The following is a 227,318-nucleotide window of genomic DNA, read 5'->3' as shown; positions in this document are numbered from 1 at the left end:
TCAGCCCGCATGCAGCACGCTGTAGGGAAGTAATTAGTTGCGACATATATTGCTCTTTAATGGCATTTACTCCATACACTGTTTTTTTCATGCAACTTTTATTTGGCTGCCAGAAAGAAGATGAAGATTTGGTCTTTCTCATCAGACTGTCACCCACTGTGAGGCATTGAGTTGCAGTGCTGTTATTCCAGTGATTAATTTTATGCCTTTACACGGTTCACTTAGGAAATTCCAGTAACTTGCTCTTTATAGCCATGACTCTCAGCTGCAGGTAGGGAGTTATATCAGGGGAGAGTATAAAGGGAGTGAGGGGGGTGAGGTATCCCAAAGATGTTCTGGTATGTTGAATTGGGTGAGAATTATTGGATTGGTTCTCAGATCTGCTACTTCCTACCTAAGTAACTCTGGGCAAGCTACTTAAATAATACACATCTCTGCTTATAAAATTGGGGATAATAACTATATGCAGAATTAGAAATGAAAAAGAAGCACCCAGTAGAAGGCCTAGTACAAGCAGGCATCCAATAATTGGTATAATTATGTCTAGGCAAATTAAAAACTGAGTTATGCCATCTATCCTATCTCTTTGTATAAGTTACTCTCTGAGTCTCAATTTAACATGAAGGTGAGAACAATGGAATGATACTATTATGGGTTAATTGTAACCCCCCAAAAAGAAATGTTGAAGTTATAACTTCAGGTACCTTAAGTGTGATCTTATTTGGAAATCAAGTGTTTAAAGATGAATTAAGTTAAGATGAGGTAATACTGGATTAGGGTGGACCCTTATCCAATAACTGGTGTTCTCATAACAAGAGGGAAATTTGGATAGAGATATAGTCAGAAATCACAGGGAGAATACCATGTGAAGGTGACAGAGATTGGGGTGATATGTCTATAAACCAAGGAATATCAAGGATTGCTGGCAACCAGCAGAAGCGAGGAGAGAGGCATAGAGCAGATTCTCCCTCAGAGCCTCCAGAAGGAACCAATTCTGCTGACACCTTGATTTTGGACTTCTAGCATCCACAACTGTGAGAGAATACATTCCTGTTGTTTTAAACCACTCAGTTTATGGTAGTTTGTTATGGAATCCCTAAGAAACGAATACACCTACCATTTGGGGTTATTAGGTTAAATGATGATTAAGTAGCCTGTGTAAAAGAACTGGTGTGCCATAAGAGGCATTATCAAGTATTAGACCTCATACCTTCAGGCATCAAGACACAGAAAATGAACTTTAAAAGATAACATAAAAGACTATACTATCGCCAAAACCGGTTTGGCTCAGTGGATAGAACGTCGGCCTGCGGACTGAAGGGTCCCAGGTTCGATTCCGGTCAAGAGCATGTACCTAGGTTGCGGGCACATCCCCAGTGGGAGATGTGCAGGAGGCAGCTGATTGATGTTTCTCTCTCGTCGATGTTTCTAGCTCTCTGTCTCTCTCCCTTCCTCTCTGTAAAAAATCAATAAAGATATTTTTAAAAAAAGACTATACTATCTTTATAGGGTGAGGCAAAAATAGGTTTACAGTTTTTTGGATAGAAAATAATACAATAATTAATAAATAATAACAAAGAATAACTTTCACATACTCACAATTATAAACCTACTTTTGCCCCATCCTATAGATTTGTGGGTGTCTACATAGACAGAGATCCCCCAAACAGCGTATTAGCAACTGAATACTACTGCCTCGTTTACCTCAGCTCCTCAGTGTTGGAGAGAGGTGCTTACCCTCAGGTTTTAGGAGACAGCCATGAACTTGGAAGGTACTGGTTTGAATCATGGTGGAGGAGGTGGAGGATGCTTGCTGTTATCGCACATTGAAAGGCAGATGAACCCACCTTGAGAGTCAGATGTAATAGAAACTGAGATATATCTTAAAATAAATCTTAAGACCCTGCTTGTGAGCGTTAAGAACACCCTCCTCTTCCCTTGTCTGCACAGGGTTGGAGTGGGATTGGTGCTGAGAAGTGAGGGCACCTGTACCTGCCCCCACACTGTCCTCACTGCTGAACCCACTCATGGGCATCTGCATACAACAGAGGACAGGTTCTTATGGCCCCTCCCCACCCCAGCTTCATGTGGAGGACCTCAGAGGGTGAGAGAGGGTGTTAAATAGATGCTGTCATGATATCCCGGAATAACTGCCTGTGAACAACTGTGGGCAGGTCACTTTTGCAGCCCTTAGTTGTAGGTGTCTGTAGTATACAACCCTAGGGGATAGGGAGCCAGTGGAAAACAAGACTCCATTTTCAAACCAAGTCTGAGGTATCACTGGGATATCCATCAGGTAGAGGGAAGATCTGTGGAGAAAGATCCATACAGAAGCCATGAAGGAGGTGACTAAGATATCTGTCAAAGTATAGGCTCCAGCTGGAGGTTGAAGAGGCGCCAAATAGTAAGCCTGCAGTGCTGTCATCTAGCCCTGGGCATGGGGAACAAGGCATGGACTCTGCAATCAAGGTGCTCACAGCCACCTCCAGGGAGGCTGGCAGCGGCAGGATGACAGGTAAAGTAAATAGAAGTCAGAGTGTATATTTTCTGAGGAAAGGGGAGGAGAGAGAGGGGAGGGGAGGAGAGGGGAGGGGAGAGGTAGAGGGTATGGAAAGGACTCCGGGAAGAGCAGCACAGAGGCAGTGTGGTGGGGAACAGGCTTCTCTGGAGAAGGCTGAGTAAACCAGCATAGAACTGAGGGGTTTGGCTGGGAATGAAGCTGGAAAGGTTAGCAGAGCCTCTGACACGGAGCCCAGTGATCTGGGGATGGGGAGGCGGTGGTTGGACTCTATAGGAGGCAGGGAGGCTTTGAAGACATTTGAAGGAGAGATGGGCACAACTCAACTCCCACTCAAAGAAGAAAATACTGGGTGCAGCTGTAGGATGGATCAGAGCAGAGAATGGAGGCTGGTGATTGAGGGCTGCCACAGAGGAAACAGAAAGGGAGGGATGTTTGAAAAAGCAGGGGGGAAGGGGAGAGGACTAGGGCGAAATGATCAAGGCATTAATCTCAGGTGTAAAATTCAAGGGGACCCCAAAACTCCATATTAAATAAAAGCTATATTTTCATACAATTTTAAAAATTAATGTAAAAAAAAATCCTCCTATGTAATAAAAGCCTAATATGCAAATTGTCCCCTCAACCAGGAGGTCGACCGGGCTGGGGGGGTGAGGAGGGGAGGGAGTGTGGGGCCAGCTGGCCAACTTTCCATGGCCCTTCCCCTCCCCCCCGCCCCAATTGGCCTTGATTGGGGTGGGCCAGCTGGACCCCACCTATACATATATTTGTGCACCGGTCTTCTAGTCAATGATAAAATCTCAAAATTTCAAATAAAGACAGGATTCTACTGTCCACTGTCCCAACTCGGCCTTATTCACCTCACCCAAACCCCAGCCTGTACGAAAGACACTGAGGAGACACAGTACCTAGAAGTTGAGCCTGGAGGGGTGGGTAGGCTTGCAGGTGAAAGTCCTAGAGCAGTGGTTCTCAACCTTGGCTGCACATTAGAATCACCTGGGAATCTTTTTAAAATTCTGATTTCTGGGCCTCATCCTCCGGAAATTCTGTTTCTTTGTTATGGGGTGGGGCCTCATTAGGAACAAAGAAACAGAATTTCCGGAGGATAAGGCCCAGAAATCAGGACTTTAAAAAGATTCCCAGGTGATTCTAATGTGCAGCCAAGGTTGAGAACCACTGTTCTAGAAGATAAGAGAGGCTGTGAAGCCATCTTGGAAGAAGGTCGCATTGTTAACTAAGAAGGGGACACACCTGAGAAAGGTTAGAGCTGACAGTGAGCCCTCTGTGAGAAAGCTTGGCAATTAACTAAGAATGAGAGTTTGGGATAAAAACAGGTGCCAGAGCTCCTGAGTTGGAATAGGGAGGGGGGTCAGCGGGAAGAGAAGAAAGCCTTGGTTCACCTTCAGGGGCTGGATAATCCAGTGGAGGAGAAAGGGAGGTGCCTGTGTCAGGGGCTCAGAGAGAAAGAGAAGAGACCCACCACTAACATTTGCAGAGGCTGTACAGGAAAACAAATGCAGCTCACATACAATATAGCTCAGTGTTTAAAAATTAAGGTATGATTTATCCTCTTACCATGATGAATATATTCTCATCAGGACCCAGGAGGGCAGGTTTGAACTTTAAATTCTCAGAGCCCTGGTGCTCTGCTCTGGCATGATGGTTCAGGGATAGCTGGTGATAGGCTGAGCCTGCCCCTTTTCTCTTGCCACCTCTGGCTCCATCCCACAAGCAGCTGCCCTTGGCTGCCTTTTGATCTCAGTGGGGCAGTAAAGTTCACCTTTAGGAGATTGTGTTATTTGAAAGATTGTGAATGGTCTTTCTCTGTTGCTAATGGGATTGGGGTTCTTATGATATCTTGAGAAAAAGAATTTTCTCAGACGTGTACATGAGAGTGAGTGATTTTTATTTGTGTGGAATTATATCTCTGGTTTTCCAAAGTCCTGATTAAGAGAAATAATTGAGTCCTGGAAGATGTGCAGCTGGAGATTCAGTAGATCTAGAAGCAAAACCAGTGTCCAAAGTTTCTGTTCCATGGTGGTGCTGGGTTCTGTACAGCATCAGGTTAGTTATAGTCCGTTAGTCCAGTGTTTGGGGTCCACATGGCCATGAGCCATGCCAGCAAATGCAGGGGTGTGAGAGCCCTGTAAGTCAGGAGTGCAAGAGAGCAAGAGTGTGAACTCCTTTGTGTAGGAGTTTAAATATCAAATTTACCCATGCTTGCAGTGGCCACACCTACTCTGGCCAATGACCTGTTCCCAGGTATGACTCGAAGGTAAGCACCTTCCCTGTTTCACCCAGACTCTACTGGGCATGCTTCTATTCTTCCCCTGTCTAGTCCCTTCCCCCTGGGATCTGTGAAGAACAGACTGACCTGAGGAGTGTTAAACTGCAGCTTCCTGACAAAGCTGCACAAATGGCATGCCTATACTATTTGGCCTTTTCTTTGTTCCTTTCTAATTATTCATAACTGAGTTGTTACAGCAGATTCAACTGGACCAAGGGAAAGGTCCTGAGCAGCTCCTGTAAGTGGTCTGGGGCCATTGGGTAGGGCATTCTGGAATACTCAGAGCACTGTCTAAAAAGAAGGGTGTGGATTTGGGTTGGGGGTGTCCCCTTGGCTTTTGTCCCATCACCTGTGGGGGGTGGGGGGGACATAACCAGAGGAAGGCCGCAACAGGGCCTGAGTTCTAGGATTTAAGGCCACACTGATCCCAGGCAGGGGCTAGGGAAAGAGCAGGAGCTAAAGGCAGGAACACAATGAGATGAGATGAGGGAGAAGAGATACTTGGAGGCATAGGCAGAAGCCCAAAAATGTACAGAGAAAAGTATGGAATCTGCCTTAACTCTATGTTCAGTCTCTTAGAATCTCAGTCCCCCTCAGATAGGAGAGCTTCCCCTAAATGTGTGAGGAAGTGGTGGACTTGTTTTCTGTTTGACGCTGAAGTTTTTCCATATGTGTTTGCTGTCTGCCTACTATGACATCACTCGTAGGAGCATTATTTTGATACAAAATTTTTGGACTGGAACCCAGATTCTTTGTCCATCAGGAAGCAGAACCTCAACAAATTGAGATAATGCTCTGGAGAATGGCGGGTTACATTTGTTTTTACACATTGCAACCAAAGGAAAGGGACATAGGTGGATTACATGAATTCATTGGTGATAGATTAAGGAGGTGGGATAAAGCAAAGTGGGGAAACCTCTGGGATAGGGTAAAAAGTGAAATGATGGACATATGCTTCTTTTACACAGATGGATACAGGATAGTTTAACATAATTAACAGTTGATAACAGTAACAATGAGGGAATGTCCTGGTGCCATTTGTTGTGCCCTGAGGGATCCGGAAAAAAGGGAATTACAAGTTACCCAGTCATTTCACCAATATGTTATCTTAGAGACAAAAAGACAAATGGGTTCAGTAGAGATCTAAGTTGATCTTTGTCTGTGCCTAGGACATGACTACCCACTATAACCTGTTTGTAGTTAAATATTTAATTTTCAGACCATCTTTTGTGCTTATTTTAGGTCTCTGAGTGCAAGACTGCCATGCAGGCCTCCCCTGAGCTTGTCAGGTTAGCATGTTGCCCCTTTTGACCACACTAATACACATGTATCAGAATTTCCCTAGGGCATATACCTAGGTGTTGAATTCTAGACTGTATGTCAAAATTTTTAGGTAACATGAAATGATTTTCAAAATGGTTGTACCAATTTGTACTTTCATCAACAATGAATGGGAGTCTAATGAACAAAATAAACTGATGAATAAAATAGAATCAGAAGCATGGAAACATGGAATAGACTGATGACAAATCTCAGAGGGAATGGGGGAAGGGTGGCAGGAAAGATTAACCAAAGATCTTATATGCATATATGCATTACCTGTGGACACAGAGAGTAGGGTGGTGAAGGCCTGGGGTGTGGGAACTGGGTGGAGGGAGCAATGTGGGGGAATAAGGAGGGTGTCTGTAATACTCTCAACAATAAAGATTTTTTTTTAAATGAGTAAAAATGAAAATCACTTAAAATAAAACTGAAATTTAAACCACTCAAAATTAATTTTCACAGGAACTTCAATAAGTGTTCTATTTATATGTGTATCTACACTAATAAAAGACAAAGATGTTAATTGACTGTACCTTTGCTATGCCCCAAGCCATGCCCAACCAAGATGACGGCCGGCAGCCACAGAGCTGGAGCAAGCAGGAGGCTTGGTTGCCTGGGTGATGGAGGAAGCCAAGCTTTCCGCCTGTCCTGAGCCAGCTGTGGCCTCTGCTCATGGCAACAAAGTTTCAATTATAGAAGACAAATAAATCCCAGACACCTGCTTCCAGCCGGCCTCCACTGGGAGCTTGGGTGGTTGGGGGCCGTGGCCAGCCTGCAAACAGCCATCAGCCCCTCACCCAGGATGGCCAGGCACTCCTATATAATAAAAGGGTAATATGCAAATTGACCCTAACAGCAGAACAACTGGGAATGACTGGTCACTATGACACACACTGACCACCAGGGGGCAGATGCTCAATGCAGGAGCTGCCCCCTGGTGGTCAGTGCGCTCCCACAGGGGGAGCTCTGCTCAGCCACAAGCCAGGCTGATGGCTGCCAGTACAGTGGTGGTGGTGGGAGCCTCTCTCGCCTCCTCAGCAGCACTAAGGATGTCTGACTGCAGCTTAGCCCTGCTCCCCGCTGGCAAGTGGACATCCCCCAAGGGCTCCCAGGCTGCCAGAGGGATGTCTGACTGCCAGCTTAAGCCCAATCCCCCAGGGAGCAGACCTAAGCCAGGAGGTGGTCATCCCCCGAGGGGTCCCAGACTGCGAGAGGGCACAGGCCGGGCTGAGGGACTCCCCTGAGTGCACAAATTTTTGTGCACTGGGCCTCTAGTGTGTAATATAAAAGAATTATACAAATCAAGTCTGAATAAACTAATTCAACAAATTATATTTTTAAATCACAAGTTCCTGAAGAATCTTGTGGGAAATATATTGTCAGTCTTGATTCCCCTGTCTTATTCATCTCTATTATATTGATCTATTTAGATTTACAGTAAGGTCATCTTTAACATTTCAGCCATCAAAAAATCCACAGACAAATCAATTCTGCTTAATCTATTTACTTAAGAGAACAGATTAGCACATTTATTAGTTTTTAAATGTCAATAGTTGATATATCAAAGGGCAGGGGTCATATCTATCTTATTGCTTCTATAATCTCAGATCTAGAACCATGGCTAGTGCATAGTAAGTGCTCAATAAATTCTCATTTATTGAATGATTATTATTAACTGAGAAAGATCCTACCCTCCTCGAATTCTGACTCATCTGACTTTTACAAATGCACCAAAGTAACATTTCACATTTCTTATTTTAATACAGGTTTAGTTTCTGCCAATTAAACAAATAATTAGCCCTAGCTGGTTTGGCTAAGTGGATAGAACATTGGCCTGTGGACTGAAGGGTCCCAGGTTTGATTCTGGTCAAGGGCATATGCCCAGGTTGTGGGCTTGATCCCCAGTAGGGGGTGTGCAGGAGGCAGCCAATCAATAAGTCTCTCTCATCATTGATGTTTCTATCTCTCTCTCCCTTTCCCTTCCTCTCTGAAATCAATAAAAGTATATTTTTAAAAAACAATTTAAAAATTTAAGATTACAATAAATAAATCGCTAACCTATCAATCTTCAGTCTGTCTGAAGACAAGGCTGGTTTCTCTTGACATCTGGATTGCCCAAGTTTCCTGCTATAGAAAACTGCTCCTCCACAACCTTTCACAAATGTCATTCCCTGCCCAGTCAGTGATGCACTAGCCATAGCTTGTGGCATGCCATGCTTGTTTCCTGTCCTCTGCTGATTTGATCAAGAATGAGCACCTGACCAGAGGGAAAGCCATCCATTGGCTAGCCAGCAGCCACTGGTACATTAAAATAAACTGGGCTAATCAAATGCTCTGTTTTGGAAATTTGAACTTAGAGAATGGAGAGATGGAGTCAGTTGGGAAGGTGGGAGAGGCGAGAGGGCAATGGGGGAAAAAGAGGACATATGTAATGTGCCGCACCAGCATGGCCAACAGTGAACCTGAGGAGGGATGGTGAAGGATTGAAGAAAAGACAGACAAGAGAATACAGCTGGGGCTCAGTGGATCTCCTGTGCCAGGATGAGGACACAAAAGACCCAGCCTGCAAGCCAATGCTTTATTTTATAGTCTGATTAAAACAAGGGTAGATTAACATGTATACAAATGTTCTTGTTTTGACAACACTAGCTGCACCTCCCACAGCCCATTAACTACTTAGGAAGGAATTAGGGAGTCCTACAAGGTCAGGCTTAATTATGCTAGGAGAGCCCTCCAGGCCGGGACTTGTTTGTGGCCCTGCCACAGGTCAGTCCAAGGCTTGACCCTAGAGCCACTCCCTACAATGTAATACTTTCAACAATAAAGTGTATGTTTTTTTTTTTTAAAGGTGACACAGAGAAAGCAGGGGCCATAAAAAGCCATAGCCATATTCTAGCCAAAGTTATAAAGAATTAAAAACTGAATAGGTAGAGAAAGCTTGTTAGTAGTAGCACAAGAATAAAGAGATCCTCAGGGTGTAAATAATTTATATTAAAATAAAAGCCATTAAGTGTGGGAATGCCAAGAGTGAAGGATGCCTATCTAGTCTGCTGCTCAGGCCCTCTCTTGTGGTAGGCAGAAGAATGAACCCATAAAGATGTTTCTGTCCTAATCCCTGGAACCTGTGAGTGACTATGTTACATGGTGTTATAGAATAGTAAGAAGCTAGGAAAATTCTAGGACAAGTGGAATAGGGAAACCTATTGAGACAGTTAAACAGCAGTTTGCAGCCACCTAGTGAATCCTATCTTCCCTAAACCAAGGACACTTAAGAATAAATGGTTTGCACTTTTCCTCCCCAAACAGAGGGTAAATAGCTTAAGTCACCCTATTCAGGGAGACAGATAACAGAAATCCAATTAAGTGCCATTTGTCAACCACACCCAAGGACAGACAAATTAAGAACATACATCTCATTTTGGTACACCAGCATAAAGCTGATGAATATTCTATTGATCCATCCCTAAGACTTCTCCTAAACACCCAGCCTTTAAAACCCCTGAAAATGAAGGTCCGAGCACACTCTCCCTCTAGGGAGCATGCCCTTGCCATTCCCATTCCCCCTCACCCCCCAACCCCTCAGCACCTATCCCCTAACGTCTAAAGGACCCCATGAGGCTTGCAACCAGGGAGCAATGGGCAGTAGCAGCTCATCCCAGGCTAACCCTCTGAACCTGTCTTCTACTCTCTGAATTTTCAATAAGCCAAGGCAGCCCAACCTCGGTTCTCCTGTTGCTTCTTCTATGCCCGTCCTTGTTTCACAGCCTTAAGTATATTTTTGCTGTGGTCAATAAATTCTTACTTTTCTAGACTTTGTCTCTTGATTAAAATCTTTCCCTCAAGAAAACAAGAACTGAGATCTGGTCATCTCCCTGGGAACAATGGTAATGGGAGAATTAAGGTTTCAGATGGAATTAAGGCTGCCAATCAGCTGAACTTAGGGAAATTGTCCTGAATCATCCATTGTGATTACATTGGGTGGGCCCAGTGTAATCACAAGGTTCCTTATATAAGAGGGAGATAGAAGAGGAAGAATCAAAGATGGCAGTGTGAGGAAGACTGACATTGCTGGCTCTGAGGATGGAGGAATGACACCGTGAGCCAAGGAAAGTAGGTGGCCTCTAGAGGTTGGAAAAGACAAGAAAATGTACTCTCCCCTTGGAATCTCCAGAAGGAACACAGCCTTCCTAACACCTTGACGTTAACCCATTTCAGACTTCAAACCTCCAGAACTGTAAGATAATGTTTGTGTTACTTTAAGCCACTGCTTTGTGTAATTTGTTACAGAAACTATAAGAAATAACTACACCTTTCGTCTGAACATTGTTCCTGCTGCCCTTGAGCAATCTTTACATCACCTGTAGGGAGTTACAGCTTTTTGAAGGACACACCTCTGCTCTAATACAAATCTGCTAAAGCAGGAAGGCTGTTTCTTTTGAGACAGTAGCCTCTCTCCCCCGATTTCTCAATTTCCTTAGGTATGTTGGTTAGTGCTGAATAAAAATCAATGGTTTGCATTTGGGTGCAATCACGCTTGGAAATTTAATTTTATTCTTCAATAGCTGGTAATCTGATTTTTCTTTGTCTCTTGCCTGATCATAGACTATTTAAAGCTGCAGTCTTTCCAGAAAGCACTGCCCTCTGGCAATGTGTCAGATGCGATTTGCCAGGAAAGGGTTGAGAGAGAGGCAACAATGAGATGTTTTGGTGCCTGGAAGTGGTGACAGACGGTTGGTTTGTGGTCTCTGCCCCTTGCAACACCCACCATCCTGTCTGATGCAACCCCTCTGATGCAGTGTGAAAGGCATTGTAGCAGGAGCAAGCTCCGGTTTGACCTACTTCCTCATGCTTGAGCACAGGCATTTGATAGCTACATATTCATTAAGTAGCATAAAATTCTCAGCATGTGAAGACACCAAAACATGACCATTCCAGTGATGAATTTATGCAAGAGAAGGAGAAAAAGCTGTGAGGCACAAATTAGATTTGACACAGGTATGCCCACATGCTTCCAATCACTTGGGGCTGCAGCTCTCAGCTTCTCTGGTGATGCTGATGGTGGTGCTGACACACTGGCTGTAGAGAAGAAGAACAGAGCAAACTTCTTTCTGGATTCTGAGTAAAGAAGCTGGTCCTATTTCTGGAACAAGCTGTAGAAGTGTGGGATCCTTTCAGTAGCAACCTTGTCTAATTTTTTCTGTACTTTAAAAAAAATATCTAAAGCTGGCTCCAGGTAAAGTAGTGAAGCATTTAACCCATTTTAGTGGGATTTATACCATATTTACTCTCCACAAAATTCAGAAGTATTACATAACTAAACCATTAGAAAACAGGGAATTTTAAATAAAGGCAATTCAAATAACTACAATACGGCACCATTTTCTTCTGAAACGTGGGGTTCAGAGAGCGGATCTCCCCTTTGCGGGTTTTTGTCTCACAAAGTTTGAAGAATAAAATTCGCAGACTAAAAGGACTTGTTAGTAAAAGGGTGGAAATTTATTGGATGCAAATAGACTCCGATGCAGGGAGGGATTCCCAAGGGGGTAACCAACTAAGCCCCTTTTTCTAAGGCTTCTAAATGCTGTAGTTCTTTGTCTCTTCATGCTTTCTTCTAATTGGACCCCTTCCCCATTTTATGGCCCTGTGCTTTCCTAATTGGTCACTCCTGCAGAATATCAGCTTCAAAGTCCAAAACTCATCCTAACCTCTTCCTCTCCCTCTTATCTTGCAACGTTCCTCTATCTCCTGTGAACATGTGTTTCCCTCTTCCCAGCATCTGTCGACATTTCTTTATCCTCCGTGAAGATGTTTCCTTTTTCCCCCATACTCTGTGACTTTTCTTTATCCTCTGTGAATGTATTTCTTTTTATTTTTTTATTTTTTCTTTTTCTTTTTTTATCTTTAAATTCTTTATTAGTTAAGGAATTACAAATGTGTCCTCATCCCCTCCCCATTAACCCCCATCCCCCCCACTCATGCTCTCATCCCCCTGTTGTCCATGTCCATTGGTTTGGCTTATATGCATGCATAGAAGTCCTGTGAATGTATTTCTTCCTCTCCCCTTATCCTGTGGCACTTTTCTATTCTCTGTGAATGTATGCCTTCTGGTGGCTCCAAGCCCTCACCTATGCATTCCTCCCCCCTGGGCCCTCCTTATTCCTAAGACTCCCTAAACCTGCCTATTTTTTCCCTAGAATTCCTTTCACCTCTACCAAATGATTAAATATTTTAAAAGGTAATCCTCAGTATTTGGGTGAATGTGTTTTGGAAAGTTTCATGTAGCTTTTGCTAGGTTGTGTCCATGAGTCGGGCGAGGCACACATTTTCCAGAAAGCAAATTGACTTTTTAAAAAAAAAAATCTTTAAATTCTTTATTAGTTAAGGAATTACAAATGTGTCCTCATTCCCCCGCATTAACCCTCATCCTCCCCCCTTCATGCTCTCATCCCCCTGTTGTATCAAGAGCCTTAAACATATCTATATTTATAACCTAAAATTATGCTGTTTAGAATCTACCCATTTTTAAAATCATTTTTTCAGTTTCCTCACCTGAAACTAGAAACTATTTCATAGAGTGGTGTGAGAAATAATGGATAACTGGCATATAATGTGTGCTTGATAATTCTTAGGCATAGTTATTAATGAAAAGATAAAAGTAACCTTTTCAGGTAAAAATTATTACCATATTGTGGCATAGAAATTTGGAGCATTGATAACTCCATGTGCTTGAGCAAACCTAAAAACCATTTTAGGAAGAGAGCTTTGGCCCACTTACTTCCCATTCAGTTCTTTTTTTTTTTTTTTTAATTGTTTTATTGCTTAAAGTATTACAAAGAATATTATATACTAGAGGCCAGTTGCACGAAGATTTGTGCAATAGGCCTTCTTTCCCCTGGCTGCCAGCACCAGTTTTCCTCTGGCACCTGGGACCCAGACCTTCACTCTGGCCATCGCCTTCCATCTTCGCTCTGGACACAGTCTTCGCTGTGGCTGGAGCCTTCAGTCTTTGCTCCTCGCTCTGGCAGGAGTCTTCAGTCTCTGTCCAGAGCTGCTCCTGTAGCTCCTTCCGCCCCCCATCCTCCCCCTCATAGCTTGATCACTGCTTCTCCTGCAGACCTTGCCGACAGGCTCCTGGGCTCCAGGGGGCCGCCTTGCCTGCGGCCTGGCTTTCCAATCACAATCACGATCACAGGCTGCAGGCAAGGCGGCTCCTGGGTCCCGGGGGTTGCCTTGCCTGTGGCTTGGCTTTCCGGTGGCTCATGGGGTCGCACACGGGGGCCTGGATGGTGGCTCCTGGTGTCCCACCCTGCCTGCAGTATGCAAATTAGCCACCATCTTTGTTGGCAGTTAGTTTGCATATCGTGTTGATTAACCAATGGGAGGTGTAGCGAAGGTATGCTCAATTACCATGTTTGTCTACTATTAGATAGGATGTCTCCTTTTTTTTTCTCCCCTTGACTTTCCCCGAGCCTCCCATACCCCCCAGTGTCTTGTGTCCATTGGTTATGCTTATATGCATGCATACAAGTCCTTGGGTTGATCTCTTACCCACCCACCCCCAACCCTCCCCAGCCTTCCCACTGTAGTTTGACAGTCAGTTCCATGTTGCTCTGCCTCATTATCTATTTTTGTTCATCAGTTTATAATGGTCTTAATTATCCATAAATGACTGAGACCACGTGGTATTTTTCTTTCATTGACTGGCTTATTTCACTTAGCATAATGCTCTCCAGTTCCATCCATGCTGTTGCAAATGGTAAGAATTCCTTCTTTTTTATAGCAGCATAGTATTCCATCGGGTTGATGTACCACAGTTTTCTAATCCATTCATCTGCTGATGGGCACTTAGGCTGTTTCCAGATCTTAGCTATGGTAAATTGTGCTGCTATGAACACAGGGGTGCATATATCCTTTCTGATTGGAGTTTCTGTTTTCTTGGGATATATTCCTAGAAGTGGGATCACTGGGTCAAATGGGAGTTCCATTTTTAATTTTTTGAGGAAACTCCATACTGTCTTCCAGAGTGGCTGCACCAGTCTGCATTCCCACCAGCAGTGCACGAGTGTTCCTTTTTCTCCACATCCTCTCCAGCACTTGTTGTTTGTTGATTTGTTGATGATAGCCATTCTGACAGGTGTGAGATGGTACCTCATTGTTGTTTTGATTTGCATTTCTTGGGTGATTAGTGACTTTGAGCATGTCTCTTGGCTTTCTGAATGTCCTCTTTTGAAAAGTGTCTATTTAGGTCCTTTGCCCATGTTTTTATTGGATTGTTTATCTTCCTTTTGTTAAGTTGTATGAGTTCCCTAAAGATGTTGGAGATTAAACCCTTATCGGTGATAACATTGGCAAATATGTTCTCCCATGCAGTGGGCTTTCTTGTTGTTTTGTTGATGGTTTCTTTTGCTGTGCAGAAGCTTTTTATTTTGATGTAGTCCCATTTGTTTATTTTCTCTTTAGTTTCCAATGCCCTAGGAGCTGTATCGGTGAAGAAATTGCTTCGGCATATGTCTGAGATTTTGTTGCCTTTGGATTCCTCTAATATTTTTATGGTTTCCCATCTTACGTTTAAGTCCTTTTCCATTTTGAGTTTATTTTTGTGTATGGTGTAAGTTGGTGGTCTCGTTTCATTTTTTTGCATGTGTCTGACCAAATTTCCCAGCACCATTTATTGAAGAGACTGTCTTGACTACATTGTATGTTCTTGCCTCCTTTGTCAAATATTAATTGAGCATAGTGGTTTGGGTTGATTTTGGGTTCTCTATTCTATTCCATTGATCTATATGTCTGTTCTTGTGCCAGTAAGAGGCAGTTTTGAGAACAGTGGCTTTGTAATACAGCTTGATATCTGGTATTGAGATCCCACCTATTTCTTCTTCTTTCTCAGGATCACTGCAGCTATTCAGGGTTTTTTTGTTTTGTTTTTTTTTCTCCAGATGAATATTTGGAGAGTTCTTTCTAGATCTGTGAAATATGCTGTTGGTATTTTAATGGGGAGTGCATTGAATCTATAGATTGCTTTGGGTAGGATGGACATTTTAATGATGTTGATTCTACCAATCCATGAACATGGTATGTTCTTCCATCTCGTTATGTCTTCCTCTATCTCTTTTTTCAATGTCCTGTAGTTTTCTGGGTAGAGGTCTTTTACCTCCTTAGTTAAGTTTATTCCTAGGTATCTTAATTTTTTTGGTGCAATGGTAAATGGGATTGTTTTTTAAATTTCTCTTTCTGTAAGTTCACTATTGGCGTATAAAAATGCCATAGATTTCCTGGCTTTAATTTTGTATCCTGGTACATTGCCAAATTCATTTATTAGGTCTAATAATTTTTTGATGGAATCTTTAGGGTTTTCTAAGTACAGTATCATGTCATCTGCCAATAATGACAATTTTACTTATTCTTTTCCAATTTGGATGCCTTTTATTTCTTCTTCTTGTCTGATCGCTTTGGCTAGCACTTCCAGTACTATGTCGAACAGGCGTGGTGAAAGTGGGCATCCCTGTCTTGTTCCTGTTCTTAAGGGAAATGGTTTTAGTTTGTGCCCATTAAGTATGATGTTGGCTGTAGGTTTGTCATATAAGGCTTTTATTATGTTGAGGTATGATCCCTCTATTTCCACTTTGCTGAGAGTTTTATGAATAAAGGGTTTTGGACTTTGTCAAATGCCTTTTCTGCATCAATCAATATGATTATGTGATTTTTGTCTCTCAACTTGTTTATGTGATGTATCACGTTTATTGATTTGTGGATATTGTACCAGCCTTGCATTCCTGGAATAAATCCCACTTGGTCATGGTGTATGATCTTTCTAATGTAATGCTGGATCTGGTTTGCTAAAATTTTGTTGAGGATTTTAGCATCTATGTTCATCAGGGATATTGGCCTGTAATTCTCTTTCTTTGTGGTGTCTTTATCTGGTTTGGATTAGGGTAATGCTGGCTTTATAGAAAGAGCTTGGAAGTGTGCCTTCCTCTTGAATTTTTTGGAATAGTCTGAGAAGGATTGGCTTTAGTTCTTATTTGAATGTTCAGTAAAACTCCCATGTGAAGCCATCTGGTCCAGGGTTTTTTTTTGCTGGAAGCTTTTTTGATTACTGTTTCAATTTCATCAGTAGTTATTGGCCTATTCAGGTTTTTTGATTATTCCTGATTGAGTTTTGGAAGCTTGTATTTTTCTAGGAATGTGTCCATTTCATCGAGGTTGTCCAGTTTGTTGGAGTAGAGTTGTTCGTAGTATTTTTTGACAATCCTTTGTATATAAGTAGGGTCTGTTGTTACTTCACCTCTTTCATTTCTGATTTTGTTTATTTGGGTCCTTTCTCTTTGTTTCTTGGTGAGCCTGGTGAGACTTTCATCAATCTTGTTAATCCTTTCAAAAAACCAGCTATTGGTTTCATTGATCTTTTGTATTTTTTTTGTCTCTATGTCGTTTATTTCTGCTCTGATCTTTATTATTTCCTTCCTTCTGGATACTGTGGGCTTTTCTTGTTGCTCTCTTTCTAACTCTTTGAGTTCTAGAGTTAGATCATTTATTACCAGTTTTTCTTGTTTTTTGAGGTAGGCCTGTAGAGCTATGAACTTCCCTCTCAGGACTGCTTTCATTGTGTCCCATAGACATTGGATTGTTGTGTTTTCATTGTCATTTGTTTCCAGGATACTTTTTATTTCCTCTTTTATCTGTCTGGTAACCCAGTCATTGTTTTATAGCATGCTATTTAGCCTCCAAGTGTTTGATTTTTTTCAATGTTTTTATTGTTGTTGATTTCTAGTTTTATGCCATTGTGATCTGAGAAGATGCTTGTTATGATTTCTATTCTCTCGAATTTGAAGAGACTTTGCCTGTGTTCTAATATATGTTCTATCTTTGAAAATGTCCCATGAGCACTGGAGAAGAATGTATATTCTATAGCTTTGGAGTGAAATATTCTGAAGATGTCAATTAAGTCCATCTGATCTAGTGAGTCATTTAGGATTGCTGTTTCTTTGCTGATTTTTTGTTTAGAGGATTTATCCAGTGGTGTCAGTGGGGTATTAAAGTCCCCTACTATGACTGTATTGCTATCGATCTCTCCCTTGATATCTTCCAGAAATTTTTTTATGTATTTGGGTACTCCTGTATTGGGTGCATATATGTTTACCAGAGTTATATCTTCTTGTTGAATTGCTCCCTTTAGTATTATGTAGTGGCCTTTCTTATCTCTTGCTATGACCTTTACTTTGAGGTCTATTTTGTCAGATATAAGTATTGCAACCCCAGCTTTTTTCTCATTTCCATTTGCCTGAAAAGTTTTTTTTCCATCCCTTCACTCTCAGTCTGTGTGAATACTTTGTTCTGAGGTGGGTCTCTTGCAGACAGCAAATATATGGGTCATGTTTTCTTATCCATTCAGCTACCCTGTGTCTTTTGATTGGAGCATTTAATCCCTTTACATTTAATGTTATTATTGAAAAGTACTTGTTCATGGTCATTTTTATTCTTTTTTTAAAAAAATATATTTTATTGATTTTTTTTCAGAGAGGAAGGGAGAGGTATAGAGAGTTAGAAACATCGATGAGAGAGAAACATTCATCAGCTGCCTCCTGCACACCCCCCACTGGGGACGTTCCCACAACCAAGGTACATTCCCTTGACCGGAATCGAACCTGGGACCCTTGAGTCTGCAGGTTGATGATCTATCCACTGAGCCAAACTGGTTAGGGCCATTTTTATTCTTAATGTTTGTGTTTCTTCTTGTCTTTTTGTTTCTTCTTTTTACAGCAGTTTCTTTAGCATTTCTTGCATTGCTGGCTTGGTGGTAATAAACTCTCTTAGCCCTTTTTTTCTGTGAAGCTCCTGATTCCACCTTCAATTTTGAATGATAGCCTTGCTGGGTATAGTAGTCTTGGATTCATTTCCTTGCTTTGCATCACTTTGTATATTTCATTCCATTCCCTTCTTGCCTGGTGTGTTTCTGTTGAAAAGTCAGCTGATATTCTAATAGGAGATCCTTTGTAGGTAACTTTCTGTCTCTCTGGCAGCCTTTAGTATTCTTACTTTGTCATTGGTATTTGCCAATTTAATTATGATGTGCCTTGGTGTTTGTCTTTTGGGGTTCATCTTGTTTGGCACTCTATGTCTTTTTGGACTTGTGTAGTTTTTTTCTTGCCAGTATCAGGGACGTTTTCTATCATTATTTCTACAAACAGGTTTTCTATTCCTTGCTTCTCCTCCTCTCCTTCTGGTACCCCTATTAAGCGAATGTTGTTTTGTTTTGCATTGTCCCAAAGCTCCCTTAGGCTCTCCTCTTGCTTTTTAAGTTTTTTTTTTTCAGTTGCTCCTGTGTTTGTGTGTTTTTTCCTACCTTGTCTTCTAATTTGCTGATCTGGTCCTCAACCTCTTCTAGTCTGCTGTTTAAGCCTTCCATTGTGTTCTTTATTGCAGTTATGTCATTCTTCATTTCCTCTGGGTTCCTTTTCATGTTGGTGACATTCTCATTCAGCTCCTTATAATTCTCATTGAGTTGTGTGTATTTGTCATCCAGCCCTTTGAGCATCCTTATAACCATTACTCTGAATTCTTTCTCTGATAAGTTAGTAGCCTCACGTTCATTTAACTCCCTTTCTGGTGATTCCTATTTTTCTTTCCTTTGTGGATTGCTTTTTTGTCTTCCCATGTTTTGCTGTAATGTTTTATTTGTAGCTCTGATTGCTTTGCTACCCAGTTTCTTTTGGGTATGGTGCTATTGGTGTGACCTCTCAGGTCTCCTGGGCTTGGTGGGCTAGTATAGCTCCCTACTTGAGCTATTTGTGTTCTCTTGATGTAGGCCTTTGAGCTGGAAAGGCACAACTGATGTGTCTAGAAGTCAGCAGCCATGGAGGGGGTGTTCCAATTTTTGCTGTCTTGTGCCCTTGGTTGAAATCACTCGTGCCCAGCGGGGACTCACAGTGGCACCCAGGAACATCTGTTGGGGTGGTGGGGCTCAGGAGGCCTGCATTCTGGAAAGGCGTGACTGTGGTGTCCAGAGTTATATAATTGTGGGGTGGGCAGACTCAGCTTTTGCTGCTGCCTCCATGGTTGGACACACACGATCCCAGCGGCAGTTCAGAAGGGCACCTGTGGTGTATTTGCCAGCAGGGTGTACTGACACACTCTGAAGGGCCCTGGCACTGAAGCCACTGGATTGCACTGTCTATGGGCAGGTATCCCAGAAGAGGGAATTCAGCATTTCTACAGCCCAGCATTGCACCCCTGTTTGTTTAAGTGCGTGTCCAACTGGGCTCACAGTGGGGCCCCAGGGCTGACTGTGGAGCGGTGGTCTTGGGAGACCTGCACGCTGGAAAAGCTTGCAACTGTAGTGTCCAGAGTGTTCTGCAGCTGTGGGGTGGGGAAACTTAGTTTTTGCTGATGCATCTGTGGTGGATAGGCGTGCGTTTCCAGTGGTGGCACACAGGAGCACCCGCAGTGAGTTTGCTACTGCAGGTGCACTGAAGCACTCTGAAGGGCCCTGGCACGCTTAATTGAGGTATCTTTGGGCAGGTATCCAGGATGGGTGAATTCAGAATTTCTACTGCCCAGGGGAGTGCGGCCCTATTTGTCCAAGATCGGACCCAGCGGAGGCTCACTGCGGCTTTCCAAAGTGCCCTGTGGATAGATGGGCTTAGGGGGAATGAGCGACTGTGGCAATGCAGTTCGCTGGCACTGAGCTCTGATGCACTCTGAGGGGCCCTGGCGCTGAAGTTACGTAGCTGAATGTGTGTGGGCAGTTATTCAGGCAGAGGGAATTCAGAATTTCTACTGGGGGGCAGTGCGTCTGTGTCTGTACAAAATCACACCCAGCTGGGGCTCAGAGTGACTCCTAAGAGAAGTCTATGGAGTGGTGTGCCTCGGAGACCTGTGTGCTGGAGACACGGGAATGCAATGTGGGAGGACTGCCGCTGGGGAAGGGGAGGCTGCACTTACTGCTGTGGGCGCAGTGCTCCTTTGGAGGTGGAGATCCCAGGGTCTGTGAGTCTGCGGGTGTGGCTGCAGGATTTTGGCTGGAGTGGCTGCTGGGTTGCAGGCAGTGCCAAGGGCTGTCTGGGTGGTGGTGCTGCTGAGTTCCTAGAAGAGGCTGCTCTCCCCTTCAAGTTGGTGTGGGCTCTGTGCCCGAGTCCCGCAGTCTGGGGAGTGCCTGCAGTGGTGGTAGTCTCTCCCTGTCCCAGAGAGCCTGGTCTGCCAGCCTCTGCTCCTCCTGCCGGATTTAACTGTCCCTCACTCACTCACATACACACCACACACATCCACACACTCTCTTTTCATCCACTCACCCACTCACTTCCTATTCCTCACCTCCATCCTGCCAGCCGCCATCTTTTCAGCCCTTTCATAAAAGTTTTAAAAATTGTGGTAAGTAGCTTGGCTGAGTTGCTGAGGAAAATTCTAATGGACCCCATAAAGTTTCAACTTCAGGAAATCTAATCATAATAGTATTCTGGAGATTCTGGCTTCTGGAATTTTTTTTTAAATATATTTTTTATTGATTTCAGAGAGGAAGGAAGAGGGAGAGATAGAAACATCAATGATGAGAGAGAACCATTGATTGGCTGCCTCTTGCATGCCCCCACTGGGGATCAAGTCCACAATCTGGGCATGTACCCTGATGAGGAATTGAACCATGACCTCCTGATTCATAAGCCCACGATCAACCACTGGGCCACGCCGGGCTGCAATATTTTTTATCATCAGCTTTCTGTATTTGAAATATAGTGAAAAGTTAACTGGTTTAGATTTTACCAGTGATCCAACAAATTCAGCAAGTTGCTGAGGAAATGTCATTAATGAGGTCAGATAATATTTCAAGTTTGATGTGACACTTTGAGGAGACTGACCCTTATTTATCTCATGTTCCAGGGGTCAGGAAACATCCTTTCCAATTTTTAAGAGCAGCCAGGTGGAAATTTTCTCAAAGGGGAGAGGTGGTTCCAGTGCCCTGGACTTCAGCATTATCTGTGGACATGAGGGGCCTGAATGTAATGGCTGCTTTTTTGAGCAAGTGATATCTAATGAAGGGTGGAAGCAATGGGGTCAGCATAGAATAACTTGACTCCTTCTCTCCACAGCCCTTTATAACCTCTTCTAAGGACTGGTTATTTCCCAGCCTCTGCATGATATCTCTGGAAGGTCCAGAAGTCTTTTCAGCCCTTTTGAGTCATAAGAGCATCAACAAAACATCCAGTCAAGTGTAATCATCACACTCCAAGCTAAACAAGTGAGAACAGTATTGTCAGGCCTCACACTCACAGTGGAGTAAGAGCCACAATCAGCTGCATCTGTCCCCCCTTCCCAGCCCTTTTCTCCCATTGCTTAGCTGCAGTTTCTGATCCTTTCAGATTAGTATCCCAGGGGGCAGGGCATCAGGAGAAAAGGACACAGCCCCTGGCACTGTCATGATTTGAAATTATGCCACCTGGGCTTGCTGGGTGCTCAAAGCTGACTTTCTCTGGGCAATTGTGTGGGTTTCTTGGGGGTCCTTCACTTACTAGGTATTTCCCACTGCAGCTCCCATCACAAAACTAGTTTTGTCCACTTCTTTCCAAGTTCTGTATAACACTTGGATTTGGAATGTTCTGTATAATACCTTGGTTTGGAACTTTATCATTTTATTTTAAGCATCTGGGCCCAAGCTAAAATAGAAACAGCAAGAGTCCCATTTTAGCATCCTGTTATAGTTGCTAACCAGCAGCAAACAATAGCTTAGCAACCTAAAAGGTGATATCAAATGCATTTATAAAGTGCTAACATGTACTATAAACAAGGAGAAGCTTAGTCTGGTGAGTTATATTGACAAGGATCCAGAGGCAGGTCAGTGCCTAGAAGGCAAAAGTATTTGGATTGATTAGTAGTGTCTGCATTGAGCTGGGGGCTATGATGATGCAGGGCTTGGAATTTGCTGTTCCAGTAAATGGTGGGGTATTCAATAACGAAACAGGTTGTTCCCAGGCTTTCTTGGTTTGCTGATTTAGAACACTTTAAAAATCCTTTTAAGAGGTATATAGAGGTACACAAAGAAAAATAATTTGACCAGTAGTGGTTGGTTTCATCCTTTCCCGTAGGTCATATAGACCAGTGTCTGATGAGGTGAGAGAATACAGGCTCCCTGCTCTACCCCATGGATGGGATCACAGGCAAATCAGTTTACTTAAACTTGTTCCCAGCCTAACATATAAACCTAAGTGCAATCAGGTTTAAAAGGCAGTTAAGAACCGTTTGAAGGGGAAAAGAAATGAGTTAAAACTAGATTACTCTAGTAGATGAACCCAATAAATAAAAGACTTATATGAAAGTCATGAAATCATAAGAATCCTAGAAGAAACCATAGGCAGCAAAATTTTAGACATCTCTTATAGCAATATATTTACAGATACATCTCAAAGGAAACTGGGGAAAAAAATAAATGGGACTACATAAAAATAAAAAGCTTCTGCACAACAAAAGAAACCATCAACAAAATGAAAAAGGAGCCAACTGTATGGGAGATAATAAAGCATTAGAATCCAAAATATATAAAGAATCCATACAATTTAACAAGAGGGGGGCAAACGATGTAATAAGAAAATAGACAAAGGGCCTAAATAGACACTTCTCCAAAGTGGACATATAGAAGTTCAAGAGGCATAGGAAGAAATGCTCAAAGTCACTAATCATCTGAGAGGTGTAAATTAAAACTACAATGAGGTAGGTTGATGGCTACCATCAACAAATGACAAGTGCTGAGGAGGATGTGGAGAAAAGGGAACCCTAGTACATTGCTGGTGGGAATGCAGACTGGTGCAGCCATTATGGAAAACAGTATGGAGTTTTCTCAAAAAATTAAATATGGAACTGCCATTTGATCCAGTGATCCCACTTTTGGGAATATATCCTATGAAACCCAAAACACCAAACAGAAGGACTGTATGCACCTCTATGTTCATAACAGCACAATTTACAATAGCTATGATCTGGAAACAGCCCAAATATTCATCAGTATATTAGTGGATAAAAAAGCTGTGGTACATTGATACCATGGAATACTATGCAGCAGTAAAAAAAAGGGGAGATCCCTTACCCTTTGAGACAGCATGAGTGATCTGGAGAGTATAATGCTTAGTGAAATAATCCAGTCAGAGAAAAACAAGTATCACATGATTTCACTCATATGTAGAATCAAATTAACAAAATAACCTGATGACCAAAATAGACGCAGAGACATAGACGCATAGAGCAGACTGTGGTATCTCAGATGGAATACAGGGAAGGGTGGGTGAGAAATTATCAACCAAAGAAGTTTTATGCATGTATGCATAACCTAGGCACACAGATAATAAGGTGGTGAAGGTATGGGGCAGGAGGCAGGAGCAGGTTAGGAGGGGTCATTGGGGAAAAAAGGGGCATATATAATACTGTCAACAGTAAAGGCCTAATTAAAAAATTAATTATCTCTGATCAGTGAGTGATGTTTCCATTTCTCTCTCCCTCTCCCTTTCTCTCTGAGATAAATAAAAATATATTTAAAAAAAGAAACACTCAGAAACTTTCAAACACATGGAGGTTAAATATTATGTTTGTAAACAATGAATGGATTACCCATGAGATCTAGGAAGAAATAAAAATCTTGGAAACAAATGAAAATGGACAGATAGCAACCCCAATTCTATGGTCAACAGCAAAAGCAGTCCTGAGAGGAAAAGTGACAACATTATAGGCTGACCTCAGGAAACAAAAAAATGTACAAAAACAATCTAACACTGCAAAGATTTGAAAGAGACCAACAAGAAAATCCCAGAGTAGGTAGAAGGAAGGAAAAAATAAAGATCAAAGTCAAAATTAAATGACATAGAGACTAAAAAAATACAAAAGATACATGAAACCAGTTCTTTGAAAAACATAAACAAAATTGATGAACCATTAACCAGACTCATCATGAAACAAAGAGAGGATCCAAATAAATAAAATCTTTACTAATAAAAGCCTAGGTGGTCCTCACTCCCTCGCGTGTGACGTCATCACAAGATGGCCACAACAAAGATGGCTGCCACAAGATGGCCACACACACAGCGGAGGTGAGGCCTGGGGATCCCACAGCTCTGCGCAGTGCAGAGGAGGCTGGTCCTGGCATCTCTGCTGCCTCACGCAGAGGAGGCAGGTCCTGGCAGAGGAGGCGGATCACGGCAGGGGAGGGCAGTTATGGGCAATCAGGCTAGCAGGGGAGGGCAGTTGGGGGTGATCGGGCCAGCAGGGAAAGGCAGTTGTGGGCTATCGGGCCTGCAGGGGAAGGAGATGGGGGCGATCAGGCTGGCAGGGGAGCAGTTAGGAGCCAGCGGTCCTGGATTGTGAGAGGGATGTCCAACTGCAGTCGGACATCACCCGAGGGGTGACAGATTGGAGAGGGTGCAGGCCGGGCTAAGGGACACCCCACTGGTCTTCTAGTAAGAAAAAGAGGCAAAGTAACAACTGACATTACAGAAATACAAAAGATTGTAAGAAAATACTATGAACAACTATATGCCAACAAATTGAACTATATGGGAGAAATGGAGAGATTCCTAGAAACATTCAATCTCCCAAAACTGAATCAGGAAGATTCAGAAAGCCTGAATAGACTGATAACAACTAATAAAATTGAAGCAGTAATCAAAGAACTCCCAGCAAATAAAACTCCTGGACTGGATGGCTTCACAGGGCAGTTTTACCAAACATTCAAAGAACAAAGTCCTGTTTTTTTCAAACTATTCCAAAAATTTCAATAGAAGAGAACACTCCCCAAGCTCTTTTATATAAGGCCATAATTATCCTAATTCCAAAACCAGGTAAAGACACTACAAAGAAAGAAAATTATAATCCAATATCCCTGATGAACATAGATACTAAAATCCTCAAGAAAATATCAGCAAAACAGATACAGCAGTACATTAAAAAGAGCATACAACACGACTAAGTGGGATTTATTTCAGGGATGCAAGGTTGGTACAATATTCACAAATTAATAAATGTGATGCATCACATAAACAAAATGAAAGATAAAAATCACATCCTCATATCAATAGATAGAGAAAAAGTATTCAATATAATCCAGCATCCATTTATTTTAAAAACTCTCAGCAAAGTGGAAATAGTGGGATTAAAGCTTAACATAATAAAGGTCATATATGAAAAACCTACATCCCACATTATACTCAATGGGCAAAAACTAAAAGCATATACCTTAAGATCAGAAACAAGACAGAGATGTCACTTTCACCACTCTTATTCAACATAGTATTGGAAGTCCTAGCTACAGCAATCAGACAAGAAGAAAAAAAAGGCACCCAAATTAAAAAGGAGGAGGTACAACTGTCATTATATATAGATTACATGATATCGTACATAGAAAACCCTAAATACTGCACCAAAACCTACTAGGTCTAATAAATAAATTTGACAAAGTAACTGGATATAAAATTAATATCCAGAAAATGGTGGCATTTTTATACACCAATAATCAACTTTCAGAAAGAAAAACTAAGAAAACAATGCCATTTACTATTGCAACAAAAATAAGGTACCTAAGAATAAATTTAACCAAAGAGGTAAATGACCTGTACTTGGAAACTATAGGACATTGAAGAAAGAAATAGAGGAAGATACAAACAAGTGGAAACATATTATGTTCATAGATTTGGAGAATTAACATTATTATAATTTCCATACAAACAAAGAAATCTATAGATTCAGTGCTATTTTATTAAAATACCAATGGCATATTTCACAGATCTGGAACAAATATTCCAAAAATTTATATGGAACCAAAAATGACCCAAATGGTTTCAGCAACCCTGAGAAAGGAACAAAGTTGGAGGTATTACATTATCCAATATCAAACTATATTATAAGGTCACTAGAGGCCTGGTGCATGAAATTTGTGCACTGAAGGGGAGTCCCTCAGCCCAGCCTGCCCCCTCTCAAAGTCCGGGAGCCCTCAGGGGATGTCCTACTGACAGCTTAGACCACAGTCTGGGCTCCCTAAACCACAGTCTGGCCTCCCTCTGTGGGAGGCAACTGGCTGATCAGGGGAAGGCGCCACCCCCATCACCCCGCTGCTGCTGCAACTATCGGCCACCACAGCCACCAAGGTGTTTTCATCAACACAGACTTCAGTCCCTTCACCATGAAAAAATGACAACTTTCTTTAGGCATTTTCAAGATGTCTCTTTCATAGGATATGACATTTCTTTCTTCTTTTTTTTTTACCTTCACCTGAGGATATTTTTCCATTGATTGTTAAAGAGTGTGGAAGAGAGAGGGAAAAACAGAGAGAAACATCAATGTGAGAGGGACACTTTGATTGGTTGCCTCCTGCATGAGCCCTGACCTGGGCCCCAGCCAGGAAGGAGCCTGCAACCTAGGTACATGGCCTTGATCAGAATCGAACCCAGACCCTGCAGTCTGCAGGCCGAAGCTCTATCCACTAAGCTCTAGGGCAGGATATGACATTTCTTAGCTCCTCCAGCAGCGGACCTTTGTTTTTTCCTCCAGGAGTGAGGTGGAAAAACCCTAGATCACCTTCTTGGATTCTTATTACCCAAGTTGCCAAGAACATTGCAAGTAGCATAGAAGAAGCTTAGCCAATGAGCGGTAAGAAAAAGTGTTTCCTCTGCAGCTCATGAGCAGAGGTGGGACTGCTGGCATGCTGGCTCCCAGCAGGGGCGGGCCCCCCTGTGTGTGGTGTCTCCACTTCAGGCCTGCCCCCAGCCCCAGCAGCTGCTGCGCTGTGGCCGCTGGGGCTGGGGGCAGTACTCAGTCCCCTCCCGTCCATCTGCACATGCAGCCTCCTCCTGAGCCGGTCGTGACTGTTATGGCATCCTGGCTAATTTGTGTATTACCTCTTTATATATATATATAGATATATATACCTCTCTCTCTCTCTCTCTCTCTCTCTATATATATATATATATATATATATATAGATTATAATGACAAACAGCCTGCTCCTGGCATAACAACAGGCTTATAGATCAATAGAACAGAACATAGAGCCCAGAAATTGACCCATGCCTTTATGGTCAGTTAATATTTGACAAGGAGGCAAAAACATACAATGAGCTAATGGGCTAAAGATAGTCTATACTATAAATGGTGCTGGAAAATTGGATTGATACATGCAAAAAAAAACAAAAGAAAAGAAACTAGATCACCTACTTAAACCATACACATGAATAAACTGCATTAAATACTTAAATGTTAGACTTAGAATCATAAAAATCCTAGAAGAAATCATAGGCAGTAAAATTGTAGACATACTTGGAGCAATATTTTTGCCTATGTATCTCCTACAACAAGGGAAACAAAAGAAAAAATAAACCAATTATACTACATAAATATAAAAAGCAAAAGACATCATCAACAAAATGCAAAGGAAACCTACTGCATAGGAGAACATATTTGCCAGTGATACATCCAATAAGGGTTTAACTTCCAAAATAAATAAAGAACATATGCAACTCAACACCAGGAAGACAAACAATCTAATTTAAAAATGAGCAAAGGGCCTGAATAAACACTTCTTCAGAAAAGACATACAAATGGCCAATAGACATATGAAAAAAAAGCTCAATGTCATTAATCACCAGAGTGATATAAATTAAAACTACAATGAGATATCAACTCATACCTGCTAGAATGGCCACCATCAATAAATCAACAAACAAATGCTGGCAAAGATGGGGATAAAAGGGAACCATAGAGCACTGTTGGTGGAATACAGATTGGTGCAGCTAATGTGAAAAACAGTATGGAATTTCCCCCCAAAATTAAAAATGGAACTGCTGTTTGTCCTAACAATCCTGTTTCTGGGGCTATATCGTAAGAATCCTGGAACACCAACCAAAAATAATATAGACACCCCTATTGTAGCATTATTTACAATAACCAAGATCTGGAAACAGCCCAAATGCCCATCAGTGGATGAGTGGATGATAAAGCTGCGGTAGTTTTACACAATGGAATACTATACAGCTCTAAAAAAGAAGGGTCTCTACTCTTTATGACAGCCTGGATGGACCTGGAGATTATTATGCTGAGTGAACTAAACCAGTCATAGCAAGACAAATACTTTATTTCACTTATATGTGGTATCTAAAGAAAAAAATAAAATAAGTTGATAAACAAAATAGAACCAGAAGCATGAATATATGGAACAGACTGACAAATAACAGAGGGGAGAGGTTTGTGGGAGCTCTTGATAAAATAAGGTGAAGATATTAGCCAAAAAATATATATGCCCATGGACACAGACAATGTTAAAGGCCAAGGGACAGGAGGATCAGGGGCTGGGTTGAGGTGGCCCTGGGGTAGGGGAGGATATGGGGAACATCTATAATTACTACCCCAGCTTTTTTTGTTTCCATTTGTATGGAAATTTTTTTCCCATCCCTTCACTCTCATCCTGTGTGAGTCTTGTTCTGAGGAAGTTCTCATATAGAAAGCATAAAAGTGGGTCATGTTTTTGTATCCATCGCATGTCTTTTGATTGAACATTTAATACATTTACATTAACCTTACATTTAAGGTTATTATTGATAGGTACTTATTTATTGCCATTTTAATTCTGTATGCCTAGGTTCTCCCTCTATTTCTTCTTCTCATTTCAGCAGTCCCCTTAGCTTTTCTTGCAATGCTAGCTTGGTGGTGATAAACTCCTTTAGCCTTTTTTGTCTGTGAAGCTCTTTATTTCACCATCTATTTTTGAATGATAGCCTTGCTGTATATAGTAATCTTGGTTTCAGATCCTTGCTATTCATTACCTTGAGTACTTCTAGCTTATAGAGTTTCTGATGAGAAATCGGTTGATAGCCTTATGGGAGCTCCTTTGTAGATAACAAATTCCTTTGCTCTTATTGCCTTATTCTTTCATTTGGGGGTTGTTTTTCTCCCCATTTTGGCTGCCTGTTTGGGTTTGTGACTATGTATGAGGTATATCTGCTATGCCTCCCAATCTCTAGTGCAGGACAGTGTTAAATGCTGTTTCTGACTAATTAGATCAGGCAAAAACTCAAAGCCTCCAGAGTCCCACCTCTGCCTGCAGACTGATTGTATTCAGTCTTGAGTAGCCTCAGGCAATTGTCCACAGATGTGGCAAGAGGTTTTCCACAGGGTAGGGTAATTGCTTCTGCCTGAAGGCTAATTGTTATTCTCAGGCCCTTAATGAGCCTCAGAAATTCCACAGGGTATAACAAAGGGTTTTCTGATAGGGTGGGTCAACTGTATTTCCCCCAGGCAAAAAACTGCCTGGATAGCAAAGGTTTGCCTGAGAAAGATGACTTCTGTGGCATGAGGGAATGCCTCAGTACAGGAAACTGGGGTTTCTGCCTTCCAAGCTCTTACCCATAGCCACCCACCCTGGCTTCTGCACACACACAACTCCATTCCACTCTGCCCTTCCTCTGCTGGAGTCCAAGGTGAGTGGCTATGCTCTAAATTTTGTCTGTTGGCCCTTTAAGAGGGTGCCTGCATTTCCAGCTTTCTCTCCCTGACAGGCAGCAACCCTGTTGCTTTTCATAGCCAGATGTTATGTAGGCATCTTTCTGAGTTCTGGTGCTCTCTGCTAGAGGTGAGGGGCAGCTTGGGGATTAGATCCCAGAGTTCTCAGTGGCAACCCCCAACAGCTGAGATATCTCTTTAGAACTTTAGTTGCTGTCTGTGGGAGCCTGGTCAGCCCTTTTGTGGCTCCACCCTTCCTACCAGTCTCTATGCAGTCTCCACTTTACCACTTTGGTTATCAGGGTTCTCTCCAGCTAGTCTTCAGTTTATAATTCAGGGTGGGTTTTTGTATTTTAGTTTTAATTCCCGTTTAGTCCTGGGAGCATGTCTGTGTGGAATTAATTTTTTGTTATTGTTAATCCTCACTCAAAGATATTTTTCCAATTATTTTTAGAGAGAATGGAAGGGAGGGAGGGAGGGAGGGAGGGGAAGAGAGGAAAAAAAATCATTGATGTGAGAGAGACAAGTCAATTGGTTGCCTCCTGCATGTGCCCTGGATGGAATCTGCAACCCAGGTATGTGCTCTTGACAGGGAATTGAACCTGTGACCCTTTAGTGTGAGAGCCAACATTCTAACCACTGAGCTACACCAGCCAGGGTTGGAAGTAAATTTTTATTCCCAGAAGAAATCCACAATTCAGATGATTGGCACTGGATAAATTTCCATAGAAATGCACAAATGTTGAAAGCTTGGATACATCACGTTGAAGCTATATGAGGTAAAACCCCACTGATGAGTTTGAAATGTTATCAGAATGGATGCGTGAAAGGCCATTTTTAAGATAAATCCTTTTTGCAGAGGAATATAACACTTTTCTTTTTATAGTAAAAATTGTCTGAAATAAATTTTATAGATCTTCATTGAAATTCAAAAACCTTCATTAATCCTTCTTAACTAATTATTCTGCAAGAACTCCCTAACAATCACAAACTTTCATAAGGAGGTAGAATTACGAAGAAAATTCATATGAGTGTGAGAAGATGCTAATGTCTTCCATACAGAATCTGTACTCTCAATGAAATGAATTGGTATTTACATAAACTTTAATGGCTTTTAAAGTGGGATTCAAAAATCATTGTATGATCATCAACTCAGAATTTGGAGTTACTCTTTCACCAGGAATACTATCTTAAAAAAAACTGTTTTCAAGTACTTCTCTGTAGCAGGAAGAAGAACAGACATGAAACATAACAGGAAGGTGTGTTGCTCCAAAAACATTGCAGGATTGGATAACACGATAACCTTCATCAAACTTGGGACCATCACACCATTCACATCTGGATGTGCTGCAATTAAATAAGTATTAAATCAATATTTAGTAAATTTCTACTAAAGAAAGGACATTTTGTTGATGCTATGTCTCAATGTAATAGAAAATATGATTTTATCATCATTGATCTTATATAATTGAGGAGCTAAGACAGATGCAAGTGAACAATTAAAAGTTAGTAGATATGTGTGTATAAAACAAACTGTTTTTTTAAATAAAAAAGTATAGATTCATAGTAAGAAAACACTCTAAAGATAGATCCCAAATGAAAAACAGTAATTATCTTTGGACAGTGTAATCACAGGTAATTCTAAATTTCTTTATAAATTTTTTCTGTATTTTCAAAATTTTCTATAATAAATGTGTTATTTTTATAATTCGAAAATGTTATTTTAAAAATAGAGGAATTAACATAAACTAGTGTAGAACTAGTGTCCATATATATAATTTTAAATGTTCAAAAGTCAGTTTTTTAAAAGGACATTAACCCATTAGCACATTAACATTGGCACATGAACAGACTATTCACAGAAGAAGAAACCTGAATATCCAGAGAACATGAGAAGCTTCTCAATCTCATTAGTGATCAGAGAATAAAAACAAACTAGCACAGAAATATCATTTCACAATAATCACATGGGCAAAATACAAAAGTCAGAGAGTGCAAAATTTGATCAGGATGAGACCATCAGGGACTCTAACAATTTCTTGGTAGCATATAAATTGGTATGATCATGTTGGAGCGCAATTTGGCGATTTCTATGTAAGTGAAGATACACATACTCTATAACCTTGAGACACTTGCAAATTTACATAAGGAGCTATGTTTTAAAATCATTATTGTTGACTTCTTAGCAATAGTAAAATTGGAACCAATTCAAGTGTTCACCAGCAGGAGAAAGAATGAATAGCTTAGAAATATTCAATCTGAGGAAAACTATACAAGAGTTAATGAACTAAATTTATATAAAATCAATATGGACAAATCTTAAAAATGTTGAGAATAAAAAACAAGTTGAAGAATGACATATTTTTTGATATTTGCATGACATTTAAAGCATGAAGACTACATATTTGTTAGAGGTTTCTTCTGACATCAAACAATGTTTAATTTATTGCAGACGTCAACTGGGTGTCCTAAAAGTCAATTCAATTAAATTTTGACACTAATTACTGGGAGTAAGTGCCAGACTCCACAGGCTTAAGGGCTCAGTCCTACAGTATTGCCCTCACTTAATATACAGTGACCAGTATGGGTCCCCCAGGTTACACACATTTTTCTCCACTTGGCTACAAATTAGGGGCTCCAGTGATGCCCCTTTACCAGGTTTGATAATTTGTTATAACAACTCAAGATTCTGGAAAATGCTGTACTTACTATTACAGTTTAATATAAAGGATACCAATGAATAGCTAAATGAAGTGAGGTCTGCAAGAGTCTAGAGGGCAGGAGTCTCTGTACCAATGGAGTTGGAGTGTGCCACTCTCCAGGCACCAGATATGTTTGCCAGATTGTAAGCTCTCTGAACCCTGTTGCTTAGGGGATTTTATGGAAGTTTCATTAAGTAGGCATGCTGATTAAATAATTGGACATTGATGATTGAACTCAATCTCCAGCATCTCTCACCTCCCTTTCCTGAGGTGGAGGGGGGTGAAGCTAAATGTTCCAACCTTCTAATCAAAGCTTGATCTTCTGGCAACCATTCCCTACCCTGAAGCTACCTAGAGGCCCCTAAGAGCCATCTTACTTGCATAAACACAGGTAGTATTGAAAGGAGCTCATTATCTATCTATATAAATGGCTAATATGCTAAGTGTTCTTCCCACCTTCTGACCAGTCACTATGATGTGCACTGACCACCAGGGGGCAGATGCTCAATGCAGGAGCTGCCATGACAAGCATAAAGAAACAGTACCATAGACCTGGTGCCCAGAAAGCAACACTAGGTTTCCCCCGAGAGGGATACAGGCCCCACCACCACCCTGAGATGCCAGCCCACCAACTTGCAGCCAACACTGCTGAGACCCCATGACACAAAATGCAGCCCATAGTCCAGCCCTGCTCTGAAATGGTTGCTGTGGGTGCTGGGTAATGATGGCACATAGCAATGCCCGGCTTCCTCTCCCTAGCGACTAGGCTCCTTGGAGTTCCAGGAACACAGGTGGAAACATTTTACACTTTAACTAAATGTCTGTGAAGCATTTTCCCATGCTTCATCTCATTTGATCCTCACAGAAGTCCTGGAGATAGGAGACTTAGTAGAATCCTATTTTCTTTTCATTAGTTGGAAAACGGAGATTTAGAAAGCTTAAAAACTTGACCTGACTGAAAAGAAGAAATGGTGGACCTTAAAAATGATTTCAGGTTTTCTCACCACACAGAATAAAGTCAAACACTGCTGCAGTTAAATATTTTTACCCTTTGTTCTCCCTGCATTATCTATAATAATAATGTGCTTCATGTTGATATTTACTGCTGTGTTGCTGACAATTACCTGAAAGAGAAGTTGGGGTGCTTCATTGGGCTGGAAAAAGTTTAGCTAAATCAGAAAGCAGGTCTAATTAAGCAGTTTATTCTATACATATAAAAGGCTAAGTTGACTCATGCATGCATGATACATATAAAGCTCTTGGTGGCACCAATTCCGCATGTGTGTTTTGATCTGTCATTGTTGAACATGAATTTGGTTGACACTTCTACTATAGAGAAAGGGCGAATAGCAATATTAAAATATTTCTTCAATTAATTTCCTTTCAATGTGCACGAATTTGTGCACCGGCCCACTAGTTGGTGTATAAAAAAGCCATAAATTTCTGTGTGTTAATTTTGTATCCTGCTACATTGCCAAAATTATTTATTAAGTCAAGTAGTTTCTTGATGGAGTCTTTAGGGTTTTCTATGTACAATATCATGTCATCTGGGAATAATGACAGTTTTACTTTTTCTTTTCCAATTTGGATGCCTTTTATTTCTTCTTCTTGTCTGATCACTATGGCTAGCACTATGTTGAACAGGAGTGGTGAAAGTGGGCATCCCTTTCTTGTTCCTTTTTTTAGGGAAAATGGTTTTAGTTTTTGCCCATTGAGTATGACATTGGCTATAGGTTTGTCATATAAGGCTTTTATTATGTTGAGGTATGATCCCTCTATTCCTACTTTGCTGAGAGTTTTTATTAAGAAAGGGTATTGGATTTTGTCAAATGCGTTTTCTGCATCAATTGATATGATTATGTGATTTTTGTCTCTCAATTTGTTTATGTGATGTATCACGTTTATTGATTTGCAGATATTATACCAGCTTTGCATCCCTGGAATAAATCCCACTTGGTCATGGTGTATGATCTTTCTAATGTAATGCTGGATCTGGTTTGCTAGAACTTTGTTGAGGATTTTGGCATCTATGTTCATGAGGGATATTGGCCTGTAATTCTCTTTCTTTTTAGTGTTTTTATCTGGTTTGGGAATTAGGGTAATGCTGCTTTCATAGAAAGAACTTGGAATTTTGACTTCCTCTTGAATTTTTTGGAATAGTCTAATAGGTTTTAATTCTTTGAATGTTTGGTAAAACTACCTTGTGAAGCCATCTGGCCTGGGGCTTTTGTTTGCTGGAAGTTTTTTGATTACTGCTTCAATTTCCTCCATAGTTACCAGGCTATTCAGATTTTTTTTTTTTTAATTCTTCCTGGTTGAGTTTTGGAAGGCTGTATTTTTCTAGGAATATGTCCATTTCCTCTAAGTTGACCAGTTTGTTGGAATAGAGTTGTTCATAGTATTTTTTTTTTTTTTACAAAAAAAATTTCTGTGGGGTCTGTTGTTATTTCGCCTCTTTCATTTCTGATTTTGTTTATTTGGGTCCTCTTTGCTTCTTGGTGAGCCTGGCTAGAGGTTCACCAATCTTGTTTATTCTTTCAAAGAACCAGCTCTTGGTTTTATTGGCTTCTTTCTTTCTTTCTTTCTTTCTTTCTTTCTTTCTTTCTTTCTACCTTTCTACCTTTCTTTCTTTCATTCTTTCTTTTTTGTCTCTATGTCATTTATTTCCACTCCAATCTTTATTATTTTCTTCCTTCTGCTCACTCTGGGCTTTTCGTGTTGCTCTCTTTTTAATTTTTTAAGTTGTAGAGTTAGATAATTTATTATCAGTTTTTCTTATTCTTTGAGGTAGGCTTGCAATGCTGTGAACTTCCCTCTCAGAACATAGATTTTGGATTGTCATGTTTTCATTGTGATTTGTTTCCAGAATGTTTTTTATTTCTTCTTCAATCTCTTTGGTAACCCAATCATTACTTAATAACATGCTATTTAGCCTCAGAGTGTTTGAATTTTTTATTGTTTTTATCGTAGTTGATTTCTAATATTATGCCATTGTGATCTGAAAAGATGCTTGATATGATTTCAATCCTCTTGACTTTGAAGAGACTTTGCCTGTGACCCAATATGTGGTCTATTTTTGAAAATGTCCCATGTGCACTTGAGGAGAATGTCTATTCTGTAGCTTTTGGGTGAAATGTTCTGAAGATGTAGATTAAGTCCCATCTGATCTAGTGAGTCATTTAGAATTGCTGTTTCTTTGCTGATTTTTTGTCTAGAGGATTTATCCAGTGATGTCAATGGGGTACTAAGATCTTCTACTATGATTGTATTGCTGTCGTTCTCTCCCTTGTTATCTTCCCAAAGTTTTTTTTATGTATTTGGGTACTCCGCATTGGATGCATATATATTTACCAGAGTTAAATCCTCTTGTTGTATTGATCCCTTTAGTATTATGAAGTGGCCTTCCTTATCTCTTGTTATGGCCTTCACTTTGAGGTCTATTTTGTCAGATATAAATATTGCTACCCCAGCTTTTTTTTCATTTTTATTTGCCTGGAAAATATTTTTCCATCCCTCCATTTTCAGTCTGTGTGAATCCCTTGTTCTGAGGTGGGTATCTTGTAGACAGCAGATATATGGTTCATGTTTTCTTATCCATTCAGCTACTCTATGTCTTTTGATTGGAGCATTTAGTCCATTCACATTTTATGATATTATTGATAGGTACTTATTTGTAGCCATTTTTATTCTTTATGCCTGTGTTCTTTCTTCCCTTTCTATTTCTTCTTTTCTGTCAGTGCACTTACAGCACGGTCCTGTGGCCCCTGACTGGGCACACTGACTTGCTCTATATCACCCTGGCAGTGCTCTCCTGTGGCCTCAGTGAGACGACGTGTGCGGTTTGCTCCGGATAGCCCCTGCAGGACTGTCTCAGGGGCTAGGGAGAAGTGGTTGTGGGTTTTTCTGGGTTGCACAGTCAGAGCTCCCTATGGCCTGAGTGGGGCTCGTGCTGGGTTACTCCAGGTTGCCCCAGCAGCAAGACTCTGGGCTCAGGGTGAATTGGGTGTGGGTTGCTCTAGGTTTCACAGTCCTCACTTTCTTGTAGCCTGGAGTGAGAGGAGCACTGGTTGCTTCAACTCACCTCTACTCAGTGTGGAGCTGGGGCGGGTTGCCCTAGGTTGCTCAGTCTGTGCTCTCCTGTTGCCCTGAGTGAGGTGCACATTGGGTTGTTCCAGATGGCCCTGGCAAGACTGTCCTGGGGGCCGGTGTGGAGCGGGCAGGTTGCTCTGGGTTGCCCCTCCCAGACCAGGGTAAAAGTGGGTGTGAGTAGCTGTGGGTCACCCCAGCAGGGCTGTCCAGGGGGCTGGGGTAGAGTGGGTACCAGTTGCTCTGGGTTGTATAGATTGCTCTGGGTTGCACAGTGCCCATTCTCCTGTGACCCAGAGTGGGGTGTGCTCTGGGTTGCCACAGCAGCAGGTCCCAGGGATGAGACAGGAGAGGGCACCAGGTGGCTCCAGGTCAGGCTAGCAGCACAGTTCTGGGGTCTGCGGTGGGGGTGGGGCACAGGAATCCCCCTGGCTTGCGCTCACTGCAGAGTCTTAGAGCCAGATCCTAGGACACTGGGTCTCAGCGGGCTGGTGAGGAGCCGTGGTGTGGGAGCTCACTCTGGTGGTGAGTGCTCCCTGCAGATGTCTGGGAGCCTGCTAGGAGGTAATGGGCCACTCACTGCTGGGGAACAGTGGTGGTTTCACACGGGTATGGCTGGGAAATGGCGTTCTCCTCTGCCCTTCTTTTTTTTTTTTTTTATTGCTTAAAGCATTACAAAGGGTATTACATATGTGTCCTTTTTTCCCCCCCCCCCGCCTTTGACAATACCCCGGCTTCCCCTACCCCCCAGTGTCTTATGTCCATTGGTTATGCTCATATGCATGCATACAAGCCCTTCAGTTGATCTCTTAACCCCCTCCCTCCTGCCCCCCAACCCTCCCCGGCCTTCTCGCTGCAGTTTGACAATCTGTGTGAGGCAGCTCTGCCTCTGTATCTATTATTGTTCAAAAGTTTATAATGGTCTCTGTTATCCATGGATGAGTGAGATCATGTGGTATTTTTCCTTCATTGACTGGCTTATTTCACTTAGCATAATGCTCTCCAGCTCCATCCATGCCGTTGCAAATGGTAAGAGTATCTTCTTTCTTACAGCAGCATAGTATTCCATTGTGTAGATGTACCACAGTTTTCTAATCCATTCATCTACTGATGGGCATTTAGGCTGTTTCCAGATCTTAGCTATGGTGAATTGTGCTGCTATGAACATAGGGGTGCATATATCCTTTCTGATTGGTGTTTCTGGTTTCTTGGGATAAATTCCTAGAAGTGGGATCACAGGGTCAAATGGGAGTTCCATTTCCAGTTTTTTGAGGAAACTCCATGCTGTCTTCCATAGTGGCTGCACCAGCCTACATTCCCACCAGCAGTGCACAAGTGTTCCTTTTACTCCACATCCTCTCCAGCACTTGTCGTTTGTTGATTTGTTGATGATAGCCAGTTTGACAGGTGTGAGATGGTACCTCATTGTTGTTTTGATTTGCATCTCTCGGATGATTAGTGACTTTGAGCATGTTTTCATATGTCTCTTGGCTTTCTGAATGTCCTCTTTTGAAAGGTGTCTATTTAGATCCTTTGCCCATTTTTTGATTGGATTGTTTATCTTCTTTTTCTTAAGTTGTAAGAGTTCCCTATAAATTTTGGAGATTAGGCCCTTATCAGATATGACGTTGGCAAATATGTTTTCCCACGCAGTGGGTTTTCTTGTTGTTTTGTTGATGGTTTCTTTTGTTGTGCAGAAGCTTTTTATTTTGATGTAGTCCCATTTGTTCATTTTCTCTTTAGTTTCAACTGCTCTAGGAGCTGTATCAGTGAAGAAATTGCTTCGGCATATGTCTGAGATTTTGTTGCCCTTGGATTCTTCTAGAATTTTTATGGTTTCCTGCCGTACATTTAAGTCCTTTATCCATTTTGAGTTTATTTTTGTGTATGGTGTAAGTTGGTGGTCTAGTTTCATTTTCTTGCATATATCTGTCCAATTTTCCCAACACCATTTATTGAAGAGACTATCTTGGCTCCATTGTATGTTCTTGCCTCCTTTGTCAAATATTAATTGAGCATATTGGTTCGGGCCAATTTCTGGACTCTCTATTCTATTCCATTGATCTATATGTCTGTTCTTGTGCCAGTACCAGGCAGTTTTGAGAACAGTGGCTTTGTAATACAGCTTGATATCTGGTATTGAGATCCCACCTACTTTGTTCTTTCTCAGGATTGCTGCAGCTATTCGGGGTCTTTTTTTATTCCAGATGAATTTCTGGAGAGTTCGTTCTAGATATGTGAAGTATGCCGTTGGTATTTTAATGGGAAGTGTGTTGAATTTATAGATTGCTTTGGGTAGTATGGATATTTTAATGATGTTGATTCTACCAATCCATGAACACGGTATGTTCTTCCATCTGTTTATGTCTTCCTCTATCACTTTTTTCAATGTCCTGTAGTTTTCTGAGTAGAGGTCTTTAACTTCTTTAGTTAAGTTTATTCCTAGGTAGCTTAATTTTTTTGGTGCGATGGTAAATGGAATTGTTTTTCTAATCTCTCTTTCTGCAAGTTCACTATTGGTGTATAGAAATGCCTCAGATTTCTTGGCATTAATTTTGTATCCTGCTACTTTGCCAAATTCATGTATTAAGTCTAGTAGTTTTTTGACGGAGTCTCTAGGGTTTTGTATGTATAATATCATGTCGTCTGCAAATAAGGACAGTTTTACTTCCTCTTTTCCAATTTGGATGCCTTTTATTTCTTCTTCTTGCCTAATTGCAATGGCTAATACTTCCAGGACTATGTTGAACAGGAGTGGTGAGAGTGGGCATCCTTGTCTTGTTCCTGTTCTTAGGGGAAATGGTGTTAGTTTTTGTCCATTGAGTATGATGTTGGCTGTGGGCCTGTCATATATGGCTTTTATTATGTTGAGGTATGATCCTTCTACTCCCACCATGCTGAGAGTTTTTATCAAAAATGGGTGTTGGATTTTGTCGAATGCTTTTTCTGCATCTATTGATATGACCATGTGGTTTTTTTCTTTCAATTTGTTTATGTGATGTATCACGTTTATTGTTTTGCGTATATTGTACCATCCTTGCATCCCTGGGATAAATCCTACTTGGTCATGGTGTATGATCTTTCTGATGTACTGCTGGATACGATTTGCTAAGATTTTGTTGAGGATTTTGGCATCTATGTTCATGAGGGATATTGGCCTGTAATTCTCTTTCATTGTGTTGTCTTAACCTGGTTTTGGTATTAGGGTGATGCTGGCTTCATAGAATGAGCTTGGAAGTGTTCCTTCCTCTTGAATTTTTTGTAGTAGTCTGAGGAGGGTAGGTTTTAGTTCTTCCTTGAATGTTTGGTAAAACTCCCCTGTGAAGCCGTCTGGCCCTGGGCTATTGTTTGCTGGAAGCTTTCTGATGACTGCTTCAATTTCTTCCATAGTTATTGGCCTATTGAGATTTTTAGATTCTTCCTGATTGAGTTTTGGAATGTTGTATTTTTCTAGGAATTTGTCCATTTCCTCCAGGTTGTCTAGTTTGTTGGAGTAGAGCTGTCCATAGTATTTTTTAACAATCATTTGTATTTCTGTGGGGTCTGTTGTTATTTCGCCTCTATCATTTCTGATTTTGTTTATTTGGGTCCTCTCTCTTTGCTTCTTGGTGAGCCTGGCTAGAGGTTTGTCAATCTTGTTTATCCTTTCAAAGAACTAGCTCTTAGTTTCATTGATTTTCTGTATTATCTTTTTGGTCTCTATGTCATTTATTTCTGCTCTAATCTTTATTATCTCCTTCCTTCTGCTCACTCTGGGGTTTTCTTGTTGCTCTCTTTCTAATACTTTGAGTTGTAGAGTTAGATGATTTACTACCATTTTTTCTTGCTTTTTGAGATAGGCCTGTAGAGCTATAAACTTCCCTCTCAGGACTGCTTTCATTGCGTCCCATAGGTTTTGGATTGTTGTGTTTTCATTGTCATTAGTTTCCAGGATGCTTTTAATTTCTTCTTTGATCTCATTGGTAACCCCATCAATATTTAATAACATGCTATTCAGCTTCCAAGTGTTTGAGTATTTTGGGTTGTTTTTTCTGTAGTTCATTTCTAATATTATGCCATCGTGATCTGAGAAGATGCTTGGTATGATTTCAATCTTCTTGAATTTGGGGAGACTTTGTCTGTGACCCAATATGTGGTCTATTTTTGAATGTGTCTTATGAGCCCTTGAGTAGAATGTATATTCCGTGGCTTTGGGGTGAAGTGTTCTGAAGATGTCAATTAAGTCCATCTGATCAAGTGAGTCATTTAGGGTTGCTGTTTCTTTGCTGATTGTTTGTCTAGAGGATTTATCCAGTGATGTCAGTGGTGTATTAAAGTCCCCTACTATGATTGTATTGTTGTCGATCTCTCCTTTGATATCTTCCAGGAGTTTTTTTATGTATTTGGATGCTCCTGCATTGGGTGCATAAATGTTTACCAGGGTTATATCTTCTTGTTGTATTGATCCCTTTAGTATTATGAAGTGGCCTTCCTTATCTCTGGTTATGGCCTTCACTTTGAGGTCTATTTTGTCCGATATAAGTATTGCTACCCCAGCTTTCTTTTCCTTTCCATTTGCCTGGAAGATATTTTTCCATCCCTTCACTTTCAGTCTGTGTGAGTCCCTTTTAATGAGGTGGGTCTCTTGTAGACAGCAAATGTATGGGTCATGATTTTTTATCCATTCAGTCACTCGATGTCTTTTGGTTGGAGCATTTAGTCCGTTTACGTTCAAAGTTATTATTGAAAGGTACTTGTTTGTAGCCATTTCTTTTTGTGTGTGTGGCTGTTTAGTTTCTGGGCTTTTTATTTCTTCTTTTTACACCAGTCCCTTTAGCATTTCTTGCATTGCTGGTTTGGTGGTGCTAAACTCCCTTAGACTTTTTTTGTCTGTGAAGCTTCTTATTTCCCCTTCAAATTTGAATGATAGCCTTGCTGGATAGAGTATTCTTGGATTCAGTCCTTTGCTTTGCATCACTTTGTAGATTTCCGTCCATTCTTTTCTGGCCTGATGTGTTTCTGTTGAGAAATCATTTGATAGTCTAATGGGAGATCCCTTGTATGTAACTTTCCGTCTCTCTCTTGCAGCCTTTAAGATTCTCTCTTTGTCCTGAACACTTGCCATGGTAATTATGATGTGTCTTGGTGTGGGTCTTTTCGGGTTCACCTTGTTTGGGACTCTCTGTGCTTGTGTGACTTTTTTCTTCCCCACTTCAGGGAAGTTTTCTGATATTATTTCTTCGAATAGGTTTTCTAATCCTTGTTCCTCTTTCTGTTGTTCTGGCACCCCTATTATTCGTATGTTGTTTCACTTCATGTTGTCCCAAAGCTCCCTTAGGCTCTCCTCCTGTCTTTTAATTTTTTTCTCCAATTGCAGTACAGTTTGGGAGTGTTTTGCTTCCTTGTCTTCTAATTCACTAATTCGGTCCTCCGCTTCTCCTAGTCTACTGTTGATGCTTTCAATGGTGTTTTTTATTGCAGCTATATCACTCTTCATTTCTTGTTGGGTCTTGCATAAGTTATTGATTTTTTCATCTGTTTCTTCTTGCTTCTTGCATAAGTAGTTGATTTTTTCCTCCATCCGGTTTATGCATGCTAGGACCCTTATTCTGAATTCTATTTCTGTCATGTTGCATGCCTCTGTCTCACTTAGCTGCTTTTCTGGGGAGCCCTCCTTTTCTTTCCTTTTGGGGTTTCTTTGCCTACCCATGTTTGATCTCGCTGACATATGTAGATGTTGGGATGTTCAGTGGCTGCTCCCTGGGTGGCAGGGGCTCCTTGGGTTGTGGTTGCTGCTCAGACGGTTGCGGTAGCAGCTGCTTTCCAGTTGGCAGCAGCTCCTCTGGCGGGTGTTGTTCACAGCTGTGTTGGCTCTTCTGGCTGGTGGGGGTAGGCTTCACGTACAGCTGCTGTTCCACAGACAGAGGTTGTGGTGATCAGGAGGCTGTGGTGATCAGGAGACTGCGGTGATCAGGGAGCTGCTGTTGCTTGGATCTGCTGCGTTGATTTAAAGGCACAAAATACAACAGAGCAAGGCACAATGTACCAGGCACTGAACACAGGTATATTCACAATATTAATAACCCCAAATAAAGGTGACCACCCGAATTAAGAGAATTAGGGGATAAGGGAGAAAGAAGAGAAGAAGATAAAAGAGAGAGCAGAAAAGAAAAATAAGAAAAAAACAAACAAAAAAGGAGTGCAAATATAGAATTGGGAAAAAAGAGGGGGGAAAAAAGAGAGTGAAAAAAGAGAATGAAGTAGAAGCGGGGAAGAGACTATTGGTATGAGGAGCAAACTCCAATAGAACTGCCACTAATCTCAACAAATTCCAGCAACAGATCCCTGGAGATGAATGCAAACTACAAACCACCAATAATATCAAGAGGGGTAAGGGAAAACAGAAGCACAAAAATAACCGGAGTGGGGTGGGGGAGGGAAGGGAAAGACCAGCAGAAAAAAAAAAAGAAAAAGAAAAAGAAAAAGAACCTCACAACCAGTCCTAAAAAAGAAGAAGAAAAAACACAAAACAAAACAAACAAACAAATAAAAAAAAAAAAACAAAGCCCAATATATTCAACAATCGAGAAAACAATAGAAAGATAAGAGAAAAAAAAATGTTTGGAAAGTGAAGAAGGATAAAGAATAGGTGTATAAGGATTTAGAGTTTATGTTTCTCACCAATACATCAAGTTAATATCAACTATTATACTTTTTAGTTTCCAGAATTTTATTTCATTTAAAATTTCTTTTTCATATTTGTCTTGTCATATTTAATGGTCTTTTATTCCTTAAGCATTTTTGAAATTATGTTTTTTTTAAACACTTAAATAGCTATTTCATATCCTGTAAACAATTCTAATATGTTACATCTTAAGTGATTTACAGTATATCTGTTGAATGTTTTTGCTGACTTTTACTCTTGGTGGCTTATTTTCTCATATATTTGGAAATTTCTTTAAATTGTAAAATAATACTCATTTAAGCTTAATTTTTTGAATATTCAAAGTCTAAATTGAGGACATTTTCTCACAAAAATCTGTGGTGAATTCAAATCTCTTGGTCTCATATCTATTTACCATTCACTAGATAGGTTTTATTTATTTATTTATTTTGACCTTGGAGATTTTTCTTACTTTCTTAGGTGCATTCAAATCTCATAAGAACTGACATCTCAATGCATAACACTAGAAACTTTGGCTCCAGCTGGCTGGGTGGCTCAGTTGGTTGGAGCATCATCCCATACACAAAAAACGGTTGCAGGTTCAATTCCTATTGGGAGCACATACCTAGGTTGCGAGTTTAATCCTGTTTGGGGCACATATGGGAGGCAACCAATTGATGTTTCTCTCTCTCTCTCTCTCTCTCTCTCATCTCTCTCTCTCTCCTAACTCAATAAATATATCCTTGGGTGAAGATTAAAAAATAAAATAAAATTGAACACTTTGGGGTCTTGTTAGTTTTTACTGGTACATTTTTAATCACCTTTTTAAACGTATTCAGCAGTTACTAATCTGTTCAGGTTTTCTGCTTTTTATTGAGTCAATATTGCTAATTTATATACTCCTAAGAAACCATTTCCCTTAGGCATACAACAAATATTTGTTAAATCAATAATATAAGCACTGATGATCAATACTGTGATAAAAATAGTTTTAAACCACCTGAAGGAAATAAGAGATAAGCCTGAGTAGACTGAAAGTGTGTGGTTTAGTCCTGAGATTAGACAATGATTCTCACACTGGCCATTGATCTTGGAGTAAAAGAAGTTGCTCTATATATGTCTGCTCTATTCTTGGTCTCTAAGAAGTTAGAATAGAGTAAAGCATTTCCCTGCATAGTGTACATGGGACTAAAGAGTCTCCTTTTTTTTTTTTTGAAGAATGCATATTATGTCCTTAGTGATTCATAGAAAAGAGTTATACTACAATTGTATAGATGTTGCCAGCTATACCTTAGCAATCTGTATCTCACATTAGATTTAAGTAATAACTTTACTGATAGAAGATGGGCTGAATTCAGACTACATTATTATGCCTGAAGAGCCAGAAGGAGCAATTTAAAGAATTGTGCATATATTTTCATGTGTGGTGTGTGATGTGAGGTGTGTGTGTGTGTGTGTGTGTGTGTGTTCATAGGAAACCTATTATGTGAGCCTGTAATAAAGAAAATTTTAAATGCTTAAAAGTGCATTTTGGTTAAAAGGGTTTTAGAATTTGCTTACCAGTTTAGTAACATTTGAATTTCATCTGGGATCTCATCATAATATTTATGTAGATTATTTTTTAAAAAGAACAAAGCAGTAAGCTGAGTAAGACGCTGTGGACTATTCAAAGAATTTTCTTTCCAAAGACTAGGAATAGTGAAGGTATTTTCAAAACGGATTTTTTCCAGATGAAGCCTCAGAATTCCAGATGGAAAAGATGTCAGTTCATTCCCATCAACAACCAATTTTTTAAGTGACCTGCAAATAAAGAAAGCCATACATTAAAAGGAATTTATGAGACAACCAAAATGGCAGTATAGGTAAATGCCGCACTCACTGCCTTCTACAACCACATCAAAATTACAACTAAAATACAGAACAACCATCATTTAACACTACCTGAAATCTGGCTGAATGGAAGTCCTACAATTAGAGAAGTAAAGAAGAAAGCACATTGAGACTGGTATGAGGGTTGGAAGGTGGAATGGGATGGCCCAACACCAATGTGTGGCATTTTTTTTTTTTAATCAGGAGGGATGTCATGGCTGTGGAGGCCTGCTGTGAGGAGCAAGAGATCCTAGCCCACACCAGACCCTTATCCCAGGGTTCCAGAGCTGGGAAGAGAAGTCCCCATAACTTCAGGCTTGTAAAATCCAGTGCAGTTGTGGATGAGTGGCACAGAGGTTGCTAGAGTCTCAGGTATTCCTCTTAAAGGGCCGGTACACAGACTTACTTGGACTCCATACACTGGAGTGGTGGCTTAAAAGGAACCTGGGACATTCTGGGAGGAATTGGATTGCCTGGCATCAGCGTAAGAACTCAGGGGCTGCTTTCTCCCAGAAGAGGTTGCTCACAGGAGTCATTGTCCCTGAGCTGGGACCTCCCCTGTTACAGAGCTGACTGGCAGCTATATATGAGTTTCTATCAGCATGGCCCACACTGTTTGCTCCACCCTGGTGATTTCCTGAGACTTTTCCCCATCCAATTTGCAGCCCCACCCAAGCTGTTTGTGGCAGCTTTTCCATATGAATGGCCTGTCCTGGCTCAGGCTTCAGACTTTGCTAAAATTTCTCAAACAAGCAGCAGCTGGTGTCAAACTTATCAATAATATGCCCAAGACCTGATACTAGCACCAGCCTGCCTTGCTTCACAGCTGGGCCTTGCCTGGGCACATCTAAACCCAATATAAATATCAGCCATCTGAAGATCCCCCTGTAGCTACTGACAGGTGGACATAGGCAGTGGCTGACTTTGCACCTCCCAGGAGGCCACGGAGCCAGTGCACTCAGTGGACAGCTTCAGACCATATCAGGAAACAACTCTATATACCCACAAATGATACACTCAAGAGGCAGACTCAGTAAGCACCAAAGCCCTACTGAAGCAAGTCCTGCTCCATAGGGTAGCTCCTAGAGGTTAATTCCTCCCAGTGATGCTAATAGCAATCAAAGCTCAACTATGACAAGAACTATGCACCTAGAGTGCCTAGCTCAGGTGATTGGGGAGGCTAAGCTACTGGGCCCTATAGGACACCTACTACACAAGGCCACTCTACCAACTCCAGGAGACATAGCAGTTCTACATAATACATAGAAACAAACACAGGGAAGCACCCAAAAAGCAGAGACAAAGAAAAATGTCAAAATGAAAGAACAGAAGAAGTCTTCAGAAAAAGATCTAAATGAAATAAATGCAATTAAGCTACTAGATACAAAGTTCAAAACAATGGTTATAAGGTTGCTCAAGGATCTTAATGAGAGCTTCAAGGGACTTGGTGAGACTTCCAAGGATCTTAGTGAGAATGTCAAAGACATGAAAAAGGACCAGTTGGAAATTAAGCGTACACTAACTGAAATAAAGAATCATTTACAGGGAATAAGCAGTAGAGTAGATGATCCCAAGAATAAAATAAACAATTTGGAATATGAGGAAGCAAAAAACACCCAATCAGAAGAGCAAGAAGAAAAATGATTCCAAAAATATAAAGATAGTGGAAGGAGCCTGTGGGACAACTTAAAGCATTATGGGGGTACCAGAAGGAGGAGAGAGAGAGAAAGGAATTGAAATCTATTTGAAGAAATAATACAGAAGCTTCCCTTATCTCAGTGATGGCGAACCTTTTGAGCTCGTTATGCCAGCATTTTGAAAAACCCTAACTTAATTCTGGTGCTGTGTCACATATAGAAATTTTTTGATATTCGCAACCATAGTAAAACAAAGACTTATATTTTTGATATTTATTTTATATATTTAAATGCCATTTAACAAAGAAAAATCAACCAAAAAAATGAGTGCACGTGTCACCTCTGAGACACGTGTCATAGGTTCGCCATCACTGCCCTATCCGGTGAAAGAAATAGACTTACAAGTTCAGGAAATGCAGAGAATCCCAAACAAGGGGAATCCAAAGAGGCCCACACCAAGACACATCATAATTAAAATGCTAAGAGTTAAAAACAAAGAGAGAATCTTAAAAGGACAGAAGAAAAGCAATTAGTTTCCTCTAAGGGAATGTCCATACGACTACCAGCTGATTTCTCAATAGAAACTTTGCAGGCCAGAAGGGAGTGGTAAGAAATATTCAAAGTGATGAATAGCAAGGATCCACAATCAAAGCTGTCATTTAGAATTGAAGGTCAGATAAAGAACTTCATAGACAAGGGAAAGCTAAAGGAGTTCATCACCACCCAACCAGTATCACATGAAATGTTGAAAGGTGTTCTTTAATAGGAGGAAGAAGAACAAAAAGAAGAAGAACAAGTACAATAAATATATGAACAATAAAATGGCAATAAATACATATCAATAATTAAATCTAAAAATAAAAATAAATGAACAAAATAAACTGATGAATAAAATAGAACCAGAGGCATGGAAACATGGAACAGAAGAGATTAACCAAAGATCTTATATGCATACTAGAGGCCCGGTGCATGAAAATTCTTGCACTCGGGGGGGAGGGGGGGTCCCTCAGCCCAGCCTGCACCCTCTCACTGTCCAGGAGGAGCCCTCAGGAGATGTTCAACTGGGGAGTGGGCCTAAGCCATAGTCTGGCCTTCCTCTGTGTGAGGTGATCGGTAGGCTGATCAGGGGGCGGCGAGGGAGGCGACCAGCCTGCCCTGCCCCCCCATTGTTCCACCACTGCTGGTGGCCTCCCTCTGTGGGAGGCGACCCCAGCGGGCTGATCTGAAGACAGCTGGCCCCGCCCCAAATTGCCCCGCTGCTGTTGCAGGTGGCCTCACTCTGTGGATAGCGACTGACCAGGCGGGCGAGCAGGGGATGGCGCTGGCCCCCACCTCCCCGCTGCTGGTTGCCACTGCATCCCCCCACCCCATTGCTGCCCCTTCCCTCTGCCTACTGGCACATGCCTTGGCTGGCCTGGTGCCACCTGCTCGCCAACCCCGCCTCCGCCCACCCCCTCTGCTGACCCATCATTCTGCCATTTGGTCGATTTGCATATTATGCTTTTATTATATTATATAGGATATGCATTACTATGGACACAGACAATAGGGTGGTGAAGGCCTGGGACAGGGGGGGAACTGGGTGGAGGAGCGTAATGGGGAGAAAAAAGGAGAATATCTGTAATAATCTCAACAGTAAAGATTTTACTAAGGTATTTATGCAATTTATAATACTGAAGCAAAATTCTGCCCCAATGTTCCTGCAAATTAGTATAAAACTTAGCAATGATAAACTACAAGTGTTTAAGTATTTCCTTGGAATCAAGAAAACTAACTTAAACATACAATGGAATCAAGACAGTCTCTTCAATAAATGGTGTTGGGAAAATTGGACAGATACATGCAAAACAATGAAACTAGACCACCAACTTACACCATACACAAAAATAAGCTCAAAATGGATAAAGGACATAAACTAAGATGGGAAACCATAATACTACAGGAATCCACAGGCAGCAAAATCCCAAACATATGCCGAAGCAATTTCTACACCAATACAGCTCCTAGGTCAATGGAAACTAAAGAGAAAATAAACAAATGAGACTACATCAAAATAAAAAGCTTCTGCACAGCAAAAGAAACCATCAACAAATCAACAAGAGAGCCCACTGCATGGGAGAACATATTTGCCAATGTTATCACCAAGAAGGATTTAAACTCCAACATTTACAGGGAACTCATACAATTTAACAAAAGGAAGATAAACAACCCAATCAAAAAATTTTGCTTCCTTTTTAACAAAAGGAAGATAAACAACCCAATCAAAAAATGGGTAACATACCTAAATAGGTACTTTTCAAAAGAAGATAAGGAAGGCCAAGAGACATATGAAAACATGCTCAAAGTCACTAATCACCCAAGAGATGCAAATCAAAACAACAATGAGATATCATCTCACACCTGTCAGAATGGCTATCATCAACAAATCAACAAATGTCAAGTGCTGGCAAGGATGTGGAGAAAAAGGAACCCTAATGCACTGTTGGTGGGAATGCAGACTGGTGCAGTCACTGTGGAGAACAGCATGAGTTTCCTCAAAAAACTAAAAATGGAGTTCCCATTTGACCCAGAGATCCCACTGCTAGGAATATATCCCAAGAAACTGGAAACACCAATCAGAAAGAATATATGCACCCTTATGTTCATAGCAGCACAACTTACCATAGATAATATTTGGAAACAGCCTAAGTGCCCATCAGTAGATGAGTGGATTAAAAAACTGTGTTACATATATACAATGGAATACTATGCTGTGCTAAAAAAGAAGGAATTCTTACCATTTGCAACAGCATGGATGGAATGGAGAGCATTATGCTAAGAGAAATAAGCCAGTCATAGAAAGGTAAATATCACATGATCTCATTCATTTATGGAATATAATGAACAACATAAACTGATGAACAAAAACAGATCCAGATCCAAAGACAGAGAAGCATCGATCAGACCGTCAAACCTCAGAGGGATGGCAGGGGAGGGTGGGAGTAAAGGGGCGGGGAGATCAACCAAAGGACTTGTATGCATGTATATAAGCCTAACCAATGGACAGAGACACCAGGGGGTGAGGGCATGAGTGAGAAGAGTTGGGGGGGGGGGGCAATGAGGACACATATGTAATACCTTAATCAATAAATAAAAAAATTTAAAAAAATTAAATTAACTTAAAAAGCAACTGAACCAATATATTATTTTGCACAAAAGTGCATTTGTGTAAATAGTAGAATTAAGATTGTATGTTAGGTCTTTGCAACATTATTTCTTATATAAAAAATAATAATCTCAAACATAGCAAGATGAATGAATGTTATACTAGATAAAATGTAATATATAAGGTATAGGATAATGATAAAAAGAAAGAATTTATTTTCACAGAAAAATGAACACCAACACATAATTTTTTTCATTAAAACACAATCTAAACTGTGAAATTAACACTATCAAAGTGTATTATGTGCTATGTTGTATTTTGACTTTTCATTACCCCTTAATTTTTCCTGTGTCAATTGCTTCTAGTAACCTTTCTTCCTTTATTCAAAGAGAACCAACACTTCTAATTTCCTCATATTTTAAGCACTTGTGTCTTAATCATGTTTTCTACATCACTTGTCTCCTTTCTAACTAGTGCTGGGAACAGTCAGAAAAGTATCTCTTCATGAGGAATATATAAAAATCAAATCAAAAGCTGGCCCAGTAGAGAAATATGGCTACCGATGGGAAGGCAGACTGCAAGACAGTGTGAGAGTGAGAGAACAAAAGGAGAGTGTGTGGATGTACAGAGAGTGTAAATCTGTGGGAGAGCGATAGCTATCCTCCAGGGGACTGTTGGAGACTGCCAGATCAGGCTCACCTAACCAGGCAGCCTACACTGCTCCTGAAATCTCTCCTGGAGCAGCCAGTTCTGTCTCGGAGACTGCGCCATCTTGAGTGGCTTTTATTGGAAGGGTATACATCCAGAGACCCTGCAACCACGCCTCCCAGGAACCAGCTAATAACCCAGGAACACCGGATCTCAAGCAGCGTGAATACGTGGACTCAGAAGAGCCCAGCACCTCCTCACGGAAAGGTCAGATTTCACCTAGATAAAAGAGAGAGAGAACTACATAACCAGACACCCAGAGAAGAGAGATCATGGGGAGACAAAGAAACAACCAGCAAATGAAAGAAAAACAGGATCACCAGTAAGGAAGTAAATGAAATGGAGGCAAGCAACCTGCCAGAGAAATAATTTAGAGCAATGATCATAAGGTGGATGAAAAGAATGGAAGACAAATTCAACAATATGTGTAAGAACCAAGAGGAAATGAAAAATGACATCACTGCTATAAAGAACTCAATAGAAAGCATCAACAGTAGACTAGAAGAAGCAGAGGACCACATCAGTGAGCTAGAAGACAAGGTAGGAAAAAATACCCAAGCAGAGCAGCTTCTAGAAAAGAAAATTAAAAAGCAGGAGGAGAGCCTAAGAGAACTTTGGGACAACACAAAATGAAACAACATACGCATAATAGGGGTGCCAGAAGGAGAGGAAACTGAGCAAGGTATAGAAAACCTGTTTGAAGAAATAATGACTGAAAACTTCCCTGATGTAGGGAAGAAAAAATTCACATAAATCCAAGACGCTCACAGAGTCCCAAGAAAAATGAACCCCAAAAGACCGATGCCAAGGCACATTATAATTAAATTTTCAAACACCAATGACAAAGTAAGAATCTTAAAAGCGGCCAGAGAGAGACAGAAAGTTACCTACAAAGGATACCCCATCAGACTAGCAACTGATTTCTCAACAGAAACACATCAGGCAAGAAGGGAATGGAATGAAATATACAAAGTCATGCAAAGGAAAGGTCTGAATCCAAGAATACAGTACCCAGCAAGGCTATGAATCAAAATTAAGGGTGAAATCAGGAGCTTCACAGACAAAAAGGACTACGGGAGTTTATTACCACTAAACCAGCAATGCAAGAAATGCTAAAGGGTCTTATGTAAAAAGAAAAAATTGGAAACGAAGAAGGAACACAGGGGTAAAGAATAAAAATGGCGACAAACAAGTATCTATCAATAATAACTTTAAATGTAAATGGATTAAATGCCCCAATCAAAAGACATAGGGTAACTGAGTGGATAAGAAAACATGACCCATATATCTGCTGTCTGCAGGAAACCCACCTCAGAATAAAAGACACACACAGACTGCTGGTGAAGGGATGGGAAAAGGATTTTCAGGCAAATGGAAATGAAAAAAAAAAAGCTGGGGTAGCAATACTTATATCTGACAAAATAGATTTCAAAGTGAAGGACGTAAGAAGAGATAAGGAAGCCCACTTCATAATACTAAAGGGAGCAATCCAACAAGAAGAAATAACTCTGGTAAACACATATGCACGCAATATAGGAGAACCCAAATACATTAAAAAAAAAAAAAAAAAACTTCTGGAGGATATCAAGGGAGAGATTTACAGCAATATAATCATAGTAGGGAACTTTAATACCCCACTATCACCATTGGACAAATCCTCTAAAGAAAAAATCAGCAAAGAAACATCAATCCTAAATGATTCACTAGATCAGATGGAATTAATTGACATCTTCAGAACATTTCACCCCAAAGCCATAGAATATACATTCTTCTCAAATGCACATGGGTCATTTTCAAAGATAGACCATATGAGTAGATTTCTGCGTTACTCTTAGCTCAGACGCTAACTTATTGTGGGCTTTGGAAGAGGTCACCTCATTGCTTTGTTTATTCATCAGAAAAGCTGCAGATCTTTCTTCATCGTGTCTCAGCCTGCCATACCCACTTCTTCAGAGTTCCAGATTTCAGCCAAATGGGGCAATTCATCTCATCTCAGAGACACCAGCACCACCAAGCAGTGACCCCCTTCTTCTCACAGATCCAAGCAACAGCAGCCCCCTGATCACCGCAGCCTCCTGATCAACACACAGCAGCTGTCTGAGGAACAGCAGCTGTATGTGAAGCCTCCCCCCACCAGCCAGAAGAGCCACCACAGCTGTGAACAGCACCCACCAGAGGCCCTGCTATCAACGGAGGAGCCGCTGCTACCGCAACCGTCCGAGCAGCAACCACAACCCAAGGAGCCCCTGCCACCCAGGGAGCAGCCACTGAACGACTCAACATCTACAAATGTCAGCGAGATCAAAAATGGGTAGGCAAAGAAATGCCCAAAGGAAAGAAAAGGAGGACTCGTCATAAAAGCAGCTAAGTGATACAGAGGCATGCAACATGACAGAAAAAGAATTCAGAATAAGGGTCCTAGAGTGCATACAACGGATGGAGGAAAAAGTCAACAACTTATTCAAAAAGCAAGAAGAAACAGATGAAAAAATCAACAGCTTATGCAAGAAGCAAGAAGAAACAGATGAAAAAATCAACTACTTATGCAAGAAGCAAGAAGAAACAGATGAAAAAATCAATAACTTATGTAAGACCCAACAAGAAATGAAGAGCGATATAGCTGCAATAAAAAACACCATTGAAAGCATCAACAGTAGACTAGGAGAAGCGGAGGACCGAATTAGTGAATTAGAAGACAAGGAAGCAAAACACTCCCAAACTGTACTGCAATTGGAGAAAAAAATTAAAAGACAGGAGGAGAGCCTAAGGGAGCTTTGGGACAACATGAAGCGAAACAACATACGAATAATAGGGGTGCCAGAACAACAGAAAGAGGAACAAGGATTAGAAAACCTATTCGAAGAAATAATATCAGAAAACTTCCCTGAAGTGGGGAAGAAAAAAGTCACACAAGCACAGAGAGTCCGAAACAAGGTGAACCCAAAAAGACCCACACCAAGACACATCATAATTAACATGGCAAATGTTCAGGACAAAGAGAAAATCTTACAGGCTGCAAGAGAGAGACGGAAAGTTACATACAAGGGATCTCCCATTAGACTATCAAATGATTTCTCAACAGAAACACATCAGGCCAGAAAAAAATGGACAGAAATTTACAAAGTGATGCAAAGCAAAGGACTGAATTCAAGAATACTCTATCCAGCAAGGCTATCATTCAAATTTGAAGGGGAAATAAGAAGCTTCACAGACAGACAAAAAAAGTCTAAGGGAGTTTAGCACCACCAAGCCAGCAATGCAAGAAATGCTAAAGGGACTGGTGTAAAAAGAAGAAATAAAAAGCCCAGAAACTAAACAGCCACACACAAAAAAAGAAATGGCTACAAACAAGTACCTTTCAATAATAACTTTAAACGCAAACGGACTAAATGCTCCAATCAAAAGACATCGAGTGGCTGAATGGATAAAAAAACATGACCCATACATTTGCTGTCTACAAGAGACCCACCTCATTAGAAGGGACTCACACAGACTGAAAGTGAAGGGATGGAAAAATATCTTCCAGGAAAATGGAAAGGAAAAGAAGCTGGGGTAGCAATACTTATATCGGACAAAATAGACCTCAAAGTGAAGGCCATAACTAGAGATAAGGAAGGCCACTTCATAATACTAAAGGGATCAATACAACAAGAAGATATAACCCTGGTAAACATTTATGCACCCAATGCAGGAGCATCCAAATACATAAAAAAACTCCTGGAAGATATCAAAGGAGAGATCGACAACAATACAATCATAGTAGGGGACTTTAATACACCACTGACATCTCTGGATAAATCCTCTAGACAAACAATCAGCAAAGAAACAGCAACCCTAACTGACTCACTTGATCAGAAGGACTTAATTGACATCTTCAGAACACTTCACCCCAAAGCCAAGGAATACATTCTACTCAAGGGCTCATAAGACACATTCAAAAATAGACCACATATTGGGTCACAGACAAAGTCTCCCCAAATTCAAGAAGATTGAAATCATACCAAGCATCTTCTCAGATCACGATGGCATAATATTAGAAATGAACTACAAAAGAAAACAACCCAAAATACCCAAACACTTGGAAGTTGAATAGCATGTTAAGTATTGATTGGGTTACCAATGAGATCAAAGAAGAAATTAAAAACATCCTGGAAACTAATGACAATGAAAACACAACAATCCAAAACCTACGGGACGCAATGAAAGCAGTCCTGAGAGGGAAGTTTATAGCTCTACAGGCCTATCTCAAAAAGCAAGAAAAAATGGTAGTAAATCATCTAACTCTACAACTCAAAGAATTAGAAAAAGAACAACAAGAAAACACCAGAGTGAGCAGAAGGAAGGAGATAATAAAGATTAGAGCAGAAATAAATGACATAGAGACCAAAAAGATAATACAGAAAATCAATGAAACCAAGAGCTGGTTCTTTGAAAGGATAAACAAGATTGACAAACCTCTAGCCAGGCTCACCAAGAAGCAAAGAGAGAGGACTGAAATAAACAAAATCAGAAATGATAGAGGAGAAATAACAACAGACCCCAAAGAAATACAAATGATTGTTAAAAAATACTATGGACAGCTCTACTCCAACAAACTAGACAACCTGGAGGAAATGGACAAATTCCTAGAAAAATACAACATTCCAAAACTCAATCAGGAAGAATCTAAAAATCTCAATAGGCCAATAACTATGGAAGAAATTGAAGCAGTCATCAAAACGCTTCCAGCAAACAAAATCCCAGGACCAGACGGCTTCACAGGGGAGTTTTATCAAACATTCAAGGAAGAACTAAAACCTATCCTCCTCAGACTACTACAAAAAATTCAAGAGGAAGGAACACTTCCAAGCTCATTCTATGAAGCCAGCATCACCCTAATACCAAAACCAGGTAAAGACAACACAATGAAAGAGAATTACAGGCCAATATCCCTCATGAACATAGATGCCAAAATCCTCAACAAAATCTTAGCAAATCGGATCCAGCAGTACATCAGAAAGATCATACACCATGACCAAGTAGGACTTATCCCAGGGATGCAAGGATGGTACAATATCTGCAAATCAATAAACGTGATACATCCCATAAACAAATTGAAATTAAAAAACCACATGGTCATATCAATTGATGCAGAAAAAGCATTTGACAAAATCCAACACCCATTTTTGATAAAAACTCTCAGCAAGGTGGGAATAGAAGGATCATACCTCAACATAATAAAATCCATATATGACAGGCCCACAGCCAACATCATACTCAATGGACAAAAACTAACACCATTTCCCCTAAGAACAGGAACAAGACAAGGATGCCCACTCTCACCACTCCTGTTCAACATAGTCCTGGAAGTATTAGCCATTGCAATTAGGCAAGAAGAAGGAATAAAAGGCATCCAAATTGGAAAAGAGGAAGTAAAACAGTCCTTATTTGCAGACGACATGATATTATACATACAAAACCCTAGAGACTCCGTCAAAAAACTACTAGACTTAATACATGAATTTGGCAAAGTAGCAGGATACAAAATTAATGCCAAGAAATCTGAGGCATTTCTATACACCAATAGTGAACTTGCAGAAAGAGAGATTAGAAAAACAATCCCATTTACCATCGCACCAAAAAAATTAAGCTACCTAGGAATAAGCTTAACTAAACAGGTAAAAGACCTCTACTCAGAAAACTACAGACGTTGAAAAAAGAGATAGAGGAAGACATAAACAGATGGAAGAACATACCGTGTTCATGGATTGGTAGAACCAACATCATTAAAATGTCCATACTACCCTAAGCAATCTATAAATTCAACGCACTTCCCATTAAAATACCAATGGCATACTTCACAGATCTAGAACGAACTCTCCAAAAATTCATCTGGAATAAAAAAGGAGACCCCGAATAGCTGCAGCAATCCTGAGAAAGAACAAAGTAGGTAGGATCTCAATACCAGATATCAAGCTGTATTACAAAGCCACTGTTCTCAAAACTGCCTCTTACTGGCACAAGAACAGACATATAGATCAATGGAATAGAATAGAGAGTCCAGAAATTGGCCCGAACCAATATGCTCAATTAATATTTGACAAAGGAGGCAAGAACATACAATGGAGCCAAGATAGTCTCTTCAATAAATGGTGTTGGGAAAATTGGACAGATATATGCAAGAAAAGGAAACTAGACCACCAACTTACACCATACACAAAAATAAACTCAAAATGGATAAAGGACTTAAATGTACGGCAGGAAACCATAAAAATTCTAGAAGAATCCAAAGGCAACAAAATCTCAGACATATGCCGAAGCAATTTCTTCACCGATACAGCTCCTAGGGCACTTGAAACTAAAGAGAAAATGAACAAATGTGACTACATCAAAATAAAAAGCTTCTGCACAGCAAAAGAAACCATCAACAAAACAACAAGAAAACCCACTTTGTGGGAAAACATATTTGCCAATGTCATATCTGATAAGGTCCTAATCCCCATAATTTATAGGGAACTGATACAACTTAACAAAAAGAAGATAAACAATCCAATAAAAAAATGGGCAAAGGATCTAAATAGACACCTTTCAAAAGAGGACATTCAGAAAGCCAAGAGACATATGAAAACATGCTCAAAGTCACTAATCATCCAAGAGATGCAAATCAAAACAACAATGAGGTACCATCTCACACTTGTCAGACTGGCTATCATCAACAAATCAACAAACGACAAGTGCTGGAGAGGATGTGGAGAAAAAGGAACACTTGTGCACTGCTGGTGGGAATGCAGACTGGTGCAGCCACTCTGGAAGACAGTATGGAGTTTCCTCAAAAAACTGGAAATGGAACTCCCATTTGACCCTGTGATTCCACTTCTAGGAATTTATCCCAAGAAACCAGAAACACCAATCAGAAAGGATATATGCACCCCTATGTTCATAGCAGCACAATTCACCATAGCTAAGATCTGGAAACAGCCTAAGTGCCCATCAGTAGATGAATGGATTAGAAAACTGTGGTACATCTACACGATGGAATACTATGCTGCTGTAAAAAAGAAGGAACTCTTACCATTTGCAACTGCATGGATGGAGCTGGAGAGCATTATGCTAAGTGAAATAAGCCAGTCATGAAGGAAAAACACCACATGATCTCACTCATTCATGGATAATAGAGACCATTATAAACTTTTGAACAATAATAGATACAGAGGCAGAGCTGCCTCACACAGATTGTCAAACTGCAGCGGGAAGGCCGGGGAGGGTTGGGGGGCAGGAGGGAGAGGGATAAGAGATCAACCGAAGGACTTGTATGCCTGCATATGAGCATAACCAATGGACATAAGACACTGGGGTGTACGGGAAGCCTGGGTATTGTCAAGGGCGGGGAAAAAAAAGGACACATATGTAATACCCTTTGTAATGCTTTAAGCAATAAAATAAATAAAATAAATAAAAAAAGATAGATAGACCATATATTGGGTCACAGGCAAAGTCTCTTCAAATTCAAGAAGATAGAAATCATATCAAGCATCTTCTCAGATCACAATGGCATAAAACTGGAAATCAACTACAATAAAAACAAACCAAAAAAAATCAAATACATGGAGACTAAATAGCATGCTATTAAACAATGACTGGGTTACCAGAGAGATCAAAGGAGAAATAAAAAACATCATTGCAACAATCTATAATGAAAATGCAACAATCCAAAATATACAGGACACAGCGAAAGCAGTCTTGAGAGGGAAGTTCATAGCACTACAAGCCTACTGCAAAAAATAAGAAACGATGATAATAAATTACCTAACCCTACATCTCAAAGAGTTAGAAAGAGAGCAACAAGAAAAGCCCAATGTAAGCAGAAGAAGGAATTAATAAAGATCAGAGCAGAAATAAACGACATAGAGACCAAAAAAACAATACAAAAGATCAACATAGCCAAGAGCAGGTTCTTTGAAAGGATAAACAACATTGATGAACCTCTGGCCAGCTCACCAAGAAGCAAAGAGAGAGGACCCAAATAAACAAAATCAGAAATGAAAGAGGAGAAATAACAACAGACCCCACAGAAATACAAAGGATTGTTAAAAAATACTATGAACAACTCTATTCCAACAAACTGGACAACCTGGAGGAAATGGACATATTCCTAGAAAAATACAACATTCCAAAATTCAATCAGGAAGAATCTAAAAACCTCAAAAGGTCAATAACTATTGAAGAAATTGAGGAAGTCATCAAAAAACTTCCAGCAAAAAAAAAAAAAAAAAAAAAAGGCAGGGTCCAGACGGCTTCATGGGGGAGTTTTACCAAACATTCAAGGAAGAACTAAAAACTATCCTCCTCAGACTATTCCAAAAAATGCAAGAGTAGGGGACACTTCCAAGCTCATTATATTAAGCCAGCATCACCCTAATACCAAAACCAGGTAAAGACAACACAATGAAAGAGAATTACAGGCCAATATCCCTCATGAACATAGATGCCAAAATCCTCAACAAAATCCTAGCAAATCAGATCCAGTAGTACATTAGAAAGATCATACACCACGACCAAGTAGGATTTATCCCAGGGATGCAAGGATGGTACAATATTCGCAAATCAATAAACGTGATACATCACATAAACAAACTGGGAGATAAAAACCACATAGTCATATCGATTGGTGCAGAAAAAGCATTTGACAAAATCCAACACCCATTTTTGATAAAAACTCTCAGCAAGGTGGGAATAGAAGGATCATACCTCAACATAATAAAAGCCATATATGACAAACCCACAGCCAACATCATACTCAATGGACAGAAACTAAAACCATTTCCCCTACGAACAGGAACAAGACAGGGATGCCCACTCTCACCACTCCTGTTCGACATAGTCCTGGAAGTATTAGCCATTGCAATTAGACAAGAAGAAGAAATAAAAGGCATCCAAAATTGGAAAAGAAGAAGTAAAACAGTCCTTATTCGCAGATGACATGATATTGTACTTAAAAAACCCTAAAGACTCCATCAAAAAACTATTAGACTTAATAAATGAATTCGGCAATGTAGCAGGATACAAAATTAACACCAAGAAATCTATGACATTTCTATACACCAATAGTGAACTTACAGAAAGAGAGACTAAAAAAGCAATCCCATTTACCATCACACCAAAAAAATTAAGATACCTAGGAATAAACTTAACTAAAGAAGTAAAAGACCTCTACTCAGAAAACTACAGCACGATGAAAAAAGAGATAAAGACATAAACAGATGGAAGAACATACCGTGTTCATGGATTGGTAGAATCAACATCATTAAAATGTCCATACTACCCAAAGTAATCTATAAATTCAACACGCTCCTCATTAAAATACCAATGGTATATTTCACAGACCTAGAACGAACTCTCCAAAAATTCATCTGGAATAAAAAAAGACCCCTAATAGCTGCAGCGATCCTGAGAAAGAAGAACAAAGTAGGTGGGATCTCAAAACCAGATATCAAGCTGTATTACAAAGCCACTGTTCTCAATACTGCCTGGTACTGGCACAAGAACAGATATATAGACCAATGGAATAGAATAGAGAACCCAGAAATCAACCAGAACCAATATGCTCAATTAATATTTGACAAAGGAGTCAAGAGCATAAAATGGAGTCAAGACAGTCTCTTCAACAAATGGTGTTGAGAAAATTGAATAGATACATGCAAAACAATGAAACTAGACCACCAACTTATACCATACACAAAATAAACTCAAAATGGATAAAAGAGTTAAATGTAAGAGGGGAAACCATAAAAAATACTAGAGAAATCCAAAGGCAACAAAATCTCAGACATATGCCGAAGCAATTTCTTCACCGATACAGCTCCTAGGGCATTGGAAACTAAAGAGAAAAATAAACAAATGAGACTACATCAAAATAAAAAGCTTCTGCACAGCAAAAGAAACCATCAACAACACAACAAGAAAGCCCACTGTATGGGAGAACATATTTGCCAATGTTATCACCGATAAGGGTTTAATCTCCAACATTTATAGGGAACTCATACAACTTAACAAAAGGAACATAAACAACCCAATCAAAAAATGGGCAAAGGACCTAAATAGACAATTTTTAAAAGAGGACATTCAGAAAGCCAACAGACATGTCAAAACATGCTCAAAGTCACTAATCACCCGAGAAATGCAAATCAAAACAACAATGAGATACCATCTCACATCTGTCAAAATGGCTATCATCAACAAATCAACAAATGACAAGTGCTGGAGAGGATGTGGAGAAAAAGGAACACTTGTGCACTGCTGGTGGGAATGCAGACTGGTGCAGCCATTATGGAAGACAGTATGGAGTTTCCTCAAAAAGTTAAAAATGGAACTCCCATTTGAACCAGTGATTCCACTTCTAGGAATATATCCCAAGAAACTAGAAACACCAATCAGAAAGGACATCCCTATGTTCATAGCAGCACAATTTACCATAGCTAAGATCTGGAAACAGCCTAAGTGCCCATCAGTAGATGAATGGATTAGAAAGCTGTGGTACATCTACATGATGGAATACCATGCTCCTGTAAAAAGGAAGGAATTCTTACCATTTGCAACATTATGGATGGAACTGGAGAGCATTATGCTAAGTGAAATAAGCCAGTCAATGAAAGAAAAATACCACATGACCTCACTCATTTATGGATAATAAAGACCATCATAAACTGACGAACAAAAATAGACACAGAGGCAGAGCACCATCAAACAGACTGTCAAACTAGAGCAGGAAGGCCTGGGAAGGTTGGGGGGAGGGCGGTAAGAGATCAACCAAAGGATTTGTATGCATGCATTTAAGCATAAACAATGGAAACAAGACACTGGGGGGTAGTGGAGGCCGGGGGAAGGTCAAAGGGGGGAAAAAAGGAGACATATGTACTACTCTTTGTAATATTTTAAGCAATAGAACAAAATTTAAAAAAAAAAAAAAGCTGGCCCAACTTGTCAAATGTATTAGGAGGGAAGATATTGATATAACCAACTAGCTATAGATTTTAAATAAAAAGACTAGGTAATAAACAGTCTCTAAATAAAGATTAGGGGGTGGTGGTGGCTATAGATTCTCATTTGCAGTCTAGTTTCACATCTCTTACACAGACAATTTAAGTTTTTTAGTTATGATTCCTGCTGATAATGGTCAAAGAAAGTATTTAAGACAATGAGGCTAAGAAGAGGGTACCTCAGCTAGCTTCGTCCCTCCATCACAGTTGACTACTATGCTTCTCACAGTCTAGAAAGGGTGAGCCAGACCCTAGCTCTGCTTTGTTCCCCAAGGAGAGAGCTGGCATAGTCACATTTTTCTCTAAAGCAAACACAACCTAGGGGCCAGAAGCAGAGGGCCCTCTGGACAATCGGAATAAGTGTGGTGCACTCTAGGGAAATGCCACTGAGAGTCCCCAGAACCTCCATTGGTGAGGCTGCTCTGCCTGAGTTGATTTATCTTAGAGGTCCCACCAATATGGGTACACCCTTCCTCTCAAAGAGTTCTGGGGATGCTCAGTAGGCTAACTAGTTTTTAAGGCTAAATAGTATTTAAAGAGCTCCATGTTGAGATAATGTTTGCATCTGACATCCTGGGTAGCAGAGAAACCTCCTCCAGCTACACCACTAACATTCTTGATGCTCTGAATGGTACTCTGAGACTGCTATTAGACCTGAGCAGAAGATAGGGCAGCCAGAAGAGAAAAAGAAACAAAACATACAAAACGATTTTCCTAAGGCAAGCACTTCTTTACTTATTTCTCTGTGGAGACAGAAAAGAAGTTGGAGCAGGAGAAACAATAAGATTCAAATAGAGCGTGCTCGCACACACACACACACACACACACAGACATTCTTGAACCAAAATACATGATTTGTAAAACTGAAAAAATTAAGTGGATGAACTGAAGAAGAACATGGTATTGGTAGAGATCTGAGTTAGAGGTAAAGACAAAATAGAATAACTGAAATAAGTAGAAGAAATAACTGAAATAGAGCAAGAGCATTTTTAAAAATAATAATGATAAACAATGTAGGTGTCATGGAAGACACATCCAGGATACCTACCATGTAAGTAATAGTTGTTTCAGGAAGAGAAAATAAAACAGATGGAGTAGGAGAGGCAATAATGAAACATTTCTTAATTTAAAAAAAGTTTGATATATTTTTTATTGTTGATAGTATAACAGATAAATGCCTTCTTGAACTGGCTGGTTAGACGAGTTCACTGAATTCCAATAAAAATAGACGTGATATCATGATTCATAAGAAACATATATTTGGACACTTAGATGACCAAAATATATTTCTCATATATATTAGTTCAGAATCCACAGTTTCTGGCCCACAGCTCCCCAAACGCTTGGAATTTCCTGAGCAATAGGAGCAATGGGAACATCTGTGATTTTTGGTCTCCTACGTTTCTGAAATTGCTTCAGAACCATAAAAATAAAATGGGTGTCTTGCTATTCACTACAAGCCCCTTTCTACCACAGCTAGGTTTATGTTAATGAGGTGACTGCTGGAAAGCACCTGAGAATGGTGCATGATACCAGCACAACCAACCATTACTAGAGGGGTGGACCCCTCATTTCTGGAGAGCAGAGAAGGGCTGGAGGTTGAATCAATCACCAATGGTCTAATCCAGGGGTCCTCAAACTACAGCCCACGAGCCACATGCAAATACAAATATTGTATTTGTTCCCATATTGTTTTTTTACTTCAAAATAAGATATGTGCAGTGTGCATAGGAATTTGTTCATAGTTTTTTTTTAAACTATAGTCCGGCCCTCCAACGGTCTGAGGGACAGTGAACTGGCCCCCTGTTTAAAAAGTTTGAGGACCCCTGGAATCATGCCTATGTAGTGGAGCCTCCATAAAAACCCCAAAGGAGGGGATTCGGAGAGCTTCCAGGTGTGGGGACCAGAACACTTCACTGTACAACTGTACTGAGCCCCAAACTTCATGAGGACAGAAGCTATTTTGTCCAGGATCTCATCCTATGTATCTTTTCATCTGGCTGTTCATTTGTATTTTTAAATATATATCCTTTGTAATAAATTGGTAATCTAGAGGGTAAATAGGTTTCCTGAGTTCTGTGAGCTGCTCTAGCAAATTAATTACACCTGAGAAAGGCTTGTGGGAACCTCTGATTTACAACCGAGGCTTCCTAGAGGCATCTGAAGTGGGGCAGTCTTGTGGGACTGAGCCTACAACCAGTGGGATCTAATGCTGTCTCCAGGGAGAGTGTCAGAATTGAGTTGAATTGTAATACATCCAGCTAGTGTCCAAGAATTGCTTGTTGGTGTGCCCCCTACCAGAGTGAAATTGGATGCAGGAAACTTTTAAACAGATTTTAAAAAAAGACATACTGTTAAGCATAATCTGACAAAGTTTCTGAAGATCAAGGATAATGAGAAAACCAGAGTCTTTCCAGACAAAAATAATAACCACGTAAAGAGAAAAAGAAATTAAACTGGCAGCAGATACCTCATGTGCAACTCTGGAAGCTATAGGACAGTGATGGAGAACCTATGACATGCGTGTCAGAGGTGACTCGCGAACTCATTTTTTTTGGTTGATTTTTCTTTGTTAAATGGCATTTAAATATATAAAATAAATATCAAAAATATAAGTCTTTGTTTTACTATGGTTGCAAATATCAAAAAATTTCTATATGTGACACTGCACCAAAGTTAAGTTAGGGTTTTTCAAAATGCTGACACGCCGAGCTCAAAAGGTTCGCCATCACTGCTATAGGAGGACGTGAGGATGGAAACTGCTTGTGAAAGGGCTGTAATGTGAGATTGCCCACCAATGAGAGACATTGCTTTATTTCTTAAGCTTGTGAGATCTAAGTGCTAAATAAATATTCTTTGAGTAAAGAGACATAGTGAAAGGAAAAATACTAATGAGAATCTGAAATAAAAGTTCCTAAACTGTCTCAGCAAAATCTATAATTAGATAAGGGGTAAGTGCATTGAGAAGGAACTCAGGAAAGCAGGAAAATGAAAGTATTCTAAAGGTCTTAACTATTGGTGGAACACAGCAGCGAGGAGGCAGACCATGATGCTAGGGGAAGTGATTTTTAGCTTGTTTTTGTAAGATATTAAAGAAAAATGTATTTGTTTATGAGTTTTGGGAAAGAAATTATAGCTAGTAAGACACTAAAAAGTACAGTAGATTTCTGAAATTAACAAGGAAGAAAAAAGAGAACAAATAACATCCTGAAAAAAATATTAAAGAAACATATAGGAAAAGGAGAAAGTAAATAGATAGTAAATACAAAGTAAAATGGAAGGCATTTCAAATGTGAACAGCTTCAATTCCCCTAATAAAATACAAATAAATTAAATAATTGGTATGAATATTAGAAAAGTAGAGACAAATTATGCAATTTTGTTGAGGTTAAGATTATGCTTCTTGTAAACCAAAGAAAATCTAGTAAAACTCAACCAGAACTAATAAAATAATTTGGTTACATAAAATGATTTTAAATTAATGTAAAGAAGCACAAGTTTTTTTTCTCTTCTGTACTGGCAATAGTGAGCTAGAAAAAAATTAGGGAAAATACTACATACTCAGTAGCAACACAATTATAAAATACTTAGAAAGGTTAGTAAGAAAGACAAAGGACTTATGTGAAGTGAATAATAAATTCTTATGAAGAATATGAAATAAAACCTGAACAAATAAAAAATACTATGTTTTAAGACAAAATATTTATTATCATCAGAAATGAGAATTCTTCAAAATTTATATGTAAACTCAGGGGAATTCCAATTAAAATCCCAATGTTGTGTTTATGTGTTTTGGGTGAGGAGGGGCTTGGAATTATATAAAATATTTTAAAGATCATGATCTAAAGAAAATAGTTAAGAGACTATTATTGAAATCTAATCTCCCTAATAGCTATTAAAAATATCCTAAAGTCATAATCAAAATAGTATGCTACTGACCTAGAAGGATATAGATAAACTTCAGAGACTTTTAAAAGATTAATGTGAGAAAGAATTGGAGCTTAGCATTAAAATTACATTGTGTATTATTAGCATTTTGTGTATATCTATCTCCTTACAAAAATAAAATAAAATAAAGCTTTTAAGAACTACAGGAGCACACGTGAAAAAATAGACAGGAGTAGCTTGTCATTCTATTAGTGGACATCAGTACTATTCTTTAAATAATTATTGGAAACGTTATGTCCTAAAAACACAGAGTGCCAATCATTCAAATTACCTTTTGGTAAATTTCATGCTTCACATTTAAAAATATATATTTTTGTATTGCTTTCATAGAGGAAGGAGGAGAGAGAGAAAAAAAGAGAGAGAGAGGAAGAGAGAGAGAGAGAGAGAGAGAGAAGAGAGAAAGAAAGGAAGAAAGAAAGAAAGATCAATGATGAGAAAGAATCATCTATTGGCTGCCTCCTGCATGTCCACTACTGGGAATTGAGCACAAAACCTGGCATGACCCTGACTGGGAATCGAACCATGACCTCCTGGTTCATAGGTTGAGGTCCAACCACTGAGCCACACCGGCCAGGCTGCTTTACATATATTTGATGGTTATTAAATAAATGAATGAACTGAATTTTCTCCATCATCACCAAATATACCCTTCAGGAGAATATGATTTTTTGGGTACTTATTACTTCCAAAATACCTGAGTTTCTGGATTTCATTTGGAATAGAAGCAATACTATTGTAGGAAATATCAAGTTCCTCAAGGTAGGACAAATAAAATAACCTTAAATAGAAAGAGAAAATAAATTGTAAAAATGATTATCTATTTGTCATGACAAAGCATAAATAAGAATTAAATATTTGAATAAATACATAGGCAGCAGTGGTTCTCAACCTGTGGGTCGCGAACAATAAAAATACATCCTGCATATCAGATATTTACATTATGATTCATAACAGTAGCAAAATTACACTTATGAAGTAGCAATGGAAATGATTTCATGGTTGGGGGTCACCACAACATGAGGAACTGTATTAAAGGGTCACGCAGCATTAGGAAGGTTGAGAACCACTGGTAGAAGAACACTAATATTTTTCTAAGATCTTGAAATTTATATAGACTTTTTCACATTATACTAGTAGATGATTTAATTATAATAAGATTTCCTAAAACTTATTCATCTATCCATTAAGTCTGGTTTGAAATGTTTGGAATAGATAAAGTCCCATCTAGAAAAAATCACTTGAGAAATTCCTAACAACATTTAGGTGTATTTTTTTCTTGTTTGCTGTATTTATTTAGTAGAGCTGAAATAAAAAAAAATAGAAATTTATTCTCTCACAGTTCATGAGGCTAGAAGTTAGAAATCAAGTTGCTGGAAGGGCTGGTTTCTTCCGGAGGCTCTAAAGAAGTAACTGCCCCTTGCTACCAGTAGTTGTTGGTGTTCCTTGGTTTATGACAGCATAACTCCAATCTATGCCTTTGTCTGCATATTTTCTTCTTGTTATGATGCAATTTATTTTATTTTGAACTCACCCTAAATCAGTAACCTCATATTAACTTAGCTAATTACAACTGTAGATTTCTATTTCCTAAGGTCACGATGGGGTTCTGCATTAACATGAAATTTTGAGAGACACTATTCAACCCAGTGCAGTTGCATTATGATTTGCCTAGTGAAATACCTTTGGTCTTCCTTTCCATTAAGCTAAGCATTACTAAAAAGAAGAACCAAAAAAGACAAAGACTGTAACACAGAGAACCTTGTACCATAAGGTTTGTGAATGGCAGTTGGTTCTTCAAGACTGAAATTGAAGTGCTAAGTACAGCACTTATCAAAATCCCTAGTAAATATAGCTTTGTATATGCTGTTCTCAAATACCTTCCTGTTTTCCACATAAATAAAAGATGAAAAATTACTTGCGTAAACATTAATGAAAGCAATATGAGGACAATATTTCATTAACTTCCTACTATCTTAGTGTATCATATAATGGTCCACATGATCTGGCCACAGACTACTTATCCCACTCCACCACATTCACCTATGATCCAGCCTTTACCAGTATTCGCTAAAATTCCCTGAATTAGCCAATTCTTACATATTTCCAAATATGAAATGTAATTGCTCAAAATTTGAGTGTTCAATCAATGTCTTCATTTTTTAAGTCTTGGCTCAGCTATCATTTCTTCCAAGGAACTCTTCCCAAATCTTCAGACTGCATGAGCAGCCTCTTCTGTTTCTCTCTTTATCACAGTCATAGAACTTACACATGGGTAATAAATGTCTGTCTTCTAAACTAGGAGGTTCTGGAGGTCAAGAATTCAATTTTACATTTCAGTATAGCCAAAGTCTCACATAGCACCCAATACATCATAAGTGCTTAGTAAATTACAATTGAATATAAAGAATGGTGATCCTAGTTAATTTAAAATTATTTGCTCTGAGAAATTAATGAGCTTGAACAGAAAAGCAAAAGAAATGCCCTTTCAATTTAGTGGTCATCTCAGACTTCTTATTACTTCTCTAAAAATATTAATTTTACCTGTTTTATTTTTCAATTCAAAATTATGTTATTTTATTTCCTTGCCTACAGAAGTTTTTAAAACCATTTTGTCTCCCCTTATCACTTCAGAACGGGCAAACTAGTGTGGTTCCAGGCTTTCACCATTAATGATAATTCTTGCTAATTGTGATGTTTAACAGGAATTGTAGGCAGCATTGAGGAAGCTTATTAAGAAACTGCATATTCTAGTGTTGAAATTTGTGTTACACATATGATTTAGAGGGCAAATCTGTTTAGATATCCTCAGTTAGATCTGATACTCTATACCCCACCAGCACCAAATCTATGTCAATTTTTAGGATGTGTAGATTGTTTTACACTTATTTAATTGCTTTATTCATCAGCACATTATTGAGCAATGAGCTGCTTACCAGGGGTACTGGTTAATAATGCAGATTTTTTCTTGATAGATGGAGTTACACATATGTTGATATATATACACAATTTGATATGTATGCTATTTTGTTGTATTGACAGCAAGCTTCAAAACTTCATATGTCAAATTTTCTGAAGATGTTAACTTCACAGATATTTTTACGCTTAAAAATGTTGAATTTCGTGCCAAAAGAAAGAGCATTTTCGGGAAGTTTTAATTCATTACTTTATTTTGAAGAAAAAGTTATTATATACTTCGGGAAGCTTATGGTGACATGCTTCATCTCAAGATACTTGTGAACACTGGTTTAAATGCTTCAAAAGTGATGATTTTGATGTGAGAGACAAAGAATGTCCAGGTCAACCGAAAAAGTTTGAAGACCAACAATTACAAGCATTATTGGATGAAGATGCGTGTCAAACTCAAAAACAACTTGCAGAAAGATTAAACATTGCTCAGCAAACAATTTCCGATTGTTTACAAGCAATGGAAAGATTTTAAAGGAAGGAAAATCGGTGCCACATCAATTGAACGAAAGACAAATGGAAAACCGAAAAGTCATCAGTAAAATGTTGCTTCAATGGCACAAAAGATAGTCTTTTTTGCATCGAATTGTGACTGGCAATGAAAAGTGGATTTATTTTGAGAATCCCAAATGCACAAAATCATCGGGGTCAACCATCAACATTGACTGCAAGGCCAAATCATTTCAGAAAGAAGACAATGCTCTGAATTTGGTGGAATCAGGAAGGTGTGGTGTATTATGAGCTTCTAAAACCAGGTGAAACCATTAATACTGGTTGCTACTGACAACAAATAATCAATTTGAACCACACTTTCATCATAAAACAACCAGAATGGGCCAGAAGACACTGCAAAGTAATTTTGCATCATGATAACACACCATCACACACTTCAAAACCAGTTAAAGACACGTTAAAAGATCTTGCCTAGGAAGTATTAACCCACCCGCCATATTCATCAGACCTTGCTCCTTCAGATTACCACTTGTTCCGATCGATGGCACACACACTCTCTGAGCAGCACTTCAAAACATACGAACAAGTGGAAAATGGGGTCTCTGAATGGTTTGCCTCAAAACAAGAAAAGTTCTGTTGGGACAGTATCCACAAATTACCTGAAAGATGGGGGAAACATGTAGCTAGTGATGGACATTACTTTGAATAAAGCACTTTTGATGTTTCTCTTGAAATTATCATGTTTTCTTTGATTACAAAATCCACATTAGTAACTGGTACACCTGGTAAGCTAGAACCCTGCTGGTAGCTTGGAATATTAGCATTAATAATTGCATATAATAACATTAATCACTACCACAACTGTAGGTTACTTGGTTTGAAAGAAAAAGATTTTTCTTTTTAAATTGAAATTCTCCAAGTGTAAACCAGCTGTGAGAGGACGAGGATGCTGATTAGAAATTACTTTGCAAGAAAATAATAGAAAGCAGTTTTCCCTTCAAACATCTGGAGGACTGTAATTAAATGTACTAGGTTTAATATAGAAAGGTAAATAATATGAGTTTTTGCCTTCCTGAATATAGCTAGTGTAAAGTTACTGAAAGACTAATTGAAGAAATTTAATTAATGTCATTTCCAGTTTAAAATTGAATTGCCATGGCCTAGAGCAAAGAATATCCTTACGTGATATTGTTCTACAAGGTCATTAATAGTGTTTGATATTTCACAACAGCATACTGTGCATTTATCCCAAACAAACTTACAAACTAATTCTTTGAATGTTTGGCAGCAATTTAATAAGGACATCAAAGGATTTAATCCCTTCCACTGTGTGGAAGGCCCCCTGAGAAGGCACTTGAGCATTCTGTATTGACCTCTCTTGCCCTTTTTGCCAAGAGGGTCCCTCTTCTTACAATCCAATTGCCCACAGCTGTTGCCTGAGCTCTCTGTTCATGCTGAGGTTGAAGCCTCATGGTGGCTGGTATCATGGATCTGTCTCTCGCCCAATGGCATAAGCTGGGCCCTCTCTGGAGAAGAAACCTGGGTTCTCCAAGATATGTGATTAATGCCGGAGCCCCGCCAGCAGGCGAGGGGATCCCAAGGCAGTTGCTGGGCGTGGAGGCTCCAGGGGCATAGGCTACCAAGGAGACAGAACTGAACCTCACATCACCCTGCTTGGCCCCAGAGGATGGCTGGTTAGTCAAAGATGGGTAAGATTCCTCAGGGAGGAATGACCTAAGATAGGCACAGTCGCAGAGGGGCCATCAGGAGAGGACTTGGGGGTCAACAGAGGTGGGGCACAGATCCTCACCCCCCCAACTATGCAGGGGCTTGAACACTCGCCCCTTCTGAGGGAGGTCTTCTGCCCCCATGGCTGCTGCGCTTCCCATGCCCAGCTCAGATCGGGACCCAGATAACAGAAAGAGACTTGGCCCAGCTGAGATCAGTACCCAGAAAACAGAGACTTGGCTGACAATAGCTACCCTATATTTAAATCCAGCCTAACACCAGGAATGCTCAGGGCCTTCTCAAGGATGCAAAATAATCCTTTCCATTAATATTTACAGTGTAAACTAAGATCGTTGTTAGAGTATTAAATTTGACAGTAACGAGCTTAATTGAAATAAGTAGTATTAACCAAAATTTTCATTTCATGGTAAAATTGCCTAACATGCAATGAGCTTAAAGCAGTCATACTTTTGTGCAAAAAAATTAAAAATTTAAAGTTATCTAGACTGCATTATAAAAATTTTCCAAAAGTCTCCTAATAATTTAATCAAAAAAAGGGGGATAGTGGAAAAATACCATGTAAGGAAAAATATCCTGTAACTAATTTACATCTGGAAAAATTTTTTTCATTTGTAATGCTAACAGCAAGACACCCATAAAAAATTTACATGGTGTCAAAATAAGCCAAAGGAAAATCATTTGGGCAAATATAAAAAGGACCCCAAGTAAAATTCCCTTTATTAACCTTCAGTAGAGAATATGTTTGTATATTTTCAGAAAACAACTCCAAGACCATGTGGATTCCTGCAACAGAGAGGAATTATCAGGAATGCTCCAGCGATGAAGACAAGAGGAAAAACAATCCAGAGATGGAGACGCTGACGACGCTTTGCCATGCTAGCAGTCAGCAGCTGTGCGTCGCTGCAGGTTGCCCAGGATCAAACCAGAGAGGGTCGGACCTGCATTGCCACCATTTGCCCACCATCCAGAACTGAAATATCATTGCTGACATGTACACATAAGGAACTGTCGGACATTGAAACTTGGACTCAGAACTGTTGGATATTGAAATTGGGATTTAAACATTCTTTGTTCTTAAAATGTTATGTTTAATTTTTAAAATGTTTTGGATTACGGATTGGCATTGTTTTGTTATTGTTTTCATAGCCAGAGTTTTGTTCTTGATGTTTAAGTTTTATTTTCATTATAGTAGCTAATAATAATAAAAAAGGGTGAGATGTGGGAAAACGATATAGGGTTGAGCCTCGGACTGACCTGCTGGCAAAGTCACAAACAAGTCCCAGCTTAGAGGGCTCAGTCCTCTTAGCATAATTAGGCTTGACCTTATAACACTCCCCAGATCTTACCTGGGAAGCTAATGGGCTGAGGGAAGTGCAGGGAGTGTAAACATGATCAAAACAGGTGAAACTCACAAGAACTGTGTAACTCTGGTAACCACTGCCTTGTTTACCTCTGTCTATAAAAGGTCGGTGCAGCCTGAGCTAGGGGGAAGTCCTTCCTCTTGAGTTGGACTTACCCGCCTGGTCCCCCAATATTTCCAAATTATCTCTTGTCTTTTCTATTTTATTTGTGTGTGGCTCCACTTCCAGATACTAAACCCTGAACCACGCGGGACGTGGAGGGAAACATTTACGACACACAACAATCTAAATATCATTTACTGAGATCCTGCTATGTGTTCATGTAGTTTCAATTATGTTTCAGTACCACTGCAGGATTGTTATTTTTAACAGATAAAACAATAGAAGATGTAAGAGGTTAAGTCACTTACCAAGTTAGTATGAAATTAAATGTAGCTATCTTTTCATTTCAGATATATGGATATAAATTAATTTAATCCCTACTTAAGCAATAACAATATGAAAAAAATAAATGTATGCATTACCAGAATCATCTCTTACTGCAGGGTTCTCATGTGTGTTGTTAGGTTCTTTGTTCTAAATAGTTTGTCTTTACCAGAAAATAAGCTTGCTAATTAAATCAAATGGAATAAAATAAGGCAAAAAATTGATTCTGTTAGTTTAAAGTATCCATTTTCTATATCATTTTTATCCTGCTACACACTCAGAAAAAGATAAAGATACTTCTTTTTAACCTTTGTGACAGTTATGTCTATATAACCTCAGGGGGTGAGTCTAAAGCTTTGTTTTTATATAAATAGTATTTGTTAAAAAAAATATGTGCTTTTCTCTGTTCACTAAAAGGGTGATTACCAAAATGTGTATCTTACATTTCTTTTTTTTTTCTTTGTTTCCTTTTTCTTGTCTTTTCTACCCCAAAGTTTTAGGAGAAAAGAGAAGAAACCATTAGATATTTGAAATGATTTATTATGTTTATTTTATAAAATAAGTCAGAGGCAAATTAAAGAGCTTTTCATGGTTATAAAACTCCAAACATAACATGGCAGAGTTGATTCTACCGTTACATAGGTATGATAAAGGGCATAACTGTAAGGGTCCTAGCTCGGTGAGAGCCCAGTTCTTTATGCCTCTGAACTCTGGGCTTTTCTGTCTCCATGTTGCTTCATACTTTATGCCCTAAACAGCTCAAAGCAAAATATCAGGAAAAAACATTTAGGCATCAGTGAATTCTTGTTTAACCAAATAGATTTTCTCCCCTATTTACTTTTATTTGGCTTATGTTGAAACAATCAACTGTTACATAATTTAAAACATTGGGTATTTTATTTTGTTTTAGAAATTTAGATCAAGGGGAGAAATCTGTGAAAATAACTAAAAGAATTTACAAAGAAATTTACAAGATTTTAAAATTTTTATAATACCCTTGCAAACAGGTGCAATTTTTCTCTATCAGATAGAAACCAGGAGGTCATGGAAGTTAAGAGTGTGTCAGCAGTCTGCCAAAGTTTGTAGCATCGAGGATGAAGATAGTACCTAACATATTCTCTCATGTCACTTTGAGTCTCCAAAAACTAGAAAGACCTAGTTAGAAATGGAAATAGTGAAAGAACTTGCTCACATGTTAGAAAAACTTGGAGAAGCTTCCAACATGATATATCTTGAGATAAATATATATATTTTAAAAATATGAAAACCATAAGAAACATTTAGACTAAGAATGAGAAAAATAGGAAAAGACAATCTTTAAAATACTATGTTTAGCCAATATAATGAACAACCATTTTTTTCTATGTTGGATAAATCTGGAAAAAAGTATATGTCTTATTTTAAATTCTAATACTTTGATTTCAAACAAATTAGGTAACCCATTATTTTATTTAATAAAATACTGCTAATTTTTATTTGAACTGCTAAATTTATACTGCTAACCCCCTTTGTTCAAATGTCCCTTTTACAAAAGGCCCACCCTAATTACCCCTTTAAAATTTCACTCTCCTCTCCCTTTTCTCTTCTAATTTTTACTTTTGTGTATTACTTATTACATTCTAACATACTATGTAATTTATTTATTATATATTTTATTTATTGACTAGAGGCCCAGTGCATGAAATTCGTACATGGGGGTGGGGGGGCAGGCGTCCCTCAGCCCGGCCTGCACCTTCTCGCAATCTGGGACCTTTTAGGGGATGTCTGACTGCCAGTTTAGGCCCAATCCACAGTGGGATCGTGCCTAAACCAGCAGTTGGACATCCCTCTTGCAATCCAGGACCACTGGCTCCTAAATGCTCACCTGCCTGCCTGATCACCCCTAACCACTCTGCCTGCCTGTCTGATGGCCCCTAACCACTTGCCTGCCTGCCTCATCACCTCTAACCACTTGCCAGCCTGCCTCGTTGCCCTAACCACTCTGCCTGCCTGCTTGATCACCTCTAACCACTCGCCTGCCTGCCTGATCACCCTAACCATTGGCCTATTGCCTGATCACCCCTAACCACATCTGCCTGCCTGGCTGATTGCCCCTAACCGCTCCCTGGGTGGCAGGACCATCTGGAGCGAGGGGCTGTGGTAGTTCTGTCCTCTGGTCATTCTGGTCATTCCACCATTTCAGCCACTGGGCTTTTATTATATAGGACTATCTCCCCCTATAGGAATGTAATCCCCCAAACAGTAGAAATCTTTGACTGGCTTTATATTAGTTCCCTATTGCTGCCATAGCAAATTGCAACACAAACTTAGTGGTTTAAAATGACACATTTATTATCTTAAATTTCTATAAGTCAGAAGTCTGGCACAGGTCTCACCATACTAAAATTAAGGCATCAGCAGGATTGCATTCCATCTGGAGACTCTAGGATTATCTGTTTCCTTGATCACTCAGGTTGTTGGCAGAATTCAGCTCCTTCTGACTGTAGAACTGATGGCCCTTATTTCTTCTTTTTTAAAAACATTTTTTAAAGCCATTATTATTTTTTTAAATATTATTTTTATTGATTTCAGAGAGGAAAGGAGAGGTAGAGAGAAATAGAAACATCAATGATGAGAGAATCATTGATTGGTGCTTCCTGCATGCTCCCTACTGGGGACTGAATCTGCAACCTGAGCATGTGCCCTGACCGGGAATCAAACCATGACCTCCTGGTTCATAGGTAAAGGCTCAACCACTGAACCACATGGGCCAGATAGCCCTGATTTCTTGCTGGCTATAAGCTGAAGGCCATTTCTAGGTTCTATAAACTGCCACATTCCTTTACTTATAGCCACCATCCTCCATTTAAAGACCAGCAATAGCAAGTCACATCTTCATGTTGCATCTCTCTGATCTATGCTACTGATTATCTTCCATTTTTAAGGCTCAACTACAAGACTGTGCACACAGCCCACACAGGGATGCACCTAGAGTGCCTAGCTCAGGTGACTGGGGAGGCTGAGCCACTGGGCCCTATAAGACACCTACTACACAAGGCACCCTACATTGGGCCCACCCAGATAATCTAGGGAAATTCCCTAAAATCCAGTTTACTGGAAAACTTAATTTCACCTCCAACTTTAATTATTTTTACCATGTAATGTTAACATATCACATTGGACATCTCTGGGGACCATTATTCTGCCTTTCATAGTCCCCGCTCTGGTCCCTAAAAATTCACATCTCCCACATGAAAAATACACTAATCCATCCCAAGTTCCCCAAAGGTCCCATCCCATTATAGCATCAGCTCAAAGTCCAACATCTCATCTAAATCTCAAAAGTTTCTAATCTTGTCATCTAAGTCAGTATTGGTAATGCTCCAGGTATGATTCATCTATTGGTGCAGGCTTTTTTCACTTGTGTTTCTGTGAAACTAATGAAACAAGTTATCTGCTCCTAAAATATAATGATGAGGCAGGTATAGGGTAACAGTTATAGACATTTTAGTTCAAAAGGGATAAAATGAAGGTAAAAAGTAGCATTGACCGCAAATAATTTGAAATCTAGTTTTCAAGGCCTGGGAATAATCATCTGCAGTTCATAGCTCTGCTCTTTGATTTCAAGTTTCGGCTCTCCTAGCTCTTGGTTCTGAACAGAAGGCTTCATATTCATGGTTTCTGACTTCACCCTCTGAGTCATCCTCCCCTCCCTTTTTTTTCATGAAAATTAGCACATATTTGGTTAAAGTTAGCACACATTACCAGTCTGTTTCCTGCACATAGAATTTTGAGAGTCTGGCAGGTGTTTTTTTTTCACTTCCTATACTCTTTGTCCTTTTTTTTTTTTTATCAAACTGACAATGTTTCTGTTGGTATAAAAATGTCAGGAATGTAAGTCTTCCATGTATGTCCTGGAAATTTATTCAGTGAGAAATAAAGTTTGTCTCAGATAATCCCTTCTCTATTTTTGCTGAAATGGGTTAGGCCATGGAATACTAGTCATGATTAAAAAGGAATGGAGCCCTACCTATTTGGCTCAGTGGATAGTGTGTCAGCCCACAGACTGAATGGTCCTGGGTTCAGTTCCAGCCAAGGGCACATACCTCAGTTGCAGGATCTCACCCTGGTAGGGGCATGGGAGGGAGGCAATCAGTCGATGTGTCTCTCACATCAATCTTTCTCTCTCTTCGTCTGCCTCCCTCCCTTCCATTCACTCTCTAAAAATTAATGGAAAAATATCCTCAGGTGAGGATTAACAAAAAGAAGAAAAGAAAAGGAAAAGAAAAGGAAAGGAAAGAAAAGAAAAGAAAAAAAGAAAAGAAAAGAAAAGAAGAGAAAAGAAGAGAAAAAAGGAGTGAAATACTGATACATACAACAACATGGATAAATCTCAAAAATATTATTTTGAGAAAAGAGAACCAAGATGGCAGCATAGGTAAATGCGGGTACTCATGGCCTTCCATACCACATCAAAATTACAACTAAAATCTAGAACAAACATCATTTAAAACCACCTGAAATCTGGCTGAATGGAAGTCCTACAACTAGAGAAGTAAAGAAGAAAGCACATTGAGATTGGCAGGATGGAGGTAGGGAACAGGCTGGTCTAACATTCACATGTGGCAGTTTTTAAATTGGGAGGGATATTACCGCTGCAGAGACTACTGTGAGAAGCAAGTGTTCCCAGCTCTACACCAGACACCCAGCCCAGGGTTCCGGAGCTGGGAAGAGAAGCCCTCATAACTTCAGGCTGTAAAATCCAGTGGAGGATTGTGGCTGGGTGACACAGAGGCTGCTGGAGTCCCAGGTGTTCCTCTTAAAGGTTGGTGCACAAACTTATATGGTCCTGCCTCCTCTGAGTTCCACTGCCTAGCAGCAGCTTTGGAGGAATACAGGGATATACAGGGAGGAACTGAACTGTCTGGCATTAGGGCAGGAACTTGGGGTGGCTTTCTCTAAGACAGGGTACTTGCATGGGTCATTGTTCCTCTCCCATTTGCAGAGCTGACTGGCAGTCATATATGAATTTCCGTTAGGTTGGCCCACACTGTTCACTATGCCCTGGTGACTCCCTGAGACCCTGTCCATCCAATTTGCAGCCCCACCCAGCTGTTTGTGGCAGCTTTTTCATATGAATGGCCTGTCCTGGCTCAGGCTTCAGACTTTGCTAAAATTTCTCAAGCAAGCAGCAGCTGGTGTCAAACCTATCAATAAAAGGTTCTAGACCTGATACTAGCACCAGCCTTCCTTGCTTCACAGCTGGACCTTGCCTGGGCACTTCCTAGCCCAATACAAGTAGCAGCCATCTACAGATCTCCCTGTAGCTCCTGATGAGTGGCCCTAGACAATGGCTGACTTTTCACCTCCCAGGAGGCCCCAGAGCCAGTGCACTCAGTGGACAGCTTCAGACCATACCAAATAACAATTCTACACATCCACAAGTGACACACTAAAGAGGCAGATTCAGTGAGCACCAAAGACCCACTGAAGCAAGTCCTGCTCCATAAGGTCAGCTCTTGCACAGCAGCTCTTCTATTGTAGCCACAGCTGGTCCTCACAGCCAATTGGCCTGGAAGTTAATCCCTTCCAGTGACATTAACAGCAATCAAGGCTCAACTACAAGACTGTGCACACAGCCCACACAGGGATGCACTTAGAGTGCCTAGCTCAGGTGGCTGGGGAGGCTGAGCCACTGGGCCCTATAAGACACCTACTACACAAGGCACTCTACCAACTCCAGGAGACATAGCAGCTCTATGTAATACATAAAAACAAACAGAGGGAAGCAGCCAAAATGTGAAGACAAAGAAACATATCACAAGAAAGAAATAGAAGAAAGCAAACTACTGGATACAGAGTTCAAATCAATGTTTATATGGTTACTCAAGAACCTTAATGAGAGTTTAAAGGAACTTAATGAGAGCGTCAAGGGAATTAATGAGATTTTCAAAGGACTTAGAGTTTCAAGGATCTTAGTGAGAATGTCAAAGCATGTAAACAGACCAGTGGGAAATGAAGCATAAACTAACTGAAATAAAGAATAATTTACAGGGAATCAACAGTACAGTAGACAATCCCAAGAATCAAATTAACAATTTGGAATATGAGGAAGCAAAAACACCCAATCAGAAGAGCAAAAAGAAAAATGATTCAAAAAATATAAAGATAGTATAAGGAGCCTGTGGGACAACTTTAAGCATTATGGGGGTGCCAGAAGGAAAAGAGAGAGAGCAAGGAATATTTGAAGAAATAATACAGAAAATTTCTCCAACCTGGTGAAAGAAACAGACTTATAAGTTCAGGAAGTGAAGAGGAACTCAAAGAGGCCCACACCAAGACACATCATAATTAAAATGCCAATGGTTAAAGACAAAGAGAGAATCTTAAAAGCTGCAAGAGAAAAGCAATTAGTTACCTCCAAGGGAATACCCATATGACTGTCAGCTGATTTCTCAATAGAAACTTTGCAAGCCAGAAGGGAGTGACAAGAAATATTCAAAGTTATGAATAGCAAGAACTTACAATCAAGATTACTCTATGCAGCAAAACTATCACTTAGAAGTGAAGGTCATATAAAGAACTTCATAAGCAAGAAAAAGCTAAAGGAGTTCATCACTACTCAATATTACATGAAATGTTGAAGGGTTTTCTTTAAGGAAGAAAAAGAAGAAGAAGAAGAAGAAGAAGAAGAAGAAGAAGAAGAAGAAGAAGAAGAAGAAGAAGAAGAAGAAGAAGAAGAAGGAAGATTGCAATAAATGCATATCTAACAATATTGAATAGAAAAATAAAATACATGAACAAAAATTCTAATGAATAAAATAAACTGATGAATAAAATAGAATCAGAGTCATGGAAACATAAAACAGACTAATGAATCTTAGAGGAAAGTGGTGAGGGGGGTGTGGGAAGAGATTAACCAAAGATCTTATATGCATATATGCATTACCAATGGACACAGACAATAAATAGAGTGGTGAAGGCCTGGGGTGGGGTGGGATCTGTGGGGAGGGGTGCAATGGGGTGACAAAAAGGAGACATCTCTAATATTCTCAACAATAAAAATCAAAAATGTATTATGTTGAATTAAAGATTCCAGGCACACAAATAATTTGTTGTATCAATAAACTTACATGCTTTTAAAGAACAGGCAAAAAAAGTCTATGGTGTTAGAAGTCTGGAGACTGACTGGAAATGTCTATGAGGGAACTCTGGGGTAATGGAAATGCTCCATATCTTGTTTTGGATGATGATTATATGCATGTATACTGTTTATTTCACTGTTTGAATCAAATACCTAAGATTAATGCATTTTATTTTATGAAAATTTTACCTCAAAATTTTTTTAGAAAGAAGAGAAATGGGAAGGAAGAAGGGAAAATCCAGGGTTCTAGTAACTATGTTTTGAAAATTTTGATATAATATTTATAACATAAAACCTGCTATTTAAATAATTTCTAAGTACACCATTTAGTAGCATTACTTACAATAATACTAGAGGCCTGGTGCATGAAGTTCATGTGCAGGTACAGTCCCTAGGCCTGGCCTGCAATCAAGGCCATCTTCCCTGGCTGCCTGCAGCCGGCCCCACGCCCTGCCATCACCCACCCCCATCCCCTGTTTGCCACCGAGTGATCGAAGCCTGCTGGCCAGGGAAAGGGACTGAGAGGTGGTCAGTGTGCCTCATAGTGACTGGTAAAGTGGTCGTTCTGGTCATTCTGCCCTTAGGGTCAATTTGCATATTACCCTTTTATTATATAGGATTTTATGCAATCACTATCCATTTCTAGAACTTTTCTATAATTCCAGTCTATCCACATTAAAAAATAATGACCCAGTTGTCTCTCTTTCCCCTATCTCAACTTCTAGTACCTCTATTCAATTTTCTGTCTCTATGAATTTGCCTATTCTAAGTGCTTCATATGAGTGGAATTATACAATATTTGTCCTTTTGTGTCTGAATTACTCCACTTAGCAGAATGTTTTCAAAGATAATTTTTGTTATAGTATGTACCAAAATTTATTCCTTTTTATGGATGAAGAATAACGTATTGTATGTGTGTGTCACATTTTGTTTATACATTAATCTGTTAATGAATATTTGGGGTGTTATTATCTTTTGGCTATGGTGAGTAAAACAATTAGTTTTTCCATTTTTTGTTGAGGAACATTTGAATTGTTTCCTGTTTTAGGCTATCTACACTAATAAAAGAGAAACATGGTAATTAGCGTACGACCGCTACCCTTCCCATTGGCTAATCAGCATATCCTTATGCAAATGAACTGTCAGCCAATATGGCGGCCAGCAGCCATGCACTGAAGCGAACAGGGAGGCTTGCTTGCTCCAGTGATGGCGAACTCCAACGTTCCCTGCCTCACTTGCCGGCCTCTCAGCTGCAACTCTAAGCAACAAAACCCCAGAAACCGGCTTTCAGTCAGCTGGGCTTCAGCCAGCCGGACTGCAACATTGTATCAATGTTTTCAGCAGTGAGGCCTCAGAGCTAAAGCTGGCCCAGAATAGAAAAAAAGAAAATAAAAAAAGGAGCAGTTGGGAGCTTCAGTCACCCGCCAGCCTGAAAACGGCCCTCAGCCCCTCACCTAGACTGGCCAGGCACCCCAGTGGGGACCCCCACTCTGATCCAGGACACCCTTCAGGGCAAACCAGCCGGCCCCCACCTGTGCACCAGGCCTCTATTCTATATAGTAAAAGGGTAATATGCCTCCCAGCACTGGGATCAGTGTGACAGGGGGCAGCACCCAACCCCCCTGATCGCCCTGCGGCTCTGTGAGTGACAGGGGGCAGGGCCACAACCTCCCTATCCGCCCTGCTCTGTTCGTGACAGGAGAAGGCTCCCCAACCCCCTGATCAGTCCTGCTCTGTGCCTGATGGGGGGAGCTCCCCAACCCCCTGATCGCCCTGCAGCTCTGTGTTTGACAGGGTGCGGCGCCCCAACCCCCTGATCGGCCCTGCTCTGTGGGTGATAGAGGGTGGCGCCCCAACCCCCCTCCACGGGCCTTGCTTTGTGTGTGACAGGGTAGAGCCATAACCTCCCCATTGGCTCTGCCCTGAGTGTGACAGGGTGCAGCGCCCCAATCCCCTAATCCGCCCTGCTCAGTGTGTGACAGGGAGCGGTGCCCCAACTCCCCTATCGGCCCTACTCTGTGAGTGACAGGGGGCAGCATCCCAACCCCCTGATCGGCCCTGCTCTGTGCGTGACAGGGGGTGGTGCTGTAACCTCCCCATTGACCCTGCCTTGAGTGTGACAGGGGGCGGTGCCCCAACCCCCCAATCGGCCCTACCCTGAGTGTGACTGAGGGTGGCATCACAACCTCCCAATCCTCCCTGCTTTGTGCATGACAGGGCGGCGCCCCAACTCCCCAGTCTGCCCTGCTCTGAGCCTGACCAGGGGCTGCACCTAGGGATTGGGCCTGCCCTCTGCCACCCGGAAGCAGGCCTAAGCCAGCAGGTCATTATCTCCCAAGGGGTCCCAGACTGCGAGAGGGCACAGGCCGGGCTGGGGCACCCCCTTCCCCCTCCGAGTGCACAAATTTTTGTGCCCCGGGCCTCTAGTAATTACATATTGTTTTTGTGATTAATCACTATGCTTTAATTATGTTCAATTTGTAACAATGAAATTGGGGGTCACCACAACATGAGAAACTGTATTAAAGGGTCACAGACCACTGCCTATGATGGCTTTCTGTCAGCTTTTGAAGCCAGCATCCTACTTGCTTCACATAATTATTCCCACTGCATGAAATATTCTTTGTTCTTGGCCTGGACTTACAAGTTTCTGCTTAATTGACATTCCCTCAAATGAATCTTTCTTAGTGACTCAATTTATTCATTCATGTCCCCCTTGACTTTATTTATTTATTATTTATTTGTTTATTTATTTATAAATTATTTAATTTATTGGGGTAAAATCCTATATAATGAAAGCCTAATATGCTAAGTGTCCAGTCATCCATTCAACCAATCAAAGCATAAGATGCTAATGATATGCTAAGACCATTCAACCACTCGCTATGATGTGCACTGACCACCAGGGGGCAGACAGTTGACTGGTTGACCAGTCGTTATGACATGCACTGACCACCAGGGGGCAGATGCTCTGACCGGTAGGTTAGCTTGCTGCTGGAGTCAGGCCAATCAGGACTGAGGGAGATGGGCTGGACACTCCCTGGAGCCCTCCCACGGTCCCTCCCTGTCTGGCCAACTTCCTGTGTCCCTCCCCAGTCCCAATCATGCACCAGTGGGGTCTCTTGGCCTGGCCTGCACCCGCTCGCAATCTGGAACCCCTTGGGAGATGTCGGAGAGCTGGTTTCGGTCCGATCCCGCTCAAAGCAGGAGCTGCCGCTTGGTGGTCAGTGCGCTACCACAGGGGGGACACCGCTCAGCCAGAAGCTGGACTCATGGCTGGTGAGCACAGCAGTGGTGGCAGGAGCCTCTCTAGCCTCTGTAGCAGCACTAAGGATATACAACTGAGGGCCCCCAGACTGCAAGAGGGCACAGGGAACCCCCCCCCCCCAACCAAGTGCATGAATGTCATGCACTGGGCCTCTAGTTGGTTAATAAAATTATATAGGTTTCAATTGTACAATCCTGTAATAAATCATCTGTATATTGTATTGTGTGTTTACCATCCCAAGTCAAGTCTCCTTCCATCAGCCTTTACCACCCCCCCTTTACCCTCTTCTACTTCTACCCCCCCAATGACCATACTGTTGTCTGTAAATATGAGTTTTTTGTCTTCGTCCCTTCACCTTTTTCACGCAGCTGTCAGTCTGTTCTTTGTATCTATCAGTCTGTTTTCATTTTTTTTTTCTTAGTTTATTTTGTTCATTAGATTTCACATATAAGTAAAATCATTGGTATTTGTCTTTCTCTGACTGGCTTATTTCACTTAGCATAATACTCTTCAAGTATATTCATGCAGTTGCAAAGGCTAAGATTTCCTTCTTTTTTTTTCTTACAGCTGAGTAGTATTTCATTGTTTAAAATGTACCACAGCTTTTTTATCCACTCATATACTGAAGGAAACTTGGGCTACTCCCAAATCTTGGCTAGTGAAAATAATGCTGCAATGAACATATGGGTGCATATGTTCTTTCAGAACAGCGTTCAAGCTTTTTAAAAATATATTTCCAGAAGTAGAATTGTTGGGTGATAAGGATGTTCCATTTTTAATTTTTTGAGGTAACTCCATACTGCTTTCCACAGTGGCTACACCAATTTGTATTCTTCACCAACACTTGTTGTTTGCTGATTTATTGATGATAGCCATTCTGACAGGTGATATCTCATTGTGGTTTTAATTTGCATTTCTCTGATAATTACTGATGTTGGGCATCTTACCATATGTCTATTGACCATCTATATAGCCTCTTTGGAGAAGTATCTATTCTGGTCCTTTGCCCATTTTTTAATTAGATTTTTATATGTGTGATGAGTTTTATACATTCTTTATAAATTTTGTCTATTAACCCCTTATCAAATGTATCATTGGTGAATATATTCTCCAATTCAGTGGGCTGTCTTTTCATTTTAATGATGGTTTCTTTGCTGTGCAAAAATTTTTAGTTTGATGTAGTTCCATTTGTCTAATTTTTCTTTTGTTTCCTTTACCTGAAGATTTTTCTTTTGTTTCCCTTCCCTTTCTCTGAGATATATCAGAGAAATATTGCTATAAGAAATTTCCAAAATTTTTCTGCATGTGTTCTTCTAGGATTTTTGTGGTTTCAAGTCTAACATTTAAGTCTTTAATCCATTTTGATTTTGCTCTTGTGTATGTTGCAAGTAGGTGGTCTACTTTCTTTTTTTTTTTTTTTTTTGCTCATATATGTCCAATTTTTCCAACACCATTTATTGAATAGACTAAGTATTTACCCTATTGTATTTTCTTGATTCCTTTGTCAAATATTAATTGACCATAGAGCAGTGGTTCTCAACCTTCCTAATGCCGCAACCCTTTAATACAGTTTCTCATGTTGTGGTGACCCCCAATCATAAAATTATTTTTGTTGCTACTTCATAACTGTAATTTTGCTACTGTTATGAATCGTAATGTAAATATCTGATATGCAGGATGTATTTTCATTGTTACAAATGGAACATAATTAAAGCATAGTGATTAATCACAAAACAATATGTAATTATATATGTGTTTTCCGATGGTCTTAGGCGACCCCTGTGAAAGGGTCATTCGACCCCCAAAGGGGTCGCGACCCACAGGTTGAGAACCGCTGCCACAGAGGCATAGGTTTATTTTTGGGCTCTCTATTCTGTTCCATTGATCTATAGTCAGTTTTTATGCCAGTATCATGCTGTTTTGATTACTGTGGCCTTGTAGTATAGGTGGATATCAGGTAATGAAATTCCTCCCACTTTGTTCTTCTTTCTCAAGCTTGCTGTGTCTTTTCATGGTCTTTTGTGGTTTTATATACATTTTTGAAATATTTGTTCTGGTTCTGCGAAATGCACCATTGGTATTTATGTAGGAATTGAGTTGAACCTATAGATTGCTTTGGGTAGTATGGACATTTTAATGTTAATTCTTCATATCCATGAACACAGTATATGCTTCCACTTATTTGTATCTTCAGTTTCCTTCTTTGGTGGCTTGCAATTTTCTGAGTATAGGTCTTTTACATCCTTGGTTAAATTTATTCCTAAGTTTATTTTATTTATTTTTTGATGCAATTGTAAATGGGATTGTTTTCTTAGTTTTCCTTTCTGATAGTTCACTAATGGTGTATAAAAATGCAACTGATTTCTGGATATTTATTTTGTATCCTGCTACTTTACTGAATTCATTTACCAATTCCAGTAGTTTTTTGGTGGACTTTTGGGGTGTTCTATATACAGTATCATGTTATCTGCAAATAATGACAGTTTCCTTCTTCCTTTCCAATTTGGATGTCTGTTATTCCTTCTTCTTGTCTGATTTCTGTGTCTGGGACTTCCAGTACTATGTTGAATAAGAGTGGTGGAAGCACACATCCCTGTGTTGTTCCCAATTTTAAGGGAAACAATTGTAGCTTTGCCCATTGAGTATGATGTTGGCTGTGGGTTTGTCAAATATGACCTTTATTACATTGAGGTTTACTCCTTCTATTCCCAGTTTTCTGACAGTTTTTATTATAAATGGATGCTGGATCTTATCAAATGCTTTTACTGCATCTATTGATCTGATTATGTTTTTTTAATTATTCATTTCATTTATGTGGTGTATCAAGTTTATTGATTTGTGGATATTGCACCATCCTTGCATCCCTGTAATAAGTCCTACTTGATCATGGTTTATGATCTTTTTAATGTATTGCTGGATTCAGTTTGCTAATATTTTGTTGAGGATTTTAGCATCTATGTTCATCAGGGATATTGGGCTTTGCTGTGTCTTTGTCTGGTTTTGGGATTAGGATAATGCTGGCCTCATAAAATAAGACTGAGAGTCTATCTTTCTCTTCAATTTTTTGGAATAGTTTGAGAAGGATAAGTGTTAGTTCTTCTTTGAATGTTTGGTAAAATTCACCTCTAAAGGCATCCAGTCCAGTGCTTTTGATTGTTGGGAGGTGTTTTTGTTTGTTTTTTTACTGCTTCAATTTCACTAGTTGTAATCTGTGTATTCAGATTCTCTGATTCTTCCTGATTTACTTTTGGAAGATTGCATATTTCTAGGAATTTATTCATTTCATCCAGATTGTCTAATTTTTTGGTATATAGTTGTTCATAATATTTTCTTACAATTGTTTATATTTCTGTGATATCAGCTGTCACTTCTCTTCTTTTATTTCTGATTTTATTTATTTGTATAATTTCTCTTTTTTTCTTGACGAGTCTCGTTTATCTTTCAAAGAAGATCTCTTGGTTTCATTGAATTTTTGTATTGCTTTTTCCAGACTCATTTATTTCTGCTCTTATATTCATCTAGAGGCCCGGTGCACAAAAATTTGTGCACTGGGGGGCGGGGGGGGTCCCTCAGCCCAGCGTATGCCCTCTCGCAGTCTGGGACCACTCAGGGGATGACCACCTGCTGGCTTAGGCCCGCTCCCTAGGGGATTGGGCCTAAGCTGGCAGTCAGACATCCCTCTGGCAGCCTGGGAGCCCTTGGGGGATGTCCACTTGCCAACAGGGAGCAGGCCTAAGCTGCAGTTGGACATCCTTAGTGCTGCTGAGGAGGCGAGAGAGGCTCCCACCACCACCGCTGTACTGGTAGCCATCAGCCTAGCTTGTGGCTGAGCAGAGCTCCCCCTGTGGGAGTTCACTGAACACCAGGGGGCAGCTCCTGCATTGAGCGTCTGCCCCCTGGTGGTCACTGTGTGTCATAGCGACCAGTCATTCCCAGTCATTCTGCTATTAGGGTTAATTTGCATATTACCCTTTTATTATATAGGAGTACCTGGTTAGCCTGGGTGAGGGGCTGATGGCTGTTTGTAGTCTGGCCCCAGCCCCTTCAGGGTAGGGGTTCCCCCTGGGGTGCCTGGCCATCCTGGGTGAGGGGCTGATGGCTGTTTGCAGGCTGGCCACAACACCTTCAGTGTGGGGGTCCCCACTGGGGTGCCTGGCCAGCCTGGGTGAGTGGCTGAGGGCAGTTTCAGGCTGACCACACCCCCTTCAGGGTGGGGGGGGTCCTGCTGGGGTGCCTGGCCAGCCTGGGTGAGTGACTTATGGCAGTTTGCAGGCTTGCCAAGCCCCCCAGCAGGAACCCTCACCCCATGAGAGTGTGGCCAGCCTGAGTGAGTGGCTGATGGCTGTTTGCAGGCTGGCCACAGCCCCTTCAGGGTGGGGATCCCTGCTGGGGTGCCTGGCCAGCCTGGGTGAGAGACTGATGACTGTTTTCAGGCTGGCCACAGCCCCTTCAGGATGGGGGTCCCCGCTGGGGTGCCTGGCCAGCCTGGGTGAGGGGCTGATGGCTGTTTGCAGGCTGGCCACAACCCCTTCAGTGTGGGGGTACCCATTGGGGTGCCTGGCAATCCTGGGTGAGGGGCTGAGGGCCATTTGAAGGCTGGCCACAGCCTCTTCAGTGTGTGGGTCCCCACTGGGGTGCCTGGCCAGTTTGGGTGAGGGGCTGAGGGCTGTTTGCAGGCTGGCCACAGCCCCCAGCCACCCAAGCTCCCAATGGAGGCTGGCTGAAAGCAGGTATCTGGGATTTATTTATCTTTTATAATTGAAACTTTGTTGCCATGAGCGGAGGCCACAGCTGGCTCAGGGCAGATGGGAAGCTTGGCATCCTCCATCGCCTGGGCAACCAAGCCTCCTGCTTGCTCTAGCTCCGTGGCTGCCGGCCGCCATCTTGGTTGGGTTAATTTGCATATAGTTGCTCTGATTGGCTTCTGGATGTGGCTTGGGGGTGTGGTGAAGGTATCATCAATTAGCATCTTTGTCTTTTATTGGTGTAGATACTTCCATTTTTTCTACTCATTTTGGGCTGTTTGTTCTTTTTTCAAGTACCTTTAATTACAAAGTTAGATTCTTTGATATCTTTTTGTTTCTTGAGATAAGCTTGTAATATTATGAATTTCCTCCTCAGACTGTTCTTGCTGTGTCTTATAGTTTTGGGTTGTTGTTTTCTCATTTTCATTTGTTTCACAGTATCTTCTGATTTCTTTCTTGATCTCATGTTAACCCATTTACTGTTTAGTAACATGTTGTTTAACCTCCATGTCTTCATGTTTTGTTTTTTTTATTTCCAGTTTTTTTTCTTGTGATTGATTTCTAGTTTCGTACCATTATGGTCAGAGAAAATGCTTGACATAATTTCAGTCCCTTATATTTATTGAGAGTTGTTTTGTGTCCTAACACATGGTCTATTCTAGATATGCTTTTTATTGATTCCAGAGAGGAAGGGAGAGGGAGAGAGAAAAAGAGAGAGAGAAAGAGAAACATAAATTATGAGAAAGAATCATTGATTAGCTGCCCCCTGGGGATTGATACCACAACCCAGGCATGTGCCCTTGATTGGATTCAAACCCAGGACCCTTCAGTCTGTAGACCAATGCTCTATCCACTGACTCAAACCAGCTAGGGTACATGGGGTCTATTCTAGAAAACAGTTCATATACACTTGAAAATAGTGTATATTCTGCTGTTTTGGTATGAAATGTTCTGAAGATATGAATTAAATCCATCTGATCTATTTAAGGTTGCTTTTTCTTGTTGATATTCTATCTAAAACATCTATCCACTGATGTCAATAGGGTGTTAAGAGCCCTTACCATGACTGTATTACTGTTAATCTCTCTGTTGATGTCCATTTAGATTTGCTTTATATATTTAGGTGTTTTTATGTTGGGTGCATATATATTTACAAGGTTTATGTCCTCTTGTTGGATTGTTCCCTTTATCATTATGTAGTGTCCTTCTTTGTCTCTTAATATAACCTTTGTTTTAAAGCCTATTTTGTCAGATATAAGTATTCCTACCCCACCTTATTAAAAATAATTTTTTGCATGAAATATATTTTTCTATTGTTTTACTTTTAGACTGTGCATCTTTTGTTCTGAGGTGGGTCTCTTGTAGAGAGCATGTATTTGGGTCTTGTTTTTTTTATATACATTTAGCTATGCAATGTCTTTTGATTGGAGCATTTATGCCATGTACATTAAAAGTGATGCCTAGCTGGTGTGGCTCAATTGGTTGAGCATTGTCCCACACACCAAGAGATCATCAGTTCTATTCCCTGTCAGGGCACATGCCTAGTTGTGGACTCGATCCCCAGTAGGTGGAGTGTAGGAGACAGCCAATCAGTGTTTCTCTCACATCAGTGTTCCTATCTCTCTTTCCCTTTCTTTCTCTCTAACATCAATAAAAACATATTTTAAATATATATATATGTATATATATGTATATATATATGTATGTGTGTATATATATATATATATATATATATATATATATATAAGTTTAAAGAGTGATTTTTGATAGGTACTTATTTTTGCCATTTTATTCTTTCAACTATGTTCCTGTTTTCTTTTTCTTCTTCATTTCTTGTAATACCGGTTTGGTGGTAACAAATTCCTTTAACTTTTTCTTGTCCAGAAAGCTCTTTATTTTTCCCTCAATTTTAAATGATAGTCTTGCTGTGTCAAGTCATCTTGGTGGTATGTCCTTGCTTTCTTACACTTTGAATATTTTATGCCAATTCCTTCTGGCCTGAAATATTTCCATTGAGTAGTCAGCTGTCAGTCTTATGTAAGCTCCTTTGTAGGTAACTGTCTTTCTCTTGCTGCTTTTAAGATTCTCTCTTGTTTTTAACTTTTGCCATTTTAATTATGATGTGTGTTGGTGTAGACCTCATTGGATTTATCTTGTTTGATACTCTTTTCACTTTATGGATTTGTATGTCTTTTTCCTTCACTGGGTCAGGGAAGTTTTTGTTCATTATTTCTTAAAATAGGTTCTCTATCCCTTGCTCCCTGTCTTTTCCTTCTTTTACCCCTATGATGTGGATGTTGTCATGATTCATGTTGTCTCAAAGGTCCTAGAGACAATCCTCATTTTTTAAAATTCTTTTTTCTTGTTGTTGCTCTGATTGGGTGTTTTATTTTTTACAGTGTCTTTCAAATAGCTGATTTGATTTTATGTTCATTCAACCTACTGCTTATTTCTTCTAATGTATTCTTAATTTCAGATATTGTATTCTTCATTTATGACTGGTTCTTTTTTATGGTTTCTATGTCCTTTTTTATGCTGTTGTAATTCTCACTAAGTTCCTTGAGCATCCTTATAACCATTGTTTTGAACTCTATACCTGATTAATTGCTTGCCTCTATTTCATTTTGCTCTTTTTGTGAAGATTTTTCCTGTTCCTTAATACGAGGCATATTTTATTGTCTCCCATTTTTGCTGCCACTTTGTGTTTGTTTCTCTGTATTAGGTAGATCTGCTGTGATTTCCAGTCCTAGTAGAGTGGTGTTACATAGATGTCCTGTGGAACCCAGTGGCATAGTCTCCTTGATCACCTGAGCTGGGTGCTATAGGTATGTCCCTTACATAGGTTATGTGGACCCTCCTATTGTAATTGAGTCTTGATTATTATTGGCTCATTCATGTGTGGATTCAACACTCAGGCTGGCTGACTGTGAGGATCAACCTTGAGCATATTGTTTGAGCTGCTGTGCAGATATTGACCACATGTAGTGGCGTTTGCTTCAGCATGGTCTGATCCCAGCCCAGGTCTCCCTTTGTATATGGCCCTTGTGAAGCTAAATGGATCCTGCTCTGATGTTATCTGATGCTAGCCTGTGGGTGTTTTGGTTTTGGAGCATCTTGGGAGGGACTCTGGTGCACATCAATGTCAGACACTGCCTGTGACTATCCCTGGGTAACCTGTTTAAAGCTACAACGCAATTCACAATGTGGCTGTCTTTTCTGGACCTGGGTGTGCATGAAGAGAATCAAGCTGCGCATCAAGGCCAGCATTTACCAGCACTAGGCCCAGGGAAAGTTCAGAAAAAGTCTCAAGACATCCTGAGATCCACCTCCACCTGCCTTTGCCTATTGGCTGCCTGTTAGGTTTAGTCTGAAAGAACTTCTGGTAGTACTCAAGTTGCATTATGTAGGTTCTCAATGAGACAAAAAGTAGGGCAAATCATGTTCACCAGATTAATACAAGTTCAATATTGGTACCGTGCTGTGTCTGAGGCCGCTCAGCAAATGTCTCCAGGTATAACATATCTAGTTGCCATCCACTGGGTGTTCACACATTTTTTTGGTGGGGAAATGTTTCAGGGAGTTGTCAGGGCTAGGTTAGCAGAGTTTATCAGGCCCAAGATTTGGCTGTGAAGGGAGAGCTCTGCCACAGTTGGGTGTGTGAGGAAAAAGTGGTCCCTGTCCTAGAGCTACAAGACTCAGTTTGCCCTGGATTCACCCCAGAGTCCAATCTCAGCGGGGTGGGGCTTCCAAGAGTGAGGAGGATGGGGCTAGTGGATCTCTGGTGTGGGGGAGGTGCTGGTCAGGCTTGGGGGAAGGTGAGGAGAGTGGCCCCTGTCCCAGAGCGACACCAATCTGTCCATCCTAGAACCTGCCCAGACCTCAGCAGGGTGGAGCCATCAGGAGTCAGGAGGGTAGGGCTACCAGGAGCCCTACCCATCAATTGGGGCCAGCAGATCTCCCACAAAGGGGAGGTGTCAGTCAAGTTCACGGGAAAGTGAGAGGAATTGCTTCCACTCCAAAGCCACACAACTCAGTCACTGACACCCCTTCAGGCTGCCCAGACCTCTATACTTCAGCCAAAGCAGCTGACTCTTCAGCAGGGTGCAAGCTCTTTTAGGGTGAGGTGGCAGGGAGATCAGAGGATGCAGCTATTGCACTCACCTGAGCTGATGCCACTTGTAGGGGAGTGCTCCATCTAAGAAAGATGATATCTGTAGTGTGGAAGAGGAACTCAGCTCAGGGATCATGGTGGCTGTCTGTTTAGCTCTCTCCCCAGAGCCACAAACCCATCTCTCATCACACAACTCTAGTCTGTTCTTCCCTTTCTTTGGAGTCCAAGGTGAGTGGCTGCAAATTAGAGTTTGTGCATTGGCCCTTTAAGAGGGTGCCTGTGTTTCTAGGACTATCACCTCTCCCTGGTGGACAGAATCCCAGATGATTTTCACAGACAGATGTTATGTGGGTGCCACTTTCTAGCTCTGGTGCTCTGGGCTGGGAAGTCTGGGTTGGGTTCAAGACCCCATGCTTCTCGGGGGTAACCCATGCAACTGAGATATCCCTCCAGAATATCTACTGCTGCTCATGGGAGCAGAGTAAGTCATTTTTGTATCTCCACCCTTCCTACTAGTCTCCATGTGTTTTTTTCTATAAATCCTTGGTTATAAGACTTCTGTTCAGCTAGTCTTCAGTTGGTTATTCACATCAATTTTTCTATAATTTAGTTGTAATTTTTTTTTTTTTGGTCCTGGGAGGAGGTGAGTGTACTTTCCACCTACTCCACTGCCATCTTGGATACATTCTGACATTTTTCTTATTGATCTCTTCATTTATAGCCCTTAGGATGTTTTGTATCTATGTATTTATTGTGATGTTTGTTAGAAATTCTTGTGTCTTTTCCTGGATTCTAAATTCCATAAGAGAAAGAATAATGCTCCTTTCATTTATCAACTTAAACCCAAATCTTAGCACAAAGCTTAGTATTACATAAACTAGAGGCCCAGTGCATAAAATTCATGCACTTGGGGGGCGGGGGGTCCCTCAGCCCAGCATGCACCCTCTCGCAGTCCAGGAGCCCTTGGGGGATGTCCAACTGATGGATGAGCTGTTAGTCAGACATCCTTAGCACTGCCGTGGAGGTGGGAGAGGCTCCCGCCACTGTGGCTGTGCTCGCCACCCATGAGCCAGGCTTCTGGCTCAGCGGCGCTCCCCCATGGGAGCGCAATGACCACCAGGGTGCAGCTCCTGTGTTGAACATCTGCCCCCTGGTGGTCAGTGCATGTCATAGCGACTACTCGTTCAGCCGTTTAGTCGATTTGCATATTAGCCTTTTATTATATAGGATGGTCTTTGGTTAATTACCTCCTAATCACCCACCCATGATCAGGGCCAGGAAGGGATGCGGGAAGTTGGACAGCCGGGGAGGGACCAAAGGAGGACTCCAGGGCATGTCCAGCCTGTCTCGCTCAGTCCTGATCAGCCTCACCCCAGCAGCAAACTAACCTACCAGTTGGAACGTCTGCCCCCTGGTGGTCAGTGCACATCAGCGGCACTCCCCCATGGGAGCACAATGACCACCAGGGTGCAGCTCCTGCGTTGAACATCTGCCTTAGCAGCCTTAGCATATCATTAGCATATTACACTTTGATTGGTTGAACAGATGACTGGACGACTGGACACTTAGCATATTAGGCTTTTATTATATAGGATACTTAATAGATATATATTTACATGCTTGAATTATTTCACTCTAACTAAAAATCTAAGAGTAACCTTGATTGTTTTTTTACTTTGATGCCTCCATTCCCTATACCATCTATGTCTAATCATTAACAGATCTTGCTAATTTTACCTGTTTGTTAACAATTTGTTCCTTTTTCTCTATGTGATCATTGCCCTAGATATGCTTTGCAGCTCTTGCCTGAACTACTGTGATAGCCCCCATTCTTTGCCTTCTATTTTATCACTTCACATGCATCCTCCACACTGCCACCACCATGAGCTAAAATGCAGATCTGAATCCACCACTCCTCTTTGGGAAACCCTTCAACAAATACTTTTCCTTTGTTCACAAGGCCTGCAGACAATCTGGTCTCTGCCTACTTCACCACTCTAATTTCTTACCACTTGGCCTTGCTTTCTAAGCTTCCCAAACAGCAAACTGCTTGCAATTCCTACTCCACATTGTATATGCTGTTTCACATCTCACTTTTTTCTATATATGTTGTCACTTTTATTTAAGGAAATATCTACCCCACTAGTGGCCAGGTGCACGAAATTTGTGCACAGGGGAGGGGGTGTTCCTCAGCCTGGCCTGCACCCTTTCCAATCTGGGACCCCTCAAAGGATGTCCTACTGCCGGTTTACAGGGATCAGTCCTAAACCGGCAGTCGGACATCCCTCTCGCAATCTGGGACTGCTGGCTCCTAACCGCTCACCTGCCTGCCTGCCTGCCTGCCTGATTGCCCCCAACTGCCCCCTGCCACTGGCCTGCTTGCCCTCAAATGCTCCCCCCCCCCCCGCCAGCCTGATCACCCCCAACTGCCCCCCTGCTGGCCTGCTCACTCCAAACTGCCCCCCCCACTATCCTGATCACCTCCAACTGACCCCCACTGATGGCCTGCTTGCCCCCAACTGGCCCCCTGCTGGTCTGCTTACCCCCAATGGCCCCGCTCCCCACCAGCCTGATCACCCACAACTGCCCTCCCCTCTTGGCCTCTAACCACCTCTACCTTGGCCCCGCCACCATGGCTTTGTCCAGAAGAATGTCCGGAAGGTCTCGTGAAGTTCTCCCAGTCTAATTAGCATATTACCCTTTTATTAGTATAGAGGCCTGGTGCACAGGTGGGGGCCGACTGGTTTGCCCTGAAGGGTGTCCTGGATCAGGATGGGGGTTCCCTTGGGGTGTGGGGCAGCCTGGGCGAGGGGCCTGTGGTGGTTTGCAGGCTGGCCATGCCCCCATGGGGTGAGGGTCCCTGCTGGGGGTGCATGGCCAGCGTGGGTGAGGGGCTGAGGGCTGTTTTCAAGCTGGCCACACCCCCTTCAGGGTGGGGGTACTTGCTGGGGTGCCTGGCCAGCCTGGGTGAGGGGCTGATGGCTGCTTGCAGGCTGGCCAAGCCCCCCAGCGGGGACCCTCACCCCATGAGAGTGTGACCAGCCTGGGTGAGGAGCTGATGGCTGTTTTCAGGCTGGCCAAGCCCCCCAGCGGGGACCCTCACCCCATGAGGGTGTGGCCAGCCTGGGTGAGGGGCTGAGGGCTGTTTGCAGGCAGGCCATACCCCTTTCAGGGTGGGGGTCTTCACTGGGGTGCCTGGCCAGCCTGCATGAGGGACTGAGGGCTGTTTTCATGCTGGCCAAGCCCCCCAGTAGGGACCCTCACTCCATGAGGGTGTGTCCATCTTGGGTGAGGGGCTCATGGCAGTTTTCAGGCTGGCCATGGAAGCAGGTATCTGGGATTTATTTATCTTCTATAGTTGAAACTTTGTAGCCTTGAGCAGAGCCCACAGCCAGCCAGGGCAGGCAGGAAGCTTGGCTTCCTCCATCGCCAGGGGCAACACAAGCCTCCTGTTTTCTCCAGCTCTGTGGCCACTACCATCTTGGTTGGGTTTATTTGCATACTCACTCCTGATTGGCTTGTGGGTGTGGCTTGTTAGTGTAGCAGAGGTACAGTCAATTTGCATGTTTCTCTTTTATTAGATAAGATAATCACCTCTTGCTCCTTCTCACTATTAATGTGGCTCATTCACACTCAGTTACATTTGGATCAAATGTCATCTCTTCCAGGGAGCCAACTCTGACTCTCCAGATTGAGTTATATGCCACTGTTTGGAATTTTACATAGTGCATCTCCATTATTTTACTTTCTGTAATTGTGTGCAATTGTCTGCCTTCCTCTTAGGTGGTGATCAACTAGGGAGCACACAATAGATACTTCATAAACATTTACTGGATTAATTACAAAAATAAAAACATAATATTTAAAATATATCAGTGCTATTGCTTGTAACAGTAATGAGATCCAACTACATAATTGGTTCAGTGCATTTCCCTCAATTTTATCCAGTTACAGCACCCTTAGTCCTGCCATTCTATGTTGGGTCTTCTTTACTGGAAAGCTAGAGTTCTGACAATAACCTTTAAATACAAAGCATCTCATTCCACACTGTATAAGTTTCCTCTGTGTGAGTTTACATTTAACAGCTCTGCAAATGAACATTTTTACCTATGTCAGAGCCTACTCTAAGTCTTCTCTGAGGTTCAATAAAGTTAATCCCCATAACAATTATAATTTTATTATTCCCATAATTCCAATTATGTTTTTTATACTTGGCTTCAATATGCTGTCAATCATCCCTTGATATGCACACATATCCAATGGCATTTAATAAAATTGTACTGCTTTATTTTAGAAACACTAATATTTTTGAAAAATACCCCCTTAAAACTTTTTTTAAATAATGTTTTTTCAATTATTGTTGGCATAAAATGTTATATTAGTTTCAGGTGTACAACCCAGTGATTGAACATTATTGAATAATGTTCAACTTACTAAGTGACCACCCTGATAAATCTAGTACCTATCTGACACTATTCATAGTTATTACAATACTAGAGGCCTGGTGCATAAAATTCATGCACTCAGTGGGGGGAGGGTATCCCTCAGCCCGATCTGCACCCTCTTGCAGTCTGGGAGCCCTGCGATCGATTGCCCCACAGAGGGAGGCCCCACTCACCCGCCAGTAGGTGGCGTGGGCCTCCTTTGGGGCGATCATGGGGTGGTGGTGGGGCCTGCTGACCAATCACATCGCACCTGCCTTGGCTGGCTTGGCGCCAGTGCGTATCATAGCATGGTTATCCGGGTGGTCATTCTGCTCTTCAGCCATTCAGTTGAATTGAATATTATGCTTTTATTATTATAGACTAGAGGCCTGGTGCACGAAATTCGTGCACTGGGGGGTGGGGCTCCCTCAGCCCAGCCTGCCCCTCTCACAGTCTGGGAGCCCTCAGTGGATGTCCTACTGATGGCCACAGTCTGGCAGCAGAGGATCGGAGCAGGTGTCCTGTGTGTGTGTGTGTGTGTGTGTGTGTGTGTGTGTGTCTCTGCTGGGGGCCTGCCCCCAGCCACACCGTGCAGACTTGGGTCAGGCACCCCTCTGTGTTGATCTCTCAGGCTCCTGGCCTCCACTGCGTGTTGTTCTCTCCCTTGAGCTGTGGCCAGGGTGGGGTGCTGCCTGCAGGCCACACTTTCCTGCTCACGGATGGCTGGATCGCCTAGGAGACCCGGGGGCAGGCCCTCCTGGGTGCTGCCTGTAGGCCGCACTTTCCTGTTCTGGAATTGCCATGGTGACCCAGGAGCAGGCCCACCTGGGTGCTGCCTGTAGGCCACACTTTCCTGCTCTGGTATCGCCATGGTGACCCAGGAGCAGGCCCACCTGGGTGCTGCCTGCAGGCTGCACTTTCCTGCTTTGGGATCGCCATGGTGACCCAGGAGCAGGCCCACCTGGGGGCTGCCTGCAGGCCTCACTTTCCTGCTCTCAGATTGCCATGGGGTCCCAGCTGGCAGCGGGGCTTAGGCAGTACACGGGGGTCCCGGGTGGGGGCAGGGCTTAGGCAGCACTAAGCCCCACTGCCCAGGGCCACACATGGGGCCCAGATGGGGGCTTGCACTGACCGGCCCTGCCTGCAGTATGCAAATTAGCCGCCATCTTTGTTGGCGGTTAATTTGCATATCACGCTGATTAGCCAATGTGAGGCGTAGCAAAGGTACGGTCAATTACCATCTTTGGCTATTATTAGATAGGATTATTGACTATATTCCTTATGTTGTATTTACATCCTTAGAACTATTCTATAACTACTAATTTGTACTTCTTAATCACTTCATCTTTTTCTTTGAAAATGTTTTTATTAATTTTTAGAGAGAGAGAAAGGGAGAGAAATAGACAGACAGAAACATCACTGAGAGAGAAACATCATTGATTGGCTGCCTCCTGCACGCCCCCTACTGGGGATTAAGACCACAACCTGGGCATATGCCCTGACAGGGATCAACCCAGTTACTTCTTTGTTCCTGGGCCAGGCTCTTTATCTTTTTCACTCATTCCCCCAGCTCCCTGCCATCTTTCACTCAGTCCCTCAACCACCTCTTCTCTGGCAACCACCAGTTTTTTTTCTGTGTCTATGAATCTGTTTCAATGTTGTTTCCTTGTGTTGTTCTTTAGATTGCACATATCAGTGAAATCATATGGTATTTGTATTTTTCTGACTGACGTATTTTACTAAGTATAATACCCTCTAGGTATTCGGTTGAATCTTACCATGCTGTCGCAAATGGTAAGATTTCATTATTTTTTTTATGGCTAAGTAATATTACATTGTATATGAATATTATCTACTTGTCTATTGATGGACACTTGGGTTGCTTCCATAGCTTGGCTATCTATACTAATATAAGGGTAATATGCTAATTAGACCAGATGTATTCCAGACGTCCATCCTGACATGGACAGGGGCGTTGCCAGCATGTAAATGGCCATCAGCCCCTTGCCCAGGTATGCCCCACCCCCAGTGGGGACCATTACCCTGATGGGGGCATGCCCAGCCTGCAAACGGACATCAGCCCCTCATCCAGGCTGGCCATGGCCCCCAGCGGAGACCCCCACACCAATGGGGGCATGGCCAGCTTGCAAACAGCCCTCAGCTCTTCACCCGATCAGGGGTGTGGCCAGTTTCAAACCCCCCAGCCTCTCACCCAGGCCGGCAATGCCCCCAGCAGGGACCCCCACCCTGATGGGGATGTGGCTGGCCTGCAAACGCCTGGGGGCCCCTCGCCCAGGCCGGCCCTGGCCCCCAGTGGGGACCCCCACACCCCAATTGGGGGTGTGGCTGGCCTGCAAAACACCCAGGCCCCTTGCCCAGGCCATCTCCACCCCCCAATGGGACCCCCACCCTGATCCGCCAGCCCCCACCCATGCACCAGGCCTCTATACTAATAAAAGGGTAATATGCTAATTAGACCAGACATCCTTCAGGACAAAGCTGGGGCCAAGGCAGAGGCAGTTAGGCGGGATCAGGCCGGTAAGAGAGAGCAATTAGGGGTGATCAGGCTGGCAGGCGAGAGCAGTTAGGGGGAATCAGGCTGGCAGGAGAGAGCAGTTAGGGCGATCAGGCCATCAGGGGAGAGAAGTTAGGGTGATCAGGGTGGCAGGGGAGAGCAGTTAGGGATCAGGTCCGCAGGCAGGCAAGCAATTAGGAGCCAGCGGTCCTGGGTTGCGAGAGGGATCCCGGATTGGAGAGGGTGCAGGCCGGGCTGAGGGACACCCCTTTCCCCCGCCGCCCGCACAAATTTTGTACACCGGGCCTTTAGTTGTAAATAACACTGCAATGAACATAGGGGTGAATATATCCTTTCAAATTAGTATTTTGGATTTCTTCAGATAAATCCCCAGAAGTAGAATCACTGGGTCATAAGGCAGATCCATTTTTAATTTCTTTGAGGAAACCTCATACTGTTTTCCATAGTGGCTGTACCAATCTGCATTCCCACAACAGTGCACAAAGGGTTCCCTTTTCTCTACATCCTTGCCAACACTTGTCATTTGTGTATTTATTGGTGACAGTCATTCTGACAGGTGTGAGGGCTTCTTAAAACTTTTGTTCATAACCAATAATTCAAAATAGTTTGCTTAATCTCTAAACAATGTACAATGTTGACCATGTAGTTATGATAAACTTTTAGTTGTTTTAGGTATTTTTACATTTTGTTTAAATAAGTTATGGTTATTTAAAGTATGTAATTGTTATTATAGATTATACAGTATTCATTTGTTTAGATGCATATATGTACATATGTGTGTATATATAGTTGTGTGTATCTATATGTGTGTATATAAATAAATATACACAGATAAATAATTATAGATATGTGTATACATAGATTTCTAAATACATATATTACTAAGCTCTGTATACTGCGAGTGTCTATAAATAGTGTCATCTTAATAGCAATGGAGACATTCAATACTTAGACATTGGTTTTTAAAGATCATTCTGCAATAAAAGGAGAACAGGGCCTGGACAGTGTGGCTCAGTTGATTGGAGCGTCATCCCATGTGCCAAAGGTTGCAGGTTCAATTCCTGGACAGGGCACACACCCAGGTTGTGGGTTCGATCCCCACTCAAGGTGCATGTGGGAGGCAACCAATTGATGTTTCTTTCTCTCCCTCTCTCTTCCCCTCTCTCTAAAACAATCAAAACATACCCTTGCATGAGGATTAATAAAAACAAAAACAGGGTTTTCTTAGAGAAATGGCTAATTCTAATATCAAGTCAAGGAAAATACAATTTATGTTACTGTGGGAAAATATAGGTGAGTCAAACAGAAATAAAATTCCCATAATGCAATTTTCTTACTGCCTCAGTGTTTTTATAATGTGTGAGTTTTACATTTTTATTCAGAAATAGTATAATATTTTACATACCTTTTTATTCTTTTAAATGACTAAATAGTTTTAAGGTTTATGAATGTAGAATTTGTCAGATTGTTAATTACAAACTGCTAGATGAAGAACTTTATAAATGAATTTTGATGCACTTCCTTAATTACTATAAGAATCTTCTTTTGAGAAATACTGTTCAAATATTTCAGAGTCCCCATCCCTTTGTCCTTAACTTATATTCAATTTGTTAAGCATTTACTGGAAGTGGTATCTTGTTTTGGCATTTGGTAAAGGTTTTTATTTAAAAATTTTATTAGTAATTAAATAATTACCAGTTCATACGTGCAGAAAAGCCATCTCTTTTAAACTCAAATATTAACATTCCTATTAGAGTTTAAAGGATCTTAAATAACATACAGACTAATTTCTTGGTTCATAGATTAGGAAATTGAGGCCGAGAAAGGTTAATTGGCATCTGGCTAGTAGGATTATTTTTAACACAACAATGAAAAACAAGTCAGCTAATTGGAAAAGAATAAGAATTATTAAAGAGCTGAAAAGTTGCTAGCTGCTTTCAAAAGGGGAATTGATCCTTTTCTATGTCATAAGCTCTTTATTTTCTATTTATAATATCAAATTATCAATCTTACCCAAGAGGAAGAGTCGTAATCAAATTAAAGGCAATGTTGAAAACTCTAAGGAGCTTAAGTTGTTGAATATCAGAAGGGATTATTCTGATAGGATTATTTCTCAGGATCAGAACTTGTAAATGTTTAAGACAATATACCTGAGGAACAGAAAAGAGAAACAAACATAAGTAGAATAATAAAGTATGCAAATTCCTATTCCATTTTAAAAATGTTTTGAATTAATGTAGTAGAATCAGTACAGTAATATTAATTGTCTGTATCGCATATATCTAATACCTTTGGAAGCCTTCAAAATGACTGACCAGCATACTATGCATGATATGTAAAATAGTGCTGTACACATATCCCTTGATTCAGGAATGGTCCTTTTCTAAGTGAGAAAGTCATCCTATCTGATCAACCTATGGTTTCATAAGAAGCAAGTATGCAAAGAAGAAGTGAGGAAAGAGATATCTGCAGAAATATAAGGTAACTAACCTTCGTAATCAATGAGGTGGCAGCTATTATAACCAGCTTGTTTCATATACACTGATTTTTCATATGAAATTTAATAGTAGAATATACCATTTAAACCTATGATCTTTGCTTGATTAATATATTTCTTGCCCTCTGGTGAATCATAATAAGGTCTTACATTAGCTATCTTTAACATTAAAGGAAACCTTTTATAATCATAAAAATCTACAATTGGTGGAATAGATCATGCTCATTCTTGCAATCAGAAGTTAAATCCTCCAAGTTTGTTTTTCCTTTTCAAGATGGCTTTGGCTATTTGGAGTAATTTTCTTATAAACTCTCAGACCAGCTTCTCAAATTCTATAAAATAGGTCAGTTGTAATTTTCATAGGGATTGCAATAAATCTGAAGATCAATTTGAGAGCAGTGCCATCTTAAAAATATTAAGTCTTCAGATCCATGAATATAGGATGTCTTGTCATCTGAGTATACATTTCCTTTAACTTAACAATGTTCTGTAGTTTTCACAGTATAAGTTTTGTACTTTTGTTAAACTTGCTCCCAAGTATTTTACTCTTTTTCATGTAAATAAAATTTCTTTCTTATTTTATTGTCAGGATTGTTTGTTGCTATTTTGTAGAAATACAATTGATTTTTGTATATTGATCTTGTACACTACAACTTTGCTGAACTCAATTCTAATATATTTTTTAGTGAATCCCTTCGGATTTCTATATATAAGACCATGCCATCTACAAGTAGAGAAAGCTTAACTTCCTTTTAAACCTGGATTTTTTTTTTTTTTATATTTTATTGATTTTTTACAGAGAGGAAGGGAGAGAGATAGAGAGTTAGAAACATCGATGAGAGAGAAACATCGACCAGCTGCCTCCTGCACATCTCCCACTGGGGATGTGCCTGCAACCCAGGTACATGCCCTTGACCGGAATCGAACCGGGGACCTTTCAGTCCGCAGGCCAAGGCTCCATCCACTGAGCCAAACCGGTTTCGGCAAACCTGGATGTTTTTTATTTCTCTTTCTTGCCTTGGCTAGAAAGTCCCGTACAATGTTAAATACAAATTGGAAAGAGTACTAGTATACATCTTCATCTGGTTCCTGATCTTAGGAGGAAAACGTTGAGTCTTTCACCATTAAATATGATATAAGCTGTGGTTTTTTGTAGATATCCTTTATAAATTTGCAGACATCCACCTCTATTTCTAGATATTGAATATTTTTATCATAAAGGATGTTGGATTTTGTAAATTGGTTTCTGTCTCTATTGAGATAATTGCATAATTTTCCCCCTTTATTATGTTAAAATGGTGTATCACATTGATTGATTTTTGTATGTTTATCCAACCTTGCATTCCTAGAATAAATATCACTTGGTCATGGTGTAAAATGTTTGCTAGCATTATGTTGAGGAATTTTGCATCTATATTCATAAAAGATATTGTTTTGTAGTTTGTTTTTCTTTCCATATCTTTGTCCAGTTTTGGTATCAGCATATTACTGGTTTTCTAGTTTGAATTGGTTTTTTCCTTCTCTTCTATTTTTTTGGAAGAATTTGTAAAGGATTGGTGTTAATTCTTCTTAAGATGTATAGTAAAAATCACCAATGAAGCTTTCTGGTCCTGGACTTTTCTTTGTGGAAAGTTTTAAAATTACTATTGAACTTTTCCCTTTTTATAGAGCCATTCAGATTTTCTATTTTTTCTTGAGTCCATTCTTATGTTTATCTAGGTATGTGTCCATTTTACCAAAGTTATTTAGTTGGTTGGTTTACAGTTAAATGTAGTATTCTCTTAAAATCTTTTTTATTTCTGTGAGGTTGGTAGTAATGTTCCATCTTTCATCCTTAATTTTAGTAATTTGGGTCTTCTTTTTCCTTGGTCAGTCTATTGAAGGTTAGTCCATTTTGTTGATTTCTTAAAGTATCAACTCTTGGTTTTGTTTATTTTTCTCTGTTTTTCTATTCTTAATTTCACAAATTTTTGTCTCATTTTTATTACTTCCTTCTTTATTCTTTCTTTAGGTTTAGTTTGCTCTTTGTTTTTATAGTGGCTTAAGATAGAATATTAGGTTATTAATTTTTCTTTTTTAAATAAAAGTATTTATAGCTATAAATTCCCCTCTGAGCACTGGTGTAAAGGCATCCCATAAATTTTGGTATGTTGTCTCTTCATTTGCAGTCATCTTAAAGTACTTTCAAATTTCCCTTTTGATTTTTTAATTGAATCATTGGTTATTTTTAATAATGTGTTGCTTAATTTTCATATATTTCCAAATTTCTTTCAGTTACTGATTTTTAATTACATTTCACTGTGGCAAAAAATATATTTTCTGTGATTTTTCAATTGTTTTAAGTGTATGAGACTTACTTTATGGTCTATCCTGGAAAATGTTCTATGTGAATTTGAGTATTATGTATTATTCTGCTATTGGTTGAAGTGTCCCATAGATTTCTGTTAGGTCTAAGTGATTATAGTGTTGTTCACGTCTCCTATTTCTTTGTTAATCTTCTGCTTAGTGTTCTATGCATTTTTGAAAGTGGGGCATTGAAATTTGTAAGTATTATTGTTGAAATTCTAATTTTTTCATTCAATTCTTTCAGTTTTTGTATTCTATGGCCATGTACACAGGTATGTATGTATGTATGTATATGTGTGTATATATGTATATATAATTATATTATCCTGATAGATTGACAAAATCCCCTTTTTAATCTCTAGTAACTTATTTTGTTTTAAAATTTATTTTATCTGATATTAGTACAGTCACTCCAGCTTTCTTATGGTTGCTGTTTGCATGTTATATTTTTTCATATTTTTGCCTTTGACCTCTTTGTATCTTTTGCTCTTAAGTGTATCTTTGGATTGCTTGGTGTATTTACATTTAATGTTATTATTGGCATGCTGGATTTAAATCACCATTTTACATATAGTACAGACAGTTTTCTATATGTAATTTTCCATTTGTTCTTTTTTTACTGCCTTCATTTGCATCAAATGAGTATTTGCTAGTACAATATTTTAATTCCTTTAATAACTTTTCACCATATTCTTTTGAGTTATTCTCTTAGCCATTGTTTTAGGGGTTGTAATATATATCTTAACTTATGAGAATATACTTCAGATTTATATTAACTTAATTCCAGTGAGATAAGGAAATGTTCTTAAATAGCTCTATTGACTGTTCCTTCCTTTTTGCACTGTAGTTGTTATACGTACTACATCCATATATGTTACAGACCTATATGTACTACATTCATATATGTTATAGACCTAACAATACATTATTATTTTTAAAAATGCTAATTTTTTTAAATACTTATGCAGAGATGATTTTAGAATTTAGGAATGCACCAGAATTATGAAATGATGATCTCATCTTGGAGGGCTTAAAAAGCAAATCTCAAGAAAGATTACCATCTTTTAATAGAGTTTAAAAAAATAATAACAAGATAGCAGATAAATTGTGATAAAAAACAATAACATGAGAAGACACCCAAGTGCATAATACATAGGTGGAGGGAGAATACTTATCCTTCTGGAACCATTACTATCCACAACATAGAGAAGAAACACTGTCCTAAAAGGAGACATAGAAGCAACTATCAAGTGATGAAAGGTGAGCCAAATTACCTACACAGAAGGGAGGAAAAGAAAACCAAATGTATGGGAAAGTTCTGGGGCAAGAGCTTATTAGCTGGTCTGCAAAAAGATTCAAGAAAAATGCCCCAATTTTAGACATGTTATATATTGAACACTAAAAATGTAAAAAGAACATTTAGTAAATTATTTTAAATTAATGTAATTGCTGAATGCCTCTTTGGCTAGTATTTGAAGGGTCATTATTTATTCCTACAACTGATGCATTTTGCCATGTTCTCACCTTTTAATTTGCAAACCTCTTAAAAGTCTTATTTCCTCTGTTGAACATTGTTCTTTTACATATTATCAAAATGAACTCTTTGCTTTAATCACACAAGATAATGTTGGAAAGTATAAATATTTTAGAGATTTTGTAAAATGTATTAATTTTTCTTCTGTTATGAAATTATTTCTAACAGTTTCTAAAGACCTGGTCACAGCTACCTGAAGCATGTCTTCCTCACTCATATCATCACCAAGATCACTGCCAAGTGCTTCCAAACTTATGGCTGGTGTGGAAGCTGTCTTGGTGGCTCCTAATGCTGTTGTTGCTGCTGCTTTTCAAAGTAGCCTTCTCTTCTCTTCCATAGCTCTTTTGAAGTAAGATGTCTTCTGACTTGATGTCTGTGGAATATCTTGAGATATATTTTTGCAACTGCCTTACATACTGAGCTGAATAGCCCTGCAGAGATCTGCTTCTTCATCTTCCATATCAATTTGTTGGTGACTTAGTACCAAAGCTCACTGCAAATCTCCCTCATCTTTAACATTCCTAACTCATCATTTGCTTCTAAGACTCATCCCAGATCTGTTTTCTAGATTCTGTTCTTTTAGTTGTACTAACTCTTTCTTCTCCAATAAGTTTTGGTCAATGCATCTGTTGGACCCTAACATTTGCAGTTGTTCAGCTTCACAATCTAGAAGATCACCCTTAACAACAAATATAGAATAATCTCCTGTTGTAATTGAGCCAAGAAAAGTGCACGGCATGTATCTGATATTAATTCTAGTCCTGTCAAGAGAGAATTAAAGTTGAACCACTGTTTTTCTAATTTTTTTAACTGTAAACCAATGTTTTCTATAATTGCATACAAATGACCTTTCCTTTATGAGATTGATCTTGAGCCTTTGATATGCTGGACTGTTAAACAGGATTAGTTGTAAAACCCAAACTGTCAAGGCATTGCTTATAACTTCAATAGAGAAAAACCACTATCATCCTTTTTTCCAGAAGGCTGCTATAAAAATGTGCTATAGTATTCACTAGTAATGCCTTCTTCTGCCATTCTTCTCTCTTCTCCATCTAGCTGATGTTCAATAGAAGATAATTCCACAGGGTTAAAATATTCTCCTTGCAATAGATTATTCAAGCAATATTGAGCACACAGTGAGCCTTCTTGTTCCTCATCGAAGATCAACAATACATTATTATAATTAATTATTAATGTTTATGTGTTTTAAATCATCTGAGATTTGAAAAGGAGATGAAGAATATATCTATACAGTTTGTTATATTAACGTTCTTGTTTACCTTTTCTGCTTCTACCTTTTTTGTGTGTCTAAAACTATTTTAATAGACTCTGTCTTCTACTTAAGTCTACCATCTTGAATTTTCCATGAAACTTGTAACAATTTTAATCACCACATTTATGCCAGCCTCTGGTCTTCTATTGATTGCATTTACACTATGCTGATAACTAGTTATCATTAGCCTACCCTTAGTACAGCCCTTCTAAGCCTGGATATTACCATCCTGGTTGGAATATTTTATCTATCCTATATAATAAAGCCCTAATATGCAAATTGACCAAACGGTGGAATGACAGGTCACTATGATGCGCACTGACCACCAGGGGGCAGACACTCAACACAGGAGCTGCCCCATTGTGGTTAGTGAACTCCCACAGGGGGAGCACCACTCAGCCAGAAGCCGGGCTCAGGGCTAGAGAGTGCAGCGGCGGTGGTGGGAGCCTCTCCCGCCTCCACTGCAGGTGAGTGGTAAGGAGTGAGGGGTCCTGGACTGCTGAATGCCTCTTTGGCTAGTATTTGCCCCACTCCCCAGTGCACGAATTTTGTGCACTGGGCCTCTAGTAGCTATATAACACAGATCTGTATGTTAATGGCAAGTTCTATTGATTTCTATCCCTTTAAAAAGTGGGCACTTTAAATTTTACATTTGAAGAGCGCTTATTTATTCATTCTTCTTTTTGTGGATAGAGCATGCTTGGCAGATACAAGGCCTCATCTACAACTATTTAGAAAAAAAGTTAAAATTAACCTGAAGAAAAAAGACCCCTATATTACTTGGAAATTCTTGTCAATTTGTCCTAGTCAAATTTATAAAAGAGTTGTTATATATTAGAAAAGAAAAAAAAAACTTGTAGAGAAAGTAAAAATACATTATTACAGAGAAATTATGGAAAATACATTTTTAATTCTATATAGTATTTTAAATAGAAAAGAAGTCAATTTGCTAAAAAATCAATTCACTAAAAGTCAATATTCTGGAAGTTAATTCACAAAACAACCAATCACCCAATGACCAATAAAGAATTGTATAAAGACACAGCGAGCATAATCTGTCATAATTACTTGTAATGACCCATTTATTTAAAATAACAATGAGGCTTTTAGAAAAGATGGCAGTGTAAGTAAATGCGATACTTGCCTCCTCCCACAACCACATCAAAATTAACAACTAAAATACAGAACAACCATCATTCAGTGCTGAGGGCAGTAGTAAACACTTGGTTCAATTTTGTTGGCTGAAACTCAGAGTCAAGGCAAAGCTGTGCCCTGAGGGTGGACCCAGTCAAGAGATTGGACACCACTCAGTCTGACTTTCCGTGTTAAGGGGATGGATCCAGTGTTAAGGGGATGGATCTCATGATATCACCAGGAATTCAAGGCCCACCCAGATGTAATGTAACTTCCTGTAATTCGAGTATATAATAAACTGCTTCCGATGCTGGTGCGCTCTCTCTGTCTGTCCCTCCATGAGAGGGCAGACACCACACCCAGCCCAAGCTTTTAATCTAATTTTGTGTCTGTCCAATTCATTTTTCTTTCTTTTTTTAAAAATATATTTTTATTGATTTCTTACAGAGAGGAAGGGAGAGGGATAGAGAGTTAGAAACATCGATGAGAGAGAAACATTGATCAGCTGCCTCCTGCACACCCCCCTACTGGGGATGTGCCCGCAATCAAGGTACATGTGCTTGACCGGAATCGAACCTGGGAACCTTCAGTCCACAGGTCGATGCTCTATCCACCGAGCCAAACTGGTTAGGGCCAATTCATTTTTCTTTAATCCCAAAAGCGCCTCCTAACTTATACGCACCGGTTCATGTCTCTCTCTCCTTGCGGGACGCGGAGAAGAGACCCCAGCCCCCCGATATATCTGGTTCCCATCATGGGGCAAGTTGGAGGTGAGGCATTTTAAAGGGATCGCTCCAGAGATCGCAGCCGCCACAGATAGGAACAAGGTAGGGAGCGGATTGCTACAAAATGTTATTAACTGGGTGTATAAAACTGGGGAGATCAAGAGACTCAGAAGGAGTCTCTCCACTCTATTTGGGCTTTAAAAAAGCTACAGCGTGTCCTCTTGAGTTCTGTGTGCTGTCTGTGTATTATCGCTTTATTTTTGGCTTATTCTGGTCTTTTATTTTTAAAAAATATATTTTATTGATTTTTTTATAGAGAGGAAGGAAGAGGGATAGCGAGTTAGAAACATCGATGAGAGAGAAACATCGATCAGCTGCCTCCTGCACACTCCACACTGGGGATGTGCCCGCAACCAAAGTACATGCCCTTGACCAGAATCGAACCTGGGACCCTTGAGTCCGCAGGCGGATGCTCTATCCACTGAGCCAAACCGGTTAGGGCTTAATCTGGTCTTTTAGAAGCATGCCGTTGGTTTCAATTGGAAACGGTAAATAGGCTAATTGCTGGGGTTTTTCTCGGGAGAAAGCGAGCGCGCCATTGCCCCGCCTTCCCCAGTGCCTGACTCAAAAACCGCACCTGGTATTTCTCCGCGTTTTTGAGCCTCCAGCTGCCCAGGAGGCCTGGCGGGGTTGGGGGAGTTGGGTCCCCCGCCCCAAGCCGCTGGCGCTCATGGCCTGAATTTCAACAGTTTTTTTTCCCAAAGAGAAACAAAGATGCCTTTTTGAAATCCCACCTGGGCCGCGCCATCCTGGCTAGTGGCTGGAAGACAATGGAGGAGAATTTGCATATTAAATCGCTGGCTTGAGGTCCCAAGGCTACAGGCAGTTTCTCAAGGATGCAGGCATTGGTCTGAATTTCACTTGTAAAATATCTGCAGTATAAGATTTTGTTCGTTTAAAATGTACTGTCATTATTATGTCTGAATTTTTGTCTCGCCGTAAAAAAGGTGTTTAGGATTAAAGTTACGATTTAAAGAGTTATGTAATTCTAGTGAGTTTTCAAGCTAAATCTAGTTAGAAAGGAGGATTAATTCTGTAATTTAACCAAGTGTAATGATAAGCAAGTTATCTTTTTTAGACAAATTAAGACTTTTTTTTATTTTCCTGCCATGCAGCGTGGCCTGGGGCCGCTGACTCCTCTGGGGGCCACCATTTTGAAATAGCAAAGGCCCGCCCCTCCCTCTGAATTAGCCAATCGCAAAAGGAATGTCTGCTTACTGAGGCAGAATGGAATTTCAGGGGCGGAGTTAAAGCAGAGTTTTATGATGGAAACGCGGATGGGACAGAAACATGCTTGCCCAGAGAATTTACTTACTATATTTTTTCTGTGAAGATGCTTATTCTTATTGCTTAATAAATTAGCTTTATAATATAATCCAGGTCTCATAATTTCAGTTATATGACAGACCAATGTTTTAATCAGTCAACTTTTATAGAAGCCGACAATAGAAGTTCAAATTCTTAAAAAGCTTGTAAATAGTATCATTCTTTAAAGGTACAGGGTAAAGTGAAGAATATTATTCAGACATTAAATCTAATTATTAATAGTAGTCACCATGAATATTAAAGGAAAGTTATTTAATGTGATTTACATAAACTAATATTATCTGTCTTAATTCTCTGAAGGTGACCACAGCTGTACAGTGAGTAAATGGACGAGCAGTAGGCCTGCTTTCCCCAGCAGTTTTTTTTTTTCTGACATATGAAAATTTGTTGGGGTCGAGCCCCAGCAGGTCCAGGGGTTCCCAAAGGTGTGGATGGAGTCAGAGAAGAAGGAAGGACAGGCAGGCAGCATTCAATTGATCATCATGGTTGGGTTCTCTTGCCTGGTTCTATCCAGGATCTCCAGCCAGGTTGTTTTATTGTCTTGTTACATCTGTATTTATACCAGTTGATTTTAATCCTATCAATTTCTATTCCAAAGGTTAGGGCGTTTCTTATCTTCATTCCAGGGAGTAAAGATTATGTAGCTTAAGCGTGATTGTTCGTAGTTAAAGTGATTAACTTACCCACCTGGCACGTAGTTAAGGGGTTTTATTCCCTCCCTAACTTCAGGGAAAAATCCCTACCTGGGGAAACAACCTTTCTTGGAGAGGTGACCTTGATTAAAACACATAGTGCCAAAAGGGGAGCAAACATATTAAGAACAGTGTGCCATATATGCCAGGTCCCTTGAAACATATGCTGTGTAGATGTTTCTTCCCTGCAGCGACTGTGTCAAGCAGCAAGGATGGACCGGCTTCCGGCAAAAATTCAATGACCAGATTAAAAGTAATTAATTGTATGGTCAAGACCAAATCCTTTAATGTTAAAACTGGTTTAAGTTTTTAATAATTTTTGAATTGGATATATATTTGACGGTTTTTCCAAATGTAATACTTCAAGAATATAACTGAAGGACAGATTTTGTACAAAAGGATTTATTCCTTCTCCCAAAAAAAGAAATAACTAAATTAGACCAATACAATATACTTGGGATTGTATGAGGAAATTCTGACAAATAAATAAATAAAAGGAGAAATTAATTAATTAATAACAAAGTTTTATTTAAATATATATGCCTTGAATGTCATAAAAAGTTATTATTAAGTGTATGCACAGACCCACAAAGTCATTTTTCTAATTTCTTGACTCACATGTACAACTATCTAAAAAAATATAAATGCCAAGGGATTTGAAGTCATCTAGAAAACCCTGCCTTCCTTTAACTGAGGACAATAAAAGTTAATGATTTATATTTTCCCTCCCTAAACAAAAGTTAAATAGCTTATGTAAAAGTGCTTAAAGGAACTAATAGCAGTATTCCAATTAAGGTTATTTACTGTCCTTAACTTAGGACAAGTAAAATTAAAATAATAAGCTTTATTTCAAATTAATTTAAATTGGCTAATTGAAATGAATGAATATTCAAGAAAATTTAATGGTACTATACAGGAAACTGTTCCTGAAGTATTAATTAAAATTTTTATTGATGGTTCAAAAATTGCTTAACAAAATATGAATCCAAAGCAGTCATATCTTTATACAAAAAATTAAATCTAAAGTTATCAAGACTGCATTAAAAAATTTTTCAAAAGCCTCTTTATATTTTTTTAATACAATATAGGGGAATAATAGAATGATTTCCTGCAAGAATATTACATTAAGCCTAAATTATTTTAAAATTGTTACTTTATAATTGATTTTCACTTGTAATGCCTATGGCAGGACACCTGTTTTCACTGGTATTAAAATGGGCTAAAAGGAAAATGGTCTGGTTAAATGAAAGGATCTCAAGTCTAATTTATAGAAATTCCCTCTTAACATTTGGTCAAGGGTATGTTTATATATTTCCAGAAAATTTCTCAAAGCTCATGTGGATTCCTGCAAGAAATATTAACTTCAACATGCATCTGAGAGAGGAACTGGCCAATTTAAAGAGGAGTCTGCACCTGGAGCCACGCCTTACAGCTATAGGTAATCAACCACCCGACCCACAGATAGCAATGATCCCAAGCAGCCCACTGAAGATAAGAAGTGGGAAGAGGACAAAGTGGACAACAAAGAGCCCAGAAGTGACCTGGAGCCCAGGAACACCTGAGAACATCCTTCTTGCATTGTTAGCAGTAATCAGCTGTACAGTAATGCTACCAGGGGCAAATGGGGAGGTATTTTGGAGTATGTTCCTGACCCACCATGGGTAAGACCCCTTACGTGGGTTGATCCTCCACCTAATATAATCACCAATGATACTAAAAATCTTGGTCATCCAGGAGGACCACAGGTGGGGCAAGGAAGCATATGGGCAAGGTATAATTACACAAGTGTTGCCACCCAGCTTCCCTTTTGTATGACTATAAATCAAACCACTGCTCCCTTGTGTGTAAAATTAAAGAGAGGTTTTTGGCCAGCCTGGACCCCTAAGGATGGGGAAGAAAAAGCTCAAATACATTTATTATCTCTACTTGCTCTGGGGAAAGGTGCAGAAAATGTAAGTGTGCTAAGACACCCCCTCACTAAGCCATTATGTAAAAGGTCTTATGAATGGTATCCCACTGAGGAAGAAGTTAATTGGCAAGACTGTTATAGTAATTATCCTACCACCAGCAAACTTAATAACCATTTTTCTTTAAAGACTGGAGCCCTTATGGGTCTCTGTATAGTAACAATCACACCCTAAAATGGAAAGGGAATGCATCCTATCTCTATGTTGAAGAAAATCACTCCATCTCATGGCATGGAGGAGAATTTGTTGGCCTCAATTGCAACATGACAATTGGCCCCTACAAAGTATGCAGTGGAAATTGGCTGCTGCACTTGCACCTATTAAATGGTATAGTTTTAATTATAGCTCAAATAATTCCATTTCTGCTTTACGAGAAACTCTCAATAAGACAGTATTTGCTACTGCCTGTATGTTTGATCCGTTTGTGCTCCTGTCAGGCCCCATTCAGATGCATCTTAATGTTACAAGCCATCTGTATGAGGTGTCATGCACAGGTTGCACTTTATCCCATTGTATTAATTCTACTTTTCAAAAGAACTCCCTCATTATTTTAAAACAACCAGCTTTTGCTTGGGTTCCCACTAACCTAACTGAGCCTTGGGAATCTCATCAAACCTACCAGCTGTTGCATGATCTAGTAAAAATCTTAAAAAGACAAAAAAGATTTCTTGGAATGTTAATTGCAGGAATCTTTGCCCTCGTAACGTTACTTACTTCTGTGGGCATTGCTGTTTCATCTATGGTACAGACTGTTCAGACCTCTCATTTCATACAACAGGTCAAAGAAAATGTAACTAAGACCTTGTCTATACAGAAAAGAATTGACAACCAGTTTGAAATTGAATTGTCAGCATTAAAGTCTACAGTCCTGTGGATGGGTGATAAAATCCATGGCCTACAGCAAAGAATATCTCTGCAGTGTCATTATAATTTTTCCCAGATTTGTGTTACCCCTGTTCCATATAATAGTACCCTGCCCCCTTGGGAATCAATAAAAAAAATCATCTTCTTGGTGCTTGGGGTCAAGGTAACACAACCCTTGATATTTTAGAATTACAACAGCATATTGTACAGTTGTCCAAGGAAAACTTACAAACCAATTCCTTGAATGCCTGGCAACAATTTAAAGAGGACTTAAAAGAATTTAACCCCTTCCACTGGATATCCTTGCATTTACCTCTCAGCATAACCACTATTGTTTGCCTCATTGTTGTTTTCTTATGTTTACTTCTAGTCTGCAGATGTGGATTGAAGAGTCTTAAAATAACTCAAAACCTTCAAGCAGCTTTCACTTATCAAGATTTATTAAGGAAAAGTAACAGGGAAGAGTGCCTAGCACAAAATTAATTATTGCCTTTACGGTACTAGGACCTCCCTTAACGCTAAAAACAGACAATAGATTCACGTACGCTAATTCTGTTTTCAGTATTTTTGTCAGCAATATTAAATTTATCATAAAACTAGTATCACTTATGATTCTCAAGCTATTATGAAGTAAGCTAATTGTACTATTAAAATGCAATTATTAAAACAAAAAGGGGGAGACAGATGTTATGTGTCACCTCAAATGCAAACTCAGTCATGATTTTTATTTTAAAAATTTTTGCTTTATATTTTAAATTTTTTGAATCGTGATGCGGAGGGTTGTACAGCAGCTGAAAGGCAACAGGCCTCCTGTACAATAGCCTCAGCCAAGTTAGCCTCGCTGAAGAAGACAAATACCAGACAACAGTTTTATCAGATTCAATAATAATGTGGGGAAGAGCCGAAACCGGTTTGGCTCAGTGGATAGAGCGTCGGCCTGCGGACTGGGGGGTCCCAGGTTCGATTCCGGTCAAGGGCATGTACCTGGGTTGCGGGCACATCCCCAGTGGGAGGTGTGCAGGAGGCAGCTGGTCGGTGTTTCTCTCTCATCGATGTTTCTAACTCTCTATCTCTCTCCCTTCCTCTCTGTGAAAAAATCAATAAAATATATTAAAAAAAAAAAAAATAATGTGGGGAAGAGGCTGTATTTTGTATCTTTCCAGAAGGAACAGCACAGCCAATCTGGATGCCAGAGCATTACGTGCATTGCCATGATGGACCCAGAGAAGCTGCTTGCCCCACTGTTCGAGGGACTGAGAGTTGCCCTGTTGACAGCGATGCGGAAGAAGAAGTTAACGACTAAAGCCAGCAGAAAGCAAAATTTACTACCTCAACCATGTTTCTGGCCATGCTGACATTGGTTAGCTGCCAGTCTTCTATAAGACATTGCACAGTCAACTCTAAGGACTTTGAGTACATATACACCAGCAGCAAAAGAGACTCTTCACTCAGTAGCTAAAAATATTAACATAGCTGTAGTTTGATTTCTCTATTATTGTTGTGTTTGCATTGATATTGATTTGTTGTTAGTTTTATTTAGTCAAAGCCTTGATCTTGATGCTAAGTTTTACTTTTAATTTTAGTTGCTTAAATATAGAAAAGGGGGAGGTGCTGAGGGCTGTTAGTAAACACTCGGTTCAATTTTATCAGCTGAAACTCAGAGTGAAGGCAAAGCCATGCCCTGAGGGTGGACCCAGTCAAGAGATTGGACACCACTCAGTCTGACTTTCCCGCCCAGTGTTAAGGGGATGGATCTCATGATGTTGCCAGGAATTCAAGGCCCACCCAGATGTGATGTAACTTCCTGTAATTTGAGTATATAATAAACTGCTTCCAGTGCTGGCGTGCTCTCTCTGTCTGTCCCTCCATGAGAGGGCAGACACCACACCCAGCCCAAGCTTTTAATCTAATTTTGTGTCTGTCCAATTCATTTTTCTTTAATCCCAAAAGTGCCTTCTAACTTATACGAACCAGTTTACACCTCTCTCTCCATGTAGGACACACAGAAGAGACCCCAGCCCCCCGCAATAATTCGGAACCACCTGAAATCTAGCTGAATGGAAGTACTACAGCTACGGAATTAAAGAAGTACATAAAGACCAGTAGGAGGAGCAGAGGTGCATGGGGGGAATCACAGAACTGGCTGGTCCCACATTTATGTGTGGTGGTTTAAAATCAGGAGGGATATTTTGGCTGTGGAGGTTTCCCTGAGGAGTGAGGGGTCTCTGCCCCACACGAGGCCCCCAACCCAGGGTCCCAGAGCCATGAAAAGAAGTCTCCACAACTTCTGACTATAAAAACCAGCAGGGATTGTGGATGAGTGACACAGAGACTGCTGGAGTCCCAGGCAGTTCCTGTTAAAGGGCCCATGCATGGACTCACTCCCTCTGAGCTCCAGCACTAGGGCAGCAGATTGAAAGAAATCCTGGCTACTCACAGAGGAACTAAATTGTCTGAAATCGGAAAGAGCTGGAGGGACAGCTTTCTCCCAGACAGAAGCTCTGGCAGAGGCAATTGTTCCTTTGCTGAACCCTCCCTGCCACAGAGCTGACAAGCTGTGCCATATCTGAATCTCCATCAATCTGGCTCATACTTTTTGACTTGTTTTTGACTTATTCAGTGATTTCCTGAGACCCCCACCCCTCCTTACTTTCAGATTCATCCAAGCCATTTCCAGTGGCTTTTCCAAACAACTGGCCTCTCTTCTCTCATTTTAATTTCCTAAAATCTCTCAAACAAGCAGCACCTGGCATCAGTGTGCCTCGTACCTCTCGATAAGGGGCTCCAGGCCTGACACTAGGGCAGCCCACCCTAGTTCATAGCTTGGCCTCTCCCTGGCACCTCCAAGCTCAACACAAGCAGCAGCCATCTGCAGATTGCTTTGTAGCTCATGCTGGGTGGCCTCAGACAGGGCACAGGTAGAGGCTGACTTTGCATCTCCTGGGAGGTCCCAGAGCCAGTACACCTGGTAGTCAGCTTCAACCATACAGGATTACAATCCTACCACCTCCACGAGTGACACAAGCAAGTGGCAGACTCAGTGAGCACCAAAGTCCTAATGAAGCAAGTCCTGCTCCATAGGGTTGGCTCCTGCACAGCAGCTCTCCTACTATAATCACAGGTGGTCCTCACATCCAATTGGCTTGGAGGTCAACTCCTCCCAGTGATGCCAACATACATCAAGGCTCAAGTATAATCGGACAGTGTACATAACTCTCACAGGGGCACACATGGAGTGCCCAGCTCAGGTGACTGGGGAGGTGGAGCCACTGGGCCCCACAGGACACCTACTACACAAGGCCACTCTACTAACTCCAGGAGACATAGTAGATCTACATAATACATAAAAACAAACACAGCCAAAATGCAGATACAAAGAAATATGTCACGAATGAAAGAACAGGAAATATCTCCAGAAAAAGAACTAAATGAAATGGAAGCAAAAAAACTACTAGATACTGAGTTCAAAACAATGTTATAAATATGCTCAAGGAACCTAATGAGAACTTTAGGGAACTTACAGAGAACATCAACATAAAAAAAGACAAGTCAGAAATGAAGGATACACTAACTGAAATAAGGAATAATTTACAGGGGATCAATAGTAGAGTTGAGAATCAAGATTTGGAATATAAGTAAGCAAAAAAATACCCAATAAGAACAGCAAAAAGAAAAAATAATCCAAAAATATGAAGATGGTGTAAGGAGCCTCTGGGACAACTTCAAGTGTACCAGCATTTGCATCATGGGGATACCGGATGGAGAAGAGAGGAAGCAAGATATCAAATAACTATTTGAAAAAATGACAGAAAACTTCCCTTACCTGGTGAAAGAACTAGACATACAAGTCCAGGAAGCACAGAATCCCAAACAACATGAACCCAAAGAGGCCCACACCAAGACAAATCATAATTAAAATGCCAAAAGTTCAAAACAAAGAGATAATCTTAAAAGCAGCAAGAGAAAAGCAGTTAGTTACCTACAAGGGAGTGCCAATACAACTGCCAGCTGATTTCTCAACAGAAGCTTTGCAAGAAATATTCAGTGATGAAAAGCAAGGACCTATAACCAAGTTTACCCTATCCAGCAAGGTTATCATTTAGAATTGAAAGTCAGATAAAGAGCTTCCCAGATAAGGAAAAGCTAAAGGAGTTCATCACAACCAAGCCAGTATTACATGAAATGTTGAAGGGTGTTTTTGAAGGAGGAGGAGAAGAAGAAGAAGAAGAAGAAGAAGAAGAAGAAGAAGACGACGAAATAAAAGGTAAAAAATATGAATAATAAAATGGCAATAAATGCATATCTATCAACAATTAAATTTAAAAAGTAAAATAAATGAACAAAAAATCTAATGAACAAAATACACTGATGAATAAAATAGAACCAGAGACATGAAAACATGAAACAGACCAATGAATCTCAGAGGGAAGTGGGGAGGGGTAGCAGGAAGAGATTAACAGCAGAACTTATATGCATACTAGAGGCCTAGTGCATGAAAGTCGTGCATTTGGAGGGGGGTGTCCCTCAGCCCAGTCTGCACCCTCTCCAACCTGGGACCCCTCAGGAAATGTCCGACTGCCGGTTTAGGCCCGACCCCACCGAGATCGGGCCTAAACTGGCAGTCGGACATCCCTCTCACGGTCTGGGATTGCTGGCTCCCAACCGCTCACCTGCCTGCCAGCCTGATCACCCCCTAATCACTCCCCTGCCAGCCTGATCCATGCCTAACTGCTCCCCTGCCAGCCTGATTGCCCCCAACTGCCTTCCCCTGCCAGCCCAGTCACCCCCAACTGCCCTCCCCTGCTGGCCTGGTCCCCCTAACTGTCCTTCCCTGCCAGACCGGTTGCCCCTAACTGCCCTCCCCTGCCAGCCTGGTCCCCCCCAACTGCCCTCCCTAGCTGGCCTGGTTGCCCCCAACTTTCCTCCCCTGCTGGCCTGGTGACCCCTAACTGCCCTACTGTGCTGGCCTGATTTCCCACAACTGCCCTTCCCTACTGGCCATCTTGTGATGGCCATCTTGTGATGACATGAGGGTGGCCATATTGTGATGACATGGGTGTGGCCATCTTATGATCACATGGGAGTGGTCATCTTGTGACCACATGGGGGTGCCCATCTTGTGATGACATGGGGCAGCCATCTCTTGATGACATAGGCACGGCCATCTTGTGACCACATGGAGGTGGCAATCTTGTGTGAGGGTGTGACGGTCAATTTGCATATTACCTCTTTATTATATAGGTTATGCATTACCTATGGACACAGACAATAGCGTGGTGAAGGCCTGGGGCAGGGTGGGAACTGGGTGCAGGTGAGCAATGGGGAAAGAGATATTGTAATACTCTCAATAATAAAAGTTTTAAAATGTCAAAACCTAAAAAAATAGTAAAATAAAATAAGTGACAATGCATTAGCTCATTCCCATATGTGATTATCTAATTTAATAAAAGAGAAACATGCAAATTGACTACACCTCTGCTATGCCCCAAGCCAGGCCCACCAGCCAATCAGAGCGACTATATGCAAATTAACCTAACCAAGATGGCGGCTGGCAGCCACGGAGCTGGAGAAAGCAGGAGGCTTAGTTGCCCTGGTGATGGAGGAAGCCAAGCTTCCCACCTTCCCTGGCCAGCTGTGGCCTCCGCTCAAGGCAACAAAGTTTCAATTATAGAAGCTAAATAAATCCCAGATACCTGATTTCAGCCAGCCTCCACTGGGAGCTTAGGTGGCTGGGGGCCATGGCCAGCCTGCAAAAAGCCATCAGCCCCTCTCCCAGGCTGGCCAGGCACCCCAGCGGGACCCCCACCCTGATCCGAGAAACCCTTCAGGGCAAACTAGCAGGCCCCCACCCATGCACCAGGCCTAAATCCTATATAATAAAAAGGTAATATGCAAATTGACCCTAACAGCAGAATGACTGGGAATGACTGGTCACTATGACACACACTGACCACCAGGGGGCAGACGCTCAATGCAGGAGCTGCCTCCTGGTGGTCAGTGCGCTCCCACAGGGGGAGCTCTGCTCAGCCACAAGCCAGGCTGCCAGCTGCCAGTACAGCGGTGGTGGTGGGAGCCCCTCCTGCCTCCTCAGTAGTGCTAAGGATGTCCGACCAGCTTAGACCTGCTCCCTGCTGGCAAGTGAACATCCCCCAAGGGCTCCTGGACTACCAGAGGGATGTCTGACTGTCAGCTTAGGCCCAATCCCCCGTGGAGTGGGCCTAAGCCAGCAGGTGGTTATCCCCTGAGGGGTCCCAGACTGCGAAAGGGCACAGGCTGGGCTGAGGGACGCCCCCCCCCCCCCCCAAGTGCACACATTTTTGTGCAGCAGGCCTCTAGTTCTACATATGTTTTACTATGCAGAGTATCCTATTTTGACCCATAATAACTAAAACTTGTTATAGTATCATATTACCTGGTCACTAAACTGTGTTTTTAAAGCTTCTGATTAATACATGAATAGGTTCATTTTAGGTTTTATTCAGAGTGAGAAGAATAGATAAATTATTTTACATAGATTGTATAATTATGAGAACATATTTAAGAGCCTGACTATAATAATAGTCTTTGTGAATTATGTCATGTGACTTCCTAAGAAAGATGTACTGTACTTCTCGTACTTCTGAAAATAAGCCCTGTGGGATGCAATCCAAAATATATTTACTTCATAGTAACTCAAGTAAATCATGTGTCTATTTATTATAATAATTATTATTCATAATAAATTTATTAAAGTTTATACAATAATAAAAATGGACTTACTTCTGTGGGAAATGAAGAGATATCATTAAATGATAGGTTAAGATATATCAATTGGTAAGCCAAAGGTGTTAAATCTGGACAATTCGGGATAAAAAAGCCCTAAAAAAAGTGAACAGAGATAAGAGGTTAATTATTAACAATACATAAAATATTTTATACAAGATTTTTAAAAATCACATATTCTGAATTACAGTGGTTGACACAATACACTAACAAGCCTATACTCATTTCCCACTCATTCATTTTAGTCTGTCATGATAATAATTTCTTAAATATGTAAGAGTTAGAAATCAGATAGAAATACTAGTAACTATTTATGTATTCAGTAATTATAGGGACATGTGTGTGACAGGACATCATTTAATAATGAGCAAACATTTTGAGTGTTCACTACATATTGAAATATATTTTATTTTTTAAATTTATCTTTATTGTTTAAAGTATTACATGTATCTCCTCCCTCCCACCCCCATCCTCCCATTTACCCCTTCTAGCCTGTATCCGACCCCTCTTCAGGCTTTCACCACACTATTGTCTGTGTCAATGGGTTATACATATATGCATATAAGTTCTTTGGTTAATCACTTCCAAACCACCCACACACCTCTGCCTTCCCTCTGAGATTTGACAGTCTCTTCCATGTTTCTATGTCTTTGGATCTATGTTGTCCAACAGTTTATTTTGTTTTATAGATTCCACATATCAACTTGTCTTTTTCTGACTGGCTTATTATGCTTTGCATAACATTCTCCAGGTCTCTCCATGCTGTTTCAAAGGTAAGAGATCCTTTTTTTTTTTTTTACTGTTGCATGGTATTCCATGGTATAAATGTACCAGGTTTTTTATCCACTTGTCTACTGATGGGCACTTGGGCTGTTTCCAGATCTTAGCTATTGTAAATTGTGCTGCTATGAACATAGGGATACATACACTCTTTCTGATTAGTGATTTGGGATTCTTAGGATATATTCCCAGAAGTGGGATCACTGGTCAAATGGCAGTTCCATATTTAATTTTTTGAGGAAACTCCATACTGTTCTCCACAGTGGCTGCACCAGTCTGCATTCCCACCAGCAGTGCACTAGGGTTTCCTTTTCTACACATCCTCACCATCACTTGTCATTTGTTGATTTGTTGATGGTAGCCATTCTGACAGGGGTCAGGTGATACCTCATTGTAGTTTTAATTTGCACCTTTCTGATGATTCGTGACTTTTAGCATTTTTCCTGTCTTTTGGCCTTCTGTATGCCTACTTTGGAGAATTGTCTATTTAGGTCCTTTGCCCACTTTGTAATTGGATTTTTTTGTCTTCCTTCTGTTAAGTTGCATAAGTTCCTTATGTACTTTGACTATTAACCCCTTATCAGATGTACCATTGGCAAATATGTTCTCCCATAAGATGGGCTCCCTTTTCATTTTGTTGATGGTTTCTTTTGCTTGGCAGAAACTTTTCTATTTTGATGTAGTCCCATTTGTTTATTTTCTTCTTTGTTTTTCTTGCCCCAGGAGATGTATCAGCTATGAGAGATGTCATATTTTGCTGCCTATAGCATTTTTATACATTAATATTGAATTCTCAGAAAGAGAAACTTAAAAAAAAATTTACCACTGCAACAAAAAAATAAGATACTTAGGAATAAACTTAACCAAGGAAGTAAAAGACTTGTACTCAGAAAACTACAGGACACTGAAAAAAGAGATAGAGGAAGATAGAAACAAATGGAAGAGTATACCATGTTCATGGATTGGCAGAACTAACATCATTAAAATGTCCATTCTACATAAAGCTATCTATAGATTCAATGCAATATCTATTAAAATACCATCAGCATATTTCACAGATCTAGAAGAAAGACTCCAAAAATGTACACGGAACCAAAAAAGACCCCAAATATCTGCAACAATCCTGAGGAAGAACAAAGTTGGAGGAATCACAATACTGTCTATCAAGTTATACTATAAAGCCGTTATAATCAAAACAGCCTGGTACTGTCACAAGAATAGGCATATATATAGATCAATGGAACAGAACAGAGACCCCCAGAAGTCAACCAAAGCCATTATGCTCAACTAATATTTGACAAAGGAGGCAAGAGCATACAATGGAGTAAAGACAGTCTCTTCAATAAATGCTGCTGGAAAAATTGGACAGGTACATGCAAAAAAAGAAATTAGACCATTAACTCACACCAGACACAAGAATAAACTCAAAATAAATAAAAGACTTAAATGTAAATCATGAAATCAATGACTAATGACTCCCTACCATAGTGCTGACCAAACAGTAGAGACCATGACCTTTTAAAGACACACCTGGAAAGCTGATGAATATTCTATTAAGATTCTCCCTTGAGCCGAAACCGGTTTGGCTCAGTGGATAGAGCATCGGCTTGTGGACTGAAAGGTCCCAGGTTCGATTCCGGTCAAGGGCATGTACCTGGGTTGCGGGCACATCCCCAGTGGGAGATGTGCAGGAGGCAGCTGATCGATGTTTCTCTCTCATTGATGTTTCTAACTCTCTATCTCTCTCCCTTCCTCTCTGTAAAAAGTCAATAAAATATATTTAAAAAAAAAAAAGATTCTCCCTTGAGACTTCCCCTAAAATTCTTGTCTTTGGAAAACAGATAAAACCTCTTAAGGCAAAGGATCCAGTTCTCTCTCTCTCTCTCTCTCTCACTGGAGTATGCCCATGGCCTTTCCCCACTTCTTTCCTCAGGCTTATATCTCTGCTTTTTTCTCCTGTAAGCTCTAAAGGTTCCCAGGAGAAATGCAACTAATGGGGCAGCTCATCCTGGGCTAACCCCCTGAACCTGTTGTCAGTGGCCCTTCTTTTGCCTCTGTAACTTGTTTTCTGAATCCACATAGCCCAGCTGGCTCATTTCTTCTGCTTCTGTGTTTTCTTTCAAAAGGGCCAAGGCAGCTACACCTAGGCTCAACTCTTCCTCATGTTTCCAAAGAGCCAAGGCAGCTCCGCCTAGGCTCACTTCTGTGGCTATGATCTTGCCTCTTCTATCTTAAGTCCTTGCTTTGTTTCACTATCTCCAGCTTTAATAAATGTACTCTCAAAATCACCTGGACTCATACTGTGAAATCTTTCCTGCATAAAGTCAAGAACTGAGAGCCCACATTTCCACCAACACTTCTATTTCTCTTTGTATTAATCTGATACCTATATAAAATTTATTGCTTAAATATACAAATTTCTGAAAGGAAAACTTATCCCTTGTTATGGACTAAATCTTTTTGTCCCCCCAAATTCATATGTTGAAACACTAATTCCAATTGTGATGTTTTGTAGAGGTGAGGCCTTTGGGAAATAGAGTTAGATGAGGTCTTAATGGTGGAGACCCGATGAAGGGTGGAGCCCTTATAAAAAATAAAAGGAGGGGACCAGAGTGCCCCTCTCTCTCCCTTCCTACCTCCACCTCTCCCTCCTCCCTGCCATATGATGATACAGCAAGAAGACAGGTGTGAACAAGAGGGCTGTCACTAGGAACAAAATCAGCTGACCTCAATATTAAACTTTCTCACCATGATAACTGTAATCAATAAATGTTGTTTAAGACACTCAATCTATGGTATGTTATCATAACAACCTGAACTGACTAAAACATGACTGGTGCCCCCAGTATAATTAATGTTTCAGGAAAGTTGAAGCATTAAATTTGTTTCTTAAGGATCATAGAATCTCTAGTGACCAACTGAATGCACCAAGGAACTCTAATGAGGATCAAACCTAAGCTTGCAGTGAATGGGGTATTGTTGCCAATGCATTAGGCTATGGCAAATACTATGTAAGAATGAAAGGTTCATGACTAAAAAATCTTGTAATTGACAGTACTGGTTTCAAGACTGACATTTTAATAAAATATTAATATTTATAAATGTCTACATTTTGGTAGTTGATAAAAGTAAGTGTTATTTCTTTCTGGTATTAAACATTTTTCTCTTCTTGGCAGAAATTGTGGTACAATAAATTATGTAGCAGAAATGTGTCTCTTACAGTTTTGAATCATTCAACTTAGTGTGTGCACATAACTAGTGCCTTTATATTCCATCTGCATGGATAGTTTGCCCCTTATCTATACCCAATAATTATTTTCTCACCTCAGTCAGCAGCCTGCTTATAGTCAGCTGTATACTCTTAAGTCATTTGAACAAAGAGGCCTTTTCTGACCAACCCATCATAAATAGCAACCTCTCCCTGATCATCCACTTGCTTTATTTTTTCATAGCTCTTCTCACCACAGGACAGGGTATGTATAACTATGTGTAGTGTATAATTTCACCCCACTAAAGTATAAGCTCCATGAAATAGGCAGTTTTGTTTGTTTTGCACATTAACACATAGTGAGATACATAGTTTACCCTGGTACATAGTGGGTTCTTAATAAATATTGGCTGAATGAGTGAATGTCTAGGACTGTGGATATAACATTAGGCCTGCCTACCACAGGTACCCTAGCTCTCTCTTTCACTATTCCATCATAAAATCTGTTTGCTGTGGTTATTGTGGAAGGGATGTGAAGAACTAAATAATAACGCAAAGGCTTTCTCAATGTACGCTTTAAAAATGGTAAAATATAGTGGTTACTAAGGAGTTGGAAATAATTATTGAAGAGCTGTTATACTAGAACTGACTTTTATGACCAAGATTTTACTTTTTCTACAAGGGCAAACTTCCTAGAAGAAAGAAGATGTACAGATGGAGTGAGAAGCAGCCTGGTACATTAGGGGGACTCAAATGGTGGTTTGAAAATGAGGAGGCTGAGGTGGAAGTCAGGGTTTATATCCTGAGAACAGAAGACCAAAAAAAAAGCACTTTAACCTTCAACTTCAAATCCTCTGAAGATTAAAGTTTGGCTTTATTGGTAATCGTCAAGATTATAGGTTTAAATGATAGATCCATTCATTTTTTGTGTGCAATTTAATATAAAGGATGTGAAAGAAGTAGTGCATATCATGGTGATTTATTAATAGAGTGGGGGCTTGTGACGGAACTGGCTCAGCCAGGAGGCAGGAACCTCATCCTGTCATGCTGACTACTGAGTGGGCATCTTCAGATTCAAATCCCATTCATTTTTGCCCAAATCAGGGGTTACAGGGAAGGTAATAAGACTAGAAGTGAAAGATAGAGAGATTGAAAGAGCTTTATTTGTTTTTGAACTTCAATGCTGTGGTTGTCATGGAAGGAATGTAAAAAACTAAATAATAATGTGAAGGCTTTATCAATTTTTTTGAATTGCTCTAGTAACTTTTAAGCATTTATGCACTTAGTCTATATAATATTGACCAGTACATTTAATTTGTATAAGTTATAAGTTTTTGTTTATATAAAATCTGTTTCTTTAATAAGCCCCCAAAATTATGACTTTTAATTCTTTTCTATCACTGTACAGAGCTCAGGATCCTACTCTGGAGTCCAATATTTTAAAAAATAATATTAATAACTGTGGAAATAATTTTTTCTTGACTAGATACAATCAACTTTTTAAAAGATGAATTCTTCTTCCATTGAAAAGGGGAGTAGCAAAATACAGTTGGCCATGTTTTTCTTGACAAATTTTTACTGGAAGACAGCATGCTCACAAGTTTAGCTATTGTATATGAATACGTTTTTACAACACAACACAGTTGAGTAGTTGTGACAGAAACCATGTAGCCCTCAAAGCCTCCAATTTTCCTATCTAGCCCTTTACAGAAAAAGCTTGACAACTCTGATTAAAGGAATTCACTTCAAAACTAGATAAAATGATTTTTCACTTCTACTACTGACCTTTTTTTAAATCAATTCTTCTACTAAAACAAAAACAAAAAAATATAGTACAACAAAGACTTAAGGAATTACCAAGGTAACTAGAGCTTAATAAGCCAAAACTCCAGAGAGAAGAAAATCTCAGAATGATAAACACAATACTCAATACTATTTTTCTCAAAAAGTCAGTTGCCTAAACCAGAACTGTTATCAAGAAGCTGAATAGAACTATAGCCAGTCTAATTGGACTAGGGATACAAAACATGGAATTCAGGACATACCAAGGAAGAGGGGCCACAGACAGTATAAGATGGCTGAAAGGCTACAGCCCTGAGAGAAGAGGTTAACAGAAAACCTCTACAAAGTGTAGAGCCCAGAATAAAACCAGTTTATCGTCTGACTAAATTAAAGTGAATATTCCCTAACTTCTCTGCCTGCCAGAAGCAACAATAAAAATTATCTGGAAGAAGAGAACATCATCTAGGTCCTCAAACTCCCTCTAAACAACATTTACCAAGCAATCTATAATAATAAAAGTGTAATATGCAAATCAACCGAATGACCAAACAACAGAACGACTGTCTGGACCAGCCGTGGGCAAACTACGGCCCGTTTGAAATGAATAAAACTAAAAAAAAAAAAAAGACCGTACCCTTTTATGTAATGATGTTTACTTTGAATTTATATTAGTTCACACAAACACTCCATCCATGCTTTTGTTACAGCCCTCCGGTCCAGTTTAAGAACCCACTGTGGCCCTCGAGTCAAAAAGTTTGCAACCTCTGGTCTGGATGATCTTCTGGATGACCACACTATGACATGCACTGGCACCAGGCCAGCCAAGGCAGGTGCAATGTGATTGGTCAGGGGGCTCTTCCATCACCCCATGATCACCCTGCAGAGGGAGGCCCAGGCCACCCTCTGTGGAGTGATCAATGGGGAGGGGGGATGATTCTGCAATGGATCACCCCAAAGAGGGAGGACCAGGCTACCCGGCTGGCGGTGCCTCACAGAGAGAGGCCCAGACCAGCCAAGAGATTGCACCCCACACCTGTCGCCCGCTGAGGGAGGCAACCAGTGGGGGTGGGGGAAGGTGCAGTGCCACACAGATGACAAGCAGTGGCAGTGGCGGGGGTGGGACCAGCTTCTGGCAGCCAGGGGAAGGAAAGCCCCAATAGACCCTTATGGCTGGCCAGGCCTAGGGACCCTACCTGGGGGGTCCCAGATTGTGAGAGGGCGCAGGCTGGGCTGAGTGACACCCCCCTCCCCATGCATGAATTTTGTGCACAGGGCCTCTAGTCAAGAATAAAAAGACATGCAAAAAGACAATAATTGGACAAAAATCAAGATTAATGATAGATGATAGAAACAGACCCACAGAGAATCCACATATTGGATATATCCAATGTATTAAAATATAGCTGTGCCCTGGCCAGTGTGGCTCAGTTGGTTGGGCATCTCCTGTGAAGGGTTGCTGGTCTGATTCCTGGTTGGGGCACATGTTGGGTTGTGGGCTTGATTCCCTGTGGAGGGCATGCAGGGAGCAGCCCATTGAGGTTTTGCTCTCCCATAGATGTTTCTCTGTCTCTCTCTCTCTCTCTCTCTCTCTCCCTCTCCCTTCCTCTCTTTCTAAAAATCAATTTTAAAAATCTTTAAAAAATAAAATAACTGATTAATAGGCTAAAGAAATTAGATAATAAAATAAAAATTTAAATGACAAAATATTTAAATGAAAAATTTAGATGATTAAATAACAAAAATCAAGGACTTGGCTGAAAAGAGAATAAAATTGAACTATAATTTAAGTAATAAAAAAATACTCAGAATAAAGCACAGAGAGTAAAAGGAAAATACAGGAAAGAGAGTATGGACAGGATGAAAAGGTTTCAGATACATGTGTCTAAATTCCAATAAGAAAAGAACATAAAGAGTGGGGCAGAGGCAATGTTTGAAGAGATACTAACAAAATTTTGCCAGAAATGATGAGCAATATGAATCCATATATTTAAAAAGTGCTATGAACTATAGGAAGATAAGTTTTTTAACAAATTACACCATCATAGTAAAACTGCTTTAATTCAACAACAAAGAGAAAATATTAAAATTAGCCAAAACAAAAGACATTTATGTGGGCAGGAAAGGATTACTCCAACATAATTCATCATAACCTGAGTAGGGCAGGGAGGAATTCTGCAAGTCATTAAATTTCAGCACAGGATGACAGAACCCAAATAATGAGGAGGGTGTCAACATAGAAGAGCATCTCAGATCCCAAGGAAAGGAGAGAGTACACATGGGTGAAGGGATGGCAGCAAAAGAAGTCAGTTGAGCCACACCAACCAGGCACATAAACATTTTTTAATGTCCTAATTTCCCAAAGAAACTCTTCCTGCAACTTTTCCTATTTTTTCAATTTTAATGAACTTATTTCAAAACATATTTTAATATAAAAGATCATAGATTTTGAAGTCAAAGAGTTTTAGGTTCAAACACAAGCTCTGCCACTTCCTTGCTTTGTGACCTTCTGCAAGTTACTTTCATTGAACTTCAGTGCTCTCATCTGTAAAATGAAGATTATAATACCTACTTTGCTAAATTATAAGGTGGTTGTTTTTGCTGTATTATAAGTTTGAAAGCTAACATTTGCTTTGCACATAGTGAGTGCTTAATAAATGGTAACTATTATTACAGTTATTCATTATACTGGGCTTACATTCAGTGAAAAGCTAGCCTAGTGTTAGAGTTGGCACAAAAGCCAAAAATTGTTGATAAATTAATGGTAATTCTGAATCCCACTATTTTAATCATGTTAAGTAATAAAAAAAGCATTATAATTGCTTTGGGCATGAGCAATTTTAAAAACTGGGATGAAGGTAAACTAGGACAGATAGGTTTAGAGATGCAATTTTAATGTGTTCCTGGGGAAGTCTCTATTGCAATAAGAAAGATTCCTTTAATACTATGCAAACTAACTTCAGTTATGAATTGTATTATCAAAATAATTCATAATACAACAAAACATGCCATTAAAAAGATCTAGCATACCTTAAGGTTAAGTGCATTTCTTCCATATATTTGACAGTTTACTATAGCCAGGTTGGTCATTGCTGCTATTGATTCATATTGTGTTGCTGCAACAGTCTTAAAACCTTCACCACGAATAACTTTTGCCTCTGACTCAGCTCGTTTTCTAGGTTTAATAGTACCTAAATACACAAAACAGTACATGAAACAAATGTGTTATCACTTAGAGTGAAATTTGAAAGAACTTATACTGGTGAATAGAGATAAGATGGACTCAGAGGAAAGAGCACTATTGTATACATGAAACTTTCTTTTGCGTAAACTTGATGACCACAAAAAATCTAGAACTGAAACACCTAGCAACAAAAAATGAAATGGAGGAAAACATCATAGAAGATCGTCAAACTAAAACAAAAAAAAAAAAGAAACACAAGGGAAAAGAAACAATGGAGATACAGCAATACCAGAAAACAAAAATAAAATTAAAATCCTCATATATCAGTAATCACTCTCAATGAACTGAAATTACCAATTAAAAGGCACAGAGTAGTGGGCTGAATAAAAAACAAAACCCAGCTATATATCCTGCCTTCATGAGACACATCTCAGGTATGAAGACAAACATAGAACAAAGTGAAAGGATGGAAAATGATACTCCAATAAAATGGCTTCCAGGGAAAAGCAGGTGTAGCCATACTTATATCTGACAAAATACATTTCAAGATAAAAAGGGAATATGAGACAAAATTGGACATTTTGTAAAGATAAAGGGGACGATACATCAAGAAGAAATAACAGATATTGGAAGATGGTGGCCAGAAGGATGGCAGTGAGGAAGAGAGTGTGAGGAGTGAGGGAGAGAAAGGGGAGTGTGTGGATGTGGTCTGTGTGTGTGTGTGTGTGTGTGTGTGTGTATGTGTGTGTGGATGTGTGTGTGACAGTTAGATCCCACAGGACTTTCAGGGGTTGGTGGACTCGGCTCACCTAGCCAGGCAGCGTCTGCTATTACTGTAATCACTCTTGAGGAGACCAGCTTGGTTGCAGAGGCCACACCATTTTGAATAGGAGAGCTGTTTTGACTGGGAGCACAGCCTCACCTCCACCCAGAGTGCTCTCAGACACCACCAGGACCCTACAGTCACTCCAGCCAGGGACCTGCTGCTTTGGCTGCAGGCCCACAGATACCAGGACTCAAGCCTACACAGCACCTGCCCAAGGAGCATCCATGGCCTGTGACAGCGTGAAAAACTGAAAGGAATAGCACCGCCACTGCCTGAGGTGCAACCACGCCACCCACCACCAAGCCTACCACTGCAGCCACAGGCCCTGTGTGACTCTACACCGAGATCCTTCGGTGAAGGCAAAAATGGGGAGACAGGATAATAACCCTTAAAGAAAAGAAAAACAGGAATTGCCAGAAAAGGAAATAAATGAAACAGAGGTATGAAAAATGTCAGAAAAAAGAATTCAGCATAAGGGTCATACAATTCATAAACCAGCCAGATGAGAAAATCAACAACCTATGCAAGAATCAAGAGGAAATAAAGAGTGATATAGGTACAGTAAAAAACACTATGGAAGCTTTCAAAAGTAGACTAAGGAAGCGGAGGACCAAATTAGTGAATTAGAAGACTGGGAAGCAAAACACACCCAATCTGAACTGCAATTGGAGAAAAAAAATCAAAAGACAGGAGGAGAGCCTGAGAGAGCTTTGGGACAACATGAAATGAAGCAACATACATATTATAGGGGTGCTAGAATGACAAGAATAAGAGCAAGGGCTAGAAAATCTATTCAAAGAAATAATGTCAGAAAACTTCCCTGACTTGGAGAAGAAAAAATTCACACAAGCACAGAGAGTCCCAAACAAGATAATCCAAAAAGACCCATACTGAGACACATCATAATTACCATGGCAAATGTTCAGGACAAAGAGAGAATCTTAAAGGCTGCAAGAGAGAGACAGAAAGTTACCTACAAGTGATCTCCCATTAGACTATCAAATGATTTCTCAACAGAAACACATTAGGCCATAAAGGAATGGAAGGAAGTATATAAAGTGATGCAAAGAAAGGGACTGAACCCAAGAATACTCTATCTAGCAAGGCTATCATTCAAAATTGAAGGGGAAATCAGGAGCTTCACAGTCTAAGAAAGGCTAAGGGAGTTTATCACTAGCAAGTCATCAAGGCAAAAAATTCTAAAGCAACTGTTGTCAAAAGAAGGAAAAAAAGGGGTCAGAGGGGGAGAAGAAACACAGGCACAAAAAATAAAAATGGCTACAAACAAGTACCTATCAATAATAACTTTAAATGTAAATGGATTAAATGCTCTGATTGAAAGACAGTGAGTGGCTGAATGGATAAGAAAACATAACCCTGCCAAACCAGTTTGGCTCAGTGGATAGAGCGTAGGCCTGCGGACTCAAGGGTCCCGGGTTCGATTCCGGTCAAGGGCATGTACCCTGGTTGCGGGCACATCCCCAGTGGGGGGCGTGCAGGAGGCAGCTGATCAATCTCTCTCACTGATGTTTCTAACTCTCTATCCTTCTCCTTTCTTCTCTGTAAAAAATCAATAAAATATTTAAAAAAAAAAAAAAAAAGAAATAAGAAAGAAAAAAAAAGAAAAAGAAAACATAACCCATATATTTGCTGTCTAAAGAGACCCACCTCAGAACAAGAGACTCATACAGACTGAAAATGAAGGGATGGAAAAATATTTTCCAGGCAAATGGGAATGAAAAAAAAAAAACTGTGGTAGCAATACTTAATCTTACAAAACAGACCTCAAAATGAAGGCCATAACAAGAGATAAGGAAGACCGCTTCATAATACTAAATGGATTGATACAACAAGAGGATATAACCCTGGTAAACATATATGCACCCAATGCTGGAGCACCCAAATACATAAAAAAAAAAAAAACTTCTGGAAGATATCAAGGGAGAGATCGACAGCAATACAATCATAGAAGGGGCCTTTAATACAAAATTGACATCACTAGATAAATCCTCTAGACAAAAATCAGCAAAGAAACAGCAATCTTAATACTCACTAGATCAGTTGGACTTAATGGACATCTTCAAAACATTTCACACCAAAGCTACAGAATATACATTCTTCTCAAGTGAACATGGAACATTTTCAAAGATAGACCACATACTGGGTCACAGGCAAAGTCTCTCCAAATTCAAGAAGATTAAAATCATATCAAGCATCTTCTCAGATCACAATGGCATAATATTAGAAATCAACAACAATAAAAACAATAAAAAAATTCAAACACTGGAGACTGAATAGCATGCTATTACACAATGATTGGGTTACCAAAAAGGTCAAATAAGGAATTAAAAACATTCTGGAAACTAATGACAATGAAAACACAACAATCCAACACCTATGGGACACAGTGAAAACAATCCTGAGAGCAAAGTTCATAACATTACAGGCCTACCTAAAAAAAAAAAAGAAAGAAAGAAAGAAAAACTGGTAATAAATTATCTAACTCTACAACTTAAAGAATTAGAAAGACAGCAACAAGAAGAGCCCAGAGTGAGCAAAAGGAATGAGATGATAATGATCAGAGCAGAAATAAATGAAATTGAGAACAAAACACACACACACACAAACAAAAGATCAATGAAACCAAAACCTGGTTTTTTGAAAGAATATACAAGATTGATGAACCTCTAGACAGGCTCACAAAGAAGCAGAGAGAGAGAACCCAAATAAACAAAATAAAAAATGAAAGAGGCGAAATAACAACAGACCCCACAGAAATACAAAGGATTGTAAAAAAATAAGATGAACATCTCTAGTCCAACAAACTAAACAACCTAGAAGAAATGGACATATTCCTTTAAAAATACAACCTTCCAAAACTCAATCAAGAAAAATTAAAAAATGTCAACAGGCCAATAACTAAGTAGGAAATTGAAGCAATCTTCAAAAATCTTCTAGCAAACAAAAGCCTGGACCAGATGGCTTCATGGGAGTTTTACCAAACATTTAAAGAAGAACTAAAACCTGTCCTTCTCAGACTATTCTAAAAAATTCAAGAGGAAGGCACACTTCCAAGCTCTTCCTATGAAGCCAGCATTACCCTAATCATAAAACCAAATAAATACACTACAAAGAAAGAGAATTATAGGCCAATATCCCAAATGAACATTGATGCCAAAATCCTCAACAAAATTCTAGCAAATCGGATTCAGCATTACATTAGAAAGATCATACATCATGACCAATGGGGATTTATTCCAGGGATGCAAGGCTGATACAAAATCCCCAAATCAATAAACATGATACGTCACATAAACAAATTGAAAGACAAAAATCACATAATCATATCAATTGATGCAGAAAAGGCATTCAACAAAATTCAACACCTTTTGCTGATAAAAACTCTCAGCAAAGTGGGAATAGAGGGATCATACCTCAACATAATAAAAGCCTTATATGACAAACCTACAGCCAACATCATACTCAATGGGCAAAAACTAAAACCATTTGCCCTAAGAACAGGAACAAGACAGGGATGCCCATTTTCACCACTCCTGTTCGACATAGTACTGGAAGTGCTAGCCACAGCTATCTGATAAGAAGAAATAAAAGGCATCCAAATCAGAAAAGAAGAAATAAAATTGTCATTATTCACAATGACATGATATTGTACATAGAAAACCCTAAAGACTCCATCAAAAAACTACTAGAATTAATAAATGAATTTGGCAACATAGCAGATTGCAAAATTAATACCCAGAAATCTATGGCTTTTTTATACACAATAATGAACTCACAGAAAGAGAAACTAAAAAAAAAAAAACAATATCATTTACCATTGCAACCAAAAATTAAGATACCTAGAAATAAATTTAATCAAGGAGGTAAAGGACATGTACTCAGAAAATTACAGGACACTGAAAAGATAGAGGAAGACATAAACAAATGGAAGAATATACCGTGTACATGGATTGGTAGAATCAACATCATAAAAATGTCCATACTACCCAAAGCAATCTATAGATTCAATGTAATCCCCATTAAAATACCAATTGCATACTTCAAAGACCTAGAACAAACTCTCTAAAAATTCATCTGGAATAAAAAAAGACCGCGAATAGCTGCAGCAAACTTGAGAAAGAAGAACAAAGCTGGAGGGATCACACTACCAGATATCAAGCTATACTACAAAGCCACTGTTCTCAAAACTGCCTGGTACTGGCACAAGAACAGACATATTAGACTAATGTAACAGAACAAAGAACCCAGAAATCGACCCAAGCCATTATGCTCAATTAATATTTGACAAAGAGCATACAATAGAACCAAGACAGTCTCTTTAATAAATGATGTTAGAAAAGTTGTACAGATGCATGCAAAAAAATGAAACTAGACCACAAACTTACACCATACACAAAAATAAACTCAAAATGGATAAAGTACTTAAACAGAAGACGGGAAACCATAATAACCTTAGAAGGCTCTATAGGCAGCAAAATATCAGACATATGTTATAGCAATATATTTACTAATACAGCTCCTAGGGAAATGGAAACTAAGGAGAAAATAAACATATGGGACTACATCAAAATAAAAAACTTCTGCACAGCAAAAAAACCCATCAACAAAACAACAAGAAAGTCCACTGCATGGGAGAACATATTTGCCAAACAATGTTATCTCCGATAAGGGTTTAAACTCCAAAATGTGCAAGGAACTCATACAACTTAAAAAAAGGAAGATAAACAATCCAATCAAAAAATGGGCAAAGTACCTAAATGGACACTTTTCAAAAGAGGACATACAGAAGGCCAAGAGACCTATGAAAACATGCTCAAAGTCACTAAGCATCGAGAGATGCAAATCAAAATGACAATGAGGTATCATCTTACATCTGTCAGAATGACTATCATCAACAAATCAGCAAACGACAAGTGTTGGCGAGTATGCAGAGATAAAGGAACCCTCTTGCACTACTGGTAGGAATGCAGACTGGTGCAGCCACTGTGGAAAACAGTATGGTGTTTCCTCAAAAAATTAAAAATGGAGCTTCCATTTGACCCAGTAATTCCACGTCTAGGAATATATTCCAAGAAGACAGAAACACCAATCAGAAAGGACATATTCACCACTATGTTCATAGCAGAACAATTTACAATAGCTAAGATCTGGAAACAGCCTAAGTGCCCATCAGCAAATGAGTGGATTAGAAAACTGTGGTGCATCTACAGAATGGAATACTACACTGCTGTAAAAAAAGAAGAAATTTTGCCCTAACCGGTTTGGTTCAGTGGATAGAGCATCGGCCTGTGGACTGAAGGGTCCCGGCTTCGATTCCAGTCAAGGGCATGTACCTTGGTTGCAGGTGCATCCCCAGTAGGGGGTGTGCAGGAGGCAGCTGATCAATGTTTCTCTCTCATCAATGTTTCTAACTCTCTATTCCTCTCCTTTCCTCTCTGTAAAAAATCAATAAAATATATTTTTTTTTAAAAAAAAAAGAAGAAATTCTTACCATTTGCAAAGCATGGATGGAACGGGAGAGCTTTATGCTAAGGGAAATAAGCCAGTCAGAGAAAGATAAATATCACATGATCTCATTCATTTGTGGAATATAATGAACAACATAAACTGATGAACAAAAATAAGACCAGTGTCATAGAAGCATCAAACAAACTGTCCAACATAGAAGGGAAGGCGGGGGAATGAGGTAATAAGAGATCAAACAAAAGACTTGTATGTATGCAAATGAGCATAACCAATGGACACAGACAATGGGGGGCGGGGTGAGGGCATGTGCTAGAGGGTGGAGGCGGCTAGGGAGAGGTCAATGGAGGAAAAAGGAGACTTATGTAATACTTTAAACAATAAAGAATTTAAATAAAAAATAAAAAGAAGAAATAATACATTTCAATATATATGCAACCAACCTAGGAGCACTGAAATATATAAAGCAACTAGTAACAAAACGAAAAGGAGAAGCTAACAAAAATATAATTATTGTAGGGGACCTAAATACCTCATTTACAGCTGTACATAGACCATCCAAACAGAAAATCAATTAGGAAATATCAGTCTTAAATAACACATTAGACCTAATGGACATAATCAATATTAGAGAGCTCTTCCTTTCAGAACATGAGAAAATACATTCTTCTCTAGTGTACCCTAGTACATGGAACATTCTCAAGGATAGACGATATCTTGGAACCTAACCAGCCTCAATAAATTCATACCAAGCATATACTTTGACCACAATGCTTTGAAACTGGAAATCAACTGCAAAAAGAAAGTGGAAAAATACAGAAATATGTGGATATTAAACAACATGTTACTAAATAATGACTGGGTCAAAGAAGAAATAAAAGAAGAGATAAAATACGTATAAAGACAAATGAGAATGATAATATGTCATATCAAAATATTTGGGATACAGCAAAGGTGGTTATAAGAGGGACATTTATATCATTACAGGCCTACCTCAATAAACAAGACAAATATTAAATAAATAACCTATGGAAGGCAGTATAGAATTACCTCAAAAAATTAAAAATGGAACTGCCTTATGATCCAGTGATTCTACTTCTGGGAATTTATCCAAGGAAACCCGAAACACTAATCTAATGAATATATGTACCCTGATGTTCATTGCAGCATTATTTAGCCATGATTTGGAAGCAGTCTAAGTGTACATCAGTACATGAGTGGATAAAACAGCTATGGTACATTTACACAATGGAATACTACTTGGCCATGAAAAGGAAGAAAATTTTACCATTTGCAGCAGCATGGATGGACTTGAACATTATGCTAAGTGAAATAAGCCAATCAGAGAAAGTACTCATATGTGAAATTTAATGAACAAACTGGACTAACAAGAAATAGACTCCTAGATAGAGACAGGAACACAGTTCTGGTATGGAGAAGATTGATGAGGGGCGATGAACAGATGGAGCAGAAAGAAAAAAAAAGAGAGAAAGAACTCATAGACATGGACAACAGTGTGGTGATTGTGGGGGGAAGGAAGAAGAGGGTATAGGGGGATAAAGAGTGATGGAAAAATAAAGTAAAATAATCTTAAATAAATAACCTAACATTTTACCTTAAAGAACTAGAAAAAGAAGATCACCCAAAGTCCAAAGTCAGGAGAAGGAAGGAAATAATAAAATTAGAAAAGAAATAGAGAACAAAAAGACAACAGAAAAATTAGTGGAACACATAGTTTGTTCTTTGAACAGTTTAATAAAATGACAAACTTCTGGCTAGACTCACTAAGGACAAAAGAGAAAATACTTAAACAAAATCATAAATAAAAGAGAAAAAGTTAAAATGGACCCAACAGAAATACAAAGAACTATATAAGAATACTATGAAAGTCTATATGCCATCAAATTCAATAACCTTAAAGAAATGGACAAATTCTTTGAAATATATAACCTTCCTAGACTAAATCATGAAGAACTGGAAAAACGAAATAGACCAATCAATAGTAAGAAAACTGAAACAGTAATAATAAAAAAAAAACACCTCCCAACAAGTAAAAGCCAAGACCAGATGGCTTCACTAGTGAATTCTACCAAACATTCAAAGAAGATTTGATACCTATTCTTCTCAAACTCTCCCAGAAAATTGAAAAGAACCAATACTTTCCAACTTATTTTATGAGGCTAACATCCTGATACCAAAACTTGTCAAGAACAACAGGAAAAAAAGAAAATTACAGACCAATATCTTTGTTTAATATAGATACCATAATCCTAAGCAAAATACTAGAAAATAAAATACAACAATACATTTAAAAGATAATATGTCATGGTCAAGGGGGGGTTCATTCCAGGGACAGGAGAATGGTTCATCATATGCAAATCAATCAATGTAACACACCACATTACCAAAATAAAGGATAAAAATAATATGATCACATCAGTAGATATTAAAAAAAAGCATTTGACAAGATACAATATCCATTTATGACTAAAATACTCAATAGAGTGGGCATAGACGGAATATACCTCAACATAATATAAGCCATCATCTACACTAATAAAAGAGAAACATGGTAATTAGCGTACGACCGCTACCCTTCCCATTGGCTAATTAGCGAGATATGCAAATTAATCACCAGCCAAGATGGCGGTTAACTGTCAACAAAGATGGCGGTTAATTTGCATATGTAGGCACAATGCAGGGAGGCAAAATGGAAAGCACAGAAGAAGCCCCCTGGCACTCCCAGGGAGGAGCTAAGAGCCAGGGGGCAGGGCAAAGGCGGCCCCCAGGGCCGCCTTTGCCCTGCCCCCCAGCCATGATCGGAGAATCCTGACCTTTGCCGCACTGGCCAGTGATAGCAGGAAGTAGGGGTGGAGCTAGCAATGGGAGCTGGGCAGGGGTGGAGCCCAGGATCCCAAGGTGGCTGCAGCCGCTGCCCGGAGCCCACGGAGCCCACGATCAGGGAGCGGTTGCAGCTGGGTGAGGGGGTGGCTGCAGCTGGGGGTCCCTGCTGCCCTAACACCTCAGCCAGGGGCATTAGGCACGGGCAGGGGCGGAGCCCATCGGGAGCGCTGCAGCTTGGGGGATCCTCTGCCCAGGCCTAAGCCTCCGCCAGAGGCAAAAGGCCCGGGCAGGGGCGCTGCAGCTGGGGTCCCAGCTGGCCGGGCCTAACGCCTCGGCCAGAGGCATAAGGCCCGGGCAGGGGCGGAGCCCACGATGGGGGGGGCTGCAGCTGGGGGGTCCCCTGCCCAGCCTAACACCTTGGCCAGAGGCGTTAGGCCCAGGAAGGGGCGGAGCTCACAATCGGGGGCGGCTGCAGCTGGGGGGGTCCCCTGCCTGGGCCTAATGCCTCGGCCAGAGGCGTTAGGCCCGGGCAGGGGCTGCTGCAGCTGGGGGTCCCCACTGCCCGAGGCCCAGGCAGGGGTAGAGCCCACGATCTCGGGCGGCTGCAGCTGGGGGGGTACCCTGCCCACCATCGGGGGGCAGCTGCAGTGAGGGTCCCCTGCCCGGGCCTAATGCCTAGGCCAGAGGCGTAAGGCCAGGGCAGGGGCGGAGCCCACGATTGGGGGGCGGCTGCAGCTGGGGGTTCCCCTGCCCGGGCCTAATGCCTCGGCCAGAGGCATAAGGCCTGGGCAGGGGCGGAGCCCACTATCAGGGCGGCTGCAGCTTGGGGGGTCCCCTGCCCGGGCCTAACGCCTTGGCCAGAGGCGTTAGGCTGGGCAGGGGCGGCTGCAGCTGGGTGTCCCCACTGCCCGGGCCTCACGCCTCAGCCAGAGGTGTAAGGCCCGGGCAGGGGCGGAGCCCACGATAGGGGGGTGGCTGCAGCTTGGGCTCCCTGCTGCCAGGGCCTAACGCCTCGGCCAAAGGCGTTAGGCCCGGGAAGGGGCGGAGCTCACCATCGGGGCGGCTGCAGCTGGGGGGGGGGTCCCCTGCCTGGGTCTAATGCCTCGGCCAGAGGCATTAGGCTGGGCAGGGGCGGTTGCAGCTGGGGGTCCCCACTGCCCGGGCCTCACCCTCAGCCAGAGGAGTAAGGCCCAGGCAGGGGTGGAGCCCACGATCACAGGCTGCTGCAACTGGGGGGGTCCCCTGCCCAGGCCTAACGCCTCGGCCAGAGGAGGTGTTAGGCCGGGGCAGGGGCAGCTGCAGCTGGGGGTCCCTGCTGCCCGGGCCCAACGCCTCGGCCAGAGGAGGTGTTAGGCCGGGGCAGGGGCAGCTGCAGCTGGGGGTCCCCGCTGCCCGGGCCCAACGCCTCGGCCAGAGGTGTAAGGCCCAGGCAGGGGTGGAGCCCATGATCTTGGGAGGCTGCAGCTGCGGGGGTCCCCTGCCCCGGCCTAATGCCTTGGCCACAGGCATTAGGCCTGGGCAGGAGCAGTGCCAGCGATCATGGGGAGCAGGGGCACAGTTGCTGATGGTGGGAGCTTGGGGTCCCCTGCCCAGTCCTAATGCCTTGGCCACAGGCATTAGGCCTGGGAAGGGGTGGAGCAGGAGGTCCCTTGGAGAGCTGGGGGTCCCTTGCCCAGGCCTAATTCCTTGGCCAGAGGTGTTAGGCCTGAGCATGGGCAGAGCCAGCGATCGTGAGCAGGGGCGGCGTGGGAGATCGTAGGGAGCTGGGGGTCCCCTGCCCACCCTGATCTGGGACACCCTTCAGGGCAAACCAGCTGGCTCCCACCCATGCACCAGGCTTCTATCCTATATAATAAAAGGGAAATGTGCACATGCAATTTTTTTCCCCAAATATATTTTATTGATTTTTTACAGAGAGGAAGGGAGAGGGATAGAGAGTTAGAAACATCGATGAGAGCGAAACTTCGATCAGCTGCCTCCTGCACACCCCCTACTGGGGATGTGTACGCAACCAGAGTACATGCCCTTGACGAGAATCGAACCTGGGACCCTTCAGTCGGCAGGCCGATGCTCTATCCACTGAGCCAAACCTGTTAGGGCGGTAATGTGCAAATTGACCCTAACAGCAGAACTACTGGGAATGACTGGTCACTATGACACACACTGACCACCAGGGGGCAGATGCTCAATGCAGGAGCTGCCCCCTGGTAGTCAGTGCACTCCCACAGGGGGAGCTCTGTTCAGCCACAAGCCAGGCTGAAGGCATCACATTGGCGATGGTGGGACCCTCTCCTGCCTCCTCAGCAGCTTTGTGGATGTTCAACTGCAGCTTTGGCCCGCTGGCAAGTGGACATCCCCCAAGGGATGTATCACTGCCAGCTTAGGCACAATCCCCCGGGGAGCAGGCCTAAGCCAGCAGGTGGACATCCCGGAGGGATCCCAGACTGCGAGAGGGCACAGGCTGGGCTGAGGGACCCCCGAGTGCACAAATTTTTGTGCACGGGGCCTCTAGTGTATAATAAAAGGCTAATATGCAAATCGACTGAATGGTGGGATGGCTGGTCGCTATGACATGCACTGACCATCAGAGGGTAGACGCTCAATGCAGGATCTCCTGAGGACTCCCGGACTGTGAGAGGTCGCAGGCCGGGCTGAGGGACCCTCCTCCCCCCAAGTGCATGGATTTTGTGCACCAGGCCTGTAGTATTTGATAAACCTTAACTAATATCATATTCAGTGATGAAAAACTGAAAGCTTTTCTCTAAGTTAAGGAACCCACTCTCATCACTGTTTTTCAATATAGTACTAGAAGTCCTAGCCAGAACAATCAGGCAAGAAAACAAAATAAAAGGCATCCAAATTTAGTCAATTTTTGAAGATGACATGATTCTTTATATAAAAAACCCTAAAGACTCCACCAAAAGCTGTTAGAAACAATAAACAAATACTTTGAAGTTGCAGGATACAAAATCAATGTATAAAAATCCATTATGTTCCTATGTAGTAACAATAAAATTTCCAAAAAAGAAATGAAAACTAAACAAAACAAAACACAATTTCTTTTGCAATTGCAACAAACACATTAAAATACTTAGTAATAAACTTAACAAAGGATGTGAAGGGTCTATACATTGAAAATTACAAGCCATTACTGAAAGGAAATGAAGAAGATGAAAAGAAATGGAAAGATATTTTTAAGTGCATGGATTGGAAGAATCAACATAGTTATAATGGCCATGTTACCCAAAGCAATATACAGATTTAATGCAATCCCCATCAAAACCCCATTGGCATTTCTCAAAGAAAAAGAATAAAAAATCACCATATTTCAGTGGAACCACAAAAGACCCCTAATAGTCAAAGCAATCTTGAGAAAAAAGAAGAAAGCTGGAATTATCAAAATCCCTAACTTTAAATTATACTACAAATTTACAGTAATCAAAACTGCATAGTATTGGCAGAACCAATTGAACAGAATTGAAAGCCCAGAAATATTAGGACTACTAATTTTTAAAAATATATATTTTTATTGATTTTAGAGAGGAAGAGAGAGATAGAAACATCAATGTTGACATATACCCCTACTGAGGACTGAGCCTGCAACTCAGGCATGTGCCCTTGACCGGTTTTGAACCAGGGACCCTTCAGTCTGCAGGCTAACACTCTATCTATCCACTGAACCAACCAGCTAGTGCTGGACTACTAATTTTTGACAAAAAAAGCAAAAAAACATACAATGGAGAAACAAGTTTATTCAATAAATGGTGCTGAGAAAATTGCAAAGTCACATGCAAAAGAATAAAACTAGACTGCTATTTGACCCCATACACAAAAATTAACTCAAAATTGATCAAAGACCTAAATACAAGATCTGAAACAATTATATACACAGAAAACACAGGTACTAAACTATGGACCTTAGTCTCAAAGAGTATTTTATGAATTTGACCCCAAAAACAAGGGAAGTAAAAGCAAAAATAAACGAATGGGACTGTATTAAATGAAAAGGCTTCTGCATAGGAAAAAAAAAACAACAGCCCACAAACAACAACAGAAAACAACGACACGATCAACAAAACAAAAAGGCAATCAATGGAATGCGAAAGAATACTTGCAACATTATCTCCTATAAGGGGCTAATATAAAAAATATATAGCCCCCCGTGGCATGGCTCAGTGGTTGAGCATCAACCTATGAACCAGAAGGTCACAGTTCGATTCCCAGTCAGGACACATGACCAGGTTGCCAGCTCAATTCCCGGGTTGCCAGCTCAATTCTCTCATCATTGATATTTCTGTCTCTCTCTCCCTTTCCCTTCCTCTCTGAGATAAATAAAAATATATTTAAATATATTATATAAAGAATTTATTCAACTCAATGACAAAAAGTGATTCAATTTTAAAAATGGGCAGAGGAACTGAACAAATGGCCAACAGATATATGAAAGATGCTTAACTTACTAGCTATAAGGAAAATTCAAAACACAATGAGATACCACTTCACACCTGTTATAATAGCTATTATCAACAAGATTAGAAATAACAAGTGTTGAGAGGATGTGGAGAAGAAGGAACCCTCATACACTGCTGGTAAGAATGTAACTTGGTAGAGCCACTATGGAAAACAGCATAGAAGTTCTTAAAAAAAATTATAAATAGAGCTATCACATGATCCAACAACCCCCCTTTTGGATATTTATCCCCCCTCAAATTGAAAGCATTTTGTGAAGATACATGTACCCCAATGTTCATTGCAGCATTATTCATGGTAGCCAAGACATGGGAACAACCTAAATGTGCTTAGATGGATTATTAGATGAAGAAGATGTGGTACATATATACAATAAAATACTACTCAACCATTAAAATGAAATACTGCCATTTGAGACAACATAGATGGAACTGAGACTATCATGCTAAGCAAAATAAATCAGATAGAAAAGGACAAGAACCATATGATTTTACTCATATATGGGATAGAAACCATAAAGTAACAAATAAACAAATAAAAACTCACTGATACAGATAACAGTATGGTGGTTACTAGAGGGAAAGAGGATAGAGGGAGGTTGAAGAGGGTAAAGGAGGACAAATATATGGTGAGGGGAGGAAATTAAACTTTGGGTGATGTGAACACAATGCACTATACAAATGATGTATTGTACACTAGAAACTTGTATAATCTTATTAACCAATGTCACTCCAATAAATTTAATAGTAAATAAAAGACATCTAAAACAGAAAAAAAATGGCCTGTCCAAGTATATACCCAAGTGTGGCAAGAAAACATTTTGAAATTTTATTAAATACTTTTTACTTTTCCAGACATTCTTGCTGTATTACTTGCAGCAACATATTTTACAATCTTGGTAATTTTTATGCTATTGCTTCAATGAAAGGTAATAATGCATCCTAGAATAAAGAAAACAATGTTCAGTTTTTAATTTCTAAAATAGGCCTTGTGTGCCTACTTCAGGTCAATAGGTGTGAAATCTAACCACAGAACAAAGAAGGATGATGTATGGCATGACATAGAGATTCCTTGCCCTAGTAAAGGAAATTGATTAAGAAGTAAAGATGATTGAGCTAAGACATAATTCTGTGGTTCCAGATCATTAACCCTTATGGTCTAGCCAAAGCATTTGGTTTTGAGTGGAAAGGAGGGAGATTAGGTGAAGAGGTGGTTAGAAATTCCTCGATAGATCTCTGAATAATCTGAGGGCCCTTAAACTCACCTAAAACTTTTCAAAGAGGATACCACCAGAGCAGAATAAATTTAATAAATCAGAGACGGCAGCATGACTTATTTAGATTTTTGACATGGAAGAGATCCAGCAGTTAATTTATGTCACAGATGGTGATAACAGAAGAAATAGTGAGCTCAGAAATTCATATTATTGCTATATTTGAAATGTGCTGAGAGTAAATCTTAAAAGTTTTCATCACAAGAAAAAATTATAACTATGTGAAGTGATGGATGTTAACTAAATTGACTGTGGTAATCATACGAGGTAGGGCAAAAGTCGATTTACAGTTGTGAGTACACAAAACCCTGGGTATTTACAAAAGTCCATTTTGGCAGAGCTTAAACTTCAAGAATTGTCTCTTGTGCAACTGTGAAAATCTATGTTCAGTTTTTAGCACTTCAGCTGATGTTTTCAGCTGTGTTTCTTAGAGTATTGTCCTACACATGCACAGCTTAGAAATCAGCTAACACCCTTAAAGGAATTTGTATGCAGATATTTAGATTCAGTTGTCTCCTCTGATATTTTGCCCCTCAAGTCCCAGCTATATTGGCAGTCCCAATGTCTGATTGCTATCTCCTCAACCCAGTAATACTACCAATATCTACTTGTGCTCTAGTCTCCAAACTGGCAAAAAGCCAAGGTAAATGTAGAACTAACTCATAGGCTTCCCTTATTTCAAGGATCATATCCACTCCAGTCTTCTCTGTAATGATTAATCTCCAATACCTTAAAAAGATGGGTTCTATATTTTGGACAGTTTTTGTATGTGATTTCAGTGAAAGGGCTTGTCCAATACAAGCTACTCAATCTTAGACAGAACCAGAAGTCATGGGGTTATTTTGAAATATGTATCTGTTCATTCTAATACCTAGAACTCCTGTGGGTATGTTTCTACTGCTTACTGTTTCTGCTAGTTTTCACTTATTTTGTCTTTCTCTTTATGCGCCTGGTAATTGTTGTTTAACAAACACTGTATTTGTAAAAATTTTTATAGGTCTGTAATGATGTTAAAACAGTAACTGGCACATGTCAAGTAGCTAACTCTCATTATTGCATGTATATCTGCCCCAGCCAGATTAAGAATACTGCAGGTTTTTATGTTCCCAACATCAGTACAAAGTTTGGTTTATAGTCAATATTTTAAAAAATAGTTGCTGAGTAAACAGCTTAAGGAACTGAAAATGAAGTGAGACATATGTGTGAATCACACAGACATCTCAAACACACAAAGTCATGAATACTTTTACAGAGAGATAATCTTACATATAATTTTAAAAAGAATAATATAAACCTAACATTTACCTTCAGGTGGGGTTGGCATGGTTTGCTTTGGAACGTTTTCCAGATTTTCATTTTCTATTGCATGAGTTTCTAGAAAAAAGAAAAAAATAGAACAACTTTGAATACTTGTGAAAATTCATGTTGATGTTGTTATGATTTCATTATAATTGTTAATCTTTTAATGAATTGGAATTATCCATGGTAATCTGCCCATAAAGGCGTCCATTACCATTGACATTCTGCTTCTAGAGTTCATCTAGATTAACTTATGAATGATTGTTCATTCTCACTGTTCCTTTATATTATGTTTTTTGGTCTTTTGAACTGCCTTATCTGTTTCCCACCACCACCATTTGGGTGGAATACCCAATTTGGTCTTATTAGACCTGCAAGATCAAAACTTCTGTTACTGCATTCTAGCCCATACATTAAGTGTATAGGCCAAGAGCAATCCAACCATTCCACTCTGCAAACTCAAGTGGGAGGCACCATTTGTTTGTATGCCTTTCTCTTCCCTTTTCTCTACCTGACCCCATTTTTACAGACCAGGTTCAGAATAGACGTACCTATTTCAGACTGTCTGTGAGGTTTTCTTGGTAAAACTGGTGCTGGTATGAGAACAGTATCAAGAAAAGAATTAATATTTATCACTGCCTTAGTTTGTTGTAAATGGTCAGGCGGTTGTAAATGTTTTTGTGCGTGAACAGGCATCGTTCCTGTGAGACGGCGTGGCATTGTTGCACTTAAATCTATTAGAGGGTGCTTAAAAGTATAGGTCCTACAATACTCAGGGAGAACTTCCTTGAGTTTTGGACTGGTAATCGGGGAAGAGGCATTTAAAGGTTTGGAGAACTCTGAGGAGAGAATCAGAATATCTTTCAGCATGTCATCAACAGAAATTCTTTTTATTTTAGATGGCTCTTCCTTTGGTTTTCCTGATTTTTCCATTTGATTTGTTTCTTTCCCAAGCACTCGCTTGGAAGCTGGATGAAAACTTCGAAGAAATATGGAACCAGTAGCAGTCTCTGGAATGCTCCAATAAGCATCTTTAGAGGATTTGATAGGTGTTGAAATACTAGCCACTCTTCTTTGTGCATGGTAATTGAGAGAGAGAGTTTGGATATTGACAAAGGTTTGTGATTGCTTTCTTGAAACAGCATCAGGAAAACTAGTTTTATCTCCTTCAATTAAAGTGGTTTCATCTTGAGCAAACTTTTCATGTGATGGCTCAATTTTGTCAGTCTTGGCTAAGCCAGAAAAAAGAGAAAAAAAAAGCACAATTAGATTATATTCATCAAGGTGTCAGGGACAAAACTATAATGTCTTGGAATTCATAACTTTGTTTTATTTACTCACCCCTCTCTCGCCTTCTAAAAATATTTCTGTATATATTCAGCTATCAGGAATTTTTAGCTGACTGAGATAAAGTTTAAATGAATAACTGGAGAAGTGAAGAGGCTAAATTGTATTAGATTTATGAAGGGTAGGATAGAGAGCTTATTCTTGAAAAAAATACAGAATTGATGGAGAAAAGAATAGATTATAAAAGATATTTTTGAACAGTTGCCACTAAAACTCTGGCAATATGGACGAGTAAAAATAATTCTGATGAATGTTTACTATTTATCATCATTGCTTCCTTATTTGAAACTCTTTGAGAAAAGATTACACTTCTTTTCAATGCCAGGTGTCAGACCAATGTGTCCTCTGAACATGGTAACGTTATGATACTGGCTACAAGGTACCACAAGTTCATTTAGGTTACAACAGTAAGTATTCTTTTCTCTCTCAGGTCCAGAAAATGTACTGTGTCTACATTTTTAGGTACTTCACTACATCAAATACATTTTCCCTTTCCTATGTGACAGAATGTTAAATGACATTTATTTTCTATTTTTCAGTTGAGTACAATAAATTCTAATGAGGAGGTAATAGATTCATTAAGACATTACTTTTTTAATGTAATATGCATTTCATCAAAGTTATACATACACATAGTTTAAGGGTCAAATAGGACTCTATGGCTTATTATGAAAAACAGTGCTCCTCAAATATTGCCTATTCTATTTCCAGCTCCCCAGAGGAAAATACTTTTAATTTTTTGAATAAAACTCCCACATATTTATTGCATGATGATAGTTATAGTAGTTGCCAATTCTAGAGCATAGGTTTTTAGTTGGGACCAACTGTGTATAAACTCAACTTTAATTTTTTTTGTTTTCTTTTTTTAAAATCTTTATTGTTGAAAGTATTACATAGGTCCCCTCCCCCCCCTCCATTAACCTCTTCCAGCCCACTCCCATCCCCACCCCCAGGCCTTTGCCACCCCATGGTTATACCTATCTGGTTGATCTCTTCTCACCCACCCTCTCCTGCCTTCCCTCTGAGGTTCAACAGTCTGTTCATGCTTCTATGTCTCTGGGTCTGTTTTTGTTTATAAGTTTATTTAGTTCATTAGATTCCTCATATGAGTGAAATCACATGATACTTGCCTTTCTCTGTCTGGCTTCTTTCGCCTAGCATCATGTTCTCCATGTCAATTCAAGCTGTTGCAAATGGTAAGAGTTGTCCTTTTTATTGCTATGTAGTATTCCATTGTGGAAATGTACCACAGTTTTTTTATCCTCTCATCTGCTGATGGGCACTTAGGCTGTTTCCAAATTTTAGCTATTGTAAATTGCGTTGCTATGAACATAGGGGTGTATACATTCTTTTTGATTGCTGTTTCAGGTTTCTTAGGATATATTCCTAGAAGTGGGATCACTGGGTCACATGGGAGTTCCATTTTTAATTTTTGAGGAAACTCCATACTATTATCCATAATAGCAAGGCATTACTTTCAAAGAGATGGCCCAGGGATTAAAAATTGTGGCAGAGTAAGTGAATGCTTGCACGTACATGCTCCCAGGAACAAACTGGTATTACAACTAAAATACAGGAAAATCTTCCCGAATAATCAATGGAAAACTCACAGGAGAGAATCCTGATACCTGAGGACTGAAAGTGGAGACCACATAGAGATTGATAGGAGAGGCAGAAGCTCGAAAAGGATGGCGAGGCACCTACAGACAGCAACTAAAGTCCCAGAGAGATATCTCAGCTGTGTGGGGCGGGGGGGCGGGAGGGAGGATTGCCACTGAGAACTCTGGGATCTAATCCCCAAGCTGGGCCCTTCAGCAGAGAGCACCAAACTGAGAAGGGTACCCACATGACATCTGGATATAAAAAGCAGCAGAGTGCTGTCTGCCAGGGAAAAACAGCTGAAAATTCAGGCACCTTCTTAAAGAGCCAATACACAAAATTCCCTGTGGAGCCACCCACCTTGTGCTCTAGCAGAGGAAGGGTGAAGTGGACTGGAGCTGTGGAAGCAGAAGGCAGGACTGATGACTTGGGGGATAGAGCTCAGAAGACAGACACCCCAAGTTTCCTGGGCTGGGTCATTCCCTCACACAGCAGAGGACATCTTTCCCACATAGACATTTGCCTTGCCTGGGGGGAAGACAGTCCACATACCCTATTGGAAAACACCTTGCCTTGAGGCCACTTAAAAGATTAAAAATAACAATTAGCCTCCAGGCAGAAGCAACTGCCCCACCCTGTTGAAAAAAACCTCCAGCCACACATGAGGACAATTGCCTGGGGGCAATTCAAGTTGGAATCCTATCAGTCTGTAGGCAGAGGTGGTCTCTGGGGACTTTGAGTCTAAGCCTGATCTAATTAGTCAGAAACAGCCTTTAACACTGTCCTGCACTAAAGATTGAGAGGTGTAGAGGATCTACCTAATACATAGTCACAAACCCAAACAGAAAGCCAAAATGAGGAAACAAAGAAACAACCCCCAATAACCAAACATCTGGAGAAGAGAGATCATGGGGAGACAAAGAAACAGCCCGCATATGAAAGATAAAAAAGGCATCACCAGAAAAGGAAGTAAATGAAATGGAGGCAGTAGAGGCAAGCAACCTGTCAGAGAAAGAATTCAGAGAAATAGTCATAAGGTGGATGAAAAGAATGGAAGACAAATTCAACAATATGTGTAAGAACCAAGAGGAAATGAAGAAGAACCAAGAAGAAATGAAAAATGACATCACTGCTATAAAGAACTCAATAAAAAGCATCAATAGTAGACTAGAAGAAGCAGAGGACCGCATCAGTGAGCTAGAAGACAAGGTAGGAAAAAATACCCAAGCAGAGCAGCTTCTAGAAAAAAAATTAAAAAGCAGGAGGAGAGCCTAAGAGAACTTTGGGACAACACAAAATGAAACAACATACGCATAATAGGGGTGCCAGAAGGAGAGGAAACTGAGCAAGGTATAGAAAACCTGTTTGAAGAAATAATGACAGAAAACTTCCCTGATATAGGGAAGAAAAAACTAACACAAATCCAAGAAGCTCACAGAGTCCCAAACAAAATGAACCCCAAAAGACTGATGCCAAGGCACATTATAATTAAATTGGCAAACACCAATGACAAAGCAAGAATCTTAAAAGCAGCCAGAGAGAGACAGAAAGTTACCTACAAAGTTTCCCCCAACAGACTAGTGACTGATTTCTCAACAGAAACACATCAGGCAAGAAGGGAATGGAATGAAATATATAAAGTCATGCAAAGGAAGGGTCTGAATCCAAGAATACTATACCCAGCAAGGCTATCAATCAAAATTGAGGGTGAAATCAGGAGCTTCACAGACAAAAAAGGACTACAGGAGTTTATTACCACCAAACCAGCAATGCAAGAAATGCGAAAGGGTCTGCTGTAAAAAGAAAAATAGGAAACAAAGAAGGAACACAGGGATAAAGAACAAAAATGGCGACAAACAAGTATCTATCAATAATAACATTAAATGTAAATGGATTAAATGCCCCAATCAAAAGACATAGGGTAACTGAGTGGATAAGAAAACATGACCCATATATCTGCTGTCTACAGGATACCCACCTCAAAAAAAAAAAAAAGATGCACACAGATTGATGGTGAAGGGATGGACAAATGTTTTTCAGGCGAATGGAAACAAAAAATAGCTGGGATAGCAATACTTACATCAGACAAATTAGATCTCAAAGTGAAGGACATAAAAACAGATAAGGAAGGCCACTTCATAATACTAAAGGGAGCAGTCCAACAAGAAGAAATAACTCTGGTAAACATATACGCACCCAATATAGGAGCACCCAAATACATAAGAAAACTTGTGGAGGAGATCAAGGAAGAGACTGGCAGCAGTACAATCATAGTAGGGGAATTTAACACCCCACTATCACCATTGGACAAATCCTCTAAACAAAAAATCAGCAAAGAAACATCAATCCTAAATGACTCACTAGATCAGATGGAATTAATTGACATCTTCAGAACATTTCACCCCAAAGCCACAAAATATACATTCTTCTCTAGTGCACATGGGTCATTTTCAAAGATAGACCATATATTGGGTCACAGGCAAAGTCTCTTCAAATTCAAGAAGATAGAAATCATATCAAGCATATTCTCAGATCACAATGGCATAAAACTGGAAATTAACTACAATAAAAACAATCCAAAAAAATCAAACACGTGGAGATTAAATAGCATGCTATTAAACAATGACTGGGTTACCAGAGAGATCAAAGAAGAAATAAAAAACATCATGGCAACAACGACAATGAAAACACAACAATCCAAAACTTATGGGACACAGCGAAAGCAGTCTTGAGAGGGAAGTTCATAGCTTTACTAGCCTACTGCAAAAAACAAGAAACAATGATAATAAATTGCCTAACCTTACAATTCAAAAAGCTAAAAAGAGAGCAACAAGAAAAGCCCAGTGTAAGCAGAAGGAAGGAAATAATAAAGATCAGAGCAGAAATAAATGACATAGAGACTAAACAAACAATACAAAAGGTCAACAAAACCAAGACTGGTTCATTGAAAGGATAAAGAAGATTGATGAACCTCTAGCCAGGCTCACCAAGAAACAAAGAGAGAGGACCCAAATAAACCAAATCAGAAATGATAGAGGAGAAATAACAACAGACGCCACAGAAATACAATGGATTGTTTAAAAATACTATGAACAACTCTACTCCAACAAACTAGACAACCTGGAGGAAATGGACATATTCCTAGAAAAATACAACCTTCCAAAACTCAATCAGGAAGAATCTAAAAATCTCAACATGCCAATAACTATGGAAGAAATTGAAGCAGTCATCAAAAAGCTTCCAGCAAACAAAAGCCCAGGACCAGACGGCTTCACGGGGAAGTTTTACCTAACATTCAAGGAAGAAGTAAAACCTATCCTCCCCAGACTACTTCAAAAAATCCAAGAGGAAGGAACACTTCCAAGCTCATTCTATGAAGCCAGCATCACCCTAATACCAAAACCAGGTAAAGACAACAGAATGAAAGAGAATTTACAGGCCAATATCCCTCATGAACATAGATGCCAAAATCCTCAACAAAATCCTAGCAAATCGGATCCAGCAGTACATCTGAAAGATCATACACCATGACCAAGTAGGTTTTATCTCAGGGATGCAAGGATGGTTCAATATCTGCAAATCAATAAACGTAATACATCACATAAACAAATTGAAAGATAAAAACCACATAGTCATGTCAATTGATGCAGAAAAGGCATTTGACAAAATCCAACACCCATTTTTGATAAAAACTCTCAGCAAGGTGGGAATAGAAGGATCATACCTCAACATAATAAAAGCCATATATGACAAACCCACAGCCAACATCATAATCAATGGGCAAAAACTAACACCATTTCCCCTAAGAACAGGAACAAGACAGGGATGCCCCCTCTCACCATTTCTGTTCAACATAGTATTAGAAGTACTAGCCGTTGCGATCAGACAAGAAGAAGAAATAAAAGGCATCCAAATTGGAAAAGAAGAAGTAAAACTGTCCTTATTTGCAGGTGACATGATACTGTACAAAGAGAACCCTAAAGACTCCATCAAAAAATTATTAGACTTAATAAATGAATTTGGCAATGTAGCAGGATAAAAAATTAATGCCAAAAAATCCATGGCATTTCTTTACACCAATAGTGAGCTTATAGAAAGTGAGACTAAAAAAGCAATCCCATTTACCATCGCACCAAAAAAATTAAGATACCTAGGAATAAACTCAACTAAGGAGGTAAAAGACTTATATGCGAAAAACTATAGGACACTGAAAAAAGAGATAGAGGAAGACATAAACAGATGGAAGAATATACCGTGCTCATGGATTGGTAGAATCAACATCATCAAAATGTCCATACTACCCTAAGCAATCTATAGATTCAATACAATCCTCATCAAATTACCAATGGCATATTTCACATATCTAGAACGAATGTTCCAAAAATTTATCTGGAATAAAAAAAGACCTCGAATAGCTGCAGCAATCCTGAGAAAGAAGAACAAAGTAGGTGGGATCTCAATACTTGATATCAAGCTGTATTACAAAGCCACTGTTCTTAAAACAGCTTTTTACTGGCACAAGAACAGACATATAGATCAATGGAATAAATAGAGGTCCCAGAAATCGACCCAAACCACTATGCCCAATTAATATTTGACAAAGGAGGCAAGAACATACAATGGAGTCAAGACAGTCTCTTCAATAAATGGTGTTGGGAAAATTGTACAGATACTTGCAAAAAAATGAAACTAGACCACCAACTCACACCATTCACAAAAATAAACTCAAAATGGATAAAGGACTTAAACGTAAGACGGGAAACCATAAAAATACTAGAGGAATCCACAGGCAGTGAAATCGCAAACATATGCCAAAGGAATTTCTTCTCTGATACTGCTCCTAGGGCAATGGAAACTAAAGAGAAAATAAACAAATGGGACTACATCAAAATAAAAAGCTTTTGCACAGCAAAAGAAACCATCAACAAAACAACAAGAGGGCTCACTGCATGGAAGAACATATTCGACAATGATATCACTGATAAGGGTTTAATCTCCAACATTTACAGGGAACTCATGCAACTTAACAATAGGAAGATAAACAATCCAATAAAAAAATGGGCAACAGACCTAGATAGACACTTTTTGAAAGAGGACATACAGAAGACCACAAGACATATGAAAACATGCTCAAAGTCACTAATTATACTAGAGATGCATATCAAAACAACAATGTGCTATCATCTCACACCTGTCAGAATGGCTATCATCAACAAATCAACAAACAACAAGTGTTGGAGAGGATGTGGAGAAAAAGGAACCCTTCTGTGCTGCTGGTGGGAATGCAGACTGGTGCAGCCACTGTGGAGAACAGTATGGAGCTTCCTCAAAAAACTAAAAATGGAACTCCAATTTGACCCAATGATCCCACTTCTAGGAATATATCCCTAGAAACACCAATCAGAAAGGATATATGCACTCCTATGTTCATAGCAGCACAATCCACCATAGCTAAGATTTGGAAACAGCCTAAGTGACCATCAGCAGATGAGTGGATTAAAAAACTATGGTACATCTACACAATGGAATACTACTCTGCATTAAAAAAGAAGGAACTCTTGCCATTTGCAATAGCATGGATGGAACTGGAGAGCATTATGCTATGTGAAATAAGCGAGTCAGAGAAAGATAAATACCACATGATCTCACTCATTTGTGGAATATAGAGAGCTACATAGACTGATGAACAGGTACAGATCCAAAGACAGAGAAACAGCGATCAGACTCTCAATCCCCAGAGGAAAATTAGGGGAGGGTGGGGGTAAGGGGAAGAGATCAACCAAAGGACTTGTAGGCGTGCATATAAGCCAAACCAATGGACATGGACAACAGGGGGATGAAAGCATGAGTGGAGGGAGGAGATTGAGGGCTAATGGGGGGGCGGGGGATGAGGACACACTTGTAATACCTTAACCAATAAAGAAATTAAAGATTTTTTTTAAAAAAAGAAACAACCCCCAAATGAAAGAACTAGAGCAGCAGTTCTCAACCTGTGGGTCGCAACCCCTTTGGGGGTCGAACGACCCTTTCACAGGGTTCGCCTAAGACCATCGGAAAACACATATATAATTACATATTGTTTTTGTGATTAATCACTATGCTTTAATTATGTTCAATTTGTAACAATGGAATTGGGGGTCACCACAACATTAGGAACTGTATTATAGGGTCACGGCATTAGGAAGGTTGAGAACCACTGAACTAGAGAATTCTCCAGAAGAAGAGATAAATGAAGCAGAGATAAGAAATTTATCTGAAACAGAGTTCAGAGTAATGATGGTAAAAAATGCTCAAAGCATGAAAAAATATATAGTAACTATGAAAAAATAGCAGTCTGAGATAAAGAATGACATAACACAAATAAAGAACAAATTGAAAAGAATACACAGCAGATTAGGGGAAGCTGAGGTTTGAATTATTTAATTAGAAGACAGAGTTGAAAATATCACTCAATCAGAGAACCAAAAAGAAAAAAAAATTAAAAAACAGATAGACAGCTTAAGGGAGCTGTGGGACAATGTGAAACATAACAATTTTAGAATAGCAGGTGTGCCAGGAGAAGCAAAAAGGGAGAAAGGCATAGAGAAGGTGTTTGAAGAAATAATGGCAGAAAACTTCCCTATACTGGTAAAGGAAAAAAATCACACTAGTGCAGGAGGACAGAGAACCCCAAACAAGAAGAACCCGAACAGACTCATGCCCAGACACATCATAATTAAAATGCCAAAAATTAAAGACAAAGAGAGAATCTTAAATGCAGCAAGAGAAAAGAAAACTGCTACCTAAAAGGAGTTCCCAAAAGGCTGACAACTGATTTCTCATCAGAAACTCTACAGGCCAGAGGGAATGGCATGAAGTACTCAAGGTAATGGAAAGCAAGGATCTGAGACCAAGATTACTATATCCAGCAAGGCTATCATTCAAAATAGGTCAAATAAAGAGCTTCCCAGACAAAAAAAAAGGCTAAAGGAGTTCATTACCACCAAGCCAGCATTACAAGAAATGCTAAAGGGATTGCTCTAAGGGATTACTGAGAAGAAGAAACAGAGAGAGAAACCTAGCCATACAGAATTAAAATGGCAATAAATAAGTACCTATCAATAATAACCCTAAATGTAAATGAACTAAATGCTCTAATCAAAAGGTATAGGGTAACTGAATGGATACAAAGGCATGACCCAACTTAAAACAAAAGACACACATAGGATGAGTCTACAGGGATGGGAAAAACTTTTTCCATGCAAATAGAAAAAGAAAGCTGGAGTAGCAATATTCATATCTAACAAAAGAGACTTAAAATGAAGTCCATCACAAGAGAAAACAAAGGTCACTGCATAATACTAAAGGGATTGATCCAATAAGAGGATATAACCCTGGTAAGCATATGTGCACCCATTATAGAAGCACCTCAATATATAAAAAACTTCTAGAGGACTTTAACGGAGAGATGGACAACAATACAGTCATAGTAGGGGAGTTTAACACCCCTCTAAATTCACTGGATAGATCTTCCTGAAAAAAAAAAAAAACTTAACAAGGAAACAGAGACTCTAAAGGACACACTGGATCAGATGGATTTAATTGACATTTATAGAACATTTCACCCCAACACAGCAAAATATACATTCTTTTCAAGTGCACATGGATCACTCACAAAGATAGACCACATGTTAGGACACAAAACAAGTCTCTACAAGTTTAAGAAGATTGAAAGCATATCAAGCATCTTGTCAGGTCACAGTAGAATGAAATTATAAATCAACTTCAGTAAAAACACCCAAAAACATTCAAACACATGAAGGCTAAATAGCATGTTATTAAAAAAAGAATGGGTTACCAATGAGATCAAGAAAGGAATTAAAAAACAAATGTAAACGAACACACAACAAGACAAAAATCTCTGGAACACAGCAAAAGCAGTCTTGAGAGGGAAGTTCATAGCACTGCAGGCATACCTCAAAAAAAGAAAGTCAGCAATAAACTATTTAACAGTACAACTTGAAGAACTAGAAAGAGAATAAGAAAAGCCCAGAGCAAGTAGATGAAAGGAAATAATAAAGATTAGAGCAGAAAGAAATAACATAGAGACTAAAAAGTCAATGAAACAAGAGCTGGTTCTTTGAAAGGATAAATAAAATTGTTAAACCATTAGCCAGACTCATGAAGAAACAAAGAGAGAGGACCCAAATAAATAAAATCAGAAATGAAAGTGGAGATGTAACCACTGACACCACAGAAATACAAAGGATTGTAAGAAAATAGCATGAACAACTATATGCCAACAAGCTGGACAATGTGTATAAAATAGATAAATTCCTAGAAAAATACAATCTCTCAAAACTAAATGAGGAAGAATAAAAAAAACCCGAATAGGCCAATAACAACTGATGAAATAGAAGCAGTAATTAAAAAAAAAAAAACTCCCACAGGGAAGTTATACCAAACATTCAAAGCACTAACACCTATACTCCTCAAACTATTTTAGAAAATCCAAGAGGAAGGAACTCCAAACTCTTTTTATGTATTATCCTAATTCCAAAACCAGATAAAGACACTACAAAGAAAGGGAATTATAGGCCAATATCTCTGATGAACACAGATGCTAAAATTCTCAACAAAATATTAACAAATCGCATCCAGTAATATATTAAAAAGATCATACACCATGATCAAGTGAGATTTATTCTAGGGATGCAAGGCTGGTACAATATTCGCAAATCAATAAACATGATACATCACATAAACAAATTGAAAGACAAAAATCACATGATCATATCAATAGATGCAAAAAAGCATTTGACAAAATCCAACACCCATTTTTGATAAAAACTCTGAGCAAAGTGAGAACAGAGGGAGCATATCTCAACATGATAAAGGCCATGTATGACAAACCTACTGCCAACATCATACTCAATGGGCAAAAACTAAAACCATTTCCCCTAAGAACAGCAAAAAGACAGGGATGCCCACTTTTACCACTCCTGTTCGACATAGTGCTGGAAGTGATAGCCATAGCAATCAGATAGAAGAAGAAATAAAAGTCATCCAAATTGGAAAAACTGTCATTATGAGCAGATGACATGATATTGTACATAGAAAACCCTAAAGACTCCATCAAAAAACTACTAGACTTAATAAATGAATTCGACAATGTAGCAGGATACAAAATTAACACCCAGATATCTATGGCTTTTTTATATACCAATAATGAACTCACAGAAAGAGAAACTAAAAAAAAAAAATCCCATTTACCATTGCAACAAAAAATTTAAGATACCTAGGAATAAATTTAACCAAGGAGGTAAAAAACCTGTACTCAGAAAACTACAGGATGTTGAAAAATAGATATAGAGGAAGACATAAACAAATGGAAGAATATACTGTATTCATGGATTGGTAGAATCAACATCATTAAAATCATTAAAATGTCCAGACTACCCAAAGCAATCTATAAATTCAATGCAATTTCCATTAAGATACCAACATAGTATTTCACAGACCTAGAACAAACTCTCCAAAAATTCATCTGGAATAAAAAAAAATCCACAGCAATCCTGAGAAAGAAGAACAAAGCTGGAGGGATCACAATACCAGATGTCAAGCTATATTACAAAGCCACTGTTCTCAAAACTGCCTGGTGCTGGCACAAGAACAGACTTATAGACCAATGGGACAGAAGAGACAACACAGAAATTGATCCAAGCCATTATGCTCAATTAATATTTGACAAAGGAGGCAAGAGCATACAATGGAGTCAAGATAGTCTCTTCAATAAATGGTGTTGGGAAAATTGGACAGATACATGCAAAAAAATGAAACTAAACCACCAATTTACACCATACACAAAAATAAACTCAAAATGGATAAAGGACTTAAACGTAAGACGGAGACCATAAAAATCTTAGAAGGCTCCATAGGCAGCAAAATATCAGACATATGTCATAGCAATATATTTACTGATACAGCTCTTAGGGAAATTGAAACTAAGGAGAAAATAAACAAAATAAACAACAAAACTAAAAGCTTCTGCACAACAAAAGAAACCATTACAAAACAACAAGAAAGCTCACTGCATGGGAGAACATATTTGCTCAGCAATGTTATCTCCAATAAGGGTTTAATCTCCAAAATGTTCAGGGAACTCATACAACTTAACAAAAGGAAGATAAACAATCCAATCAAAAAAATGGGCAAAGTACTTAAATGGACACTTTTCAAAAGAGGACATATAGAAGGCCCGGAGACATGAAAACATGCTCAAAATCACTAAGCATCTGAGAGATACAAATCAAAATGACAATGAGGTACCATCTCACACCTGTCAGAATGGTTATCATCAACAAATCAACAAACAAATGCTGGAGAGGATGCAGAGAAAAAGGAACCCTCTTGGACTGCTGGTAGGAATGCAGACTGGTGCAACACTGTGGAAAACAGTATGGAGTTTCCTCAAAAAATTAAAAATGGAATACTCATTTGACCCAGTCATCCCACTTCTAGGAATATATCCCAAGAAATCAGAAACACCAATCAAAAAGGACATATTCACCCCTATGTTCATAGCAGCACAATTTACAATAGCTAAGATCTGGAAACAGCCTAAGTGCCCATCAGCAGATGAGTGGATTAAAAAACTGTGGTACATTTCCACAATGGAATACTACATAGCAATAAAAAAGAGAACCCTTACCATTTGCAACAGCATGAATTGATATGGAGAGCATTATGCTAAGTGAAATAAGCCAGTCGGAGAAAGATAAATATCACATGATCTCACTCATTTGTGGAATATAATAGACAACATAAACTGATAAACAAAATTAGAGCCAGAGAACAAAATATTTTTGAATATAATAGAAGTAATCCTGTTATTTGAAGATTTTTAACATTTTCTACAACTTTTGTGATATACTATGTTAATACAGTATTGGTAATATTATTATTTTTAAAATCTTTCTTCTTGAAATATTCATGTTTATGCATGTAATATTATTATATTTAAAATTGTTTTTCTGTAAATATTAATGTTTATTGCATGAAATAAAAAGAGAGAGATGGTCCAAACAAGTCTAGCTCTCACCTATGTGTTCTCTTTACACAAGAGATAGTTAGAGATTGATCTGGGTTTAGAGAGAGGATTTCTTCTGATTAGTGCTATTGAAGTGCTATGTGTTTCTCTGATCTTTCTCTCCCCCTGGTGGGTGGAGGAAGATAATTTCCCCACCACCGCAATCCAAGTGAGAGGGCATTCTTAGAAAACCATTTATAGAGAACAGGAGTATATGCCATAGGAGAAAATAAAATCTCACCATTCTCCTAACCACTTCTCCTACCAATATCTACAGAATAGCAAAAAGGTATTGGCTTACCCATGGTTGTGTCCAAACTGGAATAAAGCAAGAGGATCCCTGAAATTTTTTGACATATATTTCCTGGCATTTCAGGAGTATGCAGGGATTGATACCTGATTCTCACCTTAACTCTTAGTTCCTTAACTCTTCCTCACTCCTAGCCCCATCTATGAAGGAACCAGAAACCATTACCTGGGGGTGGCGGGGGAGTAAAAGAACAAGGTGGAAGAACTTCATGCCTTTCTTTCCCTTGGCTTTTTTAAAAATTGGTCTGAGCTCAGAGAAAGAGCACATTGGATTGCATACTAGATGAAAGTATTGATTTAGATTGGGCTAGTTGCTTATTATCTGAAAATGAGAAAAGGCAAATAGATGAAAGTGTTTAGAAAAAGCCCTGGGAGAGGGATGTATGCCATGTGAGTTTGAAGGGCAGTAGTAGGAGAAGAATATTTGCTTACTGCTTATATGGAACTAACCAAAGCACTTTCATTCAATAAAATGATTGTACCACTATCTTCAAATTTATTTTTTCTCTCTCCCACATCAAAACAAAACATAATATTTAGCAAAAAACCTCAGTAGACTCTAGAACTTCTTCCAACTACCACCATCCCAGCACATTTATCCTTCCCTTCAATAATAATCTAGTTTACACTCCTTAGTTTGACTTCCTCTCCTCTCTTCTCTGCTGTTTGTTATTTCACCTATTTATTATGTAACTTTTTATTAAATTAGTAGGCTTTAATTTAGAACAGTTTTAGATCTATAAAAAGGTTGAGCCCCCTTTATTGCACATGGTTCATCAATTATTAACATCTGGCATTAGTGTGGTACACTTATTAGAATTAATGAATCAATGTTGATGCATAGTTAATTAAAGTCCATAGTTTACAGAAAGGTTTTATTCTTTGTGTTGTACAGCTCTCTAGGTTTTGATAAATACATAATGTTATGCCTCCATCATTACAGTGTAATACAAAATAATTTCACCACTCTAAAAATCCTCTGTGCATTACTGATTCATCCCTTCCCCTCTTCCTGAACCTCTGGCAACCACGGATTTTTTTACTGTCTTCATAGTTTTGCCCTTTCAGAATTCCATATAATTGGAATCCTACAGGATATAACCTTTTCAACTGTGTTCTTTCACTTAGCAATATGCAGGGAAAGTCTCTCCACATCATTATGTGGTATGACAGGTCATTTTCCTCTTATCACTAAATAAAATTACATTGCATGAATGTACCTAGAGATGGCAAAACAAGGCCAAGTCTCATGGATAGTTTGTTTAATCCATTTACCTATTGAATTGCTTCCAGTTTGGAGCCATCCTATCTAATAATAGAGAAACATGGTAATTAGCTGTACCTCCGCTACCCTTCCCATTGGCTAATCAGGGAGATATGCAAATTAACTGCCAACAAAGATGGCGGTTAATTTGCATATGTAGGCACAATGTCGGGAGGCGAAAGGGAAAGCAAGGAAGAAGCCCCCTGCCGCTGACAGTGATCAGAAACCCAGGGGGGAGCTAAGAGCCCCCAGGGCCGCCTTTGCCCTGCCCCCAGCCATGATCGGAGAACCGGCGCCTTTGCCGCCCCAGCCAGTGATAGCGGGAAGCAGGGGTGGAGCCAGCGATGGGAGCTGGGCAGGGGCGGAGCTGGCAGTCCGGGGAGCTAAGGGTCCCTTGCCCAGGCCTAAAGACTTGGCCACAGGCGTTAGGCCTGGGCAGGGGTGGAGCCTGCAATCTCGGGGAGATGGGGGTCCCCTGCCCAGGCCTAAAGCCTTGGCCACAGGCGTTAGGCCTGGGCAGGGGTGGAGCCTGCAATCACAGGGAGCTGGGGGTCCCCTTCCCAGGCCTAATGCCTTGGTCAGAGGCATTAGGTCTAGGCAGGGGCAGAGTGGGAGATTGTGGGGAGCTGGGGGTCCCCTGCCCAGGCTGATGCCTCCACCAGAGGCCTTAGGTCTGGGCAGGGGCGGTGCCAGAGATAGTGGGTAGCAGGGGCGGAGCTGACGATTGAGGGAGCTGGAGGTCCCCTGCCCAGGGCTAATGACTCAGCCAGAGGCATTAGGCCTGGGCAGGGGCCAAGCCGGCAATTGGTGTGAACTACAGACAAAACACCTTTCCTGACCGCTCATTGGCTTAGCTCCTTGTATGCCACTGGTAATATTCTTAGTAACTTGGGTAATAAGAATCCAAATAGGTGATCTAGGGTTTTTCACCACACTCCTGGAGAAAAAAAAGGAAGGTCCGCTGCTGTAGGGCTAAGAAATGTCATATCCTGCCCTAGCTGGTTTTGCTCAGTGAATAATGCCTCGGCCTGCCCACTGATAGGTCTGGGTTCAATTCTGACCAAGGGCATGTACCTAGGTTGCAGGCTTCTCCCTGGCCTGGGCCCAGGTCAGGGCTCATGCAGGAGGCAACCAATCAAAGTGTTCCTCTCACTTTGATGTTTCTCTCTGTCTTTCCCTTTCTCTTCTACATTCTCTAAAAATCAATGGAAACATATCCTCAGGTGAGGAGAAAGGAAAGAAAGAAAGAAAGAAAGAAAGAAAGAAAGAAAGAAAGAAAGAAAGAAAGAAAGAAAGAAAGAAAGAAAGAAAGAAAGAAAGAAAGAAAGAAAGAAAGAAAGAGGGAGGGAGGGAGGGAGGGAGGGAGGGAGGGAGGGAGGGAGGGAGGGAAGGAGGGAGGGAGGGAGGGAGGGAGGGAGGAAGGAAGGAAGGAAGGAAGGAAGAAAGAAATGAAGAAAGAAAGAAAGGCCATATCCTATGAAAGACACATCTTGAAAATGCCTAAAGAAAGTTGTCATTTTTTCACGGTGAAGGGACTGGAGTCTGTGTTGATGAAAACACCTTAATGGCTGCGGTGGCTGGCAGCGGCTGCAACAGCAGGGTGATGGGGCTGGTGCCTTCCCCTGATCAGCCGGGTCACCTCCCACAAAGGGAGGCCAGACTGTGGCTTAGGCCCGCTCCCCAAGGGGAGCAGGGAGCAGGGAGTAGGACATCCCCTGAGGGCTCCCAATATGTGATAGGGGGCAAGCTGGGCTGAGGGGCCTCCCCCCTCCAGTGCACAAATTTTTGTGCACCAGGCCTCTAGTCTATCTATATAAAAGGCTAATATGCTAAGTGTCCTTCCCACCTTCTGACCGGTCATTATGATGCACACTGACCACTAGGGGGCAGATGCTCAATGCAGGAGCTGCTGTGACAAGCACAGAGAAATGGTACTGTGGACATGGCATCTACAAAGCAATACTTGGCTTCCCCCAAGTGGGACACAGGCCCTGCCACCACCCCAGAGTGGCAGCCCACCAAATCACAACCGATGCTGCTGAGACCCCATAGCGCAAAATGCAGCCCACAGCCCAGCCCCACCCAGAAACGGTCGCTGTGGGTGCCAGGTAATGACATCATGTAGCAACGCCCAGCTTCCTCTCTCTAGTGACAACTAGCCCCTTTGCAGTTTCTTCAGCCCAGGAACATGACTTGCTTTATAGCCAGGTGCAAACATTTTACACTTTAACCAAATGTCTGTGAAGCACTTTCCCATGCCTCATCTCATTTGATCCTCACAGAAGTCCTGGAGTAGGTAGAAAGGAGACTCAGTAGAATCCTATTTTCTTTTCATAAGTCAGAAAACGGAGATTTAGAAAGCTTAAAAACTTGACCCGACTGAAATGAAGTAAGAAATGGTGGACCTTGAAAATGACTTCAGGTTTTCTCACTGTGCAGAATATAGTCAAACACTGCTGCAGTCAAATATTTTACCCTTTGTCCTTCCTGTGTGATCTACAATAATAATCTGCTTCATGTTGATATTTACTGCTGTGTTGCTGACAATTACCTGAAAGAGAAGTTGGGGTGCTTCACTGGCTGAAAAAAAGTTTAGCTAAATCAGAAAGCAGGTCTAATTAAGCAAGTTTATTCTCTATATATAAAAGGCTAAGTTGACTCGCACATACATATAAAGCTCTTGCTGCTGCCAATTGCACGCATGTGTTTCGATCTGTCATTGTCAATTGTGAATTTGGTTGACACTTCTATTACAGAGAAAGGGCGAATAGCAATATTAAAATATTTTTTCTAATTAATTTCCTTTCAATGTGCACGGATTCGTGCACAGAGCCACTAGTTATGAATAAAGTTGATATAAATATGCATATGCAGATTTTTGTGTGGATATAAGGTTTCATCTTACTTGGGTAAATATCTATGAGTTCAATTGCTGGATTGTATGGTAAAAGTATGTTTAGCTTTGTACAGAACTACCAAACTCTCTTTAAAAGTGATTGCATCACTTTGCATTCCCAACAGTAATGAATGAAAGTTCTTCTTGCTCCTTTTCAGCATTTGGTGTGGTCAGTGTTTTGGATTTTAGCTATTCTAATTGGTCTGCAGTGATATCTTCCTGCTGTTTTAATTTACAATTCCCTAATAGCACATGATGTTAAACATTTTTTTCATATGCTTATTCAGTCTCTGGATATCTTCTTTGGTAAGGTGTTAGTTCAGATCTTTAGCCCACTTTTAAATTGGGTTGTTTTCTTATTGTTGAGTTTAAGACTTCTTTTTTTTAATGCAAGTCCTTTATCAGATATTTATTTTGCAAATAGTTTATCCTAGTGCATGGCTTGTCATCTTATTATTTTAACAATTTCTTTCACAGAAAATTTTTAATTTTAATAAAGTCCAATTCATCAGTTTTTTCTTTCATGGATTTTTCTTCTACTGTCATATCTATATCTAAAAAGTCATTGACAAACCCAAGGTCACTTAAATTATCTCCTATGTTATATTCTATAACTTTTGTAATTTTGCATTTGTACATTTAGGCCTATGATTCCTTTGTGTTAATTTTTGTAAAAGATGTAAGGTCTGGACTAGGTCCTTTTAGGGATTTTTTGTTTGTTTTTGTGTGTGTTTTTTGTAGGTGGATGTCAAGTTAACTTGTTTCAGTATCATTTACTGAAGAAACTATACTTTATCTATTTAATTATCTGTGCTCCATTGTCAAAGTTGACTGTATTTCTGTGTGTCTATTTCTTGACTCTGTATTCTCATCCATTGATCAATTTGTCTGTTCTTTTTTCAATATTGCACTGTCTTGATTACTGTAGCTGTATTAATACAAAGTCTTGAAATTGGGTAGTGACAATCCTCCCACTTCCTTTATTTACTTCAGTGCTGTTTTAGCTATTCTAGGTCTTTAGCCTTTACATATAAATTTTGGAAAAATTTGTCAATGTACACAAAGTAACTTTCTGGGATTTTCACCAGGATTGTATTGAATCTATAGATCAAATTTAGAAGAACATCTTAAAAATATTGAGTCTTCCTATTCATGAACATGGAATATTTTTCTATTACTATAGATGTTCTTTTGTTTCTTTCATCACAGTTTTATAGTTTTTCTCATATAAACCTTGCAAATATACAGGGTGGGGCAAAAGTAGATTCACAATTATGAGTATGCAAAACATAGTTTATTCTTGTACTATTATTTATTGATTATGGTATTGTTTTCTCTATGAACAATTGTAAACCTACTTTTTTTCACCCTATACTGTTAGATTCATGCCTAAATAAATTGTAATGTGTTTAATACTAATGTAAATTGTAGTGTTTTAAATTTCAAATTCTAATTGTTCATTGTTGGTATATAGGAAAGCAATTTTTATATATTAATCTTGAATCCTATAACATTCTTTGGGATTTTCTACATAGAATAAAGAACAATGTTTTATTTCTTTCTTCTCAACCTGTACACCTTTCATTTCATTTTCTTTCTATTGAATTAGGTAGGATGTTATAGTACAATTGTTGAATAGCAGTGGGAGAGGGGACATCCTTTCCTTATTTCAGGGGGAAGGCACCTGGTTTCTGTAGTATTTTGGGTAGATGTTTATTTGCAAGTTGAGAAAGTTCTCCTCTATTCTTAGTTTGCTAAGTTCTTCATGAATGTATGCTGAATTTTAACAAATGCTTTCTCTACATCTATTGATATGATAACATGATTTTTCTTTTTTAGCCTATTTATATGATGAATTACATTAATTGTTTTTTTGTTTTACATTAATTGGTTTTTTAATGTTGAACTAGTCTTGCATGTTTAGGATAAATCCCCCTTGGTTGTAGTGTGTAATTAGTTTTATACCTTGTTGGATTCAATTTTCTAATATTTTGGGGAGGATTTTGCATTTATGTTCATGAGAGATATGGTCCTATAGTGGTTTTTTTAATGTTTTTGTCTGGTTTTGGTATTAGGATATGCTATCTTCATAGAAGACATTGTAGAGAATTTATATAATTTCCTCATTAAATGTTTGATAGAAGTCAGAGTGATCCTATCTGAGCCTGGTAATTTCTGTTTTGAAAGGTTATTAATTACTGATTCAATTTCTTTAAAAAGATATAGGCCTATCCTATGTAATAAAGAGGTAATATGCAAATTAACCCTCACGCCCTCACAAGATGGCTTCCTATGACCAGACCGGCAGGGGGGTTAGTGAGGGACGGCCAAACAACTGAACAGCAGGCTGCATGGGGCGACCAGGCTGGCAGGGGAGGGCAGTTAGGAGCGACCAGGCAGGCAGGCAGGTGAACGATTAGGAGCCAGCAGTCCAGGATTGTGAGAGGGATGTCCAACTGACCAGTTTAGGCTCAATCCCTGGGATTGGGCCTAAACCAGCAGTCGGACATCCCCTGAGGGTTCCCAGATTGGAGAGGGTGCAGGCTGGGCTGAGGGGACGCCCCCCACCCAAGTGCATGAATTTCATGCACCGGGCCGCTAGTCTATTAACCTATCTAATAAAAGAGAAACATGGTAATTAGCCGTACATGCGCTACCCTTCCCATTGGCTAATCAGGGTGATATGCAAATTAACTGCCAGCCAAGATGGCGGCCAGCAGCCATGTACTGAAGCGAACAGGGAGGCTTGCTTGCTCCAGTGACTGCCGACTCCAATGTTCCCCGCCTGACTTGCCAGCCTCTCAGCTGCAACTCTAAGCAACTATGTTGCAAATATAGAGGCTAAACAAAACCCCAGAAACCTGCTTTAGTCAGCCGGGCTTCAGCCAGCCAGACCGCAACATTGTATTAACTACAGAAGGTAAACAAAGGCCAGAAACCTGCTTTCAGCAGCCAAGGCCTCAGAGCTAAAGCTGGCCCAGAATAAAAAAAGAAAAGAAAAAAAGGAGCGGTTGGGAGCTTCAGTCACCCGCCAGCCTGAAAACGGCCCTCAGCCCCTCACCCAGACTGGCGAGGCACCCCAGTGGGGACCCCCACACTGATCCAGGACACCCTTCAGGGCAAACCAGCCAGCCCCCACCCGTGCACCAGGCCTCTATTCTATATAGTAAAAGGGTAATATGCCTCCCGGCACCAGGATCAGCGGAGGCGCGAGGCCTCCCGGCACCGGGATCAGCGTGACGGGGGCAGCGCCCAAACCCCCTGATCGCCCTGCAGCTCTGTATGTGACGGGGGCGGGGCCACAACCTCCCTATCCACCCTGCTCTGTTCGTGACAGGGGAAGGTGCCCCAATCCCCTGATCGGCCCTCCTCTGTGCCTGATAGGGGGGAGCTCCCCAACCCCCTGATCGCCCTGCGGCTCTGTGTGTGACAGGGTGCAGCTCCCTAACCCCCTGATCGGCCCTGCTCTGTGTGTGACAGGGTGCGGCGCCCCAATTGCCCCCCCCCCCCCACAGGCCCTGCTCTGTGTGTGACGGGGTAGATCCATAACCTCCCCATTGGCCCTGCCCTGAGTGTGACAGTGGCGGCGCCCCAAACCCCTGATCGGCCCTGCTCTGTGGGTGATAGAGAGCAGTGCCCCAACCCCCTGATCCACCCTGCTCTGTGCATGACAGGGGATGGCACCGCAACCTCCCTATGGGCCCTACTCTGTGCATGACAGGGGGGAGCTCCTCAACCCCCTGATCGGCCCTGCTCTGTGTGTGACAGGGTACGGAGCCCCAACCCCCCTGATGGGCCCTGCTCTGTGAGTGACAGGGCACAGCGCCCCAACCCCCTGATCGGCCCTGTTCTGTGCATGACAGGGGGTGGCGCCGCAACCTCCCTATCGACCCTGCCTTGAGTGCAACAGGGGACGGTGCCCCAACCCCCCAATCGGCCCTACCCTGAGGGTGACTAGGGGTGGCATTGCAACCTCCCAATCCGCCCTGCTCTGTGCATGACAGGGGGCGGTGCCCCAACTCCCCAATCGGCCCTGCTCTGAGCCCGACCAGGGGCTGCACCTAGGGATTGGGCCTGCCCTCTGCCACCCAGGAGCAGGCCTAAGCCAGCAGGTCATTATCTCCCAAGGGGTCCCAGACTGTGAGAGTGCACAGGATGGGCTGAGGGACCCCCTCTCCCCCCCCCCCCGAGTGCACAAATTTTTGTGCACCAGGCCTCTAGTAATAGATAAAAATAAAGATTATTTATAATAAACTAGAGGCCTGGTGCACAAAATGCCTGTACTGGGGAGGGGGGTCCCTCAGCTCAGATTGCGAAAGGGTGCAGGCCAGTCCAAGGGACCCCACTGGTGCTCAATTGGGGCCAGAGAGAGATGCAGGAGGTTGGCCAGCCGGGGAGAAACTGTGGGAGGACTTCAGGGCATGTCTGGCCTGTCTGGTTCAGTCCCAATTGGTCAGACCCCAACAGCAAGCTAACCCACCGGTAAAAGTGTCTGCTCCCTGGTGGTCAGTGCACGTCATAGCAAGAGGTTGAGTGGCCTTACCACATCACTAGCATATTACATTTTGATTGGTTGAATGACCGACCAACGACCTGACACTTGGCATATTAGGCTTTTATTACATAGGACCAGAGGCCTGTAGCACAAAATTCATGCACTCAGCGGGGGGGGGGGGGGGGGGGTCCTCAGCCCAGCCTGTGCCCTCTCGCAGTTCGAGAGCCCTTGGGGGATGTCTGACTGACAGCTTAGGCCCACTTCCCACGGAGAGCGGGCCTAAGCTGGCAGTCAGACATCCTTAGTGCTGCCGTGGAGGCGGGAGAGTCTCCTGCCACTGCCACTGCACTTGCCAGCCAAGAGTCCAGCTCAGGGCTTCTGGCTGAGCAGCATTCCCGCTGTGGGAGTGCACTGACCACCAGGGTGCATCTCCTATATTGAGCGTCTGCCCCCTGGGTGGTCAGTGCATGTCATAGAAACTGGTTGTTCCACTGTTCAATCTATTTGCACATTAGTCTTTTATTATATAGAATTGTTTAATTCTCCTTGTGTGAATTTTGGGTAGTTTATGTCTTTCAAAGAATTTTTCCATTTTTTTTCTAAGTTGCCAAATGTGTGGACCTAGAATTGTTCATAGTATTCTTTTATTTTCTCTTTAATGTCCACGGAATTCAAGTGATAAACCCATTTCATTTCTGGTATTAGTAATTTTATTTTTCTCTCTTTTTCTTGGTTAGCTTGGTTAAAGTTTTATTATTTTACTAATCTTTTTATAGAACCAGCTTTTGTTTTTACTGATTTTTTTTTCAGTTGAATTTCTTTTTTTTTTAATTTTTGTTGAACTCTGCTCTAATTTTTATTATTTATTTTCCTCTGCTTGCTCTAGTTTTATATTGTTCTTCTTTTCAAATTATTTTAGATCAATCCTCTTGTCCTAATATATCCATTCAACAGTATATATAACCTTTAAGCCCTGCTTTTGCTTCATGCCACAAATTTTGTTGTGTTTTCATTTTCATTCAGTTCAAAACATTGAAAAATATTCTTACTTGTTTGACCCAAGTGCTTTTTAAGTGAATTGTTTAATCTCCAAATATTTTGGGATTTTCAGATATCTTTTGTTATTTTTAGTTTAATCCCATTGTGTTCTCAGAGAAGATATTATTTGATTTATGCTCCTTTATCACTCAGAAAGTGGTCTGTCTTGGTGAATGTCCCATGTGAGCTTGAGAAGAATGCATTTTCTGCTGTTAAATGAAGTATTCTATAAATGGCAATTGGATCCAATTGATTGATGGTTCTATTCAGTTCATCTATATCCTGATTGATTTTCTACCCATTGGATCTGTCAATTACTGACAGAGAGGTGTGGAAGTCTACAACTATAATAATGGATTTCTTTATTTCTCCTTACAAAACCAGCAGTTTTTGCCAGAAACATTTTCATTATCTCCTTTAGGTACATATAAGTTAGGAATTATTATGTCTTCTTGGATAATTGATCCCTATTTATCCCTAATAATTTTTCTTGTTCTCAAGTCTGTTCTGAAATTAATATATCAACTCTAGTTTTATTTTGATAAGTGTTAGTATGGTATATTTTCTCTATCCTTTTACTTTTACTCTATCTATGTTTTTAAATTTAAAGAAAGTTTCTTATAGACAACATAGAGGTAGGTCTTGTTTTTGTATCTCTTCTGACAGTTTTTGTCTTTTAATAGCTATATTTAGACCATTCACATTTTAATGAATTATTGACATTAGAGGTTTAATATTTGCCACATTTGTAAAGTTTTATTCATTGTAGTTGTTTTGCATTCTCTCTTTTAAAAAACCTTTCCTTATTTTTCTACCTCTTCAGGTTTTAATTCTTCTACCTCTTCTGGTTTTAATTTATGATTCAGCTTCTCTCCTTCAGTTCCTCAGTTTCTCTCTTGGCATATCAATTATATTTCTTTTAAAATATTCAAAATTGTGCTATGTTTCAGAACATATTCTATGAATCAACAAATTCAGTGATACTTTTAAAAACCTCTAAAATGCTAAACAGAGTTATCATGGGCTGGTGACCATCCTCTCTGTCTCTCTTCTCTCTCTCTCTCTCTCTCTCTATTTCTCTCTCCTTTTAAAATTTTTATGCATTTATTTTTTCTTTTTAAATTCATATTTCTTGTTGAAAGTATTACAGATATCCCTCTTTTTCCCCCATTGACCCTTTCTAGCCCACACTGAGACTGCCCCAGTCCTTCACCACATTATTGTCTGTGTCCATGGGTTATGCATATATGCATTTAAGTTCCTTGTTTAATCACTTCCCACCCAAACACTCACCTCTGCCTTCCCTCTTAGATTTGACAGTCTCTTCCATGCTTCTATGTCTCTGGGTCTATTTTGTTCTTTAGATTCCACATATGAGTGAGATCATGTGATACTTGTCTTTTTCTGATTGGCTTATTTCACTTAGCATAATACTCTCCAGGTCCCTCCATGCTGTCTCAAAAGGTAATAGATCCTTCTGTTAACTGCTGCATAACATTCCATGGTGTAAATGAATCACAGGTTTTTTTAACCATTCATCTACTGAAGGACATTTGGGCTGTTTCCAGATTTTAGTTATTGTGAATTGTGCAGCTATGAACATAGGGGTGCATATATTCTTTCTGATTGGTGTTTCAGGTTTCTTAGGATATATTCCTGGAAGTGGAATCACTGGGTCAAATGGCAGCTCCATATTTAATTTTTTGAGGAAACTCCATACTGTTTTTCATAGTGGCTACACCAGTCTGCATTCCCACCAGCAGTGTACTAGGGTTCCCTTTTCTCCACATCCTCACCAGCACTTGTCATTTGTGGATTTGTGATGGAAACTATTCTGACAGTTGTGAGGTGATACCTCACTGTCATTTTAATTTGTGTCTCTCTGATAATTAGTGACTTTGAGCATTTTTCCATATGTCTCTTGGGCTTCTGTATGTTCACTTTGGAGAAGTGTCTATTTAGGTCCTTTGCCCATTTTTTAATTGAATTGTTTGTTTTTTGTTAAGTTGTATGAGTTCCTTACGTACTTTGAATATTACCTACTAATCAGATGTATCATTGGCAAATACATTCTTCCATAAAATGGACTCCCTTTTCATTTTGTTGATGGTTTCTTTTGTTGTGCAGAAGCTTTTTATTTTGAAGTAGTCCCATCTATTTACTTTCTCCTTTGTTCCCTTGTCCTAGGAGATATATCTGCAAATATTGCTACAAGCAATGTCTAAGATTTTGCTGCCTATGCTTTCTTCTAAGATGTTTATGGTTTCCTAACTTACATTTAAGTCTTTTATCCATTTTGAGTTCATTCTTGTGTATGGTGTAAATTAAATTGGTGGTCTAGTTTCTTTTCTTTTTTCTTTCTTTCTTTCATTTCTTTTCTTTTTTTTTTTTTTTTTTTTTTTTTTTTTTTTTTTTTTTTTTGCATGTACTGTCTAATTTTCCCAACACCATTTACTGAGGAGACTGTCTTACTCCATTACATGTTCCTACCTCTTCTATCAAATATTAATTGAGCATGATAGCTTGGGCTTATGTCTGTGTTCTGTATTCTGTTCCATTTATCTATATGCCTGTTCTGTTTTCATTACAATGGCTTTGTAGTATAACTTGATATCTAGTATTGCGATCCTTTCAAGCTTGATCTTTTTTCTCAAGATTATTGCAGCTATTGAGGGTCTTTTTTTGGTTCCATATACATTTTTTGGAGTATTTGATCTAGATCTGTGAAATATGCCTTTGGTATTTTGATAAGGACTCCACTGAATCTATAGATTGCTTAGGGTAGTATGGACATATTTATGATGTTAAATCCACCTATCCATGAACATGGTATATTCTTCTACTTGTTTATATCTTCCTCTATCTCTTTTTTCAACTTCCTGGAGTTTTCTGAGTACAGGACATTTTCCTACTTGGTTAAGTTTATTTCTAAGTATCTTAAATCTTGCTGAAGTGGTAAATAGGATTTTTTTTTTTAGTTTCTCTTTCTAAGAATTCATTATTGGTGTGTAAAAATGCAATATCTGGGTGTTAATTTTGGATCCTGCTACCTTGCTGAATTCATTTATTAAATCTAATAGTTTTTTGGTGGAGTCTTTAGGGTTTTCTATGTACAATATCATGTTATCTGCACATAATGACAGTTTTACATCCTCCTTTCCAATTTGGATGCCTTTTATGTTTTCTTCTTGTTTGATCACTATGGTTAAGACTTCTAATACTATGTTAAATAAGAGTGGTGACAGAAGACATTCCTGTCTTGTTACTGTTCTTAGGAGGAATGGTTTTAGTTTTTTCCCATTGAGTATGATGTTGACTGTAAGTTTGTCATATATGGCCTTTATTATGTTGAGGTATGACCCCTCTACTCCCACTGTGCTGAGAGTTTTTATCAAAAATGGGTGTTGGATTTTGTCAAATGTTTTTTCTTTGTCTATTGATATGATCATGTGATTTTTGTCTTTTAATTTGTTTATGTGATGTGTCACATTTATTGTTTTGCAGGTATTGTACTACCCTTGTATCCCCAAAATAAATCCTATTTGGTCATGTCTGATCTTTTTAGCATTTTGCTAGGTCCAATTTTCTAACATTTTGTTGAGATTTTTAGCATCTGCATTCATCAGTGATATTGGCCTGTAATTCTCTTTTTTAATAATGTCTGGATTGGGGATCAGGATAATGCTGGCCTCTTTATTAAAAAAAAGTTTTGAAGCATTACTCCCTCTTGGACTTTTTGGACCAAGTTTGAGGAGAATAGGTGTTAATTCTTCTTTGAATATTTGGTAAAACTCACCTGTGAAGCCATCTGGATCAGGGTTTTTGTTTGTTGGGAGATTTTTATTATTTTTATTACTGCTTCATTTTTATCAATTGTTATTGGCCTATTGAGGTTTTCTGATTCTTCCTGATTCAATTTTGGAAGATTGAATTTTTCCAGGATTTTGTCCATTTCATCCTCTTGTCCAGCTTGTTGGCATATATTTGTTCACAGTATTTCCTTACATTCCTTAGTATTTCTGTGCTATCAGTTTTTCCTTCATCTCTATCATTTCTGTTTTTGTTTATTTGGGTCCTCTTAATTTGTTTCTGATGAGTCTGGCTTAAGGTTCATCAATCTTATTTATCTTTTCAAAGAACCAGTTCTTGTTTTCACTGATCATTTTTATTTTTTAGTCTCTACATCATTTATTTCTGCTCTGATATTCATTATTTCATTCATTCTACGTTGGGCTTTTCTTGTTGTTCTCTTTCTAATTCTTTAAGCTGTAGGGTTAAATTATTTATTTGAGCTTTCTCTTGTTTCTTGATGTAAGCCTGTAGTGCTATGAACTTCCCTCTCAGGACTGCTTTAGCTGTGTCCCATAGATTTTGGGTTGTTGTGTGTTCATTTTCATTTGTTTCCAGGAAGTTTTTAATTTTTTTCTTGATCTCATTGTCAACCCATTCATTGTTTAATAATATGCTATTTAGCTCCATATATTTGAAAGGTTTTGAGTGTTTCTACTGTAATTGATTTCTTAATTCATGCCATTGTTATCCAAGAAGATGCTTCATAAGGTTTCGATTTTATTGAACTTGTAGACACTTGTTTTGTGTCCTAACATGTGGTCTATCATTGAAAATGACCCCCAGATACTTGAGAAAAAAGTGTATATTCTGCAACTTTGAGGGGAAATATTCTGTAAATGTCAATTAAAATGATCTAATCTAGTCTGTCATTTAGAATCACTGTTTCCTTATTGATTTTTTGTCTGAAAGACCTATTTAGTGAAGTTAGTGGGGTGTTAAAGTCCCCTACTATGACTGTATTGCTGTCAATCTCTCCCTTAAATTCCTCTAGAAGTTATTTTTATATATTTAGGTGCTCCTAAATTGGATGCATATATGTTTAACAAGGTTATATCCTCTTGGTGGATTGATGTCTTTACTATTATAGTTACCTTTATTATCTCCTCTTTTGGCCTTCATTTTGAAGTCTATTTTGTCAGATATGAGTATTGCTACCCCAGTTTTTTCACTTCCATTTCTATTGAAATATTTTTTTCCATCCCTTCACTCTCATCCTGCGTGAATCTTTTGTTCTGAGGTAGGTCTCTTGTAGACACCATATATTTGGGTCATATTTTCTTATTCATTAGCTATGTCTTTTGATTGGAGCATGTAATCCATTTACATTTAGGGTTATTATTGATAGGTTCTTATTTACTGCCATTTTAGTAAAAGGTATAGGTTTTGTATTCCTTGCTCACTTTCTTCACCTTCTGGGACTCTTATGTTATAAATATTGTTACATTTCATATTGTCCCCCAGCTCCCTTAAGCTGTCCTGTGCTTTTTCTTGTTTTTGTTTTTCAGTTTTTCATATGCCTTTAATGCTTTTTTAAAAAAATAATTCTTTATTGTTAAAAGTATTAAATATGTTCCCTTTTCCCCCCATTGATCCCCTTCAACCCCCCCCCCCCCCCCCCCCCACTGCACGAGGCCTTCAGCACCCTATTGTCTGTGTCCATGGATCATGCATATACTAGAGGCCCAGTGCATGAGATTTGTGCACTGGTGGAGGGGTATGGCCTGCAGGTATCAGCCCACTGTGGGAGCGCTGCTCATCCCAGTCAGCCAAGCAGCTGTGGACCAGCCCTCTGAGCAGTTGCTCCCTGGTCTGGCATCTTCCATGGAGCCAAGCACTCACCTCTCCAGGGGACCTGGTTGGGTCCAGGCCCAGGGACAAAGCACTGAGAGGCAGCAAAGTAGGCCTCAGTCCCACCGCGGCCATAAACCTGCCTCCCAGCCTCTGGGGTTAGCACTGCGAGCCCGGCGGCGGCGCTGCATGGTCTGTGGGCATCTGGAGGAGGTGTCAGAGAGTGAGGAGAAGGGGCCTGGGGCAAGGAGGTAACAATCGCAGCCCAGATTCCTGCCCGTGAGCCTGGAGTACACAGTGGGAGGAGCCACTCATCCCAGTCAACTGAGCAGTGCTCCTACTGTGGTAGCACACTGACCACCAGAGGGAAGCTCCTGTGTTGAGTGTCTTCCCCCTGGTGGCCAGTGCGCATCATAGCGAATGGTCAACTGGTCATTCTGATTGTTCCACCATTCAGTTGCTGGGCTTTTATTATATAGGATACTTAGAAGGTCTTTGGTTGATTACCTCCCAAGTACCCACCCTCTACCACCTTCCCTCTGAGATTCTTCACTCGGTTCCATGCTTCTGTGTCTCTGGATCCACTCCATTCATCAGTTTATTTTGTTACTTAGATTCCACATATGAGTTCAATCATGTGATTCTTATCTTTCTCTGACTGACTTGTTTCACTTACCATGATACTCTCTAGGTCCCTCATGCTGAATCAAAGGGTAAGAGAGTCTTCTTTTTTACTACTGTATAATATTCCATGGTACAAATGTACCACAACTTTGTTATACACTCATCTATTGATGGGCACTTGGGCTGTTTCCAGATAGTAGCTATTGTAAATTGTGATGCTGTGAACATAGGGGTGCATACATTCTTTCTGATTGGAATTTCAGGTTTCTTAGTATATATTCCCAGAAGTGGAATCACTGGGTGAAATGGCAGCTCCATATTTAGTTTTTTGAGGAAACTCCATACTGTTTTCCATAATGGTTGCACCAGTCTGCATTCCTACCAACAGTGTACTAGGATTCCCTTTTCTCCACACACACACCATCACTTGTCATTTGTTGATTTGTTGATGGTATCCATTCTAACAGGTGTGAGGTGATAACTCATTGTTGTTTTAATTTGCATCTCTCTGATGACTAGTGACTTTGAACATTTTTTCATATGTCTCTTGGCTATCTGTATGTCCTATTTGGAGAAGTGTCTATTTAGGTCCTTTGCCATTTTTTAAATTGTATTGTTTGTCTTCCTTTTGATAAGTTGTATGAGTTCCTTATATATTTTGGATATTAACCCTTTATCAGAAATATCATTGCCAAATATGTTCTCCCATACAGTGGGATCTCTTTTCATTTTAGTGATGATTTCTTTTGCTGTGCTGAAGCTTTTGATGTGGTCCCATTTGTTTATTTTCTCCTTAGTTTCCTTTGCCTTAGGAGATGTATCTGTAAACATATTGCTATGAGAGATGTCTGAGATTTTCCTACCTAAGGTTTCTTCCAGGATCTTTATGGTTTCATGACTTACATTTAAGTCCTTTATCCATTTTGAGTTTATTCTTGTGTATGGTGTAAGTTGTTGGTCTAGTTTCATTTTTTTTTTTTTTTTGCAGCTATCTGTCCAATTTTCCCAACACCCTTTATTGAAGAGACTATCTTGACTCCATTGTATGCTCTTGCCTCCTTTGTCAAATATTAATTGAACATAATGGCTTGTGTCGATTTCTGGGTTCTCTGTTCTGTTTCATTGATCTTTATGCCTGTTCTTGTGCCAGTACCAGGCTGTTTTGATTGTGGTGGCTTGGTAGTATAACTTGAAATCTGGTATTGTGATTCCTCCAACTTTGTTTTTCTTTCTCAAAATTGCTTCAGCTATTTGGGGTCGTTTTTTATTCCCCATATAAATTTATGGAGTATTTCTTCTAGCTCTGTGAAACATGCAGTTGGTATTTTGACAGGGATTGCATTGAATATGTAGATTGCCTTGGGTAGTGTGGACATTTTAATGATGTTGATTCTACTAATCCATGAACACAGTAAATACTTCCACTTGTTTATGTCTTCTCCTATTTCTTTTTTCAACATCCTATAGTTTTTCGAGTATAGGATTTTTGCCTCTTTGGTTAAGTTTATTACTAAGTATATTAATTTTTTTGTTGCAAAGGTAAATGGGATTATTTTTTTAGTTTCCCTTTCTGAGAATTCATTATCCTATATAATAAAAGGCCAGGACCATAAGCGTAACGACCAGAACAACCGCTCGACCAGTCACCATGAGGTGCATTGACCACCTCTCTATCCCCACCCCCCCACCCCCCCCCCGCCCCTGCTCCACAGGCTCCGATCACAGTATGGTGAATGGGGAACCATGGCAAACGGGGAGTGGAGTGGCAGAGGGGCCGGACTAGGGACTGTTGAGCAGTGATGGGTGGCGGGTGGCGGGTGGCAGGCTGCAAGCAGCAGTGAGCATCCAGCAGCAAGTGGCGGTGAACATCACAGGGTGGCTGTGGCAGCAAGCGTCGTGGAGCATCACAGGGTGGGGAGTGTCAAGGAGTGTCATGGGGCAGTGGCAGGGAGTGTCGTGGAGCATCATGGGGTGGGGAGCTTTGCAGAGCATCGCAGTAAGGTCGAGGCGAGTGTCGCAGAGCTTTGCAGGGCAGGGAGCATCAGGGAGCATTGCAGGGTGGCGGCAGGGAGTGTCACAGAGCATCGTGGGGCAGGGAGCTTAGCAAAGCATCATGGGGTGGCAGAGGCGAGCATCATGGGGCGGGGAGCATCAAGGAACATCACGGGTAGGGAGCATCGAGGAGCATCATGGGGCAGCGGCAGGGAGCGTCGTGGAGCATCGCGGGGCAGCAAGCATTGCAGGGTAGTGCACATGGCCCTGATCGCAAGCTAGGCCTAGGGACCCTACTCACACATGATTTCATGTGCTAGGCCTCTAGTTGGTGTATAAAAAGCCACTGTTTTTTGGGTATTGATTTTGTATCCTGCTACATTGCCAAATTAATTTATTAAATCTAGTAGTTTTTTGATGGAGTCATTAGGGTTTTCTATGTACAATATCATGTCATCTGCAACTAATGAGTTTTACTTCCTCCTTTCCAATTTGGATGTCTTTTATGTTTTCTTCTTGTCTGATCATTGTGCCTAGGACTTCCAGTAGTATATTGAACAAGAGTAGTGAAAGCAGACATCCCTGTCTTGTTCCTGTACTTATGGAAATGGTTTTAGTTTTTGCACATTATGATGTTGGATGTAGGTTTGTCATATATGGCCTTTATCATGTTGAGATATGCTACCTCTGAGAGTTTTTATCAAAAATGGGTGTTCGATTTTATCAAATGCTTTTCTGCATCTATTGATATGATCATGTGATTTTTGTCTTTCAATTTATTTATGTGATGCATCATGCTTATTGACTTGTGAATATTGTACCAGCCTTGCATCCCTGGAATAAACCCAACTTGGTCATGGTGTATGATATTCTTAATATATTCCTGGATCTGATTTGCTGATATTTTGTTGAGGATTTTAGCATCTCTGTTCACCAGGGATATTGGCCTATAATTCTCTTTCTTTGTAGTGTTTTTATCTGGTTTTGGAATTAGGATAAAAATGGCCTCATAAAAAGAGTTTGGAAGTGTTCCTTCCTCTTGGATTTTCTAAAATAGTTTGAGGAGTCTAGGTGTTAGTTCTTCTTTCAATGTTTGGTATAACTCCCCTGTGAAGCCATCTGGACCTGGGCTTTGTTTGGTGGGAGGTTTTGATTACTACTTCTATTTCATCAGTTGTTATTGGCCTATTCAGGTTTTCTGATTCCTCCGGATTCAGTTTTGAGAGGTTGTATTTTTCTAAGAATTCATCCATTTCATCCACATTGTCCAGCTTATTGGCATATAGTTGTTCATCATATTTTCTTACAATCCTTTGTATTTCTGTGGTGTCAGTGGTTACTTCTCCACTTTCATTTCCGATTTTATTTATTTGGGTCTCCTCTTTGTGTCTTGAGGAGTCTGGCTAATGGTTCATCAATTTTATTTATCCTTTCAAAGAACCAGCCCTTGGTTTCATTGATTGTTTTTATTGTTTTTTAGTCTCTATGTTTATTTATTTCTGCTGTAATCTTTATTATCTCCTTCCTTCTACTTACTTTGTGTTTTTCTTGTTGTTCTCTTTCTAGTTCTTTAAGTTGTAGGGTTAAATATTTTATTGCTGATTTTTATTTTCTGTGGTATGCCTGTAGTGCTATGAACTTTCCCTCTTAGGACTGCTTTTGCTGTGTCTCAGGGATTCAGGGATTTTGGATTGTTGTGGGTTCATTTTCATTTGTTTCCAGGAAGTTTTTGAAATCTTTCTTGATCTTGTTGGTAATCCATATATATATATATATATATATATATATATATATATATATGGCTAAGTCAGCAGCCAACCAGCCAGTAGCTATGATGCGCACTGACCACCAGGGGGCAGACACCCAATGCAGGAGCTGCCGAGTGACAGCAACTTTGAAGAGTGCCCTTTCTCACTCTGGGACCCCTCAGGGGATGTCAGACTACTGGTTTTGGCCTGATCCCCACAGGCCAGGCCAAGGAACTCCACCTGCTGGAGGGACTGCACTCACTCTGCAGATGCCTTTGAGCCCCGGTGCCACTTCAGTTGCAGCTGGCTGGGGAGGGATCATGGGAGGTTGGCTCCAGGGCATGTCCGGCTCATCTTGCCCAGTCCCGTCCAGCTGGCCACCTTCTAATTAATTTCCTTTCAATGTGCACAAATCTGTGCACCGGGCCTCTAGTTGTTTAATAACATGCTATTTAGCCTCCATGTTTTTGAATGTTTTGGGGTGTTTTTACTGTAATTGATTTCTAATTTCATTCCACTGTGATATGAGAAGATTCTTGATATGATCTGTTTTATTTTTTATTTGTTTTCTTAATTGAGTGATATTTTTCTACTCTGTCTTTTAACTCACTGATGTGATCCTTGGTGTCCCCTAAGCTGCTGTTTATTCATTTCAATGTGTTCTTTATCACTGTTATGTCATTCTTCATTCCTCACTGGTCATTTTTCATAGTTTCTATATATCTCTTATGCTATTGATCATTTTTATAATCATTATTCTAAACTTTATATCTGATAAATTTCTTATCTCCATTTCATTTAGTTCTTCAGGATAATTCTCTTGTTCTTACATTTGAGGCTTATTTTTTTTGGTCTCCTTTTTGGGTTTGTTTCTATGTATTAGGTAGATCTGCTATATCTAGTCTTTTGGGAATGTATCTGGTGCAAGATAATGTCAGACACTGCTTGTGACTGGCCCTGAGTAACCTGTTTGGAGGCATCAGTAATCCGCAGCTTGTGGCTCCCTCTGCTGGGGCTGGCTGCCTTTAGAAAGTAACAAGATATGTACCAACATCTGTTTTTCCTAGCACTGTGTCCAGAAGCATATCCAGCAAAGACTCAAAGCCTCCACAGTCCCAGCAATGACAACAACAACAACAACAACAACAACAAATCAGACATTCCAGAAAACTGGGATCTTAAGCCAGCTAAAGGAATGACATTTCAATTTTTCATTTTTACTTTTTTATTATTATTTTGCTAGCTTTTTTTTTTTTGCTTTTTTCTTTGTTCTCCTTTTTTTGTTTGTTCCTTTATTTCCTACCTCTTTTCACATTATTTTTTCAACCACGTGAGCAGCAGATACTTGAGTGGCATGCTCTTGTCCAGGGAGCTCCAGCCCCGTGAGCAGCCTGCCTCGAGCCTAAGAGCAGCAGCCTCATGTGGCCTGACCCTGTCCAAGGAGCAGCATCTGTGTGAGCGGCCTGCTTCCCTGTCCAAGGAGGAGCAACCACGCGAGAAGTCCGACCTTTCCGAGGAGCAGCAGCTGCACTAGCAGTCTTCCTACGTCTGAGGAGCGGCAGCCCTGTGCAGCCTGCCCCCATCTGAGGAGCAGCAACTGCACACACCCTGCACTAGTCCGAGGAGCAGCAGCTGCACAAGCATCTTGCCCTCGTCCAAGCAGCAGCAGCGGCACAAGCAGCCTGCTGAATCCGAGGAGCAGCAGTTCTGCAAGTGGCCCGGCCCCATTTGAGGAACAGTAGCAGCCCACCCCGGTCCGAGGAGCAGCAGCCAAACAAGCAGACCGCCCATGTCCGAGGAGTGGCAGCCCTGCACAGCACACACCGGTCCGAGGAGCAGAGTCAAAACAGCCTGCACCTGTCAGACGAGCAGCTGCCAGGTGAGAGGCACGTCCCCATCCAAGGAGGAGCAGCCATGCGTGCAGCTCATTCCTGTCCAAAGAGCAGCAGCCTCGCAAGCAGCCCACCCCCATCCAAGGAGCAACAGACTCACAATAAACCTGTCCAAGTCCTAGGAGCAGTAGCCCCATAAGCAGCCCACCACATCAGAGGAACAACAGCAGCATGCAGCCAGCCCCCATCCAAGGATCAGCAGCCACGTGAGCAGTCTGCCCCAGTTCAAGGAGTAGCAGCTGTGTGTGTGTAGCCCACCCCCATCCAAGGAACAGCAGCCTTGTGATCAGCACACCCTCTGTCTGAGGAACAGCAACTGTGTGTGAAGCCTCCCCCCACCAGCCAGAAGAGCCACCACAACTGTGAACAGCAACAACCAGAGGAGCTGCTCCCAACTGAGGAGCAGTTGCTACCACATCCGCCCGAGGAGCAACCACAGCCCGAGAAGCCAGTGCCACCCAAGGAGCAGCCCCTGAATGACTCAACATCTAGATATGTCGGTGAGATCAAACATGGGTAGACAAAGAAACCCCCAAAGGAAAGAAAAGGAGGGCTTGCCAGAAAAGCAGCTAAGTGAAACAGAGGCATTCAGCATGACAGAAAAATAATTCAGATTAAGGGTCCTAGAATGCATAAACCAGATGGAGGAAAAAAATCAACAACTTATATAACAATCAAAAAGAAATGAAGAGTGATATAGCTGCAATAAAAAACACCATTGAAAGTTTCGACAGTAGACTAGGAGAAGCGGAGGACTGAATTAGTGAATTAGAAGACAGGGAAGCAAAACACACCCAAACTGAACTGCAATTGGAGAAAAAAATAAAAGACAGGAGGAGAGCCTAAGGGAGCTATGGGACAACATGAAATGAAACAACATACAAATAATAGGGGTGCCAGAACAACAGAAAGAGGAACAAGGGTTAGAAAACCTATTTGAAGAAATAATATCAGAAAACTTCCCAGAGGTGGGGAAGAAAAAAGTCACTCAAGCACAGAGAGTCCCAAACAAGGTGAACCCGAAAAGACCCACACCAAGACACATCATAATTACCATGGCAAATGTTCAGGACAAAGAGAGAATCTTAAAGACTGCAAGAGAGACACGGAAAGTTACATACAAGGGATCTCCCATTAGATTATCAAATGATTTGTCAACAGAAACACATCAGGCCAGAAAAGAATGGACGGAAATTTACAAAGTGATGCAAAGCAAAGGAATGAATCCAAGAATACTCTATCCAGCAAGGCTATCATTCAAAACTGAAGGGGAAATAAGAAGCTTCACAGACAAAAAAAAGGCTAAGGGAGTTTATCACCACCAAGCCAGCAATGCAAGAAATGCTAAAGGGACTGGTGTAAAAAGAAGAAATAAAAAGCTAAGAAAGAAAACAGGCACAAAAAATAGAAATGGCTACAAACAAGTACCTTTCAATAATAACTTTAAACGTAAATGGACTAAATGCTCCAATCAAAAGACATCGAGTGGCTGAATGAATAAAACAACATGACCCATATATTTGCTGTCTACAAGAGACCCACCTCAGAAGAAGGGACTCACACAGACTGAAAGTGAAGGGATGGAAAATATCTTTCAGGCAAATGGAAAGGAAAAGAAAGCTGGGGTAGCAATACTTATATCTGACAAAATAGACCTCAAAGTGAAGGCCATAACAAGAGATAAGGAAGGCCACTTCACAATACAAAAAGGATTAATACAAGAAGAGGATATAACCCTGATAAACATATATGCACCCAATGCAGAAGCACCCAAATACATAAAAAAAAAAACTCCTGGAAGATATCAAAGGAGACATCAACAACAATACAATCATAGTAGGGGACTTTAATACACCACTGACATCACTGGATAAATCCTCTAGACAAAAAATCGGCGAAGAAACAGCAATCCTAAATGACTCACTAGATCAGATGGACTTAATTTACATCTTCAGAACATTTCACCCCAAAGCCAAGGAATATACGTTCTTCTCAAGTGCTCATGGGACATTTTCAAAAATAGACCACATATTGGGTCACAAACAAAGTCTTCCCAAATTCAAGAAGATTGAAATCATACCAAGCATCTTCTCAGACCAAAATGGCATAATATTACAAATAAACTACAATAAAAACAACCCAAAATACTCAAACACTTGGAAGCTGAATAGCATGTTATTAAATATTTATTGGATTATCAGTGAGATCAAAGAAGAAATTAAAAACATCCTGGAAACTAATGACAATGAAAACATAGCAATCCAAAACCTATGGGACACAATGAAAGCAGTCCTGAGAGGGAAGTTTATAGCTCTACAGGCCTATCTCAAAAAACAAGAAAAAATGGTAGTAAATCATCTAACTCTACATCTCAAAGAACTAGAAAGAGAGCAACAAGAAAAGCCCAGCGTGAGCAGAAGGAAGGAGATAATAAAGATTGGAGCAGAAATAAATGACATAGAGACCAAAAAAACGATACATAAAATCAATGAAACCAAGAGCTGGTTCTTTGAAAGGATAAATAAGATTGATGAACCTCTAGAAGGCTCACCAAGAAGCAAAGAGAGGAGACCCAAATAAACCAAATCAGAAATGATAGAGGTGAAATAACAACAGACCACACAGAAATACAAATGGTTGTTAAAAAATACTATGGACAACTCTACTCCAACAAACTAGACAACCTGGAGGAAATGGACATATTCCTAGAAAAATACAACCTTCCAAAACTCAATCAGGAAGAATCTAAAAATCTCAACAGGCCAATAACTATGGAAGAAATTGAAGCAGTCATCAAAAAGCTTCCAGCAAACAAAAGCCCGGGGCCAGATGGCTTCACAGGGGAGTTTTACCAAACATTCAAGGAAGAACTAAAACCTATCCTCCTCAGACTATTCCAAAAAATTCAAGAGGAAGGACCACTTCCAAGCTCATTCTATGAAGCCAGCATCACCCTAATACCAAAACCAGGTAAAGACAACACAATGAAAGAGAGTTACAGGCCAATATCCCTCATGAACATAGATGCCAAAATCCTCAACAAAATCTTAGCAAATCAGTTCCAGCAGTACATCAGAAAGATCATACACCATGACCATGTAGGATTTATCCCAGGGATGCAAGGATGGTACAATATCTGCAAATCAATGAAAGTGATACATCACATAAACAAATTGAAAGAAAAAAACCACATAGTCATATCAATTGATGCAAAAAAAACATTCGACAAAATTCAACACCCATTTTTGATAAAAACTTTCAGCAAGGTGGGAATAGAAGGATCATACCTCAACATAATAAAAGCCATATATGACAAACCCACAGCCAACATCATACTCAATGACAAAAACTAACACCATTTCCTCTAAGAACAAGAATAAGACAGGGATGCCCACTCTCACCACTCCTGTTCGACATAGTACTGGAAGTATTAGCCATTGCAATTAGACAAGAAGAAGAAATAAAAGGCATCCAAATTGGAAAAGAAGAAGTAAAACTGTCCTTATTTGCAGATGACATGATATTATGCATAAAAAACCCTAAAGACTCCATCAAAAAACTATTAGACTTAATAAAAGAATTCGGCAACGTAGCAGGATACAAAATTAACACTAAGAAATCTATGGCATTTCTATACACCAGTAGTGAACTTACAGAAAGAGAGACTAAAAAAAAATCCCATTTACCATCGCACAAAAAAAATTAAGATACCTAGGAATAAACTTAACTAAAGAGGAAAAAGACCTCTACTCAGAAAACTACAGTACATTGAAAAAAGAGATAGAGGAAGACATAAACAGGTGGAAGAACATACCATGTTCTTGGATTGGAAGAATCAACATAATTAAAATGTCCATACTACCCAAAGCAATCTATAAATTCAACGCACTTCCCATTAAAATACCAATGGCATATTTCACAGACCTAGAATGAACTCTCCAAAATTCATTTGGAATAAAAAAGGAGACCCCAAATAGCTGCAGCGATCCTGAGAAAGAATAACAAAGTAGGTGGGATCTCAATACCAGATATCAAGCTGTATTACAAAGCCACTGTTCTCAAAACTGCCTGGTATTGGCACAAGAACAGACATATAGATCAATGGAATAGAATAGAGAGCCCACAAATCGACCTGAACCAATATGCTCAATTAATATTTGACAAAGGAGGCAAGAACATAAAATGGAGCCAAGATTGTCTCTTCAATAAATGGTGTTGGGAAAATTGGACAGATACATGCAAAAAAAATGAAACTAAACCACCAACTTACACCATACACAAAAATAAACTCAAAATGGATAAAGGACTTAAATGTACAACGGGAAACCATAAAAATACTAGAGGAATCCAAAGGCAACAAAGTCTCAGACATATGCCGAAGCAATTTCTTCACCGATAAAGCTCCTAGGGCATCAGAAACTAAAGAGAAAAATAAACAAATGGGACTACATCAAAATAAAAAGCTTCTGCACAGCAAAAGAAACCATCAACAAAACAACAAGAAAGCCCACTGCATGGGAGAACATATTTGCCAATGTTATCACCGATAAGGGTTTAATCTCCAACATTTATAGGGAACTCATACAACTTAACAAGAGGAAGATAAACAATCCAATCAAAAAATGGGCAAAGGACCTAGATAGACACTTTTCAAAAGAGGATATTCAGAAAGCCGAGAGACATATGAAAACATGCTCAAAGTCACTAAGCATCCGAGAAATGCAAATCAAAACAACAATGAGGTACCATCTCACACCTGTCAGAATGGCTATCATCAACAAATCAACAAACTACAAGTGCTGGAGAGGATGTGGAGAAAAAGGAACCCTTCTGTGCTGCTGGTGGGAATGCAGACTGGTGCAGCCACTCTGGAAGACAGTATGGAGTTTCCTCAAAAAACTAAAAATGGAACTCCAATTTAACCCCGTGATCCCACTTTTAGGAATATATCCCAAGAAAACAGAAACACCAATCAGAAAGGATATATGCACCCCTATGTTCATAGCAGCACAATTCACCATAGCTAAGATCTGGAAACAGCCTAAGTGCTCATCAGTAGATGAATGGATTAGAAAACTGTGGTACATCTACACGATGTAATACTATGCTGCTGTAAAAAAGAAGGAATTCTTACCATTTGCAACAGCATGGATGGAACTGGAGAGCATTATGCTAAGTGAAATAAGCCAGTCAATGAAGGAAAAAAGCACATGATCTCACTCATTTATGGATAATAAAGACCATTATAAACTTATGAACAAAAATAGATACAGAGGCAGAGCAGCCTCGAACAGACTGTCAAACTACAGCAGGAAGGCCGGGGAGGGTTGGGGGCAGGAGGGAAGGGTAAGAGATCAACCGAAGGACTTGTGTGCATGTATATAAGCATAACCAATGGACATAAGATACTGGGGGGTTGGGGAGGCCAGGGGATTGTTAAGGGCGGGGGAAAAAAGGAGACATGTGTAATACTCTTTGTAATACTTTAAGCAATAAAACCATTAAATAAATAAATAAATAAATAAATAAATAAATAAATAAATAAAAATACTCAAAGCCTCCATATATCTGCCTCTGACTGAAGGTTGATTGTTATTCTCAATCTCTTAATGAGTCTGAGCTTCTGCAGGGTAGTGCAAGAGGTTTTCCAATGGGGTAGGACAATTTCTTCCCCACCACCTCTTGCAAAAATTGCCTGGATGGTAAAGGTCTGCCTGAGAAAGATGTCCTCTGCAGAATACCCAGTGGCTGTCTTCCTAGCTCTAACCTCAGAGCCCCCAACCTTGTACTCTCACACAGCTCTAGTCAACTTTGCCCTCCTTCTGCAGTAGCCCAAGGTGAGTGGCTGTACACAAAATTTTGTGTGTTGGCTCTTTAAGAATGTGCCTGCCTTTCCAGCTGTCTCTCTCTGGCAGATCTGGGGCTTTTCAAAACCAGATGTTATGTGGTCACTTTTCTCAGTTCTGGTGCTTTTGGCTGGGGAGCCCAGTTTAAGGTTTAAACCTTAGAGTTCTCAGTGGGAACACCCCACAGCTGAGATATCTCTCCAGAACTTCAGCTACTGCCTATGCAAGCCTGGCCAACCATCTTGTGCCTCTGCACTTCCTACCAGTCTCTATGAGGTCCCCACTTACATCCTTGGTTTTAAGGGTTCTCTCCAGCTAGTCTTCAGTTAATTATTCAGGATAATATTTTAGTTTGGTCCTGGGAGAGTGTCAGTGTAGCTTCCATTTAAACCGCCACCACTTTGGAAATCTCTCTCTCTTTCTTTTAATACTCTTAAGTGGTTGCCTTAGAGTTTACTGGTGATGAAGTTTGGTTTTGTTTTGTTTTGTTTACCACAAGATTCCTCTTGCAATATACATTTATAACTAATGTAAGTCCACTTTCAAATAACACTATCCTACTTAATGAGTATCACAGGGTTTTTTTTTATCCCTTAAATATGATTTTTATTGATTTTGGAGAGAGGAAGGGAGAGGGAGAGATAGAAACATCAATGATGAGAGAGAATCATTGATTGGCTGCCTCCGGTATGCCCCGTTCTGGGGATCAAGCCAGAACCCAGGGATGTGCCCTGACTGGGAATTATACCATGACCTCCTGATTCATGGGTTAATGCTCAACCCCTGAGCCACACCAGCTTGGCTGCAGGTAATTTTTCAACAGATTCTTCTCAATTCCTCTCTCCCAATCATTATACTGGTAACATTGCTGTAATTCATCTCATTTATCCGTATGTTAAAATCATCCAATATATTGTTGCTCTTATTGCTTAGAACAAACAGTTAATTATGAGGTCAAGTAAGAATTTTAAAAGTAACAGTTTTTGGGGGTTTTTATTTTTATTTTTTATTGATTTTAGAGAGGAAGGAAGAGGGAGAGAGAGATAGAAACATTAATGATGAGAGTCATTGATTAGTTGTCTTTTGCACACCCTAAATTGGGGATCAAGCCCAAAACCCAGGCATATGCCCTGACCAGGAATCAAACCCTGACTTCCTGGTTCATAGGTCGACGCTCAACCACTGAGCCATGCCGGCTGGGCAAAAAAGTAAAAGTTTTCATTTTTCCTCATTTACTCCTTCTCTTATATGCTTCCTTTATTTAGGAAGCTGTTTTTGACCTATATTATTTCCCATCATGTGTGTGTGGGGGGGGGGGGAGAGAAGAAGGGGGGTGGGCATGCGCTGAATCCTGAGACTGAACTTACTTTAACATAAAAAAGCTTCTTTTAAACATTTCTTGCAAGGCAGGTCTACTGGCAACAAATTCTCACAGCATTTGTTTGAGATGGTCTATATTTCTCCTTCATTTTTCAAGGATTATTTCACTGTTTATAGATTCTAGTTTGGTGGAGTTTTTTCTTTCAACACTTTAAATATTTCACTCTACTCTTTTTCTGTTTGCATGGTTTCTGACAAGAAATCAAATGTAATTCTTATCTTTTTTTCTCTATAGGTAGATATTCACCCCCCATACCCAGCTTCTTTCAAGATTTTTTTCTTTGTCTATAGTTCTCTGCAGCTTGAGTGTAGTGTGTCTATGTGTTTTTTGTTTTGTTTTGTTATTTATCCTGGTAGGTATTTCATGAGTTTTCTGGATCTGTAGCTTGTCTGTCATTAATTTTGGAAAATTTTCAGTCATTATTACTTCATATATTTCTTCTGCTCTCTTCACTTTTTTTATCTCCTCTGGTATTGCCATTATACATATGTTATACCTTTTTTAATTTTCCCATAAGCCTTGAGTATTCTTCCATTTTTGTTTGTTTGTTTGTTTGTTTTTATTCTTTTTATTTTTTTGCATTTCAAAACAGTTGAGAATTTTTAATTGGTGCTCACAGATTCTTTTCTCAGTCATGTTGAGGCTGCAGATGAGCCCATCAAAGGTATGCCCTCTCTTTTTTTCCACCATGAGAATCACTGAAGAAGTAAACTATTGTTCTTATGGATTTGTGTATCATCATAGTTTGGTTTAGAGTCGATACAAGGATTAAAAATCAGTGATCTAATTAAGTTCTGCTGTTTCAGAATATAAAGATGAATCGGCGGTCACCTCACGGACCACCGGTTGGTGACCACTGGACTAAATGACTTACTAAAGCCATATATCACAATGGGGGTGGAGCTAAGACCAAAATTCATATCCCTAGACATCCATTCTAGGACATTTTACATAATTTCAGGTTGCTGCAAGTCAGTAAATAATTGTGGGCCAAATGAGAAATATTACAAGTATTATGACATTTAGAGCTATAGAGTGGTTTTACAGTTTATCAGGTACTCTCACACAGGCTATTGCATTTTAACCTTCTCTCATAGTTAAGTGCTCAAAAAAACCCAGATTTTCCCTTTTGATATTCACTGCCATCATCCTAGTCTACATCAACTTAAATTTCCCCTTGATTTTTCTGACATAGCTTTATAGTGTTTTCATCAAAGTATCTGCATCTTAGTAATATATAAATATATATATATATATATATATATATATATATATATATATATTAACTGGATCCATTTCTCCTAACCTTGTTGTGTGATGACTTGTTAAGTTCCAATGAAAACCCTTAGGTACTCCAAATATTACTAACAATCACAAAGGGCACGCTGCTCATTTATAACTTTATTTCTCATGTTGATAAAACTGTGTGGAATATTTTCTCTTACTAACCAAATTGAAAAATTTTCTTCTTTTGAAATTTACCTTAAACCTTATTCAATCCATCTTTTTGATTAATACAACCCACACTTACTGTTCTTGTTAGCTCAACAATCAATTAACACCTACCATGTGCCAAGTGTACACATAGTGCCGAGGGTACAATCACACAGAACTATCCTACAATCAAAGATCTTACAATTTAGTATAGAAATTAGGCAGGTAAACAATTATACTAGCAAATGATAATTGCTCAATAGGGGTAAAGGATGGGATACTATGGAAGCATAACTGAAGGCACTCTGACTAGGTGAAGAGGAAAGAGGTATTTAGGAAAATCTTCCTAATGAAAATGATATGTCTTCTCAATTCCATACTTCTTTATTTTTGACACATTTCCCCATGACTTCTTTTTTCTGATATAGTAAATATCTACTTTTCCAATGGACTCTCCTTAGCCACCAAAAACTACACAAGTGTCCTTTATAAATAAACACATTTCATTCCACTTTTACTAATCACGCCAGACTTAGTTCAAGCAGAATTCTTACTCAGGTACTTTCTCACATCTATTAACTTATACTGTCTCTACTATTAATTGGACATTAATTCTATGCCGCTTTGTATGGCTACTTAAGGTTCTTTTTGTGTGTATTTCATCTTTAAAGCTTAATTAATGGTCTTGAAAGGTCCTGAAATGCAGGGACTAGATCAATCATGTCATTAATCCCCTATGGCATTTAGAACTGCATGCAAATTGTAGAAATTTATTTCAAAATTTTATTTGTGTTTGAGTATTCATTTTTATAAATTACATTTGTTATTTTAAATATTAATTCACCCATTCAACAAATATTTGGAACTCTTACTGTGTGCAAAGCACTCTGCCAAGAGCCTTTGGAGAATAGGATTAATAATAGTCAAGGTCATAGAATTTCCAAGGTACCAAAAGCAGAAGAGCCACCTCCTACTGAAAAAAATTATTCTGCCCCAAAATGTCAATAATGAGAAACTTTATACTGGGGCATAAATTTCAATCAAAAGATGAATGGAAAAACTACAACAAAAGATCTGGTAGTAAGCAGTGAATCTACATAACTGTGGGTATTACTATTACAGAACATTTTGTAAAAGTAGAAAATTATAAAAATGTAGAAATGATAATGTAGAAATGATATAATAAAAGTTGGTAGGGCAAGTGGAAAAGGAAATTGGTGGTAGTATAGGTGTGTTGATTTAAACATCTTTAATAGCCATGGATCAAAAGGTAATAATTTAACACTGTAAATCAAGTTATAGACTAAGCACATTTTAAAAGTATAAATTGACATTAAAATAATTAATACAATCAGCCAAAATCAGGTGGTAGAGGAAACCAAAATATGGGAAAGAAGAGGGATATGCCAATTTTATCAAGTCAATGGATACTATATAGGGAAAAAGAAGATTAAGGGTATTATATAAAGTTATAGTTATAAAAGTGGCTCATATTTACTTCGAAGCATTTATCACAGGGCAATTTTACATTTACATATGTAATTATCTGATCTCACCAGAGAGTATTCACAGGGCCTATTCTACTCACTATATCCCCAGTTCCTAGTCCTGTGCTTATAAATAGTTAATTCATGTTATTTATAGCCAAACTGTTCTATAATGTGTCAGTAAACACTGAATTATCCAACAGAGCCATAGCTTCTAGGGAAAATAGGATTAGATTCCTGCAAGCTTCTCAACATTAGCAACAACTAATCAATACATAATATTGTTTTATATGTTTTTCTATTTTAAAGACACTTTACTTAACATATATTATTGATTCATTAACATTGAACTCATAGGCAACAACACTGTAACTCATGCCTAAAGGAAGCTCATCTAACATATTTTTATCTGTAAAGCACATCACAGCCTTCTTATGCTTATGAAGACTAGACAGCACTTTAGCATTGTGCCTGGGGGATATTTTAGGCAGCAAAATCACCAACAAGAAGCACAAATATTCAAAAAACATGGCACTAAAGAGACTGGGGAAAGTACAGTTGTTTACAATATGAGAGCTGAAACAAAAAGTCAGAATATGTCAGTTGGGAACATATGTGTTTTCACTGCCCTGAGCATATCCAGAATGACTGAGGGTTACCATATATACACCATACATACGCCCCTCCTGCACACAGCTTCACAAGGAGTGAGAAGCAGCTCTGTATGCTGCTCTGCAGTGTTCTTCATGATATAGTGTTGTTAAAAAGAGAAAACACAGAACAATACTGATTTGAAGGTTACAAATAAATTTTAGCAGTTAGGTAAATTCATCCCTACAATATCCACAAATAATGAAAATCAACTATACTTGTAGAATTAAATTGAATGCTACCATCATACAACAAACAATTGTCAGTTACTGGTTATTAATGTCTTTTAACTATTGTGATTCTGAGCTGTGCAAATTGAGAACTTTCTATGAAAAATAGTTAATAACATATCTGATGAATATACATACCTCTATGGATTTTAGTCTTACGTAACAGCAGCTTAGGGAGCTTTGGAGGTAAAGGTCTTCGGAGAAGTTGTGGGTGGTTTTGCATTTTAATTAATAATAAGCACTATTATTCACAGTTATTAGTTGAGAATTGAAAAGCTTTGGAATATGTTTGAATTATTGTTGAAAAATAATTCATTTGAATCTAAATTACATCTTAATGAAAATCATTCTGTGTGAACACTATACTAAATCCAAGCAGAATCCCTATAAAAGAAAAATAAGATAAGAAAATAATTCTTCAAAACTTCTATAGAGAATCTAGGTAAAATTTAACTTTATAATTAATGCAGAATTTCAAAATACATATGCTATGCCAATCATTCTAAAATTTCCCATGTTAGCAAAAAGTTCAATCTGCCAGTGCTCTTTCAGCTAGTAAATACAGAACAGTAAAAATGATCTTCTGTTTTTCCTCTACCTCCAAAATGTTATCACTATAAATTTGGAAAAAGTTTTTGGTCAAAAGATGAAAAAGTCACCACTTCGTGATAGCCTCTGAAGACCCACAGTATCTGAGTTGTTTTCTTTCTGTAACAATGACTTATTTTACATTTCAAACACTATAGTTGGGCCATAACTATTTAATCCAAAAATAAGATGGTCTTCAGTGTAATTAGATTTTCCAGGATTTCTGTCCCAATTAGTACTGTTTAGAAATGATGCCAGTAGACCCCCAAAATGTGCACTCAGTTATCAGGGCAACATCAAAGTGCCTAGAACATCACTATTCTGTTGACAGTCTAAAAGGAAACGCTTTGGAGCTACAAAAGTGGGCCGTTTTATCCCCAAAAGATTGCTGTGAACATAAGCGTTAAAGGTATGCTCCCTGGCAGTACCTCCCTCTTGATGACGGTTATTTTCCCTCCGTGTTATCTGAAGAGGTGCTTGGAAACATTGGACTTCTGCTATCCTTTAGGGCAATCAGCTGCTTCTCAAAACAACCGAATTTTCCTCTTTACTTATTTCTTTTTCCTCGGAATTTAGGCAGCGAGATATTGGCCAAGGGAGGCGATGTGTCTGCTGGCCAGATGCAGTCGATAAAGAAAGAACCCAGGCCACCCTCACCGCAGGTGCAGTCAAAAGTCAAGGAGACAGGCCCTAGCAACTGGAACGCTGAGAGCAGGATGGTGCCGGAGGGGAGGAACAGGCGGGGCGTGTGTCAGCAGCTTCCTGATGGCGGGCTCGCCCCAAACTGCATGCGCGTGGAGCTGGGTTGCCTTTTTCAGCCTCGGTGTGGGGCTGCCTGGGAGGCTGTGGGCAATGAGGGCTGGAGGAGAAGCCCGCTCCACGTGCAGCTACTGCACGGAACCCCGTGAAGACAAGCCATTTTACTATTTTATTCTTAATTACAGGGATTTACTTTTCTCGATTATACTCGGTGTCTAAGATCTGAGCCTGCATTCTTTAATGCTGTGCTTCCACGTAGTTGTCCCTTGCTGGTTTTGCTGTGCCCCCAAAAAACCAACATTGTTCTCTTTCTGTTCATTTGATGCAAATGGTTTTGTCTTTCTGATCCTTTAAAGGTCCTGGATAAAAGGGAATTGTATAGGAATAAGGGAATATTGAACAAAGAAATAGTGAGATATAAAAACAGTGGACAAATATATAGATATGTGTGTGTGTGTGTGTGTGTGTGTGTGTGTGCTTTCAGTGGTTTACAGGCTTTTAAAATCTGTTATCTTGAAGGGCTTGTATGCATGCATATGAGCATAACCAATGGACATAAGACACTGGGGGGTAGGGGAAGCCGGGGTATTGTCAAGGGCGGGGGGAAAAAAAAGGACACATATGTAATACCCTTTGTAATGCTTTAAGCAATAAAAAAAAAATAAAAATAAAAAAATAAAATAATAAAATAAATAAAATCTGTTATCTTACCGTTTTTTAAAGCAGCTATAGACTTTGTACCACTTTCCAGGTCAACTTCAGGCAGAAAATTGAAGTTTTTTATTATAGACTAGAATCCTGGTGCATGAAAATTCGTGCACTCGGGGTCCCTTAGCCCGGCCTGCGCCCTCTCGCAGTCCAGGACTTTTCGGGGGATCTCCACCTGGTGGCTTAGGCCTGCCCCCAGTGGGATGGGGCCTAAGCTGGCAGTCAGACATCCCTCTGGCAGCCCAGGAGTCCTTTGGGGATGTCCACCTGCCAGCTTAGGCCTGCTCCTCCCACAGTAGGACATCCTTAGCACTGCAGAGGAGGCAGGAGAGGCTCCCACCACCTCCGCTGGGCTCACAGCTGTCAGCCCAGCTTGTAGCTGAGCAGAGCTCCCCCCTGTGGGAGTGCACTGACCACCAGGGGGGCAGCTCCTGCATTGAGTATCTGCCCCCTGGTGGTCAGTGCACGTCATAGCAACTAGTCGTTCTGGTGGCTTTAGGGTCAATTTGCATATTACCCTTCTATTATATAGGATGATAGTGTGTAACATCTCATCATGTCTCATTCATTCTGAAAGAATATGACAGCTGAAATTCATCTTTTTGTTTCATAAAAATTGTAAAAGTTGCATATATATACTTGGCATTCCTTTTAACTGTGGATTGTATTTCAAGCCTGAAGAATCTTAGTTTTCTTTAGTCCAGAAATTTGCCTCCATTCTGCAGACTTCTTTTTTCCCCTTGGGAGGGAGGGAAGGAAACTTATGATGCTCTGGAGTAAATAAGTCAAATAACATCCCTGAGATCTTAAAACAGATCACTCCAGCACCCAAGATTTAAATATCTGTTTGTAAATGACTAAGAATTTTACATTAATAATGTGTATTAACAAATGAATAAGAACATTACTTTTTAAAAGTTTCCTAAATACCAGCAGGGTTTTTAAGCAAATCTGCAAAGGTTTTTGAACCATTCTACAGTATGTAAAACTGAAATGTCATTAAGGAGTTCAAGTCATCAAAAATTGAATGGCCCTTTATTTCATGCTGTATTATTTAAGATATACTGATTGGCTTATCTGGTCAGATGTCATAATTAGCAAAGTTGTTTTTTTTCTTCTTAAATCCAAAATTAATAGATGAACACAAATAATGATTTACTTAATGGTAGTAAAGAACGTGTTTCCTGCTATTTGAAAGAAATTGTCTCATTGCTAGTTTATATTTCTAATTTATCTTCTATAGTCAAAGGCACTGCTGTGCTTTTTACCTGAATTTCTAAATATAGACTTTAGTTTATTGTAAACACACACACACACATACACACACACACACACACACTAAAAATAAGAAATAAAAGAATAACTAAAAATGAATAGTTCTTTTTGAGTATACACTGGTTAAACTGAGTTGCCATAGTAACCCAGGACACAAAAATGCTTTTGAGAAAGAGGTATTTGTTTGGTTTGAATTTATCTGATTATTTAATTGCTAGAGGCCTGGCACATGAAATTCATGCATGGATGGGGTCTCTAGGCCTGGCCGGTGATCAGGGCCGATCAGATTCCCCACCTTCCCACCTCCTCCTTCCCCTGCCACCTGCATCCACCGCCACTCATCCCTGCCCTGGCCAGGCGATTGGGGCCTGCCGGCCAGGAGGAAGGGCCAAATGCCACCAAAGCAGGTGGGTGGTGGGCCAATTGGGACCTGCCGGCCAGGGGGAGAAACACAGGAGGGTGGCCACTGGCCCCAAGTAGGGAGCCAGCCCTCGGCCCCCTGGGAAAGGGACCCCATCCACTGCCACCCCCAGTTCCCCAGCCCAGCCCAGGGGCCTGGCCAAGATCAGGCAATCAAGACCTGCTGGTCATGGGGGAGGAGCTGGGAGGTTGGCCAGCAGGCCCCATCAGCGACCAGGGCAAGGGGCTGGGGGCAGCTCCTGCATTGAGCGTCTGCCCTCTGGTAGTCAGTGAATGTCATAGCAACCAGTCATTCTGGTCCTTCCAGTTGTTCCTTCATAACTGTCGCTTAGGTTTTTATATATATAGATGTATACTGGGGAATGTCTTTACTTTTCACCAGCATAAAGGCTGAAATGTATATATTTATTTTGTGTGTTTTCATTCTGCTGCATAGATAAGGGTTTTATATTTTCTTAAAAGTTAATAAGCTCCTTTTCTTTTTACCGCTTATATAGGGTGTCCCAAAATTCACGCAAGATTTGCAATTGAATTGAATTGCAAATCTTGCGTGAATTTTGGGACACCCTATATCTTACTGAAAACACAAAAACTTTGTTTCTGTTCTTAATTATATTTTGGCCCGGTATTTAGTCATTTCTTTTTGTCTTTTATGATGAGAGTTATTTCCTTTCCTTTATTTAAACTGGAGAGTTATCCTTGGATTCCTTAAAAACATATACACACACATTACTAATAAGAAAATGTCATGCAAGCTATATCATAGATTAAAACAGAAAAACAAACATTCCAAAGAGAAACCAAGATGGTGGCATAGGTAAACACCGGAAATTGCTGCCTCCCACAACAACTTCAAAAATACAACTAAAAGACAAAATGGACATCATCCAGAACCAGAGGAAGGCTGGCTGAGTGGAAATTCTACAACTAGAAGGAAAGAGAAAAACACACTGAGACTCAGAGGGGGTGCGGAAGTGCAGAGGTACAGAGGCGCATGCAGCAAGGGCTGGCAACTGAGGACGCGGCTGTCTTTTTGAATCGGGAGGGAGTCACAAGCCCCCGACTGCTCTGAACTCTGGTTCCAGGTGAGTCTCTGGGGACCCAGACTCATACAGGGGAAAACTGGACTGTCTGGCAGTGGGCAGAACTCAGAACTCGAGGGCGGCTTTCTATCAAAGGTGCTTGCAGCGATTACCAGGACACTGAGATGCGGGGCCCCTTAGGGCAGGGCTGAGGATCAGCCATAGCTGCTTGCTCCACTCTGTTGATTCCCTGAGACCCCGCCCCACCCAGGCTGCGACAGAGGCTTTTGCATTCAATGCCCTGGCCCTTTGCAATCTGAAAATTACCTACCAAACTGCAGCTGGGCCAGACAGACCCAGAACTTCCAAGAGAAGGCCTAAGGCCCCACAGCAGCTTGCATTGCTTCACAGCTGGGCCTCATTTGGGCACCTCCAAACCCCCAAAAATGAAGGGGAATCTGCAGATCTCTTTGTAGCTCCTGCTGGGTAGCCTCAGACAGAGGCTAAATTAGCACCTCCTTAGATCCAAGAGCCAGTGTACCCAGTGGTCAGAGTGGGACTATCCAGATTACAACTCCTCAGATCCATAAGGGACACACTCAGGGGGCAGACTCAGTGAGCACCAAAGCCACACTGAAGCAAATCTTTCCCCATAAGGGTGTCTTCAGCACAGAAGTTCTCCCACTGTAGACACAGCTGATTCTCACAGCCAATTGGCCTGGAGATCAATTCCTCCCAGTGATACCTACAACAATCAAGGCTTAACTACAACAACACTGTGCACAAAGCCCACAAAGGGGTGCACCAAGAGTGTCCACCTCAGGTAATTGGGGAGGCTGAGCCACTGGGCTCTATAGGACACCTAGCACACAAAGCCACTCTATCAACACAGGGAAGCATAAAAAATGCGGAGACAAAGAAAGAGATCACAAATGACAGAAATGGAGGAAAGCAAATGACTGGATATAGAGTTCAAAACCACAGTTATAAGGTTTTTCAAGAACTTTCTAGAAACCGCCGATAAATTTAGTAAGACCCTCAAAACGTCTGGTGAGACTGCCAATAAATGTAGTGAGATCCTCAAGAAATCTAGTGAGACCCTCGAGGTTATGAAAAAGGACCAACTAGAAATTAAGCAGACACTGACTGAAATAAAGGATATTATGCAGAGTTCCAACAGCAGACTAGGGGATCACAAGAATCAAGTAAAAGATTTGAAATACGAAGAAACAAAAAACACCCAACCGGAAAAGCAAAATGAAAAAAGAATCCAAAAATACGAAGATAGTGTAAGGAGCCTCTGGGACAGCTTCAAGCATACCAACATCCGAATTATAGGGGTGCCAGAAGAAGAGAGAGGGCAAGATATTGAAAACCTATTTGAAGAAATAATGACAGAAAACTTCCTCTACCTGGGGCAAGAAATAGACTTACAAGTCCAGGAAGAGCAGAGAACCCCAAACAAAAGGAATCCAAAGAGGACCACACCAAGACACATCATAATTAAAATGCCAAGAGCAAAAGACAAAGAGAGAATCTTAAAAGCAGCAAGAGAAAGACAGTCAGTTACTTACAAGGGAGTACCCATATGACTGTCAGCTGATTTCTCAACAGAAACTTTGCAGGCCAGAAGGGAGTGGCAAGGAATATTCAAAGTGATGAATGCCAAGAACCTACAACCAAGATTACTTTATCCAGCAAAGCTATCATTCAGAATTGAAGGTCAGATAAAGAGCTTTACAGATAAGGGAAAGCTAAAGGAGTTCATCACCACCAAACCAGTATAAATGAAATGCTGAAAGGCATTCTTTAAGAAGAGGAAGAAGAAGAAAAAGGTAAAGATACAAATTATGAACAACAAATACACATCTATCAACAAGTGAATCTAAAAATCAAGTGAATAAATAATCTGATGAACAGAATAAACTGGTGATTATCATAGAATCAGGGGCATAGAAAGGGAGTGGACTGACTATTCTAGAGGGGGAAAGGGGTGTGGGGGATGGGGGAAGAGACTGGACAAAAATCATGACGAGGACGGGGGGTGGGGGGGTGAGGGCGGAGGGTGGAGTGGGAATTGGGTATAGGGGAGCTATGAGGGAAAAAAGAGGAACAACTGTAATAATCTGAACAATAAAGATTTAATTAAAGAAAAAAATAAAAATAAAAACAAACCTTCCAAACATAATGAAGGGACAAATGTCTATTTTTCAAAAGCATAAACATGAATTCAGTTACTCATTCCAGAATAATTTCATAGGAAACCTACTATGCATAAAGTATTTTGGTAGGTGCTAGACTTTAAACTCTATTAAAATAATTTATAAAGACTCATTTGAGGTTCTATAATTTTAGATATTGAGTGAAATTTTAATTCACTTTCAAAGGCTTTTTTTTTAATCTATAATTATAACAAACTGAAGTTTTTCTGTTTTATTTTGTTTTGTTTATTGTTGACAGTATTACAGGTGACTCCCATTTCTCCCTTTTTGTCCCCCTCCACCAAACCCCAGCCCCAACCGAGGCCTTCCCCATGCTATTTTCTGTGTCCCTAGGTTACTAATATATTCATATATGTTCTTTGTTAATCTCTTCCTGTCCCCTCCTACTCCACTATAATCTGTTATTCTATTCCATGCATCCCTATCTCTGGACCTATTGTGTCCATTAGTTCATTTTGTTCATTATATTTCACATATAAGTGAGATCATGTGATATTTGTCTTTCTCTAACTAGCTTATTTTGCTTAGCATAATAGTCTCCAGATCCCTCCATACTATCTCAAAGGGTAAGAGCTTCTTCTTTTCTTCTTTTTTATAGCCTCATTAGAGACCCAGTGCACGAATTCATGCACCAGTGGGGTCCTTCAGCCTGGCCTGCAGGATCAGGCTGAAATCGACTCTCTGACATCCCCTGAGGGGTCCTGGATTGTGAGAGGGCACAGGCCAAGCTGAGGGATCCCACCAGTGCATGATCGGGGTTGGGGAGGGATGGAAGAGGTTGGCTAGCCAGGGAGGAACCGTGGGAGGGCTCCAGGGCTTGTCGGGCCTGTCTCACCCAGTCCTAATTGGCCGGACCCCAGCAGCAAGCTAACATACTGGTTGGAGCGTCTGCCCCCTGGTGGTCAGTGCACATCATAGCAACTGGTTGACTGGTTGACTGTGACTTTTGAGAACTTTTTCATATGTATATTGGCCATCTGTATGTCCTCTTTGTAGTAATGTCTATTCAGGTCCTCTGCCCACTTTTTAAATTGGATTGTTTGTCTTTTTGGTGTTGAGTTTAGTGAGTTCTTTGTATATTTTGGAAATTAAACCCTTATCAGATGTATCATTGGCAAATATAGTTTTTCACATAGTAGGATCCTTTTTCATTTTGTTGATGGTTTCTTTTGCTGTGCAGAAGGTTTTTATTTTGATGTAGTCCCATTTGTTTGTTTTTCCCCTTTGTTTCCCTTGCCCTAGGTCAGTGGTCATCAAACTTCGGCTTGCGAGCCACATGCGGCTCTTTGGCCCCTTGAGTGTGGCTCTTCCACAAAATACTGACTTCTGCGCATGGGCCACAAAGTTTCAATCGCACTGTACGTGCGTGCCCACACGTGGTATTTTGTGGAAGTACCACACTCAAGGGGCCAAAGAGCCGCATGTGGCTCGCAAGCCACAGTTTGCGGACGAGGGCCCTAAGTGATGTATCCATAAACATATTGCTAGAAAAGATGTCTGAGATTTTACTGCCTATGTTTTCTTCCAGAATTTTTTATAGTTTCCTAACTTATATTTAAGTCTTTTATCCATTTTTAGTTTAGTTTATTCTTGTGTATGGTGTAAACTGGTGGTCTAGTTTCTTTTTTCTTTTTTTTTTCCATGTACCTGTCTAATTTCCCCAACACCATGTATAGAGGAGACTATATTTACTCTATTGTATGCTGTTACTTCCTTTGTCAAGTATTAATTGAGCATAATGGCTTGGGCCAATTTCTGGGATCTCTGTTCTTTTCCATTGGTTTACATTCTTGTTCTTGTGCCAGTATCAGGCTGTTTTGATTACAATGGCTTTGTAGTATAGTTTGTTATCCAGTATTGTGTTCCCTCTAATATGGTTATTTTTTCTCAAGATTGCTACAGCCATTTGGGATCTTTTTTGGTTCCATAAAGTTTTTGGAGTATTTGTTCTAGATCTGTGAAATATGCTATTGGTAATTTAATAGGAATTGCATTGAATCTATAGATTGCTTTGGGTAGTGTGGACATTTTAATGATGTTGATTTGCCCAATCCATAAATACATTCTTCCATTTATTTGTATCTTCATCTATTCCTTTTTAAAATGTCCTATAGTTTTCCAAGTACAGGTCTTTTACCTTCTTTGTTAAGTTTATTCCCAAGGTATCTTTTGTTGTTATTGCAATAGTAAATGGGATTGTTTTTTCAGTTTCCCTTTCTGAGAGTTCATTATTAGTATATAAAAATGCCATTGATTTCTGGGTATTAATTTTGTATTTTACTACATTGCTGAATTTATTTACTAAATATAGTAGGGTTTTTTATAGTAGTATTTTGATGGAATCTTTAGGGTTTCCTATGTACAATATCATGTCATCAGTGAATAATGACAGTGAGGTGTTAAACTCCCCTACTATTGCCATGACTGGGTTGGATCAGTGATTATAGAGTTGGACTGCATACCAGGGAATCATGGGTTTGATTCCCAGTCAAGGGCATGTACCTCAGTTGCAGGTTCCCCAGCCACAGTTAGGGGCACATGTGGGAGGCAACTAATCAATGTATTTCTCTCACATCAATGTCTCTCTCTCTCTCTCTCTCTCTCTCTCTCTCTCTCTCTCTCATGCCTCCCTTCCTTCTATTCTCTCTAGGAATCAATGGGAAAAATATCCTTGGGTGAGAATTAAAAAATAAAATAAAATAGTAAATAAAGTCCCCTGCTATGACTGCATTGCTATTGATGTCTCCCAAAGGTCTTCCTAGAATTTCTTCTATATATTTAGATATTCTTATATTGTGTACATATATATTTACCAGGGTTATATTCTCTAGTTGGAACTATCCTGAGGATATTTTTTCATTGATTTCCAAAGACTGGATGGGAGGGGAGAGACAGAGAGAGAGGAGAAATGTCCATGTGAGAGAGACACATTGATTGACCACCCTCTGCATGTGCCCAGGGCTGGGGCTCAAACCTGAAACCAAGGTACATGCTCTTGACCAGAATTGGACCCAGGACCCTTCAGTCTGTGGGCTGATGCTCTATCCACTAAGTCTTTAATTACTATTAATTTCTTTGTCATTTTAATTACTATGTGTCTTGGAGTGTGTGTCTTAGTGTTCATCTTGACTGGAACTCTCTGTGCTTCCTGAAGTTGTGTGACTTTTACCTTCACCAGGTTAGGAAATTTTCATCATTATTTCTTTAAATAGATCCTCTATACCTTGCACACTTTCCTCTCCTTCTTGTACCCTTATGATGTGAATAATGTTACATTTCATGTTGTCCCAAAGTTTCCTTAAATTATCCTCCTGCTTTTTTTTCCCTTTCTGCTTTTTAATTCATTTTTCTTTTTGCTGCTCCAATTGGATGTTTTTCTATCTTGTGTTCCAAGTCATTTATTCAATCTTCTGCCTCATTCACTCAACTTTTGATTCCTTCCAGTGCATTCTTGATGTCAGACATGTTATTTTTCATTTCTGAGTGGTTCCTGTTCATGGTTTCTATTTCTTTTTTCATGCTATTGTAGTTTCCACTATGTTTCTTGTAATTCTCACTAACTTCCTTGAGTATCCTTATAACCATTACTTTGAAATTTATATCTGATAAATTGCCTCCATTTTGTTTAGCTCCTTTTCTGAAGTTTCCTCATTTTCTCTCATTTGGGGGCTATTTCTTTGTCTCCCTATTTTTGCTGTCCCCTGTATTTGTTTCTATGTATTAGATCAAACTGCTATACCTTGCATTTTTCATAGGGTGGCCTTATTAAGTAAGTGTTTTATGGGACTCAGTGGTGCCATCTCTTTGATCTCCTGAGCTGGATGCTCTAAAAGTATTCTTTATGTGGGTTCTTTGGGATCTCCTGTTGTAATTGTGTCTTAATTGTTGTTGTCCCATTCATGGGTGGGATCTCTTGTCAGGCAGGCGGACTGGTAGGCTCAACCTGACCACGTTGTGTAAGCTGTTGTGCAGATGCTAACAGAAAAAACAAAACAAAACCAAAAACAATAAACAAAACAAAAACATAGAAAAGACTACCTATAATAACAACAGAAGCAACCATAGAAGAAAAGAGAATTAGGAGGAAGAAAATAGGACAAGATTACTAAAGGAAAAGAAATAATATGAGAAGGAAAAGAAAAGGGAAGAAACAGGAATATGAAAGGGCAGAAGGGAAGAAAACAAGTAAAAATAAAAACTAGGAGAAAGTAAATGGTATGGAAGAAAACAGGAAGAAAAAAACTTACGATAAGGAAAGACAAGAAAGAAGAAAGACATAAAAATAGGAAAAGTGAAAAAGACAAGAAAGCAGGAGAAAGAAGAAAAACAGAGTGAGATAAGTTAGAGATAGGAAAGAAAAGAGGCCACACTCCCATCATCGCACTCCACTCAGGTCTCGCATGACTCCGTGCCCACCATGGCCTCCATCCAGCAGCTGGTAGGGAGATAGCACTTAGTGGAGAGCAAAGGCTTCGACGAGTACATGAAGGAATTAGGCGTGGGAATGGCTCTGTGGAAAATGGGCGCCATGGCCAAGCCAGATTGTGTCATCACTTCCGACAGCAAACCTCACTGTCAAAACCGAGAGCACGCTGAAGACCACCCAGTTCTCATGCAACCTGGGAGAGAAGTTTGAAGAGATCACAGCAGATGGCAGGAAAACTCAGACCGTCTGCCACTTCGTCAATGGCGCGCTGGTCCAGCACCAGGAGTGGGACGGGAAGGAGAGCACCATCACGCGGCGGCTGGAGGGCGGGAAGCTAGTGGTGGAATGTGTCATGTCAACTGTACTCGGATCTATGAGAAAATGGAGTAAAAATTCCATCATCCTTCCAGATGGGAATTAGCCATGAGGATAAATAAGCTCAGTTCAATGAGCAAATCTCTCCACACTTCTTTTCCCATTATGGTGTTCAGTTATCATAACCATTTTACATGCAACTATTTCTGAATTGGTTTAATTAAGATCGACCATTTCGCTAGTAAATAAATGTGTTTATGCAAAAAAAAAAAAAAAAGAAAGAAAGAAAGAAAAAAGAGAGACTAAATTAATAAAGCAATAGAGAAGAGACAGTGAAACCTCAGTTTTTGAACTTAATTCGTTCTGGAAGGCTGTTCAGAAGCAATTTGTTAAAAAAAGAATTACTTTTTCCCATTATAAATAATGTAAATTGAATTAATTTGCTCCAGACCACCAAATAATTCCTTGTTTTAATCTGTCTTATATACAGTACATATCTAATGTACTGTTTAATCTATAAACAAACACTTCTTAAATTTATTGAACCACCCCCTACAAGCCTTAAATTAATAATTTTCAGCATTCATTCCAGGGGTGATTTTTAGGAAGGCAGTATGCAGTATTTTCACATATCACTGCCTCCAAAATGCTGTCACTGCTAACTGCTTTTCCTTTATCCAAATCAATAACAGTTTTTCTACCTCTTCAATTGCCTGTGATCATTGTTTCTTTTACACCCTTAGCAGCATTATCACTCTTGTTGGCTTCTTCATGTTTTAAAATTGTGTTAATCACCCATTTTGCCAGCAACAAAAGCAAAGAAGAAGAAAAAACACAAAAATATTCATAATACAATATCCTGAGATGTTATCTATGTGAGGTTTAGTGGTAAAATGACTCACATTCTCTCCTTTGTTTGTGGTGTGAGAGACACCTTTTGTCATGCTGATACATCAGCATGAAAGAGTTACCAGGTTGAAGACCAAAGTTTTGTTCAAGACTGAGACATTTTTCCATGAGTAACTTGGTCAAGAACCTAATTGTTTGAGATGGGATATATTCAATAACTGAAGTTTGACTAATGCAAAAAACACACACACCAAAAAATAGTGAAGTGACATTCGTCTTAGCAGAGTATAGTGCCTCCTGGGAGCTCCCCTTTGATCTTGTTCTTCTGTTGACTGAGGGTGACTATTTTGTCTGCCAATTCTGGGCTTCCTGGGAGGTACTTTGGTGCTAGCCACTGTCAGAAGCTCTCCACGTTTGGCTCTCAGCAACCTGTTATAAGCTTCAAGCGATCCAGTTTGTGTCTGTCTCCACAGGATATGGCTGCATGCAGGAAAGGCCAACCTTCACTCTAAGGCCTGTTTGTTAGCAGCATAGGACTCACAGACAGGTCAGCAAACTTCCCCAGGTTCCCCAGGCTCTGCCTCTGCTCGCCTTCACCTTCTGGCCAGCTGTCAATCTTAATCACTGAAAATGCTGTTTCTGAGAGAGTTTTTGGTGGAATTGGGAATATAAAACCTATGGGTCTCCTGTGAGGGGGAGGTGCCTTTCAGATTTCAAGGGAAATGGTGGGTGTGTTTCATCATCTCAGAGCACTCCTCTGAGAGTGTCCCAATATTTCCCTGTCCTCAGCTGGATGGAGATCCTCCTATGCAGTTCAGTGGAACAGTTGGAAACCAGGAGTTTCTATCAGCTCTCCTGTAATGGGGGAGTACCTGTCAGGTTTCCAGGACAAGGGGCAGATGGCCCTATCCTGAAGGCAGTCACTGACGCTCTCTGAGGCTGTTTAAACCTGTAGGCTTGGCCTCTGTTGCTGTCTCCTCTTCAGGGGTCAAGATGCAATGTGTGGACGCCAGTTTTCTGAGGGTAGGGCAAGCTATATACCCTAGGGTGGGGTACTTGACTTTTCCTGAGCTCTCAGATTGTGAAACAAGTGCCATGCTCTCGTTCCTAATTCTGTCACTGGTCTTAATACCCCCTGGGCCACAGAGGACCTATGAGACAGCTTATGCCTGAAAGCATCCAAGTACTGTGATGTTAAGTAAGGGAACCTTGACTTGTCCTTCACATGAATTGAGTTTGTGAGTTCCTGTTAGCATTGACTGAGCTAGACTGAATCCATGATGCATTTCAGCCATTGACCCAAGGATAAAAGCTGCCTTGTTCTCAGCATTCTTGAGGCACTAAGCCTAACAAAGGTGGAAGAGGTTAAAGGGTTGCAAGTGACCCTCCTTTGAGTGGCTAGAGGGAAAGGTATTCCACAAACACGTAATCTTTCTCAGTTTTTTTCTAATGTGCACACCAGACTTCGGAATATGTCAATATCACAAAGTGAGGTTAGTATGCTTTAGACACTCCTTCAAAATATACAACAACACCAATCCCCCACCTTTATGTTTTGGTGTCAGAGATTTTATCAGGGTTGAAATTAATAAATTCCAGGCCATTGCTTCTCTCTTCAACCTGTCCCAGGTAGTCATCTGCCTTGATAGGAGAAAGCTCCTTTAGTTGCTCTGCCAGTTATTCTAGGTGAAGTAATATTCTCCAAGGGAAGAGGCTATGGTGTCCAGCTCTATTCAGGAGCCATGGGGAAGACAGATTATAGAGCTTTATTCTTCCCTCCACTGCAATTCCAAGAAGAGAAGCTACACTTTTATCTGTTTGACATATTCACATGGTTCTGCTTAAGACTTGCAGAAGGAAGGGTGAATGAGGAAAATAGTGAATGAATTTGCATGTTATGATCATTCTAGAATTTTGTGATCATTCCAATTTGCTGGTAGAAGCTATCTTATACATTGGTGTTTATTATTCCATTATTAATATTACCTATTTGGTTCAAGGAATTCATTTTTAGCCATAACTTCCTTTCCCTGAATGATTCTTTTAAAAATGGACAGAATTTGAAGTGCACATGCCTTCTCCTTTATTGATATTTAAATTTTATTTGGCATAGAAAAATGAGAGTAAAGTATATTCCTTTATTGTCTAATATAACATAATCTAAAATTTAATATATTATCTAAATATATTCTATTTTAATAGGTATCAAAATTTTATTTAATTTAATTAAACTGGCCTTTGTTCTTTATTTCCCCTCTTTATTTTAGATGTCAGTCCTTGAATTTCTGCTCATTTGCTTCTACTAGTAAGTGCTTTCTTCTAGAGTTGACTATCCAATAGCTTGATTGGATAGTCAATGCTGCTGCAGCTCAAGCCCATGTCTTCTGCCTTGACTCAGCCCACAGCTACAGTCACACAGTTTGCATTGTGCACAGGCCAGCTCTCCTGAGTCTTTTCAGTGCTACCTCAATCTCATTGTGGGCCAGTAGATTTCATCCTTGTCTTCCCTAAATGCCACGTTTCAATCCAGGACATCACTCTTCCCTGCATTCCTTAAGTGATTAACCTCAGTCATCCTTGACTCACCTTTCTCATTTATTCTCTATAAAGTCAACCTCTGGAACACCTCTTATGTTTCTCTTTCTCCTATTGCCCGGTGCCCATCCCAGATCTGGCAATTATTGCCTTACACCTCATCAATAGCCATAGCTTCCTAACCTTGCTTGTTTTCAGTCACTTCCCATTCCATACCATTTCTCTGCCAACAGACTAATCTAAAAATAATCTATTTCATTGTTATACTCTCTACTGCATAAGGTCTGTATGATTCTCTTTACCTGTGTTTGTTTTGTGTCTTCCTTGCCACTTCATTATACACAATAAATACTTGCTTAATAAATTAGTGCTTGAAATGAGGAAGCTGTGTCATATGAATTCACCAAAGCTGTCCTTTAGCCTAATATGCAGAGAATTGGCAGCTGATTCATATCTCTATTTTAAAAATGGAGAACTTGACCAGAAACATTTCCTTATTGCAGCTGCAGATAAACAGTAAAAACAAAAACTTTTCATCTGGGCTTCAGTTTTCTTAGAATAAATGCCACCTACATCATGGACTTGCTGCAAATATTAAATGTGATGTTTTAAGGCATCCAGCACAGAACATGAGGAGATGCAAATAAATTCTAGTTGAATCTTAAAAAGAGGTTCATGGAATGAGTGAATTTGAACTAACATAATGGAATATTTAGGTATTTTATATAAATCACAATTTGCTAATTCAGATTCAATAAAATTTTGGCATTATGACTGCTGTGTTACATGTGTTAGTATATATTATCTCATTTATTCTTCAAAGTAACTCTGTGATACAAGTGACATTTTCTCCAATTACATATTAGTTCAGCTAGGGAAAGTAAAAATGCCTTGCACAAGATCCATTCACATATGCTGGAATCAAGATTTGTCTGTAAGAGTTCCAATATCAGATCTTTTGCTTTTCCCATGTACCATCCTCCTTAAATATTTTTCTGGTTAGTTTTTTATATTTATTTAGGTTTGCATTCTTAAAAGGCCTTCATCACTCTCTTTCCTTTTCTTTGCTGGGTCCCACTTTTTGAGGCTCACTTATACATCTGCTAAGATGCCTTCCTCTCTACAGCCCCACTCCCAAGTCTTTAGTACCTTGAAAATGTGTTCATCACAGAGTATTATAATTGTTCATATGTTTGGTAACTTCCCAGATTATGAAATCCTTGTGTGCATAAGTCTGTTAGTTTTGTTTTCTGAAGGCCTGCACATGAAGTATTTAGGTATATTACCTAAAAGGTGCTACAATCACCTGCAGTTATATGGTCATAGAGATTAATTGACAAAGAAAAGTGGCATGGAATAAATTTCAAGAATGGATTACAAACAAGTGCTGTAGCTTTTAAGGGAAGAAAAACTGGATTGGTGGTCAGAAAGAAATACAAACACCAAACCCCCAGCAAAGAGGGTGGGGGCAGAATCTGTAGTTGCTGAGCTTATATATAGAAGATAAGGTTAAGAGTTGGATGAATATGGGGAGGATCTCAGTTCAATACAGAGGAAGTAGAAAGGGGATGGGTGGATAAGAGGAAAGAGAATGAGAAAAAAAAATAATAATAAGTTTACAAAAAATTTGATTTCAAAAATGGTATAAAAATAGCAAAGAAAAATAAAATAAAATAGATTGATGGAAAAATAATGTGAAAAGAAATAGAAAATAAAGCAACAAACAAAAACAGGAAAACAAAAAAAAAAGAGATAACAAAGTAATTAAAAAGAAATAAAATAAAATAAAAATGAAAAAGTGAAGTGTTCCTTTGGCTGGCTTAAGATCCCAGTCTTCTGTACTGTAGTGTTTCTCAGGATCTGATTGCTGAAACTGAAAATCTCTAGTCCTAGTATTAATTTTTAAGTAACCTCCATACTGCTTTTTCATAATGGCTGCATTAATTTATAATCCCACCAATAGTGCACAAAAGTTCCCTTTTATCTACATCCTCTCCAGTACTTGTTATTTCTTGTCTTTTTGTTAATAGCCATTCTAACAGATGTTAGGTGATATTTCATTGTTGTCTTATTTAAATTAAAAAGTTTTTTATTACACTTAACAAAATATTAGTTTCAGGTGTACAACATGGTGATCAGACATTTATATAACTTAACGAAGTGATCACCCCAATAAATCTAGTACCCATTTGACACCATACATAGTTATTACAATATTATTAACTATATTCCCCATGCTGTACTCTACATCCCCATGACTGTTTTTATAACAAGTAATTTGCACATCTTAGTTTATTATTCTTTTTCACCATCCCCTATACCCTCTCCCATCTGGCAACTATCAATTTGTTCTCTGCATCTATGAGTTTGTTTCTGTTTTATTTGTTTATTTTGTTTTTTAAATTCCACATATAAGTAAAATCATATGGTATTTGTCTTTCTCTGTTTGAGCTATTTCTCTTAGCATAATACCTTCCAAGCTCCATCCATATTGTTGCACAAGGCAAGATTGTATATTTTTATGGCTGAGCAATATTCCATAGTCTATATGTAACACTCTTCTTCATCTACTCATCTCTCAATGAACACTTAGGTTGCCTCCATGTTGTGATCACTGTAAATAATGCTACAATAAACATAGAGATGCACATATCTTTTTGAATCATTGTTTTGGGTTTCTTTGGATAAACACCTAGAAGTAGAATTGCTGGTCCTTCCTTTTTTATTGTTATAGTCCCCCCATTTTTGTTATAGCTATTGTTTTAAAGTCCATGTTGTCTGATATAAGTATTGCTACCCCAGCTTTTTAAAATTTCTATTTGCATGAAATATCCTTTCCATCCTTTACTTTCAGTGTGTGTGTGTGTGTCTTTCAATCTGAAGTGGGTCTCTTTTAAGCAGTATATGTATGGGTCTTGTTTTCTTATCTATTCAGCCACCTATGTCTTTTTATTGGAGCATTTAACCAATTTACACTTAAAGTAACTTTTGATAGGTATGAAGTTATTGCTATGTTATTATTCATATTTTTTATCTTTTTCTTCTTCTTCTTCTTCTTCTTCTTCTTCTTCTTCTTCTTCTTCTTCTTCTTCTTCTTCTTCTTCTTCAAGAAGACCCTTTAAGATTTCTTGTAATTCTGGTATGGTGGTGATGGACTTCTTTAGCTTTTTCTTGTCTGGGAAGCTCTTTGTCTTTTTATTCTAACTGATAGCATAGCTGGGTAGAATAATCTTGATTGTAGGTCCTTGGTTTTTATCACTTTGAATATTTTGTGCTAATTCCTCCTGACCTGAAAAGTCTCACTGAACAATCAGCTGACACTCTTATGGGAGTTCTCTTGTAGGTGGTACTGCTTTCCTCTTGCTGTTTTTAAGATTCTCTGTTTGTCTTTAACCTTTGGCATTTAAATTATGATGTGTGATGGGGGTTTCTTTGGGTTTATCTTGTTTGGGAGTCTTCACTTCCTGGGCTTGTTTATCTATTTCCTTTGCTAGGTTAGGGAAGTTTTCTGTCATTATTATTTCAAATAGATTTTCAATTTCCTGCTCTCTTTCTTCTCCTTCTAGCACTTTTATGATGCAAATGTTTGCAAGCTTCATTTTTGTCCCAGAGGATCCTTAAACTATCCTCATGTATTAAAATATTTTTTCTCTTTGCTTTCTGATTAGGTATTTACTGTTACCTTGTCTTTCAAATCACTGGTTTTATCCTCTGCTTCATATAATGTACTGTTGATTTCTTCTATTGTATACTTCATTTTAATTATTATATTCTTCATTTCTGATTGGTTCTTTTATTGTATTCTATCTTTATTTTTTGTTTTTATATCTTTGTTAAAGTTCTCACCAAGTTCAATCACTCTTACCCTCAGTTCATTGAGCATCTTTATAACTAGTGTTTTGAACTCTGTATCTGGTAAATTGCTTGTCTCCATTTTGTTTAGTTCTTTTTCTGGATTTTTGTTCTGTTCTTTCATTTGGGATATCTTTTTTTGTTTTATCATTTTGGCTGCCTCCCTGTGTTTGTATGTATTAGGTAGAGCTTCTACATCCCCTGGACTTGGCAGGAGGCTTTATGTGGTAGGTATCCTGTGGGGGCCTGTGGTATAGTCTCCCTGATCACCTAACTCAGGGACTTCAGGAGTGTTCCTTGTGTAGGTTGTGTGTACTCTCCTGTTGTAGTTGAGCTTTGATTGCTGTTTCTTTTTTTTTTTTAATTAAATCTTTATTGTTCAGATTATTACAGTTTTTCCTCTTTTTTCCCCCCATAGCTCTCCTCCACCCAGTTCCCACCCCACCCTCTGCCCTTATCCCTCCCACTGTCCTCATCCATAGGTGTATGATTTTTGTCCAGTCTCTTCCTGCACCCCCACACCCCTTTCCCCCCAAGAATTGTCAGTCCACTCCCTTTCTATGCCCCTGGTTCTATTATATTCACCAGTTTACTCTGTTCATCAGATTTTTTATTCACTTGATTTTTAGATTCACCTGTTGATAGATATGTATTTGCTGTTTATAATTTTTATCTTTACCTTTTTCTTCTTCCTCTTCTTAAAGAATACCTTTCAACATTTCATATAATGCTGGTTTGGTGGTGATGAACTCCTTTAGCTTTTTCTTATCTGTGAAGCTCTTTATCTGACCTTCAATTCTGAATGATAGCTTTGGTGGATAAATAATCTTGGTTGTAGGTTCTTGCTATTCATCACTTTGAATATTTCTTGCCACTCTCTTCTGGCCTGCATAGTTTCTATTGAGAAATCAGCTGACAGTCGTATGGGTACTCCTTTGTGGGTAACTGACTTTTTTTCTCTTGCTGCTTTTAAGATTCTCTCTTTGTCTTTTGCTCTTGGCATTTTAATTATGATGTGTCTTGGTGTGGTCCTCTTTGGATTCTTTTTGTTTGGGGTTCTCTGTGCTTCCTGGACTTGTAAGTCTATTTCTTTCACCAGATAGAGGAAGTTTTCTGTCATTATTTCTTCAAATAGGTTTTCAATATCTTGCCCTCTCTCTTCTTCTGGCACCCCTATAATTCTGATGTTGGTACACTTGAAGTTGTCCCAGAGGCTCCTTACACTATCTTCATATTTTTGTATTCTTTTTTCTTTTTGCTTTTCCAGTTGGGTTTTTTTTTGTTTCTTCGTATTTCAAATCTTTGACTTGATTCTTGAGATCCTCTTGTCTGCTGTTGGATCTCTGTGTATTATTCTTTATTTCAGTCAGTGTATGCTTAATTTCTAGTTGGTCTTTTTTCATATCTTCCAGGGTCTCACTAAATTTATCGGCTGTTTCTAGAAAATTCTTGAAAAACCTTATAACTGTGGTTTTGAACTCTATATCCAGTCATTTGCTTTCCTCCATTTCTGTCATTTGTGATCTCTTTCTTTGTCTCCGCATTTTGGCTGCTTCCCTTTGTTGGTAGAGTGGCTTTGTGTGCTAGGTGTCCTATAGAGCTCAGTGGCTCAGCCTCCCCAATTACCTGAGGTGGACACTCTTGGTGCATCCCTTTGTGGGCTTTGTGCACAGTCTTGTTATAGTTAAGCCTTGATTGTTGTAGGTATCACTGGGAGGAATTGATCTCCAGGCCAATTGGCTGTGAGAATCAGCTGTGTCTACAGTGGGAGAACTTCTGTGCTGAAGACACCCTTATGGGGAAAGATTTGCTTCAGTGTGGCTTTGGTGCTCACTGAGTCTGCCCCCTGAGTGTGTCCCTTATGGATCTGAGGAGTTGTAATCTGGATGGGCCCACTCTGACTACTGGGTACACTGGCTCTTGGATCTAAGGAGGTGCTAATTTAGCCTCTGTCTGAGGCTACCCAGCAGGAGCTACAAAGAGATCTGCAGATTCCCCTTCATTTTTGGGGGTTTGGAGGTGCCCAAATGAGGCCCAGCTGTGAAGCAATGCAAGCTGCTGTGGGGCCTTGGGCCTTCTCTTGGAAGTTCTAGGTCTGTCTGGCCCAGCTGCAGTTTGGTAGGCAATTTTCAGATTGCAAAAGGCCAGGGCATTCATATGCAAATGCCTCTGCCACAGCTTGGGTGGGCCGGGGTCTCAGGGAATCAACAGAGCGGAGCAAGCAGCTATGGCTGATCCTCAGCTCTGCCCTAAGGGGCCCCGCGTCTCAGTGTCCTGGTAATCGCTGCAAGCACCTCTGAGGGAAAGCCGCCCTCAAGTTCCGAGTTCTACCTGCTGCCAGAGAGTCCAGTTTCTCCCCGTATGAGTCCTTGGTCCCAAGAGACTTCCTGGAACTGGAGTTCAGAGCAGTCGGGAGCTTGTGATTCCCTCCCGATTCAAAAAGACAGCCAAGTCCTCAGGTGCCAGCCCCTTTCCACGCAAGCTCGAGCCTCCATACCTCTGCACTTTACTTCCGAAGCTCCTCTGAGTCTCAGTGTGCTTTTCTCTTTCCTTCTAGTTGTAGAATTTCCACTCAGCCAGCCTTCCTGTAGTTCTGGATGATGTCCGTTTTGTCTTTTCGTTGTATTTTTGAAGTTGTTGTGGGAGGCAGCAATTTCCGGTGTTTACCTATGCCACCATCTTGGTTTTCTATATCTTTGATTGCTGTTTCCACATCAATGGGAGGGATTGACTCTCATGTTGATTGGCTGTGAGGACTGGCCATGACTACAGCAGAGGATCTTTAGTGCATGGGCTGACCCCGCAGAGCAAGATCTGCTTTAGCAGGGCTCTGGTACCTGCTGAGTCCCCCCTTGTGTGTGTGGTTTGTGGACATGGCTGTGTGATTCTTTGGTGTGTTCTGAAGCTTGTCACCAGGTATGTTGATTCTGGGGCTTCTTGGGAGGAGCTTTGGTGCAGGCCAAGGTCAACTGTTTCCTGTGCCTGGCACAGAGCCTCCTGGTATGAGCTAAAGTGATCTGCAGATGGTTGCTGCTTGTGCTGGGCTTGGAGGCTCCTGGGAGAGGCTAAAGAAGCTGTGAACTGAGGCTGGCTGCCACTAAAACTAGACTTGGAACCATATAAGACCCTCAAAATCATTTTGCCTGGCCCTGCAAGGTGAGGTAATTAAATGTTTGATCAAACATAGCAAGCTAATTTTTAAGTTGATAATTTTGTATAGCCCACAGATGAGTTCTAAATACCCAAATGGTCCCCTATCCCTGGGCTAGAGGTATGAGGCATGCTGAGCCCAGATGCTGCTTGTTCAGGTTTGTGAACCTTTGAGAGATTTTAGAAAAGTTTGCAGCCTGAGCAGAGATAGGCTGTGCGTATGGGATAGCCACTGGAAATGGGTTGTGTGGGCCAGCAATTTTGGTGGTGGAGTCTCATGGAATCACCAGAGTGAGGCTAACAGTGTTATCCATGCTGATGGAGACTCAGACTTGGAGCCAGTCTGCATGTGCAGGTTGGGTAGAGGGAGGGCTCAACAAAGGAGCAATGGTTTCTGCCAATAGTTCTGTATGGGAGAAAGCTGCCCCTCCAGCCCTCATCCTGAAAGCAGACAATTCAGTTCCTCCCCATATATCCTGGTGTTTTTCAAGCTGGTGCTCCAATGCTTCAGAAAGTCAATCTGTGTATAAGCCCTTTAAGAGGAATGCCTGGGACTCAAGTCTTCCTCTGTCTCAATCAGCCACAATCCCCACTGGTTTTCACAGCCAGAATTTATAGGGACTTTTCTTCCAGGCACTGGAACCATGGTCTATGGAGCCTGGTGTTGGGCTGTGACCCGTTCATTATGGTTTTGATTTGCTAATTTTTTCCCTAAAAATTAGTAATGTGGAACATTTTTTCATATGTCTATTGGACATCTGTATGTCTTTCTTAGAACAATATCTATTCAGATCTTCTGCCCAATTTTTAATTGAATTGTTTGTGTATTTTTTCTTGTTCAGTTGTATGAATTCTTTACATATTTTGAATATTAAGCTATTATTGGAAGTGTCATTTTCAAAATCTTCTCCCCTTCAGTTGGCTGCCTTTTTGTTGTGCTGACACCGTAGTGTCCTTTGATGTGCAGAAGCTTTTAATTTGGATGTATTTGCTTTATTTCCCTTCCTTTTTGAGTCAAATTTACAAAAACACCTCTGGGACCAATGTCCAGAAGCTTAGTGCCTATATTTTCTTTTTTGTATTTTATTTTATTTTAAATTTTAAAATCTAATTGGCTTTATTAAATGATTCGAGTTATATACCTGTCTAGCAAAGAGAAGTTAGCTCCTCTTTTTTGTATTTTATTGTTTTAGGTCTTACATTCCAGTCTTTAATCCATTTTGAGTTAATTTTTGTGTATGATATACGATAATGGTCTAATTTCATTCTTTTACATAAGGCTGTCCAGGGTTTTTTTTCTATTTAAATTCTATTTTTCAGTTATGGTTGACATTCAGAATTATTTTGTATCAGTTTCAGGTGCACAGCATAGCATTTACACAATCATATACTTTACAAAGTGTCCCCCTTGATATTTCCAGTAATCACCCAATACCATACATGGTTATTGTAATATTATTGACTATATTCTCTATGCTGTACTTTAATACTTTTGACTATTTTGTAACTACCAATTTGTAATTTTCCAATCCTTTTATCTTCTTCATCCAGTCCCAACTCCCTTCCCCTCTGGCAACCATCAGTCTATTCTCTGTGTCTATGAGTTTGTTTCGATTTATTTATTTTGCTCATTAGATTCCACATATAAGTGAAATCAAATGGTATTTGTCTTTTTCTAACTGACTTATTTCACTTAACATAATGCCTTCTAAGTCCAAACATGCTGTCACAAATGGTAAGACTTCATTCTTTATGACTGATTAATATTCCATTGCATATATGTACCACTTTTATTTTTATCCAGTTGCTTAATGCTTTCATATATTGGCTCTTGTAAATAATGCTATAATGTACATAGGGTGCATATATTTTTTCCAATTAGTATTTTGGGTTTCTTTAGTTATATACCCAGAAATGGAATCACTGGGTCATAAGGATCCTCTACTGTTTTCCATTGTGGCTGCACCAACCTAAATTCCCACCAACAGTGCATGCAGGTTTCATTTTCTTTGCATCCTCACCAACACTTGTTGTTGTGGATTTATTGATGAAAGTCATTTAGATAAGTGTAAGGTGATATCTCATAGTTTTAATTTGCATTTCTTAGTGAAGTTGGGCATATTTGCATATGCCTATTGGCCATCTGTATGTTCTCTTTAGAGAAGTATCTATTTAGGTCCTCTGCCCATTTCTTAATTGGATTGTTTGTGTTTCTGGTGTTGAATTGTCTGAGTTCTTTATAAAATTTGAATTTTAACTCATCAGATTTCTCATTGGTGAATATATTCTTCCATTCAGTAGATTGTCTTTTCATTTTGTTAATGGGTACCTTTATTATGCAAAACCTTTTTAGTTTGATATAGCCCCATTAATTTATTTTTTTATTTTGTTTCCCTTGCTTGAGGAGATATATTAGAAAAAATGTTGCTAAGAGACATGTGCGAGGTTTTACTGCCCATATTTTCTTCTAGAAATTTTATGTTTTTGAGTCTTACATGTAAGTCTTTAATTAATTTTTAGTTCATTCTTGTGTATGGTGTAAAAATGTTGTCTAGTTTCATTTTTTTGCATTTATCTGTCCAATTTTTAATAGCATTTATTGAATACATTGTCTTTGCCTCATTTAATGTTCTTGTCCCTTTTATCATATATTAATTGACCATATGGGCATGGGTTTATTTCTGGGCTCTTTATTCTGTTCCATTAAACTATGTGTCTATTTTTATGCCAGTACCATACTGTATAGATTATGGCTATTCAGTTTTCCCAGCATCATTTATTGAAGAGACTTTTTTTTATCCATTATATATTCTTGGCTTCTTTTTTTTTTTTTTTTTTTTTTTTTTTTTTTTTTTTTTAAATATATTTTATTGATTTTTTACAGAGAGGAAGGAAGAGAGATAGAGAGTCAGAAACATCGATGAGAGAGAAACATTGATCAGCTGCCTCTTGCACACCCCCTACTGGGGATGTGCCCGCAACCCAGGTACATGCCCTTGACCGGAATCGAACCTGGGACCTTTCAGTCAGCAGGCCGACGCTCTATCCACTGAGCCAAACCGGTTTCGGCAATTCTTGGCTTCTTTCTCATAAATTAGTTGTCTATATATGTGTGGGTTTATTTCTGAGCTCTTATTTTGCTTCTGTTTGTCTGTATCTCTGTTTTTCTGCCAATACCATACTGTTTTGATTACTATAACTTTGCAGTATAGTTTGAAGTGAGGGTGTGTGATTCTTACAGAATTATTCTTTCTTCTCATTAATGAAGGAAGGATTCTTGGTCAGGGCTGGCTTCAAGGGTGTATAACCCATGCAGTTTCACAGGGTTCTATACTCAGAAGGGCTCTACACTTGGCTTAAAGCTCTGTTGTCACCACCTAAAAATTCTCAATCATTTATGAACAAAGGAACCTTCATTTTAGTTTTGCAGTGGGATACACAAGTTAAGTAATTAGTCTTGTTCTTGGTTCTAGGAGAATTATTCAGATTTATAGGAATGGGGAGTGGGGAGGACAGGCAACAAGAGAGAGTGTAAGAATCTGATAGACACAATGAGAAATGCATAGGCATGTTAGAGGGTTAACAGACCAGCTCAAGAACACCAAAGGACTTACCTTGTTATAATGAAGCTTGAAAGATAAATTAAGGCAGAGTTTGGATACTATCTTGGAAGTGATGAGTAATTTCAGATGATTAGAAGCAGGAGATTGGCGGGAAGTGTAGCTTTATGAAGATTTGTGTGGTGACAGTATGCAAGATGTATTAAGAAGTGAGGCAGGAAATGAAATCAGGAAGCTGATTCAAAGCCTAGGGGTATGATAATAGGGCTTAAATAAGGTAGAAGAGGCACAGAAAAGCAAAAATTTGGGGAAAACTATGAGGGAAAAATAGATGCAACTTTGATCACATGTAAGAATTGAGAAAAGACTGGGAGTCAAGGAGTACTCTGAATAATCATGGGCCAGCTGAACTAAGGAAGTAAGGGATAAGGTGTAGTAGCTTATTTGTCAGAGGAATGGTGAGTTCAATTTTAGATATTTAATATGATAGCAGGATTTCAAAATAAAATTGTTCATTTGCAATTAAATAAAAATAATTGTTCATGGAGAAGAGAGTTTGAAAAAAGAAAAAATGGTTAACTGTGTCAAATGTTGCATAAAGGCAAAAACATTGAAGACTGAGTAAAGTTTTTAGATCACAATTTTAGAAGAACAATGAGAAGAGCCACGCAAAAAAGACTGTGTGGGAATTGAGGAAATAAGGTAGCATTTCCTAAATTCATAATTTCTCTTCTGCAAACTCACTTCTGCATTCCCTGTCTCATTGAATGGTACCACCCCGTTTCCATCCAGAAATGGGGTCATCTTTGACTCCTCCTTCTTTATTCAATCTTTTTCTTGCTCTGTATTCAATCTGTTCTTTCTGCCATCAAGTTACCCTTGAATCTACTTACCTCTTTTTATCTCACCACCACTTATCATCACCTTGTAAGGCACTAAAGGCAAAGGCCTCTGGAATATCTGATCTCTATCCTCCCTAGTCCATTCCAACCCTTGCCATTTCAATCCTTTTATTAAAAGTAGAGAAATTTTTCTAAAAGACACTTCTGATTGTGTCACTTTCTGTTTACGGCCCTATTATGAATTGCGTTCCCCTCAAAAGATATTGAAGTTCTAACTCCCAGTGCCTATGAATATTACCTTACTTAGAAATGGATATTTGCAGATGATCACAGGAAGATGAGCTTATTTGGGGTGGACGCTAATTCAACATGACTATTTCCTTATAAATAGGGTGAAATTGGATTAAGCCAAGGATACCAGAGATTGCAGCAAGCCACCAGAAGCTAGGGGAAAGGCATGAAAGAGATTCTCCCTCTTAGCCCTCAGAAGGAATCAACCCTGCTGATGTCTTGATTTTGAATCCATTATGTGGTCTGCAGAACCATGAGATACTAAATTTATGTTTACTAAACTTACTTACTCCACAACCCAATTTGTGGTATTTTGTTACAGTGGCCTTAGGTAATTAATACAGACCCTAAAATAAACCCCCTCTCCCCTCCATTGCTTTTAGGCTAAAATCCAAACTCTTTAACCCAGCTAAAAGACCCACCATGATCTGGTCTCTGCTAGTCTGCAGCCTTTCTCTTTCTTTGCACCCACCCCCCCTCACTTCCATCCTTCCTTGCACTCTTAACTGCAGGAATACTCAGCTCCTATCAGGTTCTTTATGTTTATTGCTTTCGCTCACCTATAATCTTTTGCACATGCCATTCCCTAATGGTTAGAGTATATTTCTGCCTTTCCTTTTCATCTCATCCTTCAAAAGTCTCAGCTTAGTCCTCTTTATGCACTTATTTAACATACTAGTGGCCTGGTGAATGAAATTCATGCACGGGGGGAGGAGGTTGTCCCTCAGCCCTGTCTGCACCCTCTCCAATCTGGGACCCCTTGGGGGATGTCCGACGACTGGCAGTCGGACATCCCTGTCACAATCTGGGACCGCTGGCTCCTAACCACTCACCTTCCTGCCTTCTGATCACCTTAACCACTCTTCCTGCCAGCCTGCTTGCCTCCAACTGTCCCCACCCCTCGCCGCCTTCTCACCCTCAACTTCCCCCCACTTGCTGACCTGATCACCTCTAACTGCCCCCCCTGCCAGCCTGATCACCCCCAACAGTTTCTCCCCCCCTCCCCCGCCTGTCTGCTTGCCCCCAACTGCCCCCCTCTGCCAGCCTGGTCACCCCCAACTGCCCCCTTTGCCAGCCTGCTTACCCCCAACTTCCCCCCCTTGCTGGCCTGCTCGCCCCCAACTGCCCCCCCCTGCAGGCCTGATCACCCCCAAATGCCCTCCCCTCGTGGCCTGATTGCCCCTAACCGCCTCTGCCTTGGCCCCACCATCATGGCTTTGTCCAGAAGGATATCCAGAAGGTCTCCTGGTCTAATTAGCATATTACCCTTTTATTAGTATAGATATTTGGCATTCAATAGTATATTAGTTCAGGTGTATAACATAGTGATTGGACATTTATATAAATTACAAAGTGATACCCCTTATAAGTCTAGTACCCACCTGGCACCATACATAGTTATTAAAATACTAGAGGCCCGATGCACCAAATTCGTGCAAGAGTAGGCCTTCCTTCCCCTGGCCACCAGCACTGGCTTCCCTATGGCACCCGGGACCCGGGCTTCCCTTGCAGCCCCGGCTTCTTCTGGAAAATCGTCCGGAGGGACATCTGGTCTAATTAGCATATTATGCGTTTATTATTATAGACTAGAGGCCTGATGCACAAAAATTTGTGCACTCGGGGGGGTCCCTTAGCCCAGCCTGTGCCCTCTCGCAGTCTGGGACCCCTCGGGGGATAACCACCTGCTGGCTTAGGCCCACTCCCTGGGGAATTGGGCCTGAGCTGGCAGTCAGACATCACTCTGGCAGCCCAGGAGCCCTTGGGGGATGTCCACTTGCCAGCGGGGAGCAGGCCTAAGCTGCAGTTGGACATCCTTAGCGCTGCTGAGGAGGCAGGAGAGGCTCCCACCACCACCACTGTACTGGTAGCCATCAGCTTGGCTTGTGGCTGAGCAGAGCTTCCCCTGTGGGAGTGCACTGACCACCAGCGGGCAGCTCCTGTATTGAGCATCTGCCCCCTGGTGGTCAGTGTGTGTCATAGTGACCAGTCATTCCCAGTCGTTCTGCTGTTAGGGTCAATTTGCATATTACCCTTTTATTATATAGGATAGAGGTCTGGTGCACGGGTGGGGACTGGCTGGTTTGCCCGGAAGGGTGTCCCGGATCAGGGTTGGGGTCCTGCTGGGGTGCCTGGCCAGCCCAGGTGAGGGGCTGATGGCTGATTGCAGCTGGTCACACCCCCTTCAGGGTGGGGGTCCCCACTGGGGTGCCTGGCCAGCCTGGGTGAGGAGCTGATGGCTGTTTATAGTCTGGCCACAGCCCCTTCAGGGTAGGGGTTCCCACTGGGGTGCCTGGCCAGTCTGGGTGAGGGGCTGAGGGCCGTTTTCAGGCTAGCCAAGCCCCCCTGGCAACGGAAGCTCCAAGCCTCTCCTTTTTTTTTTATTCTGGGATTTATTTACCTTTTATAATTGAAACTTTGTATCCTTGAGAGGAGCTCAGAGCCGGTCAGGGCGGGCGGGAGGGAAACTTGGCTTCCTCCATTGCCAGGGGAAACCCAAGCCTCCTGCTCGCTCCAGCTCCATGGCCACAGCCTGCTGAAAGCAGGTATCTGGGTTTTATTTACCTTCTATAATTGAAACTTTGTTGCTTTGAGTGGAGCTCAGAGCCAGCTGCGGCAGGTGGGAAGCTTGGCTTCCTCCATCATTGGGGCAACCAAGCCTCCTGCTTGCTCCAGCTCTGTGGCTGCCGGCCACCATCTTGGTTGGGTTAATTTGCATATAGTCGCTCTGATTGGCTGGTGGGGTGGCTTAAGGAGTAGCGAAGGTAGGGTCAATTTGCATGTTTGTCTTTTATTAGTGTAGATTATTGACTATATTCCCTATACTTTACTTTACATCCTCATGACTATTTTGTAACTGCCAATTTGTACTTCTTAATTCCATCACCTTTTTCACCAAGCCCCACAATTGTCCTCCCTCTGGCAACTATCAGTTTGTTCTCTGTATCTATAAAGTTGTTTCTGTTTTGTTTGCTCATTTATTTTGTTTTCTAGATTCTATATATAAGTGAACTCATATGGCATTTGTCTTTCTCTGACTGACTAATTTAATTTAACAATAATAACCTCTAGGTCCATCCATGTTGTTGCAAAGGGTAATATTTCCTTTTTTTTTAATGGCCAACTAATATTCTATTTTATATATGTACCACATCTTCTTTATCTAGTCATCTATCAATGGTTGCTTCCATATCTTGCCTATGGTAAATAATGATGCAATGACTATAGGGCTGCATATATCTTTTTGAATTAGTGTTTTGGATTTCTTTGGATAAATAACCAGCAGTGAGATTATTGGGTCATACGGTAGTTCTTTTAAAAATTTTTTTAGGAATGTCTCTACTGTCACTCTAACTGATATTCAGACTATACTAAAAAGCTATAGTAATTAAAACAGTTTGATACTGGCATAAAAACAGATATATAGATCAATGAAACAGAATAGAGCACTCAGAATAAACCTATACCTACATGGTCAATTAATCTATGACAAAGGAGGCAAGAATATACAATGTGGTCAAGAAAGTGTCTTTGATAAATGGTGTTGGGAATATTTAACAAATATTTTTGAAATGCCAGGTACAGTGTTTAGAAGTAACAAAACAAACAACCCATCACCTCAGGGGATTCCCAGTCTAGCAGGGGGCCCAATATCCAATGAGACAACAGGAGACAAGTGATGTCAGCAAAATGTTGGAGGCCATAAAATAGATGGATAGTGAAAAGTGCTTAAGGATACACAACGAAGCTGAACCCCAGGCCTGTAATGAGACAAGCCAACAAGAAGCAATTCAAATCACACCACAGACACTCAGCAAAGCTCAGAACTCTGTGGCATGACATGCCTTTAAAAACAGGGGTGCAAAATGGAGCTGAAAAATGGAAGGGTTGGTAGAAGTTTATATAAGGAGTGGTGAGACATTTCTTACCCCACCCTATTCCCACCTTGCTATATATAAAAAAAAGGAAGATTCAGAGAAAGAGGTTTTGGCTATTAAAAATGATAGTAGAAATAAAATGTTGAATATAAGTTTTAAAGAAAAAGTTGAAAAACCTGACAGTAGAACAGGAAGGCGAAAAGGCAGAAAATAGTAGGAAAAAAACTAAAGAAAATTGGAGAATCAGTTTAATAGATCCAACAAATAAATTTAATCCCAAGGAAAGAGAACATAGTAAACAGTGGAAAGGAGAGAGAGAGAAAGAGAGAGAGAGAGAGAGAGAGAGAGAGAGAGAGAGAGAGAGAGAGAGAGAAAGGGAGAGAGAAAGAGAGAGAGAGAGAGAGAGAGAGAGAGAGAGAGATCCCAGAACTGAAATATTTCACTTTCTATTAAGAGATTAAGAGATCAATGAGTCCCAGCCACAGTGGATAAAAACAGACCCACTCTAAGACATATATGTCATAAGTGTTTCCCTCCACGTCCTGCGTGGTTCAGGGTTTGGGTCTGGAAGTGGAGTCGCACACAAATGAAATAGAAAAGACACAAGATAATTTGGGAATAAGGGGGACCAGGCGAGCAAGTCCAACTCAGGGAGAAGGACTTCCACTGTGCTCAGGCCTCACCAAGCTTTTATAGTGAGAGGTAAACAAGGTAGTGATTACCATAGTTACACAGTTCTTGTGAGTTTCACTTGTTTTGACCATGGTTACACTTCCTGCACTTCCTCATCCCATTAGCTTCCCAGATAAGATCTAGGGAGTGTTATAAGGTCAAGCCTAATTATGCTAAGAGGACTGTGCCCTTTAAGCTAGGACTTGTTTGTGACTTTGCCAGCAGGCCAGTCTGAGGCTTAACCCTATATCAGTTTCCCACACATATAAAATTTCAAAATGCCAGGCATAAAGAGAAAATTCTAAATATTTCTAGAAATTTTAAAAAAAATAACATGGAAAGGACCATAAATCAGAATGGTACCAGACCTGTCAACAGCAACACTGAAACATACAACAATTCTTTCATAATTTTGAGAGAAAATGATTTTCAAGTATGGACTTCTGAGATTACATATGGTTCCAGTTATAAAATGTCTCAAAAATTTTATGACCCAAGAAATCTTTCCCAGGAATTTAGGATATGCTTATTAAAACAAGGAAGTAGACCAAGAAAGTGGAAGACATGTGGTCCAGAAACAGGAGATCCAACCTACAGGGGAAAAAAGGGGATTCCCAGGATGATGGTGAAGGGAAGTTTCTGGATGGCTATGGGCAGGAAGGCCAGATAGGAGGATGAAGGACTATAGGGAGGACCCCTCCAAAAGAAAAATGGATTCATTTCTTGATTTTTAATTTTTTTAAAATTTATCTTTTTTTTAAGTATTACGTATGTTCCCTTTGTTCCCCCTTGACGCCCCCCCCCCCCCCATCTCTTGATTTTTAAAAAATATTTTATCTCTGTTGGAGTGTTTAGTACAGAATTAGTAATAGGTACATAGAAACCTAACAAATGAAAAAAAGATACCAAAATGAAATATAAACATAGTACTCTACATAACTCAGATGTGAGTATTTACAAGTCATTGTAAAATTGGAATGTTAATTTAATTAAAAAGGTGTTGTAACATATATTGAAGGATGGTGGGAGGGCTATTGTATGCATGTTAGTGGAGTGAAAGGGCCAAATCTTCATCTCCCAAGTAAGAAGTAAAAATAAATAAATAAATAAATAAATAAATAAATAAATAAATAAATAAATAATAAAAATAAACAAAAAACCTGGTTCTGAACAATCAGGACATAGTATGAGCATAGCATCTAAAAATATGGAGTAGCTGAAGAAATAACTAAAACTATTGAAAATAATTGTTTCAGAGGAATAGGAATTGAACGTAGAGAGGACGTGTGTCAAGACACTGGTGTTTCACCTAAACCTTGAAGTAATATTTGACTTCTAAAGCTATATGCATGTATTACTTTGATTAAAAATTAAACATACAGCCAAAACCGGTTTGGCTCAGTGGATAGAACGTCGGCCTGTGGACTAAAGGGTCCCGGGTTCGATTCTGATCAAGGGCACGTACGTTGGTTGCGGGCACATCCCCAGTAGGAGATGTGCAGGAGGCAGCTGGTCGATGTTTCTCTCTCATCGATGTTTCTAACTCTCTATCCCTCTCCCTTCCTCTCTGTAAAAAATCAATAAAATATATATATATATATATATATATATATATATATATATAAATGTTAAAAAAAATTAAACATACATCCACACAAAAACATGTACATGAATATTAATAGCAACATTATTTATAATCTAAAAAGTGGAAACAACTCAAATGTCTATCAACTAATGAATGGGTAAATAAAATGTGGTATATAGATATGATGGAATGTTATTCTTCTATAGGAAGGGATTCAGCATTGATACGTGCTACAACATGGATGAGCCTTGAAAATATTCTGTTTAAGTAAAATAGACTAGTCACAAAAGTCTAAATATTATATGATTTCATTTTCATGAAATGTTCAGAACAGGCACATCTACAGAGACAAAATAGATTAGTAGCTGGGGAGTTGGAATGTGGGGTAAATGAGGAATAACTGCTAATTGATACAATGTTTCTTTTTGGAAAGATGAAACTATTCTATTATCATATCATATCATGATTGCCCAATTCTGTAAATATACCAAAATCCACTGAATTTCACTTTTGAACAGTGAATTTTGTAATATGAGAATCATACCATTATTTAAATATCAAAGAAAAAAACAATCATAGGGTTGTTGTGAGGAATAAATGAAATAATGTGCGTGAAGGGTCTAGTCTCAATCCTAATATAAATATTAGAAGACAGATGAACAGGTATATAGCCAGACACTCTTCAGAGTTTCCTACAAACATCAATTCACTTACCTCTCATAGCAACTGTATAAAATAGACACTATACTTAGCACCATTTTCTAGGTGAGGAAACTGAGAGGCCAGTGAAATTAAATAATTTGTCCAAGGCTACCACAACTAGTACAATATTAGAGCTGAGCTCTTTACTCTTAACCACTCCATGGTGCTCCCTCTGCATGCCTCCCAGACCCTCCCTCCAAGTCTGGGTTAGTGGTGTGTATTCCCACCGGCACTTTGCTTTACATCTGTCATGGTTCTGAGTACCACCCACCTTTTCACTTGTCTGTGTCCTTGACTATAGTAGACATTCTACAAAGGCAGGGACTGTCATTCCATGCTTATCAAATGTTGGAGGGTAAGCAGTAGAGTGAAGCAGAAGTATTTTTTTTATAAATCCCATGAGTAAATGAAGGAGAAGTGGCAGAGTATAATTGACTAAAGATTCTAGAAAAATATGAGATAATTGATGGAACAGGGTATCTAAAGAAGCAGAAGATATACGATTAAGGTTATAATGAGAAACTATTGACCTTGAGAAGTTGGGAGAACATCTCCTTTAAGACTGAAGGAGAGGAGTACTAGTAAATGATGAATCTTGTGAGAGTAGAGGAGGCTCATACCAGTTGATTTGATCATCTTGATAAGTAAGCGGCAGGAATTTGGGGCCAGGGAAGGATGCAGGCGAGTGAACTAGATTGAGTGTGGCAAGAACTTTTGTCATCTCTGTAGTAATCCTATATAATAAAAGCCTAATATGCAAATTGTCCACTTGGGCAGTCGTTCGACCAGGAGGTCAACCAGGAGACCGGGAGTTAGACCGCTGACTATGACGTGTGCTGACCACCAGGGGGTGGCGACCAACCTTGCGCGGTACCTAGGCGGGGGACCTCTCACCAGCCACCTGGGGGCAGGAGTGACGGGGACTGAGGTGCAATGAGAATGCAGGGTGTCCACTGAGCATGCTCTCCCTCCGCCTGCTACCCTCCCCCAGGATGCCAGGGCTCACACACCAGGGAAGCCCTCATGCTCAGGTGCTGGGCACCCATGAGGAGCCCGGCCTGCACCCATGGGGCCTCTTCTGGGTGAGCCTACAGCTGCCAGGACCACAGGGCCAGTCAGGCTCCCCGAGGGTTCGCACAGGAGCCAGACTGCAAGGCTGGCCGGGAGAGAGCATGCTGCCTGCCTGGCTTTGGTGTGGCACTGCTGGGTGGCCCAGAGGCCCACGCTGCGCCCTGGCCCACAGCATCAGGCCGCACTCAATGCATCTCTGTGTGGGGACTCAGGTGCCGTGACTCAAGTGGAGGGGGTGCATGGGGGCCTGGGGGTTCAGGTGCTGCCCAGGGCCCAGAGGCCAGCTGGGACCTGCCCTTCCATGCCAGATGCTCATGCTTAGATCGCCAGCCAGGCCTAGGGACCACACCCATGCACAACTTTTGTGCACTGGGCCTCTAGTATGATAAATAATATGATGGACCCAGAAAAAATCACATCCACACAAAATTATATATACAATTTAGGGATCTATGGACCCCAGGTTGAGAATGCCTGCTCTCAGTACTTAATGAAATTGAATAACAGTATTTCTGAGGAGTAATTTGGAGGCAAGCAGCTCGAATTGGCAGCATTGCAAGTCTGTTTCTGTGAGGGTAATAGCTGATGCAGTTTTAGGGATTGAGGCTCTAGGTTTCAAAGCAGTGGAGGGTGGGGGGTAAAGTAGGGGAGGGCAGTGGGGCAGAGGAAAGCAAAGTATCAGCCAGTGAAGAAGTGGCAGAGGCCCTAGCCGGTTTGGCTCAGTGGATAGAGCATCAGCCTGCAGACTGAAGGGTCCCAGGTTCAATTCCGATCAAGGGCACATGCCTGGGTTGCGGGCTCGGTCCAACGTGCAGGAGGCAGCCAATCAATGA

At 40.1% G+C, this 227,318-nt stretch overlaps 1 protein-coding gene and 2 pseudogenes across 1 annotated transcript; 1 reads left to right on the top strand and 2 right to left on the bottom strand.

The window, feature by feature from the left end:
* Positions 1-30,775: 30,775 nt before the first annotated feature.
* Positions 30,776-147,345, bottom strand: LRRC63 (leucine rich repeat containing 63). Its single transcript, XM_070408734.1, has 9 exons — positions 147,303-147,345; positions 145,377-146,057; positions 144,832-144,900; positions 128,476-128,636; positions 119,676-119,774; positions 100,512-100,648; positions 66,033-66,116; positions 44,577-44,816; positions 30,776-30,932 (listed from the first exon to the last, which is right to left on the bottom strand). The coding sequence occupies exons 1-9, from the start codon at positions 147,343-147,345 to the stop codon at positions 30,776-30,778; spliced, it is 1,671 nt and encodes a 556-aa protein (XP_070264835.1).
* LOC139005072 (ataxin-3-like) lies at positions 104,931-115,902 on the bottom strand (annotated as a pseudogene).
* A 55,832-nt stretch (positions 147,346-203,177) lies between the features above and the next one.
* LOC139005106 (fatty acid-binding protein 5 pseudogene) lies at positions 203,178-203,576 on the top strand (annotated as a pseudogene).
* Positions 203,577-227,318: the final 23,742 nt, after the last annotated feature.

Source organism: Myotis yumanensis, unplaced genomic scaffold, assembly GCF_028538775.1.
Source record: "Myotis yumanensis isolate MYYU_CA2020_CCGP unplaced genomic scaffold, mMyoYum1.0.hap1 SCAF_3, whole genome shotgun sequence".
Classification (NCBI taxonomy): domain Eukaryota; kingdom Metazoa; phylum Chordata; class Mammalia; order Chiroptera; family Vespertilionidae; genus Myotis; species Myotis yumanensis.
The sequence above is the reverse complement of the archived record's forward strand: the minus strand, read 5'-3'. Positions and strand labels throughout refer to the sequence as shown.

Coding starts and splice junctions, on each gene's coding strand:
- LRRC63 (XM_070408734.1), bottom strand. CDS start 147,345: ATGGAGAACATGATGCTAGGCGAAAGAAGCCAGACAGAGAAAG. Junction 66,117..100,511: donor ATTACGACTCTTCCTCTTGG/GTAAGATTGATA, acceptor TTTCTATTTAAG/GTTATTTTATTTGTCCTACC. Junction 30,933..44,576: donor ATTCAAATGTTACTAAACTG/GTAAGCAAATTC, acceptor ATTTAATTGCAG/CACATCCAGATGTGAATGGT.